Source organism: Pinus tabuliformis, chromosome 7 (genome assembly GCF_031772625.1).
Source record: "Pinus tabuliformis cultivar Carrire ecotype Pingquan chromosome 7, CPIR1, whole genome shotgun sequence".
In the NCBI taxonomy this organism is placed as follows: domain Eukaryota; kingdom Viridiplantae; phylum Streptophyta; class Pinopsida; order Pinales; family Pinaceae; genus Pinus; species Pinus tabuliformis.
This window is the reverse complement of record NC_142293.1, coordinates 171,570,551-171,858,908: the sequence shown is the minus strand read 5'-3', so window position 1 is coordinate 171,858,908 and position 288,358 is coordinate 171,570,551. Positions and strand designations below refer to the sequence as shown.

The window sequence follows — 288,358 nt, the reverse complement described above, 5'->3', positions numbered from 1 at the left end:
TTAAAGGCTCAAAATATTCTTAAGGAGTCTATCAAAGATCCTCTCAGTTCCTATGTAGCCGATCTGGAGACATATAAAGAAATATATGATAATATTGGAGAAATTTTCTCTAAAAGCACAATAGAAAATATCATATCACTTAGATCCGATCTTTATAAATTGAAGGTGTCAAAGGATGAAGGGATATCGTCATGTCTCTCAAAATCATCTCAAATAAAAGGTCAATTATAGGATCTAGGAGAGAGGCTATCTGATAATGAAATAACCCCCGTTATTCTAAATACATTGATCTAAAAATCACTTGTGAATGATCTCAGTTAATTAATGAAGGTATTACAGACCCATGTGCTGGTGTGTGCTTATGTTATTTTAAGCAACAGATCGATAAGATTGCAAAATACACAGGCACTTCAAACAGTAAGAGAAACACATCAAGCAAATACAAAACACAACAAATTTAATAAGGAGTTCACCCAATCCTCCTGGGCTACATCTCCTGGTCCAACCTTTCAGTGGTGGCCTTTTCTATTGTGTCTTAAAGCAAAGATTTTACAATAAGGAGCTCAATTTGAGTCTCACTTAATAGAGAATGATCAATAGGATTGTACTTGGATCCCCCAAGTCTCTGGAGTGCACAGACTCCCCTTACTGAATCTTCGACCTCAACTGGTATCAGTGGTATGAGTCCAATTTGGTACTCAATACCTGACATGAATACACAGAGTAGTTGCTTGAACCTCTCAAGCCTTCTCGGGAGTTCACAGACTCTCAGAATCTCTCTGTTCTGTCTACTCAATGCTGCCTTTTGTTCTACAGGTTAGCTCGGCTTCTCTGTTATCTGCAATTCACTTCTTTCTCTCCCTCTGTCTCTCTGTCTGTTCGGGGCTTAAAGTCAATCTGCTCCCTGACTGTTTGTTTTTGCTTCCCAGCTCTCTGGATCGCTTACCTCTGTCCGTTGGAATTCCCCTGCTCTGCATCATCATCATTGTGTAATGCTTCACAGAGAGGTGGCCACCTATTTCCCCACGAACTGAGTGTCAGTTCTATTTGAACAGTCATTATTTCCGTTGCTCCAAGATCACCCGCGAAACTGATTACACTGCCAGCTAAGCGGTCATGTCGGACTTCAAATCTCATGCACCTTGGCCTATTTCCCCATTAAATCCGGTCTTCCATCGGGTTGATTCTTCACCGTTGATCTGAAGCCTCCAGATCCTACGGTCTCCATCTATATCGCGCGGGTAAGTTGCTCGACCGTTACTCATGTGATGTAAGCAGTTTTCTCTCTCATCCACTGGACGCGTGTCACCCAGTGTGTGGCATTGCACTAAACTCGGCCAAACCCGCTTACCACTCGAAGTGCACGTGATATCCTGCCAGTTTTGGGCGCAGGACCCACCTTCTGACAGTTTCCGCACAATTTCTTGTTTTCCTCGTGACCGAGCACTCGGGGCTTTCCTTTACTGAGAGTTTTGCCCTACGATATGCAATTTGCGCTAATTGCATATCAGAAACTGCCTCTATTTCTGGATCTAGGCTTCCGATTGCCAATTTGTATCCATGCGCAGTTTCCATGGGCCAACAATCAACGCCCTTTGACTGAGGGTCCTCATTGTTCCGTGCTAGCCACAAATTGCCATTGTCCAGAGGTCATTTCTGATAAGCTCGTTATTCATAATATTTTGAAGCCTGACATAATTTGAAACAATCATGGAAATGTTTAAGGATCTGATTTGGATCACGGCCTTCCCACTGAAAAAGATTTTGGACCACCAAATGTTGGTTTTCAAGCATCGACTAAGTGAGGGTATAGCTGTCTCACTTGTCCAATCTCTATCCATTTCGCACTGCTTTGCTTTGAACCCTTGAGTCTAACCCTGAGGTACTCAACATCTCCCCTGTGCATCGTCCTCACCTTCCTGTCCAAAATTGTGTCTTCCTGCAATTTGTTGAGATATTCAGGTAACAGATCATCAATAGAAGGCAATTGACTTTGCTTTTTGGGATCTTCAATTAATGAATGTTCAAATAGTCTCAAGCTGTCCACATTGACGACTGAGTAGATGTGCATGTAAGCTGGTAAATCAAGGTGAAAAGCATTCTCGCCAATTTTCTCAAGTATCTTGAAAGGTCAATACCTTATTGGCTTTAGATTTTTACCTTCACCTTGCATTCTATCCTTTCTGATATATAGCCAGACTTGATCACCCACTTGGACACTATGCTCCATCCGATGCTTGTCATGCCTTGCTGTTATAGACATTTTTGTGCCTCGCATCAAGGAGCAGGGAATGTCGATAATTACAGGGATCCTCAGTCCCTAAACATGTTGTTCTTACCCCTAAAAGAACAAGGTCATCAATCAACAGCACTTCCAATCAGTTCTCCACCTGAAAACACTTCAGAACAGGCTTATTTTGGATCATGTCAGCTGCTTAACTGAGCTTCTACACTGTATTGCAACTGTCCCACTCTGTACCTGCGCTGGAAGTCAAAAACAATGAAGGCTACCTGCGCTGGGCGAGATTGGCCAAGTGGCACAGTCATCCTGCAAGGTGTCATTTGCCCAGGAAGCTTCCAAACTGACACTTGGGTCATGAGATTCGCCCTGTGATGAGTAAGAGGTACTTGATCACCATGTGTAAGCAAGGATCTCCAAGTGGACACAGGAACTGAAGATTAACTGAAGATGGAGAGGACACTAGTCAGCTATATGCCAGCCTCCAGCTGACTCATCCTTTCCTCTTCCCTCCTATATATAGAGCTCTTCTATGAGGTCTAGGGAGGCTGGAATTTTGTTTAAGCGAGGAAGTGCTGTTGGTATACTGCCAGGATTATTGGGTGATTGTTTTACTAGAGGTGAAGAAGAGAGTTCTTACTGCCGAGGAGGTGCTGCTGGATTGGGGCCAACATCATTGGTTGTAACTTCCTCTGGAACCCTGTTACTTTCTATCAATAAAGTTTGCATGTTCTTCTATATACTTGTTTTACATAGATGCTTTTGTGTTTACATGTATATTTGATGCAACCTAATCCATGCTTCAATTATGATTGCTCGTATCTCGTAGTTTGCTCCCTTTTGTTGTGCAGATTCTGTGTGTAGCTGGATCGGCTTGGAGAGTAAAGAGCTGGGAACGGGATACAAAGCGAGAAGGACAAGGATCGACTAAGCGCAAGACACCAGGTTGGTTGATCCTCTTTCTATTCTCTCTGTGCTTTCATAAAGATGAACATGAAAACTTTGTCATTCAGTTGTTGCTAAAGTCTGTCACCTTTAGAAAGGGTTAGTGTCATCCGCATCGGATACTTTTCCCCACAACAAACTGGCGACCATACTGGGGAGATCCTAGTATCTTGTTGTTGTAGTATTTTGCTATTCATTTCTTGAAGAAAGGAGTACTGAATCGAAAAGCTTTTGACTCTATCAAAAGCGAAGTAGAGGGTTTTGTTACTCTTGCTCCTTTGCTGAGCAAATTCAAGATTTAAAGAGCTAATCTACAGATGAATCCTTACTCTTAGTGATAGATCTTTATCCTCTTGATCATCCCTTAACCTGTACTTAACCCATAGCATTTTATTTCAGTCAAAACAGTACATTTTTGAGCTTTTTATGACCCGGAATTCTTAGCAGATGTAACTCTCGTAAGTCAGTGCAGGCTGTCCACAGGCAGTCTACATTACAGCGCAGGTGCTCCCTTCGGGAACTGCGCTGAGAGTCAAACTGGTGAACTAGTGCCTGCGCTGGTCCAGTTAGCCTTAGTCTAGCTCAGCTCTTCCTTTGTGTCTTGGCCCTGTTTGCACTTGTTTTTGGCTGATTGCTTGCTGGTTATTGTATTTGCTGTAGAGCACTTCTCCTTGACATTATTCCGCCTCAGTTGTGTGATGAAATTGTAAACGTTCTTTCAGTATTTCTTGTTTCAGTTACAATTTCCCATTGTGAAAAGCGAACCTAGTAGCTGTGGCCTCTTAGATTGCGATCTTATGAGTTAGTGTTATCTCTGTTCATAGCTGTTTTGGATTGGTTTGCTTCTCACTTTATGGTTTGAATCTATACTTTTCCTGTATTTAAAACAAGTCTTTCATAAGGTGTTCTTTTGATTGTGGACAAGCTTGTTTATTTCTACTTGAAAGTTGATTCAAAAATCATACAACAGTTTCCTTTTGTTAAGCATCAACATTAAGGATAACGAAAAGAAATACGTGCATTGTGCATTTTGCATTTGACTGTATGCTTGACGATTTAGGAAAATGTGCATTTTAGTGTGTGTTCTTTGATCTGTGGAAAAAGTTGTGTCTTGCTCTTTCCTCAAGTAGATTAAGGTTTTCAAAGTTGAAAGATTGAAAAGATTTTGCTTCTCATTCTTAGATTGCATATAGGAAGTTGTATATATACATCTCGTGGCGAACCTAAAAGGCAAACTGTTAAAAAAGATCAACATTAAAATAAACTCAATTTACATAACAACGCTTTGGAATTTAACGCAAACATCTAGAGGTCTAGGTAGAGACGTGTTTCGGCGTCGTTAAACATAGTGACTGTCGATCTCTACGAAGGTGGGTGATTCCTCCTGAGAGTCGGTGGCACTAACACGGATTTGAGCTCCCGCGTATCGTCGCGTATATTGGGAGACCCCTATAGGCTTTTATCCTTTATCCTTAGGAAACCGTGTCGGCCGCCCTACTGATCGCGATGCAGTGAACACAGCATTCACGAAGATCGACCACCCGTACCGTAAAACGTATTCTGTGGTTTCGCGAAAGGTTTGGCACACCCTCTGCCTAGATCTCCAGAGCAGTTTCTTTTGGCCCTTTTCAAACTCTATAACTGAAAAGGTCCAACCGAGCATTTGTCACTTCGGGCTCGTTAATACATCGAAGGCGACTAGAGTCATCTTTAGCTTTTTCTCGACTCTTAAAACATGAAAAAGCAAGTTTGTGTCTAAAAGCGTCGTAAATAAAACTTATTTTAAAGCGGAACATAATCACCTGTTATTCCCACGTTGATCTTTCAGTTGAAAAGTATGGAGCCCACCAACCAAGGAAGTAACCTTGGCGGAAGTCCAAATCCCTTCTCCTCTTGGGGAGATGTTGGTGCGCCTCATATGGCTACATTGTCACTTCCAGGATTGACAATCGGCCTTCCTGTTTGGCTCTTTTCAACTAATGTTGTCCAAATCGCCACTAATCCTGAGCAGTCGAATCAACTGTCAGAACAATCTAGAACTACCCACCAGCCTTTTACTTCTTGTGATACTTCCTCTGATCCTTCATCTTCGTAGGGTAGAGCCGGCAAAAGTCAGCCTCCCAAGGAGAAGAAGGAAAAGAAGAAGAAAGGGAAGAAGCAGAAGGAGCCTCTGGCGAAGGCGACTGGGGGCAAGCAGAAGTTAACTGACAAAAACCCACACACTGCACCGACCGGGCCTAAATCGCCATGTGTCATTTGCAAAGGGATCCATTTCCATCGTGATTGTCCTTGTATTCCCCGGATACTAAGGGACTGGTCCCCGAGGTTGCACAATCCGGTAGCATCAACCTCTGGTTGTCAAGTTGATTGCATTCCCTCAACTAGCGAGAGTGAAGGACGAAGAAGGGGACCAAGATCACCCTGTCTATTGTGTGAAGGTCACCATGCCATCCACAAATGTCCATTCTTAGATGAGGCAAAGAGAGTTTTGGAAGATCGCCCGGTGTCACCGGTGCAACTTCCGCCTGGATACCGAAAACTCGCGCCTAATCCCTCGATAGTTGAAAATCCAGTTGAACCACTCAAGTGGTCAGCTGATGTGTCAGTCATTGAGAATGAACCTACCGAATCTAGACCAGACGAAAGTCTAAAGGTCGAAACGGCAGTTGACCCGGTTCTTCCTTCAAAGGTTCTATCGCCTAATGACTCCGTCATTGAAGACCCGTCTTCAAATGACACCGTCACCGAAGTGTCATCTTCATGTGACTCCCTCACTGATGAGAACAAGGATGACACCATCCAGGTTCTCTTTATCAGCACCGACTCCGACGAGCATCCGGGCAATGTGCCCATTCCTTTATCGCAGGAAGGAACATCATCAGAGTCGTATCCGGCCGTATATTCGGTCCCACCACCAAGCAACCTGGTTGTATCCTTTGATTGGAATCAACTAGGCAGACCCCGGTTACCAGCCAGTACACCATTTAGAATCATTGTCCAGATCTATAGAATGGTTATGGCTGGTACTATCATTGATGAAGGGACGTCTGTGAGTATCCTTTCCTCTATTGCTTGGAAAGCACTGGGTTCCCCAGCGCTTTTACCTGAGTTGAGAAATCTCTCAGGTTTTGATAAAGGAACCAGTCGACCATTAGGAATCCTCCCCGATGTACCTGTTACATTGAAGAGGAAGACTGTCAGGATGAACGTGTTGGTATTTCAAGGACCCTTGGATTATAACCTACTCCTTGGACGCGACTATATTTATTGCATGGGAGCGATAGTCTCCTCACTCTTTAGAGTAATGTGTTTTCCACACGAAGGAAGGATGGTCAAGCTCGTAGACCAACTTTCATTTCCGGGATCTCGCATCGCAAATAGTCAAATACCAATCCTAAATGGTCTGTTCACTCAAGATTCGCCTCCGCCCCCAGTCCTCCTTTCCGATGAGCGCGAGTAATTCGGAAAGAAAGACTAGGACCCAGGGGGCATGCACCCTGGTCTGCTTCGGGCAGAAGAAACTCCGGGTATAAGGAAGAATTTCCGCAGAAGAACATGACTAGTCCGTACCCCGTCCGAAGGAAGTGGGGTTGTTCTGGAATAATGATCTTTTGTTAAAGTTATGTGTTTGGGAATCTTTCACCTTTGTCTAAAAAGTGGGCAATGCCCAAGTAGGAATTCCCTTATTATAACAAGTAGTCACCATCTTTAAATTCAAGCCTCGCCCATCGAAACATATGTTTTGAAGGATAAGCAGGGGCAGTAAACTAAGAAGGAGACCGTATTGTTGTAACAGAGGGTAACCATCTTTGGACAACCCAATGATAGACACCGCCGAAGAAAGAGATTGATTTGCGGCAGCAAATAGAACCACTCTTCGGATAATAAGAAAGAGGCAAGCCTCCCTCAATAATACCAATGTTTTATCTTTGAGTAGTGTTCTTCTATTGTCACATAGCTGTTTGTTAAAAGTGGGCCGACAAGAAGTCTGAGTACTGTGTAAGACCCCTTAAAATAACGAGAAGACAAGTATCGTTAACATTAGATTAGCAAGATGACAAATAAGTAAGAACACCCAAAGAAAAACAGAAGTAGGGGAGAGGAGGGGCAGCCTCGAAATTCTATCCTATACCTGGGGGCATGCAAACTTTCTGGAGTGTAAGCTAGGGGCGATTATTTATCTGGTTTTAAGATTAACCGTTTCCGAACTTGCATGAAAGAAGGCCTGTGGGGCAGAAGTAAAATTTGCCAAAAATTTGGAGCATAGCTGTGGTAAGGCCCAAGCTCTATAAAAAATGGATCCTTAAAAGAGGCGTTCTTTTTATGACTGGTATATCGAGCAGTTTTAGCATATAGTTCATGCTCGTTAAAAAATAAACGTGAAATTCGAGCAGTTTTATGACTGAATTTATGCTCGTTAAAAAATAGAAAAGTGTGAGCAAAAGTTTCACCCAGAGTTCAAGCTCATGGAAAAAATGAACCGGTAAATAACCTTTTGAGATCGTAAATTCATTAGCCATAAGAACCTTGATCGTGTTTTCATCCACCACCTCCACCGTTCATTTGGCCAATCATTCACTTCCATTTGTGTGTTTACCTCTTTTGAGAAATAGCTGCGAAGAGTGATTTCACCTAGCCATCCTTGTGACACTGCCGTGATTGGAAATTCCAACCTGTTCCTGGAATCTGTAGCTATCCCTGTTTATCACTCGTTCCTCAAAAGACGAGTCTTCTTTCAGCTCTTTTCACTGACTCGTAAAATATGAAAAGTTTGCCGAGTTTTGGCCTTCCAGCTCGTTAAATGATCGGAATGTTATCCCTCCTCTAAATTTTAATCTTTTTGGACTTGAGGGATTATTGCACAAAAGGATCGAGCGCTTGCCTGTTTCAGCTCGTTAAAAGTACCGAACAGCCATCCCTTCTGCATTGTTTTATACTTTTTCGGACTTAAGGGATTAGCTGACGAAAAAGGAATTATGGAGTTGACTTTCTGTACCTTTTTAGACTCTCTAAAAATGAAAAGGACCGAGTTTTCCTTGTCGTTAGACTCGTTAAAATGATTAAATAGCGACAAACTTGTCTTTAGACGAGAACGAGTTTCCCTATCGCTAGGCTCGTTAAATCTTAGCGATAGGCTTGCCCGAAGGGCAGGTTATAGAACAAGCATATGTTATCCTCCTCAAGCTTGACAAAAATAAAGAGGTACTGGTCAGAAATGACTGGGGAAAAATTGGGAGAACATCAAAGTTTAAAGGTAGCAAGTCACTCTTGAACATGACACTTTTCCTCCGTATCACATCGGGTTGGGTTGTCTCATTCACCGGTTTCATCACCATGGTCCTCGCCACACCATCCATTCGGGGTAATGCTACCAATCCATCACATCAGTGTCGTTATATGTTCAAGAGGGGTCATTCAGAAAGTGTCAACCGTGTCCCATCCACTACCATACATTGTCCTTCATCCATTTCATGATCGCCACCCTGAATCATATGTCACAGTTTGTTTCCACCTCCACTAAATCATTAGCTCCGTTCCGTGTCATTGATGTGGGATTCATTAAGGCCCTCCTTTGACGGATCGCTTCTTGTCGACATCAGCTCATTATCCAAGAAGTCGATCTAGGAACAACCCCATCAGTACTTTGAAGCTTGCATGCCTCAATGGCAAGTTTCTCACTTCCGGCGACAGGTATACATCAATGACCTTCGACCAGAAGATTTTGCGTGGCGTTCGACGCCAAGTCCTTTATTCACGCCACGTGAATTGTACTGCAGTACCTTGAGGGTCATCGTCATTATTGGTGATCCCTCTCGCGCTTGTTAACGGTTTTCATTATTGACCGGTAATCAAGCGATGTCTTTCCATGTTCGACTTCAACGCAATTCTCACATGGATCGACTTGTACTTAGAGTGAAGATCGAACGAGTTTGAAGACCCCGGATCTAGTTTCATCCATCCGGGCTGCGATATATATTCAGGAAATATAAAAGCATTTGCCATGTACATCATTGCAGCAGATGATCATCCTCCTCAAAGGATGATAATTTTAGCGGAAGATTATCAGTCTGTCTTCAGACGATCGTCTGTCATATGTACCAAAATGTATTTATAGAAAGCTGAGCATGGGAATGCCCGCCTCAGCTAGATCATGAGAATAATGATGAATGAAAGATAATGTATTGTATTGTATTGTATTACAGGGCACTCTCCTCAGCACTGGAACGAACTTCGGACCCTCTAGCTAAAGCATTTCACCCGATTAACGACCTCATACTTTAGGGGGCAACTGTTATAGACATTTTTGTGCCTCGCATCAAGGAGCAGGGAATGTCGATAATTACAGGGATCCTCAGTCCCTAAACATGTTGTTCTTACCCCTAAAAGAACAAGGTCATCAATCAACAGCACTTCCAATCAGTTCTCCACCTGAAAACACTTCAGAACAGGCTTATTTTGGATCATGTCAGCTGCTTAACTGAGCTTCTGCGCTGTATTGCAACTGTCCCACTCTGTACCTGCGCTGGAAGTCAAAAACAATGAAGGCTACCTGCGCTGGGCGAGATTGGCCAAGTGGCACAGTCATCCTGCAAGGTGTCATTTGCCCAGGAAGCTTCCAAACTGACACTTGGGTCATGAGATTCGCCCTGTGATGAGTAAGAGGTACTTGATCACCATGTGTAAGCAAGGATCTCCAAGTGGACACAGGAACTGAAGATTAACTGAAGATGGAGAGGACACTAGTCAGCTATATGCCAGCCTCCAGCTGACTCATCCTTTCCTCTTCCCTCCTATATATAGAGCTCTTCTATGAGGTCTAGGGAGGCTGGAATTTTGTTTAAGCGAGGAAGTGTTGTTGGTATACTGCCAGGATTATTGGGTGATTGTTTTACTAGAGGTGAAGAAGAGAGTTCTTGCTGCCGAGGAGGTGCTGCTGGATTGGGGCCAACATCATTGGTTGTAACTTCCTCTGGAACCCTGTTACTTTCTATCAATAAAGTTTGCATGTTCTTCTATATACTTGTTTTACATAGATGCTTTTGTGTTTACATGTATATTTGATGCAACCTAATCCATGCTTCAATTATGATTGCTCGTATCTCGTAGTTTGCTCCCTTTTGTTGTGCAGATTCTGTGTGTAGCTGGATCGGCTTGGAGAGTAAAGAGCTGGGAACGGGATACAAAGCGAGAAGGACAAGGATCGACTAAGCGCAAGACACCAGGTTGGTTGATCCTCTTTCTATTCTCTCTGTGCTTTCATAAAGATGAACATGAAAACTTTGTCATTCAGTTGTTGCTAAAGTCTGTCACCTTTAGAAAGGGTTAGTGTCATCTGCATCGGATACTTTTCCCCACAACACTTGCCTTGTATTTGGCCTGGCTCTTTTCCAGCTATTCCTGTACTGCCTAGTGAATCTCTTGGATTTGTTCAATGAACTTGGTTGCCTTGTCCACATCACTGTGTCCATCAACTGCAACTGCTATGTCTTTACCAAAGACAAAATCCAAGGGAGACCTTGGTGTGAAACCAAAATAGGTCTCAAAAGGAGATCTCTGTGTAGAAGAGCGTTTTTCTCAGTTGTAATCATGTTGCACATAACAAAAATGTTCATCCCAAAGTTTGGGATGCTTTCTGTAATAGCCTCTGAGCAACTGGATCACTGTCTTGTTGATCACTTCTGTCTGGCCATCTGTTTGTGGATGAAAGGTTGTGCTTTTCTTCAGTTTGGTGTCCGTTAGTTCCCACAGACTCGACCAAAACTTCCCAACAAATTGGGTGTCTCCATTAGATACAATGGAGGTGGGTAATCCCAAATGAACACATACATGCTGAAAGAACAACTTTGCAGTTTTTTTAGCTGTAATCTGTTTGTTACAAGGTATCAAAATACACATTTTGCTGAACCTATCCACAACAACATATAAATAGTCATGACCTTTCCTAGATTTAGGTAGTCCTCCAACAAAGTCCATGGAAATACTTTCCCAAGGATGAAAGGGAACTGGCAGTGGAGTGTACAAGCCTAGTTTTCTATTGTTGGGTTTGCTTTTAGCACACATGGTACATCCTCTTACATATCTAGAAATTGTCTCATTCATTTTTGGCCAATAACAAAATCTTTGCAGTTGTGCAACAGTTTTACTTATGCCAAAGTGACCTGATATTAGAGAAGTGTGTGCTTCTCGAATTATCTTTACTCTTTTAGTTTGTGGAATGCACAGCTTCCCACAATGATACAAGAGTCGGTCCTTAACATGATAATCCAATTCTTCTACTCGTTTTCCTTGACTTAAAGTTGCATATACATCTTTAAAATCTATATCTTGAGCATATTGTTCAATGTAGCTCTCATGCAGTACTGAATTATGCTTAAGTATAGTGGATGCATTTACAATAGGTCTAGATGACATATCTGCAACTTTATTGTGTATGCCCTTTTTATATCTGATGACTAAATGAAACTGTTGCAGAAAACCCATCCATCTATAGTGTCTTGAATGCTGCAACTTAGTTTGGGAGTGTAGATATTGAAGTGGTTGATGATCAATATGTATAACTATCTCTTTGCCCATTAAGTAATGTTTCCACTTTTTCACACTCTGTACTAATGCATACAATTCTTTATCATATGTGGGATAGTTAACTACTGCAGAATTAAATGTCTCAGAATGATAACATATGGGTTTACCGTGTTGTATCAACACTACTCCCATGGCATAGTCACTGGCACCTGTCTGGATCTCAAATGGTCCTTGAAGATCGGGAAGTGCTAGTACTGGTGCTATACTAATATTTTCTTTCAAGGTGTCGAAGGCTTTCTGCTGTTTGCCTCCCCACTGAAACACCTTGTTCAATCCTGTTAAAGCATGTAAGGGAGCTGCAATTAAGGAAAAGTTAGAAATGAACTTTCTCCAATATTGTGCTGCTCCTAAGAAGCTTCTCACTTCTGTAGCAGATTTGGGTGTAGGCCAGTTTACAATGACTGTAACTTTAGAGGGATCTATCTTCAATTCACCACCCCTACTATATGACCCAAATAATTCAAAGATGTTTTGCTGAATTCACATTTTGAGAGTTTAACATAAAGTTTTTCCCTTTTCAAAACATCTAGTGTCTGCTTAACATGCTTTAAATGTTCATCCCATGTTTTGCTAAATATAAGAATGTCATCCAGATATACAATAACAAAATCATCAAGAAAATGCCTGAGTACATCATTCATTATTCTCATGAAAGTAGTAGGAGCATTAGTTAAGCCAAAAGGCATAACCAACCACTCATACAATCCCTGCTTTGTTTTGAAAGCAGTCTTCCATGCATCTTGCTCTACAACTTTGACCTGGTGATACCCACTATGCAAGTCTAACTTGGAAAAATAAACAGCTTCTTTCAGTTGATCTAATAAATCATCTATGTGAGGAAGGGGATAATGATTTTTTATCGTTATCTTATTCAGTGCTTGGTAATCAATGCACATTCTCCACGAGCCATCTTTCTTTCTCACCAAAACGATTGGAGACCCACATGGTGATGTGCTAGGTCTGATGAACCCCTTCTCGAGCAACTCCTGCACCTGCTTCTTGATTTCTGCATTCTCTAAAGCGGACAACCTTTTATACCTGTGGCTGCAATGGTTGTTTCATCTCCTGAGTCCGACCCCAAATCTTTCTGAATAGCTGCAACAATCTTCTTCTTCTTGCCCTCAAACTTCTTAGGTCTCAGCTTCAGATGCAAAATCCAACAGTGCTCATCATCATGCCCATCCTTCTTACAGTGAGTGCATGAAGACTTTGTATTTTGTGCAATATTGGCCTTCCTTTCTTTCCATTTCTGTTTTCTTTTCTCCTTATTCTTGCTTGCAATGGGCTTGGATGATCCTCCAACTTCTGGGTTCCCATTCTTTCCTCTAGCTTCTAGATATGTAGCTTGAACAGATACGTCATCTGTACTAGTGGGATTAAACATGAGGATAGTGTGCCTCATGTAGTTCTGTAGACCCCCTATGTACTTCAACAGAGTCTCAGGTGAGTCTAATGAAATTCCTAGAATCAAAACTCTCTTCCTAAATTCTTGGGTGTAACCCTGTACACTTTGCCCTTTCAATTGGCGAAGAGTTTGCCATCTCATCATGGCTTGCTGCATATAATCTAGTGGATAGAACTGTTTTTTGATTGCAGAAACAAATTCACTCCAGACAGAAAGAATATTACCATGTTTCTTCATGTCAGCTTGGGTCCTGCCTTCCCACCATACCAAGGCAGTGCCTCCGAGGCGTAGGCTGGCTAGCTGAATCTTACTCTTGTCTGAGTCGATACTCTGCACTCTGCAATAAACATCAATTTGTCTGATCCAATTATCCAGCTTCTCTGCATTCAGCCCTCCATCATATATTGGTAAATCAAATTTAACATCTAATTTAATCAAATATGTCTTCTTTTTATGTTCCGAGCTATTAGGAGGTGTGAGAAAGCTTTCTTCTTTCCCTTTGCCTTTTGAGTGGTCATGGAGGAGAGATTCTTCTTCTCCTTTTTCTTGTTTGGAGCCTGATGAATCTTCATCTTTATGTTTTCTAAAGTCCTTATACATTTCCTCTACCATGGACCTCATGGCCAGGAAACTATCTATAAATTGGGGATCTGGTCCCAAGGGACTTTCTTCTGACATTTTCTTCTGAGGATAGACTCTTCCAATCTCCGGGTTAGTTTTGACCAACTCTCCTTCTCCTAATTTAAGCTTTGATCTAGTTAGCATTCAACAACAAAATCCAGCACAAGCTTGTCTAACCTTAAACAACCTAGAAGCTCTGATACCACTTGATCTAAAAATCACTCGTGAATGATCTCAGTTAATTAATGAAGGTATTACAGACCCATGTGTTGGGGTGTGCCTATGTTATTTTAAGCAACAGATCGATAAGATTGCGAAATACACAAGCACTTGAAACAGTAAGAGAAACACAACAAGCAAATACAAAACACAACAAATTTAATAAGGAGTTCACCTAATCCTCCTAGGCTACATCTCCCGGTCCAGCCTTTCAGTGGTGGCCTTTTCTATTGTGTCTTAAAGCAAAGATTTTACAATAAGGAGCTCAATTTGAGTCTCACTTAATAGAGAATGATCAGTAGGATTGTACTTGGATCCCCCAAGTCTCTGGAGTGCACAGACTCCCCTTACTGAATCTTCGACCTCAACTGGTCTCAGTGGTATGAGTCCAATTTGGTACTCAATACCTGATAGGAATACACAGAGGAGTTGCTTGAACCTCTCAAGCCTTCTCTAGAGTTCACAGACTCTCGGACTCTCTCTGTTCTGTCTACTCAATGTTTCCTTTTGTTCTGCAGGTTAGCTCAGTTTCTCTGTTCTCTACAATTCACTTCTTTCTCTCCCTTTGTCTCTCTGTCTATTTGGGGCTTAAAGCCAGTATGCTCCCTGACTGTTCGTTTCGACTTCCTAGCTCTCTAGATCGCCTACCTCTGTCTGTTGGAATTCCCCTGCTCTGTGTCATCATCATTGTGTAACGCTTCACAGAGAGGTGGCCACCTGTTTCCCCATGAACTGAGTGTTAGTTCTCTTTGAATGGTCGTTATTTCCGTTGCTCCAAGATCGCCCACGAAATTGATTCCTCTGCCAGCACAGTGGTCATGCCGGACTTCAAATCTCATGCACCTCAGCATATTTCCCCATCAAATCTAGTCTTCCATCGGGTTCATTCTCCATCGTTGATCTAGAGCCTCCAGATCCTACGGTCTCCATCTATATCACGCGAGTAAGTTGCTCCACCGTTACTCACGTGATGTAAGCGGTTTTCTTTCTCATCCATTGGACGCGTGTCACCCAGTGTGTGGCATCACGCTGAACTCGGCCAAACCCGCTTACCACTCGAAGTACACGAGATATCCTGCCGATTTTGGGTGCGCGACCCACCTTCTAATGCTTTCCACATGGTTTCCTGTTTTCCTCGTGACCGAGCGCTCAGGGCTTTCCTTTAATGAGAGTTTTGCCCTATGATACGTGATTATCACTTTGCCGCTAATCATGTATCAGAAACTGCCTCTGTTTCTGGATCTGGGCTTCCAATTGCCAATTTGTATCCATGCATGGTCTCCTTGGGCCAACGGTCAGCGCGCTTTGAACAAGGGTCCTCATTGTTCCGTGTTGGCCACAAATTGCCATTGTCCAGAGGTCATTTCTGATAAGCTCATTATTCATAAGATTTTGAAGCCTAACATAATTTGAAACAATCATGGAAATGTTTAAGGATCCGATTCGGATCATACATTGACTGATGAACAAGGTAACTTCATATCTACTAAGGAAGAGGAAGATATCCCATTCATCAAAGTATGGTTTCTCTGCAAGGTAGAAGAAGACAGGTTGAAGAAAGAAAGTAACAAAAGATCAAATAGAGGTGATTAATCAACGATAAGAAGAAAAGGGAAATTTGGAAAGTTGGATACTCCAAAGAAAAAGAAGAACATGGATAAGGAAATATGTTATGGTTGTTAGAAACTTGGGCACTATACAAGAGATTGTCCTAAACACAAGAGGGATAGGGAAGAAGCCCATATTACTAAGGAAGTGAAAGAACTTGAGACAAAGAAGCTTAAGAAGGAAGAAGCAAAAATATCTCTACTATGACTCAGATGATCTTCTTCACTAAGTAGGTACTTTCTACTTGTAATTTATAGATAGAAAGAAATGAAAATAAGATAGGATGCATTAGATTAGAAAATAACATTGTGATAGAAGCATTAGTAGTAAGAGCTCTTGACATGGGAAGAAAAAAGAATGTCTGGAATAAATTCTACTATTTACAAAGAATGAGATCTCTTGGAAACCTCATTGAAACCTCAAGTACTTATAGAAATAAGTAGAGGTCATCATCACCATACAATACTCAATAAAGAAACATTTTTTGGGTGAGGACATGAAAGATCCTCAAGTTTCTCTAATGGAATCCTTATCAAAGGATCCATAAATTTAGAAAGGAGGTAAGAGTTTCATTAGGAATTCCAACTCGTGGGATTCAAGGGATGATGGTATGATGACATAGCAGGAAAGAAAGTCTAAATGTTAAAATTATTTCGTTCAAATGAAGCTGTTATAGGAAGTCTTGATGAACGAAAGGAAAGATGAAGTATGTATACATAGGTTATTATGAAATTCATGTCATATGGTTACAGATAATATGGATCACTATAATTTTCCATATTGGGAAACATGATCAAAATGAGAAAGGATCTCCTCCTCTGAAAGATTGAAAAATATCAATAGTCACACTAGATGAAATCAACATAATATGTTATCATATGAATCATGAGGAAGCTTATTACAATTAAGGAACTCTTTTTGGAAGCTCCTAGGAATGAAGTATGTGAAAAGAATGGAAGAGATCGTGAAAATATGCAACAAGGGTTGAAGGCATTCAACATCTGAGACCAAGAATAATTGACTAGAATGTCTCCTAGAAAGATATGAAGACACTGATAAGAGTCAGAAAAATATGGAGACCCTTGACAATGGATATCTTTGGGAAATGTGTCAATCTTCATACAGGAAGCTCACACCTACAAGAATATGTCATGATGAAATACCATCAGAAAGGTAATTTTTATTTAAGTGTTCATCTTTTATTTTTGAACTAATATTTGGATGGGATTATGTAGGCAATCCAAAGGAAAGATTTATGGATGACTTCCAAGAGGACCATATTGAGGGATGTAAGATCCTTCTAGAAAATATGGCATGAAAGAAGAATGACATCAAGCAAAGCCAGATGGAAATTTGATGGATCACTTTATGATGAAATGAAGACATGAATAACTCATGGATGAAAGTGATGGATGGTATGTTCCCAATGAAGAAGTCCCTAAAAGATGAAGACTCCATGAAAAAATAAATTGATGACATCAACGAAGAGGCGCGTTCTCCAGGCAGCTGGTTGTTCTACATGAGGAGTTGTTGTAGGTCCCTAGTTAAAAGGGAGGATGGAAAAGAAGTTTCTTACTTGGAAGAAATTTGAAAATTCTTAAGCCAAGAGGGAGCTTAGGGACATTCATTTTTTGAGGGAATGAGTACATTCCTTTATTGGAATATGTCCTCCCTATTTGAGAGGGAGAGATAGACATGTTGTTCTAGTCTTTACTTGGGAAGACATAATGGAGGATTGGGTAATCATTTGGCATCTGATACTCTTTGAGGATGAGATAGGGCATCCATTAGAAGAGTAGTTGTGGAGGATCGATATTCTTTGAGGGCTCAAGAGTCCAAGACAAGAATAGTCCTCATGGAACATACCCTAAGTACCTGGGTAGGGGATGTTCCGAGAGAGACAATGATATTATACAAATGCCTTGTTGTGTAAAATTGCTAGTTGATATGATGTTATACAAATGAGTTACCAATTTTAATTCTTCTTATGAGAAACTATTTATATTGAGAACGTCCAAGTACCATTATGAATACCTCCGTAGTTAAGAGGGAGTGTTGAAAAGAGTAACTAGGTTCAGTATTCATAATAACATGTAATTATGATTTTATATAATGTGATGTAAAGAAGAAAAATAATTTTATTGTATTGCTTGCTTCATGGGTTTCATGAGCAAGACATTTTATTTTTGAGTGAAGACTCCCATTGAGAGTCCTTGGGAATTTTTTGTCATCTAGTCATAAAATTATAGAGTCATTGTCATGTAATGAAGTCATGTTACAATTTGTGAAAGGTCAATATTGTCTATGTAAAGTATCCTCCAAGGCCTCGTCACTTATCCTATTCAAGTTGGCCTACAACGATGAAAACACATGCTGAAAGAGGTTGTTTTAAACTCTAGGGATCATATTAGCGTAAAGGACATGTGTGGAGGGTAATATATAGCGATATTCGACCTCACTTAGAGGAAATCTACTTGACAAGCATTCGATCAAGGATAAGTGCGAAGTAGAGTCCAGTAATAGAAGTGCGAAGGAGGTATAGAGAAGAAGGATTCTTCTGGATATTGTGAAGGAGAGAGCTTGTTCTGGGTATTGTGAAGGAGAGAGATTCTTCTAGATATTGCAAAGGAGGAATTATTCTAGGGAAATGAAGAAGGATTCTTCTAGGCAAGGTTTCTTCTGGGGCATCGGAATTCTTCTTAGCAGCGAAGAATATTTCTTCTGGGGTAGCGATGGAAGGATTCTTATGGGATGATTTTTATGGTTAACTCAGATAGAGATCTAGAGACCGAGACTCTAAAGAAGAAGACAATATGATGATAGAGACTGAGTTTATCTAGGATAATTTGAGAAGAAGCAGTGTGAAGTATAGAGAACGAGTTTCTTTAGAAGAAGCCGAGGAAAGAAGTTCAAGATTAAGAAGAAAGTCAAGAAAGGGAAGAGGTAGAGCATAAAGTTTAGTGACAAGGTTCTTGGGAGGATACTAGAGTCAAGGGTCTATGTCATGGTCTTGGTACTCATCAATTGAAGATCTAGAAGAAGAATTTTGATTGTGTTTTCCTCTCAAGAGGTGAGAGGTTTTGGCCCTAGATGACAAGCCTACATACTGTGTCACTCGTCTTTTATTGTGCATATTGGGAATTTTCTTGATGAAAATAACACAATAATAACATAGCAAAGAAAAGACTATAAGATAAGAACTAAAAGTATATGACAAGAAATTATCAAGCACAGAAATATTTTAAATTTCATGCCCTAGATTTCTCAACATGGAATCAGAGCTTAGGTGCTTAAGTGAAGAAAGGGCATTCAAGCAAGTAGACACATTAGAATCAAGCTTCAAACAAGGATCATAGAAAATTCAAGGGATACCAAGGGAAAGATATTTAAAACCCTAGATCAAAGAAATCTACACCAACAAGAGTCTTGAAATTATCTTCAAGAAGGATCAGGAAGAAAGATCAAAACCCTAGAAGCACTTCATAGATCATCACTCATACATCACCAAAGAAGTGGAAGCTCTTCAAATCTAAGGAAGGTTAGATCGAATGGAAATCTTCTATTGAGGAAAGGATCATTTGAAGAAACATCATTATCAAGTTGAAGAGTCTATCTGCTCAGGTAAGTACATTTTCCTTATTCTAGTAAAAATGACTTCATGTTTCAAGGATAACCAAAATTTGGTTGGGATATCAAACATTTTTGTATGGAAAAGAAGGATAGACATAGTCCTCGAAGTAAATCTAGTCATTGATCATTTCCATGGAAAGGTATCCAAGCCATCTGAAGAACAAGCATTATCTGAATACATGGAAGGGATCTCAAGGCTCAAAAGACTCTTAAGGAGTGTATCAAAGATCCTCTCATTTCCTATGTAGCCGAGTTGGAGACATCTAAAGAAATATATGATAAGCTGAGAGAAATTTTCTCTAAAAGGATGATAGAAAATATCATATCACTTAGATATGATATTTATAAATTGAAGGTGTCAAAGGATGAAGGGATATCGTCATGTCTCTCAAAATAATCTCAAATAAATGGTCAATTGCAGGATCTAGGAGAGATGGTATCTGATAACGAAATAATCTCCCTTATTATTAATACATTGACTAATGAAAAAGGTAACCTCATATCTACTAAGCAAGAGGAATCTATCCCATTCATCAAATTATGGTCTCTCTAGAAGGAAGAAGAAGACATGTTGAAGAAATAAAGTAACAAAAGATTAGATAGAAGTGATCAATCAATGACAAGAAGAAAAGGTAAATTTGGAAAGCTTGATCCTCCAAAGAAAAAGAAGAACATAGCTAAGGAAAGATGTTATGGTTGTCAGAAACTTGGGCACTATAGAAGATATTGTCCTAAACACAAGAGGGACAGGGAAGAAGCCCATATTACTAAGGAAGTGAAAGAACCTGAGAGAAAGAAGCTTAAGAAGGAAGAAGCAAAAAGATCTCTACTATGATTGAGATGATCTTCTTCACTAAGTAGGTATTTTCTAATTGTAATTTATAGATAGGAAGCAATGAAAATAAGATAGGATGAAGCATTATAAGTAAGAGCTCTTGACATGGGAAGCAGAAAGAATGTATGGAATAAATTCTACTATTTACAAAGAATGAAAGCTCTTGGAAACCTCATTGAAACCTCAAGAGATAATTATATAAAGAACTATAGGTTTTCATCATCATACAATTGTCAATAAATAAACATTTGTTGGGTGAGGATATGAAAGGTCCTCAAGTATCTCTGATGGAATCCTTATCAAAGGATTCACCAATTTAGAAAGGAAGAAAGAGTTTCATTAGGAATTCCAACTCATGGGATTCAAGGGATGATGGTATAATCACATAGTAGGAAAGAAAGTTTAAAGGTTAAAAATATTTCGTTCAAATGAAGCTTCTACAGGAAGTCTAGATGACCAAAAGGAAAGATGAGGTATATATACATAGGTTATTATGAAAGTCACTTCATATGGCTACAGATAATATGGATCACTATTTCCTTCTTGGGAAATATGATCAAAAGAAGAAAGGATATCCTCTTTTGAAAGATTGCTGAAAAGCATAAGTCACACTTGATGAAATTAACATAATATGTTATCATATGAATCATGAGGAAGTTGACTATAATTAAGGAACTTTGATTGGAATTTCCTCGGAATGAAGTCTGTGAAAAGAAAGGAAGAGATCATGAAAATATGCAACAAGGGTAGAAGGAAGTCAACATCCAAGACGAAGAAGAGTTGACTAGAATATCTCCCAGAAAGATATGAAGACTTTGATAGGAGTCAGAAAAAGATGGAGACCCTTGACTATGGATATCTTTGGGAAATGTGTCAATTTGCATACAAGACACTGACACCTACATGAAGATGTCTTGATGAAAGACCATCACAAAGGTAATTTTGTTTTAAGTGTTCATATTTTATTTTTGAACTAATATATGGATAGGCTTATGTAGGAATTCCAAAGGGAAGATTTGTGGATGACTTCCAAGAGGACCATATTGAGGGATGTAAGATCCTTCCGGAAAATATGGCATGAAAGCAGAATGACATCAAGCAAATCCAGATGGAAAATTTATGGATCACTTTCTCATTAAATGAAGACGTGAATAACTCATGGATGAAAGTGATGGATGGTATGTGCCTTATGAAGAAGTCCATAAAATATGAAGACTCCATGACAAAAGAAATTGATGACATCGAGGAAGAGAGGTGTTCTCGAGGAAGCTGGTTGTTCCACTTGAGGAGCTATTGTAGGTACCTAGTTAAGATGGGGCCTAGAAAAGAAGTTTCTTACTTGGAAGAAACTTGAAAATTCCGAACCCAAGAGAGAGCTTAGGTACATTCATTTTTGGTGGGAATGAGTACATTACTTTATTGGAATATGTCCTCCCTGTTTGAGAGGGAGAGATAGACATGTCATTTCAGTCTTAACTTGGGAAGACAAAATGGAGGATTGGGTAATCATTTGGCATTTGATACTCTTTGAGGATGAGATAGGGCATCCAATAGAAGAGTAGTCATGGAGGACTGATATTCTTTGAGGGTTGGGGAGTCCAAGATAAAAATAGTCATCAAGGAAGATATCCTGAGTACCTGGTAGGGGATGTTATGAGAGACACAATGATGATAATGTCTATAAATCATGGTCTCGCCATCATTAAACTCATATCTTGTGGAGATAAGGAGATGTTAGTGAAGGCCTTGTTGTGTAATAATGATAGTTTATATGATTCTATACAAATGAGTTACCAATTTGAATGAGAAAGTCCAAGTACCATTATGAATACCTCACTAGTTAAGAGGGAGTGTTGAAAAGTTTAACTAGGTTCGGTATTCATAATGACATGTAATTATGAGTTTATGTAATGTGATGTAAAGAAGAAAATTAAATTTATTGTATTCCTTGATTTATGGGTTTCATGAGCAAGAGATTTTATTTTTTAGTCAAGACTCCCATTGAGAGTCTTTAGGAATTATTTGTCATCTAGTCATAAAATGATAGAGTCATTGTCACGTAGTGAAGTCATGTTACACTTTGTAAAAGGTCAATATTGTCTATGTAAAGTATCCTCCAAGACCTTGTCACTTATCCTCTTTAAGTAGGCCTACAACGATGAAAGAACATGCTGGAAGAAGTCGACCTAACCTCTAGGGATTGTGTTGACCTAAAGGACATGTGTGGAGGTGTATATATAGCCACACTTGGCCTCACTTAGAGGCAAGAAAATCGACAAGCATTCGATCAAGGAGAAGTACAAAGTAGATTCCAGCAGTAGAAGTGCAAAGGAGGTATAGCGAAGAAGGATTCTTCTAGGTATTACAAATGAGAGAGATTCTTCTGGGTATTGCGAAGGAGGGAGATTCTTCTAGGTATTTTGAGGGAGGAATTATTCTGGGGTAGTGTTGATGCCTCAAAAATCGCTGCAACAACAATGGGGGATAACCACCCGGTCCGGACCTTAAAGCAACTCCTTTTCCGTTTGGTGTGGTGGCTCCGACTGGTTTAACTAGGTCCAGTTACCTTCTCCCTATTGCTATTGGTTTATGACGTATCTTTACCTACCAATAGACAAGGATATCAAATCACTTCTTCTTGCTGATCAGGCAAGAGAATGACCCTTAAGCTGATTTGGGTTCAGCCAAGCCACAACTAAAGTTTTGCCTCCTTAAGGAGAGGACTTAAAAGAATGTAGAATTTACTCTAAATGCAAGCTTATTCTATAATGCAAGCGAAAGAAACTAATCTAAATCCTATCTTAATTAGGCAGAGATAGATCTAGCCCAACTAAGAGCAAGATAATTAAAGTATTGGGATTTAAATATGTCTTGTTTATGATGAATATCAAGTTAATGAAGTAGTTCAATTAACTGATATTATGGTTACCAAAACACATCCTATTAAGACCTTATAACTTGAAACAATAAACCAACAACATTCCAGGAAGTAGTTCACAAAAATGATATTGATTATCAAATCAATAAATCCAATAATTGAATAATGATATGTGGAAATAGTTCACAACACATTACCATTCAACAAATCAGTTTTATAAGACAGATTTATGAGTAAATAGTTACTCAAAAATCAGATTTTAATTCATAAGAACAGAGATACCTAATAACAATATTGAGACAAATTACCCATGTGGAAAATAATGCACAAACATGAATAAAATGAGACATTCATGTTACCATAAAAATGAAACTGATATTTAAAACAGTAGTATTAAAAAATACCAATTTATTGCATCCATTTCTCTGATCTTGGTCTTCAACAGTACTTTACATTGCTTGAACTTCTGCCTTCAAAATTAGAGCCACAATAGTGCAAACTCTGCCCCTCATACATAATTCAAGATACAAAGGAAAAATCCTCAATAATCCCCAAATCTGAGATTTTCTCTCCTCTCTCCTACAACTCTAAATTCCTATTACAGTAGTGCTTTTAGAAGTCTAGAATTACAGAGGAGAGCAGCCCCTCATTACCTTCTGCAATCTATTATTTATACTATTTGTGAAAGAATTCTTGAGAGGAAAGTTTGGTGAAGAGAAATCTGCCAAATCCAATTTTATTTGCTCAAAAATCCTGATCTTCAATTGCTGGAGCATTCTCATTGATTGAAATCCTTTTCTCCATATTTCTTCCACTGTTTTCCTGCCAAAAGAAATCAAAATAAATTAAGATGCAATTAAAATATCATTTCGGGCAATTAAATCAAATCCAATCAAATTCAATTAAATAAATAATTGAAAATAAAATGTAAGCTTTCTATTGATGCATGTGATGTTTTGATTGGCCAAGGATATCATTGACGAGTGAATCTGCAATTTAGAAGAGGCTTGGACAAATAAAAATAAAACTCAAAAAATTGATTTTGTTTTCAAAATTCGGAGTTTGATTTTCTGCCTGATTTTTGATCCAATAAATGACCAAATCTATTAGTGAGACCTCCTCAGAAATATTCTTCTTGATTTTATCTTTCCAACGAGCCGTCCTGGGCCTCATTTGGCCAAGTATAACTCAATCTATGAACCTCCAAAGTTGATGAATCAAATCTAGCATGAATCTGGAAATTCTGTCGCTGGGCTAAAAATCTAATCCTAAATTAGGATTCTAATTAATTATAAATTAACTGTTAATTATAAACTAAACTAATTGTTAATTAATATTAATCTATTTATTAATTAATATCTAACTAACTAAAATATTAACTATTTATAAACTAATTAAAATGAATATAAATAATAATTAAATTTAAATTAAATAAATATTACATATTCATTAATTAATTAATTTAAAATTAATTGTTTAGGTATTAATATTTAAACTAATATTAAACTAACACTACTTACCTCCCTTATTCATATGGTAACATACACATATAAACCATTAACATAACGAATCATATGGTAGCATAAACGATTTCTTTAGAAATAAAATTAATACGTGAGCTTAAAACGAATACGAAAGTTTGACTTATCGCATCGGCGCAAGCGTGGTGTCGGGGTTATAAAGTTTGCATAGGATGAAGACTTCCGATGTGATGGAACATTCGTATTTAAACACATGTTTTTGAAATTTTGGTTAATGCCCCATTGCATCGGTAAGTCAGGGTGTGAAGGAGTATCGGCGTAAAGGAGTATCAGCAATCGGAGCTTTTAAAATTTGGCACAATACAAAATCCCTAATCCGATATCGGCATCGGGGTATGGGGGATATCGGGGGTTTTAAACTTGCGACATATGAAACTCCCGATGCGATATTCATATAAATGTTTATTCCCTTTTGTCTTAAGCTTTTCGGCGATCGGGGATATGGAGGTATCGGGGGTATGGAATGACATGCGCCGATATAAATCTCCGATGCGATTATGTTTTATTTTATATATTATTTTTTTTATATATTAAATTTTAATTTAATTAAATTAATTATATATTAATTAAATTTAATTAAATTAAGATTTAATATTATTTTTTTATATTGATTTATTTTAATGAAATTAAGTTAAGTTGTGAAATTATCTAAACTACAGCCACTTGAATGTTTGGGTTTTCGAGATTAGGATTTGATTTGGAAATTGGAGTGAATTTCTTAAAATCCCGATAATTAATGATTTGGCTGCATAACTAAAAATGGAAAAGTGTTAGTAAAAACTTGCTATGGGTTAATATTTAAAATGAATGTGTTATTGAACTAATTTATTTACAAAATGCAATATTATACATTTTATGCAATTTTAACCCAGGCTACATAAATAATCAAATTTTCAAAGGAGTGCCATTTTCAAACCAGTTGACCAAATGAGGCGAAACAAGCGTCAATGGGAAGCTTATAAAAAATTGATTCTAACAAAGCAATCAAAACAAGAATCCAAGGAAAACGAAAAATTAACAAAAGCGTAGGGCAATCAACTAAATAAAAATCCAAAAAGGTGTTTAGCCAAATTTTTTTATAGAAAGGGTCCCCATTATTTGAGTTGAGCAAGTCAAAAATGGGGGGTTGTGTTTTTACCACAACAATGGCGACACGCGGGAGAAGAACCAGTTATCTCTGTTTGATATGAATGAGATTTTCCTAAAATTAAAGCAAAAATAATTAAAGAAGAGAAAATTATGCTTGAAATGCTTGACTAGTTTCATTAGTCTGAATAAAAGCAAGAATCATCTAACTGTTATTTTTCTTAAAACTCCTCATAAATTAAAATACTTCAAAGTTCTATATCAGTCATTAATTAGTTGAACAGATAAAGCAGGGGTCACTTTACAGCTTAGCTTTTAAAATATACTCATTTGTCACAGATAGAGCCACTGCTACCAGCAAACATCTATAGTCTCGACAGGGTTACCTTTTAATCATCAATGATTCAGAATCCCATCTCTTCAAGAATTATTGACCTAGAGATAAACCCATTTATATATGTTTCTTTTCTTTAAATTTTTATTTTTTATTTTTCTTAAAAGCCATTGTCCTGGTTTGGTAGTCAGATAGTTGACAATGCCATTCACTGGTTATAATTGGACTGAACAAGCTGGCTCGTGATGAGACCCCTTGTCTTATAATTGTTTGCAATCATAAGCCATTACCCTGGTTTGTTTAGCAGTGTTGGTAATGTCAGCCTATTTTTCCCCTATGATCATGGTAAGCAGGCTCATGATGAGACCTCTTATCTTTTAAGTTTAAAGATATTTCTGGATCACACTCTAGAAAAATAAGACTTTCTAGGACAGGGAGAATCATTGACTCCTTAAGAGTTAAGAATGACAATCTCAGAGTTAAAGGTGCTTTGCTGTAAAGTGTCTTTACTTGGTTAAAAATAACTTTTCTTGACTGATAATAGAACTCTGAAAGATCTTAATAAAAATTTTGAAATCTCAAAATAATTACAATTTCGATGAAAAAGAATTTCTCCAGATTTTATGATACTTTGCCAACTTCTCTTGATTGGTAATCTCTTCCTCTAAATATGTTTACCTTTATAATAAGAAAATCAAACTCTACTAAGAGATTTAAGAAAAAGCTAATAGGTGACTATTAACAATTTTTCTTCATGAATGCTGACCATAGTTAGGTAACAAGAAGGCCTTCCATATAAATCACGGCAAAGTCACCAAAATCAAAACTGAAAACCAAAGTAAAAGAATTCTTATGCTAAAATGAGAAAGAAATAAGCAAACAAAAATAAAAATGAAGAAATTTTAAAAGTGGAAAAGAAAATCCAAGTTTCGAAAGATAAACTCAAACAAGAATGTTTATAGCAATGTCTCAACAATATGAAGAAAAAGAAAATAATCATGTAATCATTCTTTCTTATGTCGAGATTTAGAGAACATACCTTGCAAGGTTGTGAATGCTTTAGGCTTTTAGATAACAGTGATTATAAAATTCAGCCACAATGAAAACTTTCTGTCTGATATTATTCTTCTTGTTTCAAAGCATTATTTTAATCATTTTCTAATAAAAGGAATGCTTAAAGAAACAAACTAAAGGTTCAGAAACTTCCTGGTATAGCTGTTTTGACGAAGATTATCGCTGCTTCTTGAAATAAAGCCAGGAAAAGAGTATAAGACTTCGAAAATCTGATTCGGCAGAGGATTGAAAGTTTCAAATGGAGAACTGCAAAACAGATTTTTTATATCAGAAAAAACAAAACTAAACTTAAAGTAACGAAATGGAAATTAATGAAAGTGGGTACATGAATCTTACCATTGGATAATTTCTTTTGCTCTTACCTTCTAAGGTATTAGTTTCTCCAAACTGGCTGACTTCTTATTTTAATTAACATTAAAAACATAAAGAAGTCAAACTAACCAAAATCCTGTAACCCAAAATCATTATTTATTTTATTTACACTAAAGCAAGCAGTAAAATGTAAAAATGGAATGCTTAGTGCTCAAGGGAGTTGAAATTAAAACAAATACATCAAAAATGAGAATGAGAATTTGCAGTAATGACTGTTTCTCAAAATATTATAAGTTTCATATAAATTCCATGATTTTATAAATTGTTCAGAATCGAGACCAAATCCAAGATAATAAAATTTAAATATGAAGATGGAGAGGTCTTGAATTCCATTTTTTAATTATGGAATTATATATTTAAAATTGAAATGTATGAGAAATCAAAATGGTTTAAATATGCTGCAAATTGGTCATTAACTGCTTTCTTACCATAGTGGTTACCCAAGCTCGCTTTTAAAATAACACATCGCTGTATCGGATGATTCGCATCACATGTCTCTTCACCATGCTTGAATTTTAATTTGCAAGACTTCACTTTGTTGCTATGCCACATATCGATTGAATGTTAATGGCTTAGAGGCATGCATTGGAAGGTCTCGCATCAAAGGTTGCAATGGCGAATCGCCGATATGAAAATATGCGATGAGAAGTTGTGCTATGAGATGGAGCGATCGCATCATTAAAGAAATATTATATCGGGGGTCGGGGCATATTTACACTGTGCTTCCCACATCGCACATCGCAAATTCAGAGATATGATATGAGCATAAATAAAAATGCGATGAGATGATTGCGATATCGGCGATTGGAAAACTTTTGGTACCCGATGTAACACGATATGATTCTTGCGATGCCGATATGCGATGAATGACGTGGCTAGTCGGCGATCGGCAATTTTAAGCACATGGTGTAACAATATTTGATATGCCGATATGCGATGAAGAGTGGACCCGATAATTTTATGATGAAAATTTGATAACATATCGGATCCGAGACATCGACCGCTTTAAAGTTATGCTCCTACCATTATTGCGATTGAGTGGATGCGATAGTTTTTATAAACTTGATTCGAATTTCATATCGGGTCCATAATTATGTGGTGGTCACAATATTGGTAAAGTCGACTATCGGAGATCGGCGATTCACGATAATGGAAGTATACTTCAATTGCAAAGCTCTGATATGCGAAATGCGATATGGCATATGAGTAAGATAATACATCGGAGGTATTTTATGAACAATTTGTTATCAAAAGAAATGCTAAGAACTACTTCCGATGAAATCTTATGATGCGAATGGTCTTACAATATTCCTTGAAATTTCAATTGGGTTTTCTAAGTAAATAAAAGCAAAGTTAAAGAATGTTCAAATTCTAATGAATCAAAAGTAAAATTTCCCTGAACCTGTTGCAAATTTGAAATGAGTTTACTGCTTACTTCAAGTTTTTGAAAACAAATGAAAACATGTAAATAAAACAGAACACGAATCAAAAATAAACTAAGGAAAAGAGAAACTAATAAGAGATGAGAACAAACTTGTAAATGCGTACCTGGAAGGAAATTGTCTGCAAATTTTACCTTATGAATCTTCAAATTCTTCCTTTGATTTATCAAAATTTTGACTTTGTTCAAAATCATCTCATCATTTATTCTAAATCTAAGTGTGCAATTAGCCTAAATAAGATCTGTTTATTCATGTTCAGGAAATATAAAATTTACCAGAAATAAATATAAAAATAGGCTCCCCTTTTGAATTGAAACAACAATTTATTATCTCTACTTATTCTGAATAACTTGAGAAGAATCCGTATTGTTATAGTGACTGTTCAGTAATACCTTTAGTAAATGAATATGATGCATTTTGTAGCATCAAATAATAAACTAAAGATCAGAATGGGATAAAGCCACTACTTGTGGAAAAATATCAAAACAGATTTGAAGGTGTGCACACAGCAGAATGGACATTCTTAACAAATTTCGAGGAAGATAATATGAACTTCATATGATTACCGTGAAAGGTTAGACTGACTAATAATGATTGAATTAGAATTAAGCTTATGATAGACAGTCATACATTTCATGGGATAATGAGATCATGAAGCTCTTATATCCTCAACCTTTATCATATAAATTCCAAAAGAAAATCTTAGAAGGATATCTCGAAATGAAGAAAGTGGCTTTGAGGTGATCGATGCCAAGTGCAACCTCAATTGAATTTAATCAAGACATTATTCAAAATAAGCAGAGTAGAGGTATTGCTGCAAGAAATTTTAAAAGGAAAGCAAGAATTAAAACTTTCTGATAAGGAGAAAAATGTTTTCCCTGAACATGTATGAGAATGGCTGATTGCTTTGTTTTATTTTTAATCTATAAAACTGTTAAAACAAATTAACTATACAAAAAAAACTAACTAAATTAATTCTACTCCTATTCTAACCATATACATGAAAATGACTAGGTATAGTCATATTTCCAGTGTAGCTATTTTCTCATTTTAATTGCTGCATGTATGTACAGTTCAAATATTAGTAATAAAAATACAAATCTAATTAAACTAAGAAAATTAAATATGAAATCAGAATGTACAATTATTGTTAGCAAGTTGATTAAAATCTCCTTCTCTTGAAATTTGCTTTCCAATTCAATACCAATTGGATCACAAAAATCTGGATGGATTTCCATTAATGATTGGGAAACGTTCAAAAGAGGAGATGATAGGCTGAATTGTGGATATGAATTTTCAAATTCAAAGGCCTGAAAAAAATTGTTAGTGTTATGTACAAATGTTAAGCTATTAACAATTTCCTTTGAGAGAAAAATTTCCAAATATTTTTCAAATGAATTAATGAAAAATGGATGGAAATCTTTCAAATGAAATGGAAAATTATTAATTGAATTGAATTGCTAGCCAGATTGCAAAAATACATTCTCTTGTTGACATTGCCTTTGAAAAACTAGAAGCTTTGGAAGAAACATTAGCATTGATTGAAATTGAAATATTAATATCTTTTGATACTCATGATTATAATATGAAACTTCAATTTCCCAATCGGGCAATGCATCAATTGAGTGTTTGATAGTAAGGTGTTCAATATGCCAGTGAAAGGTGTGAAAATTTTGCAAAATAAAATCAGAAAATATATCTAAGTTTAAACAAAATAACTGTGAAAGAAAAACTAAAATGAAATTGCTATTTGTACAACTAATGTTACAGCACAATTGGGATTGTTTTGAAATAATTTCTCTTTCACAAGGATTGGCTAGAATTATGAAATTTGGGTAATTTCAAATTCCAACTTGTGAAATAGAAAATGAATTATGATTATGAATAGGAATGGGAGTTTGATCCTCATATGAATCATAAACTGGAATGTTTTCTTGAATGGTGAAATCATGAAGATAATTTGCTGCTCTAAAATGAGGATTAGTTGGGATAATTCCTAAATTGAAGCGTTCCTCATCCTCAGATGTTATTTGAATTTTATCATGAGGATTCTCTTCAGAAAAATTGAAATCAACATCCTCAACATCAGAGTAATTATCATAAATGACCTCACAAGATTCTCTAGAATTCCCTTCGATCTTATCCAATATATCAAAACAAGGAGGAACAAGAATTTCATGTTCATTAATGGTAAAAGAATGATCAACAATTGTTTCTTTATCTTGATAAAAATATATTGGTAATTCATTTAAATCATCCTCTTTAATTTCTGAAATATCATTAATACCAAGAGGGGAAAAATTACCATCATTAAAAATATCAGGATAAAGGGAAAAATGTGAACCTGAAACAATGCATTTAAAACTGTCTCTGTTCGAGAACTCTTGTGCGTTATGCTCATTGTAAATTTCAGATTCTAAATCATTCCTTTGCGTGCTCATGCTTTCTTGAAGGAGGCTGCTTTGCTGCTCTGATTTCGGCATTTGTTCATCATAGAAAAATTCAGAAATTTGTACAGCAGTTTGCATTTTATTATTTACTTTGATTGCTGGTTGTACTTGCTGATTTGCGATTTGATTTTCTGAATTTACTTCAAAGTAGCTTTCAGATTTCAAGGCGGCTTTTTCTCCAAAATTGTTGTTGTTGTCTTCTTGCATTTGAATAGAAATATTTTTCAAGCTTTGTGAAACCACTTCATCACAATTTATTTGCACATCCATATTGGGATTCTCATTTATATTAGAAGGGGATGAAACAAAACTTGAATTAATTTCATATGGATTGGGAATGGGTGGAAGAGAACAAATATATTCAAACCAATTTAATGATTCTTCTTCCGTAGGCTTATCTTCATCTTTAAATCTTAAGCAATTCAAATGAAATCGAATATTAAAATCATTAACAGACTCATTTTCAAACATACGTAGATATTCAATTTCTTCACATACCTGTTCATAATCATAGCTGTCGAATTTACAAATGAAAATTGTAACAAATTGATCCCAGCTGTGAATTAAAGCAACTAGAAGAGTTCTACACCAGCTTCTGGCTTTTGCCGCAAATGTAAGAGTAAAAATTCTGCATAAGATGCCTTCATCAATTCCTTGAAAATCATATTTTGAAATGTTTTGAATAAATTGAAAGACATGGTTAAAAGCGGAAGAATTTCTCTTACCATTGAACTTTACCTGAGACAAGAGTCTTACCACTTCGGGTGGAGTATTGGAAGATGCACGTCCATGGATACAACTCCAAATTGGAAGTTTAAGAGGAGCCATCACAATAAATAAAATATTAAAATTGAAAAGACTCCAACAGACAAATTTCTCAGGCCCTCCTTCTAGCGCCAAAAATGTTGATGCCTCGAAAATCACTACAACAACAATGGGGGATAACCACCCGGTCTGGACCTTAAAGCAGCTCCTTTTCCGTTTGGTGTGGTGGCTCCGACTGGTTTAACTAGGTCCAGTTACCTTCTCCCTATTGCTATTGGTTTATGACGTATCTTTACCTACCAATAGACAGGGATATCAGATCACTTCTTCTTGCTGATCAGGCAAGAGAATGACCCTTAAGCTGATTTGGGTTCAGCCAAGCCACAACTAAAGTTTTGCCTCCTTGAGGAGAGGACTTAAAAGAATGTAGAATTTACTCTAAATGCAAGCTTATTCTATAATGCAAGCAAAAGAAACTAATCTAAATCCTATCTTAATTAGGCAGATATAGATCTAACCCAACTAAGAGCAAGATAATTAAAGTATTGGGATTTAAATATGTCTTGTTTATGATGAATATCAAGTTAATGAAGTAGTTCAATTAACTGATATTATGGTTACCAAAACACATCCTATTAAGTCCTTATAGCTTGAAACAATAAACCAACAACATTCCAGGAAGTAGTTTACAAAAATGATATTGATTATCAAATCAATAAATCCAATAATTTAATAATGATATGTGGAAATAGTTCACAACACATTACCATTCAACAAATCAGTTTTATAAGACAGATTTATGAGTAAATAGTTACTCAAAAATCAGATTTTAATTCATAAGAACAGAGATACCTAATAACAATATTGAGACAAATTACCCATGTTGACAATAGTGCACAAACATGAATAAAATGAGACATTCATGTTACCATAAAAATGAAACTGATATTTAAAACAGTAGTATTAAAAAATACCAATTTATTGCATCCATTTCTCTGATCTTGGTCTTCAACAGTCCTTTACATTGCTTGAACTTCTGCCTTCAAAACTAGAGCCACAATAGTGCAAACTCTGCCCCTCATACATAATTCAAGATACAAAGGAAAAATCCTCAATAATCCCCAGATCTGAGATTTTCTCTCCTCTCTCCTACAACTCTAAATTCCTATTACAGTAGTGCTTTTAGAAGTCTAGAATTGCAGAGGAGAGCAGCCCGTCATTACCTTCTGCAATCTATTACTTATACTATTTGTGAAGGAATTCTTGAGAGGAAAGTTTGGTGAAGAGAAATCTGCCAAATCCAATTTTATTTGCTCAAAAATCCTGATCTTCAATTGCTGGAGCATTCTCATTGATTGAAATCCTTTTCTCCATATTTCTTCCACTGTTTTCCTGCCAAAAGAAATCAAAATAAATTAAGATGTAATTAAAATATCATTTCGGGCAATTAAATCAAATCCAATCAAGTTCAATTAAATAAATAATTGAAAATAAAATGTAAGCTTTCTATTGATGCATGTGATGTTTTGATTGGCCAAGGATATCATTGACGAGTGAATCTGTAATTTAGAAGAGGCTTGGACAAATAAAAATAAAACTCAGAAAATTGATTTTGTTTTCAAAATTCGGAGCTTGATTTTCTGCCTGATTTTTGATCCTGTAAATGACCAAATCTATTAGTGAAACCTCTTCAGAAATATTCTTCTTGATTTTATCTTTCCAACGAGCCGTCCTGGGCCTCATTTGGCCAAGTATAACTCAATCTATGAACCTCCAAAGTTGATGAATCAAATCTAGCATGAATTTGGAAATTCTGTTGCTGGGCTAAAAATCTAATCCTAAATTAGGATTCTAATTAATTATAAATTAACTGTTAATTATAAACTAAACTAATTGTTAATTAATATTAATCTATTTATTAATTAATATCTAACTAACTAAAATATTAACTATTTATAAACTAATTAAAATGAATATAAATAATAATTAAATTTAAATTAAATAAATATTACATATTCATTAATTAATTAATTTAAAATTAATTGTTTAGGTATTAATATTTAAACTAATATTAAACTAACACTACCTACCTCCCTTATTCATATGGTAACATACACATATAAACCATTAACATAACGAATCATATGGTAGCATAAACGATTTCTAGAAATAAAATTAATACGTGAGCTTAAAACGAATACCAAAGTTTGACTTATCGCATCGGCGCAAGCGTGGTGTCGGGGGTATAAAGTTTGCATAGGATGAAGACTCCCGATGCGATGGAACATTCGTATTTAAACACATGTTTTTAAAATTTTGGTTAATGCCCCATTGCATCGGTAAGTCAGGGTGTGAAGGAGTATCGGCGTGAAGGAGTATCGGCAATCGGAGCTTTTAAAATTTGGCACAATACAAAATCCCCGATCCGATATCGGCATCGGGGTATGGGGGATATCGGGGGTTTTAAACTTGCGACATATGAAACTCCCGATGCGATATTCATATAAATGTTTATTCCCTTTTGTCTTAAGCTTTTCGGCGATCGGGGATATGGAGGTATCGGGGGTATGGAATGACATGCGCCGATATAAATCTCCGATGCGATTATGTTTTATTTTATATATTATTTTTTTTATATATTAAATTTTAATTTAATTAAATTAATTATATATTAATTAAATTTAATTAAATTAAGATTTAATATTATTTTTTTATATTGATTTATTTTAATGAAATTAAGTTAAGTTGTGAAATTATCTAAACTACAGCCACTTGAAGAATAAATAAAAATAAAAATAAACTACAGCCACTTGAATGTTTGGGTTTTCGAGATTAGGATTTGATTTGGAAATTGGAGTGAATTTCTTAAAATCCCGATAATTAATGATTTGGCTGCATAACTAAAAATGGAAAAGTGTTAGTAAAAACTTGCTATGGGTTAATATTTAAAATGAATGTGTTATTGAACTAATTTATTTACAAAATGCAATATTGTACATTTTATGCAATTTTAACCCAGGCTACATAAATAATCAAATTTTCAAAGGAGTGCCATTTTCAAACCAGTTGACCAAATGAGGCGAAACAAGCGTCAATGGGAAGCTTATAAAAAATCGATTCTAACAAAGCAATCAAAACAAGAATCCAAGGAAAACGAAAAATTAACAAAAGCGTAGGGTAATCAACTAAATAAAAATCCAAAAAGGTGTTTAGCCAAAAATTTTTATAGAAAGGGTCCCCATTATTTGAGTTGAGCAAGTCAAAAATGGGGGGTTGTGTTTTTACCACAACAGGTAGCGAAGAAGGATTCTTTTGGGAAAGGCTTCTTCTGGGGTAGCAAAGGAAGGATTCTTGTGGGATACTTGTTATGGGTAACTGACATAGAGATTTGGAGACTGAGACTCTGTATAAGAATCGAGTAAGATCATAGAGACCTAGTTTCTATAGGAGAAGTCGAGAAGAAGCAGTGTGAAGTATAGAGATTGAGTTTCTCTAGAAGGAGTCGAGGAAAGCAGTTCGAGATCAAGAAGAAAGTCGAGAAAGGGAAGAGGTAGAACATCAAGTTTATTGACAAGGTTCTTTGGAGGATACTAGAGTCAAGGGTATGTGTCATGGTCTTGGTACTTATCAATTTAAGATCTAGAAGAATAATTTTGATCGGGTTTTCCTCTCAGGAGGTCAGAGGTTTTGGCCCTGGTTGACAAGTCTACATACCGTGTCACTTGTCTTTTATTGTGCATATTGGTAATTGTCTTGATGAAAAGAACATAATAATAACATAATTAAGAAAAGACTATAAGCTAAGAAGTAAAACTATATCACAAGAAATTATCAAGTAGAGAAATATTTTAACTATTCATGCCCTAGATTTCTCAACAAATATGAGGTAGGGGACTATGTCATATCCTCATAAAGAATAGTATGTGAAGCGCCAAGTTAGCAAGCCAATACAAATATTAAAATATTAGAAGGGGATTGATTAATTTAACTTAGGAATATAGTTTTATAATACTATTATATATATAAAAAAATTTGTTATAGTTATTTATGATTATAGATATAGGTATTTGGAAGTATTTGATGACAATGAGGTTGGAAAGGTAAATAAACTTTGATGTATTTTACCAAATTGATCAACATATATTATACAAATGTAAACATAAAATAGCATATGAAATATTTTACAAATGTGATTTAGTGATACTAATCTATCATTTATCATTAACAATTAAACGACATTAAAAATCAGAGATACAATGAAATTTATCTATTAAACATTTTATGTATTTTAAAAGGGATTTAAAAATTGATTACAACCAAAAAATCATATTTAGTTAATTTCATTGCATTCCCAAGTCTTATATTAAATGGGTTTATTAGTAGTGAGATTTTGATCCAAAAATAAAAAGTGAAGGTTTCAATAAATAATTTGCAAGCTAGTTCGTGTCTTTTAGACAATGGATCATGGTTGCAAAAGTATACACACTTAACTAAAATTGTAGAATTATAAAAGTTAGAAGTGGACAAGCATACAACACCAAACACAAGCAAATTGATAACAAAGTTCACCCATCTTGGGCTATGTCTCCAGCTCCAACTTCGAGTGTGACATTTTTATTGTATGCTCAAATTTTTAATACATGAACATATAAGAATCAATTTGCAAAAATAATACTGCCATCATGTCAAGAATGCTCAAAATTCCTTGTCTAGGCTCTTTTGAGCTCAAAAAGGCTGAAAATGAGAAAAATATGACCCTTTTACCAAACTGGTCTACAAACTACTCCACAAAAAGTATAAGCTCTATTAGTTGTTCAACAAAAGGTCTCGTGGCCTATTGGTGGCACCAAATATTAGCTAGGAGAAGGTCACGTGTTCGACCTGCACCTCCTGACATTATATGCATTGTTTGGTTTAATATATATTAAAAAACAATTATTGGGCCTTCGCCCTACTAGTCATATGGCTGCATGGGACCAAGGATCGTGGGGCATAGGCCACCTACCCTCCCCTAGCCCTGCTCCTAGTTCCACATTTTGCATATGGCCTAGGTCATTGGGCCCCAAATCCTTTGTCGAAAATACCATGATGTGTGACGAAGATCATGGGTTAAGCTAGTCAGGAATTCCTGTTGGCCCTCCCTTTCCTCCAATCTTTCCAACCATCTGCCTTAAATACAACGTCGAGGCTGATGTTAATCAACACGATCCATTTCCTACTGGTTCAACAATGGATTCATGTAGTGAAGGTTGGAGGTTCAAAACCTCCTAAGATTGGTCGACCATTCAAACAATTATTGGCACCAAACCTTGGTCCATTTGACATCCTCTCATAAGGCCACATGGCACCCTATGGTTGGCCCACATGGTGGTCTACGATTGACCTCATTACAATCCCATCCGCCAATAACCATTTGCCATATGCCCTCATGGGATTGGCCCACAAGCCAATTCATACAACCAATTTATATTGTTCACATCAATAATACGTGAATGTATGGTCTACTACATTAGCCTACAGGCTACACAGTCAACCCTACACTTTGACTTTTTTTATGTTTGCCCAAAACTTCAGAACATGATAACTTACTCATACAGTGTCGAATTGAGGCGATTCAAGTGTCATTGGAATCATAATGATGAGCTATATAATTTGGTGCTAGTTTTGGGAGATTTTGAGAAATTTAATTTTTGAGCATATTTTTTATCCCCTGTATCACTCCTCCCCATTGGAAGCCTTTGGACCACCAAAAGTTTGTTTTTACTCAACAAGTAAGTGAGGGCACAACTCCCTCACTTTCCAGATCTCTATACACCTTACTTTTCTTTGATTGGTACCTTTGAGCCCCATATGAAGATACTCCACATTGACTCTATGTGAAGTTCTTATCCTCCTATCAAGAATACAGTCTTCTTGCATCTCATTTATATACTCAGGAGAAAAATCTTCTATATATGTAATCTGAATATTCTCTTCTTGATCAGCAATCATAGAAGGCTCATTTAGTCTCAAGTTTTATACATTCACAACATAATAAATTTGCATGTAAGATGACAAATCTAATTGGAAAGCATTGTTACCAATCTTCTCTAAGATTTTGAAAGGACCATATCTAATTAACTTGAGATTTTTACCTTCACCTTATAATTTTTCCTTGTTGATGTACAACCAAACTTGATCTCCCACCGAGAAATTATGATCAACCCGATGCTTATCATGCCTTGATTTGTACTTGGCTTATCTTTTATCAAGTTTTTCTTGTACCCTTTGATGCACTAATTTGATTTGTTCAATGAAATTCTTGGCTTTTTCCATATCACTATGTCCATCTACAACAATATCTTTACCAAAGATGAAATCCAAAGGAGACTTTGGAAAATAACCTAAACATGCTTCAAATGGAGATACTTCCGTAGATGAATTCTTGGAACAGTTGTAGTCATGATGGATGTAATGTAAATTCTCATCCAAAGTTTAGGAAGCTTATGACAATATCCTCGAAGGAAATGCGCTATTGTTCTATTCAATACTCTTGTCTAGCCGTCAGTTTGTGGATGAAATGTTGTGCTCTTCTTCAACTTTGTGTCCATGAGTTCTAATAAGCTTGACCAAAACTTCCATATAAATTGGGAATCTCAATCAAAAATAATTGAAATAGGAAAGCCAAAATGAACCCATACATTTTGGAAGAACATCTTTGCAGTTTGTTCAGCTCTAACCTATTTATTGTATGGCATCAACACACACATTATGCTGAAACTGTTCACTATAACATATACATTCTCATGACCTTTCTTAGACATTGGTAGTGCCCCAACGAAATCCAGAGAAATACTTTCCCAAGGACAAGAAGGGATAGGGAGTGGAGTGTACAAACCTAATTTCCTATTACTTGGCTTTATAGTAGCACACATAGAACATCCTTTTACATATCTTGATATAGTTTCATTCATATGAAGCCAATAACAATACTCTATAGTTGAGGAATTGTTTTTCCTACACCAAAATGACCATCAATAAGAGAAGTATGAGCTTCCCTTATGACATTAACTCTTTCACCCTATGGAATACACAACTTTCCAATATGATACAACAAATTGTTATGAACGTGATAATCCAACTATTCAACATGATTTCCTTGACTTAAAGTTGTATAAAAATCTTTAAAATATTAATCTTTAGCATATTGTTTAATATAAAATTCATGCATGATTGAGTTATGCTCAAGAATTAAAAATCCATTAATAATAGGCCTTGATAACATCTATGGAACTTTGTTGTAAATACCTTTCTTATACTTGATAACCAAATGAAATTGTTGCAAAAATCTCATCCATTTGAAATGTCTAGCTTATTGTAGCTTTTTTGTGATTTTAGATATTGCAAAGGTTGATGGTCAATGTGAATAATTCTTTATTTGCCCATCAAATAATGCTTCCATTTCTATACAACTCTTTAACGTAAGTTGGATAGTTAATTACTGCATTGGAAAAGGTTTGAGAATGATAACATATTGACTTACCATGCAACATCAATATTGCTCCCATAGCATTTTCACTTGCATTGAGTTTAATTTCAAATGGCTATTTAATATATGGAAGTGCCAGAACTAGTGTTGTACTGATTTTCTCTTTTAAAGTGTTAAAGGATTTCTGTTGCGTGCCTCCCCATTGAAAAATCGGCTTCACACTTGTCAAAGCATGTAATGGTGCTGCAATGAATGAGAAGCTAAGTATAATTTTTCTCCAATATTGGGTTTATCCCAAAAATCTCCTAACGTATGTTACATTGTTGGGTTTAGGCCAATTTAGAATAACATCAAATTTGGAGGGTTCAACATTCAATTCACCACCTCCCACAATATGGACTAAATAAACCAAAGAGGTTTTCTCAAATTCATATTTAGACATCTTCAAATACAACTTTTCCTTTTTAAATACATCCATAACTTGATTTATATGCTTGACATGCTCTTCATGAGTCTTACTAAAAAACATATTATTCATCTAAGTAGAATATTAAAACATCATCAAGGAATGGTTGCAATACATCATTCATCACTCGCATGAATGTGGTAGGTACATTACAAAGCCTAAATGACATAACTAACCATTCAAATAGTCCTTGTTTTATCTTTAAAGTATTTTTCCAAATATAATCTTCAATAATCATTATCTGATGATATCGACTTCTCAAGTCTAACTTAGTAAAATTAACAACATACTTTAATTGATCGATCAAATTATCAATGTGAGGAAGAGGATAACAATTATTTACTTTGATCTTGTTCAAAGCTCGGAAATCCACACACATGCGCTATGTACCATATTTCTTTGGAACCAAAACAATAGGAGACCCACAAGAAACTGTATTAGGTCTAATGACCCCTTTTTCAGGAAACTCTTAGATTTTCTTCTTAATCTTTTCATTATCCAAAACTGACATTTTATACATGCATATATTGGGAAGTGGTGCATCCTACTATAATTGTATCTCATTTGGGCCCCTCTTTTTGGAGGCAACCCTCCAGGTTCCTGAAAAATATTGTCATAAGTATTAACAACTTCAACCAATTCATGCTTGATTTTAGAATCACATCTTGAGAAAGATTCAAATTCATCAATATATTTAGCTTTAATCATCGGCAACACAAAATTATTACTAGCATTCACAAGCCTTTTCATTTGACCTACACTAACAAGATATAATTTTATCTTCTCACAATTTTCTCTAACAATATACTCAACTCCACAATTGAAAATATGATATTTGTTCTCATGATGATAGAATATGGCTTCTTGGTCATATAAATATGGACTCCCTAAGATAATCCCACAAATATCAAGTGGTACAACATCGATCTGTACCTCATCTATAAAATTAGCAGTGATGGCAAATTTGAGTTTACATTTTCTTGTCACTTGCAATTTGGTATCATCACATACTCAACCCTAATAGCCCCAAGTTAAAAGTTCATTTCGTAAAGTTAATAAAGGAAAAATAAGACCAAGGCCATGGGATACATATTCCAAGCTTAATGTTGAACAAAACATCCTAGTGCATGTTCATTTGGTGTATTATGGATAAGCGAAGTTGGAAAAGGAAATGGAAAAGCCTTTGGAAAGGCAAGAGGCATTAATTGTCATTTTATTTATAAAAATAAAGGAAATTGAGAGAAAATGAAGGTGAAAGATCATAGGTTGCATGTGAGGAGGAAATTGAAGGAAAATAGTGGAAAATGAAGAAAATAAAGGTCTCATTAATAAAAAGGCTTCCAAGGATTAGATCATAACCTTTGTCAGTTCAGTTTTGGAGCTCTCTCTCTCTACTCCCTCTCTCTCATACTCTTGCACACTTAAAGTATTATTGGAGCACTCTAGCATTGGAGGAAGGAAAGCAAAGGAAGGACAAGGAAGGCAAAGGGAAGCAAATATCAATGAAAGAATATTTTGATCAAGTGGCTATAGTGGGATTACTTGTACATATCGAGTTGCATGTATGATTTCTTTTCTATTTTTGGCATGCATGGTACATGCATGTGTTTATTTGGTTCTCTTGGTCATTGGCATGGTTTTTTCCTGGTATGATAGTGGTTTCAGCGTTTTCTTTCCATTTCTGGATAGTGATGTTATGATGGGGTTCTTTTACTTGGTTGATCTAGATTGTCAGATGGTTTTGAAACTCAGTGGGGTGGTCTGAGGAAAATTCCAAAAGGCCTAGGAATCCCTTGAATCATAATGGTGGGATTCATGGTAAAGCTTGAGGATGGAGACAAGAAAATTCCTCACGATTTAGGTGGATAGATTCAGAGGCATCGATACATGTTTAGGGCCTAGTGATCCCTTAAAAATCATATTTCAGGATTGTGGTAAATCCCATAGTGTATGTTTATTTTTTTGGACCTAGGAATCCCTTGACCTATAATGGTGGGATACATGGTAAATCCTGGTTGTATAGATGAGTGTTTCAGGACTAGGAATCCCTTGAATGGTAATGGTCAGATACACGATAAAGATTAAGAATCCCTAGTTGGTTTTGTTGAGAATCCCACATTCACACTTTAAATATGGCACTGGGTTGATTGGATGGAAGGAATATTTGGTTAAGCCCAATCTGTGGTTAGGTGATATGTGGAAGTCCTTGACTTGGTGGGATTTTGCATATGCATAATGAGAATATTTCCTCTTGTGTTTTATGATTAAATGTGCTCGTTACTATGTGATTTAATGGTTGTTCTATCATTCTTATTCTGTTGGTTATATGTTGGTTATGAAAAAATATGACAAACTTCAGTTATGGCTCTCATCATCTTTTGATTAGTAAGTGCAATGTAAATGGATTTATGACATAATAGATGATAATGCAACTATTGTGAGATGGAATTTGACCTTCTTGATGAATCTTAGATATGTATGAGGCCCCTATGTTCAGATGTTGATTTATTAGCTATACATTACATGTTCATGATGTGTTTGGAAAAACATTTATCATGGTTAGGATGAGTCAGGTCAGGTCCTTATCCAATTTTTGCATTTGAGACATTGTCTTCTTGTTATTTATCATTTTCGAGAGTTTCATCAAGTTCTAGGCAGAGGCCTAAGTCCTAGCCCTAAAAAAGTGGCTCAGATTTTAGGGTCACTGGCATAGAACTTCCTTAAAAAGACTGCAATTGCATGGAGGCCTTGTTGTGGGAGTGACTAGAGGGTTACAGTTGCATGGAGGGCTTGTCATAGGAGATACTAGGGGTCTAGTTCAATTAAAAATAAAGTTAACTAAGGGGTTGGGAACCTGGAGTGTTTGGTTAGCCCCTAGGAGTGTTGTAGCTCGTAAGGAAGGTCATTTTCCTTTTGGTCTATTGATTCCACTTCCATAATTGTACATGGGGAGTTGAATCATGTCATATTAACTCTTCGTCACATGTTTACCCCAGTGAAATGGTTAGTTTGGGTAAATGTGGGAGGATGGTGTTACAAAGTGGTATCAGAGCATGGTTCACCCCTTGGCTAGATGGGTGGAATATGGTTGTCATGCATGCATGTCAGTTGAATATGAATTTGTTTCATATGTTTGTTGTCGATGTGGATGTATGCATACATTGTCATGGTTATAGTTGTCGTGCATGGGGTCATGGTATGTGGTTGGTATGGTCATGCATGGTAACTAAATGATGATTGAGATGATGTGTATATACCACTATAATTATGTTTATACATGTATTGTTCTAATTTGGTTGATCTTGTAGAAAAAATATCCTCCCCTAAACTATATTGAGGTATGTTGATTATGTTTATATTTTGGTTTAGATGACACGGTATACTTGTAGTAAGAAGATCAAATATGACTAGCAAGATGATAGACTATAGTTCAAAAGACTCTCCCTATAGATCATATGAGTATCATTGTGATGAGTACTCCCTTCACATAGCATACACTTTGAGAAGTTTTAAGGAAGAAGGAAGGAGTTGCAAAGTGGATAATGACAAGATAATTCAATCACAGGAGAGACTTACTAGGGAACAAGAGAAACAAGCAGAGGTTAATGTAGTTAGCCCTAAGGATTTGTCAGATTTGCAGATACAAGGACCACTTAGGATCAGTCATGATAGAAGGACTAGCCTAATGGAGCCTATGGTAGTATATCTCATGATGGACACAAGTCAAACATGGATGATATTGTCAAGGATTTCATATTATTTGATACAGTTGATAGGAGAGGTAGTGGGCATGGGCATTATTCTATTTTTGGTTCTGATAGATACCATGGTCATCATCGCCATCATCCGTACAGGAGGAGTGATAGGGGATATTTCCGAATGAGTTCAAGAAATCCAAGCCACCTATTTGATGGAGAAATGAAGAAGTCACAGGATGCAAAAGGTTGATTTCTTGGGCTGAGTAAGTTCTTCAAATTGCATGATTACTCGGAGAATTTGAAGGCCAAAACAACTATGTTCAGTCTTAGAGGTAAAGCAGGCATTTGGTGGGAAGATAAGAAGATTATCAGAGGCATCTAGGAAGAGGAGTTGACTCGGAGGGATATTGAAAGACTTTTCAGGAAGAAGTATCTATCAGAGAGATATTATGATGACAAGGCGAAGGAGTTCTATGAGTTGAAGATGGGGTTTATGATCGATGAGGAGCATACTAGAATATTCTTGTAGTTATTGAGGCATGTATTGTATCTTAAGGAGGAGAAAGCTAAGATTTAGAGATTCATCAGTGGATTCTCGGTAGCATTCAAACAAAGGATTGAGTTTGATGACCCTAGATCATTGGAGGAAGCCATCATAAATTTGAAGCATTTTTATGAGCAATCAAAGCATAAGAAAAAATCTCAGCGATGTTGGAAATGGAAAGACAAAGCTAAGGGAAAGTTGCAAGTGAAGAAAACAAGACCTCACGATGTAGGTCATTAAGAGAATGTGGTTCCTTACACGAAATTTAATGTAGCTAGACAGGGACATGGGTCATAGCCTAGAGGAAATAAGAAAAAAGGTGATGGTAAAAAACAATTGTAGTGTTGGATATGTGGCAAGGAGAATCTCAAGAACGATTATTCGTCATATCAGGGTGGTGTTGTACTATACAACAAACCCCATTTCTCTATTTTATAAATTTCTTATGAAATTTATTATATTAAAATAGGGACCCTTTAATTTAAAAAAAAAACTTTGATTTTTCTAAAAAACCAAACAAAAATAGAAAATATAGAAAAAATCAACATAAAATTTGTTAATAAAATCTTATAATCAAAGTTTAATACTTAGTCTTTTTAATTAAAACCCAAGTATTAAATGTAGACTATCCCAAAAAATGGAATTAAATAGTCCCCAGAAACCAAACTATACTTAATATTAACTATTAAACATTATGGGTTATTTAATGAAAAAACGAAATAAAATGGAGTTTTTATCCTGGAAGGTTAAAATCTTTATAAAACTCTAAATACCTCACACTGAACATTAAAAATAAGCATAAGGCAAGACCAGACCCAAATGTGTTATTAACTTTTTCCAAAAAGAACCCAACGTCCATCACAATCGTATGATCCGCTATAAGTCCATGCCTCCTACCTTAACTGTTAGGTCCCTATAATACTAGTGATTCCCCCATTACTATTGTCATTGTATCCCTTATTATTATTGTTGTGCCCCTATTGTTCCCATATTGTTATTATTGTGCCCCATATAAGCCCACTATTGTTATTTTTATGCCCTTATATTATTACTGTTAGGTCAGTGTTGGTTATATTGTGACCCCTTAGACTCCCATATATAGAAAGGAGGTTTTATCATTTGTATCATCCAAGAATTGTTCATTTCTATAATGTAAAGGAGGTTTCCCTCTCAAAGAGGCTGATTTGTAAGTCATTGATCTATCTTTCCTATCTTTTTGTGAGCTGATTTCATAACATTTGGTATCAGAGGCTTTGGATTCTAGGGTTTCGCTGCTCCAAAATGGTCTTCGTGGAATTTTCATTATAACGTTTTTTTTTTTTTTTTGCAACATTTCAAAAGACAAAAGCACAAACCCATTTCAAACGAAACCATTCTGAACCGCGGGTCTGAATTTCCGATCTTGTCTTGCTATCTTTTCAGATATATGACCTGAGGAAATTAGGGTTTTTGCAAGCTCCAGAATTCCATCTCAAACAGGTAATCATGGAATTTTCGCTATATTTTTTTTCTATGAAGTTTTAGATTCAGAAGTTAAAATCCATTTGAGCCAAAATTTCGGTGAAGCTCGGACCCAAATTTCAGAGTGTATGTCGCTATATTTTTGGAGATATAGTCCAAGACATTTAGAGTTTCGGCATGCCCCCGAATTACATCCCAAATAGGTAATCTTGGAAAAATAGTCATAACTCTCTTTCAGAGAATCTGATTCAAATTTCGTAAGAAGTGATAGAAAGAAGACAAACTTTAGTTTTTTATCATTTTCAAAACCTAAGGTCGAAACAGTGACACGTGGCACGCCATACACGTTTGCTCTACTGAACCAGTCTATAATCAGGTCATCGTGGGAGATTTGGCATAACTCTTCATTGGAGAATCCAATCTTGATCAGACTTGCGGGGTTAGAAAGAAGAATCATAGGGTTACTGTAGGAATAAATTTCAGACCTTAGAGATCCGAAATCACAGAGATACAACAGATTCAATATCGAGCTCGTACAAAGTGAAAAACTATGTGTAGGCTTTTTATTTTTTTACATAAGTTAAGTTTGAAAAATTAGTTTGAAGGAATTCAAAGGGCATAGTGAAGATTTATTATCATTAATTGATGCCTCGAAGAAAGAAAATGGAAACACCTACTAAGCAACTTGAAATCTCTAGCATGACTCATGAAGAAGAGGAAGAAATGCAACATGATATATCAAAATTACGAGACCAAGTGCACCAAAATTCACTCACGCAAAAAGTAACAGAAGTTAAGATGGATGGTTTAAAGAAAAGCATAGAAGCTGATATGAATGGCGTGGAATCTAGGATGGATGGCATGGAAGCTAAGATGGATGGCGTGGAAGCTAAGATGAATAATTTAAAGAAAGGTGTGGAAGCTAAGATGGAAGATTTGAAGACATATTTGACAAATTTTCTACAAGAAATGCTTACTAATGGTGAAAGGGTAGTAAATGAAACTCATGATTAGAAAAAAATAAATGTTAATCATGATTTCATAGACTCTAACGTTGGATCGAAGACCCATGATGTTCCAAAGATTGATATGAGGAAGTTTGATGGCAAGGATCCCATAACATGGATACTACATATGGAGCAATTTTTCGATCTCCATAATGTGCAAAACACACAAAAGGTACGCATTGCAACTTTATATTTGGAACCAAATCAGTTTGTATGGTATCAATGGCTTTTCTCTCATAAACAAATTGTCACTTGGGCTATTTTTACGAATGAAATGATAGCACATTATGAGGATACAAAAAAAACACTTTTTTTAGCCAATTGATAAATCTCAAACAAAAGGGTTCAATGATGGAGCACATTGAGGAATTCCAAAAATTGAATATAAGGGTAAAGGATATTCTAGAGGAGCATAGGATTGATGTGTTCATAGCGACTTTAAAGGATAACATCCAACATGAGGTTTGCCTTTGGGAACCTGATTCAGTGGAGCAGGCATTCAGGTTGGCAAGAAAAATGGAAAGAAAAAATATGGCAACAAGGAAGCCAATCACTCACAATCATAAAGATGGAAGTGTTATTGCCTCTAACCATCCACAACCTACAAGGTTGACACCAAAACAATTGGAAGAAAAAAGAGCAAAAGGGCTTTGTTACTGTTGTGATAGAAAATACACTAAAGGTCATAAGTGTGCTGAGAAGAAATTATTTTGCATAAATTGTGAAGAGGAGGAAGAAAAGGAACAAGAAACGTCAAAAGAAGAGGATATACACTAGGAACAAAACCTAGAGAAAGAAGAAATGAATCCAACCATATATTGTAATTCATTGGTTGGAATTACCACTCCTCAAACTATCAAGATAGAAGGGCATATCAAGAAGAAAAAGGTAATAATGTTGATTGATTCGGGTAATACCCATAATTTTATTCATGTAAGATAACCAAGGAATTGAATTGTTGCCTATATCCAACACTAGAGTTTCAAGTGATAGTTGCAAGTAGAGGAATTATAAATTTCTCAGGAAGGTGCCATAATATCAAGCTATCCATGGGAGAATATGTATTGAATAATCCAATGCTTTCCATTCTAATGGGTGGTGCTGATGTTGTACTAGGAGTCCAATGGCTACAATCCTTGGGTACAATAGCTTTTAATTTTCAAGAAATTTTACTGAAATTTTCTTCAGAAGGAAAGGAAGTTGAATTAAGGGGTATCGCAGGGAAACCAAGAAAGATAATAAACTCTAACGGAATGACAAAGCTTCTAAAGAAATAAAAATGACGCATAATTGCACAATTATGTTCACTAAGGGTTCTGACATCGAAATCATCTATTTCTCCAGATCTCCAAAATGTCTTGCATAATCATTCCAAGGTATTTGAGACTCCCAAAGGCCTTCCACCTATTCATGATCATGATTATGCTATTCATTTGATTCTAGTAAGTGTTCCTCCAAACATTAGGCCTTACAGATATCCCTATGCCCAAAAGAGTGAAATTGAACATATGGTTGCAGAAATTCTAGAGGTTGGTATAATTCAACCTAGTCAAAGTTATTTCTCTACTCCAGTAGTATTGGTCCACAAGAAGGATGGATCATGGTGCATGTGTCCAGATTATAGAGAGCTCAACAAGCTCACTACTAAAGATAAATTTCCCATTCCTGTCATTGATGAATTATTGGATGAATTGCATGGATCAATTTACTTCACCAAGTTGGATCTTCATTTAGGGTATCATCAAATCATAATGAAGACTGAAGACATTTTGAAAACAAAATTTAGAACTCAAGAGGGTCATTATGAACTTTTGGTCATGCCTTTTGGCCTTATTAATGCACCTTCTACATTTCAAGGTTTGATGAATTCCATTTTCAAACCCTTCCTTAGAAAATTTGTGTTAGTATTTTTTTATGATATACTAATCTATAGTAAGTCTTGGAAGGATCATGTTCAACATGTTGACAAGGTTCTTAAACTATTGGAGGAGAATCAATTATATGCAAAAACCTCCAAATGTTTCTTTGGAGTACAAGAGGTGGAATATTTGGGTCATATTGTTTCTCATGAAGGTGTTAAGGTAGACCCTAGAAATATTAAAACCATTAAGGAATGGAAAATCCCCACATCTGTAAAGCATCTGCGAGGATTTATCGGGTTGATAGGGTATTATCATAGGTTTGTTAAGAATTATGGGAGAATAGCAGCACCTCTAACAACATTATTGAAGAAAGATGCATTTTCATGGAATCGAGAAGCAACGAAGGCCTTTGAACATCTTAAAGAGGCTATGTGCCAAGCACTAGTCTTAGCTACACTGGACTTCAAAAAAACCTTTATTCTGGAATGTGATACCTCGGGAAATGGAATTGGTGTTGTTTTAATGCAAGAAGAAAGACCCATTGCTTTTGAAAGTCGTCCAATCAAAGGGAAGTATTTACACATAGCTATTTATGAGAAGGAAATGTTGGCAATAGTACATGCACTTAAGAAATGGCGACCCTACTAATGGGAAGACACTTCAAGGTAAAAACAGATCATGATAGTCTTAAATACTTTTTAGAACAAATATTTTATTCAGAAGAGCAGCAAAAATGGGTCACAAAGGTTTTGGGTTATGACTTTGAAATCATCTACAAAAAAAGGAAGAAAAATGTTGTGGCAGATGCATTCTCAAGAAAGGATGAGGATGTGGAAGCATTTCTTTGTGCCATTTCTATTATCCAACTAGATTAGATAAACAAAGCAAGGGATGAATGGATGAATGAAGAATAAGTGTGGGCACTCATTCAAAAGTTACAACAAGATTGAAATACATCTGATACATTTAGCTGGAAAATGATTCATTCTGGTACAAAGATTGGTTATACCTATGTAAGAATTCCAAACTCAAACAAAATATTCTTAGGGAATTGCACACCTCTCCCTTAGGAGGGCACTCAGGATTTCTAAAAACTTACCACAGGGTTAAGAAGGATTTTTTTTGGGATGGCCTTAAATCGGATATTCAAAATTTGTGGCAGAATGTTTGGCTTGCCAACAAAATAAAGTTGAAACAATTAAGACTCCAATTCTATTACAACCTTTATCCATTCCAAGCCAATGTTGGGAGGAGGTTTCAATGGATTTTATCACAAGTTTACCACAGTCTAAAGGAAAGAGTATTATCATGGTGGTACTTGACAGACTTACCAAGAATGCACACTTTTGTGCATTGTCTCATCCATTTAAAGTGAGTACAGTTTCTACTACATTTATGGAAACAATTCAAAAGCTACATGGAAACCCAAAGATTATTGTAAGCGATAGAGATCCCATTTTCACTAGCAATTTTTGGACAGAAATATTTTCTTGTCTTGGTACTCAGTTAGCTCATAGCTCATCTTATGATCCTCAATCTGATGGGAAAACTGAGATAGTAAACATATGTTTCGAAGGATATCTTCGTTGCTTTGTATTTGATAAACAGACACAATGGGTCAAATGGTTGCCTCTGGCTGAATGGTGGTATAACACTTCCTTCCATACTGAAACAAAAATGACCCCATTTATGGCACTTTATGGATGTCATCCACCATCCATCACATCATATTTAAGAGAAAACTCTAAGGTTCAAGCAGTGGAAGATCACATCGACCATCAACAACAAGTTCTCCAAATCTTAAAGGATAACCTCACGTTGGTGCAAAATAGAATGAAACAACAGGCATATCAACATCGCAACGAAAGAAGTTTTGATGTAGGTGATTGGGTATTCCTATGGCTACAACCAATAAACAAATGTCCCTCAAGAAAGCTAAGAAGGATAATAAATTATCATCGAAGTATTATGGTACGTACAAGGTGTTACAAAAGATAGGTACTATGGCATACAAATTGGAGCTTCCTGCAGCTTCTCGAGTGCACCCAATTTTCCATGTTTCATGCTTAAAGAAGGTTATAGGTGACAAGCTCCCAGTTCAAACAATATTTCCAGAACTTGATGAGGAAGGAAAAATTGTATTGGAACATGAAGCATTCAAATAAACAAGAACTCGACAACTACGAAATTGATCAATTTCAGAGTATCTCATCAAGTGGAAGAACTTACTCGTTGAAGGTTCCACATCAGAGGATGAAAATTTTATACAAAAGCATCCTGAACTACTCAAGCGTTGAGGACAACACTTTTTTGAAGGAGAGGGGCATGTTAGGTCCCCATAATCCTTGTGATTCCCCCATTGATATTGTCACTGTATCCCCTATTGTTATTGTTGTGCCCTTATTGTTACCATATTGTTATTATTGTGCCCCATAGAAGCCCACTATTGTTAATTTTATGCACTTATATTATTATTAGGTCGGATTTGGTTATATTGTGACCCCTTAGACTCCTATATATACAAAGGAGGTTTTGTCATTTGTATCATCCAAGAGTTGTTCATTGGTGTAATGTAAAGGAGGTTGCCCCCTCGAAGAGGTTGATTTCTAAGTCGTTGATCTATCTTTTCTATCTTTTTGTGAGCTGGTTTCATAATATTAATTAATTGTGATATGTGATATCACTCCAGATCCAACCACAAATTTAAATTTGCCAAGTTAAAATATTACATCCGAGACATCGCAAAGAACCAAAAAACTTAAGTTTGACCTCGCTCCAAACTGTCGATTGCGATATGTGATAAGGCCCGGACCTGACGGGAAAATACATGAAAATACATATTAATCCCACGTCCATGGGAAATAAAAAAAAACTTAAGTCCATACCCTGCTTCCTTTGCCAATTGCGATATGCGATAAGGCCTGGACCCGCCAGGATTATACATTGCAATTTATATTAATATCACATCCGGGGCCTATACTGCAATCACAAAATTCTAAAAATTCATGCCTCATCCAACCGCCGATTGCGATATGACATTAGCAGTGACGACAAATCCACGTCATTTTCCACATCACCATTCCATGTCATAGTGACATCACTATCACGACATCCTTGATGTCACCCCGGTACCTCACAATCGCAAGTTTCATAGGGACACAACTTATAATAAATTATTTCACCCCTGCGGATTTGCGATATGTGATATAACCAGACCCAACGGAATTATAAAATCTATTCCATAAATCCCCGCATCAGAAACTATCACAGTTTCCAAAGACTCCTGCCTATTGGGATAATGATTAGACCAAAACCGATAGAATTATATGATGCAATTCATTTAAATCCCCGCATCTACGACTATCGTGAATAATAAAAGAAAATCTCTTCTCCGTCTCCTGCCCATTTCGATTGAAATTACGATTTTATTTGAGAAGGCTCCCTTTTGGATTTTATATGAAATACTCCTGGTCTAAACTAATTGTGATTGTTCTGAAGTTTTGCCCCTTATTCTATTCCAATTGCAACTATTTTATGAACTACCCCTAAACTCTAATTTCTGATTACAATAAGCCATAAAGCTCCACTTCCTCACTCTGCATTCCTCTCCATGGTATAAGTGTCAAATTTATTGCGCTCTACATTTTCCTGATTTCCAGCAAAAGTGATTTGTTTCAAATAAAACTCACTTATCAGTTTCATTTATTTACAACTTATCTATTACTGTTTTTCTTGTTCAGGTTCATGATAGAGGAAGACAACTATACTGATAAGTGGTAGATCAGTTCAAATAGGCAGACAAACATCCAGAGAATTTGATGGAACAAACAAATCTGATGAAGACAACAAATCACTTTCAGAAACTTCTACCAAAAAAATTTCTTCCTTTAAGCATTTTTGAAGGGATCTGTTTAAATTTCCTCAACGCTTTGCATAATAGATTCAGTTGTTTTCTGCTATTTAATCTTACTTGTTGTATCAAATTAGGGTCTTGAATTTTATGAATAAAGGCTTACGAAAGCTCACACTACTGTACTTTCATCCTTTTCTCAGTAGAACAACTGGAACATTGTTTAGGAAATTTCACAAAGAATTTTGAGAAGTTGCATTACTGTACTCCTGGAGTCATCTTTGTGGGAAGAAATAAACTTCTGCTATTTATTTTATGAGCTTAGCAAAGTGTATATGGTATTTCCATCATTTTACCTCTTTTTTTTCATAATTAAATAGTAAATTTATCTTATAGATTGCTTATTAATTGATATTTAAACAACATTGTTACATGTATTCACTACTGATCATGCTGCCATTTATATTTTTATACATGTTAAGAAATTTGCTTTGATATTCTAAATGCGATATGAGTTTACACATTATTTCTATTAGCTATTTAATCAAACTAATCATCTTGAAATAGTTTCATTTCCATTGGTGTTTGAGCAATCTATATTTTCATTTACTAAGGAAAATAATTATAGATCACATTTATATAAAAGTTAAACAATCCCTGGTTATAGAGTAGATTAATGCATATATTTTTCCATTTAATTCATTATTGAAAATCCATCCATTTCACTTCACTATAAGCATTAAACACTCATTCAATCACCTTTCATTGGGAAACTGGTCCCATACAATCCAGTCGGAGCCACTATCTAAATAGAAAAGGAGTCGTCTTAAGGTCCGGACCAAGTGGTTTTCCCCCTATGTTGAAGTAGTGATTTTCGAGGCCTCAAAAAGTTTTGGTGCTAGAAGGAGGGCCTGTAGACTATGAATGGAAAGTAATTCGAATCCAAAAACAGAAGGCCATTCCAAGAGTCATTCCCCTTTCGAATCTCCTACAACTTCCAGATCCCCTTCATAATCTCCTACTTTTAGATCAGGAGTTCTACAATCACATCCCAAGTCTCCTAGAATAATTCCTGAGGTAATCCCTGTAGCTTACACTACAGAATCACCATAAATTACAGCTTTGATAAAGAAATTGGAATTCATCTCTATTTCAGCAGAAAATCCTGAATCATTTGAAGATTTTGAAGGAATAATAACTTCTATTTTTCAAGGAACTGGTGTTTTAACTTAGTCCCAAAGAGAAAAAATAGGCATCTCGCGATTTGAATTTCCACTTCAATCTCGTCAAACGAAAACTACTACAGTAGATTTCCAAACATCTAATAGTGATATTTCCTCATTCTTTCATTCACCAACATCTTCATTTCTTCCTTTTTCATTTCCTTTCTCTCTACCGTTCACTTCATCTATTTCCATTTCCTCTACACAAATGACTAGTGCTGCCTCAAGCAATACTATCACAACTACTAGTTCTTCTTTCATTTCATCCACCTCTCCAACTGTTACAATGGCAGCTAGACCATAGTCCAATCCGAGGGCTATTCAAATGCTAGCACCACTTCATCCTCTACCAAAACATCCTGAAAGATAGCTTCCCAAATTCAATCCTAATGATGGGTTACCTACTGGATATCACCTTCATAATTATATGTTAGCCATAAATCTCAGTGAGGTAGATGAAGAAGATATTGTTGTTAGATTAACACTCTTACAGGATCAGCAAGGTCTTGGTACTTTTCATTACCAGCTAATTCTATTACTAGTTGGGATATTTTTGAAGAACAATTCTTGACTAAATTTGGTGATGATCACTCAACCGCATCTCTTATCAATGACCTTTCCAATTTAAAAATGAATTCAGGGGAAAATATAAAAGATTTCAATTCCAGATTTAACAAATTGTTAAATAAAATCCCAACTACTTCTAGACCTAGTGTCGATGTACAAATTGAATGGTATATTTCATCTCTTCATTCTAACATAGGAATTTTTGCAGATAGAGCTAATAAAAATACCTTGGTAGAAAACATGAAAGAAGTGGTGTATGTATAGAAGGGATAAATGCACTAGAAAAGAGGAAATATCGAGAAGATAGAAAATTAAAAAGAGTTACATTTAAGGAAGAAGCTAAAAAGAAAGCACCTAAATCTCCCTTTGATCTTGAAGGCTTACAACAAGTCCTTAAAACTTTATCTAATGAGATGGTAGAGATCAAAAAACAAGTAGTTGAATCATCTTTCAAAAAACCTTTTAGACCATTCAGAAGAAATTAGCCACCTAATCCCCAACCTCCAAACATGATATGTAATGCAAAAACTGATGATGAAGATGAGGAAGAAGCAACATTTTCTGTTGATGAATCCTAAGATGAACAAATAACTGAGTTAAATGAAATGTGAGATTTTATTCTTCCTATTTCTGATAGTGAAAATGAATATGAAGCATTACCTATTAGCACAAGAAGTAAAGGTTCAATTGATCCTATACAGTCAATTCAGAAACAAAAACCTTCAACTTCCACTGCTAAAGATAAAGCTATTGTTAAAAAATCCACTTCCACTTCTCCCCAAGCAATTCCATCTTCATCCAATTCTCCATATTCACAAAGAACCTTATTAGTTTCAGATACTATTGAGTACAATATATTTGAGGATATGAATAAAATAAAAGAAAACATTTCCATTCATGAACTCACTAAACTCAAACAACAACATAATTTTTTATTAAAAGTATTGAATGCAGTACCTACTTCTCCTCTTCCTACTGTTGTGGTATCCAAAGCTTCTAACGGAATGGGTAAACCACTTGCTCATCCATTATTTGATTCCTTTGATGCTATTCTGATAGATGACAATTCTAACTCACATACTCCTTTTCTTTTGAATTTTAAATATTTAATAAAAATGTTCATAATTGCTTGGTAGATTCAAGGGTTTCTTCTAATACCATGTCGTATTCAGTTTGTCTGAAATTAAATATTCCACCCCAAAACACCCAGTTCACATTGTTCAACTCGATAGGACAAAAGTCAAAGTCATAGGAGAAATGAATTCTGTTCTTATTAGATTATCTTTGAATCTTGAAGTTTGTCAAATAATTGATATACTTGTTGCTAATATCCCATATTTCTACGTCTTAATTCTGAGTAGAGATTGGTCAGAAAAACTACACGGTTATTTTTCCACTGGTTGGTCTCACTTATGGCTCCCATTTAAGGCAAAGCCAAATCAAATTAAAATCAATCGAGAAAAACATATGAAACATTCAGTAACATATTTCGAAGGTGAAAATGAGGCAGTAGCATTTAATAACAACATTCTTGGAAACTACTCTACTGAATCAGTTTTTGAAAATTTTAAGTCACAAACGTCACCATTTCTGAATAATTTTGTAACTTCTCAAATTGGAAATTTTTCATAGACAGACTTTTCTAGATGTGTAAATATGCTAGAAAAACCATTAGTTAATTCTTTATTTTGGATATTGTATTTTGATGGGTCGAAATCAAGTGATGATGCAGGAGTAGGTTGCATATTGATTAATCCTAAAGGTGTGAAGACAATGCTAACTTGGATAATGGAATTCGAATGCACAAATAATATTGCAGAATATGAGACATTAGTCCAAGGTATGTATAAAGAAATTAACCTTGATATTAAATAGCTTCACGTTTATGAAGACTCAAAAATTGTAGTTAAACAAATAAGAAACATGATGCATTGTATCTCTACCTACACACTTGAAGCATTATTAGCCTTTGGTTTAGTCTCTCACTTCATATTTTTTAGCGTTTAACATTTTTGCTATTCCTAGGATTCAGAAAGCCAGTGCTTACCTTCTTGCTAACGTTACATAAAAATTGATCCCATTCAAAGATTACAGTCCCCATAGATTTTCTGTAGAATTAATCTATAGGCCATCCATTCCCGATAATATGACCAACTAGCGGGTATTCAATGATGATGAAGACATTTTAAGCTTCTTAACTTCTAAAAAATCATATGATGACCAAATAATTGATGAAGATGAACATGATGATAAATTAAAACAGAAAAATGATGATAATCCCATACCCAAATATGTAGTTAAAATTGAGGATCTCTATGATTTAAAAGACATATTTAAAAGAGTTACTAATTCAAAACTACAAAGTTCAACTTTGATATTTGAATTAATAAATCTTGGGACTGATTTTAAACCTCATAACATCAATTTAGGACTTGTCTCTCGCCTGAAGAAAGATTATCATTCATCAATTTGTTAAATAAATATAAGGATGTCTTTGTTTGGAGTTATGAAGATCTCAAAATGTTTGATACTTCTATCATTCAACATACAATCCCGATGATATCAAATGATAAACCTGTCCAGCAAAAACTAAGGAAAATTCATCCAAACTTAGAAAATCAAATCAAAGAAGAATTGAATAAACTCCTTAGGGCCAAAATCATTTTTCCTGTTAGGAATTCAGGATGGGTTTCCAAATTGGTACCTGTTATGAAGAAAAATGGTGATATCCAAATTTGTATAGATTTTAGGAATCTTAATAAGGCGAGTCAAAAGGATAATTTCCCTCTACCCACTATGGAACAGATTTTACGATCAGTTGCTGGTTCTGAAATTACATCTATCCTTGATGGTTTCTCTGGATATAACCAAATCATGTTCCACCCAGATGATAAGCTAAATACTACATTCAGAAGCAAATGGGGAACTTATGCCTACAAAAAAATGCCATTTGGTTTAATAAACGCAGGGGCCACTTTCCAATGAGCCATGGATATAGCATTCAAAGGTATGTTAAATAAAATGGTTGTTGTTTATCTGGATGACATTACTGTTTATTCAAAGAACAAAAATAGTCATTTACAGGACTTAAAACAAATTTTTGAACACTGTAGAAAATATGGGATTTCATTAAATTCGAAAAAGTCTTTTTTCGCTCTTAGTGAAGGGAAACTTTTAGGATTCATTGTGTCAAAAAATGGAATTTACATTGACCCTGATAGAATAAAAGAAATTTCAGAAATTTCTCCACCATATAACAAAAAAATCATGCAATCATTTTTTGGACAGATCAATTTTGTCAAAAGGTTTGTCCCTTATTTCTCACAAAATATTTTGCCATTACAACAAGTGATTAAGAAAGATGCAGTTTTTAAATGGGGTCATCATGAAAAGTAGGCATTCAATTTATTCAAACAGGCAATGATCAATGCTCCTTTAAATACTCTAAATTTCTCCGATCATTTCATCTTATACAGTTTTGCTTCTTCAACGTCTTATGCCATTGTTTTGACACAAATTAATAATCAGAAAATTGAAGCACCCATCTCATTTATCAGTTCAAATTTTTAGGGTGCTGAATTGAATTGTTCAAAAGCAGAAAATAGGCATTTTCTATATATAAATATGTAAAGAATTTTTGACCTTTTCTTTTAAAAACACACACGAAAGTAATAGTCCCATTCCTAGTAGTGAGGCAATTACTAATGCAGGAAGAATTAGGAGAAAAGAGAGAAAATTTGGCAATAGCTCTACAGGAATACGATATTGAAATTAAACCAGCGAAAATTGTTAGAGGGCAAGGTTTCTCTAAGCTTCTTACAGGAGAATCCAACATACCAGCCAAAGGGGACACATGTAACAATGAACACATTTCGTAGGTAAGTGTAATTGATGTTGATTCCCAATACACTGATTTAATTTTTTATTTAAAAAATGGATATGCTCCTCCTGAACTCAATTATAAAAGAAAAAGAGTTTTATGATTAAAAGAAAAAAATTATGAGATTGTTGATAATGTGTTATTTAGGAAAAACTATGATTCCATACTATTAAGATGCCTTGCAAAATATGAAGCACAAATAGTTTTCCAAGAACTTCACGATGGACCAACAAGTGGACACTTTGGAGGAGATACTACAGCACACAAAATATTACATGTTGGATACTACTAGCCCACTCTCTTCATAGATGCCCATGCATATGTAAGAAAATGCAAAACATGCCAAACTGCTTCTGGAAGACAAAGGAAATCAGCTTTGCCTCTGTAGCTAGTTAACATCGAACAACCATTCGAACAATGGGGATTGGTTATCATAGGTGAGATTGTTCCTCATTCTTCTAAACAACATAGGTATAGAGGAGGAATGACCTCTTATAGAGTTTTTTGAACCCAACGTTTCGGACTGTCAAGTGAGTCCATCATCAGGGGATGCGACAATAGATAATCTTCAAACCTTAATGATATATCCATGAGCTATGTTTAGGTTATATACATAGGTTATTAATGATATATCCATATATATATATATATAACCTAAACATAGCTCATGGATATATCATTACGGTTTGAAGATTATCTATTGTCGCATCCCCTAATGATGGACTCACTTGGCAGTCCGAAATGTTGGGTTCAAAAAACTCTATAACAGGTCATTCCTCCTCTATCTAAATCTATCCTCACCTGTATGGATTCATTATTTAACAACATAGGTATATTCTGACTGCTATATAGATTACTTCACTAAGTGGGTGGAATAAATTCCGTTAAAGGTAGCTAATTCTAAATCTCTTATTGAATTTATTGATCAATTTATCATTACAATATTTGATTTTCATTCACACTTATATTTGATAATGCATCTTATTTTTTCGGGTACCAGTATGACTGAATTTTCAATTAGGAGAGGTTTTAAACTCAAATATTCTACTAATTACTATCCCTAGGGAAATGGCTTGGCAGAATCCACCAATAAAAATCTCCTTATAATAATCAAAATCAAAGAAACTGGCATAAAGCTTTAATATTTGCTCTATGGGCTGATAGGATAAATCAAAAGGCCTCTATAGTCACTTCTCCATTTAACCTAGTATATTGGAAGGAAGCCATTATTCCATAACATTTAGCTCTTCCTTCATTAGCCATAGTTCTTTTGATGCAAGTTCAGTCACACAAAGATCCTTCCAAGTTGGAGATCTAGTTCTCAAGTGGGACAAAGCACACAAAGAAAAGGGGAAACATACCAAATTTCATAAATTATGGCTTGGTCCATTTCAGATTGTTGAACAAATAAGCCCATATATATTTATACTTCAAGATTTATCAGGAAAGAGAGATTCTCTTCCTATAAATGGGCTCATCTTAAAGTAATTATTTTCTTAATTTCTTAATCTAGATATATATATATATATATATATAGAGAGAGAGAGAGAGAGAGAGAGAGAATAAAATCTATAAAAATTCTCCCATTGTACATCCCGCTGCAATTTATTTTTCCTTTTATAGATTTTGTTAATAAAATGTTAAATAGTACTCTATTGACTTTTCAAACATCTCTTGAAGTTATTTTTATTTTTTCATTTTGAAGGTAGAAATTTTTAAGAAGTGGTTACCAAAATTGAAAATTAGATAAAAATTATATAACTCTAAAAATCTTTTCCATTAAGTTGTAAAATCTTTAAAAGACCTCAAAAATTATATCTTTTTACTCTAGTTTCAGTCAAAAAGGTTATCCTTAAAAAGTAAAGACCGCCTTACGACTTAAAACTTTCAACTCGAATTTGTCATCCAAAACTCTTAAGGATTCAATAGTCCTCCCCATCCATTAAAAAGGGAATGTTTTTAGAGTGTAATTATAAAGTATAATAAGTTTAAAAAGATAAGAGGTATCATCACAAGCCTAGTTACCAAGCTCATAGGGAACCAATTAAACTGACATTGCCACACTGAACACCAAAACAAGTTGATAGCTTATGATTTTTAATTCTAAGATAAGCGGTCTCATCATGAGCCAACTTGTTTAGTTTTAATTATTATCAATGAGTGGCATTGTCGTTATCTAGCCACCAAACTAGGAGAATGGCTTTTTAGCATAAAAAAAGAAAATTAAAGAAAAATAAAATTTACCTTTAAATTATTACATTATCAAATGGATGGGACATTAGATTGTTGTTGGTTAAAAGGTAACCCTGTCGAGGCTATGAATGCATGCTGGCAGCAGTGACTCTACCTATGACGAACGAGTACATTTTAAAGCTAAGTCGTAAAAGGCCCCCTACTTTATTTTTATAAACTGATTAATGATTGATACAAGTAAATATGTGTTTTTCATTCACAAAAGGTTTCTAAAAGGGATTGCAAGTTAATGAGTTTTATAGTAAGAGTAATTCTATTTATGTAGATGTTTCAAAAACCAGTTTTCACTTCTTGGATTATTTTTACTGAATTTTTGGAAAATTTCATTTATTAGAGATAACTAGTTCTTCCAGTGAATCACCAATTGTTGTACTGTTCAACAAACCCCATTTTTATGTTTTATAAATTTCTTATGAAATTTATTATATTAAAATAGGGACCCTTTAATTTAAAAAAAAAAAAAATGATTTTAAAAAAAAAAACAAACAAAAAATTGAAAATATAGAAAAATCAACATAAAAATTGTTAATAAAATCTTATAATCAAAGTTTAATACTTAGGATTTTTAATTAAAACCCAAGTCTTAAACCTTGATTATCCAAAAAAAACGAATTAAATAGCCCTCGGAACCCAAATTATACTTAAGCTTAAGTATTAAACAATATGGGTTATTTAATGAAAAAAATAAAATAAAACAGAGTTTTTATCCCAAAATGTTGAAATCTTTATAAAACTCTAAATACCCCGCATCACACATAAGAAATGAACATAAGGCAAGACCAGACCCGAATGGGTTATTAATTTTTTTCCAAAAATAACCTGCGTCCATTGCAATCACATGATTTGTTATAAGTCCATGCCTCCTACCTTAATCGATTGCGATATGCGATATCACTCTCAACCTGACCACATATTTAAATCCACCAAGTTGAAATATCGCATTCGAGACATCGCAAAGACCCAAAAAACTTAGGCCCTAACCCGCTCCAAACTACCGATTGCGATATGCCATAAGGCCTAGACCCAACAGGAAAATACATGCAAATACATATTAATCTCGCATCCGCGGGTTATTAAAAAAAATCTCAAGTTTATAGCCCACTCCCTTTGCTGATTGTGATATGTGATAAGGCCCAGATCTGCCAGGGTTATGAGGGTTGCTGAGGGGGGCTAAGGCTTCCCTTTCTTGAGTCTATTACTTCTCCTCTTTTTGAAATATAGAGGACCTTTCTTTGGTTTTCTCCCCTTGGCCTTGACTAGTTTAATTAAGGTTTCCAAGGTGGCAGCCACTTCCTGCTTAATGTTCCCTTCTAAAAGGATTTCTTGTTGTTCTTGTCTCCTTCTCTTATGAGGTCTGGAAGGTTCCCCAAGGGCTTCTATTTCTTTCTCTAGTTTTTCCTCTTCCTTTTCCTCTTCCTCCTTTACTTTTCTTCTATTTCAACCTCTTCTTTTTTCTTACCACCCTCTTCTTCTTCTACAAAGCCATCTTTGATTGTCTCTTCAAGTTCCAATAAGATTTTGCCTTGGGTTTCCAAAAAATATTCCCTATCCATATTCACAAAATTTGACCATGGCACAAGGTCTTTGATGTGCTCCAGAGAATCCATGAAAATAAGTCTTATGAGCCCATGTTGAGTAATGTACCGATGTTTCCCTTCTCTCACCCTTTGGCTCATTTCTACTATGGACTAAAGAAGGAAATGGGGAACACTTAGTCTGCTTGGGATAGGCAATTCCACATGGAATCTTAACTCATAAAGTAACCAGAAATGATAGGCATAAAAAACATTGAGTATCCTCTTATATGATATGTATTTCAAGATGTTATATGCTACCTCATCCCATGGGTAGGGTAGGCTCTCTCTTCTAACCCCATTTTTATCTTCCTTCTTTAAAAGGGGCATATGACACCAATGGTATGCCTAAAAACGTGGTCGACGACAGTGTTGACAGCAGTGGAAGCTTGTATTAACATATATACATATTGAAACATGTGAACCTTATCATCGGGGAACACATTGTATGACCCAGCGTTTTACCCTGGGGAACACATCATTTGACCCAGCATCGGCGGGAGACACAACTTGTGATGGTGGTCTCGATTTTTGTTTCTATTTTTATTGAAATGTCAAAGAAAATATTGGGGTCATCAAAATCTGCAAGTTTAACATTCCACGAGGCCACATTTCTTTCATGCATGTTCTGAAAAGCTCAGGTTGCATAGTTTGTTCTCCCATGTTTGGCATATATGTCTATGATGATAGTGGCCACAAAAACACTTGACTCAAAGCCACATTTTGTTACATAAATACAGATACCCTTGCTCTGTTTCTGAGCTCCCAAACAACTTAAGTGAACAACAAATTAACCACAGTCAGCGAATTCGGTTTTATACCTGAGAGTTGCATTTGATTGAAGGGTGACAAGGCCTCACTCAAATCACCATTTTGAGCATACCCATCTTCGACATATCTTGATGCCTTGTTTACAGTCCGCATAAAACATTCCTTCATGGCTCTGAAAAGAGCAATTTGATCAGTTGCTGAATTAAGACACATAGAATTCCCTTCCCAAAGGCTTCGAAAGAAATCAATAAAGAATTGTTCTACCGAATTTGTACCAGGAGGCATAGAGCTTAACATAGGCAGCAGGCAGGGATATGATGCTTGATGTAACCCATAGAAAATACTTGCTGGAATCTTCATGTCTCCTTCACTAAAAACTTCTGGAACATACTTCACAATACTCAACAACACTTGGGAGACAACACTACGAACTCTAGAACTTCGCGACTTCAAAATTTCCTGATAGAATTTGTGAGTACGACAAATTGTCTCTGCTACTGTGATAGCTCCATATCTTGCCATTGCAACTTTCTTTAGATCAAGACCATCAAAACAACTTCCATTTTCAGATGCTGGCCTTTGTAAATATGTCCCAATAAAAACATCAAGAATAGATGTTAATGCAAGTAAAGAGGGAGACACAACAAGCTCAGGAATTTCTTCCAATTCTTCTATTGGGGTTGTTTTGTCATATATTGTTTGCAGTAGCGTAAGCTTCAAATTCTCATCCACGTAGTGAAAAATATCATTTCCACAGAGAATCAGAGCTTCTAGTCTTTTCTCTTGGACTGGAAAAGCCACCTGTAAGGATTGCTTTGCAGCTTTAGATTTTCTTGTGAAGGGGCCAAACTAACCTAACCACAATGCACCCATTACAGACCTCAAATGTGGATCAAGACCTCTCCCAATAGTAAAAGCAATATTAGCCATAGTGTCATGTGCTGCCTGCCGAACTTGTCTACTATTATCCTGCACGAGTTTTTTGTATTCAAACACCCACTATGGTGCAATCTGACAAAGTTCACTAACTGGAATTTTTATGAAAAGAGTACTCAATGATGTCAATTCTTTGAGCTTTTGAGAATGGTTGTTCTCATTGTCAGATAGGTTTTCAAAGCCAATTTGATTGAATAAACTTCCTCCTGGACTCAACCAAGTTATATCATACATATCTCGAGGCGGTGCTTCATTGTCTGTAGAGAAATTATGTCCATTGAATTGTAATTTCTTATTTGCATTTGTGTCTCTGGTATTTGAAATAGATTTGTTCTCTTTAATACAATTTTGAAAAACCCAGTCCTTCTCTACTGTAGTTGCTTTACCTGCCTTTTTATATTGTTTGTCTCTTGAATTCATGAGAATTTCAGTCGATGTGGGTGTATCCATAAGAATCGTTTCCTTCCCTTCACATGTTATGCTTGAATTAGAAAGAGATGTTGTTGCATCGATTTCCTTATCATCACTTTGTTCTTCATCCTCATCTTCTATATGTTGGCTTGTTTCATTTAGGTAATTCATAGGATCTTTTACACGCTCAAAAATTTTACAATGACTTGCAGCATCAATTTTGTCATCTTCTTCAACATGTTCCTCTTCGTCATCATTAATGTCTTCTTCAACATTTTCCTCATTGTTGTGATATAATTGTTCATCTGGATCATTATCTATTACATCTTTATTTTCATTATCGTCATTATGATCAAAATATTCTTCTCCAGCTTCACCTTGTTTCGTTACACCATCACTATCATCTTCCTTATTATGGATTTCCGTTCGACATGCTTTAACTTCTGCATCTGATTTTTCTAAACACTGAAATGATTCTTGAATTTTACTAAACTGCTCCATGAATTCAGGACGTATTGTGTGGCGAACAACGTTCAAACACTCGCATGATTATATTGTGTGGCATGGCTCTGATACCATTGAAACATAAAAATGGATAGCTTGTTGAATTTAAATGTTAAATACACAAAATGTATTTTGGATAATAATTTATTATATATAAAAATGTACAAGTGATGTAGAATGTTACAATGAGGGCCCACATATATACCTAGGCAGGTGTCCTTTCGTGACCGGGCATGTATTTTAGACATGCCTTTTCACTTAACTTAATGACTATTTAACATAATCATCATTTCATTATTTATTATTTATATTTATTTATTTTATACAATTTATGTTCGTAACACAAATGGGTAAGGAAGGTCCACTCTACCTAAAGAGTTGGTCTACCTCCCCACCAAGGTCTCATTGATATATTGGATGCATCACTCCCATGCCTCGAGGGTTGACACCCCAACATGCATGTCCTCTTTACCACTACATCTCCTGTCAAGGTCCCCTTTCTACCAGAATTCCAAATGACCCACACCCTGCATTTCATCTCAATATATTCGCTCTATCGGCCTAGCCCTTAGACCTGTAACATTGCATAGGCATCTGACCCTTGCCCCACCTCGTTCCCACAAACACAATTTGCTAACCCTCCCCTCACACTAAGAAACACTAGGCCCACACAGTTCGCAGCCACCCTCCAGGGTTAGTGGACCACTCCCAATACAACTTCCCCACAAGCCCAGAACCCGTAGGTTAACAACCGGTCCCATCAAAGACAAAGTTGCTAGCCACCATGCAACTCCACCCAGCAACTATGCGTACGAGTGTGGCATAGCTAGCTACAGTATAAACCCAAAAAAAAGGGACAACATGAATGGAACCATAAGAATTTACCTGCACTACAGTGAAATTGGGTGACCCTCGAACCATGCTACAGATGACCCAAGCCATGAAAGTCACACCAAACTCACATTGCCATGACTGTCTACAAACAACTTCCTATGACAATGGCCCAAGGGCCCAGTCATCTACATTCGAAACCACCTCCAGCACCAGCGACACACGATGCCTCCCAAAAATGTATCCTCACCTTATAGTCTATCACTGAGGGGGGTAGTGTGGCCTAAGAAGTAAGCCACCATGCACACCTAAACAACTACCACCCAACACAGTCTCCACCTTCATCTCACATGCAAATCTAAACATTATCTAGAACATTCACTAGACTTGCGTTAGGTGAGGCGGTCCCAACACATTTTCTTATCATTAATGACATGTGTTGGGGGTATTAACACCCCATCCTCAGTCGCCAATCCTTCGTCTATCACCCCCATTGGGGGGCAAGCATTTATATTTTATTTACTGAAAATTATTATTAAATTTTTATATTTAATATTATAAATTGATAAAGTTTAGTAAACATATTATTAATATTAAAAATTTATATTTAATGTAAATATATTAAAAATTGATGAATTTTATAGAAATTAAATGGCTAGTAAATGTCAATAGGCATCAATTTATAATAAATATCAAAACACTTCATCACACATCCCAAGTTGCTAATTTTATATATATCATAAAAATTAACTAAATTATAGCATTATTTAAAATAATTATTATTTTTCTTAATGTAAAAAGAATTAAGATATAAGTTAAACATATATACATTTTGAAAAAACATGTAACAAGAATCTTAACCATGGAGATTCACCTCCGCTTTATGATGGAGGTTCTTAATGTAAATAGGTTTTATTACAATACCATGGATTATCAATACCACATGCCCAAGAAACCATTACTCATTTCATATCACACTTGTTCATATGGCAATTTGTTTAATTAATGAATTTAATTAAAATGGAAAAAAAGGCATAACTACTTTGGAAATAAATCTCATTCTCTTTGATTTGTGTACACTACTAAGAATATTCTACAATATTCTATAGAGGCCAAATCCCTACCATCCATTTAATAATTATTGATAATTAAATTTAAAAAAATTGAGCCTCATTCCAAAATACACATACTTATCAACATAAATATATTAAAAAATACTTATAATTGATTTATTAAAAATTATTATTATTATTCTATTATTAAAAAGTGTTGAAGTTCCAGTTGTTAGTGGACTGAGTTGTGATCACATCTATCAACACTAGACCAAGATATTAATAAATTTTACTATTAAAAGGGAGTGAAGTTCAAGTTGTTAATTGGACTTGGTTGCGATCACATCTTTCAATAATAGAACAAATACAGTTATAACACAAGAGATGATTGGTTAAATAAGGATTAAATGTGCCAATTTGATCTTTCATTGTGGAAATCATGTTAAATATTCTCTTAATTTATTATCTCTTTGATGTTATTTTATGCCAATAGCTTTGCATTTAAATCTAATTGAGAGTAAGTTAATATCCTATGATAATTTGTGACATTTGAATTATTGAGTTATTTTTATTATAATTTTTATTTGATGTATTTTTATATTAATTTGAAAATTAAAAAAAACATATATATATATATCTATCTATCTATCTATATCTATATATATATATATATATATATATATATATATATATATATATATATATATATATATATATATATATATAGATGAATGATAAGACAATAGAAATAAATATATAAGGAAAAAAAAGAAATAAAGCATTTTGTATTCTCAAAATTTATGAGTAATATATGGTAGATGTATTACAAGAATTATATTTAAAAATTTTTATAATGGAAGAGGGTCATATACTTATATGATTCATTAACAAATAATTGATTTGAATTTTAGTAAAATGACTAATTTCTAAGATGGAAGGATTGATCTTAATTTGATTAAGTGAAGCGAGTCAAATGAGAAGGTTGATGAGTGAAATTTGATGGGGAACCTTAAAGAGAAGGGGATTAATAAAGGGTGTGACTAACAAGGAGGAAGTCAATAGAGGAGGTTAGAAGTAACATAAGAGGTGACTAGCAAAGAGTTTGTTGTCAACAATAAATAAAGCATTTTATATTCTCAAAATCTATGAGTAATATATTGTATATTTATTACGAGAATTATATTTAGAAATTCTTATAATGGAAGAAGGTTTTATGTTTATGTGAATCATTAACAAATAGTTTATTTGAATTTTAGCAAAATGACTAAGTTCTGAGTGGAAGGATTGGTCTTAATTTTCTCAAGTGAAGTCAGTCAAATGAAAATGTTGATCAGTGAAAGTCGATGCGAGGAACCTTAAGGAGAAGGGGATTAATAAAGGGTGTGACCATCAAGGAGGAGGTCAACATAGGAGTTTATAAGTAACATATGAGGTGACCAACAAAGAGTTTTTTAACAATAATTTTTTGTTTTTTTTTTTGTTTTTGTTTTGTGACAAGTGGAATCCATAAATGGAACAATTTTATGCTTGTGTGACATGGGATTTATTCATCCACTACCACTATAACCACTAGGTGCACCATGTCTACCCCTAACATGGACACAACTTCGTCATGTTTTCAATCAATGACCTCATAATCTTAACATAGTATTCTTGGTCAAGTGTTCTATGTGGGATTCTATTAATGGAGCCAAAACCACATCAATGCAAGTTATCATCAACAATGGCAACCATAATTTTCATTGGTGTCAAAGGCATCCAATTACATAAATAGGTCATTGAGACCTAGCTTCTTAGTAACAACCCCTCAAGCATATATATGTTAGTTAGGTTGATTTTTACATCAATTTTTTCTCGTTGTAGGCCAATTTTTAATGAAAAATAGTATTATAAAGGTGTTTTGTTTAAATAGTGAAAGTATAAGATTGTCATAGTTGGCACATGGGTCATACTTGATGAGGATGGTTATGATAAATATATGAAAAGATATTTTTTATGATGACTTAAACTTAACAAAAAATGTCATACCTATAAGAGAGTTTGTTTTGTTGAGTCAATATATATTCTATACTTCTACATGTGAAATAAGGATATATGATGATGAGCTCTGGTATTGAAACAAAAATGTTGCAAATCCTAAGGCTACCAAATTTAATGATCAACCTGAGGTTCATGCAAAATTAGGAGGTGATGTTGTTGTATGCACAATAAGCTAAGCTCTACTCTAGTTTCTCTTAGGAAGTGAACCAAACCAAGGTGTAGAAAGACCATTCTACAAACTAAATCTAGACTTTGCAAGAATGAAATAATGTTGCACACAAAGGAAGTTCTATTCTACTTGTAGAAATGGAAATGTCGCATAAAAGTAAATGCTAATCTACTTGCATGAATGTAAATGCTAATCTACTTGTAGTAATGCAAATGTTGCATCAAAGGAAGGTCTAGTCTATTTGCAAGAAAATGACAATTCTTGGAATGGAAACCCTAGCTTAAGAAACGTAAAACAGAGAAGGAAAACCTAATCTAGCTCACATAAAGTAAAGAACATGAAATTAACTCTCAATCACTACATTCAATAGATATCATATTCTAGTAATAAAAATCATTAAATATTTCAAAAAGTAATCATGTAAACCATTATTGGATCATTCAATTCATGAACTTGTTTAATAACCCTAATTGCATAAATGAATTGCAATGGTGAAGAGACAATTCCTAAGTGGTCTCTAATCTTCCTCAAACTTGGCTTCAAGGCCTAGGGGTCATGATGAAGGGCTATGAGGAAAAATCAAGCTTTAAGGACAATTATGGTCAATTTTGGAGAGCTTTTACACGGTGCTACAAGATGCTACAGGTTTCCCTGGTTTGCTACACGATTGAATTAGAGATAATTATGAGGGCTTAAAAGGTGGAGTGAAGATGAGGAAGGGTAGTGGAAGGTGGAATAAGGTTGTATAAGGTCCATTTCAAGCTTATTACCCCTCAGGGGACCATCTTGCACAAGGAGAATTGCACACGGTGGTCTTGAGCAAAGCTGAAATGAACTCTCAGTCAATAGCATTTTTGAAGAAGTTGTTGATGGAGGAAGGATGGTGTGGAGTGTTATGCCCTACAATCCAACAGTATGGCCTTCACTCCAAAAAGATCACTCAATCTTGTAAAACATTTCAAGCATGCTAACTGTGTCAATTACAAAAAATTAAACTAGAAAGTAAAGGATGATTCATTAGAGGAAATTTCAACCTAAAAGTGGCCTTCTAAGGAAAAATCAAGAAATTAATAAAAAAAATGCCATGTAGACAATTTTTTAATATGTTATTTCTAAATTTTTTACTTTTATCGAAATCCCTTAATATATGGCATTTTTGTTAAAATAATTATTTATATATATTTTATATTTGAACTTAATTGTCTGTATTTATCTTTGGAGTTGTCTTTAGTGTGATTTTTTGGACTTTCAAGTGTCGGAATCTGACAGAAAATTTTGAGGTGAAACCTTGATTTGAGTTATTTAAACTGGTTTTTTCACTGTATATATGGATTCAACACCCTGAAAAACCCCTAGGGCACTTCGATTGTGCAGGGGTTACCCATCAAGCTTGTGATTTCAATAAATTTGTGCCGGATTTTAGAGAAATTAGACCGGAAAACCCCATAAGAAAAGCTTCTAAAAAGTCTCACTAAAGACAACTGGTTTATCTTTTATATTTAATTGTCTATATATTTTTTATATTTAACTATTTTTTTGGTGTTTTTTTAACAATATTGTCTAATGAAGCCATAATTTTGCCCGGAATATATTTTTGGTCGAAATCCCATAAATTTTTGTTTCTGGAATATGTTTTTTAACTATTTAATTCTTTTATATTTAGTTATTCTTTTAACTATTTAATTATTTTATATTTTATATTTAACTACTTTTTAACTATCTAACTCTCTATATTTATATTTTATAATTAACTCTTTAAATATATTTTATGTTTAACTCTTTGTTTGGTGCTTTTTTGGGCATGGTTATTAATGTCAAATGGGCCCACATTTTTAATTTATAATATTAAGATTTACATTGCATTAATAATTTTTTGATATTCTAATTCGTACAGGTAAGGCAAGTAAACAACATTAGTAAAATATTTCACAAATACCATTTAATTAATAATAAAATATTTCATAGATACCCAAATTAAACAATTTAAAATTACTTAGGACATGTAGCTCTTTTTAAATTTGAAATATTTTGATTGGCTTACATATTGTGACATGGAAATTATGTGAAACTTTCCTGGGCACTTTTAGGCTAAAATTTCCTCTAAAGTGAATTTTATTCTAGATCTTCCTACTTCATCAAAAATGAAATCTATCTTATTATGATTTTCAATACAAGGCTTACAACCACACTTTCCAAGAGAGGTGATTGGTGAATTTGCAAAGGAAACTTTTTATACAAACAAAACTTCCAAGAAAGGAAATACTGCTAACCTAAGTACAGAAAAGAAAGATGCATAGTAAAATGTACAAATGAGATATACTAGAGTCTTTGGGTTGGGCCCTCAATCAAGGGGACTCGGACCTCTAAAACACTCATATTTGAGATGACAGAATGCTTTTCATTGACATAAAACAGTGCTCAAGTACATGATATGAAAACTGAAAATGACAAGTACAAGCTCTTAGACCTAACAGTCACTATTCTTCTCTAAAATTTCAAATCCTTTTGAGCCCTTGGGCTTCCTTATTTATACACAAGTGGCGGAGGGTGTAGCCTCCTTGGAAGGAGGGATGGTTCCCTCCAAAATCCCTATAAAGGTGGATCTAGCTCCGTGTGATCCTCGCAATCCTTAAGGGCATCAATTGTTCAATAGATCCTTGAATTGTAGGTGATTAAATACAGAGAGTAAGTTGAGTTTTAGGTGAGTAAATGCAAGGGATAAGCTTCCTACATCTCCTCCAGCTACCTCCAACGTATCTATGCATAATAAATGCACCCTTTTCATACACACTAATCATGTTAGGCCACAAGATATGATAACCATCCTTTAATCTTCCTAATTAAACTCATTATAGTCAAAAAGGTGTTATTGAATGCAAGGAGAGAGGTAAATATATGTTTAAGCATGGACATATGGGTCTTATTATATACCTATTAGTGAGGCCCATCATCACCCCCCTTTTGAAGGTGTTTCTCAGGGCCCTCTGAGCAACTCATGCACTTAATTCCATTACATCCATAGCCCTGGTGGCATCTCTGACATCCCAAGGTATCTCCGATGGATTTCCCTCCTAAGGGTGGATCCTGCATTTTTCTCGATCTCTTCCCTTTTCTTTCTTGTAGCCCTAATTGCAAAGGAGGGTTGAACTTGATTCCAATCTAGTTGACCTTCATTCTTTGAACTATTCTCTTATACAAGGGTTTCTTATCCAAGGCATTCCTCAATCTCTCTGGAGAATGATACTCTTTGATTTTTAATCTATGGGGTAAGGAGTGCCATCTCCTCTGACAAGCATGTAAACATTCAGTTCCTAGCAACCTAAAAGTGTCCTCAAAGTGGAAGATGGCTTGCTCTTATTTTTCTATGTAAAGTGGTGCCAATTTGGGGTCTTCATAAATTACATTCAATTCTTTTAATAGTTTAAAAAGGAATAATTTGATTATATAGAACCTTGAAATAAAGAGATAAATTTTATATTTAGATAAAGGAGGATTGGTAGGTGAAAATAACATTTTACGAGAAAGGTGGAATTGGTGGTTGTTGATGATAAGGTGAGGGGATCTCAATTCTTCTCTTATCCATAGGTTTTCATCAGTTTCCCTAGACATGAGCCTTTTATATCTTATACCCTTGCTTCCTCATGAATCATCCAAGAGGCCAATGCCATTAGTTGTACATCTCCCATCCTAGAATTTGGATCCCAAAATTTCATGTCAGTCAATATGAGATTGTGCATATATAATTATACCATCTTAGCTTTGTTCTCCACGCTAGATCTATGACAAAATTCAATGAATTGTTTATAGTCTTGGAAAGGAGGTAATCCATATTGTGTTATAGTCTTGATTTGGAACTGAAGCCACTACTCTTTGAGGAATGTGGCATAGTATTTTGAGGGGTACCTACATTGGATAGCCTCCATAGCCAAGCTTGCCATAGTAGCAAGTTGCTCTTGTTTTTCCTGTAGTTGTTCCTTCAATCTCTTGTTTTTTTATTTGCATTTGTTCTCTCATGTTTGCCTCTTTGAATATTAATTCAACCATCTCTTCACCCATTTTCTTCATATTTTCTTCCATCTCTTCACACATTTTCTTCATCCTTTCTTCCATCAAGCCTACATCCTCAACTCCTTTACACTTGGCAATTTCCATCGAGTAGTGGATTCTGCCTCTTTTTTTGTCCATCTCAAAACTGATTGGAATTTCAAATTTTCGAGGTATTATCTTCCCTTGCTCATAAAATTTGTAATAAGACCATATATTAGGTTGTGGATCTGGTTCTTGCAACTCTTGTGCCCCCCTACCTTCTTTTTGTAGTTGTTCAACACATTCTTGTAGCAATGCTCTATCTTCCTATAACAGTTTTGTGCTTTCCTCTGGCTCTTTTCTGCCTTCCTTTAGCATTGTAGATTTCTCTTGTAGTTGTCTCACCTTGTCTCCCCTGGTGTTTGGATTCCTTTTTTAGGCTTGGGGCTATTTTCCTTTGGCTTTGAGGGAGGTGACTTCTTCAATTTGTTTCTTATACTTCTCTAATTTTCCCTCCTGGTGACTAGATGACCCCTCAATGGTTATGAGGGTTGTTGAGGGGGGCTAAGGCTTCCCTTGCTTGAGTCTATTACTTTTCCTATTTTTGAAATATAGAGGACCTTTCTTTGGTTTGCTCCCCTTGGCCTTGACTAGTTTAATTAAGGTTTCCAAGGTGGCAGCCACTTCCTGCTCAATGTTCCCTTCTGAAAGGCTTGCTTGTTGTTCTTGTCTCCTTCTCTTATGAGGTCTAGAAGGTTCCCCAAGGGCTTCTATTTCTTTCTCTAGTTTTTCCTCTTCCTTTTCCTCTTCCTCCTATACTTTCCTTATATTTCAACCTCTTCTTTTTTCTTACCACCCTCTTCTTCTTCTGCAAAGCCATCTTTGATTGTCTCTTCAAGTTCCAATAAGATTTTGCCTAGGGTTTCCAAAAAATATTCACTATCCATATTCACAAAATTTGACCATGGCACAGGGTTTTTGATGTGCTCCCGAGAATCCATGAAAATGAGTCTTATGAGCCCATGTTGAGCAATGTACCGGTGTTTCCCTTCTCTCACCCTTTGGCTCATTTCTACTATGTACTGAAGAAGGAAATGGGGAACACTTAGTCTGCTTGGGATAGGCAATTCCACATGGAATCTTAACTCATAAAGTAACCAGAAATGATAGCCATAAAAAAAATTGAGTATCCTCTTATAGGATACGTGTTTCAAGATGTTATATGCTACCTCATCCCATGGGTAGGGTAGGCTTTCTCTTCTAACCCCATTTTTATCTTCAGTCAATTTCTCTTCTCTTAGGTGTCATATGCCCCTTTTGAAGAAGGACATGAATTCTAAAGGTTCCCAAGTTGTTGACAGGTTTTACACCTGAAGAAATGTTTTCGTAATATTATGGTTGCTGAAATTAGTTTCCCTCACATGTGAGGATACTTTTGTCTAGTAAACCTACAATGAGATTCCCTTCTACACATATTCAGATAAATGTGATGATCCCTTAAGTAAATCTATCATTTTCTATTTTAATGAAGTGACCTACTGAATCTCTAATATTTGTTGTCATATCTAACCAAATCCAATGGAGAGGTAAGTTTGGGAGCCTTACCCAAACTAGAGTGTCCATAGATTTCATAGTAGTCAGATTAAAATTTGAAATCCATGGTTGGACCAAAAGACTAGCTTAGCCCTAGAACCAGGGTCCCTATTCAAAAACCTTTTATTGATCTTCCGTATTTTTAAAGACAACAAAAAAAAAATCCTTAAAAAAAAAACTCAACATTACGGGACCAGTTCTAGTGAACCCATTCCCAGAGGTTAGATGACGAGGTCCAAAAACCATTAAAATGACAAATAATTGCCCTACCTTTGTAATCTGCTACCCTAATCTTTGAAAGAATAGTGCTCATTAAAAGCTTTAGTATCTCCTTAGATTTCTCCAACAAAAAATATTGACCTAAGATTTCTTTTGGAATATAAGAACTGGAACATGCGTTAGGGGAACCCTTAAAGGATTTGGGCTTCAAATCCAAGGCTTCCCCCATGCCCATAGTACCATCATTTAGACATGCAAGGAGAGATATGGAGGCATATTTCTTGATTCCATAATTTCGAAGATAATTATCCATTTTGAGTTTCCTACCTTCGAGAAGGAGCTTCATCACCCCCATAGGAATTCCTATCTGCTTCTTAATGCTAGAATCAAGCATAAGTACAAAATTCTATTCTTCAACCATGATGCATAGTGAATCCACGTAACAGGACTTGACAAAAAATGGGAATTTTTGAGAAGCCAAATTCCCAAATCCTTTATTTTCCAGGATTGAGCCTTGAAAGACCTCCACAAGCAGAGGAGTAACCCCAATTGAATGTAAGGTTTTGTCAAACACTTCACAAATACTCTTCTAACCCTGATGAACATCTGATTGAGGTATTTCTATAAACAATTCACTGGATTTCATCCTAAATACAGATTATTTCAGTCCATGAATCCTTGTAGGCTTAAAAGCCTCTTGAATAACCAATTGAGACTGGCCACTAAGGGTTATTGCGGGTCCACAACAATCCAAGCCAAACTTTGTTGATCCTGGCTGAATGGATTCTTTAAATGACTTCTCGACAACCCTAATCATTGCACTAGACCTGAAGGGGAAGAGCGGGGATACAAAGGAGGCACACAAATTTCATACATCCACAAATCCCATTGCACCACTTCCCGAGAGCACTTCATACGTCAAACATTTCGGTGGACTAGAAATTAACAAGGTGACCATCACTTCGAAGCTTAATGTTGCTAGTTTTTGTTTTGTGTCATTTAAGAACCAATGTTAAGGAAGGCTTGTAAAGTGCATATTGTGAAGAAAAATCTCTTATTTGTAGAGTTATTTTGTCTCGACTTCACCATGGGGGGTGGGAAATAAACCATTGGAAAGAGCTCATCCCAAGCATAAAAGGTATTTATATTGTTGTAATTCAAAAGGAGGGAAATTGTAACTCCAAAAGAACTTGCCCATAATTCCTTTAAAATTGCATATTTAAGAACTTGTATATATATTCAATTATATCAAAAAAAAATTACAAAACAATGTGTTACCTATCATAATCAATATCTCATCCATAGATTTTTTTGGTTGTCGGCTATTTTCAGATCTACACAGTTCTACATACAACTTGGATTTTCACCATAACTAGGAATCATCTTCTTTTGTGAGACATTGATTAACTCCAACTACAATATGATGGCATCCACTCTCACTCTTAAATTCTCATTTTCCTTCTTTTGTTTGATCTCGTTGAGTTTTCTATTGAAGTTTTTTATTGGTATTGAAAATCATATCTCTTATGTTAAATCTATTGTTTTCTTATGTTGTTTTTCCCTTTGCATTATTTTGTTTTTAGTTGTCAATATTTGGCTTTAGTTCCCACCTTCAACATATTTAAATGAACATTGAGTTTTCCCTAATTTTTTATTTTATACAAGAAACTATATTCCTTATTTTCAACAAAAAAAGAAAAATAGCACGCCTTTACTCAACCGTCAAGAGGGATGGAATATAAAAGTTGAATTGAGTGGATACATTCTATCTTCAACAATATGATAGCTACATATAGTTGGTATTTAATATTATTAGTTTCATAATTTTTATTATTAAATTAAGAATGGGTTAAGATATACTCAAATACCTTGTCTTAATGGAAAAACTTATTGTACTTATATATAAGTACAATATTATGATTAATATATTATATTAATCAACTAATATATTATGATTAGGACTAAACGTCATTTTCATTTTTCGGTGACTGTATTCATCACAAAACAGCCATGATTTGCTATTTGATTATGTTCACTATTTCGGAGTTTATAATTATTTTTAATAATAATTAAAATTTAAAAACTTTTGGAGCAGGAAAATCGAAATAATTTTATATATCAAATTAAATGATTTGATAGTAATTATAGAGAAGTCTTCTTCAGGTGAGCAACCAGAGTACTACAATATAGAGAGGTTAAGGAAGTAGGTACACTGAAATTAAACTAAGGAATTTACATTAGAGGAGTGTCCTCTTACCCTGACAGTGAAGGATGTTTATAGTTTTCTTGTTTTGTATCTTTATTATTATCCCATTATAATTAGCTAGTTACAAAACATTTTATTACAGTTAAATTTCCTATTTGTCGAGGATTGGTTTTAGATAGACTTGGTTTTAAAGGTGGGTTTGATATTATTATGGAATTGTGTTTTTAATTTAATTAAAAAGGTAAAATAATTAAGTTTTTAGGTGCGTTTTTTTTTAAATAGTTTTTTCATAATTTTAATTTAAATATTCAGCCTTAAGTGTTAATTTAAGTGGTCTAAAACGAGATGTGAAGTGCTTTGATATTCTTGCTAGTTGTTTCTAATAATGTGTCTGATTCTCTTTGACTCTCTTTGGTTTTACCATCCACAAAATCTAGGGAAGTATTCTCGTTTGCAAAGAAAAATTTCAAGTGGATGGTAGAGATTTGACCGCAATGAAATATGCTAGAATAATCATAATAATATACAAAGGGTTAATATTTATCTCCAACTTTTATGTTTTTTTAGTTAATCTATCTCAAATAATTAATTAAAGAAAATGTCATATCAACACAGCGTATTGGGCATGTGGTATTGATATGCCATGGTATAGTAAGAAGAGTTATTTATAAATTAAGAATTTCCATGGTAAAGTGGGGTGAATCTCCATAGTTAATATTACTATTACAATTTTTTTTTTAAATATTACTATTACAATTTTTTTTAAATGTATATATGTTTAGCTTATATATTAATTCTAATAATAATTTAAAATAAATTTATAACTTAGTTAACTTTTATGATTTTTTTATTTGGCCAATGTGAGATGTACAATAGGGTAAGTTTTTTGATGGAATATTCCGAGAGCATAACACCTTAGCAGATTTCCTCTCCAAGCTTTGGTCCTCAGTTCATCTTGGGTATGTACATTTTGATTGTCTAATGCAGGGTTTTGTGACTAGTTTTGGACACTTCATTTTTGCTTGATGCTCTGTCTTCCCTTGATCTGGTGTTGTTTGGGGACTCTGTCTCTTTGAGGGTTCTTCTCTTTCATATGCAGTCATATTGCTGAATTAGTTGGTTTGTTTAGTCATTACTTCTAATTAGTTGGTATGTTTAGTCATTATCACAGGGTCTGTTTCTTGGATAGATATATAGCACCTCGCTTGATGTAACGACTTCATTTATTAATGCAAAGTCTGTTGTTTTTTCTCCGTGAAAAAAAAAATGTTTTGATGGTTATCATGGATTAATATATATCTACATTTACCAACCATTTAATTTATATGGTTGCACCAATTTATTGTATAAACAATTGTGTAAGTTAATTTTAAATATTTTTCTTGTTCTTAATTTTATATTTTTCTCGTATCACATTTTTTTTTTTAATATTTAGTTCTATTAAATTTAGAATAAGGAAAAATATATGTTATGCATATTTTAAGATCAAAATAATTAGTGTAGTCATATAAATTAAAAAATGTAAATACGCATTTGTCCATCATAGTCATCAAAATACTTAACTCGTAATACATCTGACATAGTAAAAAAAAAACATGTAATTTTTAACCGTGAAGATTCTTAACTTGTAAATAGATTTTGTTACAATATCATGCGCAAATACCATCACTCATTAATACCACATGCCCAAAAAACATAACCCATTTCACAATCAAAATATTTTTTATATATTTTAACTTAATTTAATTTTATAACATTTTTCAATTACATTGAAAAGAAAAAGGGGCATAACTACTTTCGAGATAAATCTCAACCCTCTATCATGACTACTACTAAAAATATTTCATGGATATTCCATAGAGGTTAAACCTTACCATCCATTTATTAATTATTGATAATTAAATAAAAATTCTTGAATTCTTATTACAAAAGAAACACATCTATCGATGTAAATATAGAAATAAAAATTGACTTCTCAATCACTAGCTGAGGATCATCGCTACCTTTCCTCATCAAAGGAGATCAATCTTTGCTTCTTAGTATCTACATCTTAGAAATCAAGAATTGGAACTCTAGTTGAAGGAAGTCTAGCTCAAGGCCACAAAAACCCCAAGTATGAAGTAACCTCGTTTAAAGTAGGGGAGAATATTTTGTATGAGGAAGCATGCCATCATAAGAAAGTTTATGGGTCTCTATCCTTCTAAGAAGGATCTTGTCTAACATATAACATTCAAGTGGAAGAGTAAAGGTCAAAATACTAATGGCTAGATGGAGCTAAAATTAAGCTCGAAGGGTTTTTTTATAGCCATTTTTCACTGTACATTGGATAGGGAAAATGTATTTAAGGAAGGTCTTATTTCTTCAACTTTGCAGGCATGCACCTCAGGTATTGGATAGAGAGGTTTTATCCTAAGAATGAAACATTTACCTCAGTGTTAGTTTGGATATGGTTATATTCACTCCCCCAAGAGTTTTGGGACGAAGAGATGCTCGAAGGAATGGGAAATGTTCAGTGTTGCTTCGTTAAGATCTCAAATATTACAAAAGTGACCAAGTATACTTCCTATGCTAGACTATGTGTGTACGTAGATGTTCCAACTAGTAAATGTCTATTCACTTGGAATAGTCAAAGAGGAGGGACTCATTAGATTATTGTTAGATTGGATCAATTATTGGTCTCTAAATCTTTCTTTTAACCATACAAAGTGATCGTGATTGAAATCCTCCCCTTGTCTGGATTGGACCATTGATTTGTTATGTTAATGTGGGAAGATGGAGTATAACAAAGATCCCACCCTTTCCAATTTGATAAGTTTTATCTAGAGCACCCAAAATTCATGCCAAGTGTGGCCCGACAGTGGAGTGAAATCATAACCATTTTTAGGACTAAAATGTATTAGATTCAATAGTTCCTAAAGTATGTTAAGGGAATCATACAAAAAAGGAATAAAAAATGCTAAAGAAACTTTTTTGAAGAAAATTGAAGTTGGAATAAGATCCAAAATGTTCTAATCCAAGAAGGAATCATTGAGGCCCTTCTCAAATGAAAGAATATTTAAGACAAGAACTACATAAATATGAAATTCAAGAAGAAGCCCTATGGAAGCAGAAATTAATAATTAGATGATTGAAAGGAGGATACCAGAATACTAGTTTATTCCATAATTCTCTGCTTCAACATAGAAGATCCAACTGCATTTTTTCTTAAAAATAAATCAAGGGCTCAAAATTGAGAAGCGTAGGGCATAGAAAATGAATTACTCACACTTTTATTCTTTCTTTAGGAACCTAACGAGGATTTCTCCTTCGCCACTCAAATATTATGGAATCCATTCCTCTTATGGTCACAATAGAACATAATAGTAATCTAATGTATCCAATATGTTTTGAAGAGGTTGAGAAGGTAATCAAAGATGTCGCTTTAGACAAATCTCTAGGCTCTAACGATTTCACCACAATTTCTTCCAAGCTTGTTGGCACATCATTGAAAAAATATATGGAGAGCAGTGGAGGGGTATATGTAGTCAAGTCCAAGGCTTCAAGTCTTTAACTCAATGTTCCTTGCTATCATACCGAAGGTTCAAGAGGCCAATACTACATATAAGTTTTGTCCCATCTTTCTATATAATGTTTTCTATAAGATAATTACTAAACTCATAGCTAGTAATCTAAAACTACTTCTCAAATCCATTATATCATTCGAGTAGGGTGGATTCGTGGTAGGTCACCAAATCCTAGATGGAATTATTCTTTCCCATGAACTCATTGATTCGTTAGAAATGTATAAACACCCTAAGATGCTTAAAAAATTAAATATGTATCTAAGCTAGAATTTTCATTCGAAAAGCCTTCAAGCCTTTGGATTCTATAAGGAATGGATATCATGGATTCTTAATTTGATTTATTCTACCTTATACTCTATCTTCGTTGATGGATATCTCTCTAAGACCTTCAATCCTTGCTAAGCTATTCATCAAGGGGAACCTATCTCTCCCTTCTTGTACATAATTTTGTTAAAGTATTGGACCATTTTATCAAATGAGAAGTCTCTACCAACTACATTCAAGGAATCTAGAGTCTTTCTCCTATCATGGACCCTCTCTCCCACCTCCAATTTATGGAAAAAAACCCTCCTATTGGGGATCCCAATGGTGAGGGAAGATAAATCCTTTAAAGCAATCATAGAAACTATTTTCATTTGGATAAATAATCAATAAATACAAGACCCAAATCTTGTTTTTTAATAACCATGTGATCATTCAAAGGAACATAACTCATTTCATGGGTTTTCAATGAGCATCCCTTCTATCTAAATACCTCAAAGCCCCCATTGGATACAGCCTCAAGAAATACCTCTTGGGAAGATATTCCCCTTTAACTTGAAGCCATACTTTCAAGTTGGACCTTCCATTTCATGTCTCTTCCTAGCCCAATATTGTTAATTAAATCGATTTTCCATTTTATGCCCTTGTATCTATTCTTCGTTTTGGCACGCTCCATGAATGTGACCAAAAGAATAAAGAATATACAATGATATTTGATCTAGGGAAACACCCAGAAATAAAGGAAATGGGCATTAGTATCCTGAGACAAGTAATGTTTTCCAAAGAAAGAACGTTGCCTAATATAAGAGACCTCGTCCTAATGAGAAAGGCATCAGCAACAAAACTTTAGTGGTGATGGCTAAAGAGTAAAATGGAACATTGGGAAAACATATGGCATGCCAAGTATAGTCCTCACATATGAGAAAATTATTTGGTTGACTTGGATGGGGAGTACCTAGGATTACTCATATGGAACAATGCCTAGAAAAAAAGAAACATAGTTCAAAACCAATGTTTTTTAGAGGTTTGTAATGGAAATCCAGTATTATTTTAAGAAGACATTGGGTAATAGGAACCTATCCTTTCCCAAAACAAGACTTAATTCCAATCAGACAAGAAATCATGAATATTGGGTTGGCAAATATTTACCAACACTAGGAGGTCCAGACTATTAATGAAGCTCAAGTTGAATTGTGTAATTATATTTCCTGTGAGTAATGCCCTATTCAACAAGGGGAAGGAAACCAAGGAAAAATGGACAGGATTATCCAATATTGACTCATTAGAATAAATATGGATGATGAGGATGGAAATGGGATTGTTATCTCCACGTTAAGGAGGCTTACAGTATATTCGTTGATTAGCCCCTAGCAAGTCAATCTCACAATGGGACAATGAGGAATCCAGAATTGTGGTAAAAAATCTCAACCTTTCTATGTCTACTCAAACTAAAGAAAACCTTATCCGGGGATAAACTTATTCAATGGGGGTTGTCTTTTATGCTATGAAAATGAGGAAAATTGAAACCATAGTTTTATATCTTGTAGGGAATCTCATCAGCTATGGGAGATAGATGTGATTCTCTTCCACAAATTAGATAGATCTATATAGATGTCTTTGACACATTACATCAATGGAGGAAATATCCTTTTAAGAATGACATTCTCAACCTAGATTGGAATTCATTCCCGAGATTTTTTCTTTGAGATTTATGAAAGGAAAGAAATATGAGAACATTTAAGTCCAAGGCCCTTACAATGTTGCAAGTATGGGATCTAATTCTAAAAACCATCAAAGAAATGATTGGAATGAGAATGTGAGATCCTGAAGCCAAACAAACTCCAGGGTTAGATATTTTCATCATTTAGATACTCAATATTATAGGTTCCATGAATTGGTCTAGTATCCAATCAAGCCCCAAAGGAATCCCCTCATAAAAAAATGGACCTCCCCCCTCCCCCACCACTATCCTATCTTCCAGATGGAGTTGAATTTTGATGGGGACTTCAAAGATAAATCAAAGATGGAAAGTGTGGGAGGTATCTTTTATAATTATAATGATAAGGTTTTTGCATGTTTTCTAAATGGATAGGTTATAATATTAATAAATGGGTTGAGTTGGAAATTCTCATTATAGTCCTTCAATTGGTTGTTGATCATGGCTTCACTTACTTCATCGTTGAAGGAGAATCACACTTGTTAACAAGAAATTTGAAAGGTTGGAGGTGGATCCAACCCACTTAGGATTTCAAACAATTGATGACTTAATACAGCATTTGCTAAAGTGTCTCAATTACTTAAATAACTCCTATTAGTCATCCCCCAACATATTAAATGCATAGGGAATGCATTGGAAAAAAAGTTGGTCAATGAAGGGGTTACCCAAACCCAAACCCTAATAATGTGAAACTCGTCGAAAGAAATATTTTTCCCACTCATATATTATTGTACTTCAATTTTGGCTAAATATCTCAACTCCTCTAATGGGTTATCAAGCCCAAGGAGTGGTAAAGTTCTTGGGAAGGAGGGTGAGGTGGAAGTTGAGTTCATATATGTGGCAAGCGTGGATGATGTGGTTGAGGGACTGATATGGATTTACGAAGGAACAAAATGAAATATAGATTTAAACAAAAACATAGAGACATGGTGAAACATAACTTCAATTAATATATAGCAACTACAGAAAAATTGTTTACATGCAGAAAAGAAAGAAACTAGCTTGGGCAATGGTAGCTTATCTTTGAGAAGAGATGTGATGGCTACATGCCTCCTGAATTGAGTTAAAATGAGGCTCTCAAGCCTTTTTATCATGAATAAAAAATCAGAAACCATAAACATCCAAAATGATAACCCTAGGAGATGAAGTGTCAAAGGCTTGTGGGCACCACTAGGGTTAGTTGGAACATCAACTTCCTGAGGTTGTAACTTTGGCATATGATTTTTGTTTGGCGTGCACGATAGCCTGTTAGAAAGGCTTATCCTAGGGAAACAATTTTTGAAAGAAAACATTAGACGAAGGATGAATTTTTCTCATTTCCCAAAAAATACCATTTAGGGCCTCAAAATGGCTCTAAAATTTCAGGACGTGAAAAATTGCCAAAAATAGAAAATTGTTGAAATAGGAAATTGTGTTGGAAATTAGGAAACTGAAAGGAAATAGTGTTGGGGGTCCAAGTGGATTAGGATGATGGCCATCAATATCTAGCTGGATCAATCCCCCGCCTTTAGGAAGAAATGGTCCCCATTGCGTTGAATGCCTCCATGAGATGGGGAAAATTCTGCTGAACTTGGTCCCTTGTGAGCCACTTTCCATGGTGCAAGAGATAGCAAGCTTTGACAAACTTATACAATTATATCCTCTGTTGGGGATAGTTTTTAATCTTTGTATCTATGATCTGATTAGTTGTTGCCTATTCAATTCAATATGGATTGAGCTTTGTTGGTTTTAGCTGCTCAGCAATGTATGATGTATCCAAAAATGGTGGAAAGAATGGCCGAAGGAATTCCATATTGAATACGTGGGTGTTGGACAAGGAATGGGGGGATACTTAGCTCGAAATCATTGTCACTCACAACCTTGGTGATGGTGTAAGACCCGTATCGAAGTGGTTGAAGCTTCTGATGGGCTTTCACAAGGCATTCCTTTTACAAATGCCACCACACCTTGTCACCCACCTAAAACATATGTGGAACTCAATGTTGATCATGAAATTGTTTGTACTGTGCATTGGATTTATCCAGGATATCATGATCATGTTGTTGGATGTGTTCAATGTGTTCAATAAACCTAGTGGCTTTATTAGCTTCAGACAAAACATGTGCATATCTTTCCCATGTAATTGCAAGAGGCATTGCAACATCAATGGTTGAAATCTGAGACCCACTTGAAATGGGTTGTGGCCAGTCAAGCAATGGAGGAGTTATACATGCATAGTATGTGCACTATCATATTTTTTATGACCTTTGTATGACCATCATTCTAAGAATGGAATGTTGTCGACTTGGTGAGTTTGGTGTCTAGAAATTACCATAGGCTTGACCATAATGTGATCAAGAACTTTCTATCCTAATTTGATATGATGATCTGTCGGATTCCAAATGTACCCACACACGTTCGAAGAAGAATTTGGCATTGTCTTATGTTATGATACTCTTCTTACAGGCAACTGATATAGTCATCTTAGAAAATCTATCAATGACCACAAATACACTGTAATTACCATGCTTGGTAGAAGGAAGTCCATACATATAGTCCACGGAGATGGATTCCCAAGGCTGGCTAGGAGTAGGCAAAGGAGTGTACAAGCCTTGCTTCTTAATGTTGACCTGGAAATAGCACATGTAGTGCAAGATCTGATATATTTTCCAACATCTTGTCAGAGTTTTGGCCAATAAAAATACTTGTGTACTACTGCCATTGTTTTCTCCAAACCAAAGTGTCCTATGACTGGATTATAGTGTGCTTCCCAAATAATCTTTTCACGCTCACTTCAAGAAACACAGAGGTGCCCTAGGTAGCATAACAATGCGTCCTGGAGGTGGAAGTCTAGTACATGCTTTCTATCCATCAACATATTGTATGTGGTGGTGAATTATGGATCATTTTTTTATAGGTGTAGCCATCTAGAAGGCTTGTTCCCACAAGAGTTGAGGACTGTGGTCAGTGCCATGACTAGGGGCTAACTAAGGAAATATGCAATTTTATTGGTGCTTCCCTTCTTGTATTTAATGTTTAAATGGAATTTTTGCAGATGTGTCAACCATTTATGATGTTGATCATTTTGCAACTTCCCTTGTGTCTGCAGAAACTGAGGAGGTTATTGATCTTTGTGGATGATCGTCTCCTTCCCTAGAATGTAATGTTTCCACTATCGACAAGGATTCACAGTGGAATCATATATCCTTATTGTAGATGGGGTATCTCGGAATAGTATCAAAGAGTGTCTCACAATGATAGGCCAACAAATTCCCTTGTTAGTTTAGAATTGCACCAATTTCATAGTTAGAGGCATCTATATCAATTTCAAATTGTTGTTGCAGGTCTGGCAATGAGATTATTGACATATAGAAAATGTGGTGTTTCAGCTCAATGAATTACTTCTGCTGGGACTTGAAACAAAAAAAAATTTCTTTCACTCCACCCTTGGTAACTTGACTCAAGGGCCAAGTGATATGAGAGAACCCCAACACGAATCTTCAATAGAAATTTGCAAGGCCCAAAAAGTTGTGAAGCTATGTTAGAGTTGCCGGGGCAAGGAAATCTTGAATGACTTAGATATTAGTTGGATACATATGCACTCCTTTCTCATCAATTATGTAGCCTAGTTATTGGACTTGGTTCATGCCAAAGGAGAATTTCTCCAAGTTGGAACATAGTTTGTGTTGTCATAGGGTTTGAAGGACCTACTAAATATGTTGCAAGTGCTCTTCCCAACTCTTGTTGAAGATGAGGATGTTTTCCATATATACAACCATGAATGAGTTGGTGAAAGGTTGCAAGATGTCATCCATTAACCTCATAAAAGTTGTCGGGGAATTTGTCAACTCGAAGGGTATGACCAACCACTCAAAGAGGCCCTCCTTGGTTTTGAAGCTGGTCTTCCATACATATGTGGGTTCTATTGGAACTTGGTGAGAGCTGGACTGCAAATAAATCTTGATGAAGTACATGGCCCCCTTGAGCTAGTCAAGAAGGTCATCAATTTGTGTGATCGGGTATATGTTCCTAACAATGATTTTATTCAGTTCCCAATGATCAATGCAGAGTCTCCAAGTTCCATATTTCTTCTATATGAGTACAATGGGGCTCCTACAAGGTGAAGAACTTGGTCGGATATGCCCTTTTTGTAGCAACTCCTAGATCTTCCATTTGATTTCCATGTTTTCCATAAGAGAGCAACAATATATTAGCCGGTTGTGTGGAGGTTCTCCAGGAGTCAAATCGATCAAATGCTTAACCTAACAATACAAGGGTACCCCTGTGGGTGAAGAGAAGATTTCCTTGTACTCATCCATGACCTTCTCAAGCTGCTTATTTTGTGCAGAGGAACCCTTTCTGGGGACAATGGATGTGGCCGTTATCTTCCCCTCACTTTGAGAGCGAATCAAAAAGAAAACAAAATTCCCAGTTTGGGACATGATCTTACTGCATTACTTGGCAAAGATCAAATAAATGGTGGTAGGTGGGGCTACCTTCGATATTCTGTATAGTTTTCTACCCAAAGTAATAATAATAGTATAGGGTCTGGACTCATACACAACATTACGCTTCCACAAGTATGGTTGGCCTAATAAAATATCACAAACTTCAGGGGAGAAATATGACACAGTACCTCATCCGTGAAGGGCTTGATTCTATATGGAAGATGATACTACTAACTGATGCAAAGATCTTGCCCTTGGTGGAGCCACTTATGTTAGAAAATTATATATTACAAAGAAATGAAACACATAAAATATATTGCATAAATATAAACACATAAAACAAGAGAGACACAGATATACGTTGTTCACCCAATTTGGGCTACATCTACAAAGAAACAACAAGTCCTTCCTTTTACATTATCCAACAAACTGAAGAGATACAACCTACAACAAATCTGTTGTAATTCCCGCTTCGCTCTCATACAATCTCCTCTCGCTTTCTCACTCAAAATACAGATTTACATAGACGCAATAAATTTCCCTCATATATAGTGAGGGGTTTCCTTCTAGGGAAAAAAACCCTAAATTAAACATAACTTCTACCGTCAGATCTCCACCTAATGAATAGCCTAGATTGACTATGAAATTACAACATTTTACAAGGCAATTTTACATCTATTTTTAGCTTCGAGGGCGCTGTTGGGGGGGGGGGTGGAAATAATTGTCGTCACCCCCCCTGGACCCCCTGGCGGCATCCATTTTACGGGCGATGGTGCCGCAACATTACGAAATGGGGTCCAATGCGGCGATACCTCTCAAAAAGGAAGATAATCAGGCTCCACACCCAGCAATCTCCCACTTGGAGACCGATTATAGCAACTCCACCGTTGCTTCATTTGTTGGACAATGACTTCACTTTGGACCTCGTTGTTTCTCATCTTGATCATCATACTTGAAGACCAATTGAAACTGAGCAGAATCTCAGTTTCTCCCTGATTACAACTTTTGTTAACATATCTGCAGGATTCTGGCTAGTGTGTATCTTTTCCAACTTCAACTGTCCATCTTCCAACACTAATCGTATGAAATGGTACTTAAGCTTTATATGTTTAGTCTTGGAATAAAATGCATAGTTCTTTGCAAGATGTATGGCACTCTGGCTATCACTGTATAACATGCCCAACTCCTGCTTCTTACCCAATTCATCTAGAAACCTTTGTAACCAAATCATTTCTTTACTAGCCTCTGTAGTAGCAACATACTCTCCTTCCATTGTTGAGAGTGCAACAATACTTTGTAGTTTTCAAACCCAACTGACAGTTTTTCCACCTACAGTAAACACATACCCTGTTGTGCTCCTCCTGTTATCTCTATCACCTGCCATATCTGCAGCAACATATCCCTGTAGAGCAATGTTTGAACGACCAAAGCATAATGCTTGATTTGTGGTACCTCTCAAATACTTGAGAATCCACTTCACTGCCATCCAGTGTTCTTTTCCTAGATTGTTCATGTACCTTCTTACAACTCCCACTGCATGTGCAATATCAGGCCTTGTGCAGACCATTGCATACATTAAGCTTCCAATTGCTAATGCATATGGAACTTTAGACATATAAGCCATTTCTTTTTGAGTCTTGGGACACACCTCCTTACTTAGTTTGAAATGGCTAGCCAAAGGTATACTAACTAGTTTTGCATTCTGCATATTAAATCTTTTCAACACCTTTTCTATGTACTCACTCTGAGACAATGTTAATTTTCAATTCTTCCTATCTCTAGTTATTCTCATACCAAGGATTTGTTTTGCAGCACCCAAATCCTTCATTGCAAATGAGTTTGCAAATTTTCTTTTGAGCACATTTATTTCCTGCATGTTAGAACCTACAACAAGCATGTTATTTACATACAATAACAATATAATATAATTTCCATAATTTTGCCTTTTGAGATAAACACAATGGTCAGAGTGACATCTAGTATAACCTTGTTCAGACATAAACCTGTCAAATTTTAAATACCACTGCCTTAGAGCCTGTTTTAAGCCATACAAGCTCTTCTTCAACCTACACACTAGTTTCTCCTTCCCTTTTACCTCATATCCTTGTGGTTGCTACATATATATCTCTTCCTCCAAATCCCCATGGAGAAAGGTTGTCTTTACATCTAACTACTCAAGATGAAAATCTTGAGTTGCTACTAGACTTAAGATAGTTCTAATTGAAGTCATTTTAACAACAGGAGAAATATCCCATCAAAGTCTATACCCTTTTTCTGTGCAAACCCCTTCACCACAAGTTTAGCTTTATACCTTTTTCTACCTCCATCTTCTTCCTTCAACCTGTAAATCCATTTATTCTACAATGTTCTTTTACCTGTAGGCAACCTGGCTAACTCCCAAGTCTGGTTATGTGCTAAGGAGTCCATCTCTTCTTTCATTGTTTACCCCCACTTCTTCCTAGTTTCTACCTGCACTACTTCTTCATAACATTTTGGTTCACTAGAATCAGTCAACAATACATAATATAATGAAGGAGAGTATCGTTCAAGGGGTTTACTTATCTTGGTATATATTCTAACACCACTTTCAGGTGTTTGAGGTGCTTATTGTTGTTGTGGTTGCTATTGTTGTTCTGGCTGTTGATCATTATGATTTTCAAGCACCTTCACTTTTTCTGTGATGTCATCAAGAATTGTGTATTCTCTGTTTTCTTTTTCCTGTTTCTTTTCCTACATCTTATCCTTATACAAAACCTTTTCATTGGATATGACATCTCTACTCCCAATGATTTTGTTTTTTTTCATAATTATAAAAGCGATAACCAAAATCATTAACACCATATCCAATAAAGGTACATTTCTTTGATTTTGCCTCAAACTTTGTTCTATTTTCTTTATTAGTGTGGACAAAGGCTTCACAACCAAAAGTCTTTAAAATGAGTAGTTTACCTTTTTACATGTCCATGCCTCCTTTGGAATACCACCATCCAAGGAACTTGAAGGCCCTCTATTTATTAGATAAACATCAGTATCTAAAGCATCTGCCCAAAATTGTAAAGGCAATCATGCATGCAATCTCATGCACCTTGTGTGCTCCATGATTGTCTTGTTCATCCTTTTTGACACACCATTTTCTTGTGGTGTTCCTGGAACTATCTTCTCTCTGCGAATTCCATTCTCTGAATAGTACTTATCAAACTCTTTGTTGCAATATTCACCTCCATTGTCTGATCTGAGACACTTCAACCTTTTTCCTGTCTCATTTTCAACCAAAGATTCCCATTTCTTGAAAGTATCAATACATCAGATTTATTTCGCATACAATAAATCCAGGTTTTTCTGGTTGCATCATCAATAGAAGTAACATAATAATGAGAGCCACTAAGAGATGATACCTGAGCAGGTCCCCATACATCTGTATTCACAAGCTCTAATTTTTTGTTCTTCTTTTCTTTCCCAACTCTAAGGAATTTTACTCTCTTTTGTTTTCCATAAACACAATTCTCACAGAATTTTAAATCAACATGTTTCAAACCTGGCAACAAGCTTCTTGAGTGGAGAATTTACATCCCCTTCTCACTTATGTGCCCGAGCCTATCATGCCACAATGTTGTATCTTCTCCTGTAGAGGTTAAAGCATTAACATAATTATAAATACCATTACATAAATACAATGTACCAACCTTTTCTCCTTTTGCTATTACCAAGGCTCCTTTAGTGACCTTCCACGTTTTATCTTTAAAAGTAGTCCCACTGCCTTCACCTCCCAACTACCCTGTTGAAATCATATTTTTCTTCAGATCTAGAACATGCCTTACCTCCTTCAATAGCCATTGATTTCCGTTCTATTGTTTTATGAAAACTGTACCCATTCTAATTATTTTGCAGGGTTTATCATCATCCAATCGTACTTGTCCAAAATCTCCTAGAACATAATCATGAAAATGTTTCCTATTAGGTGTGGCATGGAATGAGGCCCCTAAATCTACCACCCAGGCATAAATAACATTTTCTAATGAAAGAATCAAATCATATTGCAACACATCACCTGTCACATTCACTTCATGATTGTTTTCTTGTTGTGCGTCTCCTTCTTTTCCCTTCCGAGACTTGCAGTCTTTCTTCACGTGTCCTTTCTTCCTGCATTTCTAGCACACTATGCCTGATCTGGACTTGGATCTATTAGGTAAACTTGACTCAGGATAGAGGCAAACTTGACCAGGTTAGACAGTGATGGTTTTGGGGCACATGGGATTGTGCACCCATTGTATTCTGCCCATGGTATTATATGTAATGGAGCTTATAAAAGGTTGAAAGGACTTCATTGTAATGCAAGACCTGGAGGTAAGCGATGAAGGCTCACTTGGTCGGATTGGCCAGGGTTTTGGCCAATGCTAATGAGATCTTATTAGGTTGGGTTTTTCCCCGAATTTGGGGTTTTCCCGGATAAACATTTGTGTTTATGTGTTTATGGTTGTTGCTGGTTATTTTCTTATATATATTCCTCTCGGTAATTATTTATGTTATGCAGTAAATTTCTTAACAACTGGTATCAGAGCCAGATATTGGTTTCAAAGGGATTCTTTGATGCCAGGGGTTTATAATGCCTGATGAGATCAATGCAGCCTTTTTTTACAGATCTGGGTCTAGAAAATAATGGTGGAACAATCATACGCGGAAGAACCTCGAGGAGAATGTGCGGAAGATAGTGTCATAATTGCCAAGGATCGCAATGCATTTGCGATATTTACTGGTTTGGAACATGCTGATGAATTGTTCGGGATTCATGCGGCTATTTAAAGAAGGTCAGCAGAATTCATGTGGCTATTTAAAGAAGGTTAGTAGAAGAAAATTGTTATGCGGCTTCGAAAATTGTTCACTTTCTACTACACGAGGCCATTGGTGTTGGAATCTACGAGGTTCTTGTCGGTCTCGCAGTTGGTCGGGCTTGTAGTTGGAGCAGTTTGATAGAAGTTTTTGAGAAAATCAAATTGAGAGAGGATGGATCATAATCATAGTAGCAATAAACAAAAAAAAAATAATGAAGTCAAAATTATTGCATGTAAATGGGCATACTACTGTAAGACCTGGTAAGGCATGTATACCCCTCAGTGATCATCGGTAAAGTCTGGGTTAGACCTAGGTGATAGCGGGGATGTCGGGTTAACAATACCTCGGAAAAAACTCTGAGGGGGGTAAGAGCTAGAGTGAGCGGGATTGTCTCACTTAGCAGGTTTGGCTGGAGATAGTCAAGGAACCCCAAGTCAAGTTTAAGGGGGAAATAATGTTAGGTAAACTTGACTCAGGATAGAGTCAAAGTTGACCAGGTTAGACAGTGATGGTTTTGGGGCACATGGGATTGTGCACCCATGGTATTCTGCCCGTGGTATTATATGTAATGGAGCTTATAAAAGGCTGAAAGGACTTCATTGTAATGCAAGACCTGGAGGTGAGAGATGAAGGCTCACTTGGTCGGATTGGCCAGGGTTTTGGCCAATGCTAATGAGATCTTATTAGGTTGGGTTTTTCCCCGGATTTGGGGTTTTCCTGGATAAACATTTGTGTTTATGTGTTTATGGTTATTGCTGGTTATTTTTTATATTTATTCCTCTCAGTAATTATTTATGTTATGCAATAAATTTTTTAACAGGATCTGCCTTTACTTGACTTACTGCGATATCCTGGGCTCTTTCCTCTTTCCATTTTTCTTCCCCTAGTCTCTGCAGTCAAAGCATTACCTGATGTCTCACTGGAGCTTTTCCATCACATTTCCTCACTAAGGATTGCACCGACAACATCATCAAACTTTAAAGTACTAGATCCAGAGACAAAGTTACTAATGGCCATAACTAAACCGTTCCAACTTTCTAGCAATGAGCACAGAAATAACAGAGCCCTAACTTCATCATCAAAAGTTACCCCTATAGAACTTAATTGACTCGTAACTGTATTAAATTCATTTAAAAGATCAACAATAGATCCACCTTTTGACATCATTAAATAAACGCTTCATAAGAAATACCTTATTTGAGCCCGAGGGTTTTTCATATAATTTAGCCAATGCCGACATTAAAGCCTCTGTTGTCATTTCCTTTGAAATATTAAAGGTTGTCGACACCACTAGGCACAGCCATATTGTTCCAAGTGTCGTTCTATCGAGAATATCCCATTTTGTGTTTGTCATACTCGTCGACTTCTTTGTCTTTCCACTCAATGGTAGGTATAGATTTTTCTAATACAGATAATCTTCCATCTGCATCTTGCACAGCTAGTATTTTTGGCCGTTAAATTTTTCGACCCTAAACCTACCATCTTCTGCCATTGCTCCCACTCAAACCAGGAACCCTTCTCTCCTGCGAGTTTATCAGCCAAATAGACCTTCGGCTTTGATACTAGTTGTTAGAAAATTATATATTATAGAGCAATGGAACACATAAAATATATTGCATAAATATAAATAGATAAAACACATAAAACAAGAGAGACACATATATACATGGTTCACCCAATTTGGGCTACATCTAAGGAGAAATAGCCAGTCCTTCCTTTTATATTATCCATCAAACTAAAGAGATACAACCTACAGCAAATCCGTTGTAATCTCCTCTTCGCTCTCACAATCTCTTCTCTCTTTCTCACTCAGAATACAGATCTATAGATACGTAATACAATTCCATCATATATGGTGAGGGGTTGCCTTCTAGGGCAAAAAATCCGAAATTAAACATAACTTCTACCGTCAGATCTTTGTCTAATGAATGGCCCAGATTGACTATGAAATTACAACATTTTACAAGGCAATTTTACATCTATTTTTAGCTTTGGGGGCGCTGCCCCCAATCCCCTGCCGGGGGGGCTCCAAATGTATGTCGTCACCCCCCCCCCCCCAAGACCCCCTTGGCGGCGTACATTTTACGAGTGGCGTTGCTGCCACATTACGAAATGGGGTCCAAAGCAGAGATACCTCTAAATAAGGAAGATAATCAGGCTCCACACCCACCAACTTGATGGTGTATGGCTACGGGTGTGGTGTGGTTGACAGGCCCAACTTCTTAATGAGCTATGTAAAGATCAGGTTCGTTTTGCTCCCACTATCGATAATGAATTATAGCATAGAACCCTTCACCCACATCTGTGAGTGGAAGAGATGCTCCCACTCCTCTGTATCTTTAGGTTCAATATTCTAGACCATGGGGGTGGCAATAGTGGCACTGGGTTCTACATCAATAATTTATTTCCCCTTGTTATTCCACTTAGCGGGTTCTGGCTTAGAGTCAGAACATGCATCTAACCCTGAAGCTTTTAGGTCAGCGACCAATACCTTCTTAGCATGACACTCATTTGTGCTATGGGTGGGACTCTTGTGGAACACACACCACTTTCATGTGTCCTTATTCATCTTTGTGGTGCTATTCCTTGCGTATGGCTTCGATGGGTTTTCCTGGGTCACTCCACCTTGACTTTGTGCATTGTTCTCTAGTTTGGAGATTCCTTTTCCCTGCACCATATTCATGGATCCAAAGTCTCGCTGCTTTTGTTTAAACTTCTGCTTGATTTTGACATCATATTGGTATGCTACACTAAATGAGGAGATATCTAGGAAATTCATTTCCACCTAGATGTATTTGTGTAGACACCCACAGTACTTGAGTACCAAATGCTGCTCAAAATCCTTGATACCCAACTTATTGCGTAGGGTATGAAAAATATTCATAAACTCTGGCATGTCTTGGTCCCTTTCCTGTCATAGTATGGCCCATTTTATATACTTACTTTCATAGCTCCCAAAAGGGTAATATTGTTCCTTTATGGCATCTCGAAAAGAATTCCAAGAGGGTGTGGCTAAAAGTAGTGAGGTTTCCTCCTCATCCCTCTACTCATAGTAAGTTTCCCACAAATCCTTGACATGGGGGGGAACTTTGAGGAGTGCAAAAGTAATCTTTTCCCTGTAGGAAAAATTATGGATCAAAAAATATCCTTCCAGTTGATTTAACCATCTATCTAGAGCATTTTCGTATATCTAGTCTTCAAATATAGGAATGTCAAATTTAAATTGTACCTTAAAAGAGGCAGCACCTCTGAAGTGACTACTAAATGAAGATGCTTCACCCTTTGATACCCGTCGAAGGATTAGGGAAAAATTATCCATCATCTCGTTCCTTTATCGCTCGAGGGCCTCTTTGAGCAAAAATTTGAAAGGATCTCCTGCTCCCTCATCTTTCTTTTCTTCTGCCATGGGCGGTCATCAGGATCAGCGAGGTTGGTCTTGCAAGGGTTCAACCAGTGTAAGCCCCAACTCCTTAAACTTGAACCTTGTTGGGGACATGCACAAAAAAACAAAGAAAGAGTAGACTTCTCTACTACCACTGATCTGGATTTATGAAGGAATGAAATGAAATACATATTTGAACAAAATCACAGAGACTCAATGAAAAAAAACTTCAATCAATAAATAGAAACTCCTGTAAAATTGTTTACATGCAAAAAGGAAACAAACTACCTCAGGCGATGGTAGCTTATCTCTAAGAAGCGATGTGACAACTACATGCCTTTTTAATGGAGTTACAATGAGGCTCTCAAACATTTTTATCATGAAGAAACAATGGGAAACCATGGACTTCAAAAAACATAGAGAGAGAGAGATGAAGCATCAAAGGTTTGTGGACCCCGCTGGGGTTAGTTGGAACGTCAACTTCTCAGGGTCGTAACTTTGGCATACAATCTTCTTTTAGCACACAAAATTTCCCATTAGAAAGGTATATATGAGGAAAACAATTTCTTATTGAAAACATTTGTTGAAGGCTCACTTTTTCTCATTTCCCCAAAAAATGTCGTTTAGGGCCTCAAAAAGGATTTGGAAGTTTAAGACCCAAAAATTTGTCAAAACTAGAAATTGCCGAAATAGGAAACTATGCTAGAAATTAGGAAACTGAAAGGAAACAGTGTTGGTGGTCCAAGTGGAATAGTCTGGTGGCCACCAATGTCAACATGGATCAGGGACATTAAGAGATTGAGGGGCTCAACTAGTAAAGGTTCCCTCAATCATCACCTCCATCTCAACTATAGTATGCCCCTATATCTACATATGATTTTGTCGATGATGGCGAGTAATGGCCTATGTAAGGGAGAAATCCAACATAGTTGGCATCATGGGTGGTTGCATGGAGAAAGGACCTCTAACCTATTTTCATCATGGCGTTGGCTCCATTAGAAAACATTCACCATGAATATGCTATCCCATGTAAATGGACCAAGTTTCTGGATTTGGTGTGTGGTAGGGAAATAACCTATTTTAAGTCTTGGCTCTGTATTTATGCTAAATGAATGATCTGCTGAAATCTCTATTTTTATGGTTGTTATGTTTTGGATTCACCACCTTGGTTGCAGTTGTTCCAAGGGCCGAGACTTGGGTGGTGGGAGATTGGTAATGGGAGTTGACTAGTAATTGAATTGTTTTCTTGCTTGGGGTTTGGATGTAATGGTTCCTACTCACAAAGGGAAGGGAAAAGGAAAAAAAATTGTGTCTATCTCTTAAAGGACAACTCAAACTTGAGATTTTGGGTAGTGGTATATGGCCTGCACAAAATAGGATATGATGCTAACATAGGCCATAGCTCTAGAACGATCTAACATTATAGAGATTTGACAATAAATTTCACTTTTTTAAGATAAAGTTGAGGGTTTTGTCAAGGGAGTCTTCAATATCCAAATCTTAGTTAATCGTGTTAGGTAAAACTTGACTTGGTGAGAGATTCAAAGTAGCTCGCTTAAACAATGGTGGTTTTGGGAACATGGTTTTGGTTTCCTGTGGTTTTTTTCCCTTGGACTGCATGTAATGAAACCTTTAAAAGGCTTGAATGCTTCATCGTAATGGGCTATGGAGGTGAGTGGTGAAGGCTCACTTGGCTAGCTTGGTTAGTTTTCGGGCAAGAACACTAATAGAATTATGTTTGTTGGTTTTCCCCCAGATTAGGGTTTTCCAAGATAAAACATTGTGTTTATATTTTGTGGTTTGTTTTCAGTTGTGTTTCTTATCTTCCCTTAGTAAATTTAATTTTATCTCTAGTAATTTTAACATGGTATCAGAGCCCAATTGACTTAGACTCTCCATTGAGAGTGGTATGGTAATGGCTCTAAGATTGATGTTGTGGATTTGTTAAGAGCACTAGGATATATGACTTGGATGCTTAGATCTAATGGATATCATAGGTGTGAGGTTGGATCTATTATCTAGTTATACATGGAAAATATGGTGGTGAAAAAAATTGTAGTGGTTTATGTTTATGAGCCATGGTGTTTGGATAAGAAGCAAGTGGTTGTGGACATCATTGCACATAGGTTCACAGGGAGAACAAGCATAAAAGCTATATCTAGAGAGGAGAACATTTAGCGAGAGAATGGTAGCTTAAGTGCTAGGACAACAATTAAAAAAAATGTATCATTATAATGAATTTAGAATTTTTTAATTGCATGTAAATTGACATATGGATGTAAGACCTGGTAACGCATGTGTACCCTTAAAAATAATTGGTGAATTCTCGAGTGAGACTTAGGTGATAGGGGGGCATGTAAAATTATTGAATACCCTATTTATAAACCTTGAAGGGGGTAGGGCCTGGAGGTCAGTAGTGTTGACTCACCTGGCAACTTTGGTCAGTTTTGGCCAAGGGAAACTGAAAATCAAGTTTTAAGGGAAGATTGTTAGGTAAAACTTGACTTGATATAAGAGTCAAAGTTGTTCATTTAAACAATGGTAGTTTTGGGCACATGGTTTTTGTTTCCCACAGATTTTTTTCCCATGGATTGCATATCATGAAGCCTATAAAAGACTTGAATATTTCATTGTAATGGGCCAGGGAGGTGAGTGGTGAAGGCTCACTGGGTTGGCTTCACTGAGTTTTGGACAAGGACACTAATATAATTCTGTTAATTGTTTTTTCCACAACTTGGGGTTTTCAATGATAAAACCTTGTGTTTATGTTTAATGATTTGTTGTTGGTTGTGTTTGCTTATCCTCTCACAGTGAATTAAATTTTCTCTCTTATAATTTTAACAAAATATATAAAAGAAAAACTTAAACATACACATGATCATAAAAACTCTAGAAAGTCAAAAAGCTCTGAAAAAAATCCAATCTCAATTGTAGAAGATTCATTCCTACCTTCATCCAACTCAACTAGTACTCTAACCTCTCAATAACCTAGTCAATACAAAGAGGAGGTAACTCCATGACTCTCCCTCCAATATAGCCTTTCATCTGTTGATATATATATATTTGGACCAATTTAAAATTATACTTTATTTTTAAATCATAAACATGACCAAGTTTTACTACTATTATTATCAATAACGTTTATTTTGAACTCCCAAAACAACTTTATTTCCCATGTGGCTTGTAATTATTATGGAGACTTGATTTCCATTTAACAAACCCTCCCAAGCTTAGCGAATTCTACACTGCTTTTTAATTAAAAAGTAATTTAAATATATATCACATGAATTGGAAAAACATGAACTTTTCGTGTTCTGTATATGATTGGATCAAATTATTAGTTGGTCCAAATAAGAATGCAAGCGAGCTTTTGGTGTGATGGTCACGTGGGTTCATGATACCTTTTATCATGTGATTGTCGTACGGAGGGCAAAAGAAAATATATTTTCTACGTTGCTTCTGAATACGACACTATGATTACGACCGAACGTCATTTTCATTTTTCGGTGACCGTCTCTATCATAGACTGCCACTGGTTTGATATTTGATCATGATCACTATTTCACAGTTGCAAATTAATAGATAGTTGTTATTTACTGTTTAATAACAAAGGAGTAAATAATTTATTTAGTTTTTAATAATAATATAATTTAAATGGTTTTTGAAATGAGAACATCTGAATCATTTATTATAATAAATGAGTAATCTTAACGGAGGACAACAGTACATAGAGATTAGGGAAAAAATTATATTAAAATTATTTTAGAGGAATGTCCTCCTACCTATGACATGTTTATAATTTATTTTCCCTATTTTAAAGGGTTAGTTACAAAATATTTTATTATAATTAAATTTGTTGCTTATAAATTAATGAAAGATTCGGTTTTTTAATGAGACTTCATTTAAATAGACATAATTATTTATTTATTTAAACATAATTGATATTTTATATTCAAAATTTTTATTACATGGTCAGGATCTTTTTTACAGCAGCACATCAAAACTTGCTTCAGTCTTAGCAGGTGCTTCCATATCCCAATACAACCATGATACTATTTTCTTCCCCCTACTAGCCCTGTAAACTATAATAAAACACTGAAATCTACCATAAAGCTGAAAAAACAGACTCAATATCAAAACATAATGACAATTCATAAGTGAACATTAATTAGGGTTGGTCTTCCCCACATCCTTGTTCGCTTCCTTGCCTAGGCTACTCAGACCCGCTCCTATAACATCTTCTCCTTCATCTTTCTGTAGCTGAGCCACAACCTCCTCAGGTAATCCCGCATTAATCTCTTTTACTTATGCATATATGCCATCGCTAACCGATTCTAAATTGGTTGTGAGTAGATCAGTCTCCATCTTCACAATTTTGTGCTCCAGAGACACCTCAACACTCTCAAACTTTGCATTAATTTTCTTAGCATTGGCAACATGGTTCCTCTCTAGTAACTCCACTTGACGAGTGATAAGGTCAAGTATCCCCATTATTAACACAAATAGGAATTTGGTGGCCTTCTTCTAGCATGCTAGATCCTCCTTGGGAGGACTCCTATCATGACCTTCCCGTGCATCCATATGGCGTTCCTCCAAATCACAGTTATCCATTCAATGCTCCAAGATTTTGACAACGAATGTCAAGGGAGAGGGCAGTGGGTCCCTAAATAGGTCAGAATCCTCTCGCGCGCCAATTTCAATTGCTCGTGCCATAATCTCATGGAGATCCTTGATCTGCAGTTTCATTAAATAAGCATTTTATCCAAGGGATCTAACAAACCATTTTTGTATCCAATTTGTAGAGTAACGAGACAATTTCCACCTCTTCACCATTAATTCTCCAATGCAATTCACATTCCTTCAAATTCTCTGATATGACGTATTTTCTGCAGCATCCATATATTGACTTATTAACTTCGTTCTGCCATATCATGCGTTAACTTGGGGATCCAAGAGGACGCTAGGCATTGAGCCCTTTATGTCCTTCCCCACTTGTCCTGCTTATTGTTTGATCTTCCCCGCGTCATCCCTTTGTCATCAGTAACCATACTAATATTTAATGCTTCCATGACCAACATTCAATTAGGGTATGGGAACTTGGCCCTCATCTCTCCCATTAATCTCGTAATTGCTTGTTGCCAAAAGCACCACAATTTGTCATTTCATCAGAAGCCTTGTTTAGATGGCGTAGAACATGGAAAAATGATTGTTGCTAAAAAAATTCCAACTAATAAACTATTCTTTTAACTATAGAGGACATGTTATCATAAGAATGGGCATTTGGTACTGAGAACATTCTTATAACTATCAAGGAATCCCCCAGAATTTTTATTCTCTCTATTCGAATAGTTTGAGCAAGGTCCAATCCTTTCCACAAAGCAAATAACTCAGCCTTATTATTGGTGGCCACTCCTGATCCCCACGCATATTTTGTCTCAACTTATTCGTTGGAGCTACATAATACCTCTCTCGCTCCTGCCTCCCTTTAAATGGACATAAATTTTAGAATTTATATAATGTGAAAACTTATATAAAATTAGAACTATATCCATTTTAACCATTTTAATTTAAAAATAAGCAATTAGTTACAAAATATTATATTGCAATTAAAATTTCTGCTTATAATTTAATGGAAGACTTGGTTTCTCAAATATGAAACCTCCACTTAAATGGATATAATTTTTAGCAGATTATATACCGTGAAATAAAATTATAGAAGTATATTTAACTTGAAAAGACTTGGTTTCTCTAATGAGAAGCCTCCACTTAAATGGATATAATTTTTAGCAAATTATATAATGTGAAATAAAATTATCGAAGTGTATTTAACTTGAAAACAAACGAATCCACAAAATTAAATTTACAATTTATTATGTAAAAATTTATATAAGTTGATTTCAATTATCACTCTTAACTTGATTGATCGATCAATTTTACCATCTTCTATTTTTATATTTTACTTTATTTAAATTAAATTAAAAAAAAATGTTTTAATTTTTGTTTTTGTTTTAAATTGGTGTATTAATACTTCATACACATATTATTTCGTTTATTTTTAACAACAAATCAAAACAAAATTTAATTGAGCATCTTACTTTTTGAGGGGAAATCAGGATGTAATAGGTTCATGACCTTGACAAAGGTTGTAACAAAAATCAAGTTAAGGGTCTTTCTCAGAGAGAGGAAACCAAGATGTAATAGTCAATGCAACAAAACTTGACCCACCTACAAGAGAAAATTGAGCCTTAAATGTATTAACATTAGGTAGCATAAAATACTAAAGATTGTTGTAAAAAACTAAGAAGGAGATCAACAAATATTGCAAGCCCAAAAAGAGAAAAAAAAAGTTAGGGTGCACCAAGGTGTTTTTCCTTGTCAGAGAGGGTGATGAGAGCTTCCTTGTACATTCCTAACACTCAAACCTGAACCTTTCCACCTTTGTTTTTCACTAACTAGGAGACTTGGGTTATTAAGAACCTATTGTGTCGCTCAAGACCATCCAACCTATCAACAACGTGTTGGTACTCCTCTTACTATAGGGGAAAAACCTGTGTAACAAAACCCTTTGTATGTCAATATAATTCCTAAGTGCAAAGGAATTTTGTGTCTTGCATTCTTGAAGTTCCAATATGCTTAGAAAAATTACGGATTTATCCTTCCATCTAGCCCTTTTCTATCATTTTCCTCACTATCCTAGTGCACATCTCTATTATTGGAAATGATGTCACCTCTTCGAGGAAATTGTTGTCACTTACTGAAAAATTGTTCGAATGGTGCCAAACGATGTCAAAAAAGTGCAAAAGAGTAGATAAGTTTGAAGTCATATTCCAAGCTGCAGAAGAACTCATCACCTACATCAGACCCTCTCCATTGAAAGGTGCTTTGAACAAGATTTCCAATGATATGTGGAAGCCCAAAAATGGATTCATGGATCAAAAGATATGATCTGCTGAAGTTTCAAGGATTTGAAGCCTTAAGAAAGAAGGAATATCAGAGATTGCAATATTTGAGGTCCAGAATACTAGATATCGCATATCGGAGGTCTGCATATTGGCGCATCGCAATATCAGAGGTCTGGTATATAGACACATCTCAATATTGGAGATCACATATCGGAGGTCCGGAATATCGGCACATCACAATATCAGAGGTTAGAGGAGCATCGACGCATTGGAACATCGGTGTATCCTAGAATCAAAACTTCTTAAAGTAAGATCCTTTAAAAACTTGCTATATTATAAAGTGTCGATAGTATTATAAAGCGTCGGGGAACGCCAATAAAATATTAACAAAGGATTTCATTGCAAAACCAAAGGTTGACAAACCCTTTTCTCTCTCCTCTAGCTAGACACATGGCAACATAAGATTGGCCCCGCTAAATACACATGACATCATATGGTTGGTTTTGATAAGCTATAATGGCATTTGGGTTCAACAAGACGTGGTGGTACAAAAGGACACTTGGCAAGTAGTTTTGGCATTTTGAGGGGGCCTACGGGGACAAATCTGGGTGACATGTCTCACCACTCTGAGGTGCCACATGGAGCAATGACATCATATCAGAGGTTGACGTATCATAGGTTGAGGATGTTAGCACTTTATAACACTCGATACTTGAAAAAGTTCTGATAAGGGGGATCCGATATTGGGCTGGAACCAGGATCACAAAGACTCAAATGTTGAAAAGTGTGCAACAAGAAATGCTTGTTGAGAATGCAACAAGATGATGGAGCTTAGTGGAAAGGAGTCGCCTTCACTAAGTGGGCCCGTAGGCAAATTATGGCGCAAAGTATATTTTTGGATCACAGCAAGAGTGATCACAACAAGAGTGATCAGAGTTTATTTTTAGATTGCTAGTCAAAAATAGAAAAGTCAAATATTATTGTCTCATAATAATATTTAAACTATAAACTTTATCTTATCGTCTTGAAGCACTTCAGTTTGAGCTACAGATGTGGCACATGTAGCTATCAGAAGGAAATACACTTTCTTTATGAGTCAGTTGAGCTATTGCATGCAGGACATTAGTTAGAACTCATGTGGTTGAGTTCTGTGGAGTTAGATGAGCAGTTAATGGAGTTGTGTTCAGTTTGACTTAGTTGAACTAGTTGTATTTAGTCTAACTGATCAATAGACTAAGTGATGAGTTATGTGAATTAGTTATTAATTAATTCACTAATTATTAACTCATAATGCAACTGAAGAATACATCAGTTAACTCAGTGCATGTACAGTTCAGTAGGGACAGGTGTTAGAGGTTGAGATTGCTATCAGTTGTGACTATAGTTGTGCATGAGACTTTGCACAAGCATGGGATTGAGTTATGCCAATGATCTATGCATAGTGTGGGCCAATACCAAGTGAAATATAGCTTGTGCTCACGTGATTTACAGTGTGGGTGATTTTCACAAGGTAAATAGGAGTTTGGATCAGCCATTCTCATTCATTCTCTTGCAGGATTGTGCAGTGGAGGCAGGCAAGCAGCGGAGGAGATTTTGAGATCAGATCTGAGTTGTATTGTGTGTAACAGGTGGAGATAGTACTGAGTACTTGTGAGGAGTATTGTACTATTTTTGTTACATGTTCTCAATCAATATAATATACAGATAGTTGGGGTTTTTAGCGAGATGCTTTCCCCGGGAAAATACTGTGTTGATATGTGTGATTGATGCTTCTATGTGCGCATGTTATTGTTTCTGCTTCTGCAAATTGATGGTCAATGTAGAGGAGCTTATGTATTATGCATGTATTCCGCAATAGTGTATAATTGGGATAATCTCTGTTGAATATGTGTTTATTATTCAAAATTTCTACATGGTATCAGAGCTGTTGATCATCAGATCTACTATTCAGGAAGTGTTTACATTCTATTTCTTCAGGCAGAGTCTGTAATTGGGCCAGGTAGCCTCTGGATTCATCCTTCCTTGGGAAGGTGACATATCCGGTGAATGCCCATACAGTCAATCTCTATACGAGAAATATTTTGTTCTCACTAATCTTAGATCAGAGGCGGTTGAGTTGTTGAGCTGGTGGAATTCGAATTTGCAGCAGTGTTTTCTTGGTGTCAAAGTTGAAATGTCTTTCAACGGATTGTGATTGGAGTATGCCCTTGAGGGCAGCTCGAAGTATATTGCATGGAAGGATAGGATGGAGGCGGTATTAGATGATAATGGGTTGAATGAGTTCATAGATGCGGATGTCCCAAAACCTACTGATGCTGCTCAAGTCGGGGATTGGCAAAAGAAGACAACAAAGTGTCGAAGGATTCTGTTGGAGGGCATGAGGGATCACATTGTGTCCAGCCTCCATGGAAAGGCTTCTCCATATTTGATGTGGAAAACGTTGACAGAATTATTCCAAAGCAAGAGCGACCAGAGGAAGTTGGCACTCAAGGATAAACTCAGAAACATTAGGTGTGAGAATGGAGACAGTATGCCCCAGTATCTCACGAAGTTCACCCAATGCATGGATGAGCTGGGAAGTGTGGGGGTAACTGTTGAGGATGAGGATATGGTGAGTCTAGCACTCCTTGGCCTTCCTAAGAGTTGGCATAGCTACCAGGACTCGGTGAATGGAAGGGAGAAATTTCCAGGATGGGAGAGACTTTGGTCGGATCTTGTGCAAGAGGATATTAGACGGCGCACCAGAGACAGTTCTTCATCTATGCATGATGAGGAGAATTGTGCCTTAGTGAGTAAGGCAAAGAAGGGGAAGGGGAAGGTTTCTCTTTCCGAATCCAGTTCTTCCAATGATGGGAAGAAGGTTGACAAGTCGAAGGTGAGATGCTTTCATTGTCATGAGTTGGGCCATTATGCTACTAATTGCCCAAAGAAGAAGTCCAAGAAGGGATCTGGGCAAGAATCTGAAGGTGAGGCAGCCTCACTTGCTTCACAATTTGAGTTGGACTTCACACTCTTCACATGCATGGTTTCATCCATGGTGGGAAGTGGTTGGTTTCTTGACAGTGGAGCTTCTTTCCACATGACCGGTGACAAAAGTTTGTTCAGTACTTTGGAGGAGAAAGATCTCCAAATACTCATAGCAATGGGTAATGATGAGAAGTATAGTGTCTCAGGTGTAGGCACAATTATTTTTCAGAGGGATCATGGAGCTTGCCTTACCTTGACCGATGTCAAGTATGTACTAGGACTGAAGAGAAACTTGGTGTCGATCGCGATGCTGGAAGACAGAGGCTGTGATGTAGTCTTCGGTAAGGGAAAGGTTTTCCTTAGACACATCATCACTAGACAGGTGAAGCAGATTGGTTCACGGGTCAAGAACCTGTATGCTCTTAAGGTTCAAGATGCATGCAAAGCCTTGAGCAGTGAGGAAACTGATGGAGACTTGGTGGTTGAGAGGGAGCGTATATTACCTCTCAACATGCAGAGCCAGAAGAAGTCTTAGACGATTGTGGAGGAGCCACAACAGGGGAAGCTGAGTGGAGATTAAGTAGAGACATCTACTCATGCAAAGACCTCCAGTAGGGGGAAACTTCGAGCCAGGTGGGCTGAGGGATCGCATGCAGCCATACCTCCAGGTAGGAGGTGGGCTGATGTGGATTGATCGTCCCAAGGAGGAGGGGTAGGATCCTTGAGGTACCCAACCTCTTGGATGAGACCTTGCTACGGGAGCCCCGATGTGGAGTAGCAGGAACTGACTGATTGGGTAGAGACAGATGCGGATGGAGCGACAGAGAGAGCGATAGTGTAGGGAATCCCAGGACAGCGCATAGCATGCAGGCTGCAGCAATGCGAGAGGTAGAAGTGTTTTGCATAGTGCTAGGTGGCACAGAGAGGTGTGCAATGGTGCGAGATGCATGGAGATGTTGCAGTAGCGCAGATGTCAGAGAGGGAGCACTTGTCAGTAGCAGGTAGAGCTTCAGCATCAGAGTATGTTCCTAGCCCAACAAAGTGGTCAGTTGGGAGTGTTTTTGTTCCAAGTGTTGTTGGAGAAAAGTGGACCAGGCAGATGTGTTGCATGCAGAACATTCCAGAGTTTCAGGATCGGGTTTGAGAGGAAGCCTTTCTTGTTGAGAGGGAGTGTTGAAAAGTGTGCAACAAGAAATGCTTGTTGAGAATGCAACAAGATGATGGAGCTTAGTGGAAAGGAGTCGCCTTCACTAAGTGGGCCCGTAGGCAAATTATGGCGCAAAGTCTATTTTTGGATCACAGTAGGAGTGATCATAGCAGGAGTGATCAGAGTCTATTTTTAGACTGCTAGTCAAAAATAGAAAAGTCAAATATTATTGTCTCATAATAATATTTAGACTATAAACTTTATCTTATCCTCTTGGAGCACTTCAGTTTGAGCTACAGATGTGGTACATGTAGCTGTCAAAAGGAAATACGCTTTCTTTATGAGTCAGTTGAGCTATTGCATGTAGGACATCAGTTAGAACTCATGTGGTTGAGTTCTGTGGAGATGGATGAGCAGTTAATGGAGTTGTGTTCAGTTTGACTTAGTTGAACAAGTTGTATTTAGTCTAACTGACCAATAGACTAAGTGATGAGTTGTGTGAATTAGTTATTAATTAATTTGCTAATTATTAACTCATAATGCAACTTAAGAATACATCAGTTAACTCAGTGCATGTACAGTTCAGCAGGGACAGGTGTTAGAGGTTGAGATTGCTATCAGTTGTGACTATAGTTGTGCATGAGACTTTGCACAAGCATGGGATTGAGTTATGCCAATGATCTCTACGTAGTGTGGGCCAATACCAAGTGAAATATAGCTTGTGCTCACGTGATTTATAGTGTGGGTGATTTTCACAAGGTAAATAGGAGTTTGGATCAGCCATTCTCATTCATTCTCTTGCAGGATTGTGCAGTGGAGGCAAGCAAGCAGCGGAGGAGATTTGGAGATCAGACCTGAGTTGTATTGTGTGTAACAGGTGGAGATAGTACTGAGTACTTGTGAGGAGTATTGTGCTATGGTTGTTACATGTTCTCAATCAATATAATATACAGATAGTTGGGGTTTTTAGCGAGATGCTTTCCCCGGGAAAATACTGTGTTGATATGTGTGATTGATGCTTCTATGTGCGCATGTTATTGTTTCTGCTTCTGCAAATTGATGATCAACGTAGAGGAGGTTATGTATTATGCATGTATTCTGCAATAGTGTATAATCAGGATAATCTCTGTTGAATATGTGTTTATTATTCAAAATTTGTACATCAAAGAACTAAGGGTGTTAAGCATTTAACAAACAAAAAATAGCCCTCGGCAAGATAAAAAACGCTCTAGCACCTCAAGGCTAAGCAACAGGTCACAACCCTCAATCCTATGGAGAGAAATACAGGAAGGTTTAAGTAGAAGGAGCTCGTCATATCGGAGATCGGAAAATGGAAGATTAGAATACTGCACCACTGTGAAGATTGCAATATGGAACTTCTCCTATAAACACGGTATAGAGAGTTAAAGGCGTATGGGTTGGCAGCTACAAGATTGAATGTGGGAACATGGAAGTTTGTCTTAGGAGTCATGGTGACTATCAAAGATCGCTGGGTCAAGGTAGAAAGGTCCATGATCTGCAAAAAAGAGTGTTGGGTCTACCTTGATGTGATACAAGCCATCTCTGTGCTCTGACGCACATCTTGTTACACAACATTTTGTCACTGTCCCTGTACTCCCCGTCCACGATCCTAGAGGACCTCTACAGTGTACCTAACATTCTTTCCTATCATGAATAAACTCCCATTATGTCCCTCTTCATGAGCATAACAATTCCCTTTTGCATCATTTCCCAAAAATCTTCTGTTTATCTTAGTTTACAAGACCGGCACTATTGACCCATGTCCTCCTTAGGCCGATATGCAGGGTTTACAACTGCCTCCAGCACCGATCAGATTGACTGAGTCCTTTCTCAATTGCAGCGATCCTCTTTTGGATTTTTTTTTAAATATGGAGCCGAAGCTTCCAGCTCTAGAAGCTTTGTAACGGAAGTTTGGTAAATGGTTAGGCCAGGTGGAGTCGAGGAGGTCAGATTGGGCTCCTTTTCCCTATTAGGATGGAACTACCTCAAGAGATAAGATCTTCTTCCATTAGAAGAGGAACCATCTCCCATCCATTCAAGCTATATAAACCTCCAATTTTCCCAAGCACAGGCTAGTGTTTGTGTGTGTGTTCTAGTGCTAATTAAGTTTTGTTTGGAGTGATCAGCAAGTTATCCATACTTTGTAGCTCTCTAGTTTGTGTTTAAGGGAGAATTGTGAGTTGGTTTGGTGTGAAGCTTAAAGGGAAGAGCCTTGAGACTATCATTGTTGATGCCATCCACGGAATGCTAGCAGAAGTGTGTGGGAACCCAGATTTGTCAGAGGAGAATAGCAACGTCAAGACGCTAGTTGTAATCCCTTCTTGAACTAATATAGATGCAACTATCGATTGATTTCCTACATGAAATGTCATCTCGCATGTTTATGGCTTAATGTTTCTTGACTTGTTAAGTAGGATGAATGCAATTTGTATGATCACATTTGTTGTTTGCTGTTTTTTACCTGTTTCAGGTGTTCGAAGGAAGGAAATGAAAGATAGCTGGAGCAAGGAAGCAAGATCTTCACCAAGCAGAATAGCATACTAAGAGGTAGGCCCTCTTATTTGATTCTAGCTTAAGGAGATCTTCCATAGATTGTTTGTTTGTGGTTAGATCCACTCTCTCGGGCTAGAGGAATTGTTTGTGGTTAGACCCACTCTCTCGAGCTAGAGGAATTGTTTGTGTCCGCACTTAGAATTTACCTGCACCACAAATTGATGACTCCACTAGGGAACCAATCCTTCTGTTTTATTGTTTATCATTTTATGGTTTTGTGTGAACTTTTCTAGTATCACCATTTCCCTTTAGTGTTCTCTTCTTTCCCTGGTTTACTACTCTGAGCTTGAAATTTACGGTGGCAAGTCTGGTCTTAACCTTTGAATTTTTTTATTTTTTTCCTTGAATCCCTGGTCAACGAATTTATTTTTCTGACAGTCACGCCGATCAGCGCGAGTTTCTCAAAAATAGTCGCACCAACCCCCTTTTGGCACGTGTTTTCTGTTAGGTAATCACGTCGATTCTTGTAGGTGAAGATCAGGGTTTACCCTAGATCATAGCCAGTGTACGTTGCCCTCTTAATTTTTTCATCTTAGCTCATTTTGATTGTGTTCTCTCTGACTAGAAAGCTTCATTCGCTTGGTTTGTGTGCTTATTTGGTTTAGCCCACCCTCTGATGTGTTAATTATGGCCCTGTGTGAAGTTATTTTTTATTTTTTTCTTTCAATCCCTAGAAAAGAGCTACTTGTAGCCTAGCCAGACATGCTGATTAGCCCATCAGCGCTAGTTGTAGTTTGGCCAGTCGTTCCGATCATGCTGATCAGCACTAGTTGTCAGCTAGGTAGTAGTGCCGGTCTCTGAGTTAAGAAAAATCAGAATTTCTCCCATTCCAGTGCCAGTGTGTCTTGACCCTCAGACTCTCTTCTCGCTCCCAGAAGTGACTAGAATTCTTTGTTTGCTAGTTTTGATTGATTGATTGGCTTGAAGTTTCATTGCTTGATTTTTTGAGTTTTTTGGATGGTTTCTATGACCCTAGGCCATCTAGGTCAATTACCATTCATTTGTTTGTTTACTCATTATGTCAAGTTTCTGATTTGCTGCTTCATTTAATCCATCTTTTAGTCACAACATCTTCATCACTTCATTTTCAATTGAATGAGTGAAAGAGTCTCGTTTGTTCTCTTACTTTGAGTGTCTCTTTTCTCGTTCCGAGCATAGATTACATTGCTTGGTTTGTTGATTGAAGCATTTATGTGTTTGGTTTGTTCGATTCAGGGAAGAAGTTGTTTTTAGTTTCATTTATCATGCTTTGGTTTTGACTAATGCTTGTTTGTTCAGAATTGTGAAATTTTCATTAAAAGTGCTTTATGTGAAATATTCATTTTTCTTTTTATGAAAAGAAGAACATCATTCTAGTTTACTTAAGCGAAAATATTGCATTAGAAGCGTTATTGAGAAGCTAGAATTGTGTCATCAAAGGAATGGAAATGAAATGGAACTTATTTTGTTGTTAAGGGAAGATTAAGTGCATTTAGGTCATATATTAGTGAAATATTTCATTCTTTGATTGTTGCATTGATTTTGTGTTCCCTATCTCTCAATTAGTGTTAACTTTCATCGAAGGCAAAGATCTATTTTCTCATATAGCTTCATGTAGGAGTTTTGTCAGATGACAACAGTAGGGTCTTGTAATTGAAACCTAATTCAAGATCAACCGTTAAAATTTATCGAATTAACCTAAGGAAGAATTGAAACTTAATGCTTGTACATTTAGAGGTCTAGGCTAGAGACTTGTTCCGACATCTTAAAACCTAGCAGCTATCGTTCACTTCAGCAGTAGATAACGCTAGTACAAACTTGTGTTCCCTGTACCATCATGTATATAAAGGGACACCCCACTAGGTATGCAATCCTTTATCTGTAGGAGCCCGAGTTTACTGCCTTGCAAACATGATATACTGAACATAGCATTCGGGGAGATTGCATGCCCGTACTTCTCGGTTCACCAAGAGGTATTCTGTAGTTCATGGTTACTCGGTAATCATTTTGCCGAGATTATCCTGAGTAGTCATTTTGATCTTTTTGACTCCCTAAATATAAAATATCACTGAGCGCTTGTCCTTTCTGCCTCATTTTAAATCTAAAAGCGACTAGAGTCACCTTTCGTCCTTTTCTTGACTTTTAAAATATGAAAAGGCAAAGTTTTGTTTCAGTGTCTTAAAATTAACTACCCATGAAATATTCCTGGTTAAAGTTATCTTCCTTAGCGTTTCATTAAAATTTGATTCCAATGGCAACATTCCTAGAGTGTACCAGTCAAGGGTTCCCCTCAGATGGGAATCCTGGTCCTTATCCTTCTTTTGGAAATGTTGGTGTTCCTTATATGGCAACGTTGTCCCTCCCTAGGTTAACCATTAGTTTACATGTCTGGTTATTTTCGACCTCGATGGTCCCGAGTGTCCCAACTCCTGTGCAAACATCTCCTTCATTTGAATCACATCACGTTGATTCTAAAGTTGACCTCTCACCTTATTCCCCTATTTCTTCACCTTCCTCTTCTACTTTTCCTGGTGAAAGTTTCAAATATAGTAACCAGGAGGATAAGAAGAAGAAGAAGTCAGATAAGTGAGAGGCCAACTGTGCAGCTATTACTATAAACACACTTCCTGCCGACAAACCTTCCGATCCTCCATGGAAGGTTAGATTCCCTTGCAAGCTATGTAAGGGTGACCATCTCCTTCGAGATTGTCCTGGCATTCCCAAATTCTTAGAGGTATGGTCTCAAAATCTGGACTGACTATCCCCATCGACCTTTGGAGATCATGTCGATGTTTCACCCTTGGTTAGTGATGGTAAGAAGAAAGGGAAGATTAGATTCCCCTATAGGTTATGTGAAGGAGAGCATCTTCTTCACCTTTTTCCTCTTATGGATAAAGCTTCCAAAGTCTTGGAAAACCTCACAGCTCCTCAACCCCACCTTCCTGGGGGTTATTAGAGGCTTTCTTCTAATCCTCTCCAAGTTGGTAAAGAGATTAACTTGGATTCATCTCTTGTCCATCCTTTTCTTCCTGAGCATGGCTCTCTTGTGTCTATTCCCAACCAACCATTGGTTGGAAGGAGGGTCGACTTGGCTCCGCCTTCAGTTTTTCACTCTGTTCCCGAAGGGAGTAATGATCATACTACTCATCTTCTTCTCGTCTCCTTAGATTCTCATGAATCGAAGAGTGACCCTCCCATCCCAGTTGTTTAGGAGAGTCCTTCTCCTTCTCCTGTAGGGCATGGGGGCAATCATATGATACCCCCACCAAGTAGTTTTGTCGTTTCTTTTGATTGGAGTCAATTGATTGCTTTCCACCTCCCATCTTATGTGCCTTTCCAGATCACAGTACAAGCCTATAATATGGTAGTACATGGCACTATATTAGATGAAGGCATGTCTATTAGCATCATGTCTTCTACTACTTGGCAAGCTTTGGGTTCCCCACAACTTGTTCCTGTCACCCAGAATCTGTTGGCTTTCAATGGAGGAACCAATCAACCCTTAGGGATCCTTTCGAAGTTCCCTATTACTTTGGGAGGAAAGACCGTCTATATAGACGTGATGGTAGTCCAAGGTCCCTTAGATTTCCATATTCTCCTTGGGCGCGACTATGTTTATGTCATGGGAGCTCTTGTTTCTTCACTTTTCCATGTAGTTTGTTTTCTGCATGAGGGGAGAATTGTGACTATTGCTCAATTGTTGTTCATTGGTCACTAGACGCCTCCTTTGCAACCATCGTCCCCTATCGGCTCTTGTTTGCAAGCAGTACCTTCCCTGGCGTAGGTCAACTATGTGGCTACCTGTTCCGTCTCCACATCTGTTGATGATCACAAAGATGGTATTGTACATTATGTACTCGGGACATTGGAACCCGATCTGTCTTTGGTGCCAAATGACATGTATTCCTCCCAGAGTGTGGTTCTTTTGTCTAGTGAAGACCTCTTAGGAGCCATGTTCTCATATGGGTCATGAACATACATCATGAGGATAGTTCCTGGTCTTGTGTCAACCTTGTTAAAAAATGAAACAAGGATTCATGAGGATATTTACTGGTCTTGTGTCAACCTCATTAAAAAATGAAACAAGGGATGAGCATAGTTCCTTGTCCTGCGGCAAGCTCATTAAAAAATGAATCAAGATGTCCAAGGATAGTTTGGTCCTATATCAACCTCGTTAAAAAATGAAACAACTCCCTTTTCCAAATGAAGTCTTTGATTAAGATCTTGTAAAATCTGAGTCGAATCTTTCCTGGATCTCGAAAGTGAACCTTCATTCCATTCACCTAGTTGAATGAAATGAAGCTTGGGGGGCATTTACCTCGATTGAGTCATTATGTCGGGGGCATGCAGACTTATCTCAAGCATAGTTTTTCATTTAAATGTTGTGTAAACATGAAACTAAATCCAAGCAAGAGTTCTCCATGGTTCAAGCTTGTGTAAAAATGAACCCATGCCCAATTTATGTCTTGTGATTTCTATTTTTATCAGCTAGTTTCTGCTAGAAGAGCCTTGGTTGTTTCATTCCATCGCCACCATCTCTTTGGCCGATCATATGCTTTCACTTGTTTTTTTTCCTCTCTCGAGGAATCGCAGTAATGATTGGTTTTGCTAGCTAGCCTCTTGACCTTTCAATGTTTTGAGCAGTTCCCCCATAACCGGAACCAGTTGCTACCCTTTATACCACTCGTTCCTCCAGGACAAGTCACCTTTAAGCTCTTTTCTTGACTCATAAAAAACTTAAATGAAAATATCGCCGAGTATTTTTCCTTTTTTGACTTGTTAAATAGAATAAAAACGGGGGGTCCGCTTTGAAGATCTCTTCCGACTCTTAAAACACAAAAATATTACCAAGCTCTTGTCATTTTGAACTCATTAAAGGCTTCGAAACATTGTTTACCCAGTATATGATTAGCCCTTTTTTGGGTTGGGATAAACTCTTTATGAAAAAGGTACTCATTGACTGAAATCATCAAGCGGTTCTCTCGAGTATCACTTTCTACCTTTTCAGGCTCAAGAGATGCAAATGTACGAAAAGGGACCATGTGGATTTTTCTTTTCCATGTCTTTTTCAAACTCTCTAAGCATGTAAAAGATACGGAGTTACACCTTTGTCAAACTCGTTAAAACATTAAATGGCATTGGATTCGTCGCCATGACAAACATGAGCTTCTCCTTCCTAGGGCTCGTCAAACTTACTAGGTCAGATTCGGCTAAAGGATGAAATTACAGTGAAAGAATATGCTATCCCCTTCAAGCTTGAAATAAAAAACAATTGGGGTACCTGCTAGAAATGGTGGGGGAAAATTGGAAATTTTATCAGTCGTGTCGGCAGCTCACTCTTGAACATGACACTTTCTGTTTCGGGTCGGGTTGGGATATCATCCTTTCATCATTGATCTTCCTGGGTTGGGTTGTTCATTTTTTCCTTCCATTTGATCTCTGCACATCATCATGACCACCATTGCTATGGATCCAAAGGTTTCCAAACTCCAGAATCGTGTCGCCGATATGTTCAAGAGTCAGTCCCTTTGCAATTACACTTACTCCTGATTCTCTGTATCATTTGACGTCATTTGCATCCATTTGTCTCATGTCGATGATGTGGGATACATCATGGCCCTCCTTCGACAGGGTTGATTCTTATCAACTTCAGCTCATTATCCAGGAAGTTGGCCGAGAGACTCCCTTCCAGTGCCTTAGAGCTTGCATGCCCTAATGGCAAGTTCTTCGCACTCGATGACAAGTTCACATCATTGGCTTTTGATCGGGTGATTTCACAGGTGTTCGACATCAGTTCCTTTATTCACATTCCGTGAACTATGCTACCAGTACCTTGACAGCCATTGTCATTATTGGTGGTTTCTCTCATGCTTGTTAATGGTTCACATCATTGACCGGTAATCAAGCGACTTCTTAGCATGTTCGACTTCAACATATTCATTCGCATGTTAGGATTTGTACTTTGATCAGGTCGTGTTGGAATGCAAGACCCTGGGCTCAGATTACATGAGTCCAGGTTACAAGGCGATGTGACATGATCATGTTGATATACATGTCTCCTTCAAATGGATGGTTGCGACCATACCATGAGTTGTCATATATGATCCTTCTCATTATTGGATGGCTCTGACCATACCTTGGTTTCGATATGATCCTCTTTATCGGATGGTTGCACCCATGCCTGGATCCATTTACATGATCATTCTCTGGATGGCTGCATCCATACCACGATTCATGTGTCGTTTGACAGAGTTTTCAGTAATGTATATGTATCTGTACTTGCTTGCAGGTTTTCCGACGGCAGACTTCGGTTCCCCACACTGAGTTATAAAGCATTTCACCCCTCAATCTAGTTTGGTCTTCACGGTTTAGGGGGCATCTATTACACAACATTTTGTCACTGTCCCTGTACTCCCCGTCCACGATCCTCGAGGACCTATATAGTGTACCCGACATGCTTTCCTATCATGAAGAAACTCCCATTGTGTCCCTCTTCATGAGCAAAATAATTCCCTTTTGCATCATTTCCCAAAAATCTTCTGTTTATCCCAGTTTACAAGACTAGCACTACTGACCCATGTCCTTAGCGTCGATCGGATCAATTGAGTCCTTTCTTAGTCACGCCGATCCTCTTTTGGAATTTTTTTTAAATATGGCCAAAGCTTCCAGCTCTAGAAGATTTGTAACAGAAGTCTGGTAAATGGTTAGTTCAGGTGGAGTCGAGGAGGTCAGATTGGGCTCCTTTCCCCTATTAGGATGGAACTACCTCAAGAGATAAGCTTTTCGCCGATGAGAAGAGGAACCATCTCCCATCCATTCAAGCTATATAAACCTCCACTTTTCCCAAGCACAGGCTTGTGTTAGTGTGTGTGTGTGTGCTAGTGCTAATTAATTTTTGTTTAGAGTAATCAACAAGTTATCCATAGTTTGTAGCTCTCTAGTTTGTGTTTAAGGGAGAATTGTGAGTGGGTTTGGCGTGAAGCTTAAAGGGAAGAGCCTTGAGACTATAATTGTTGAGGTCATCCATGGAATGCTAGCAGAAGTGTGTGGGAACCCATATTTGTTAGAGGAGAATAGCAACTTCAAGACGCTAGTTGTAATCTCTTCTTGAACTAATATAGATGCAACTATCGATTGATTTCCTACATGAAATGTCATGTCACATGTTTATGGCTTAATGTTTCTTGACCTGTTAAGTAGGCTGAATGCAATTTGTATGTTATCACATTTGTTATTTGTTGTTGTTTACTTATTTTAGGTGTTCGAAGGAAGGAAACGAAAGATAGTTGTAACAAGGAAGCAAGATTGTGACCAAGAGGAATAGCGTACTAAGAAGTAGGCCCTCTTATTTGATTCTAGCTTAAGGATATCTTCCATATATTATTTGTTTGTGGCTAGACCCGCTCTCTCGAGCTAGAATAATTGTTTGTGTCCGCACTTAGAATTTTCCCGCACTAAGGAAGCAGTGTGCAAGTCACCTAAGAATTAATTTCTCAGCATGGAGCTCAATGCAGTAAGGCAATGAAAGACTTCTGGGTCGATATTTGTTTTTGCACTGTGACAAGTAACCGACAGGTTATCGCTCCCAGCTTTGGAGAGTGGGGAATTCAAGCAGTTAAGGCAAAAGCGATGGGTGGACTGACCAGACAACCAAAGAGGAACAACATGGCAGAGGCGTAGCCTAATCAGAGGTAATCATAGGAATTGGCATGGAGATATTTTTTTATGGTCATCAGTAGTTTTCCCTTGTTTTTTTATTTTGTACTATATTTCATTTGAAAGAAGCAATCAAATTTGGTGTAATCATTTTGGGATGTAGAGCCATTGCACACTGAGACAACTAGTCAATCAGACAACTGGAGCTTGGCTAAGATATTTTGTAAATGTTGTTCAAATATCCCCTCTCCTTATAAACACTTAAACAAGGTTCATAATTTTTGGAAAGAACTCTTGGAAAGTGAATTTTCCTATTTTCATGAAGGTAGTGTAATGAATATTGATGTATGCACAAATGCGAGATTTCTGGTGATTCCAACTTAATGGATTGCAGTATGTTCATCTTCCATTGTGTTTTCATATATGTAAATATTCTTCTCATATTTCATGTTACGTAGCTGCTAGACATATTTCTCATTAGATGCAGATTCATTTAGATTAAGTTATTCATGGAAAATTCCTGTGTTGATGTGGAAATAAAGTCTTTAAAAAGCACTCCATGTATCTTAGCATTCCATAATAATTTCCTTACTTCCATTTCTCTCTAAATCTAGATACACAAAATTCTTAGTGCTTAAGCTTTGTATGATGGATTTATCCTCTACTATCTTCTACCATTACATTTGTCTTAATAGTTGATTTGCATCAAGCTCTCAATTTGATTTGGCTACCACTGACTGAGGATCATTTCATGTGTATTCAAGTGTGTACATTGGTACATACATTGTATCTTTATGAATGGTTCTGAATCAACCTTATTTGAATCATATGTAAAAACTATGGTGTTATAAGTTTTTAAGATAAATTTGACAGCACTAATTAAGATGTCCTAGGCATTGGTCTCCTATCAACCCAGAGGTTGTCTCTAGGAGTGACAATAGAAATAATTTCCTCTTCACCCTTGAATTGTGGAGGGGTCCTATGTCAAGGCTTCCTTATGATTTCTCCAATGATGTCCCATACATGAACTATCAATTATCCTCTGAAACCACTAATTCGATAAGAAACTAGCAAAATAACCCCCTAAAGAATGGTAGCACAAGCTTATGAACCACATAATAGAGCATAAATAACTAATGGGGAGATCAATTTAATATGTATCATCCTCGACAATTATATGCCATAAGAACCAATATGACTTTGTCACCAATGTGGGCATGACTCCTCTCATGCTCGGCTTAGGCCTTCCAAATTTTTTTATAGTGTACTTAAACCCTTTGTGTATGTTTGACCCAGTAATATCTTTTAGGATGATGACTTTATCTATATCAGAATGACCTTGGTGTGAATGAGGAGACTTACTGTAAGGTTCAGTTAGTGCTGGTGGCCACTCATTTGATTAATATAGTGCATTATGATCGGGAGGAACTATGCATGGCATGCCACCAACACGTCCTTCCACATGCCTACCCCCCTCATATCCATGATACACCCTATGAGGGGTTTGAATATATATTACAGTTAGAGTCTAGCATTCCTCATACAAAGAAAGGGGGTTGGTATCCTCCTAGCTAGAATAAAGAGTTAGAGTGGGAGTGTTGGCCCATTTTTTGGCTAATGTTTATCTAAGTAGCGTCAAATGTGCTCTAGCCTCGAGATTTTGTAGAGAGGCTAAGACACGTGCATTCTCCAAGACCCATAAATTGTTTGGGAAAATTCCACCTAGAGATTGTTTAATTAAAATAATTAATCATTTTTAATGTATTCCTAAGTCTAAACTTACGAAATGTGATTAATTAAAGGGTATCAATTAAATCTAGTGCAAATCGTCTAGAAGAAGACGAGGATCAACTGCCAGTTGATCTTAGACTTTGATCATGTTTTAATCTTGGTCGTTGGTGCTCCAACGAGAGATTATAAGAAGGAGCTTGATGGGCACTTGGAGAACACACCGATATAGTGAGATTTAGAGATCGAATTTCTCAAGAGTAGCAGTTCTGAGTTGTCGGAGAGAGATTGAGTGATATTCTTCCAGTGGGGGACAGGGATAGTAGACTAGAGGGAATTTTTCTAGTCCTGGTGAGTGCAAGGTAGAGAAGGAAATAAGAGGTTCAAAGAGGCAGCGCATTGCCACGTAGAGGAAGTGCAGTGCTTCAGAGGGAGTCTGTAATTTTGCACGGAGTAGTTGAGATCTAGTGCCGAAAGTCGGGGTTTGAGACCAGAGGGTCAAAGAGTCGAGTTCCAATCAGTTGGAAGGGTGACACAGTTTCTAGAAGCTTTGACACAGATCTGTGTAGGATGACGCAAAGACTGCGCAGAGGCAGCGTGGGGCTAGCCATTCAGAGCCTGGATCAAATTCAGATTGCTAGTGACAATGTGAGAATATTTCTCACTACCTCTTTGCTAGTTTATTCTCTGTATCAGATTGCCAGTTTGGGCATCTAATGATTTGTACTCATATTACTACTACATAATAATAAAACCCTCAGTTGTTGCACCAATTTTCCCAAGTTGGTCTTTTCTGGGGTGATTGGTCCAAAAAAAACGGTGTACTTGTGTGTGTGTTTATTTCTCTCCTCTGCAATATTTTGTTTCCGCAGTATTTTATGTTGTGAAGGCTACAATAGATTTTATTTCAATGTTCATAGTGTAACACTGTAAATAACTTGATTCGAAATTAACAAGTAGGAGGAATTTAATCGGTTGTTGTAGAAGGAATTTGGGTCACCGGATTTTCATAGGTAGAAGTTTTGTTAGCTTATTAGTCGATTAATAAATGTGTGAAGGAACTATACCTAGGAGAGCATGAATCAGTGAGCTTAGAATTTCCTTGTAGGCTTCAAGATGCCAGGAAGTGGAGACTATGGAAGGTGGTGATCCACTCTGAATTCTCTAAAATGTAGAGATAATGAGATTAAAATCCACTTCCACAATCACCTACGTGAAGTTTTTTTGTTGGGAAGATCTGAAGCCATTAGTCAAAGCCAAAAGTTCAGGTGCATTGTTAGATGTATTTCCCAAGTGTCCACCATATACAAGTATGATTTTACTAAATGAATCTTTGAAGATAGCACCATAATCGTCCTTCCCTAAATTGTTCTTGCAGGCACCATCAATGTTAATTTTGAGAAAAGAAGGGAGAGGGGAAGTCTAGGAGGAGGGGGGGATCTTGAGAGTGGTGAAGGAGGAGGTTTGATCAAAATAAGAGAAATATGGAGACCCTAATCACATAGGATCTATATTTTTTAGGAGTTACATTTGAGATGTTCTTATTTTCATTTGCATGCAGATAGGGAATCAAAAATATTTTTGCAAATATTTTTCTACGGGCACCTAGAGGGGAACTTAAGATCTTTGAAGATTCTATGTTTTCTTTCTCTCCAAATTTCCCAAAGAAGAAATCCAGAGAAGATATAGCATAATTTATTGAGGATTGAGTTGTTAAAAACATGCTATCACGAGTTTTAGATATTCTATCATATGTTAGATCTATCCTTGTCTATTTGTTAGAAGCATGGGGCACCCTGGTCCCAAAGTGTGCTTGAGTTGGTGTAACTATATAAGAGATGCAATAATTATTCACCTTCATTTTTACATAAAAATGCAATACATTGGCCTCACAAAGGATATCTTACATATTTTATGCCATGTTATAACCTTTTTATGCGAAACTAAACAAAGGAAAACTAATATCTTGGACCAATGATAAGGATGCAAGATATTTTCCCATATGTGATCTTCTCGCAATTCCCCATGATGGTATATGAGACCATATGCTTATTTGATGTTGTATATTCATTTAGGTTAGAATCCCCAATTGATTTTGTCTTATTTGGATGAGGGGTAAATTTTATGCGATTGCATGTCTTCCATGAGAGATATGAGATTGGTTATGAGTTGCTAGGGTAGATGATCATGACATAGTGACCATCCTCGCCATTCAGGTCCTTTGTGGTGTTCTTTCTAGTAATACTTTACATGAAGAACTTGAGAGGATTAATTAAAAGGTCTTAAAGGCATGCATCAATGATATTATTGAAGGATTGATTATTTTTTCTATGAACCTTTCAAAAATAAGGTGGTGGCTCCATCTCGTATTCCACATAAACTATAGTAGTGGATTATATTTCTTATCTATATGGAAATAATACAAATAATAGAAGTAGGTGGGAAGTTTTCAATTTTAATCCAAGTGCTTTATTTTTTGTTATTGGCATACTTGTACACCTAGAAGTTGTTTTAGACAGTCCCTTGTAGTGTTGACCACTTACACTAGATTTTAGCTCTGAAGATTATGCTAATATTTTCTGAATCTCTTAAGCCTAGCCCCCCCTTATGCTTGAGGGTGAAAAGGGTGTTTCGTGTTACCAATTCCCAATTGTTTATTATTTGTGCCCCATGCCATAAGAAATTTCTCTGAATGGATCAAACCTCTTTGAGGATGTGTTTGGGAGTAGCTATATAAAAGAAGAGATAGATGGGTGGGGCTTAAAGGACTTATTTGAGAAGGAAAATCACCCCATTAGATTAAGGGATTTGAAATTCCAATAGAAGAGCTTAGATTTGAGTTTATTAAGCACCTCTTCCCAAGTAGATTGTTTGTCTTCTATTGGAATCAAGGGTATTCCTAAACAATGAACAACGAGTAAAGCCCAATATATATGAACTGTGATGTTGAACCAGATGGGGGATGTTAAAGAAAAAGAGTTGGGATTTATATTGATTTTGTTGGGAATCACAATTTTCATTAGACCAAAACCCGGAGGTGTTAGTCAACGATCGCATCGCCAGAGATAAGGATCCACAAGAGCTGGTTAGTCCATGTCATGAAATACATGGGGAGGATTGGTTTATCCAATGTCCAACAATATCCCCCCCAACGCGAGTCAGGTGTGTATCGAACTCGTGACCTACGGTTTGATACCCCTTGTTGAGAATCACAATTGCCGTTAGACCAAAACCGGTAGGTGTTAGTTAACGATTGCATCACCAAAGATAAGGACCCACGAGAGGCGGTTAGTCCATATCATAAAACACATGGGGAGCGTTGGTTTTTCCAATGTCCAATAGATTTATTGTGGTTCCTAAGGATTCCATGAAGGTATCTAGAGTGTGATTGAATGCTCAATCCTATTTGGTTGTCATATATCCTATAATCATGGTGTCATCTACAAATTTAATATGAGGGAGAGTCCATGGGGATCCATGTACATAAATCCATTTGATGTTCCCAATGAATGTGGAAGCTTTGATTTTGTAGCATTGGCATTTACCCATGAATATAAATAGGAAATGATAGATGGGATCCCCTTGCCTGATTCCTTAAGAAAGGGTGAAGGTGGAAGTGGGAGAGCCATTGAGTAGGATAGAGAAGAAGGAAGACAATATGAGGTTGCAAACCCATTAAACCAAGGAGGGGTGAAAAACAAAGGAAATTGGGATATCATTGAGATAGTTCTAGGTGATCATGTCAAAGGATTTTGACATGTCATCCTTCATTATCATTCCAGGGGATCCTGAGGTTTTAAGTGAGTGGATGACCTCATGGGAAAGGATAAAATGGTCTAATATTTGTCCTCCCTCTACATAACCAACCCGCTTGAGAGTGATGAGGGTGGGAAAAAGAGCTTTAATATGGTTAAAAAACTCCCTTTGAAATGATTTTGTAGGTCACATTATAGAGGGTTATGAGTCTAAACTTATTTGGGTCCTCAACATTGTCTTGTTTGGGGATTAGGGTGAGGAGAGTGGCATTCAAATCGAGGACCCCAAGGCATTTGTGGGATTTTTCCATAATTCCCCACACATCCCATTTGAATATGGGCCAACAGTAATGGAAAAATTCAATGGTGCAACCATTCAGGCTAGGGGCTTTACCAATTGGCATGTCCATTATTATTGTTGGAGTATGAAATTATCTTCTTTTTTACAATCCTTTTGCCTTCCTTTGTCATCCTTTTCCATAATAATTTTGTTACAGTTCCAAACTAAAAGGGCATCCTAAACATGCTCAAGCATTTAAAAAGGTACTATTCATCCATGATTTATGTTCTGTTGTTTCTTGTGAAATTTAATTTAAACATTATTATAATTGTTGAATCTCATTCATTCTGTAGCTAACCAAGAATTTTGCAGCTATATCCATGGTTAGATAGGTTTTAATGAACCATGGAATAAATAAAAGGTACCAACAGATGGAAAATAGTCAGCATATGGATATCCACTTGTCTTGATGATTTGGCAAATCACATGGTTCATGAGATTTGGAATTCAAATTGGAAGTCAACTCTGGTTATGAAACTTTTGTAACATCCCCGGTTAAAAACCCATGTAAAAATATATAAGACCACGTTGATGGGACACATATTCCAAGTTGAATGGTAGGAAATAGATCTGAGTGGGTGTTCATTTCAGTTATTATGGCTAAAGGAAATTGGCAAAGACAATGAAAAAGTATATGGAAAGGTAGGGGGCATTAATAGGCATTTTATTTGTGAAAATAATGGAAATTATGAAAAAAGGGAGGTGAAAGGTCACATGTTCCATGTGAGGAGGAAAATGAAGGAAAATAATGGAAAATGGAGAAAATAGATGCCTCATTGATAAAAAGGCTTCTGAGGATTAGAGTGTAAGTTTGGTCAGTTCAGTTTTGGATCTCTCTTATTATTCTCTCTCTCTCTCTCTCTCACTCTCACTCTTGGAAACTTAGAGTTTTCTTGGAGAACTTTGGCATTGGAGCAAGACAGGCAAAGAAGGCCATATGGATGAAAAAATATATGATGATCCAATATGGATAACCCATGCATGCATGCAAGTTAATTCTCCTTTTGTACTTAGTTGCTTATTATGTTTTCTTGGGGTTTTGGGTGGTGGTTCAATTTCAAGTCCTGGAGCTTTTGTGATTTTGCGTACTGGGACTCTGTGGAGACTATATAAAATGAAAGAGGAGGTTGATGGTATCACCTTTTAGTTGTTTATGCACGAAATTATGTTGTATTTGGAAAATTGGGGAAGTTGTCTCAGGGTACTAGCTCCTCTCTCGTTCTCTAATTTCTATTATCTTTTATGTGTATTTGTGGGGCTTAGTTCTTGTTTTTCTCTTATATTGTTAATGTCGATCGGTCACTAGAAACACTTTCTTTCCCACTGGTTATGATTTCATGTAGGCAATACTCACTCTTTCCAAATATTTAGAATTCAGAAGTCCAAGGATTTATCAAATATCTGGATTTACAAAGTTTTAAGGGACTAGATATATCTGATCCATATGCCTTTTCACATTGGGAATTATGTCAAGGGGTCACCTACTTTAGATTACAAACAATATCTTCAATGCCCATAGTTCGTAAACTATGCATAACTTTAATCAAATAAAGTATATATTACTTCTCTTGATGGAAGCTTGTGATGTGAGCCATAATGGTATTCGTTATGGTCTGAGATAATCCACTTGTCTAAGGCGATTGGGAAAATGAAAAGTCTGTTGCGAATTGGATCTCTTACTTTACGTTCTTCAAACTCTCTAACTCTATCTCATTTCTCTATTCTTCTATTTAATTACATATGAGATTCTTTGTTAATAGATTTTTCGTTGAATCAAGAAACCAAATTAGATTCCAATATTTTCTAACAAAATACTAATTATAATTAGATTTCCCTTTTACATAGGAACTAAATGACACTTATCTAACTTCCTAACAAATTCATTCCTTCTAGACTATATTAAATATTATAAAATAAAAAACTTAGGGAATCGAACCTCCCTTGGAAAATAAATTAGGGAACCAACTCCCTTGGGAAATGAGCTTTTGACCTAAGAAGGTCAAAGGTTATCTTGAAGTGTAGATGCTCCTGTATAAGATTCATGGGGAAGAAAATAATTGTTCATCAACTCCTCAACACTGGTGCCATATTTCATGATGTCTACTTCCATCATCCATGTAGCATCTTGTATTGGTTGTTGCTTCGATTTAACCAAATATTGTTGATGATTTTTACCTCTTGTCTGCTTAATTACTTTATGATCCAATATGGCTTCAATTTCCTTTTTAACTGCTTTAGGCAATTGTTTCTTCCACTTGTTGGTATGATATTCATCACTTACATGTGCATCCACTGTAACATTGTTTGATTCCTTAAAGGGATATAAATACAATACATTAAAAATTGGTGATATTCCAATGTCTTTTGAAAGTTTTATCTCATAAGCATTTGAAGAAAATTTCCTCAAAATCTTACATGGACCAATTTTCTTGAGCTTTAGTATATTGTATGTCCCTACAAGAAATCTTTCCTTTATCAAATATGTCATTACTAGGTTTCCAACTTCAAAATCTTGGTGTCTTCTCTTCGATTCTACTCTCTGCTTATATTTTTTGTTGTTCTCTAGAGACTACAGCTTAACCCTTTCTTGAAATTCCTGCATACTCACTGCAAAATATTCACCTACTACACTTCTGAGATCCTAATTCACTAAGTTCCTTAATTGATACACTCCCATCGGGTGCATTCGATAGAAAATTTGGAATGGGCTCATCCCTATACTTCTCTTAGGTGAGTCATTGTAGGAATATTTAGCTTGAGCAAGTACTTGATCCCACTTCTTGGGATACTCATTTGCCAAACTTTTCAGAATGTTTCTGAGACTCCTGTTCACAATATTTATTTGTTCATTTTTTTGCAGATGATGAGATGAAATAAAGTTTAAGATGGTGCCTATTTTCTTCCATAAGGTTCTCCAAAAGTGACCCACAAATATTGTATCCATGTTTGATATGATGCTTCTGGGAAATCCATGTAACCTCACAATTTATTTAAAGAATAAATTTGCCACACTAGTTTCATCAATAGTTCTTATACAATAAATGAAATGTGTCATTTATAAACTCTATACACAACAATGAAAATGGAAGCATTACCATTTTGTGTATGAGGTAAACCTAAGACAAAATCCATGTTGATACAATCTTAACGCCTACAAGGAATTGATAGTGGCTCTCAGAGTACAACCTCTCAGAGTAGGATCTACGTTCTGCTGTTAGTTACGGAGAAGGATAAATGGAGAAGCGGAGAAGCAACTATTATCACACTGCAGTTAATGAGGCGGGTAACTCAAGCACTGAAGGAAGGCAGGAGGGAGGGTGATTTCTTTCTTCCCGGTTTGCCTGAGCATAACCAGAAGCACAAAGACATATGCATAAGCAGCTTTTGATGTCGTTAGTACAATCCTTCATTTTGAATCCTTCCTTTTCCCTATTGACATAATCTACATCTTTCCACAAATCATTTCACATTAGCTTGCATGCCTAGCCAATAATAAAATGAACTTAACATTTTAAAAAAAATATCCAGCTCCAAAATATCCAGCTAATCCTCCACTATGCTTTTCTTGTATTAAATTATCCCTCATAGAACATATAGGAATACAAATTTCATTGTCTTTAAATAATAAATCATCTTGAATCATTTATCTTGACCATTGATTTTTTTTCCCCGAGGAAATATCCAAGCAGATCCACTGGAAGGGATCATGTTTCATCTTATTAGCATAGTCTAACCTTTAGAGAATCTACGAGATTTGACTTGGTGACCTCTCATTAGCAGGATGCTTTAGCGACGAGAACTCAACCAATTGAGCTAACCCTCAAGGATAGCTTGATCACTGAGTTGTATGCATTCTCACTATATTTTCATACATTGCATAGGCTTATTTAAAATCAACATCACTTTTGTACATCTCTCTAAGTTTATCAAATCATGTGACATGTCATTGAGATTCTTGTAGAATTAAATTTATCCTACTTAAAGAAACAACTACTTTGTTTGATGATCCATTGATACGCTTAATTACAAAAGTGAAATTTTGTAAAAATTCCACCCACTTGGCATGTCTCTGATTTAGTTTTGGCTGGTTTTTTATAAATTGCAGAGCATGATTATTAGCAAACATGATAAATTCTTTGGGCATAAGATAATGCTGCCATTTCTTCAAAGCATGTACAACAACATAAAACTCCTTGTCATATGAAGAATACTTCTGCTTGGCTTCATTTAACTTTTGGTTGAAGTAGGCAATTGGGAATCTCTTGGCTAAAAAGTGCTCCAATGGAAACACCATTGACATCTATTTCAATATGAAATGATTTTCTAAAATTCGATGATGCCAAAACTGGTTGTTCTGTAATCCTTTGGTTTAGTAATTTGAAATTGTGATCTACTGCTATATTCCATTTAAAAGGTTAATTTTTCTCCTTAATAGTTTCTACAATGGGTGCACAGACTGCTGAAACTTTTCATAAACTTTCTATAAAAACTTGCAAGGATGTGGAAGCTTATTACTTCAAACACATTTTGTGGAATTGGACAATTAATGATTGATTTTACCTTGTTTAAATCCATCTTCATTCCTTCCTCTAAGATTACAAAACCCAAATACACCAACTCACTCTTCATGAAGTTGCATTTCTTTAGATTTATAAACAATTTCTCTCATTGCAAGGTACTCAAAACTAACTTGAGATTCATTAGATACTCTTATGTTTTTTGGTTGTACACTAGAATGCCATCCAGATAAGAAATAACTAATTTCTCTATAAATTCCTTCAAGACTTTGTTCATTAGTGTCATAAAAGTACTGAGTGCATTAGTAAGGACAAACGACATCATAAGCCATTCATACAATCCATGATTAGTTTTAAAAGTAGTTTTCCATTCATCTCCTTCCTTGATTCAAATTCGGTGATATCCATTTTTAAACTGATTTTAGAAAAATACTTTGCACCACTTAAATAGTGAATCAACCTATCAGTTCGTGGAAGTGGAAATCTATACTTTATTTTAATTTTGTTGATGGCTCTTGAATTGGTGCACATTCTCCATCCACCATCATTCTTTGAACTAAGCATGGTTGGTACAACACAAGGAATCAAACTTTCCTTATTAAAGCCTTTATCTAACTACTCCTAAACCTACCTCTTCACCTCTTCATTTTCCTATGGAGTCATTCGTCATGATCCTTTCTTTGGAGGAGTGGATCCTATAATTAAATTAATGTGATGGCTAATACTTATAATAGAAGGTAAACTATTTGGTATCACATCCATAATAATTTCAACAAATTTATCCAACGGGCTCCTAATTTCTTCGAGAAATTCATTCAAATTGGTGCTTACAAGAATTATCCGTGGCTTATCAATTAGAGAAAAATGTACCTCCTCTTTTTTTTCTTCCCGCAATAGCTCCTTCCCACCCATGAGCAATAGAGTTGGACCTACTTCCCATTTGGCTTCTTCATCTGGTAAAAGCAACATGGTGTGTTTTTTTCCATCCTTTTCAAGAGTGTATGTGTTTCTTCTACCATCATGGATGGATTTCTTATCATATTTCCATGCTTTCCCCAACAAACATGGAAAACATCCATTAGCATCATATTACATATGATTTCATATTTATACTTTCCTATTTGGAAATCCACCTTACATTGTTCATTAACTAAAACTTGATGGCCCTTTTGCAACCAAGACACCTTGTAAGGATGAGGGTGTGTTGTTTTCTTCAAATTCAATTTCTCTACCATTTCAATGGAGACTAAGTTATTAGTACTACCACTATCAATAACAACTTTGCAACACTTACCTCTAGATTTACACATAGTCCTTGAATAGACTTTTCCTTTGAGATGGTTCTTTGGCTTCCTTCTCTGCTTTAACTAATACTCTCTTCATCAATAAGGACTCCAATGCTTCAAGAACTTCTTCAATTATAGCTAGATTTTTATTTTCTTCCTTTTCTTTTGCAACATGAGCACCTATTTTTCTTGCTGGTGCATTCTCAATACATTCCCAAGACATATGTACTAATTTCCCACATCTAAAACATCTAGGTTGGTAGTCTTTCTATTTACCTATGCCTCTGGAGAATTATCTTCTCCCTATTGGGTCACCTCCTTTTAGTGATTTACTGTTGGAGATTCCTCCTTCTTCTCTTGCAGACTTGAATCTTCTTCTTCCACTCTATTGTCTTTTAACTCTTGTAGGTCTCTTTCCTTGATTTATTTGGCTTTTCTTTCCAACAATATTCTCTTATGCCTTCAAGGAAGCTTGATATGCATCATGTTAACACCAGAAAATTATATACATGTTGGCACAATCCAGAAGACACTAAAAGGTGTCCAACAGAATGCACAAGTGAGCTTTTTCTAGCTAAATACATCATGAAGTTTAAAGAATTAAATTTATCCTAAGGTTGAAAGTTTAAAAGTTCAAAAAAATTGATGTCGTGCGGCTATTTATTCGTTAAACGCATGGGTGGAATATCCTTCAAAAGTCGCGCAGTTGCAGAAAAGGATGACTCAGTGATTCAGGACCACTCCACACACTTGGTGTCGATTCTTTGACATGAGCTCAACCCAGTACAAACGAATTCAAGTCACCCTGAGGAGATGAAACCCTAAATGGAATCATCTTGTCCTACTCATGTGTAAGTATCATGCATGAACCAAGAGGGGGAAGACGGATTAAAAAAATTACATATAAATAGGCTATGGCAGAGCCAAAATATGAGACATTGTTATTATAGCCAAATTTCTATCAAAACAAACCACCATTCCATTGTTGAAGCCAAAGAAGGGAAGAGCACTAGCATGTTGGCCATATTGCTTCTAAGCAATCCATCATCCTAGTGAGAAAAGAGGAATCCACCATTGGAGAGTCTTCATACTTCTTTGAGAGAGAGGAGAAACTTGCAAAGAGATTGAGGAAAAGAAACCCCCTTGCTGAGGATTTTTTAGCACCATAGCTCAAAGAATTCTCTTCAAGTGTTTAAGATTCATCTATTGTATTCAACCTCTACTACCAGTAGTTAATAAAGGGAGTTTTTTCCATTATTTTATTGATTTGTTTGCTCCATTTGAGCATTGTTTGTGTATCTACTTCTTCGTTTAGTTTATGTTTATGTATGAATTGTTTCCACTATTTAAAATGTTGTGTTTATTTAAGTTTGTCCACTAACAACACCAATTCTACCTGTGATCCTTTGCAGGGAACAATCAACTACTAAGGAGGTGTCTTTTGGTACACCATTTCCACAGAAAATTACCACATGAATGGAGACCAGACTATTGTATTTTCATTAATATAAAGGTTTTTTTTCAAGATATTCTCTCCGCACAACAATCCTACAAGGTGCTCAACACCTCTCTGGAATTTTTACAAACCTCAAGGAACTTTTCTAAGCCCACATAAGTGAAGATGTCTTTTTATTTTCTTGCCCACGCGGAATTTTCTATGATAGATAGGAGTGTGCGTCTGTGTGTGCATAAACTTGCGCAAAAACCAGAAAATAGAAAGGAGTCTTTTATTTTCTCTTTTCTCAGGTGATTGGCAACCTTTAGTGAATTTCCTTCACCTCTACATTCTTTATTTTCTGTTTAATATGCCTAGTTGCTTTACTAACCTCATTAGTGTAGCAATCAGAGTAGTTTTCATTTTATATTTGCAATACACACATAACCAATTTAGGGAGAAAAGTAAGTGGCCAAATTCCACATATGTTTTTCAAACTATTTTGCTAAACTTTTCTACAAATCACATAGTTTAACTAGTAAAAAAGTAAGTGGCCCATCATCCACAAATCTCACTACTAACCAAAGTTTTTATCTCTTCATTTTTGGGACAAGGATCAAATGCTTTTAGAGAAATTAAGTAATCTCTTCTTCCCTTGTGTCTCTTAGACGAACCTGGGCTTACATATGAAAACTTTCTTAGAAGCATTTGAATTTCTATCTCCCTTGTTACACTCCAGATAGTGTAATAGGAAAAGATTTTGTGGCCCATAATCCATAATATATTTCTTTTTCAATGCAAGAAACAATCAACACCTAGTGTAATTATAAGGATATTGTAAAGGATCACCACATATCCACATCTTATTACACTTTGTATGCTCACTTGCATCACACACTAAGCTTCCATACACTTTTTAATCAAGGGAATCTAGTTTCCAAGAGCTCTGGGTAATTAGTTTATTTTTGCTTACAAACTCACTCCATAAGTGAATTAAGACTCCTTATAAACAACCATAACTTGAACCAACTAAGTTTCCCCATAGGGGCCACTAAAACATTTATTGTTTAGATTAGGACCATTGGGGTAGGCATCCCATAAGCTGCCATGTTCATGTTACACCTTTGAAATATAGTTTTTGAATTTCTAGGGAGCTTAAAATCCTTCAATCATCCCATGGAAAAGAATACCCGAGCATGGTAGAGACCTGATTCAGAGGGGGTTTGGCTTAGGTCCAGTGCATGCGGTACTCTTTGGGGCTACTTGACCCATCTAATGCTTGGTACTGGTAATAAACTACCAAGAAGCTAAAGACTCAAATACTCATGTGGGACGATGGTACTTTAGTGGCCAAAATATAGGGCCCCCTTTCCCTATAGGTGACTGTGCAAGCAACACTTGAGCCTCATTACCATTACCTTGGTTGATTCTTTGGTTGCTGGAAGGCGTCGCTAGTTCTTTCGAGACGTTTCCTCAGGACCCATAAGAAATATTTGCAAGGCCCAGTTACTTTGAGAGTGATAAGGATGATTAGGTCTACATAGGATCTTTTGTCATAAACAACAAACAAAAAACATTTTCCTTGTTTACTTAATCACATAGCTTAATTGTAAAACAAAAATAACCATTTATATTTTCTCTTTGTTTTATGTATGTGATCTTATTGCATTGATACTTATCTCCTTCCCTCACCATACACAAATTAGCCCACACTCTAATCGACACCATAGGGAACCCCACAACTCCCTATCGATATAGACAATTTTTAAAAATGCCCCCATTACCAGGAGGTCTGTCGGGACTCCTGCCATTTAGGCATAGAGGACATCCCACAACCAACATTATTGGATCTTCCTTTATTGGTGCATCTTTTCTCAGGACTCCTCCCCATCAAAGTACACCCTTCACCACCCCAGAAGGGTTCCCACGTGCTACCCCCATGGGGAGCCCACATACCACTCTGAATAGTTCACGAGACACCCATCAAGGTAGTTCTCCTAAAACTTCCCCACAGAGGACCCATTTGCATATAGCTATCCAAAATATTTTCATGATGGAAGGTACCTTGCAGGTCTTGTTTTTAGCTTTGTTAAAACTACTGAATTTAAGCAAGCTAACAAATGAACCGACCCCCCATGGCTAGAATTAGCCAGCTATGCCCACCAAGCTCCCTTCAGACATTCCAAAGTTCGAAGGGAAAGAGGGTGAATACCCAGGAAACCATGTCATGAAGTTTCACCTATGGTGTTTGTCTTATAGTATCACTGACAATACTATTAGATTATGCCTATTTCAACGCACCCTAACTAGGCCTGCAGTGAAATGGTATGTTGACGAACCTTCTATGCCACATGAAAAATTTAACTCTTTAGATACAAATTTCCACACCTTCTTCCAGCTCTCGGTCCGCCATGATTCTGGTATGGAACTCCTCACCCACTTTAAACAAACACTCGCTACCAACATCTCGGATCATATACATGAATGGAAAAAATGTCGTAGCTTGTGTAAAACCCAATTTGAAGATAAAGTCCTCTTGGACTTATTCTTGAGATCCTTCACGTTTTAAATCTCTAAGGACGTGGAAAATTCATCCCCGCGAATCAAGGAAGAAGGCATTAATAAATCTCAATAGTTGGAGCTTATTTACACCTAGTCCATGTACATTTATCATGTGCTTCCAAACGCCCCGTGCCTCCAAACTTATAAAGAGATCCCAAGCGCATTCAACAATTTTGATGGATTAATTAGGTCCATAACCTAAAATCAACACAAAAATAACTACCAATACCCTGGATATTCGTTCAATGGCCAAGCATTTGATGCTACACAAAATGCACCACCATTTCAACATACAAGATATTATCCCGGTCAACCCACACCTATGCAGAATATGGTCAATAGGGTTAACCAATATTAGCCCCCTTAGGGGGTCTCATATCCTCCCCCACAAGGAAATCAATACTCCTCTAGGAATACAGACATAATGTCCTCTTCCCAGAATCCATACATTAATCACGAACAAGGAAACCAGTATTCTCCTTTTTCCACTCAAAAACAGAATAACCCACCAACACAAAATAATGCAAGGGTGAATCTAGTGCAACCTTCTCTCACTTCACAGCTGCAGTTGGAGGAACAATTGAATCCAGCTAATCCTACGAATTTTGCTAAGAAAAAACCAAAAAGTAAGCTAAAGGGAGAACCCAAATAAGGGGGCAGAAACCAACAGCAACCCCCACGGACACCGAGAATGGGCAACTCCATCTGGAATCAAAACTAGGGATCGGCCAACAAAAACCCACAGAAACAAGGAAAGAACACAAGTCTACGTACTACTCATTATTGTGCTATCCGTGGGGAATACGGTCATTATACCCACCATTGTCCTCAAATTCCTGACTTAAAAAGGATACAAGATAGTAGGGGGCAAGGAGTTCAATAAACTGTAGTAATGCAAGACCCCTTCCCCCATCAAGGAGTGGTTAACACTCAGCAATAGTCACCCCACTATCATCCATTTGGAGGGAACTCCCATAACAATTCTAATCATGACATCTTCATGACAGGAATTCGAAGTTGCTCGAGGATCAACTGGAGAATAATCCAATTGATCAACCTTAACAATTTTCCCCTCATAAGGAAAGAAAATGACATGAAACAGAGTCGAAACAACGACATCCATTTCATAGATCTAGTTCCTTCCTAAGAGGAGATTTTAATCTAGGTTAACATCAATGACTTCTACTTCGATATTAACAACCTTTCCCCCAACACATATAGGAAAGGTCGGGATAATCCCATGCGGCCTATGAGAATTCCCATCAAATGCTGTCAGGAGGGTAGGTGAAGGAACAACCGAAGGAGATCCAACGGCCTTTTAGCATGATATAGACATTACAGATGTGGAAGCCCCCTCATCTACAACTGTTCAAAAAATATTAGTTTTTCTATAAGTAGACTTAATTTGAAAAGCCATATGATGAGGGAGTCACTTTTTGACATTAAGCATGTCAAAAGTGAGCATTAAGGAATTATTTGTATCAACTGCCCCTATCACCAAAATTAAAGAACTTCGTTGAGCTGGACACAATTGGAGCACCTCTAAAGCGAACATAGCACATGGACTCTAAGCCAGATCCTCAACAATAGAGTAGTTATGGGCAGCCCTAGCATTAGGGTTGATAGTCACGTGTTTAGCATAACCTTTCGGTATCCGAGGTATAGTCTCGACAGAGGGTCGCTCAAGATGAAGTGGGTCGGTAGTTTCAGGAGCAGATTTGTCCTTGGATGTTTCAATTTCACCATAATCACATGACTGAATGGCCACATTAACATGAGAACCCATCATGAAAACATTTGATGATTTATCCCCTTCCTGGTTGCCCCCTGTAGAGGTACCAGGATTTGAGTTCGCACCAGCAAGTAGCTGCTACCCTTGGGGAAAAGGGTTGGTTAACACAACTTGAGAGCTAGAAGACCCTTGCTGCACTAACAAGCGCTGAGCATCTTAAATTTTGGGGCAGAGATGAGTCAAATGGACTTCAATGCATAACTTGCATGGAAACTTAACTTTCTTTTTGGACTACTTTCCACCCTCACCGGCACTTTTGTCAGGTTTGTTTGTGTCAGCCTTCCCATCTTGACTCTTCTTATTACCTTGTCCTTTCTTCTTCCCATTAGAATTTTGATTTTCTTTGGGGTTAGAAGATTGGACAGCATTAATAGAAGAAGGTTTGGCAGGTGAAGGGTTAGACGATGTGACCTGATTGGTAGGAGCAGTTTGTAAAGACAACTGTTGCAATTGGCTCAATAGATTCACCGCGTTGGTGTCTATCGATCCAACAATACCATCTGCATGGGGACCTGGCTTGGATTTGTCTATATCAACCTTAGTCCTAGGAGCGTCAGGGAAGATTTTCTGACACAGACTGAGAGTAAATCAATTCTAACTGCTGGGCTCGAAAAATAGCTTGCTTTTCAGAATAGACTTCGGACAGAGAGACATCCTTAGAGATCTTAGGTTGTAAGGATTTCAAAAACCATTCAAGACGGTATTTAGGAGGAATTTCGGCTTTCATGAGCCTCTTTCTTCGTCTCCATTCTTGAATATGATCAGAAATGTGAGTTACCGTATCCTAACGGAAATTTTCCAGAAGTTCATTTCCGGCATCATAACGGACGGGAAACTGGAAATGGTTGAGGAAAATGTTAGCCAAATTGGCGAAAGATGTAAAGCTGCCCCCTGGCAACTCTATATACCATTTAGTCGCATTGCTAGTTAAGGTGCATTGAAAAAGGCTCAACCTAATCGAGTCATCGATGAGGGAGTTTGATGAGCACCACAAAAGGAATGTGGTTACATGGTCGCCTGGGTCTTCATCATCCTTCCCCTTGAACTTTGGAATATCTTATGGGAGTTTGGTTGGGACTGGAGGCCAGGCCGGATTGTATCTGATTGGATCATTTGTCAATTTCATGAGATCTGGAAAATTTAGCGTTGCCAGAAAAGGAAGCCTAGGAGGACCTTAGGGATTCCACCCACATTGGGTGGAGTTCCCAAAGTTCTGAAAAGATTGGCCTAGATTTTGAAAGGTACTAGGCTACCCGAAGTAACCAGCAGAACCCACTGAACCAAAAGTTGACCCTTGTGGTCTAGCAAAACTCGGAGTTTGACCAACTCCGGCTGAAAAACCTCCATAACCAGTAAAGTTCCCTCCTATAGAATTATAAGGAGTTGATAACCCCTGATAAGGATTCCAAGTGATAGCTAAGGGAGGAATACTTCGAAATGAACTAACTGTGGAGTATGGCCTATTCCCTTGTTGGCCAAAAAATGGATTCCCAGTTCCTATGCCACTAACCGCAGGGTTAGTCCAACCTTGAAAGGGATTACTACCTTGAACTATAGAAGAGAAAGGCATAGATCCTATCGTCGGGTTGGAATGTGGTATATGACCACTTCCAAAAGGAAAACCCTAAAACGAAGCCAATCCATGTATCATGGATGTGGAGGCACTAAATGGAAATGACGGAATACCCTATGAATGGGTGCCAAACGGGAAAAATCCAGAACTAGATGCATTGGCTTGGGAATTTCCACTCATAGATGGAATGGAGGTAGACCCAACTAAGGATGTGCTAGCAATAGACCCAAATGAGGATGCAGAGGGGATGGAAATAGTTTCTCCCCCTTGTATCGATGTTGGAGTCTGCATGGTTGTAGCACTCGTGGTAGATGCCATGCTTCCAGCTGTGGTCATCGAAGGTAAGTGCATGAAATAACCTGGACTTGATAGTATATGCATCGGAGTCCCAAAGTATAATAATACATCTAGATGATCATAAGGTAGAGGAGCATTCGGAGCCGCTAACAACTCTGGGAGTTCTTCTACCTCAATATTATCTTTTGACTGGAAGAGAACTCGAGAAAGAACTAGAGTGTTCCTCTCTAGCTCTGCAGAAGTACCAAGCCTATCCTGAACACTAATGCCCCCAAGTGGAGGATCAATCTCCGATGTGTCAGCTGCCATGGGGTGAAAACCACTAGCAGTATTGCCTCTGTGCCTTCTAGGAGAAGGCTTTGAACTTGGTGGTGAAAGACCACAAAGTTTTCAAGACCGTCTAAGCGATCGGTCAGCCACTTTGAATTTTTATTAAGATCTAATTAAAGACTCAAGAAAAATGAAAGCTTGGCCAACTAGGAGCACAAAGCACATGCTAACAAATGTACCTAAAAGATATCAGCCAGTCAAACAACTTTCAAGTATTTCCGCTCCGGGTGATGAGGACCGGACACCAAAATACAAGAAAGTGAAGTAGGGACCTTCCAATGATATTATGGGATAATGACGGCCTAGGCCTACCAGCGAAGGTATCAGAGGAATTTACGCTGACCTCCAAACAACAGCTTGTGCCGGTGCAAGCCCCCAAGCTTCGCAAGGGTGCCCTCCAAAAGTACTATTGAGAGTGATACAACGTCGACCTCAGATGCCATGGGATTCCCTTCCACAGCCACCTGTGTAGATCCCTAGGATAAGCAACTAAGGTTACCAACTCGTGTTAGAAGCCAGGCGGAATAGTATTGAGGTAAGATCCGACAAGTAGGAGAGGGGGTATCTCTCTTCTTCATCTTCAAAAACCCTTGTGATTAACTCCCAGATCCAGAGCTTTCCTGGTCTCCCTAACGCTATTGGATTTGCACTCGTTATTCAGACTTCTATGTTTGACAGTTTAAAGTGGTCTTGGAGAGTTTTCTCTCCACACACCTAATCCAAGGCCCTAAATATCCTAAAACTTGTTGGTGTGTTTAAATTGACAATATAAAAAAGTTCTAGTATATTTTAATTATCACTTGTTTTTAAATGGGTTGTTCTTAAGTCAAGGGATAAATGAAAAGAAATTAGAAAAAAACAAAACTATATGCAAATGCACTTGTTTCGTTCTTCGATGAAAGAAATTTCTACCAAGTTCTAAGGAACTTCTAAGAAAACAATAAATTTCTCTTTTCTTTTCTTTCAACAAGCTTCACACTCACAAAAACTAACAAAAATTATTGGATGCTGTAAAATATGCAGAAACTATCCTAATGCAATGACTATATGCTGATGCAAAAACTTAAGATTACTCTAAAGCAAAGAATGAAAGCAAATTTTTTATCGCTTCTAATTAGCCACCTTAGATGTTTAGATAGAATATAAGTTCCTAATGCTCATTTTCATCCAAACACTAAAAGCAAATCTTAAGACAGACAAAATTCACTTTCACTCACAAAAGAAACCAAATCAAAACAAGGCAAAAGAAAGCAAAACCAAGCTTTTAAGGAGTTTTCTTTTTCACAAAAGCAAAAAACAACTCTTCAAAAGTGCTCCAAATATTATTGAAGACTTTGAGACCAAAAAATAGGCAACAAAAATACTTTGCAAGTTATCAACTCAATATGGGCGAAAACTCAACAAAATAGGTGTTTCAAGATGCCTTGAATGACCAAAAAGTAGCAAAAAGAGCTTGGAGAAAATGATCAAAAGACCAAGAAAGACAACTTTCAAAATCGTCAATCAACAACTTTCAAAAATTGAGAAAAGAAATGGCCACAAGATGCAGTTTTGACACAAAGATTGAAACCAATCTTTCTATTCTGGAAGACCAGAATAGCCAAGATTCTCAGAAATAAATCTCGTGTGCTCAAACAAAAATGATGACACTTGCAACAAAACAAAAAAGACCAAAAATTTCCACAACAGGAGAGAATTCGAAACCGTTAACTTGCTGCAAAACCAAAGACTGACAACAAAAACTGACTGCTCAGGAAATACTCAGACCAGCAAACAAATCTTCTGAGACAGAAAGACTTGAAAAAATCTTGGAAAATTAGGGTATACATGACTATGTCAATACATAGTTGCATGTATACGCGATTCAGCCCAAAGAAACTTGCATATACACAGGCTCATACAGGGAAACTTGCATACATATGCTACTGTAACTTGACAAAACTGTGTATATAACAGTTCACAAGAAAAAACAAAAAAGAGGTCTGAAGAAACTGCTCAGACTTAAAGTCTGAGTTCCTATAGGAACAGACAAATCAGTTACAACAAGAAAAACAATGGCTGAGCCCTAATTGGCTTAAATTAACCCAAACTAGGAACAACAATACTGTTGTCCCCAGTGGAGTCGCCAATTCTGTTGAGGGATTAAATCCCCTAGGGTTTTGGGTCAACACCCTAGCAGAGTGGGGGTTATCTACAGTAAAAAACAAGCATTCCACACAGCCATGATACTTAAATAAGAAAACTACGTGAAGAGAGGTGCACTTGGGGGTCCTTCGTTCGGGTAGATCCAGCCAGGGTCCAAACCCACTTGGAGTTCCTCTCGATCCTTGAACCTACAAAACAACCAATTCAAAGAAGCATATCAATATACGGACAAAGTATCATATATAAATCAACTTCATAACTTATTGAAAGATGGTTAATTATACATTGAAACAATTATTCATATGTAAACCATAACAATAACATCGTATGCATAAAGAAGATTGATTTTGGGAACAAGACAAATGTTTTTTTATTGCATATAACTAAAACAAAGCAAGGAATGATATCACCTGAATCTTCCTCTTATTGGCTCCAAGCGGAACCGTCCTCCGGGTCCGTCCAATCCCAAGTCTTCAAAAGGCTCCTTCCATGACTCGCACAAGGATATCTCAACTAGTGAAATGACATCATAACTCAAGAAAACAAGGGTTTCTAGTAGTGGGGGAAGTGTTGGAAGCACAGGGATCTTCATACTTGATTAGGGATAATCTCAGCAGAATAATTCTCTCTCTTCTCTCCTCCACTTGGCCTTCCCATTAAAGCATTTTTATACTTCTCCCAAAGTAGTTTTTTAGTTGGGAATTCGTTGGGAACAGTTGGGCCACGGGAACTAATAGGTAATCAACATGTAAAAACCATGATCTTCACCTGAAATTAACGAGATTTAATTTTTTTAAGTGTATTAAGACATATATGTGAGTTGGGTATACACAGACCTGCATACACACACATTTAGCTCAGGGCAATGTCGCCTACAGGGAGTGAAACACTGTTTTTTAAGTATTTGGACCAAGTCTAGAAGGAGGGGTTGCCCTAGGCCATAAATGTAGCATCACAAATATCAAGAGTGAGATTTGGAGCTATAACATACATCCTCCCACAAACGTGAAATCGAAGTTATGAAGCTCCCCCAGAACCCAATCTGTCCACCTCAACAACGACAATACCTATAGGGTCATTTAACCATTCTTGACCCTCCATAGAATCTATGTGTAAAATGATCAAAGGACCGTTACGATGCGTGGGACATAAATCAAACTTTTCTCATAGCTATAGCATAGTCGACGACTTAGCACAATCATCATCAACCATGTCATCATTAGAATTCTTACAAAAATTCCCAACCCAATGGAAAGGCTTACTTTCTGGTCTAGTTGTAATCAACCCTTCTGATTCTCACCTAATGGTCTTCGAATTGGATAAAGCTAATCCATGACTACCATTAGCTATTGCTTTCCAAATTACAGTCTCAGTCCAAAACATTAACATTCATCATTGCATCGTCAACGAAGGGGCCTCGACATGTATCATGTCAAAATTTGTTTGGCAGAAACTAGGATCCCCTGAACTCAAGCCCTCTGACATTATGCTTAGAGTGTATGACAGATGCCCTTCTTCTCCCGTTGGCCTATACTCTAGCGTGTTAGTTAAGTTGGCTGGGAAAATGTGTTAATAAACATGAAAGTACTAGATTCCCAGTTGGATTACAACATCCTACTAGGTCGAAGCTATATGTACGAGATGCTAGCAGATGCCTCATCGATGTTCAGAATAATGGTGTTCCCACATGATGGAAAAATCATTACTATCGATCAACTCACATACTATGAGATGGCAACCTTACCCACACCTGACAATGTGTTACCCTTAGTCTCATATTCTCATGAATTGATTACTACTTATATTGAGCTTAGCCTTGGCCAGTTAAGCCATCAACATTCCTAGGTGCATTCCTAGGAGACCCTCAGGTGCTAAAAGAACTTTCCCCAAACACCGGAGCACTAGTGTACATGATGACCTCATCAAACAACACCCAAACTCAGGAAATAGTTCCAGACACCATGCACTCAATAAATGTTGATTCCATGTCCCTACCTCATAGCATTATGCAGACACCCTTTTGGTACCCCCACCAGATTTTGTCTCGCACCAAGTCACGACAACCCTTACATTACCAAATATGGCTCTTGTAATATCGGTTTGGTATCTGGTCCCAATAACAATATTGACTGATCCAAGACATAGCCTAGTAGGTAGTATCCTTGTGCCTCCATCTCAGGAAACCATCCCTACTCAAAATTTTCCTGCACTAAGACCAACTGGGGCCGACAAGAAGGCAAAACAAAATGGTAAAAGAGGGGAAACCTCAAACTCCTCTAGGTCCCTACATTCCTATGTGTTATGTGAATAATTTGGGCACCTGAATCACATATGGCCCAAGTTAGATGAATTGAAAACCTTTATGCACACTTCCAAAACATCTATAACCTCAACTCCACCAAAAGGAGAAATGGATATGCCTTTACGTAATAAGGAATTATGCACCAATCATGCATGCACTATATGTGAAAAACATGGGCACTACACTCATCATTGTCCTGATATCCCTTGATACCGAGAGACATTGAGCACACCCATTCAATCCAACATTAATGAACCAATAGTACCAACCAAACTGTAGGTTTTAACCCTATACATAAATTACTTGGACGATGGATGCAAAAACTGTAGGTTTTAACCCTGTACAGAAATTACCTGCATACGAATTCTAAAAAATAGAAAAATAAACAATGGCAAGAGCATAAAACATAAAACAGATATACACGGAGATTTTCCCTTGGATCCAAAAACTGGGACTACCAGATTGATTTTTCATTATATTCCTTTCAATGTTACAATACATATATATACATGCCAAGCATCCATAAACCCCAATCCAATAACCCTAGATTAGAACATAACCATAGTTCCCTTAACCAGATCTACAAAATAGCATGGAGAGAAAACGATCATGCCCAAAACCATGTGTGAAATCCATGCGCAAAACCATAGGTAGGTCTGCCCACCTAATATAGGGTCCAAATATTTTCCCCCCCTGGGTGCTACCCCAAACCCTATTTAGGGGGGCTACTGTGCCCCTGCATTCCCCCCAATAGGTGGGGTAGACACCCCCCCCCCCTGTGATCCCCGAAAGTGCCTGACGCAACATATAGGGGTTGTTGCTGCCCCCCCCCCCCCCCACCACGCATGGTGTAGTCATGGAAAGAATATAACACAACCCAACATTTTCCCACTTTTTGTTTTATTTCCACAGGGGGCCACAAGAGAGCTTAGTCATTGATCCAGCCCAGTAATGCCCATTTTTTCTCTACACCAAGAGAACTTCTCAGTGCTCACCGAATTTTTCAATGCATCTGTAGTATTCTTCAAACTCTTAACCTTTACTAGCAACACCTTTTTGTCCTCAACCATATCCCTCACAAAGTGATATTGAACATCAATGTGCTTTGTCTTTGAATGATAAGCAGGGTTCTTTGCCAAGAAAATTACACTTTAGTTGTCATAGTCTATCATTATAGCTCATTGTACTAACCCCATACTTGAACACAATCTCTACAACCAAACTACTTCCTTGCTTGCATGAGTGGTTTCCATGTATTCTACCTATGTAGTTGAAAGTGCCACTACAAACTGTCTCTTAATCATCCAACTGACTGCACCTCCAAATAGGTTAAAAAATACCCGCTTGTAGATCTTCTTTGATCCATATCTCTAGCCCAGTCTGCATCAACAAATCTATGGATTTCCAAAACATTGTCCAACCTTGGTCTTCCTTCGTAGCACAAACCATAATCACTAGTGCCACACAAATACTTGAAACCCTGCTTCATTATTGTCCAATGCTCCTTCCTTGGTTTTGACACAAACTTGATTAATACTCCCACTACATGTGCAATGTCTAGTATAGTACATACCATTACATACATCAGGCTACCAACTACACTTTCATATGGAACACATGACATGTCATCTTCGTCTTATTGTGTCTTGGGACGCTGTTCAACAGATAACTTTACACCTACATGAATAGGAACCTTCACCGGTTTACTATCCTGCATATTAAACCTCTGCAGTATTGTCTCGACATACTTCCTCTGGTTTAACTAGAGCTTCCTCTTTGCCCGATCTCATTTAATTTCCATGCCCAAAATGTAGTTTGTAGCACCAAGATCTTTCATGTCGAATTTGGAGGACAATTGGGTCTTCAAATCCTGGATAATTTCTTCGTCGTTTCCAACTTGTTAGGTTCCTATACCAATAAGAGTCATAATTTTGAATGGCTAAGGTTAAGCCTTGTAATATGTACATACCTTTGCTTTTTGCAAATGTTTTCCATATTTAAAAATAAAAAATGTAAAGAGGGTATGTCCTAAAAGAATAATCAAAGGACAAAAAGAATAAAAAGGTCCAAAAAAGTGAAAAATATGAACCCCAAAAACAAAAGACCATGAAAGTGTGCAAGTCAAAATGCCACTACTATTTACTTTTATGCATAATAATGATTGTGTGCAGTTTGTTATTCATGCCACAATCCATAGTAATCAAACTATTTAATCTTGATTATGCCATGCTTTAAATTTCATGTTTATAGATAGAGAAATAAAATCTGACCAAACAATGTAATCTTGGCAGATAAGTAGATTAGGTAAAGTAAATAAAAAGGAGCTCAACTATTTAATATGAGCCCTTGGATGTAATAAGGTTAGACTTAGTTAGATTATTATTGTAAAAGAAAAGAAAAAAGTTTTGATAAGGGTTTGCCAACTTAAATGCACCCTAATAAAGAGAAGTAAAAATGGTAGGATGAGTAGATGGGTAAGTAGTAGAAAGGTTGCAGAATTGTGATGATTGTTAGACAAAAGCATATTTATGACCCTCATCATGAAAATTCCAATTATGAACGAGCAATTGGGCATGCATTAAGCTTACAAAGTCAACTAATTAATTTCACCATTCATTTTGCCCTTAATTTTACTAATTTCCCATAAACAAAGTCTTAAGTACCCAAAATCTTAAGTCAAAGGGGCTCAGAGCATTTCTTTGACTTCTAGAGGGACCAGACCCTCGACCAAATGACTTAATTAAAAAGTCAAAACCATTAACCAATCAAATCACGCCCAATGCATTAACCCCACCTTAATCGATCCTTTAATTAAAACCACTGCACTTAAACATTAGCCGAGCCCCTCCATTACTCTTCTCACAACTCCCAAGCCCAATCACTGTGCAATCACCTCCCCTTTGATCCGACGGTTATTAACCATATCGGGCGGGCCTGACGTCTGAACGTTACCCGCCTGATATGAGTGGCTTGAGGCCGAGCCCCTGTGCTACATGTCATTCAGATTATGGAATCGGGCAGCCTCCCCCCGAAACCACCCAGTGCCCAAAAGTAGTGTGAAGAAAACCGCATATCGCCGCCCTCTACATGACAAACCGTCTATTGTTCACTTTGCACCAAAATTCAAACAAATCAAACGTTTACCCATTTAAACACAAAAAACCTAGTGTTGCTTGTTTAACCCTTCTGCACCACTTGAAGCCTCTGCTAACCAATTCAAGCATGGTTTACCTCATGAAATCATTTTGGACTCACTCCATAGACCTATAAAGCTCGATAAAGCCATTACTGACCCTCCCTGTCAACCCAATGTTTTCCTGATAGTTTGTTTTGTTTTAGAGGCGATCTAAAAACCGCAGCCTTGCATAAATAGTCTTAATACTAGTCATAAGACCTGTTTACTCCAAGATTGTTATCAAATATATTCAAATAGAGATGCAAAATAAAGCATACAGTTGAAAGACAAGCAGAGGAAACATGAAATTAAATGATTTATTGTTGAAATAGACAGTAAAAACCTAAAATATACAGTGAAGGTAAAAGGACACAATAAAGAATAGTCAAAGTGTATCAAGGTTAAATAGTATCAGATTGAAGACCAAGTCAAGTAAAGTAGCTAGGATGAAGACAAATAGCATGGAAGATGGCTACAAAGCATACAGATTCATGTCAAAGTGAAGATAGATGAAAAAACAAAGCAGTAAAAGTAAACATGGAGGCAGTAAGGGTTAAACAGAGATGAAAACAATTTCACCAGCAACAATGCAGTTTATCCAAAGTAAAAGTGAAAAATAGTTAAAAGAAATTTAAGGTTAAAAGATGAAATCCGAGAAGAAATGGTACATTCTTCAGAAATTTCCTGTTTAAGTCATAGTTTTGCATAAACTATTGTGGCAAATCCAAGAAGTCTTTTGAGAAACTGAAAGAGGTTTATGTTCCTAAAAGGCTAATCTTCAAGAACCTATCTCACCTTTTACACAGGTATTACCAAAAGGGAGATAAATGCATGTCTTCACAGCCTATTTTTCGGATTATGTAAAGTCTTGTTTTTGACATCCTTTTGCAGAGAATATTGTGAACAGATGGAGTTGACTTTTGGGAAACTGAGAGAGGTTTATATCAAAAAAATACTTATCTACAATAACGTCTTTCATGTTTTACATATCTATAATGGATTGAGATATACAAAGGTATCAACGGACCCTAACCTTGCAGAATTGCTGAAGCAGAATGCAAAAAGAAAGGATGCAGTTAGTGATTGGGATGCCTCATCATCAATTAAGAGTTGCTATCAAATTCAACTTTCTCTTCTTTTTCACCCTCAATCCATAAATATAGTGGCAAATAGATTCATTAGTTTTGAGTGTCCTTTATTTAAGTTCTATTAATGTAGTAAAATAGTTTGAGATATTTGTAAAACCAATCTTGATATTTTTTCAAGATATTTTAGTTTAGAATTTGTATAAATACTTCTTCATTTGAAGTATTTTTGGTGGATTCAAAGACATTTCTATAGACATTTTCCTCTGAAGTTAAAGTTTTATTGTATCAAGACTGGATTGGCTTGATGGATCAAGGAATAAAGTAAATACATTTCACAGGATTCTTGTGTAAAGCGGAAATCAAATAAGTATTCTCTCTCTCATGTTTAATAGTGTTTCCTTTTATGTTTATTAATAGTCATATGTGTTTCTATGAAATATGAATGTTAAACTAGGAATGGTATTTCAGAACTGGATTTAATGCTCTCTATCTTGACTGTTTACATTCTTAATGTTTTCTGCTAAACTATCTTAGTTTGGGAATTCTTATCTGCTCCCTTACTTCCATAGTTTCCCCCCTAGGTCTATAGTAAAGGATTCTTAGTTTCCCTTTGCTCATGATCACCTTCTACTCTTCATCTTGATCCTGGTATAAGGATTCTTCATTGCCCTTTCACCCTAGTTAGGACTACCTCATCCATTTGAACCTGAAGATTTTCCTTTTGCTTTGCTAGCCTGCCCTGTGAACTCTCCCTTTAATGATTGATCTGATCCAATTAAGCCATCCTTTGATTGACTCCATAGCCCAATGGCTTGAAGGCCTTGTTCTAACCATTTATTCCAAGAATTCCACCACCCAACCAAAATCAAACCTTATGAGCACTAAGAAATAGCCTAAAATCCCACCCAAAACAAAGTTAAATTATAAAGAGAGAGCCCTCTCTGGACTTAGGTTGACTAGAGCCTAAGCCTAAAAGTTGGTTTGTGGTTATCTCATAAATCTCTTTCTTTAACGTTGATAAATTTCTAAGTGATAAAACAACTAACAACATATCATCCACATACATGACCAGATAAATAACACGTTTTCCAACTAATTTAAAATACACACAATGATCTACTTTGCTTCTGCCAAAGCCAAGTCCCTGTATAAATGTATCAAATTTCTGATACCACATCCTTGGTGACTATTTTAACCCATACAAAGAATTTTTTAACTTGCATACCAGTTATTTCTTACCCTTCACCGCAAAGCCTTTAGGTTTCTTCATGTAGATCTCTTCTTCCAGATCCCTGTGAAGAAATATTGTCTTCGCATCCATCTATTCTACCTCAAAATCAAAAGGAGAAGCAACAGAAAAAAGTAATCTAATAGAAGCTACCTTGGCAACAGGAGAAAAAATATCACCAAAATCAATTCCCGGCACCTGGGAATAACCTTTTGCTACCAACTGAGCTTTGTATTTCTCCACCTTTCCTTCTACATTCATCTTTTTCTTAAACATCCATTTGCTACCAATGGGTTTCCTTCCATACGGCAAATCCACCAGATCCCAAGTCTCATTTTTGTGCAAAGATGCCATTTACTCAACCATGGCCTCTTTCTAGAGTTTGCCATCCTCTAAATCTACTACTACCCTCACAGTTCTCAAAACATCATTAGTAATAGATAAAGAAAAATTTGAACATAAAGCAGATGGACTATATCTTTATGGCTACCTTCTTTCTCAAACTGATCTTCTCACAGCCAGAGTTTGTGGCTCTTCATCTTCTGATTCCTCTTCTGCTGTAGAGTTTGATTCTTCCTCCTTTAGCTCAAACTCTATCTTCTTAGGTTCCTTTGGTAGGACTTCATGTTTAATAACATCTTTCACCTCTATAAACACCACATCTCGGTTGTACACAACCTTCCTTGTTTCTGGGTTCCAAAGATTATAACCTTTTAAACCATCCTTATACCCAATAAAGATGAACTTTTCAGATTTACTATCCAACTTTGTTCTTTTCTCCTTTGGAACATGTACATATGCATCACATCCAAATACCCTCAAATGTGAAAGAGAAGGTTTCTTACCAATCCATACCTCTTGTGGAGTCTTATCCTCCAATGTTGATGAAGGTGATTTGTTGACCAGCTAACATGCAGTCTCCACCGCCTCTTCCCAAAAGTCCTATCCTAACCTGACACCATTGAGCATGCTTCTTGCCCTTTCCATCAATGTCTTGTTCATTCTTTTTGCAACTCCATTTTTCTCAGGTGTGTTTTTAGTAGTCTTATGTCATTGCAAAACGCTCCACCGTTATCTGTCCTTAACAATCTTTTTCTCTTTCTGGTTTTCCACTAGAGCCTTAAATTCTTTAAACCTTTCAAAGACTTTAGATTGCTTATTATGGAAATATATCCATGTATTCCTTGAGAAGTCATATATAAATGATTTTTAGTACACAGACTTACCTAGTGGTGGAATCGACACAGGTCCAAACACATCACTTTGCACAAGCTCTAATATCTATTTCGCCCTCTTACCATTGGAGGGGAAACTCACTCGATTCTACTTCCCATATACACAATGTTGATAGAAATAAAAATCTAGAGAGAAATTAGACATACCTTCTACCATACCATTGCGATGAAGTATTCAATGGCCCTTCTCTCCAATATGTCCAAGCCTTTAATGCCATAGCATGGTCTTTTCTCCAGAGGCCACTAGATTTTTAGCTCCACTTTCAGGACTCACATAACTTTTGCACCCATCAATAATAGTGCTACCTTAAAGCTTGTACAAAGTTCCAATATGAACTCCCCGCATCAATACCAGTTCTCCCTGAACCATCTTGCAGGTATCTTTCTCGAACATTGTTTTTACACGTGCATCATCCAGTTTGCTTACAGAAATCTCTATTTCTGGCCAACGCACAAATTTGCAAAACACCTGAAAGTGTTCTAATCCTTCCACCTTGCAAATTCAACTTGACTTTTCCGTGACCAATGATTCTAGTATTCCTGTCATCCCCTAAGAATACATCACCACCATCATATTTCTCATACTTGTAGAACCATTCTCTGTGGGGAGTGAAGTGAAATGATGCACCTGAGTCAATCAACCATGCATCATGATCTACATGTGTACTTGAAGAAGAAGCCAAGTACACATCCCCACCTTCATTTGAAGTGGTTTTTTCCTCTGCAGAAGGAGCATCATCAGATCCCTTTCCTTTCTCAGGAGCTTTAGATTTACAGTCCATTTTGAAGTTCCCTTCCTTTCCTCATTTCCAGCACACCTTTACAAGTTTTCCTATAGATTTAGATCTCCCTATAGATTTATATATCCCACTCGAGGCTTATTTTTGTTTCTATTCTGGGACCATCCTCGTATAGACAAGGCATCACCATTTTGGCCCTCCATATTTTTCTGTCTCATCTCCTCCAACAGTAAGGATTAGATTATTTCATCAAAATGCAAGGCATTTGCATTGCTACCTATTGCAACAACAAGACTATCCCACGAATCTGGTAGAGAACATAATAAATTGATGCATTTATCTTCATCTGAAATTTTAATATCAACATATAATAACTGGCTTACCACAGTATTAAAGGTGTTCAGATGCTCTGTCATTGAGTCTCCATCTTTCATCCTCAGGTTATACAATGTTTTCCATAGGAATAGTTTATTCACCAGAGACTTAGATTGGTACGAAGTCCCTAACTTGTCCCACAAATCCTTTTCCGATGCTTCCCTTGATACATTCAACAATACTGAATCTGAGACACACAATCGTATTGTGCTCTTTGCCTTTCGATCCAACTTCGCCCAGTCTTTAGCTGACATTGTTGTTTGTTTAGTACTCGGATCTACTGCGATCCACTAATCTTTATCCACTAACAAATCCTGCATCTTGAGTTTCCATAACTCAAAACTCTGACCATTAAATTTCTCGATCTCTAGCTTTCCACTACTTTCCATCTTCTTTCTCCACAAGATTCAATCCCACAGATCTCCCACTGAACAGGGTCTACCACAGGCTCAAGAAAAAAACCCCTCAGCAACAAAGGCGTCCCCTTGAAGTCAAAGAAACTCTGATACCAGATGTATGTTTTAACCCCGTACATAAATTACCTGTATACGAATTCTAAAAAACAGAAAATAAACAATGGCGAGAGCATAAAACATAACATATATACATAGAGATTTCCCCCTGGATCCCAAAATCGGGACTACTAGATTGATTTTTCATTATTTTCCTTTCAATGTTACAATAAATATATATATATATATATATATATATATATATATATATATATATATATATATATATATATATATATATATATATGCTGAAGTATCCATAAACCCCAATCCATTAACCCTGTATTAGAACATAATCATAGTTCCCTTGACCGGATCTACAAAATACCATGGACAGAAAACCATCATGTGCGAAATCCATGCACAAAACCATAGGTAGGTCCGCACAAAACCATAGGTAGGTCATGGAAATAATATAACACAACCCAACAAAAACAATGTCTACATTCAAGAGGAACCAACTTTATGCTCTAAAAAACCCTCCCACAACATAGGAAAGAAACATGAACAACCAACCCCCTCCCCCGCATTTTCATGTGCTCTATGTGATGACCCAACTCATCTAGTTAACCTCTTCCCCGAATTATGAACTTTTAACAAAAACTACCCAATCACCCAGGTCACTCACAGTAGCAAACCTAGACGCCGACACCATACATGCACTATCTATGCAGAAAACCATCATAAGAGAAGGTTCCCCCACCTTCCCAGGTTCTATGAATCGTTGAGTTTTGTACGTCTATTCATGAACAAAAGCTCTTATTTGATAAACTCTGATATCGAATCCATAGAACCCATTATTACAGATCCATTTGGGCACATCACTCCCATCATCCAGATCAGTGTTTTAGGGCTCATCAAACCCTAATTTCGGTTGTTACATGCCCTAAACAAGTCAACCTTTTGAATTCCTCCTTCCCAGATAGTTTCATGGCCTAAAGACATCCTGAAATGACCTCTAGAGGGACCATAGCAGTTAGGCCCATGCAAGGGTGCACTGCAGAGCAGTTTAGTCCATGCCAAGGTGCTCTGCAGAGAACTTAGGCCCTCTTTGACCTGCACTAGGCGAGATTGAGTGCAATTCACATAGGGTTTGGGGAATATTCTTATCTTCTGGAGCTTTCTAGATGATTCCCACACTTATCATCTCTTATGAGCTCGAAAACGGATGAGGAATGAGTTAAGATACCTCCTATCCTCTCATCCCTTCCCCCATGGAACTAATTCTTAGTATGGAAGGCCATTCAATACCCTCATTCATGACAAAACCTCCTCCATCTTCCTATAAATTGAGCACTCATCTAAGTGATTAGGGGTTGTACTTTAATGATTCTAAGGAGATAATGTTAGTTTGAGAATTGAGATTATTGTAAGTGTCGTTATGCTAGCGGATTGTCATACTTATGATTTGATGTGGATGGAACCAAAGCTGGAGGAGTGACTTCAAATCAGGCTTCATGGCTGTAATTCTTCCTTCTATTAAATAAAGTATTTTCACATTTTTCCATATGTTTATCTTGATATGTGATGCTTATATGTGTGAATGTATCTGATTCCATTTACTTGTAATCAATAGATATTTTTCTTTGATCGGTTCTTTGTCTTTTGTTGATGTTTACAGGTACTTCTCAAGCGTGTTAAGTACAGGAAGGAGCAACATGATCGATACAAAGGAGACAAGAGGAAAGAAAAAGTACAAGTAGGTCCTCTCATTCTCTTTGTCTTATCTATTGTTTATAGAGAAAGGTTGAAGTGCTTTAAACTGTTGTTCTACATATAGCTACTATCTAGGGAATTAGTACTTATCCGTAGATACCAAATTCTTCATAGCAAATTGGTGACCATACTAGGGAATGATCCTCATTCCAAGTAGCTTATCACATCGTAGGACACTTTAGTGGACCTTGCTCCCTTTCATTTATTGTATTTCAGTCTTGTTGAAGTGAATTTTGGTAAAAAATTGTGTTTAGTTGCCTCTTGAAATGGCTTACTGTCACCAGTGCAGGCTTGTGAGGAACACAGTGCACTGCAAAGCACCCTTGGCTTAGGGATAGTGCTCTAAAGTGCACTATCGCCCATTCAGGGCTATGCTAATCCTCCTTGGGTCGGGTTCCCACCTTTGGATAGGGTTTTTCACCAAATTTCTTCTATTTTATTGCTTGCTGAATGATCAATGAATGTCATGTCTTTGAAATAAACATTGTATCTCCTTTGCTAGTCCTACTTTGACTTGGTTAATTAATGTTTCTTAAATGATTTCTTTGTCATTATTGATTCATTGTCAAAGTCAGATTATAGTCGATTATTTTTTTTTAGAAAGAAAGTGTCGTAAAAGTCTTCTTTTCCTTCGAAACTGGATTGTTGTAAAGTCTTCGTTCTTATAAAAAGATTGATTGATTATATGTGCATTAGTTTCCTTTTTGTTCATCATAACATTAAGGGAATCAAAAAGAAAAACTTGCATTGTACATTGAAAAGGTTTGTGTGTGCTCATGGGAATAGTTTAGGGAAATTGCATTAGATTGTGCTCTTTTCTCTTTGATTGAAAGAAATTTGATCGCTCTATCCCTACTAGCTAAGATTCTCATTGTTAAATTGAATGGAAAGAATGCTTATCATGTTAGTTGTGTTCTAGGAATTGAAAATAAATCATGTGGTGAATCTTGAAAGATAAATTCTTAAGCAAGATCAACTTAAAACTAACATCAATTTACCTAATGGAGCATTGTCACCTAATAAATAACATTTAGAGGTTCTAGGCTAGAGACGTCTTCCGGCGTCGTAAAACATAGCAGTTGTCGCTAAATTGTCTGCAATACATCTTGAGTGTGATATCTCATTCCACGTATGTGAGTATATCGTAGCTCATCCACATACCTTCGGGTATATAGGGCGGTAATACAATACGTAAAGTATATGGGAATGCTCTCACTGTGCGGTTTTGCATTAGACAACGCTAATACGGATTGGGCCTCCACGTACTTTCGGATATATATGGGACGAAAATTCTAGGTTTTTGTCCATCCTTAGGTAACTGAGTCAGCCGCCTTGTAAATTGTGATACACTAAACACAACATTCGGGGAGATTTCTTGCCCATACTTCTTGGTTCGCTAGGAGGTATTTTGCAGTTCATAGTTGCTTGGTAAATATTTTTCCTAGCTTAGCCCTTTTTGTTTATTTATTTTTTGTAATAAAATCAATCAGAAATCGTGGAGGAAAATCAACCCTTACCCCATCGTTCACGGAGAGCAGCGAGTAAACTGCCTTTACCACTCGAAGCTACACCTATTTGGTCAAAGCGGTCTCATTTGACTAGATCCGGTACTTCACAAGCATTTGGTTCTTCATCTGAATTACCAGAAACACCTATACCAATAAGTACTGTCACCCCAATTACTCCTATGGTTATTGGTACATCTGTTACTGAAGTGGAATCTCCACAATTACTTGAGGAAACTAGAGTTGAATCTAGTGAAACAGTAACCAAAGTTGTTCAACAACAAGTTGATTCTCAATCCGAAGTTGTTCAACAAGAAATTACTTCTGATCTTGAATCTGTTCAACTAGAACTGGATCCTGAACCCATCACTATTCAATCAGAAGTTACTTCTAAACTAGAAGTTGTTCACGAAGCCAAACCTGAACTTTTTCTTTTACCAGAACATTTGGATCTTTCGGTAGAACAATCACAAGTTGTTAATCTACCAGAAGAAGATCGACCGGTAGATCCTCAGACATCCGTAACTGTTGAGACCTCCTATTTACCTCAGCAACAACCATAAATCTATTATAGACCAGACGGTGAAGTTTTTCCACCTGGTTTGATTTCAATAGAAGAGGAACCTGAGGTAGAATCACCCAGAACTCCATTCCATTTTGGAACTAGTTTGCATCTATATCCTTATACTCCTCATTTTACTGCTCCTTTTGATCTTGATTACTTTCAGACATATGTTGATTCGTTAGGAAACTTATATGGACATTTGACTATGGTAGAGTCAACATCCCAGACCATACCATCTATTACAGCTACGACAGAATCTTCTGTCACAACCTCTTCGATGTTTACTACGACACCTGAGTCACATTTGTATGGTGTTCTGTCCATCCCATCAGGTTACCAATCTTTATCGGGAACCCACTTAGGTGTTGCTTCTAGCCCTTGATCTTCACAATGTCCTCAACTGGAATTTTATCTGGTTGCTCATTTACGGGTACCGAACAGCTGGACCCATCAAGTTCCATCAAGTTGGTTCATCTAGTTACCATCCTCTGTATCCGCTTAACACTGGACTAACCCCATATGGAGAACAATATGAATATTCCCCTTATCCTCCATATTCTAGGGGGCAACCATATGTCGGTATGTCATCGTCTTTAGGTCCCCCTGGAATGACTGTCTATCAGTGGCAGCCAACCATGCCCATTCAACCTAGGCTTGTGTATCGATCACAACCTATGCAATCTGTCTCATCCATACCTACAACACTTGTTGTTATAACTGTGATGTAGTCACAAGCCCAGATTTTTGTGTCACAACCTGTGCAAGCTAGCCCTTCAACCTCAGACCCCCAAGTTTCAGGTATACAAATCCAACCTTCTTAGGTAGTTTTACAACAACCACTTGTGTCTGGAGTCCAATAACTTTAGGCTATTTTACCATTTACTGGAATGACACAGACTTACACTAGTTTAGTGTATTCACAACCTGGTCAACCTTACATTGGTGGGCAACAACAATTGTTAAACCAACAACCATTGTACCAACAACAACAACAGTTGCTTCAATAGCCTTGGAAGCCCCAATATCAACAACAACAATTCCAGCAATACCAACCTCAACATGGACTTGAACAACAAGCTCAAGCTGGGTTGGGTTAGCAACAAGTTTATCCAAGCCCTGGTCAACAAGCCTATGATGGGTCTAGACAATAACAAATTTACCCTGGTGCACAACAACAACAACCTTACACCAAGCTTTCTCAACAAACTTACCCATATCAAGGTTACCAATAGCAGATGCCTTATGCTGGTATGCAAAGGCCCATTGCCCAGGCAATTCCATCTTACCCTAGATATGCTCAACCTAACCTCAATAGACAGTTGCCTTTCGTTGCGACACTTGAGTTACTAGATCTAAATCGGCTCACTAATGACCCAATTCTTTATGCACCTTGGTGGCCAATGATTCCTCATAAGTTACCTTCCGATATTTTGAAATTCAATGGAAATCCTGGAGAAGACCCGTCCAACCATGTCATGACTTTTCATTTATGGTGTTCATCAAACTCCTTGAATGATGATTCTGTTAGACTTCGTCTTTTCTAGAGAACGCTTACTAGTCCGGCTGCCAAATGGTACATCAAGTTACCACGAGCTTCTTTTGATAAATTCACTGCCTTAGCTACCACATTTTTAACCCACTTCTAGTTACACATATGATATGAGACTGGAACAGAACTATTAACCAACTTTAAATAGACTACTGCGACTCATATATATGATAATATTCATGAAAGGCATCGTCTTCATCACACGGTTAAAACTTATGTTCCTGATCAGCTTTTGGCTGAGTGGTTTATAAAGTCCTTACTGCCATCTATCACTAAGGATGTGGCGAAAAGTGGAGTTGTCACAGAAGAGCAAGTAATTTCTTGTGCCCAATATTTGGATTTGATTTATACACAATTCGGCACACTCTATGACAAGATCCCGAATGCACCTCGAACAACTTTCACTGTTCCTCCTCCACCCTCAAGTAAGGACTCTCATGCCGGCGATGGTGTGATTGGTTCTTCGAGCACATAAATGATAGGTAGACCATCTAGTCAAACAGTTGCCATTACCAATCAAACTGCAAATGCACCTGATAACACTCTTACTTCCGAAATAAATGTCGTGTCATCTAACAAGGGCAAGAATGAAAAGCAACCAGGAGGTAAGAAAAAGGGAAAAAACAAGAATAAACAAAATAAATCCCCTCAAGAGAAATCATATGATTCCTCTTCTTCGGCAAGGAAACCTCGTTACCCGTGTTTAATATGTAACGATGAGCATTTTATGCGAGATTGTCCATACTGCTCCGAAGTCTCAAAGCTTTTGAAGACTTCTAATACATCTACAGTATTGATTGATCCTCTTCCAAAACCAGAGACAAATGTGGTTGTTACAGACCAAGATTCTACTTCCCAAGTTCTTATGCTATCCGCCTCTAAGCAACAAGATGATGTTTTGGTGTCAACATGAAATAAAGATTATGGAAATCAACCATCGTCGTCGAATAACCAGGTTGATCAACCTAACCCTTCGACTGCAAGTTCAAATGATCCTATTCCACCACCTATTACACCAGAGTTAACGATAAAACTGCCTAAGGGAGTTGTACACAAATCGACATTTAACCCTCGAGCTCAATTTGCATAGAATTATAACATAGTAGAGGATTTGGCTTAGTCACCTTCTACTATGTCTACGCTTGAGGTGTTACAGAACTGTCCCTCCCAAAAGAAGGCTTTGTTGTCAGCAATTGGTGGAATTGATCCAACTGATTCCAATCTTGTGGTTTTCAACCATGCGGATTATACACCACAGTTACCAGCACAATTAGCATTTCTGATTCAAGTAAACTCTCTCAATAAATTTGTTCACTGAACTATTATTGACAAGGGGGCATCTACTTGTATAATGTCTATGAGTTGTTGGAAAACACTTGGTTCACCACCATTGTCACGTTCACCAACAACATTAAAAGATTGTGATGGTCACACATATATGCCTTGTGGAATATTGAGTAATCTGCAAATTGAACTAGGAGGCAAAACAGTAACAGTTGAAGTTGAGGTAGTTGATGGACCCCTTAACTACAACATTTTGCTAGGAAGACCATGGGTTTATGCCATGGCTGTTGTGATTTCAACATACTTTCATATGATTACATTTCCTCATAAAGGTGGAATCACAATTATCGACCAATTCGCCTTCTTCACCTCTAGTTCACAGGTTACTGAAAGAATTTTGTTGGTACATGGATGTTGAGCCCCAAACTTGCATCTTTCCTACACACCTTTCTAGACTTTTTCCCATTTACCTGTACCTCCTAAGCTATCAATATCATTGCATATTAGTTTAAAAGAGCATATAAAATGGTTTCCTAACTATGTTTTGTGTCTTCTGTTTGAATTAGATTTTTGCTCATTGAGCTGTGGAATCTTGTGTTATGAAACCATCTCAAGAAAAGATAGAAAAGATAGATCAACGCCTTAGAATTCAGCCTCTTCGAGGGGGCAACCTCCTTTACATTACATAAATGAACAATTCTTGGATGATACAAATGACAAAACCTTCTTTCTATATATAGGAGTCTAAGGAGTCACAATATAATCCAGCCGACCTAACAATAATAATATAAAGCCACAAAAATAACAATAGAGGGATTCTATGGGGCACAGAAATAACAATATGGGGGTAATAGGGGCACAACAATATAAATAAGGGGTATAACTACAATAGTAATGGGGTAATCACTAGTATTATAGGGACCCAACATGCCCCTCTCCTTCAAAAAAGTGTTGTCCTCAACGCTTGAGTAGTTCTGGATACTTCTGCATAAAATTCTCATCCTCCCATGTGGAATCTTCAGCGGATAAGTTCTTCCACTTGATAAGATACTCTGAAATTGATCGATTTCGTAGCTGTCGAGTTCTTGTTTCTGTGACTGCTTCCGGTTCCAATATAATTTTTCCTTCCTCGTCAAGTTCTGGCAATATTGTTTGAACTGGGAGCTTGTCGCCTATAACCTTCTTTAAACATGAAACATGGAAAACTGGGTGCAATCGAGAAGCTGCAGGAAGCTCCAATTTGTATGCCATAGTACCAATCTTTTGCAACACCTTGTACGGACCATAATACTTTGGTGATAATTTATTATCCTTCTTAGCTTGCTTTAGGGACATTTGCTTATATGGTTGTAGCCGTAGGAATACCCAATCACCTACATCAAAACTTCTTTCACTGCGATGTTGATCTGCCTGTTGTTTCATTCTATTTTGTGCCAACACGAGGTTATCCTTTAAGAGTTGGAGGACTTGTTGTTGATGTTCGATGTGATGTTCCACTGCCTGAACCTTAGAATTTTCTCTTAAATATGATGTGATGGATGGTGGTTGATACCCATAAAGTGCCATAAATGGGGTCATTTTTGTTGCTGTATGGAAGGAAGTGTTATACCACCATTCAGCCAGAGGCAACCATTTGACCCATTGTGTCTGTTTATCAGATACAAAGCAACGAAGATATCCTTCCAAACATTTGTTTACTATCTCAGTTTGCCCATCAGATTGAGGATGATAAGATGAGCTATGAGCTAACTGAGTACCAAGACAAGAAAATAATTCTGTCCAAAAATTTCCAGTGAAAATGGGATCTCTGTCACTTACAATAATCTTTGGGTTTCCATGTAGCTTTTGAATTGTTTCCATAAATGCAGTAGAAACTGTACTGGCTTTAAATGGATGTGATAATGCACAAAAGTGTGCATACTTGGTAAGTCTGTCAACTACCACCATGATGACACTCTTTCCCTCAGACTTGGGTAAACCTGTGATAAAATCCATTGAAACCTCCTCCCAACGTTGGCTTGGAATGGATAAAGGTTGTAATAGACCCGGTGTCTTAATTGTTTCAACTTTATTTTGTTGGCAAACCAAACATTCCGCCACAAACTTTTGAATATCTGATTTAAGGCCATCCCAAAAAAATTCCTTCTTAACCCTGTGGTAAGTTTTTAAAAATCCTGAGTGCCCTCCTAAGGGAGAAGTGTGCAATTCCATAAGAATCTTTTGTTTTAGCTGGGAATTCTTACAGAGGTATAAGCGATCTTTGTACCATAACGAATCATTTTTCCAGCTAAATGTATCAGAAGTACTGGAATCTTGTTGTAGCTTTCGAATAAGTGCCCACACTTCTTCGTCATTCTTCCATTCCTCCCTTGCTTCGTTTATCCAATCTGGTTGGATAATAGAAATGGCACACAACAATGCTTCCACATCCTCATCCTTTCTTGAGAGTGCATCTGCCACCACATTTTGCTTCCCTTTTTTGTAGATGATTTCAAAGTCATAACCCAACATCTTTGTGACCCACTTTTGTTGCTCTTCAGAGGATAATCTTTGTTCTAAAAAGTATTTAAGGCTATCATGATCCGTTTTTACCTTGAAGTGTCTTCCCATTAGGTAGGGTCGCCATTTCTTAAGTGCATGGAGTATTGCCAACATTTCCTTCTCATAAATAGCTTTGCTTAAAAACTTTCCCTTGATTGGACGACTTTCAAAAGCAATGGGTCTTTCATCTTGCATTAGAACAGCACCAATTCCATTTCCTGAAGCATCACATTCCACAATAAAGGTTTTTGTGAAGTCCGGTGTAGCTAAGACCGGTGCTTGGCACATTGCCTCTTTAAGATGTTCAAAGGCCTTTGTTGCTTCCGGAGTCCATGAAAATGCATCTTTCTTCAATAATGTTGTTAGAGGTGCTGCTATTCTCCCATAATTCTTAACAAACTTGCGATAATACCCTGTCAACCCAAGAAATCCTCGCAGATGCTTTATGGATGTGGGGATTTTCCATTCCTTAATGGCTTTAATTTTGCTAGGGTCTACCTTAACTCCTTCATGAGATACAATATGACCCAAATATTCCACCTCCTGGACTCCAAAGAAACATTTGGATCTTTTTGCATATAATTGTTTCTCCTCCAATAGTTGTAGCACCCTGTCAACATGTTCAACATGATCCTTCCAAGACTTGCTGTAGATTAGTATATCATCAAAAAATACTAACACAAATTTTCTAAGGAATGGTTTGAAAATTGAATTCATCAAACCTTGAAATGTTGAAGGTGCATTGGTAAGGCCAAAAGGCATGACCAAAAATTCATAATGACCCTCATGAGTTCTAAATGCCGTTTTCGGAATGTCTTCAATCTTCATTCTGATTTGATGATATCCCGAACGAAGATCCAACTTGGTGAAGTAAATTGATCCATGCAATTCATCCAGTAATTCATCAATGACAGGAATGGGGAACTTATCTTTAATAGTGAGCTTGTTGAGCTCCCTATAATCCGGACACATGCGCCATGATCCATCCTTCTTGTGCACCAATACTACTGGAGCAGAGAAAGAACTTTGACTCGGTTGAATTATACCAGCCTCTAGCATTTCTGCAACCATACGTTCAATTTCACTTTTTTGGACATAGGGATATCTGTACGGCCTGATGTTTGGAGGAACACTTCCTGGAATCAGATGAATAGCATGATCATGATCACGCATAGGTGGGAGACCTTTGGGAGTCTCAAATACCTTGGAATGATTGTCCAGGACTTTTTGGAGATCTGGAGAAATAGATGATTCCAATGTGGAAACATCTAGCGAACATAATTGTGCAATTACACCTCTTTGCTCCTTTTTTAGAAGCTTTGTCATACCATTAGAGCTGATTATCTTTCCTGGTTTCCCTGCAATACCCCTTAATTCAACTTCCTTTCCTTCCGTAGAAAATTTGATGAAAAGTTCTTGAAAATTAAAAGCTATTGTACCCAAGGATTGTAGCCATTGGACTCCTAGTACAACATCAGCACCTCCCATTGGAATGGAAAGCATTGGGCTAGTCAATACATATTCTCCCATGGATAGCTTGATATTATGGCACTTTCCAGAGCAATTTATTGTTCCTCCATTTGCAATCATCACTTGACACTCTGGTGCTGGATATAGGAAGCAATTCAATTCTTTTGCTACCCTACAATGAATAAAATTGTGGGTGCTTCCTGAATCAATCAACACTATTACCTTTTTCTTCTTGATTTGTCCTTCTATCTTGATGGTTTGAGGAGTGGTAATTCCCGCCAATGCATTACAAGATATGGTCGGATTTATTTGTTCTTCATCTAGGCTTTGTTCCTGGAGTATATCCTCTTCTTTTGACCTTTCTTGCTCCTTTTCTTCTTCCTCTTCACAATCTATGTAGAATAATTTCTTCTCAGCACACTTATGACCTTTAGTGTATTTGCTATCACAACTGTAACAAAGCCCTTTTGCTCTTTTTTCTTCCAATTGTTGTGGTGTCAACCTTATAGGTTGTGGAAGACTAGGGGCAACAACACTTCCGTCTTTATAGTTGTGAGTGGTATGCTTCCTAGTTGCCATAATTTTGCTTTCCATTTTTCTTGCTAACCTGAATGCCTTCTCTAATGAATCAGGTTCCCAAAGGCGAACATCATGTTGGATATTATCCTTTAAAGACCCTATGAACACATCAATCCTATGCTCCTCTGGAATATCTTTTACCCTTATGTTCAATTTTTGGAACTCCTCAATGTGCTCCATTATTGAACCCTTTTGTTTGAGACTTATCAATTGGCTAAAAAAAGTGTTGCTTTTTGTATCCTCATAATGTGCTATCAATTCTTCCGTAAAAATTGCCCAAGTGATAAATTTTTTACGAGAGCAAAGCCATTGATACCATACAAACTGATTTGGTTCCAAATATACAGTTGCCATACGTACCTTTTGTGTGTTTTGCACATTATTGAGATCGAAGAATTGCTCCATCTGTAATATCCATGTGGCGGGATCCTTGCCATCAAACTTCCTCATATCGATTTTTGGAATATGGTGGGTCTTCGATCCAACATTAGAGTCTATGGAATCATGATTAACATTTCTTTTGTTCACATCATGAGTTTCCTTTACACCCTTTTCACCATTAGTAAGTATTTCTTGTAGAAAATTTGTCAAATCTGTCTTCAAATCTGCCATGTCTGTCTTCAAATCTGTCTTCAAATCCGCCATGTTTGTCTTCAAATCTGTCTTCAAATCATCCATCTTAGCTTCCATGCCCTTTATCTTAGATTCCACGCCATTTATCTTAGATTCCATGCCATTTATCTTAGCTTCTGTTAGCTTTTGTGAGCGTGACATTTGTTGCACTTGTTCTTGTAATTTTGATATATCATGTAGCATTTCTTCCTCTTCTTCATGAGTCATGCTAGAGCTTTCAGGTTCCTTACTAGGTGTTTGCATTTTCTTTCCTCGGGGCATCAGTTACCGATAATAATGCTTTACTATGCCCTTTGAATTCCGTTAAACCAAGCTTACACAAAAATTTAAAAAAAACTACACACCTTTTTTCACTTTATAGAAGCCTGATATTGAATCTGATGTATCTCTGTAATTTCAGATCATCCAGTTCTGAAATTGCAACTTGTAGTAGCCTTCTGCATCCTCTTTCCAATGCCACAAGTCTGACCCAAATTGGATTCTCCAAGGAAGAGTTATGTGAAATCTCCCACAGTGACTTGCTTTTAGACTAGTTTCAGTAGAGCGAACTTGTACGACGTGCCACGAGTCACTGTTTCAACCTTTGGATCTGAAACTTCCATACAAGAAACTAAAGTCCGTCCTCTTTCTGTACCTTCTTACGAAATTTCAATCCGATCCCCAGAGAGAAAGTTATGATGATTTTCCCCAGGTCACCTGTTTTGAATGTAATTCAGGAGTCTGCAAAAAGACCAACTTCCTCAGATCATATCTCCGCAAATATCACGTAAAAAGCTCTGAAATTTGGACCCAAGGTTCAGCGTGATTTCTTCTCAAATGGGTTTTTTTTGCGACTTCTGAAACGTCACAGAAAAAAAGTTATAGCGAAAATGCCACGATGACCTGTTTGGAGCAGCGAAACCCTAGAATCCAAAGCTCTGATACCAAATGTTATGAAACCAGCTCAAGAAAAGATAGAAAAGATAGATCAACGCCTTAGAATTCAGCCTCTTCGAGGGGAAACCTCCTTTACATTACATAAATGAACAATTCTTGGATGATACAAATGACAAAACCTCCTTTCTATATATAGGAGTCTAAGGAGTCACAATATAATCCAGCCGACCTAACAATAATAATATAAAGCCACAAAAATAACAATAGAGGGATTCTATGGGGCACAGAAATAACAACATGGGGGTAATATGGGCACAACAATATAAATAAGGGGTGTAACTACAATATTAATGTGGTAATCACTAGTATTATAGGGACCCAACATCTTGTCACTTTCCGCAGCTAGTTCAACTTTCCACAGCCTTTTTGTTAAAGTCTATATTGCAGGTGTCTTCAGGCAAATCGAGCCACATGGGCAAGTTGGAAATGACGTGGACATGGACCGAGTCCTATTGGCTCAGTCGAATTCACCAAAGAAGGCCGTGGTCAAAGGAAGTCAAGAGGTGGTCAACCTAAGAGTCCTACGGTGACAGAACTCTGTTTTTCACCACGTGAAGACTTGCATGGCTGTTCCTTAATCTCAAGAGACATATCAACACCTGTGGATTGCTCCATAAAGCGAATCTAACAGCCACCCTCCATAGATTTAATCTTCACGGCAGCCATAATGCTAGATTCCTGGACGTGGTTGTTCACATGTCTTTTATCAGCGTAGATTTTAGGAAAGTAGTTATGTCATCCTTTGTTATAAATAATGCGTTCTCATACGCATAGTAGCTAGCTTTTGTAATGTAATTTTGACTGTTAACGAGCCCACTGTGCCGTGAAATTATTTCTATGTTATGACTGCATTTTGAATACATGAGAAGACTCTGTTTATAAGCTCAATTCGTGGTTGATAGCTGATTGCCCGAGGTTGTGCAGAGGGCCCCTGTACACACCAAGGTTTTGTTTATTGTTGTATAGTTTCCTGCTTTATTTCTTTACGTTCCTTATGCCATAATCATTCACTTGTACATATTGCACTTCTTATGGTATTAACGTTGACTGTTGTCCATAGTTTTTATGCTTTATAATGCTGTTAACTGATCAGTGTCTTTGTTTCAGATTACAGTAGGCAGCTCGGGCATTTGCACATAGTTTTACAATGACTAATGACATGGAATTATTCTTGTCCTTCTGCTGATTTAGTTTTCTTAAGTTCTTAATTCCAGCACTGTTTTATTTATTTCAGTTTTGCTCATTTACTTTTCTGCAAGATAGATATTAAATTACTCATGTCATTTTTAGTTACCTCTGAAAGCCATAGCGAGACTAATGGTGAGGGATTGAAGTATGAGTGTGTAGTTTGATATTAGTTTATTTTTATGCAAGTTAGTTATTGAATTGCTCATGTCATTTTCAGTTACCTCCGAAAGCCATAGCGAGACTAATGGTGAGGGATTGAAGTATGAGTGTGTAGTTTGATATTAGTTTATTTTTCTGCAAGTTAGTTATTGAATTGCTCATGTCATTTTCAGTTACCTCCAAAAGCCATAGTGAGACTAATGGTGAGGGATTGAAGTATGAGTGTGTAGTTTAATACTAGTTTTATTTTCTGCAAATTAGATATCAGATTGCTCAAGTTGTTTATGATTACCTCCGAAAGCCAGAGCGAGACGAATGGTGAGGGGTCAGAATATGAATTGATGTAATTTGATCTTAGCTTTACTTTGCTTGCAATTTTTTGATTTCTTTGAGTTTAGTTTCTTTTTTATTTACACAGCAGTAAGGATACTGGGTTTCATGATCAATAGCTCACTGTTTGTTTAATTAGAATAGTGGCACATTTTCATTCTCTTTTAGGAATTAATTTCATCATTGCAAGTTTTAAAACCTTTTTGCAAGTTTGAAGTTTTGGAGATCATTTTAAAGGACATCATTGCCTTGAACATTTGAATTGCCATCTCACATTAGGGAATCAACAAAGATAAACCCAAAAACAAACTAAAAATCAAAAACGACAAAAAGTAAGAAATAGGTTATCTTGCACATATAGTGCGCCACACTTCAGCAGTTTACGACTCCCGGGTTGAAAACTAATATAGCAATTTAGGACACTCTAAATTGACCAAACAAATTGGCGTCGTTGCCGGGGAAGTGAAACTAGGTAGCCAATTTCTTAAAAAAAAACAGAAAAAATTTCAAGGAAGGTAAAAATTGATAACTTCTCAAAGTATGCTCTCCTCTTGCACCTAGTGTGATCTGGAGGATCAGAAAAGAGAGTTATTGGTTCAATAATTTCTTGAGTATGCTCTCTTCTTGCACCTAGAGTGATCTGGAAGATCAAAAAGAGAATTATTAGCCCGACTTGAAGAAAAATAAAAAATGACATGCATAGAGCAAGAGATTCTAGGGGAAGGTTTATAGCTAGGGCCAAGAGTTCAATTTTTACAACTCCATCTACTTCAAGGCATAGACAAGATACAACTCCATCATCTCCAACTCACACTCCCAGCCTTAGGATTCCTGGAATTCAAGGGGCAGCAACTGAATTAGGAGACTCTCCCACACTATCCACCGAATCTGACTTAGGAAAAGAACCTTTCTTCACTTCTACAGGAGAACAAATTGTAATCAAAGAAGTAGAATCACCTGAAGAAGAAGAGGGAGAAATTCCTCCTCGTTCGCCATTAGTAGAGGAACTAGAGGACTCTGAAATCTCTGAGGAAACTATCATGACAGAGGAAGTAGTAAACAGATTTGGAGGAGGAGGTAGAGGTAGAGGTAGAGGAGGAGGAAACAATGGAGGAGGTAGAGGTAACAAAGGGGGAAATAGGGATGGAGATAACTCATTTGGATTTCCTATAGTTGATGAAGAATCTTGTACAACAATGAAAAACATCTCACCATCTATCCTCCCAAAATTTTATGGGTTGCGAAGTGAGGATCCTGAAACATTTCTATTTGAGTTTGAAGTCATGTGCCGAACTTATGATTATATGGAAGACTCTCAAAAACTCAAATTGTTTCCTTCAACATTGAAGGGAGCTGCTTTGAAATGGTTCATGGGATTAGTCACTCAATCTATTAGGACTTGGAATGATATGAAACAAACATTTTTGGATAGATACCTAGACTATTGTATGCCCACCAACCATAAGGATGACGAATTCAAAATGGTGCAAAAAGAAGATGAAAACTTGGAGGATTTACTTGAAAGATTTCAATACAACTTGAAAAGAGCAAAAATGAGTAACTTAGATGATGAGACCTTGAAAGCCCTTCTATTAAAATCCATTAGATATGAATGGATAGATATTTTAAACATGATGGGAAAGGGAGATATTTCTCAACTTCCACTTCATGACATAGCAGAACTATGTGTCCATCTCTCAAGGGGAAAATCTAAAACCGGAAAAGGGCCTAGAGATCCTTCTCTCATTAGAGCAAACAAATCTGCAACTGGATCAGTAAGTAGGGCAGAGATTGGCAATATGCTTGATGAGTTCAAAACTGATATTTTAGGGAGTCTTAATGAACAACTAGACACCCTTAAAATACAAAACAAGCAGAAAGCAGAAGCTGAAGCTTTGGCCATCTTTTGTCCAAAATGTAGGAAGAAACATGCTCTAATGGAATGCCCCTTGGATGCAAAAATTGTAGAAACATGTATGATTTGCTCAGAAAGCCATGAGACCAAGGATTGTCCTTCAATTCCTGGGCTCAAAGCTGTCTTTCAAGAAGGTCCAAATTCAATTGATTCTCTCTGTTTTGTTTCAAGGAGACCTTGGTAGCGGCAACAAAATCAAGGGTTTAACAACCCCATGAACTTTCAACCCCCACCAAATTGGAATCCTTGGCAACAACCTTGGTCCCAACCTCAAAATCCATTTCAATCATGGGTACAAGGTATGCAAAATCCTTATGGGAGATTTGCTCAATTTTATCAATATCCTCCATATTTTCAAAATCAACAAGCTCCACAACTTCCAAATCAAAATCCACAACTTTCATTTCCATTTCCACAACAACAACAACCTTCTCAACAAAATCCAAATTCTCAACTCTTGCTTCCATTCCAACAAAAGACAAATCAACTACCATCCCAGCCTTTGCCAAATCCCAATAATAAAAATCCTCAAAATGCTTACATGATAGAAGGACAACAATTCCTACCTATATGATTGTTCCTCTCAATGATGTACAACTCAGATCTGGTAGAGTTTTAGAAAAACCTTCTATAGATGCTCAAAAGCAAAGTATTTCTAAGGAAGATTCTCTTGAAGCCAATAAAGGTTTTGAAGAATCTCTTCAAAACCCAAACACTCAAAAGGAAAAAGAAAACGAGTTAACCCCCACAACTCCTATAGTTGAGCAACCTGCATCATCATCCACACCTCCTTTTCCTGAAAGATTACAAATTGACAACGGAGTGGAAAAACAAATTTTGTTGCCTGATTATGATTTCCTAGATGAATTAAAGAATGTCTGTATCAAGATTCCCTTGCTACAAGCCATTAGAGAGATTCCTATTCTAGAAAAAACAATAAAGGAGTTGAGTCTCAAAAGACCAGGAAGGAAACCAAGAGATACAAGAAGAAGCCACCTGGTAGGAAAGATTGCAGATATCATGATGGGAAAAATTACCATGCAGAAGTATGTAGATCTCGGTAGTCCAATTGTCAAAACACATATAAATGGGGTAGAAATTCCAAATGCTTTGATTGACGTAGGGGTTGCTATCAACATTATGAGTAGACAGACTATGGCATAGATAAAACTTCCTAATCTTCTTTTTACACCTACTTTACTGCAACTTGCAGATCGATCAATTATCAAACCAGATGGTGTATTAGAAGATATTTTGGTCTCCTTAGATTCTTGGGAATATCCAGTAGATTTCATGATTTTGACTCCCAAGAGTAATTTAGGAGGGCACCCACTCATCTTAGGAAGACCTTGGCTAGCCACAGTTGATGCTTTCATTAGTTGTAGATCTGGAGATATGTACATTTTTTATGGTAATTCGACAAAGAAGTTCAATTTGTATCCTCTAGCAAAAGTAATTACTGAAGTAGAAGATAATGAATGGGTCGATGATGAGGACACTATACAACCTGTCTTTACCATTTCTGAAATTAGTGAAAATAGTCAAATTCTGAACACATTAGAAAATTTTGAAACATCTTCAGAATATGACCACACACAATTTCTGTTAGATTCTGACATTGAGTATCTATCATCTAGAAAAATGTCTCTTTACTCTATGGAAGAGTTTGGTAGTTCCGCCATTGAGATTTTTCCAGGTAAAACATTGAACATCAACAAAAACTTGGAAAAATCACAACAGAGAGAGCTAACCAAAATCTTGCAAAAAAATTCTACTGCATTTGCATGGGAGCATACTGATATGAAAGGTATTGACCCTAAGACTTGCATTCATCACATCTACATCGAGGAAAACAGTAGACCAATCAGACAACCTCAAAGAAGGATGAATCCAAACCTTAGGGAGATAGTGAAAGAAGAGCTCCAAAAACTAGTCAATGTAAACTTCATTTATCCAATTTCAGATAGCGATGGGTTTCTCCTTTGGTTATAGTACCTAAAAAGAATGGTAAATGGAGAGTATGCATTGATTACAGGGAATTGAATAAAGCAACTTTAAAGGATCACTTTCCTTTGCCCTTTATCGATCAGGTATTAGATACTCTAGCAGGCAAAAAGTAATTTTCATTCTTGGATGGTTTTAGTGGCTATAATCAAATTCAGATAGCACCTAAAGGTCAAGATAACACCACATTTACCTGTCCATGGGGAACTTTTGCTTACCGAGTGCTTCCTTTTGGATTATGTAATGCACCCGCAACATTCCAAAGAGCAGTACTAGGAATCTTTCTGATCTAATCCATGATTGTGTAGAGGTTTATATGGATGATTTTACAATTTATGGTAATTCATTTGAAGAGGCATTAGAGAATTTGGAAAAAGTCCTTATAAGGTGTAAAGAAACAAACCTTTCATTGAGTCATGAAAAATTCTTTATGATGTTTACTGAAGGTATTGTTTTGGGACATCACATTTCAGGGGATGGGATTAAAGTTGATAGATCAAAAGTTGAAGTCATCTCCAAGTTACCTATTCCAAATTGTCAAAAAGATGTTAGGAGTTTTCTGGTATTTACTGGGTACTATAGAAGATTTATAGAGAAATTCACCAAAATAGCATCTCCACTCTTCAAATTACTTACAAAAGACTGTGATTTCAAATGGGATCCTGATTGTCAATCAGCATTTGAAACTTTGAAAACAAGAATATCTGAAGCACCCATCTTGAGAGGGCCAAATTGGAAACTTCCTTTCCATATTTCTATAGATGCTTCAGATACAGCTCTAGGAGCTATGTTGGGTCAAAAGGATTTAGTTCCTTATGCCATTTACTATACCAGTAAAAATTTAACTCCTACTGAGTTGAACTATATTGTGACTGAAAAAGAGTTCTTAGCTATTGTTTATGCAATCAATAAGTTTATACATTATATAACAGGCTATAAAACTTTTGTCCATACTGATCATTCTCCGATTAGATATCTAATGAACAAACCTGTTACTAATGGCAGAGTTACAAGATGGCTCTTACTTTTACAAGAATTCAATCTTATTGTGTTGGATAGACCAGGGAAACCAAATACAGTAGCTGATTTCTTGTCTAGGATCCAAAATACTAAAGAAGATTCTCCTGTAGAGGATAAGTTTCCAGATGAATATTTATTTGTAGTAACTACTAAGACCCCTTCGTATGCAGATATTGCTAACTATTTGGTTACAGGGAAACTACCTCCACATCTATTTCCTAGTGAAAGAAGAAAGATTATTCAGGAGAGTTCAAAATATTCATGGATTTCTAACGAATTGTTTAAGATTATTCAGGAGAGTTCAAAATATTCATGGATTTCTAACGAATTGTTTAAAACAGGGCCAGATCTTGTGATCAGAATATGTGTTAGGGAAGATGAAATGCCTAACATCCTCAAGGTTTTTCATGATGAACCATGCAGCGGACACTTTGTTGACAAAAGGATAGCCTATAAAATCCTTTCTTTAGGATATCATTGGCCTTCCCTCTTCAAATATACAAAAGAATATGTCAAAAGGTGTGACAGCTGCAAAAGAGTAGGGAAACCGAATCTTTCAAATGAAATGCCATTGCAACCATAGGTACTCATCGAACCCTTTGAAAAATGGGCTTTAGATTTCATTGGACGTATTAATCCACCATCTAAACAAAAGAAGTATATATTGGTATGTACTGATTATGTCACTAAATGGGTAGAAGCCAAAGCATTACTTTCTGCTACTGAAAATTCAGTTGTTAGTTTTCTTTATGATAATATTTTTACTCGATTTGGTGTTCCAAGAGAAATCGTGATAGATCAGGGAAGTCAATTCACATCCAACATGGTGGAGAAGATGATGGAAGAATACAAAATCAAGCACAGAAAATCTACTCACCATCCACAAGCAAATGGCCAAGTGGAGTCTACAAACAAGGTTATTGAAAGCATCATCACCAAAACTGTTCCTCTACACAGAAGAGATTGGGCAGAAAGGCTTCCTGAAGCCTTATGGGCCTACAGAACTACATGGAGGAATACAACAGGACATTCTCCTTATGAACTCATTTATGGGAAAGAAGTCCTGCTCCCCATTGAGTTTCAAGTCAAAACTTTCAAGATGGCAGTTCAGTTGGGGATGAATCTATCAGAAGCCCAAAAGCATAGAATGGAGCAGTTGAATGAGCTAGATGAGATCAGACAAAAAGCAATCCTAAGAACTGATCTAGTTCAGTATTAAAGAGCTAAGTGGCATGACAAATACATCAAAGAGAAAAAGTTTCAAGAGGGAGATTGGGCATTACTATTTGATTCCAAGTTTAAAGACTTCAAAGGTAAATTTCATACTCATTGGCTTGGGCCATATGAGATTGACAAATTCTTTAGCAATGGAGTGGTAAGAATCAAGACAATTGATGAATTTCAAACTCCTCTTATTGTGAATGGCCACAGATTAAAGATTTATCATAAGCCACTCTCAAAAGAGGAATTTGTCAAAATGTTTCAAGATAGTTCTGCAATAAGGCTGGTGAAGAAGAATCCTTCTACTCCACCAGCCTAGCCTTTGTTCTTTTATGTTTAAAAAAAAAATAAAAAAATAAAAAAATAAATAAAAATTAAAAATTGTATAAGCCTGAAAACCAATCACTGATTGGCAGTCTTATACAAAAAATATAGAGTGAAAATCAGGAACACCTGACACCCTATATTTTCCCCCAAAAAAATCCCTCATTCTTTCCCATTTTCATTTCACTTCACTTCATTTTCATTCCACTCCATTTCATTTTCATTTCACTCCACTCCATTTCATCCATTTCATTTCATTTCATCAATAAAATTCTCTTTCATGACCATTTTCATTCAGTTAGTTATCATCTATCCATCTTCATTCAGTCAAGTGGTTGCTGTGTCAGTTTCCGCAGCTAGAATCAGTTTCCGCAGCCAGAAGCAGTTTCCGTAGCCACCACTCTGTTTTTCAAATTGACAGTCAAGATGTTAGTTTAATAATCATGAAAGCAAATGCAGGTATGACCAAGGACATATTATGAAGACATGGAGCACCTAAAGCCATCAATAAGGAGAAATTGATCATGGACAAACAAATGGAAAAAATCCAAGGTATGAGTAAAAATTTATTTCAAATAGCAATCAAAGCACATTTTTGCATAGTTATTAAACCATAAGCTCCACTATATGCAATGATTGCCATGATAGCTCCATAACCATTCCACGACATTCCTCCACAAACCATGCATTTATTTTCCAAATGGTCTTATGATTAGCCTTTGGATTTCATTTATGTTGGCTGCATTTTAACACTCCACCTGTAATCATGACGTGGTCGACTTGACTACGACTCTTCTCAACCGCATAAACCGCAGCCGTTTCATAAGCGTGTTCATATCTACTTTGCAGCCACCCAATTTAAAATTCTGTCGAATGTAATTTATTCCCCCTACTGTTCTATTGACATCACGGCTGCATTTCCACCTTGTTCACATAAGCCTTCACCCATTTCACGAATTCATTTCCACTGTCTGTCCTCTGTTTTTCCGCTCACAGTCACTGATTTTTTCCATAGACTCTGTTCACTCCCATAACCAGCCGTCTCAATTCTGCTAAACCCTCCTCACGCAGACGAGTTTTAAGAACAGAAGGAAGAATGGGTCGGTTGTTGAGGGCAGAACCGGAAGGGCCCAAGTTTTTGGAAGGATACACACAAGTGAAAGACATATTGAAGAAGGCAAAATGGCTACGGTTTATTTAAAAGTTCAAAGGCTACAATAAGGAGATTACAAAGGCCTTTGCGAAGTCTTTTAACGGCCAGGAGGTGGAAATTGGGGACCTTAAGTTTACAATCATCGAGGCATCCATAGCAGCTGCTACAGAACTTCCCTAGGAAGGTGAACGCTAGTTCAAGAACAAGAGCTTCGACGAGAAGGCTTGGAGAGTCATGCTGCGCAACCCAAGTATGGACGTAACTATATTCAAAAAAGGAATTCCTTTCCATGCTTTAAAAGAGGAGTGGGCCAGCTTACTGTTAATCATTCAAAAGTTCATTATTTGTGAAGGTCGTTTTGGGGCAATGTACATGTATCATACTCAGTTATTGATGAACTTTTTAGAGAACCAAACCCTCAATCTGCCCTACTTTTTATTGCTGAGCTTGAAAAATATGTGCACAACAGTCCAAAAGAATATAGAAGACATAGAACCTCATTTGTATCATCATGGGCTTGTGAGAGTTCTAACTGAGGACCAATTGAAGAAAAATAGGGACACCTGGGAACGGTTTTTGGTGAGGAACTACTTTCAAGAGCCACCTGAGGTACCTGAGAGCAGTGAAGCAAAAAGGAGTAGGAGAAAAGAGACAAGTGTAGTAATTGAAGACCCTCCTATTAGCAGAACCAAAGAAGTTAATCAAGAAGAGAGGCTGGAAAGAACCAAGGATAGAAACCAAAGAAAATAAAAAAGAAAATGAGACATAGAAGCTGTATCTCAAACTGTAGAGCCTTATCAAAAAGAAGATCACCAAACACTGTCTGAAAGGTTAGCCTATCTTAAAGAACAAGCGGCTGCAGCCAAGAAGAAACAAAAAGGAAAACAGAGTATGGGTATGAAGGAAGATACTAGTCCACAGCATGTGAGAAGAAGCTCTAGGCTTAAGGGGAAATTAAAAACAGTAAAAACCAAAGGGCCCCACTTTATTGATTTGGGGGAGGAAACCCCAGAAAATCCTCCAGCAACCTCTCCTGACCGTAGCCCACACCATGTTTCCATTTCATAACCAGATGTTGACATGAGTCCTTCTCGGCCAGAGTTTGAAATCAGTCCCTCTCAACAGGATTTTGGGGTCAGCCCAAGGAAGGCTACACCCGAGGTGGACCCAAATCAGCAGGAGATGTACGATTATATAGAATCCTTAGAGAATATAGCTGCAGGTCCAAGCACGTCATCCACTCAGCCTCACACAGCACAAGAATCTCTAGTCCAATCCTTGAAACAAGAAGTCTTTGAATTGAAGGTTTTAAATAGACATATTAAAAATGAAAATGAAGCATTAAAGGAGCAAAGAAAATTGGACAATATCATTCATGACAACACTATGTTACATCTGGGACTGTGGCAGAAAAAGAACATGAAATTGAAGAAAAAGTGCAGGAAGTTGAGTAGGGAATTGATCAGTATGAAATTCAAATGTTTGATGAGGAAGCCTAGGACGGTAGTAGTGCCAAGGAAGAGGAGAAGAGGATTGAATGTACTGGCAGAAGCTTTAGAGCACATGGACTAAAGGGAGGATGATCAAAATTTTTGTTGCATGGGGATATGCAACACCTTCACAGTGGGGGTATGTTGAGCCCCAAACTTGCATCTTTCCTACACACCTTTCTAGAATTTTTTCCATTTACTTGGACCTCCTAAGCTGTCAATATCATTGCATATTAGTTTAAAATAGCATATAAAATGGTTTCCTAACTATGTTTTGTGTCTGTTGTTTGAATTAGATTTTTGCTCATTGAGCTGCGGAATGTTGTCACTTTCCACAGCCAGTTCAACTTTCCGCAGCCTTTTTGTTAAAGTCTATATTGCAGGTGTCTTCAGGCAAATCGAGCCACATGGGCAAGTTGGAAATGACGTGGACATGGACCGAGTCCTATTGGCTCAGTCGAATTTACCAAAGAAGGCTGTGGTCATAGGAAGTCAAGCGGTGGTCAACCTAAGAGTCCTATGGTGACAGAATTCTATTTTTCACCACGTGAAGACTTGCATGGCCATTCCTAAATCTTAGGAGACATATCAACACCTGTGGATTGCTCCATAAAGTGAATCTAACAGCCACCCTCCATAGATTTAATCTTCACGGCAGCCATAATGCTAGATTCTTGGACGTGGTTGTTCACGTGTCTTTTATCAGCGCAGATTTTAGGAAAGTAGTTATGTCATCCTCTGTTATAAATAATGCGTTCTCATACGCATAGTAGCTAGCTTTTTGTAATGTAATTTTGACTGTTAACGAGCCCACTATGCTGTGATATTATTTCTATGTTATGACTGCATTTTGAATACATGAGAAGACTCTGTTTATAAGCTCAATTCGTGGTTGATAGCTGATTGCCCGAGGTTGTGCAGAGGGCCCCTGTACACACCGAGGTTTTTTTTATTGCTGTATAGTTTCCTGCTTTATTTCTTTACATTCCTTATGCCATAATCATTCACTTGTATATATTGCACTTCTTATGGTATTAACGTTGATTGTTGTCCATATTTTTTATGCTTTATAATGCTGTTAACTGATCAGTGTCTTTGTTTCAGCTTACAGTAGGCAGCCCGGGAATTTTCACATAGTTTTACAATGACTAATGACATGGAATTATTCTTGTCCTTCTGCTAATTTATTTTTCTTAAGTTCTTAATTCCAGCACTGTTTTATTTATTTCAGTTTTGCTCATTTACTTTTCTGCAAGATAGATATTAAATTACTTATGTCATTTTCAGTTACCTCCGAAAGCCATAGCGAGACTAATGGTGAGGGATTGAAGTATGAGTGTTTAGTTTGATATTAGTTTATTTTTCTGCAAGTTAGTTATTGAATTGCTCATGTCATTTTAGTTACCTCCGAAAGCCATAGCGAGACTAATGGTGAGGGATTGAAGTATGAGTGTGTAGTTTGATATTAGTTTATTTTTCTGCAAGTTAGTTATTGAATTGCTCATGTCATTTTCAATTACCTCTGAAAGCCATAGCGAGACTAATGGTGAGGGATTGAAGTATGAGTGTGTAGTTTAATACTAGTTTTATTTTCTGCAAATTAGATATCAGATTGCTCAAGTTGTTTATGATTACCTCCGAAAGCCAGAGCGAGACGAATGGTGAGGGGTCAGAATATGAATTGATGTAATTTGATCTTAGCTTTACTTTGCTTGAAATTTTTGGATTTCTTTGAGTTCAGTTTCTTTTGTATTTAGACAGTAGTAAGGATACTAGGTTTCATGATCAATAGCTCACTATTTGTTTAATTAGAATAGTGGCACATTTTCATTCTCTTTTAGGAATTAATTTCATCATTGCAAGTTTTAAAACCTTTTTGCAAGTTTGAAGTTTTGGAGATCATTTTAAAGGACATCATTGCCTTGAAAATTTGAATTGTCATCTCACATTAGGGAATCAACAAAGATAAACCCAAAAACAAACTAAAAATCAAAAACGACAAAAAGTAAGAAATAGGTTATCTTGCACATATAGTGCGCCACTCTTCAACAGTTTACGACTCCCGGATTGACAATTAATATAGCAATTTAGGACACTCTAAATTGACCAAACAATGGACGCCCCGCTATCTCTCCAAAGAATTGGTGTAGGTCTCTTTAAAGACTCTTCCCTAATGGGAACTTTTTCACTACCACCACCATCAAATTTGGCGGAAGTGGCAAAAGTGGAGACTTGCAACATGATATCTTCCACTTCATCTGACTTAAGGAAGATTACCAATAGTTTTGAAGTTGATAGTAATTCTAAAATCATGCACTAAGCCCTATTGAGCTAGCATAGCAATCAATATTTTTGGCTTGAGTGGCAAACCCAAATCCAATTTCGTCAATTGTATGGGTAGATCATTCAGTAGAAATTGGTACTTCTTCCGATCCTTTTTCATGTATATTTTCTACTAATGAAGGAATCATCTAATCAATGATGATGGAAGGAGAACCATGGGAGCATTATCATCATCGTTCCCATCTTCCAGATCACATCGGAGATTATTCAAATGAACTTAATCATCCTTCAGTTGTCGATTTCCTTTCGAATTATGTTTTCATAGATACAGTAGATTCCGAGCGAAACTTGTCAAATATTGAAGAAGCCATTTCTGTAAATATTTCGACCAAACCTAACATTGTAGAAAACATTCATGTTGGCAAATCTTGTTCTCCATCAGAACTTGATATTTACCGTGCTATCTTTCGTGAATTTCGAGATATATTTGCATGGTCATACGAGGAGATTCCAAGTATAGACTCTAGTATAGTTGAACATGAAATCAAAATGTATCTTGATGTCAAACCAGTACAACAGTGCCTCCGGCCTGTTCATCCAAAGAAGGCTGCTACCATTAAGGCAGAAGTTGAAAAAATTTTGCATGTTGATTTCATTCACCCTATTCTTCTTACTGACTGGGTTTCCAATATTGTTCTTGTCATGAAGAAACAAGGGACAATACGAGTGTGCATCGATTTTAGAGATGTAAATCAGGCTTGTCCAAAAGACAACTATCCCACTCCCTTTATCGACCGGATTATTGATGAATGTGATGGATTCGAAATATTCTCATTTATGGATGGATTTTCTGGCTATAATCAAATCAATATCTGCCCAGAGGACCAATCAAAAACAGATTTTATTTGTCCATGGGGCACATTCGCTTATCAGAAACTCCCATTTGGTTTGAAGAACGCAGGGGCCACATTTCAGAGGGAAATGAATTATTCCTTCCATGACATCAAACATATTGTTCAACCTTACCTTGATGATTTACTTGCTCATTCATGAAAGTGGATTGATCACCCGCAGCATTTGAGAGCTATATTTTTATGGTGCCGAAACTACAAAATACGACTCAATCCACACAAATGTGTGTTTTGTGTTGGTTCTAGTCGTTTTCTTGGTTTTGTAGTGTCTAAGGAGGGAATTCAACTTGATCCATTAAAGGTTCAGGCGATCCTTGATTTGCCTCCACCTTCAAATCTATTATAGTTACAAAGGCTCCAAGGGAATGCTAACTTTCTGAGGAGGTTCATTCCCAATTATGTTGAAATGGCTAAAGGATTTACTCGTTTATTGAAAAAGGGGATACCCTTCCATTGGGATTAGGTTGTGCAAGCTTCCTTTGATGCTCTTAAAGATACCTTGATTAGAGCCTCATTAATGTATTCCTCGAATTATCAAAACGACTACTTCCTGTATCTCGTCATTGCAGATACAACCATTGGAATGGTTTTAGTCCAAGAGGAAGATGGGATTGAACATCCTATATATTATTTGAGCCGCAATCTCAATGATATAGAAAGTAAGTACTCTTATGTTGAGAAACTAGCTTTGGCAGCTGTTCAAGTTGTACAAAGATTTCGTCACTATATCCTGCTCCAAAAGACCACTGTCATTTCGGATTGCAACCCTATGACATATATTTTGTCACGTCAATTGCTGGGGGGAAAATACTCAAAATGGATAGTCATTTTGCAGGAGTTTGATCTGGAATTCATCAAGTCCAAATCAAAGAAATCTCTAGTTCTTGCTGAGCTACTTTGTGACCTTCCCTCGACTTTTATCGATTCAACATCAGAACCATCAATTATGGATGAGTCTTTGTTCCTGATTTCATCATCTGACACGTGGTATGGAGATATACTGATTTATCTCCATACCCAAACTTTCCGGCTAAATACCTCTCGCTCGCAACAACGACCTATCTGATACCAAGCCAAAGATTATCTAATCGTTGGTGACACTCTTTACCGTCGTGGTATCAATACAATTTATGAAGGTGCCTCACTCATGAGGAAGCCGAGAAAGTTTTGAATGATTTCCATTCAGGTGCTTGTGGTGGACACTTATTTGGTTATGTGACCGCACAATGAATTCTCCGTGCCAGTTACTTCTGGCCTAGTATATTCAAAGATTGCATAATTACCGCCAGGAGCTATCATGCATGCCACATCTATGACTGTAAAGATAGATTACCACCTGCACCATTGCATCTTTTCGTTGTTGTTGGGCATTCGCCAAATGGGGCATTGACTTCATGAAATGTAATCCCACCTTGGCCGGGGGGCATGGGTACATTATAGTCGCCGTTGAATATTTTACCAAATTGGCCGAGGCGATGCCAACATTAAACAACAGTGGTGAAACGACTGCTCTTTTATTTTTCAACCATGTGGTTTCCCGGTTCGGTGTATCGCAGGCTATAGTTACAGATCATGGGTTGCATTTTCGCAATCACGTGATGAGTGAGTTAACTGCCAAGTTAGGACTTTTGCATGATAGTTCTACTCTGTATTATCCGCAAGAAAATGGACAAATTGAGGCCATCAACAAAGTCCTAAAGCAAATGTTTCAAAGAATGATAGGGGTTCATAAATGAAACTAGCATTTAATCCTTTACTCTGCCTTGTGGGCATATTGAACCTTGGTGAGAAATGCAATTGGATTCACACCCTTTCAATTGGTGTATGGTCTAGAAGAAATCTTGCCGATACAATGTGAAATTTCATCTATCAAACTTGTGATTGACCTGTTACCTGACACTTCTGAAGAAGAAGCACGTTTCTTGGAACTTATCCACCTGGATGAAATCCATTGTGAAGCTGCATTGGCTAATGAAGCACATGAGAAACGAATCAAGGTGCAATATGATAGAAATGTCATGCCTCGCCTTTTCTCAGAAGGAGACCTAGTCTTTCTTTACGATCAGGAAGTTAATAAACTTGGAGCAGGGAAATTTGAACAGCTTTGGATGGGTCCTTATATTGTCAAGTGTGTTTTGGCAAAAGGAGCCTACAAGTTGGTGGATTATGATGGAATCCCATTGTCATAGCCCTGCAATGGGTTGTATCTCAAACGTTACTATGCTTAATTGAGTGTAGTAAAAATCACTATATATAAGCTTCAATTGCATGTGTGTGTGTTAGTGTGTCTTTTAGAGTTTTTATGTGGTTAAGTAATCTACTTTGAATTTGTTGCAGATGTCAGAACCTTTGGAAACATTTGTTGGTTACGCTGATGGAGTTGGTCATAGTACGCGGAACCTATCTTCTGCAACATGGGCCATTTTTGCTCCAAGTGGCGAGTTAGTGAGTTTTCAAGGGATTTGTATTGGTCGATCGACAAACAATATCGCTGAGTATAGCGCGTTGATCAAACTTCTCTCTGATGCCATTTCACTTGGCATCCGCCAAATCATCATTATGCTAGATTCACAACTCATTGTACTATAACTAACAAACATTTATACTGTCTGAAATCCAATAATTCTTTGTATGTTTCTTAGAGTTCATATTTTGGAGAGACATTTTGAGTACATTCAATATCAACATATTTCTAGAAGCTTTAACACATTAACTGACTCATTAGCAAAATATGTGTTAAATCGCCATTTGTGACAGATGTAAAAGTAAAATTTTCAATTCACATCATTAGTTGAATAGAATTGCATATAACCATACATATAAAAACTATGAAAGTAAAATAGATAGATGTTTTAAAAGGCTTTACAAAATTTGTGTCCAAGACATGTTTGGTCATCTGAGTCTCTGGCCTAAAAACTCAAAATGCATGCAAAAACATCCTAAGTAGACCTAGTGATGTTCATGATAATAGGTCACAGCCTAAGCTATCATGCACAAGAGCTGCATCCAATGGCCTGGAACACCAATAGTATGGCGCTGCAACCTCATAGGTAACTCCTCGATCCAGACATCTAGAATACCAAGGGTTAATCCCTCCACATGATCCTACAACTTTGCAAAGGTATCAGCCAAATCCAAATCCTAGAGAATTGCTCTCCCGATGTTCATCCTCGCTGGCCCACCTGCCTCCTATTGGTGTCTCATAGGTCGAACAGTACCCACATTTTCATGCATGAGAATGATTTTAGTTTATTCTTGGAAACATTAAAAACACAAAAACATGTAGAAACTTGAAAATCGAAAACATTTTGGTCAAAAATTTACCTATAGCACCCCATTGAGCGCCCACTGTTAAAATCAAATCTAGATCTCCACGAAAATCCATCTTAGAGTAAGGATGATCCTCAATGACAATGTGTTGTTGATCGAGCCAACTGAAGAATGCAGTGGAAAATATGATTTTTGACTGACCCGCATGTCTAGCCATCAACTTGACCCACCTCTGCATCCATGGATCTCTAGGACCAGCTACAACCAATGTTACATGTTATGGTTGCATCAATGGAATTCTTACTAAGGTAAAAGTGATTAAGATCAAACCATAGCTAAAATTATTCGTCTTACCACTTTTTACCTTTGTCAGTTGTTCTTTTACTGAAGAAAGTACGGCCTCACACCAGTTGAATACTTTTGGCTCAAGACACTCTAGTGCATATTGCATATAATATTTGTTCGCTAGATGAAGTGTCACACTGCCAGCCAATTTTGTGATAGTAAAAAGGATAGTTCTCAAAGACAAATCACTTACATCCCTGATGTTTATTTTCCCATCCTTGCTAGGATGTGTACTTGGCCGACAAAACTGTCGAATATAATCTCTCAGTGATTCACCTCCACAGGCAAATCCTGAAAGTGAGATGGGGGCACCTCGCCTCGACAATCCGATAAGAAAGTAAACATCATCAATCATAATAGGGACCACTTTATCCCCTATGTGAAAAGTTTGATCTGTCGGATCCCATGCTTGAACAAGGAACTACAATAGTTCTATTTGTTGCCTCATTCCAGACAACCTGAAGTATTTGAGTAACCCACAGTTTTTTAGGGCGTCAACTGTACTCGGATTATTTAGGGCAATCATGTCTTGTTATTCATGCTCTCTTTCTCGCCAAGTAATAGTCATTCTGATCTGATGAAAGCTTGCAATCAAACCATAAGCTTAATTAGGATCCTTTCCATGCAAAAAACAGGACAAATTTTGGAGCAAATAGGTGAAACAAATTTGGGAAACTCACCCAGCGCAGCCCAGGCAAGGAGATAGTGTGTTGTAGAGCAAGAAGCCTTCTATCTGGGTGCTCTTCAGTGCATTTTTCAACATGAAAGCCTACGTTGATCCCAGGGTGAAAAAATCAAACCCCAGAGGCCCCAAAAAACCCTAAAACTTGCATGAAATAGTAAAAGAATGACATAAAAAGAAAGAGGAGGGGTAGATCTCCTACTTGGTCTGGACACCTCGAGAAATCATCCACATAATCTCTCACAATCAACTGTTGAAGTTCGAGGTAAAAAATTACCCCGGAGCACAAAACTGAATGGTAAATATCAAATGGTAAAAATGACATGGTAAAAACATGTTTTATGTTTATTTCATGTTAATTAATCAAATAAACCTTAGTATTTGTCTAGTTTTACTCATAAAATAGGTATGTTTAATCCATTTGGTGTTGTTTTGAGTAGGTTTTACAGCTGACTTATGAAATTTAATGTGCTCAATTATAAATTGCATCTTTGACCACAGAGCATACTTTTATCTCTTTTTCGAGCTTTGTTAAACATCGAAAGAGGAACCCCCTTGGAGTCCTTTTTAAGCTCTTTTCAAACTCTCTATATATGAAAATATTCCTGAGCGCTTTTCCTTTTCAACCCGTTAACAGATTGGAAATGACATCTACTCAGTATAAGTTTAACCCTTTTTTGGGTTGAGTTAGATTATTATGAAAAAGGAATACATTGACTGAACATGGTCAATAGGTTCTCTCTCATATTGTTTTATGATTTTTTGGGCTTGAGAGACAAATCTACGAAAAAGAACTTGTGGAGTTTTCTTTTCGTCCCTTTTCAAACTCTCTAAACATGAAAAAGATTGAGTTATCTTTGTCGTTAAACTTGTTAAAACATCAATAGCGACAAACTTGTCCATCATGACAAGACCAAGTTTCACCTTCGCTAGACTCGTTAAAACATCACAGAGTGATGGATTCACCCGAAGGGTGGAATTATACAACAAGCATATGTTATCCTCCTCAACCTTGATAAAAAATAAAGAGGTATTGGTCAACAATGATTAGGGAAAATGGAAAAAGGGGTAAACCACTTTTGGTAGTAGGTCGCTCTTGAACATGACATTTTCACTTCATCATTGTGACTATTTGAGTTGGGTTATCAGCTTGATGGTTATCATATCATTGGTCTATCATACCATCCATCACTTTGTTTTGGGTCAATGCTACCAATTCATTTCAGTAACGCCGACATGTTCAAGAGAAATCATTTAGTCAAAATTCATCCTTTGCAATACCATAAACATTCATTTTCATGACCGCCATTCCTGAACCTTGTATCATCAGTGAAATTCCGTCTCCAAAATCATTACACTCATTTCATGTTGTTGGTGTGGGATACATCAAGGCCCTCCTGCGACAAGTCGCTTCTTGTCGACACCAACTCATTATCCAAGAAGTTGACTTAAAAACACCCTTCCAATACCTTGAGTCTTGCATACATCAATGGAAATTTTCTCGCTTCCGGTGATAGGTTGACATCATTGGCCTTCGACCGAAAGACTTTGTATGGTGTTCGATATCAAATCATCTATTCACACCATGCAAAATGTACTGTAGTACCTTGAGGATCATTATCATTATCGGTGATTTCTCTCTTTCCCATGTTCGATTTCAGATCACATATTCACATGGTTAGACTCATACTTGAGTGAACGATTGAATGAGATAGAAGACCCTAGTTATATTTTATTCCATCCAGGCTGCGATTTCAGGAAATGTACCAAATCATCCGTACAATGGCTTTACATTGATGGTCATTCCAATCATGGGTCTATATCTATAGATGATTGTCTACGTACTTGTAATGAAAGTTTGTATGCTGAGCATGGGTATTCCTTCCCTCAGCGATTCATGAGAAAAAATCAAAATATTATGATATTATATTGTAATCGATGCAGGTCACTAACCACTTCGGAACCTCCTCATCACATCGTAAAGCATTTCACTCGACATTACATTTTTTGACTTCATGCTTTAGGGGGAAAATGTTACAGATCCATTTGGGAACATCAATCCCATCATCCAGATCATTGTTTTAGGGCTCATCAAACCCTAATTTTAGTTGCTACAGGCCCTAACAAGTCAACCTTTTGAATGCCTCCTTCCTAGACAATTTCATGGCCTAAAGACATCCTGAAATGACCTCTAGAGGTACCAGCATAGTTAGGCCCATGTAAGGGTGCACTACAGAGCAGTTGAGTCCATGCCAGGGTGCTCTACAGAGCACTTAGGCCCTCTTTGACCTGCGCTGGGCGAGATTGAGCGAAATTCACATAGGGTTTGGGGAATATTCTTATCTTATGGAGCCTTCTAGATGATTCCCACACTTATCATCTCCTATGAGCTCGAAAATAGATGAGGAATGAGTTAAGATACCTCCTATCCTCTCATCCCTTCCTCCATGGAACTAATTCTAAGTGTGGAAGGCCATTGAATACCCTCATTGATGACAAAACCTCCTCCATCTTGCTATAAATTGAGCACTCATATAAGTGATCAGGGGCTGGACTTTGATGATTATAAGGAGATAATGTTAGTTTGAGAATGAGATTATTGTGAGTGTCATTGTGCTACCAGATTGTCATGCTTATGATGTGATGTGGATGGAACCAAAGCTGGAGGAGTGACTTCGAATCAGGCTTCATGGTTGTAATTCTTTCTTCTATTCAATAAAGTATTTGCACCTTTTTCCATATGTTTATCTTGATATGTGATGCTTATATGTGTGAATGTATCTGATTCAATTTACTTGTAATTAATAGATCTTTTGCTTTGATCGGTTCTTTGTCTTCTGTTGATTTTTATAGGTACTTCTCAAGCGTGTTAAGTACAGGAAGGAGTGACAAGATCGATACAAAGGAGACAAGAGGAAAGAAAAAGTACATGTAGGTCATCTCATTCTCTTTGTCTTATCTATTGTTTATAGAGAAAGGTTAAAGTGCTTTAAACTATTGTTCTAGATATGGCTACTATCTAGGGAATTAGTATTTATCCGTATATACCAAATTCTTCATAACACCCATCCCCCCACCAAGGGAAGACAGGCCCCTAGAAGTGTTATGTATGTTTGAGGAGACACGGTAGCCAACAACAAAGCAAGGCCATCATAATTACATCTTCCATCACCACCATCAATCCAGATCAGACAAAAAATGATCAAAAACCACCTGGCAAAGAAAATCACCCATAACATGTGCCCTATGTGATAAACCCAACCATTTGGTAAATGAATTCCACGAACTGAGTAAGTTCAATGACATATTTCTCTTGATGTTACACTTACGAAGAAAGATGAATAATGAGAAACTGGCTGCAAAGTAAAATCTTCGTATGAAACATGGTTAGCGCGAGCCTCTGAAGAGCGACGACAGGATTGAAACCCTGCAAAACGCTGAGCTCGGCTCGGCAAGCTAGCCTGCGGAATCGACCAATATAAGACAGATCTGCAATGGAGCTCTCACCTGATTCACTCCATGCACAACTCCGGGGGGGGTTCGACCCCCCCTTCTTTTACGCCTTTCATTTTCGGCAGCATCCCTATGGAAACCCCCAACTTCCCTACCAGCTCCAGATCTGAGGGAACCAGCCACGAATCGGAGCCAAAAGGAACTGAATCAGCGGGGCACAATCCCAATCGACACAGCGAGCAAGAATCGTCCCCATGCAAGCCCATCTCAAAGGAAATACCAAGACTAATCATTGAAGATCCATGGATAGACGAATATAGAGACCACATGAGCAAACACGCCCTGATCTGCAGATTCATGGGGGTTCGACTGAATGAAAAGGCTCTATGCTGGTGGATAAACCAGAAATGGAAACCCAAAGGGGATTTCAAGCTCCAGCTGGGATCGAGAAGCTTTTTCACTGTCATCTTCGCCCACAAGGAAGACCGAGATCGTATCTTCGAAGGAGGACCATATTTCTACAACTCTGTCGGACTATATCTCATGTACTGGAGGCCAAACTTCGCTCCAGAACAGGAGGATTTCAAAAAAGTTCCAGTATGGATTTGCCTTCACTCTATGCCTGTGGATTATTGGAACAAGCGATTCTTGGAGGTCATAGGAAACAAGTTGGGAGTCTTCATCAAAGCCTCAGATCTAACATCACAAGGTAAGTACACGGCTTATGCTAGAATCTATGTTTACTTGGATATTTTAGGACCCCTCCTAGGCCATATGGAGCTGATACACAGAGGAGTGCACTGGAAGCAAACCATTGATTATGAAAATATCCCATTCAGATGCCGAACCTGTCGCCAGCATGGACATCTCAGCCACGGATGCCCTATCAATCAATCATAGCCCAAAGCACAACAGGAACAAGGGGAAACTCCAGCTCCTGGCTTCACCCCCGTTTCAAGAAATAATAAAGGGAAGAGAGGAAAAAAGGCTCCAAAACAACCCACCAACACTACCCCCACCAATAAGACCCCAACCCAGCAAAATAACTTTGAAATTCTGGGCAATCTTGATTCATCGGAGCACCCAACAGCACCTCAGGCCCCCACTGATCATAATCTAACAGATTCAAGCCAACCCATGCCTACCACCAAAGCCCTAAGCTCAATCTCTGACCTAATCCATGCCCAGGCACCGCAACACCATCAGGACTCCTCTTCCCTCTAGAATACCACCAGCCAAACCTCAAAGCAAACCCAGCAAAGCATAGAAATGCATTTAGATCAGCCCTCCACAACCCCCTCAAGCAATCCTCTGGAGGAGATCCTTGGTGATATAGATCTTCAAAAGGTCAATGAGCAATGGTCCAAATTAGGAGTCGATTCCATTCCTCAAGACCATTTGGAGAAGATAGAAATGGCCTACTTGCAGCTGGAATACGTCAACCAGAATGCAGCCAAAAGGCAATGGGGAAATAGCAGCCAAACAGGAATACAAGCCAACATGGACCTGGATCAATATAAACCACAGGGACTAGGCAGGAAAAGAGGGCGCAAATCCACAAGACAGCAGATACAAGAGCTGGGCAGACGCCTAATTAATGAGGGGAAAATCAGGGCATTGGTACTTTCTACTCCAAAGACTGCTCAATGAAAATCACAACTTGGAACATCAGGGGGCTCAATGGTACCTCCAAAAGAAGGATCCTGAAAAATCGCCTATTCTCGCAGCACCCAGACATTGTCCTACTACAAGAATCCAAATGCTCTTCCAAGAGCATGGAAACTCTCAAAAAACTTGTTTCCAACAGTCATCAATGCATCAGCATAGATGCAATCGGGCAAGCAGGAGGGTTGATCACATTCTGGAACAAAAGCAAATTCATAATACAAAATTCTCTGTCCACCAAGCACTCTCTATCTGTGATTTTTAACATGCCAGATTCAGGGCAATTGATCTGCGTTACCAATGTATATGGACCCCAACGACTTCAGGAAAAGTTGGAGATGCCGCTAGACCTGGATGAAGTCAAACAACACCATGGGGTAGATCACTGGATTTTAGGAGGAGACTATAATATGATTACCAATCTAGCAGAGAAAAAGGGAGGACTACAAAGACTGGATAAGGACTCGGAAGCATTCAACACTTTTATTGCTGCTTCCAAACTCATTGACATCCCCACCATCAATGGTCTACATACCTGGAACAATAAGCAAGGAGGAAACCGACAGATAGCTTCAAGGCTTGACAGATTCCTCATGTTGGAATCCATTCAGCTGCAAAACATAGACATGGAGGTCAACATTCTACCCATAGGGGGATCTAATCACTGGCCAGTGCAGATCCACTTCACCAATTTGGATAAACCCCAAAACAAACCTTTCAGATTTGAGGCCTTTTGGACAGAGCACCCATCATTCATGCAAAATATACAAAACTGGTGGACTCAAACCACCATAAGGAGTGACAACATCATGTACATAATCCAGCAGAAGCTCAAAACCATAAAGACCAACCTCAAAAAATGGAACAAAGATACCTTTGGCGACATAATGCAAGCCAAAAAAGAACTCGAGGTAAAAATGGCAAACCTCCAACAAACTTTGATCACAGAAGGGCCCAATGAGGAGCGGAACACTCAAGAATCGATTCTGCAAAGGCAATGGGAAGAAAGACTAAAACAGGAAGAGCTACTGTGGAGACAGAAATCGAGAGTGCAATGGTTAAAACAAGGCGAGCGCAACACTAGCTTCTTTCACAAGTCTACCATCCAGAATAGAGCTTTTAATCGCATCCTATCCCTCAAAACTGCAGATGGCGATCAAGTCTTCTCAAGGGATCACATCGGATCTAAGCTCAACTCCTACTTCACCTCTCTTCTCAGTGAACCCCTTCAAGATCGATCCCAAGCCATAAAGGAAATTTTGGGGGCCATACCCAGCTTAGTTACAGAGGATCAAAACGCCCTGCTTCTAAGAGAGTTTACTGAACAGGAAATTGAAGAAACCGTCTTCTCCATGGCCACGAACAAGGCCCCTGGACCTGACGGATTTACTATTGAATTCTTCAAGGCGTGCTGGCCCATCATTAAAGCTGACCTTCTTATTCTTGTAAGAAACTTTCACAGAACCAAGAAAGTCCTTCCTGCCATTAATGCCACTTTCCTTACCTTAATTCCCAAATCGAACCAGGCTGACTCCCCTGATAAGTTCTGCCCCATAGCCCTTTGCAATGTCCTCTATAAAATCCTTTCCAAATTGATGGCTGACAGACTTAAATCCATCCTCCCCTCAATCATTTCTCAAGAGAAAACTGGCTACGTCGAAGGAAGACAGATCACTGACAGCATAATCCTCACCCAGGAAGTATTGCACTCTCTCAAAACAAACAGATCTCCAGGCATGTTAATCCAGCTTGATCTGTCCAAAGCCTTTGATAGAATCAGCTGGCAATACATGAAAGCAATCCTCCAAGCTTTTGGATTCAGCCAGCTATGGACAAACTAGATAATGGAACTGGTTTCAGGTGCCTTCTTCTCTATTCTGCTAAATGGAGGACCCCTACAACCCTTCAGTCCATCCAGAGGTATTAGACAAGGAGACCCCCTGTCTCCTTTTCTCTTCATCATAATGGCAGAAGGGCTAGGAAGATCCTTAACCAAGGCAAAGTAGCAGAACCAACTCAAAGGAATCAAACCGATACACTAGGTCATTTACTGTCATTATGTTTCATTTCATTTACAAAAATCAGTTTTAGGGTTTTAGTCTCAATAGGTCTAGGGTTTGTCATCATGGTCATCCAAAACTCAATAAAAGGTCAGCGGGCACATGGAGAGGTTTTATAAGTTCATAGAATCATAAATTCACTGATGATATGCTCAATAAATGTTTTTTTACCTCAAAACTTTGTTTTGAGGTGAAAACAAATTTTTTCCATTTTATGTACAAATTTCATGTAATTTAAAGTGTTTCTATATGTAATAAGTTCAGTAGCTGCTCTTGGTCACCTTGCCAACTCCAACCACTACAAAAAAAAAAGCACCAATGCATCAGTCCATCAATTGATCAAGAAAAGTCAAACTTCAAATGAAAAACAAAGTTTTTGAGAAAAAGTGACTAAGACTTTATAAAAGTGGGTTTGCAATGAGGAAAAATTAAAAGTGCATCCATTTATAAAGTGAAATTATGCTAGTCATCCATTTCATTGTGCAAAACATCTTTGAGGAGCCAAAATCGCGATTTAGAGGGTAATCGAGCAAAAGTGGAGGAAAACCCTGTTTCTGCAGCAAACTTGCCTAGCGTTGCACATCATATTGGCACTGCACATCAGCCAATTTCAGCCAGTGTTAAAATACAAAGGCACTGCGCATCAGGAGGGCACTGTGCATTGGGCCCAGTGTGCTGCGCATTGGCCAGGAAGGTTCCAAAATCATTCCAAATCACCCAAAACTCTCCCAAACGCTGCATTTCTCTCCTACAAGTAAGTTTTCATTGATCTTGAGCTAAATTTGGTCTTCTTCATGTTTTCTTCATGAGTTTTTCATCTTGAAAATCAAACCCTAGCTTGTCTTCATATATTTTCCTCTCATTGCAAAACTTTCACTCCATAACAAAATTTTTGTTGGGCATGGAATCCCCCCAAGGCATGTTTTAGGGCTCAAATCCCAAGTTTTGATTTGATATTGTTGTAACGACTCCACGAATTGCAGGCGCGGAGCGCGAAATGGATGATCGAGTCATAGGGTTGTTTTCCCTAGTCTTGTAATGTAATGTCGGCTTACCCATGGTCCGCGGACCATGGGATTGTATAAATAGAGTGAGGCTCTAAGTAGATAAGAGGGGAGAAGAATAGAGGATGGGCATGAAAGGCCATAGTGATTAAGTGGAAGTGTGAAGTGTGTCTTGGGTCATAGGGTAGGGGAAGGCTCTGAAGCTGAGTGCGTAGAGGCCTAGTAGAGTCCGTAGCTGAGTGTGCGGACCCCTACAGCGGAGTGCACAGGGAAAAGTAGAGTCTGTAACCAAGGAAGAAATTAATAAAGAGAAGTCTTATCTTAATTCTATGTATTTGTTCTTGGGTTAATACATGTTTGATATAATTTGCGAATATATTGTTTCTTTACTGCACGTACCTATATGAATGGTTTATTTTGTTAAGTATAACTTAAAGGATGCAAGTAGACTAAGATAATCAACTAACATTGGATTACTAGTAAGGACTTGGGTAATAACAGCTTCGGCCCCCAAGTAGGGCTGCGCGAAGGCGGCATCTCAGGCTACGAGGTAAGGGAAAGTGCGCATAGCGATGTGCACTCGGGATCGAACCGTAGACCCCTTTGAACTCATAAGACATCTCCAGGGTGCAGAAACTTGGTTCTAGCACCCTCCCATACTACTTCAGGTGAGACCTCAGTCCACACTCCGCAGACTATTGCCGAAAGGGCAAGTAGTACTGGGATTTGTTTGGCTAAATCACCTCTGAACCTGGATCAGGCCCCAATAAGCCAACAATTTTCAATCCCAAAGCCATTTCAAGGAGAATTTTAGTCAGGGAGAAATTCAGTATTATTTTTGGAAAATTTGAATGCAACTAAAAGAAATTCTTCCTATTTTCTCAAAAGATTCCAGCACCAAATATGAGTGAATTCACAGAACTTAAGATTTGGAAATAATTAAATTTAACTTTGCCTTTCGAGGACCATATATGAGTGAATTAACAAAACCTGAGATTTGGATTATGGAAACACTTAAATTTCACCTCATTTATTAGGATTGGAAGTTCCCTGAGATGCAAACATGTAGCATTAAAGATCTACTTTTCTTGTTTAAGGACAATGTTCAGATTATAAATAGTGATACAAGAATCCTTGTATACATGCTTGACACAGTTCTTTGGTCACAACTAATGAAATTGAACTCCATAAATACATAACAGACAAGGTAGAATGTAAGAGAGAATCTACTTTTCAACATATACTCTGACAAAAATAAACATCTATACAATCAAATAAAGTTGTCACCACACCAAACAAGGAATTAAAAACAAAAATAAAAATAGGAATAGGCTTTGATTGTTATGGTTACTCTAACAAAATGTTAAATAGGATCAATATGTTAATATGGAAAATAGTGTAGTTGATTATGATTTATTGAGCCCAAGGGGTTAGCCCAACCGAATGTCATTAATGTTACTGGGTATTTGGCTAGTTTTGTGTTGGCAAGTGCCCTGTTCGAAATCCCTTGGTTGAGGTACACTAGTCAATGCTAGTGGGTTTACCAAGGATGTCATCCATGAATGTGGGGAAACATCCATTGGGATTTCCCATAGAGTTTTTCTTGGAAAGAATAAAAATAGGATTTCCTAAAGAGAAATTTTGAGATGCATACAATGTACACCCAGTAAAATCAACTCTATAGAGACAAACCATAAAAGAAGGAAAAGTACAGATGCTTTTACCTATGTTCCCTTGTGAGTGTATGCTTCATGTGAGATTTTACCATGGAGATCACCTTATCCTTTGCACCTTCAACTTTGCGGACTCCATTTTCATGAGGTTTACTAAATTAAGTGCCAATGTTTAGATGATGATGTAAATTTTTACTATTTTTAGATAATCTTATACCCAATATCTCATTAGAAACACTAGGTGTTGGCAGCCTATTATTTCCAACATCCCTACATGAGATATCCTCTGTTATCCTTTTTGGATTTTCCAAATAGTTAGTAGTTGTAGGGATGTGTCTATCTTGAAAATAGCTAGTTCTCGATCGTACATGAGCAGTTAAGATTCTTCCACTCACAACACTTGACCTTGCATTGCCCATCAATTCTTATAAATCATTTTTTAATTACTAGAAGATGATCCCTACCAATGTCTTCCATATTTATGAGAATCAGTTGGTCCTATATTATCTTCTCTTGATGTTAGAGTATGTTCCATCATTGCCCATTCCTGATCAACATTAGATTTAACTGTATAATTTTCCATATCTAAAAAAGGGGCTAAATTACTTCTCCAAGCTGATTTATGAAAGAGAAGCAACCTGCTATTGGGTGTGGGTTGTACAATTGCATCAGTCCCATCTCTGGCCTCAAATCTATCAAGGGAAGAGATAGATGAAAACTGCTAAAAGCCTTTTCCTGGTACAAACCAATTGTCATGTAAATCCTATACACGCTCCTGCAGTATGTACTGACCTGAGAGAGTTTTTGTCCATACAATGGATACTTGGGATGTAGTCCCAGATACTTTTGTTTGCCTAAGTGAATCCCTTGCTGCATCTGACAGTTTAGGAGATGGATTTGGAGTGCTTCGTCAGAAAATCCTTCTATGAATTTTTCCTACATGAGTTGGCCTAATCTCTGCGAGAGGAGAATAAGAAGAAGAAGGTGGTTCTAAATTGAGCTCTAAGTTTATTCTTTCTACAACCATCCCAACTGGAGCATCTTCCACAAATCCTCTGATTCCTAAGCTTCATCCCCATTGTCAAAATCAAGCACAAAATCCTCAACATCTTCATCATGTGTGCTGGACTGTCCAGGCATAGATGTTTGATAGCCTTGACAATACCAATCTCCTTTAGGGATAGCCCTTCCAAGGCCAACACAATATGTATGATATGTTGAATCATAGCGATCACACAATAATAAAATATCACCATCACCAGCCTCATTACAATCTAAGAAAACTATATTTACATAGGGATCAAGAAATCCCATTACTTCTTCTTCTGAAGGTTGATATACCTACCAAACAGAACCAAATCATATAAGAAAATCATCCTTCAAATGTAGAACCAATTGCTTAAACTTCAACCCTACATATGAAAATAAATAATCATGCTTCGCAGGAAAGATAGTAAGATAAAGGCAAGGAAATATCTTTAAGAAATCCAACAAGGTGTTGCAGCTAGAAACTGATATCACCAAATTGTAAATCACCAACAAACACAAGGATTGATAGAATAAAAGGATGAAATAAAATGAACTAGACCCAGGGGAACTCAAATGTATATGTCTTTAAACATGAACCTATAAATTCAAAGAACCCTGATAAATAAAGATTATTGCTGCAAATAGAACATAAAATACTCCAAATAGTTATTGGGAAAATAACTAAATTTTAGCATTCAAACAAAGGCATAAACATGTTGTCAGATGGAAAAGTTGAAAGCAGTTAAAAACATCAGGCGCATGTTTCAAATCCAATTTCTTTCATTGAAATCAAGAAAACTACCATTGGAGTCCCAAGCTTGGATCCACTTCTCTATTGAATCTATTTATCTACTTGTCTACTCAATCTATTATAACTGCGCCAAATGGTGCCACATAATAAATAAATTGTAACTTCAATAGATATTTTCAAACAAAGGCTATCTGCTGGACATTGGAATGAGTGATGCAGGACCATCCCCAGTCCATTAGTGTTCTTGCATCACCAAAAAAGTGTTTAAATTCCAACATCTCATTCATGTTTAATCATCAATTTGTGCTTGTGAGACTTACATGAGCCCACATGAGATCACTCTTAGCTTCAACGACTACCACTTTAAACACGATACAATGTACTTAGTTTATTCACCCATTACACTGGAACCACAATAAAAACAAGAGGATTTGAGATGGCGAATTTTTGCTACTAGAGAAATAAGACAAAAACAAAGAGATACCGAAGTAATAGAAATACAGCAGGGTGCAATGGCATGGCATCATGGATCTTGATGTTTCCAGAAACATCTTGTTGTATGATGAAATAGAAATCAACTCCAACAATAATTAAGGCATTATTTGCAAAGGAGGAGAGCATTGAGAATGAAATTTTAACATAAACCAAAAATCACTAGGCTAAAGTGGAAGAATTCATTGAGGAAAACAAATTAAGAGAAGCAACAGACTCTCTCGAGAAGAAGGCAACGACTTCCACAAATGCAATTGAGCACAATAATTGGGAAAGAAGATCCTTGGAGCAGTTGAGGCATATCACTGGGCAATTGAGGAAGATCACTCCACTGAAAATGAAGGAGATTGTTAAGGAATAATCACTGAGCAACAAGAAGGGTAAATTCCTAGAAAGAGAACTAGCATGGAATATGTGCCTAAACAAGAAACCGTGCAACCCATTGTTGTGTGAGAAATAGAGTATTTCTTTTTATTCATCCTTTCTTAATCTCGTGCATGAGGATCAATTTCTGCTGCAAAGTGAATGTAATTGAGTAGCATCACTGTTATTTCACCGATTTACTTGAATGTTATAATACAAGTTCAGTGATAAAATCCTCATGTGGAATTGTTTGGCTTTTGTTTAGTGATGTACATTGATTGTGATTGACACCATCCACTGAGATGGGTAGTAAATTTTATTTCTTATCTACCTACAGAATATTAGTATGCATTTGTGCAGGTTTTGCATTTTCCAGCACCCATCAATTAGTATTAAAGTAGGAAGAACCTGCAGTGAGGCAAATCCAACAAAGGAGGGAGAAAAAAATTTAGGCGTTTCTTTTCTTTCAGGCAAAACCCAGCAACACTAGGGTTTGTAGGGTTTCTCTGATTTTGGGAATGGGAGGGTTTAAGTTTATTGTATGTCTGGTTCTTCTTATTGATTTGTGTTCCTCTGTATTGGTTGAATAGCAACCCCTTGTTTTAACTTATCATAATGGTCCCCTGCTCACTAGTAATCCTACTACGGATGTTCATTTGATTGGGTATTGCAGATTCAGACCTTCTCAGCATTCCATTGTGGCATATTTTGTTTAGTCCTTGGAAACCAGCAAGACCCTAGATCCCTCTTTGTATAGTTGGTGGAAAACCACTCATAGATACCGTGGTCAGTACAACAAGACCATTTCCATGGAAAATACAAGGCTAGGAAAGAAGAAGTTGGATGCTGGTTATTTCCTTGGCATATCTCTGAAGCGGAGCGAAATTATAGCTCTGGTGGAAGAGGAAATTGCTTCCAAAGCTCTGCTGGAGAATGGAAATGACGTGTATTTGGTACTCACGTCTGATGATGTTACTATAGAGGGCTTTTGCATTCTCCACAACTGCAACTGAGCACAATCACTGGGAAAGAAGATCCTTGGATCAGTTGAGGCATATCATTGGGAAATTGAGGAATATCACTACGCTGAAAATCAAGGAGATTGTTAAGGAATAATCACTGAGCAGAAAGAAGGGTAAACTCCTGGAAAGAGAACTAGCATTGAATCTCTACCTAAACAAGAAATCATGCAACCCATTGTTCTGTGAGAAACAAAGTATTTCATTTTATTATCCTTTCTTAATCCCGTGCATGAGGATCAGTTTATGTTTTAGAGTGAATGTAACTGAGTAGCATCACTATTATTTCACTAATTTACTTGAATGTTATAATACAAGTTTAATGATAAAATCATCATGTGGAATTGTTTGGCCTCTGTTTAGCAAAGTACATTGATTGTGATTGACACCATCCATTGAGATGGGTAGTAAATTTTATTTCTTATCTACCTACAATAGATTGGTGTGCATTTATTCAAGTTTTGCATTTTCCAGTACCCATCAATTGGTATTAAAGCAGGAAGAACCTGCAATGAGGCAAATCCAACAAAGTAGATTTTTTCCTCCCTCCTTTGTTGTAAATCCAACAAAGGAGATTCATGGGAGAGAAGCAACTCCAGGATGAGAATTGGTAAGATGATGTCTAGAATCCATTTGCGAAAAGAGAAAAATCATGGTATGTGGAGGAGTGGACGTGAATTGGAGAAGCATATATCGAAGAAATGAAAACATTACGGAGATGTTGAGAACAATTACTACAACACTGAAACCATAGAAATAGCCCAACTGAGAAAAATTATAGCCAAAGTAAATGATGGAAGTGAACATGAAGGGCAACAAGGAACCCTGAGAGAAGAACTAGAGGACTCTCTTTTAAAATAAAAATGTGATAGAAAACTTTAGGCTGCTAACTCTGTTGTCTATCTAGTGAAAGATCATTTGTTTATATAGATAGTCCGGAAAGGCCCATATATATATATATATATATATATATATATATATATATATAGATATATATATATATATATATATATATATATATATATATATATATATATATATATATATATATATATATATATATATATATATATATATATATATATATATATATATATATATATATATATCTATATATATATATATATATATATATATATATACCATTACAAGAGAGCTTAAAGACTAGAAATTAGAAGCTCAACATAAGAACGTCAATTGGAGCCCTATGAAGTTGGTGGGTTAATTTAGCAGCCTTCATCAGAAAATCTCTTCCACATTACAGGTCAACGCTATGGAAGGTGGAATAAAACAAAAATAACTTGATACATATGAGGATCATTATTTGAAGGAACAATTATCTACTAACACTATGGGATCATTAGTTATGGATCTAGTGATTAGTAGCAAATCTATGTTCTAACCAATTTTACAGTTCTCTTTCACTTTCTTTTTCTTGTCCATAAGTTTTTGCATAGCAACACCAAGGCACTTCTTCAGATTATTCACCAAGTATTAAGTGTTTTTTTTTTTGTATCGTCAAAAGAGCTATCATGTCTTGTTCGAAGCATAGACTTGACAAACAATAATGTGAAGAAAAGAAGTGCATCATGTTGTTTTGTCTATACCTATCATCCAGGAACAACTATAGGTCTGGGAGGAAGATTTATAAAAAAAAAGGCAGTGAAATTACTCATTATCCTTTGCAAAAAATAATCTTCAATTTAGCAACTTCTTAGCTCCAATATAATAAAGGCTATCAATTATACTCATGAAGAGATTATATGGAGGAAGATTTATAAAATAAAAGGCAGTGAAATTACTCACTATCCTTTGCAAAAATTAATCTTCAATTTAGCAACTGCTTAGCTCCAATATAGTAGAGGCCATATACTCATGAAGAGATTTTATTTCATGTATGCTTATGGATAGTAAGGCAATACGCCTGCCTACCCTTATGTGTGGTCTCAAAAAAATATCTTACTAACAATGGATCTTGTGATCAAGTGAAATAGTGCTAATGTCAATGATAAAGTGAGTGATTGAGTAAGATTGATCTTTGGTTATATGGTTGTGATCTTACTTCCCTCTTATACAACTAATTGCTGAACAATTCTAGATAGATAAGTATTCCTAAATGTATATATTAGTTTATTGAATTATTACTAATTTTTTATGGTTTATTTCATGGCTCAATTAATTTTTAGGTTTCCTCTCTAACTGCTTGTTTTAGCAGCATTTGTGATTTATGGATTTGTGATTAATGGAATGGTTGTGTGTATTTAGGTTGCATAAATATATAGTTTCATGCCTGTCAATAGTAAATAGTTAATAACAGAAACAATTCAGTTCAGTTACTTCGTAAATTTGTGTGAATTTGGGTTCACTTTTTGTGTGAATTATTCAGTTCAGTTACTTCATAAATTTGTGTGAATTTGGGTTCAGTTTTTGTGTGAATTTGGGTGGTAAACTGAAGTACCACATCCTCAAAGTGCACAGAAGTTATTGGGTATATTACATGCATGGACCAATACCATGTAGCTATGTTTGACATGCAGGCCCTAAAAATCTAGCTCCTATAAAATAAGAGAACTACCCACAACGAAACTGACATGCACCTATAAAAGGAACCAACATGATGGAATATGGCACATACAAATCTAGGGGCTGAAATGTGCTTAATTCACATTAGACGTCCAATGATCCAAATGACATCTGAACACATTCACTAATTTTAAGAGCTTTAGTAGGAAGGCATTAACATATGTAGAGCATCTAGCTCGGTGGGCCTTAGAGTTCGTGAGAAAGAGTGGATAGATTGCAGAGTATTGGCTTATTTAAGTTTTTATAGAAAATTTAAGTAATTTTTAGTTATGAATCATATAAGTTCTAAAGTAAATTCTACTAATTTTCATAATTTAATGGTTTATTTCAGTCTTTACAGAAAAATTAAGTAATTTTTAGTTATGAATCATACAAGTTTTAAAGTAAGTTCTACTAATTTTCATAATTTAAGGGCTGTTTCACTGATCCAAAAATAGAGAATGAATAAAAATAATAGGGGCTTATTGATGATGACATCACCACAGGGGTTCTAGAGCGTCATTTTTATTCCATTGGAGTCTAGTGAGGTGCGCAGTATTCTCATAACAGCCCTGGTGACCACAATGTTAGACATTTTGAACATCTAAGCCTCTCATTTGGATCTTTTGCATAATAAATGGCTTCCCAAAGTCATCAAATGCCAATGTTATCCCTGCAAACAGTAACAAAGTGCGGCACAAAGATTAAAGCATAAACTTAAAGGAAAGGATGAAAAAAATAGTGAATTTTGAACCAAAGATCTGAGGTGTGTGTACTCTTCCCTGTGTGGAAGAAGACTAAAAGTAGGGTGGAAATGCAGTGAGGTTAGAAATGAAACATACCTAGGTGCCATTAATGGACTGAATATCCAATGGTGGGGTTTGATATCAGTCTACTACTGGTAAAACCTTAATTCACAACTCTCTTCAATCTAGTTTTCCCTCCCGCCCTGTGAAAAGTGAAAATATGCTACTCATTTTCCCTCCACCTTATGAAAAGTGAAAATTTAATTCACAACTCCCTTCAATCTCATTTTCCCTCCGACCCTATGAAAATTGAAAATATCTACTCGTTTTCCCTCTGCCCTATGAAAAGTGAAAATATACTACTTGTTTTAGAACGTAAATGAAGATTGGAATTGGGAGGGCTTTGTTACATCAAAATTAAGGCTGATTTTTTTCAAAAATGTTAAAATTGCCCTCCCTTAAAAACAATAAATACAATATTTATCTAGTATATGTGGAGTACTAAAGAAGGTATGTTTTTGGTAATTATTTCAGTATCTTTTCATTAGAGCTTACAAACCTTTTGCATCATGAACTAGGAAAATGATAAGGGATTGTAATAAAACTTGTGAGATTAATGTGCAAAACGAAAACACTGACAATTGTCATTTTCTTATGCAGGAAGAAGGAAAAAAGAAAAGCTGCCGTTCCAAAGGAGAGGACAAGGACGGGTTAACCGTTGTCCCTTTGATGGGGAACCGTATGCAAACAAGGCAAAACAAATCAAAGCAAATTAGCCCTGGAAAGGAAGTGGAGATATCGGCTCGGCGCAAGAAAGAAAAGAGATAACTAAGGACTAACGGTTCAGCGAATCCCTTAGGATCCCTTGATCTTGAGGGATCGCTGCTTTAACTATTTTTTGCACCTAGACATCTCTGCCTTCACCATTATAAAAGGGGCAGCACTGTTAGCTCGAGGGGTCTGTCGAGTCCTTATGTTTTATGTAATTTCTCTGAAGATTGAAACTTTGATCATCGAGTCTCGTTGAGAACTGATCTACTGTAATTCCATCTTATGCATTAATACAAACTCGGTTGCTATTTCATCTCTGAGTCTGGAATAACTTCAAGCGGTGTACCCCTGGAGGCTAAGGGCCCGGCCCTGGAGGACACTTGCTCCTGTACTATTACGTTTGGTTTATGTGTGGTTTGCTTATCAGTGTTATTTGGTAATCTGATATGTTTTGTTAGTTTACATCACATGCTCTGTTATGTTTGATTTGTTAAAGTTTTTGAAGACAGAACCATTGTATTAACTTTGCAACATATTATTGCCCTTTTAAGCACTATATAGTATCGCCGGTCGTTACAGAATATTGTTGCTATTCAATTACAGAGCCTCTGTGTTGTGCACTTATTCATTGATATTACGGAATTCATCTTAGCGATTATGTTCTTTGCAATTGTTGGATCTATAGACATTGCCGTTCCATTCTGAAACACAATTGTAATCTCTTATAACTGAGATTGATAACTAGTTTACCAAGATCAAGTTACTATTATGGTGTGCCGTGTGCATATATGTTTTCCAAGCGATGTTCTATAATTCATCATTAATCAGTGTTGTTCCATTTTGGTGTGTTGTTCAATTCGTCCTTAAGAGTGAAGGATTGCCATTTGATTCCTGTAGGTCACGATTAGTGCATTTGATCTTGTAGATTAAGGTGTTCCTGCTTGTTAGACTTAATTGTTGTTACAGTTTCCTATTTGCTGTTCCATTTCAGGTTTGCTGTTCTATTCCTTATTTTCTGTCCCATTTCTTATCTGCGATTCCATTTCCCGTCATTTGTTATTTTGGTGTGAAGAACGATCCAAGGCTGTAGTGAGCACTAACATTTACCGTCCGGCTCCCAGATCCATGATCTATTCTCTGATTTACTTTAGTTCCATCAGTTTACAAAGGGATGAGTTACTGCTACTGAACCCTTGACTGATAAATTGCTTAGTTTTCTGAATGTGTGGTTTAATCTTTTGAAGTAGTTTGCTGTAACAAGCATCTGTTTACTCTTGTATTTTTAAGCACTGTACTACTAGCATTACTCTGGCAAATGATAGTCTCAGACTGAGACACTCTTTGAAATAACAAAACGTTCCTAGATTGACAAACTAATGTGAGGTAATTAGAGGTGAAAGAGACCCTTTTTATAGCTCGACATTTTGGCGTCATTGCCGGGGAAAGAGTGTAGCCATTTGTTCTTTTTCAGAGTAGTGTGAGAACCTACTAGGGAAGAATTGGGTTTTAAAAACGGAAGGTAAGAACCTACGTGTGGAGCATGTAATAGCCCTGCTCCTTTGCCTGCTTTCCTACAGATTTGTTGCTGTTTTGTTTGGGTAGAATCTAGCAGTTGATTTGTGTGCATGACTAAGCAGAAAAAGCCAGAAAAGAATCCCAAACCTCTACCCAAGCCAAAAAAGCTAAGGGGCTGGTGACCCTTGGCCGATCAACCTTCATAGACGAAATATTCAAGAAAGCGGAATCTCAGCCTTTAGTAGGACCCAGAAAAGTTATTTCTAGACAACCTACTAATTCCCTTCAAGCCACAGGATCACCATCTGTAGCCTTTGGTGAGGTGCATAGTCAAACTAAAGTGCAGGACTTTCAAGAAACTGAAAATTCTACTCCATAACTATTGCAAGAAGGGAATTTTAGCAATCTTTATGAAGGAGGAGGAGAGACAGGGGAAACTGAGGAACCGAGGTCTCCTCTTGGGAATACTCAGCCATTGAAAAGACTAGACAAGGGAAGTGCTGCAAAAATCATTGTTGAAGAAACCCAATCTCCTTAGACATTAGGCGCTCTCATTATCCCAGATAGAGGAAGTGCTATTAAAACCATTCCCGTTAAAGCCATTCCTTCTCAACCTAGGAATACCCTCCTAGATATTCCAGAAGGTTATTGGCATATATTCGACCAAATGGCTCAAAACCGGCCAAACACCCAAACCTCTACATTGCAATACCCCATAGTGGATACTGCAGCAAATGCGCCCATGAAAGCAATCCCTCTTCAACATATCCCTACATTCCACGGTCTTACATCAGAAGATCCGAATGCATTTCTATTTGAGTTCGATGTGCTGTGTAGGGGATATGATTACACCACCGACCCCCAGAAACTAAAATTATTTCCCTCTACATTAAAAGGGGTTGCCTTAAGATGGTTTATGGGATTAGGTGGCGGGGTTATAAATAACTGGGATCAAATGAAAGAATCTTTTCTAAAAAAATATCAGGACTATTGCAGGTCTAGAGAACTGAAGGACGAAATATTCCAGATGGTAGCTAGACCAAATGAAACATTAGAGGAGTATGTGGAACGTTTTCAGTATAATCTTCAAAGATCTCCTTATGCATCACTACCTTTACCTGATAATGTGTTAAAAACAACATTAATTAGGGGCATGAAGGAACAATGGATTGAAACATTAAACATTATGGGAAAAGGAGATATTTATCAAGAAAATTTTGTTGACATTATTGATTTATGTATCAGGAGCTCGAGAGGCAGCACAAGATTAAAACTGGCAGAACATGATCGGTTTGTAAGAGATAATAAAATTTTGACAGAAGGAGTAACGCATGCAGAAATTGGAAATTTATTGGAAAATTTTAAAACTGATATACTAGGGACGCTAACTACACAACTTGATGTTGTGCAGGCCAAGCAAAAGCAAATGGAGGTAGAGCAGAATTTGGCAATCTTCTGTCCCCGATGTAGGAAGAAACATAGCCATAAGGAGTGTCCACTAGATGCAGCTCGAACATGCGCCATCTGCACAAAAGATCAGCTTACAGAAAGCTATCCCTCACTTCCCGGATTAAAAGCGGTATATAAGGAAGCAGAAGAAGAGCCAGAATCAGTGTATCTGCTCAACCAACGCCGTCAGTGGCAGCCGCGACAGTCTGGTATGTTTTCGGACCCAACCTCTTCTTTTCAGTCTCCATAGTATAATGCTCAACAATATAATATGTGGCAAAATCAACCCCCGTTTCCAAATTGGTCACCACAGTCGTTTCCTTCATCAACCCCGTGGCTGAATCAGGCAAGCCAATCTAGTTGGCCGAATTTTTCCTATGCCCCACCATATTGGCAAAATAACCCATGCCCAGCACAATGGACTCCCCCTACTTCAAAAAGTTCAGCCTGGCAGACAAATTGGCAAAGACCGATGCATCAGCCAGTAGGAACCATGCCGCTACCTCAACCTACACTGCCAGCCTTACAACAAAATCCCCAGTCTAATCTGAGACCGCAACTCCCAGCCCAACCCAATCCCAATCCAAATAATAGACCGGTCCAATCTGTCCAAATAGTAGAAACATCAGAAATAGGAGCTGATCTGAGGGGGTGTAATGATCTTCAGCTAAGATCTGGGCGTATTATTGAAACTGAGGGAGATAAGACAGCCCATGTTGAAAACTAGTTACCCAGAGAACACCTGTCACAAGAAGAGGATGTGAAAAAACAACAAACTTATAACCAAGCAATCACATCCTCTCCCCCGTTCCCAGAATGATTAATCATATCTCGACCTACACAATATCCTGATTTTGACATTCTGGGAGAATTACAAAATTTGTACATAAAAATTCCATTCCTCCAAGCCATTCAAGATATCCCGATATATGCAAAGACTATCAAAGAATTGTGTGTAAAGAAACCAAGGAGGAATGCAGCAAATAATCCAAGAGTCCAAGTAGTTGGTACTCTATCTGACTTATTATCGAGAAAAGAAGCACCCATTAAATACGAAGACCCAAGAAATCCAATAGTCACCATACAAATTTATGGTCAAACCTTCCCTAATGCCTTAGTTGATCTAGGAGCTACAATCAACATCTTAACAACTACTACTTGCCAAAAGCTAGGCAATACATCTGTAGAACCCACCTCTACCTTGCTAGAGCTGGCTGACCGATCTGTGGTTAGGCCAGAGGGCACAATACATGATGTCATGGTATCTGTTGACTCCTCGGAATATTCGACCGATTTTCTGATAATAAATCCCAAAAGCCGACTTGATGGACACTCATTGATTTTAGGTAGACCTTGGCTTGCAACTGCCGATGCCTATATTGGCTGCTGACAAGGCAATATGACCATAACGAGGGGAGCGAATATCAAGAACTTAGCCTTATATCCTCCAGCACAACCAAGTGTCACAATGATCAAAACTAATAAGCACCCTGTATCATACCTTACTGACAACATTAGATCTCCATTAACTATATAAGAAGCCTTTGATTTTAAAGATCAGACAGAGGACAATGCCATTAATAAATTTATTAGTCAAACTGAATTCAGATCCTGCACACAGTGTCACATGATAGAGGCAGCATTCAATAATGAATTAGAAGAAGATCCTCTTAAAGATCCACATGATCAAACAATACATGTTACCTCTGTTGCAAATAGTAAAATTGTGGAAATCGAACCGGGAAAAACCTTAAACATTAATGCCAACCTCACCTCCGAACAAGAAATGAAGCTCATCCATTTATTGAGGACATATAAAGAAGCATTTGCATGGGACTACCCTAATATGAAAGGAATTGACCCCCAATTATGTACCCACCACATTTACATAGAAAAAGATGCAAGACCTGTCCGCCAGCCTCAGAGGAGACTTAATCCTCATCTAAAAGATGTGGTAAAAGCTGAACTTCAAAAACTTTTAGATGTCAATTTCATCTATCCTATCTCCGATAGTAAATGGGTCTCTCCACTTGTGGTAGTACCAAAAAAGAATGGGAAATGGAGAATTTGTGTGGACTACAAAGAACTAAATAAAGCAACACAAAAAGACCACTTCCCTCTCCCATTTATCGACCAAGTATTAGACACTTTGGCAGGAAAGAAATTCTTTTCTTTCCTGGATGGCTTCAGTGGATACAATCAGATTCAGATTGCCCCTGAAGACCAAGACAAAACCACTTTTACTTGTCCGTGGGGAACATTTTCCTACAGAGTTCTACCTTTTGGCTTATGCAATGCTCCTACCACATTCCAAAGGGCTATCCTCAGCATTTTTGCAGACTTAATAAATGAAGGACTTGAAGTATATATGGATGACTTTACACTGTATGGAGACAATTTCGATCCAGCATTGGACACACTGGAAAAAGTCCTACAACGCTACATTGCTACCAGGCTTTGTTTAAGCCATGAAAAATGCTATATGATGATGACTGAAGGACTTATTCTAGAACACTATATTTCAGCAGTTGGCATTTAGGCAGACTCAGCCAAAATCCAAATAATTTTGCTTATTCCCACTCCTACCACTCAAATGGAGGTACGTAGTTTTCTTGGATTTTCTGGTTATTATAGGAGGTTTATAGAACATTTTTCACATATTGCTTCACCTCTATATGCACTAACTGGTAACGTTGATTTTCTTTGGACAGAAAAATATGAACATGCTTTCCAGGATCTGAAGAAGATTGTGTCCACAGCCCCAGTCCTTCGAGGACCAAATTGGGATTTGCCATTTCAGATATCATCTAATGCCTCAGATACAGCCATTGGAGCAGTCCTTGGGCAGGAAGAGGATAAAAAACCATATGCAATTTATTATAATAGCAAAAATTTATCCCCTGCTGAACTAAATTACACTGTTACTGAGAAAGAATTTCTAGCTGTAACACATGATGTCAATAAGTTTAGACATTACATTACTGGATATCCTGTTATCTTGTATACAAATCATTCTGCCATCAAATATTTAGCAAACAAGCCTATCACAAATGGAAGAATAACTAGATGGCTGATTTTATTGTAGGAATTTGATATTATAATCAAGGATCGACCTAGAAAAGAGAATCCTGTAGCTGATTTTCTCTCAAGAATGCCAAAGCCAATCGATGCAGCAACAGTTGAAGATCAATTTCTGAATGAGCATCTGTTTTCTATGGCTGTTCAAACACCCTGGTATGCTGATGTTGCCAATTACCTAGCAGTAGGTAAACTACCGAAACATATAACCCCTAATGAGCGGAAACAGATTGTTCAGAGGGGTGCTCGATTCTCATGGGTTGGAGGCTACCTGTTCCACACAGGGGCAGATATGCATATCAGAAGATGCATTTGAGAGGATGAAATCTTCGACATTTTAAAAGCCTGCCATGACGGACCATGTGGCAGAAATTTCGCTGATCGCAGAACTGGACATAAGGTGCTGCAAACAGGGTCTTATTGGCCTACAATTTTCAAAGATGCAAAGAAATTTGTCCAAGCTTGTGACATTTGCCAGAGAGCAGGACGCCCTGGTCAGTCCGATGAGATGCCCTTGAACCCACAGTTAGTCATTGAACCATTCAAATGATGGGCCCTTGATTTCGTCGGACCAATTAACCCACCCTCAAACCAGAAAACATATATTCTGGTGGCAACAGAATATGTCACCAAATGGGTTGAGGCAGAGGCGTTACCGAGAGCTACAAAAGATTTTGTCATACAGTTCTTGTTCCATATATTTCTGCGTTATGGCCTTCCAAGAGATATAATTACAGACGGTGGACCATAGTTTGCTGGGAACAAAATAGCTGCAACACTCAAAAACTATCATGTCCAGCATAAAATCACTACTCCATACCACCCACAGGCAAATGGTCAGGTAGAAAGCAGCAATAAAATAATAGAAGCAATCCTAACAAAAACAATTGTGTCACATAGACATGATTGGGCTGCCAGACTACCAGAGGCATTGTGGGCTTACAGAACAACATGGAGAAGTACCACTGGTTACTCACCTTATCAATTAGTGTTTGGCAAGCAACCCATTTTTCCCATAGAATTCGAAATCCAAACACTGCGAACAACACAGGAAGTTGGCTTAGATTTAACTGAGGCACAGATTAATCGATTACAGCAGATCAATGAGCTCGATGAAATTAGGCTCTCTGCACTCCAAAATACTGCACTTATCCAACAATAGCGAGCTAAATGGCATGATGCTCTCATTAAAAATAAAGTCTTCCACGAAGGAGACTGGGCACTTTTGTACGATTCCAGGTTTCAGGACTTTCCCGAGAAACTCCAGACTCATTGGTTGGGACCATACGAAATCCAGAAGGTACATGACAATGGTACTCTTACTCTAATCACTATTGACGGTTCTAGATATGCCTTCAAGGCAAATGGCCACCGAGTTTGCCTTTATCGCAAACCACTCACTCGGGAGTCCTTCTGCCAGTAGCTACGCCAAGACTCTGATATGGAAATTTTGGGGGAGGGAGAGAAGTCTTCCTCACCTGTGATTCATTAAGTAATTTATCTCTTTTCATAGTTTGTACATAATTTCTTTTGTTTTGGTTTTGTACATATTTTTGAATCAAATGCTTTGCCGTTACTTTTTGAAGCAGCAGTAATGTTATTATTTTTGCTATTCCTTTTCTCAAAGGGACAGCATTTTCGTTCTATTGTTCCTTTTTCAAAAGAACAGCACCTATTGGATCAACCATCATTTTGCTTTAATTTTGTTCTTTTTCTTTATTTTTGCTTTCTGTTGTTCCTTTTCCAAAGGAACAGCACTTTTGCCTTTTGCTGTTCCTTTTCCAAAGGAACGACATTTGGGTGTTTTGCTGTTCCTTTTCCAAAGGAACAACATTTTCAATTTTTGTTGTTCCTTTTCCAAAGGAACGACACTTGGGTGTCTTGCTGTTCCTTTTCCAAAGGAACAACATTTTTTATTTTTGTTGTTCCTTTTCCAAAGGAACGACATTTCTGCGTTCTGCTGTTCCTTTTCCAAAGGAACAACATTTTCGATTTTTGCTGTTCCTTTTCCAAAGGAACAACATTTTCGATTTTTGCTGTTCCTTTTCCAAAGGAACAGCATTTCTGCATTCTGCTGTTCCTTTTCCAAAGGAACAACATTTTCGATTTTTGCTGTTCTTTTTCCATAGGAACGACATTTGTGTGTTTTGTTGTTCCTTTTCCAAAGGAACAACATTTTCGATTTTTTTTATTCCTTTTCCAAAGGAACGACATTTGTGTGTTTTGTTGTTCCTTTTCCAAAGGAACAACATTTTCGATTTTTGCTGTTCCTTTTCCAAAGGAACGACATTTGTGTGTTTTGTTGTTCCTTTTCCAAAGGAACAACGTTTTTGATCTTTGCTGTTCCTTTTTCCAAAAGGAACACCACTTGTATTCTTTTGCTCTTCCTCTTTGAAACAGCAACAGTCTCATATTCCTTTTACTTATGCTTACTTCCCTTGCTGTTTTAAATTAAGGATGCTTACTTTTCATGTTCTTTCAAGTCTTTTGGAATACAGTTATGAACTTATGCAATGGATACAAAATCACAACATACTGAAATCAGGTGAATTATAAAATCGTTTTTTTTATAAGAAACTGCTCTGAAGTGGTAAAAGGACAAAGGGAAGGACACACTTACCCATTATCTTTCGCTGTCATTGTTTCACTAACTCTGCTCTGATTGGTTATCTTTATCATGTTGGTTCTTTTTAAATCCTCTTTGATTATTATTCAGGAATAGGAGCAAAGGGTTTATATCTTTCTATTGAGATGTTAAGACTTCTTCCACCATGCCTACTCTTAAGGAGTGTTGAACCACCCTTTGTGTATAAATGGGAAAGTACTTTATGAAAAAGAAAGAAAAAGAGCAAACTGACTTGTTTATATAAAGAGGTCAAATTCAGGATTGGGGGTCTCATCAAGAGCCAGCCTACCATGATCATGAGGAAGAAAGTGAAGTGGCATTCCCACTATGGCCACCACACCAAGGATATGGTCCAAAAGGTATATCAAATAAAGAACTCTTGGAATAGGAGCTCTCATCATGAGCCGGCCTGCCCACCTTTCGCTCCTTCCTCGTGAATGGCATTATGTCTAACTAGTCACCAAGCCAGCATAATGGCCTACATTTTGACATCACACAACACTTCCTAAGCATACACAAAGGATCATGGTTCCATGGGTGAAATAAACAACTCTGCCAAGGTTATGGACACCTGTCGGCAGCAGAGCACTATTAATGGTATTGAAGTCACATTATTTACACCAATAGGTAGTTATTAGCACCCTTCTATTTCTTATACCTTAGTAATCAATCACATAAGACGGATGTATATTATTTTCCAAACCATACAATGCATGTAAATCTATTATCACCAATCATGACAGAACAATTGACAATGACCGAAAGAGACTTGGTATGTACGACAGATGTCCTATCCTCCCATTCTTGCATCATATCACAGCAGTCTCTTACGTATTAAGCGATCCAACTTGACACCTCGATTTCGGTAATCTGCTACTTTTGTAAACATGGCATATTGCCATACGTTGTTCCTTTATGACTCTGCTTCAGAACAGAATGGCACGTCGCTCCTTTATTTGACGGCCAGGACGGCCTATCACATTGCGGGGGGGGAGGTTAACCTCATCATTCCTTGGATGACGTGTCAGACCGCTATTCGGGAAACTGCGTACTTGGGAATAGCATGGCTCAATGGTATACTATTTTTTTATTTTTTGCATGACTTGCTGTTCCTAAGCCATTTCCATTGTATACTCTGCAGCATTAGATTTTGAATGAGTCTTGCATCTATCAGCCTCTCTGTGTTTTAACAGCATGAACAGCTGCTGTTCCTGTCAAAATTCTGAGATTTTATAGCAAAACCATAAACATGAGAGGAAGACCAATTTGGAGAGAACCGCAGGTGTTAACAGTCTCTGATGCTGCACGGGAAATCCTGGCAAGAGCCGGGTGGCTAACTTATCTCAATCGCTTACAGGAATCCAACGAGACTGTAGCAATTGAATTCTTGCAGAACTTGCAAGAGGATCACTCCATAGTGAGGGGGAGACACATAGCAGTCACCGATGACATAATCGCAGAGGTCTCGGGACTGCCAGCCACTGGACCTGTATGGACGCTAAAGAAGGAGAGATTGTAGAAGATTATAGAAACCTTCCAGGAGGAAGGCCAGAGCCTGACAATTAGAGGAAAGGGGGTTCTGCCAGCAGCATTAGGAGAACCGTGGGTAGAATTGGCAAAGACCATTCAAATCTACATCACCTGTGAAGGAAGAAAAGACGTGGTAAGACCACGGCACTTTAAACTTTTAGCTGTGTTAAAGAAAAAATGCTTTGTAAATTTACCTACATTTTTGAATTCATTACTGCATGATGTTGCACGGAGCATGAAAAAGGCACAGCATGTAGAATCAATTGTTAGCCATCATGGGTTGATATGGTCAATAGTCAACCATAGCCTTACCCAGCAGCAGAGCAGCTGGGAAGAGCTAATTGCCCTGATAGATGGAGGATTGCCCACACCATCCCCAAAACATAAACATGCCACCAGTACACCTGAGCATCCAGAAAAACGAAGGAAATCGGTCCGACTAGCACGACTACGAGGAAGGCTGGAGAAGCCCCAAGGAAATACCAGCCAACTGGTAGAGATAGAAGATACAGGGGATAAGCAACCCCCACAATTAGAAGGAGAAGACAATGAGAAAGTAATGCAGGAAAACGAGGAAGGAGAAATGGAGGAAGAAACCAAGCAATCTGAGCAGGAGGAGGAAACGGAATAGCAGGAAGGCAACCCAGTGCAGGATCCATTGAGAGAAGATGAATTGGCCAAAGTTTTGGCCAATATGGGTGAATATGGCCAATCTTCCAGCCCATCAGATTTCCATGCTGAAGAGGAACGAAAAGAACACTCTGCTCAGTAGGGAAATGCACCTGAAGAATCACATGCAGAGGAGGTAGAAGAGGAGAGTCAGCTTGTTCATGATGAAAACATGAGAAGAGATGAAAAACATGAACAATCCGTTCCTAGCCAGATGGCACCAAAAGAAACTCCGGAAGAAGGGGGGGGGCAGAAAAGGAAGTCACCCAAGAAATAACAGAACCAGCGAGGGTTCTTGCCCTGGAGCAACCAGAGCAGAGCAACAAAGAAGCACCCCAAAGAGAAAATCAAGGAACTGATCATAGTCCAGGCCGCAGTGAACAATTTGCTGTTCCTTCTATGGAAATTGAGGAAATTAAGAAATTACAGAAAGAACAGCAAAGACTACTGAATGTAATAGTTCAACTTCGACAACAGATTAGGATTTTGAAAGCAAGGAAAAGGGTAAAAAGGACTTCGAGAAGGAAACATGCAATTACTCCAGCAAAACCCCTCAAGACAAAGGATCCGAGGACCAGAGTCCATCCTGCTATTCAAAACCCTATCGAAAAGCGGGCTGCTCTTCCAAATGTTGTTGAGAAGCAGACTGCTATTCAAATTCAAAAGGAACAGCATTTGACTATTACCCACGTTGAGATACAAACGGATGATATATTGACCTGCGATAAGGAAATTCAGACAGAGGCACCACCCTCAGGAGTGATAAGGGCCATGAACGCAAGACAACGCAATAGGAAAATTTAGGTAAAACTCCCGGTCTCCACCGCCGCATGGGAAAGAGATCCGAGAACGGTAACCCTACAGGAGGGTTTGACGCAAGCTCAGTAAGCAGCAAAAAAGCTTATAGAGAAAATGGTCCCTCGAGAAAGGTATGAAGAGCTAAAGCAATAGCTTAGGAACGTCAATCTATCCGAAAGCCAGGCCTTTGAAGGGTGGCGAAGGGAAGAAGAAAAAGTCGCGAAGGTAACTCATAGGTTAGATATAGTTATCAAGCAGATGGATACCTTATGTTCTTTATACAATGACGTCCTAGAATGTAGAGCCCTTGCTAAGAATTATGCCTTGTTTTTAATGGAACGATATTTGCAATTGAAAATAAAGGCTGTTAAAGTAGGTGCTCCCATACAAATTAACACCATTGATGATTTTATAAACTGCTGTAAGCACTACGGGGTAAAAGTTCAAAGACTACTGTGTGAGTTTTATTTGCATAACCTTGTATTAGATCAGGAGACTGAGCTAAAACCTGGCCCTTTTGTTGGGGATATCCAATTGCAGGCATTTATTTCATTTGGGGTTAATCAAATTAAATGGCTTAAAGCCTATAATGCTTTCCAAAGGCAAGAAAACGGATTAGATTTGTGGGTGAGAGCTGAGCCTAGGAATCTAGTACAGTTGTGGAGAGAACATAGGAACCTCATGAAGACTCCAGGTGTAATTGAAGCATTAGGACCCATTCACACAGTAATCAATCAGCAAGGAATATAATACTTTTTCACTATTAAAGACCTTGCCATTGATGTGGCTAAATTTTGATATCAGATCTCTAATCTGAATATCCAACTTAGGGAGCCATTTAAGTATGAAAATTTTAAGTTAGCCACCAACCGCTTGCACCTCTATGGCGAAGTCATTTTGAGGGCAGGGCCATCCTGGGTAGGATATAGATTCTGGAGTCCAATTATTTGGCACCCTGCACCTGGGTACCAAGCCCTGTATGAGATGCCTGAGGGTCAGACAGGCCATTTCTTTGAACACCTAGTTATGCATCATGGCTTTAGACCTCCACATGAGATTCTGTCTCCAACCTACTCCCTCACTGCCTTACATGTCAACTACAATGTTTTCATGAGGGCATGAAAAAGGGTAAGCAGGGGGGTGTGTGGAGTACTAAAGAAGGTATGTTTTTGGTAATTATTTCAGCATCTTTTCATTATAGCTTACAAACCTTTTGCATCATGAACTAGGAAAATGATAAGGGATTGTAATAAAACTTGTGAGATTAATGTGCAAAACGAAAACACTAACAATTGTCATTTTCTTATGCAGGAAGAAGGAAAAATGAAAAAGCTGCCATTCCAAAGGAGAGGACAAGGACAGGTTAACCGCTGTGCCTTTGACGGGGAACCATATGCAAACAAGGAAAAACAAATCAAAGTGAATCAACCATGGAAAGGAAGTGGAGATATCGGCTCGGCGCAAGAAAGAAGAGAGATAACTAAGGACTAACGGTTCGGCGAATCCCTCAGGATCCCTTGATCCTGAGGGATCACTGCTTTAACTATTTTTTGCACCTAGACATCTCTGCCTTCACCATTATAAAAGGGGCAACACTGTTAGCTCGAGGGGTCTGTCGAGTCCTTATGTTTTATGTAATTTCTTTGAAGATTGAAACTTTGATCATCGAGTCTCATTGAGAACTGATCTACTGTAATTCCATCTTATGCATTAATACAAACTTGGTTGCTATTTCATCTCTGAGTCTAGAATAACTTCAAGTGATGTACCCCTCGAGGCTAAGGGCTTGGCCCTGGAGGACACTTGCTCCTGTACTATTACGTTTGGTTTATGCGTGGTTTGCTTATCAGCGTTATTTGGTAATCTGATATGTTTTGTTAGTTTACATCACATGCTCTGTTATGTTTGATTTGTTAAAGTTTTTGAAGACAGAACCATTGTATTAACTTTGCAATGTATTACTGCTCTTTTAAGCACTATATAGTATCGCCGATCGTTATAGAATATTGTTGCTGTTCAATTACAGAGCCTCTGTGTTGTGCACTTATTCATTGATATTACAGAATTCATCTTAGCGATTATGTTCTTTGCGATTGTTGGATCTATAGACATTGTTGTTCCATTCTGAAACACAGTCGTAATCTCTTATAACTGAGATTGATAACTAGTTTACCAAGATCAGGTTACTATTAAGGTGTGTCGTGTGCATATATGGTTTTCAAGCACTGTTCTATAATTCATCATTAATCAGTGCTGTTCCATTTTGGTGTGTTGTTCAATTCATCCTTAAGAGTGAAGGATTTCCATTTGATTCTTGTAGGTCACGATTAGTGCATTTGATCTTGTAGATTAAGGTGTTCCTGCTTGTTAGACTTAATTGCTGTTATAGTTTCCTGTTTGTTGTTCCATTTCAGGTTTGCTGTTCTATTCCTTATTTGCTGTCCCATTTCTTATCTGCCGTTCCATTTCCTATCATTTGTTATTTTGGTGTGAAGAATGATCCAAGGCTGTAGTGAGCACTGACATTTATTGTCCAGCTCCCAGATCCATGATCTGTTCTCTAATTTACTTTAGTTCCATCAGTTTACAAAGGGATGAGTTACTGCTACTGAACCCTTGACTGATAAATTGCTTAGTTTTCTGAATGTGTGGTTTAATCTTTTGAAGTAGTTTGCTGTAACAAGCATCCGTTTACTCTTGTATTTTTAAGCACTATACTACTAGCATTACTCTGGCAAATGATAGCCTGAGACTGAGACACTCTTTGAAATAACAAAATGTTCCTAGATTGACAAACTAATGTGAGGTAATTAGAGTTGAAGGAGACCCTTTTTATAGCTCGACAGCATAGAGTAGATGTGTAGGTGTAATGTAAGTATGTAAACAATTCTAAATATGGGCTTAGTTAAATAATAATATTAATAATAATAATAAAAGTCAAAAGTATGGAGATGAGTGTAATCTAAATGTTAGCTCAATTAATACTAAAAATAATCAAATTCAATTTGTTATATTTTGATTTTGTTATTAACTTGTGAATAGGTTTTGTTACAATACCATGAGCCAATACCATGGCTTATCAATACCTCAAGCCCAAAAAACATAACTTATTTCACAACCAAAATATTTTATAACAATATGACAATATTCTTAACCATGGACATTCACCCCCCACTTTATAGTGGATATTATTAACTTGTAAAAAAATGGTTTTGTTATAATACCATGGGCCAATACTATGGCTTATCAATACCACATGCTCTAAAAACATAACTTATTTCACAATCAAAATATTTTATAACAATATGAAAATATTCTTAACCATGTATATTCATTCTCACTTTACCATGGATATTATTAACTTGGAAATAGACTTTGTTACAATACCATGGGCCAATACCATGGCTTATCAATATCATGTGCCCAAAAGACATAACTTATTTCAAAATAAAAATATTTTATAAGAATATGACAGGATTCTTAATCATGGATATTCACCCCCGCTTTGTCATTGATATTATGAACTTGTGAATAGGCTTTGTTACAATAGCATGGGCTAATACCATGACTTATCAATACCACATGCCAACAAATCATATCTTATTTCATAATCTAAATATTTTATAGCAATATGACAAGATTCTTAACCATGGATATTCACCCCCACTTTACCATGGATATTATTAGCTTGTAAATAGGCTTTGTTACAATACCATGGGCCAATACCATGGGTTATCAATATCACATGCCCAAAAACCATAACTTATTTCACAATAAAAATATTTTAATTTTATTTTATTTTATAACATTTTTTATTTGAAGCTAATAGGAAAAGGGTTGTAATTAGTTCTGAGATATATATGAACCCTCTATCTGCACGACTACTAAAATTATTCTCATATAAATTAAATTAAGGTTTTAATAAAATTAAAAATGAGAATACTTTTGTATTTAAAGATGTGAAATTTATATAATACAAATATTGGTAAGAACCAACATAGATCTTTCTTAACTAAGAATCCAAGTGATGATAGCAAGCAAAGTGAAGGGAAGAGAGGGGGAGGGATATAGTGACAAATATGGAGGGTGGAGAGAGAGAGATAGAGAGGGAGTGACAAGGGATAGATGGATAGAGAGAGAAGAGGGAAGAGAGAAATAGGTGGGGATAAAGATAGGAAGAGAAGGGAAAGAGAGAGAGAGGGAGGCACAAAGATGGGGGGGGGGGGAGAGAGAGAGAGGGTGATGGGGGGGGGGGGACAGAGGGAGGTAAGAGAGAAAGAGAGGGTGATGGGGGGGGACAGAGGGAGGTGAGAGAGAAAGAGAGAGAGAGGACTAAGAGAGGGGAGAGAGAGATGAAGTTGGAGGGGGAGAGAGAGGGAAGGAAGAAGAAAGACATAGAGGTAGAAAGGTAGAGAGAGAGAGAGAGGGAGTGACAAGGGAGTGATGGAGAGAGGAGAGATAGAGGGAAAAGAGAGAGGCAGAGAGGGATAGGGAGGGAGAGACAGATAGATATGGAGAGAGAGTGTGTATGTTTGGGGGATGAGATAGAGAAAGGGAATAAGAAAGAGACACATAGATACAAATATAGATATTATATAGTATTATATAACCAGCCTAGATCCATCTTAACCTGGATCTATCAAGTGCCAAAAAATAGGTTTGCACATCGATAGATTGGATACCTCTTGGCGCTTGATAGATCCAGGTTAAGATGGATCTAGGCTGCCTTAATAAGTTTGTAGTTGTATTTGATAAACTAACACTTTTTTTATGGTTGTGTTTGAAAATATTTTTTCCATATTTGGTATATTTATCATAATAACAATAATCTAATTTTAAGCTTACCTTTTTTATGCAATGATTTTGTTGTTCATTTATAGAGATAGGCATGTTATACTTTTGGAATTTGAAAAGGAAACACATGCTCTTAACTTGGTTGTATTAAAAACATAAGTGTTCTTGTATACTAGGTGGGTGCAAACAAGAGAGAGTATATGGTAAGTGGATTAAATAGTTAAAGACAAATGTTAGTTAAGGAGAAAGTTACAAAAATCTAACAAATAGGCTAGGGTTAGGATATTACTGTTTTGGGACATCTAAAGTTGAAGGTACCTTTTATGGAGGTGTAGTCTGAGCTCTTGGGTGTAGGGCACATATTGTGGGTATCTTGGACTTTTGGTGTGTGTTAGTGGTGTCAACTAGTGGTGGAGAGTCCAACCAATGAGTAGACAATTTTTTTCATTTAAAAGGTTGGCATCAATCAAGTATTCTCCCTCTCTTCCAAACTCTAAGATGATAAGTGTGCATAATGGACTTACTATTGTAACAAATTGCAAATATTCGATTATTTTTAAGTTCAAGGGCTTGAAGTGGCTGCCTAAACCTACAAATATTTAAAGGAACTATGTGTTTTTCAATTAAACCCTTATGGTCAAGGAGCTAAAAAAGAGGAAGGCCTTATGGCTATTTTTAAGGGGTTGTAATGACCCTTGTCTTGTGATAAATATGTAAATATGATGCTAATGGTCCTAATCTTAGTACATTCATGTATATAATGTAAATATTTTCCTATCACCTTGCATTGTATAAATATGATAAATATTTTGTGGTTACCCTGATGTACATGTTGGAGTTCCACTTGCATGATTATGGGAAACATGATGATGATGATGATGGTGGTGGTTAACGTCCACTGAGACCAAATTGGTCTATCGGACCTATAATTTTCTTAGTTTCTAATTATCTGGCTCCTCGTCTTTCTTGGCGAGGTTGGTGCTGTAGCTTTCTTTTTTTTTCTATGGTCAGTTATCCTTGTGTACATGGGGAAGATCATAATTACTCTATGCCCGCAAATATAATAGTGAATAGTGTCTAACTGAATCAAAACCCTAACCATCAAACCAATTTCCATTGTTGAGGCTTCAACAAATGGTCCTCCTTAAGGTAACCACTTATAATTATTGATGACACATTTTTCTAACTCAATGAACCTTGTATTAACTAGGGAGAGTTAGATGGAACCTCAATGACTTCAAGGTGAGGGTAATAACCAAAGTTCAACATATACCATAATAACCTATACATATGTCTTTATACGAGGGGCACGATACAAGTATAAGGAACTCTATTAATGGTGGGGTTAAAGAGCATATAGCTCGACTCATATAGTTGAAAGAGAAAAGATAATTTGACCCAAGACCTAAGAAGGGACTCACAGAAACTCAAGGGCATAATATTTACAGGCCTTGATGCAGTCAATGAGCATGGGGAGATATTTTGCAACCTATTAGCACACATGAATGGATTTTTCTTGTCCTCACACCTTGTCGATTCTAGAATAGACCTAGGAAGAGGGAAAATGACAGATGGGGAGAAAATGGGAGGCCAAATGGTAGGAAAGGGAAAATTCAGTTAGCCAAGCCCTAACTAACTAGAAGGATGAAGTGAGAAGTAGAAAGAGAAGAGAAATTGGGATAAGGAGAATAGGAAGCAAAAGAGCACAGTGAGAGGAGAGTAAGGGAGAAGGAATTGAGAGTGAACAAGATGAGGAGAGGGAAATCAAAGGCAAGGAAGTCACTGGGTAACTACTCAAAGGGTGTTGTTGCAAGGAGGGTGTCACACTTGGACATCATGGGGTTTGCACCATGAAGATAAAAAACTGAATTTTGATGTCAGAGGTAAGCCTCCATCATGTTGTTGAACTGTACATTTGACATTTACGGCATCAAACTACCACTTCTCTGCATCTAATTAACAATCGAGTTCTTAGGTCTAGTGTAATGGGAAAATCACTACCATGAATCTCTTTAGAGAACTACAATTTCCCAAAGATCTTATAGTCATATATTTGTTGGTTAGTTTTACAATCCAAGATTCAGGAACCTTACCGTCATGCTTGTGTCTTAGCCACCTTCCAACTAATGCAATAAAAACACCTAATAATATTTTCACATTGAACACTATACAATAAACTTAACCCTAATATCTTAGTGAAGAACAAGTAACAAGCTAGACTCTCGAAGGGTTTTTGGATTGTCTGTTAGTGAAACTCATTGCAGCTACGTGTGCCAATGTGTGCTGAGTGTTAGCGAGTGCCAGGGAAACACAAGGGAGCACTAGGTCAAAATTCATGGAAATGAATGAATAAGAGTGTGTGACAGGGAGCATTAGTGAGTTCTAGGTGTGGTAAGAGGGGAGTGACATGGTATGCTAAGCAACTCTAAGTCATTCTATCATGCCAGAACAACATGTAGCCAATATGTGATAGGTTACAAGGTGTGTCAAATAGTGCTAGGAAGTGTTAAGGAGTGTTAGGGAAACACAAGGGAGCACTAGGTGAAAATAATGCATGCAAATGAATGATTAAGAGTTCGTGATAGGAAGTGTCAGTGATTTCAGGGTGTGCTAAGGAGGGAGTGACAAGGTATGCTAGGTAGTGCTAAGGCATTCTAGAGGCTAGGGATGTTGAAAATAGCAACAAGAAATGCTAAAAATGGAAGTGCTAAAAATAGCATTCTATTTTTAGCAGTTTAGGATGGATTCCTATTTTAGTCAGTCCCTGGACTAAAATAGGAAGTAAAATTCGAATTTGAACTTAAGAGTTGTTTGAAAATAAATTAATTAATTCACCATGAGTTAATTAGTTGTGAAAAATCAAACATGAAGTCTATGTGAGGACATGCAACAGTTTCTCTATTAATTGAGGAATTTATTCATCAGTTAAAGAGATAAGGATGAGTTCTAATTTAAGTTGTAATTAGTTGGCTCAGTTAACTAAGTCAAGTCCAGTTAGATTGATTAACAGTTTGCTTAAATTAATGTGAGTTTAGTTAGTTAATGCATGCTTGCATATAATTGTTGCACTTCAAATAACTGAATATTCTCTCATGAATAACTCATGCATGTCAGTTCAGAAAGAGACCCAATTGAGATCAAAGGAGGGATAGTGTACTATCAGTTGGGTGGATTTTTTCTATAAAGGAAGCTCATGCATGGAGAGGGATTTATCTCCTTTAGGATTGTGCACTTAGATAAGAGGTTAGTGAGTGTGTGAAGAGGCAAATTCACACAAGTGACAGCACTGGACCCCAAGGAAAATTGCGCAAAGAAATAGGAGGCTTGGAGGGTAGAGGAGAAGGTTTGAGAGAGGCCTTTGACTGTCTATGAGTAGTAGAGGGATTGAAGAGAGAGCAGGATAGCTTGTGAGCTAATTCTTTTTGTAATCCGAACTATATTTCCACTTGTATGATAATACAAAGTTGGGGTTTTAGGCTGAGGCTTTCCCTAGGTTATTTCTTTTGTGTTATGTGTGATTGATTTCTTCTTATCAGTTATATGTGTTCAATTGATCTTGCTCAATTCGATTAAGCTTCCGCATAATTGTTTGTAGAAGTGGATCAAGTATTTTGCTTTAGTATATTGCATTATCAGGTGATCTACAAGTGGGAATTTCTACATGGTATCAGAGCAAAGGTGATCAAGGAAGAACAGTATACAAGAAGGGAGAAGTTTGAAGTTTTTGATTCCTAAATATAGAAGTCGAGTTATTATCACATCTCTATTTCACCTATGGTGTTCAATGGTTTAAGACTCGAATATGCCCTTGATGGTAGTTCAAATTATATAGCTTGGAAGGATCACATGGAAGAAATACTAGAGGATAACGGTCTAAAGAACTTCATTGATCAAGAAGTCCCCAAGCTGATTGGTGCTGTTGAATTGGCTGAATGGAAGAAATGTGTGGCTAGAGCAAGGAGAATCCTTCTGGAGGGAGTTCGAGATCACATAATCTCAAGTCTCCATGGGAAGGGGACACCATTTTCAATGTGGAAAACATTGAAAGATCTATATCAAAATAGTAGTGATCAGAGGAAGCTGGCACTGAAAGACAAGCTTCAGAAGATCAAGTGTGAAAAGGGAAACATGATCTATACATATCTGAACAAGCTCACCACATGCAGGGATGAGCTTGGAAGTGTAGGGATCGCGACAACTGATGATGATATGGTGAGTCTTGCACTCCTCGGTCTTCCTAAGAGCTAGCATAGCTACCAAGACTTGGTTAATGGAAGAGAGAAACTACCAGATTGGGAACGACTTTGGTCAAATCTAATGCAGGAGGAGATAAGAAGAAGCACCAAATATGGTTCTTCATCCATTGAGGATGAAGAAAACTGTGCCTTAGTGAGTAAGGTGAAGAAGGGGAAGGAGAAGGTTTCTCATTCCGAATCCAGTTCTTCCCAAGGTGGGAAGAAGTTTGACAAATCGAAAGTGCAATGCTTTTGTTGTCATGAGGTGGGCCATTTTGCTACAATTGTCCACTGAGGAAAACCAAGAAGGGATCCGTGGAAGGATCAGAAGGTGAGGCACTGGCCTCACAGTTCGAGTTGGATTTCACACTGTTCACATGCATGGTTTCATCCATGGTGGGAAGTGGTTGGTTTCTTGACAGTGGAGCTTCTTTCCACATGACCGGTGACAAGAGTTTGTTCAGTACTTTGGAGGAGAAAGATCTCTAGATACTCATAGTGATGGGTAATGATGAAAAGTATAGTGTCTCAAGTGTAGGCATGGTTTTTTTTTAGAGGGAGCATGGAGCTAACATTACCTTGACGGATGTCAAGTATCTACTAGGACTGAAGAGAAATTTGGTGTCGATCGTGATGCTGGAAGATAGAGGCTATGATGTAGTCTTCAGTAAGGGAAAGGATTTCTTTCGACATATCACCACTAGACAGGTGAAGCAGATTGGTTCATGGGTCAAGAATTTGTATGCTCTTGAGGTTCAATATGCATGCAAAGCCTTGAGGAGCAAGGAAACTGATGGAGACTTGGTGGTTGAGAGGGAGAGTACATTACCTCTCAACGTGCAGCACCAGAAGAAGTCTCAGACAGTTGTGGAGGAGCCACGATTTGTGAAGTAGCTTTAGGAGGTTGTGGAGCAGCCACAACTGGGGAAGATGAGAGGAGATCGAGTAGAGACATCTACTCATGTAGAGACCTCTAGTAGGGGGAAATTTCGAACTAGGTGGGCAGAGGGATCACATGCATCCATACCTCTAGGTAGGAGGTGGGGTGATGTGGAGTGATCATCCCAAGACGACTGGAATAGGGGTAGGATCCTTGAGGTACCCAACCTCTTTGATTCAACTTTGCGATAGGAGCCCTCGCGAGGAGTAGCAGGACCGGCTGATTGGGTAGAGAGAGATGCAGATGGAGCGGAAAAGAGAGCTACAGTGCATGAGTCCCAGGACTTTGTAGAGATAGTAGGATGCAACAATGCGAGAGGCACAGGAGTGTTGCACTAGTGCAAGATGGCATAGAGAGGTGTGCAACGATGTGAGATGCATGGAGTGTTGCAGCAGCTCAGAGGTCAGATAGGGAGCACTTGTCAGCAACAGGTAGAGCTTCAACATCATAGTATGTTTCTAGCCCAACAGAGAGGTCAGTGGGGAGTTGTTTTTTGTTTCTAGAGTTGCTGAAGCAACCACACTTGGTAGAAGTGTTGCATGCAGAAAATTCCAAAGGTACAGGATTAGGTTCGAGTTGAATGCCTTTCTTGTTGACAGGGAGTGTTGAAAATAGCAACAAGAAATGCTAAAAATAGCACTGCTATAAATAGCAGTTTGGGCACCAGTGCTGGATTGCGCAATAGGGAATGAAAAATGGAAGTGCTAAAAATAACATTCTATTTTTAGCAGTTCAGAATGGATTCCTATTTTAGTCAGTCCTTGGACTAAAGATAGGAAGTAAAATTCGAATTTGAACTTAACAGCTATTTGAAAATAAATTAATTAATTCGCCATGAGTTAATTAGTTGTGAAAAATCAAACATGAAGTCTATGTGAGGACATGCAACAATTTCTCTATTAATTGAGGAATTTGTTCATCAGTTAAAGAGATAAGGATGAGTTCCAATTTGAGTTGTAATTATTTCGCTCAGTTAACTGAGTCAAGTCTAGTTAGATTGATTTAAACATTTTGTTTAAATTAATGTGAGTTCAGTTAGGTAATGCATGCTTGTATATAACTGCTGCACTTCAGATAACTAAATATTTTCTCATGAATAACTCATGCATGTCAGTTCAGACAGAGACCCAGTTGAGATCAAAGGAGAGACAGTGTAATATCAGTTAGATGGATTTTTCTTATAAAGGAAGCTCATCCATGGAGAAGGATTTATCTCCTTTAGGATTGCGTAGTTAGAGCAGAGGTTAGTGAGTGTGTGAAGAGGCCAATTCACACAAGTGATAGCATTGGACCCCAAGGAAAATTGCACAAAGAAATAGGAGGCTTGGAGGGTAGAGGAGAAGGTTTGAGAGAGGCCTTTAACTGTCTATGAGTAGCAGAGGGATTGCAGAGAGAGCAGGATAGCTTGTGAGCTGATTCTTTTTGTAATCTAGACTATATTTCCACTTGTATGATAATACAAAGTTGGGGTTTTAGGTTGAGGCTTTTCCCAGGTTATTTCTTCTTATCAGTCATATGTGTTCAATTGATCTTGCTTAATTCAATTAAGCTTCTGCATAATTGTTTGTAGAAGTTGATAAAGTATTTTTCTTTAGTATATTGCACTATCAGGTGATCTATAGGTGGGAATTTCTACAAGGGAAACATGCCAAGATGTGCTAGGTGCTAAGGTGTGCCAATGCATGCCAGGGAGAGTTATGGAGTGTCAAGGAAAAAAAATGGAGCACTAGTTTCAAATGCATGGAAATGAATGAATAAGAGTGTGTGATAGGGATTTTCAGTGAATTCTAGGTGTACTAAGGAGGGAGTGACAATGTATGCTAGGTATTTCCAAGGAATGCTAGAGTGCCAGGGTGACATGCCAAGATGTGCCAACTCCTAGGGTGTGCCGATGTGTGTCAGGGAGTGCCACGAGAACACAAGGGAGAACTAGTTCAAATTTCATGGAAATGAATGGATAAGAGTGTGTGATAGGGAGTGTCAGCACGTTCCAATTCTGTTAAGGAGGGAGTGACAAGGGTATATGCTAGGCAGTGCCAAGGTATGATAGATTGTTAGGGCATGTGAGGGAGTGGTAGGGTCTGTTAGGGAGTGGAAAATCATGCCAAGGAATGAAGGGGATGATAATGTGTGCCATGTAGTGCCAATGGATTGTTATACGTACCAGATATTATGGCATGTGAAGATGAAACTATGTTGCTTAGTTGTTTTATGGGCACGGTTGGATGTGAGACTTGACTTGGTAACTTGTTAATTGGGATGAGTTAAGATTGGACATGAGAAGCGTAATATGATTTATAGGCCATTAGGGGAACAAAGCATAGTCTAGTTGTAGTAAATGTAACTTGGTAAAGTTGTTGTAGTTGAGGTAGGACTTGGTTGGGTTCCTAAGTCTAAAAGAAAATAAAGGTAGTTATGAGGGCATAATAATTAAGGAGTACCATGGTGTGCCAAGGAATGAAAAGGTGTGTTGACATATGCTAGATAGTGTGAATGCATGTCAAGGAGTGTTTGGGAGTATCAAGGAATCACAAGGGAGAACTATGTCAAAGTGCATGGAAATGAATGAATAATAGATTATGCCAGGGAGTGTCAGTGAATTCTAGGTGTCCCATGGATGAAGTTTGTTAGGAGAACTTCATATTAGGACTTTTAGGAGGAAAGCCTACGATTGTGATAAGAGGATGGAAAAATAAGTTTGAGACAAAGGGAGACTTTGGTCTAGGCACAACACTATTTTTTCAATGACTTGGTTGGGTTCCCAAGTCACAAAAAAAGTAAGGTTATCTATGAGGGCATGAAAACTAGGGAGTGCCAAGGTGTGTGGGGAATTTCAAGAAGTGCTAACACATGTTAGAAAGTTCCAAGGAATGTTACGCATGTCAACACATGCCAAGTGCTAAGCTATGCTAGGTTATAGGATATGGCACCAACACATGCTAGGGATTGCCAAGGAAACACAAGGGAGGACTCGTTTCAATTACATGTAAATGAATGAATGTGTGTGTGTGATAGGGAGTGTTAACAAGTTATAGGTGTGCTAAGGAGGGAGTGAAAATGTATGATAAGTAGTGCCAATAGACGATAGAGTGCTAGGAAAGCCTACTAAGATGTGACAAGTGCCATGGTGTGCCAATGTGTGCCAAGGAGTGTTAGGGAGTGCTAGGGAAACACAAGGGAGCACTAGGTCATAATGCATGGAAATGAAGGAATAAGAGTGTGTGGCATGGAGTGTCAGTGAGTTCCAAGTGTGTTAAGGAGGAGTTACAAGGCATGCTTGGAAATGCTAAGGAATGCTAGAGTTCTAGGGCGACATGCGGTCAAGATGTGCCAACGCATGCAAGGAAGTGTTAGTTGGGAGTGCCAGGGAAACACAAGGGAGAACTATGTCAAAATGAATGGAAATGAACAAATAAGAGTTTGTGATTATAATATTTAGTGAGTTCCAGGTGTGCTAACGACAAATTCACAAGGTATGCCAGGTAGTGTTAAGGCATGCTAGAGGCTAGGGAAACATGCCAAGATGTCATAGGTGCTAGGGTGTAACAACATGTGTCAAGGAGTGATAAGGAGTGCTAGGGAAACATAAGGGATCACTAGGTAAAAATGCATGGAAATTAATGAATAAGAGTTTGTGACCAAGAGTTTCAGCAATCTCTAGGTGTGCTAAGGAGAGAGTAACAAGGTATACTATGTAGTGCCAAGGAATGTTATCGTGTTAAGGTCGTAGGCCAAGATATCTCGGGAGCTAGGGTGAGCTAGGGAGTGTTAGGGGGTGTCAGGGAAACATAAGGAATCACTAGGTCAGAATGCATGGAAATGAACGAATAAGAGTGTGTAAGAGGGAGTTTCAATGAGTTCTAGGTGTGTTAAGGAGGGAGTGACAATGTTATATGTTAGGCACTGCCAAGATATGTTAAACTACCAAGGCATGTCAGGAAGTGACACGGTGTGCTAGGGAGTGTTAAAGCATGACAAGGAATGTAGGGGATGTTAACGCGTCCACATAGTGCCAAGGCATTCTAAGACATGTCAGGTGCTATGGCATGTCAAGATGTAAATTGTGTTGCTTAATTGTTTTAGACCAAGGTTGGATGTGATGATCCTTGTCTTGGTAACTTGTTAAGTGGGATGAGTTGAGATTGTACATGAGTACCCTAAGATGAGTTACAAGTAGTTCTTAGGTGAACAAGGCATATGTTGAATTTCCATGACACATAAGAATCCGGGTTTGGCCTTAGAATTTTGGATGCGAACACACTCAATTGCCACAACACATCTACTATGCAAAACGAAATCTGCCATGAAAGAAAAATTAATGGATTGAATGCACATAGTTTAGGGTCTACCACATCTTCATATGTTAATTCTTAGTATTATGATGTACAATAGCCATTTATATGTTTGGTGTATGACTCCTCTACAGATTTATATGCAACAACAACATCTTTGTGGTAAAAGGTGTACTGTCACAGGTTGCTCCATCAAAAATAGTAACCAAAATGGACCTTACTGTGCACACAGATAAAGAATTGAGAAGATTTTTATATACGAGTGTTGATGTGGAGGTATGGGACAAAATTACACAGGAAGCGAATCTTTTGTTCAACCAATTAAGATCTAAAAAGGAAAATGTGTGATTATATATACATGTGTGATAGTATTTGGAGAAATGCCAACCTAACCCACAAATTTGTTGACATTTTTATGGAGCTAACCTATAATTGATCCTAAAGTTAATAAACAAGTAAAATAGGACTGACTTTTTAATACAAAATACAAATTGATAGGAACATGGCCAAATTGTGAAATTGTAAAAATTGGTATGGTTTAAAGGGACCGATCCCTTTGAAAAGTCTTAAATGTGGCAATGAAGGTTGAGCCTCGTTCTAGAACCCCTTTGGGCATACATCTTAGGAATTGGTGTAGGATGCAACACTTTAGAATAATTTTTGTAGCAGTGATGTCAACACTTGTATGGTGACATGGGGTTGGGGTTGGCCTATCAAAGCTCATTGGTATACTTTGGAGCTTGTCTAGGGTGATGACTTAGATGCTTTGGAGTATGAGGGCATGATTTGATATTTAGTTTGCATTGAAGAAGCTTTGGAGGCTAGATATTGCAGAAAAACCCCTTGTTCTAAACAAGGAAGCACATGCCACTGAAGAAAGTAACAATAAGTACACAGATTTGAAACTCAAATCACATCACTATTTATTACTCTTTGAAACAAGAAATAACTAAAAATTTCAAACACTACTATTCACTTTTCCTTTAGTCTAGAAGGTACAATGAATCTAGAAACATGTACAACAATGTCTCAACTTTATTAACTCCTAATCCTAATGCACCTTCCTTTCATGGATAGACAAGACAATTAAATTATTCCTCTACTGAATATGATATGAGATATGCAAACATGTAGGCTGAGAATTAATAACTAGGGAAGTGATCCTTTTAATTGTGCATGCAAAAACTAAATAAAGAAAAGAGTTTCGCTACTCCAGGTGCCAGAAACGAATCCACTGCCTAAGGTAAGTGATTTTCCCAGAACAAGATATTAAGGACTCAAAAACTTTGTTCCTTCCTTCAAGAGAGGTGTATGCCAAATAGAACTAAGCTATCTTGCACTATCCTCCAAATTCATTAACCTTTAACAGAAATCTTGTGCCCGTAAAAAGACAAGAGACCAATATCCAATAGAATTTGTTGACCAGTGAGAGACCCTTGTGCCCAAATAGAAAGATAATAAGGGAATGTCAACTAGGGTGGAATATTTCAACACCGAAATTGACGAGAGATAGAAAGGGTAAAAAACTATCAGACCTAATTCTCAAGTACTAATGAATTAATCCACACTTGGTGATCCAAAATGAATTCAATCCTTCTTTATTTATAGATTTTCTATATGGGTTTCATATTCTTAATTGATTGAGTAAGCCTTACTCCAAACCCCAAATTTGGGTCTTTTAAGCCCAATTTCCCCAAAACTTGCCCAACAATGGGTATTGTGGGGTTTTTTCCCCTTTATGGAGGACTATAGCCTACGGGGATGGATAGGATATTATGTCCCATTCGTCCTCAATTTGTAGAGGACATTACATGGCACCTAATAAAAGAAACAATGCTTTATTTTAGGTGGTAATAACTAAATGCTTATTTATTTCCACACAAGACATACATCTTGCAAAAAATGATCATGGGGTACAAATACTACAAAGGCCTAAATCTTACTAGCATTATCATAGTCGAAGAATAAAAACCCTTTCACGTGAAACAAGGTCAGTAACACATACTACAAGCACAAATGACAAATTCAAAAACAATATACTTATTCAATGAAAGAATGATGAATCTTATTAGTGCACTTTAAATTGAATAGCTCTTGAGTTGCAGTTTCAATCAAAATTTCTCAAATTGGATCATAATTAAGTACTCAATGTTGTTTTGGGTCCAATTTGGGGAAAAGGAGGAGCTCTTGGTGACAATGTGATGATCAGGCTTTTCAGAAGGGATCTCTACTATACTTTCAACATACAATCCATTCATTCTAGTGGAGGAGATATAGAGAAGCCTTTAATAAGGACCTTTCCAAGAAAAATTTGGAGGAAAATCCATTTTCAAAGCTTAAACATAGTTCTAGATTCAAACAAGAGTAGTCATTTTTCCGAACAATTATTAATTCCCAAGAAATTGGAGCCAAGCTGACATGTTGACCATTTATTCTTCTACTGGACAAGGAAGCATTTATGAAAAGTCCTGGCCCTTTGATCCAGTATTTGATGTAAATCTCTTGATTAGAAATGTAATAAGAGATGTAGTTTATATTAAGAAAAAGGGAAAAGTAGAGGACCAGTTAATAATTATCTCTAAAAAAATCTCAAAAGAATGCTAAAATATTTGAAATGGAAAAGGTTAAATCCAAGGTTATTTTTTGGTTTAGAAAATTTGCTAATTTCCATGATTGAAGCATGTATTCATACCTTGAAAGAATCTCACAAATGCTTTTGATATTTGTAGAATCAAAGAAAATGTGCAAAGTTACACTCACATAGAGGTATGGAAAAAAAGTATGTGGAGATTTTTGTCCCAGACTCCACACAAAGAATGGACAAAAGGTGAAAAAACCAAGTCAAGTATGTATAGCTTTTTTCATGCAGAGGTAGGTGTTAACTCCACACTCTACAATGAAGGATTTGTGGTGCAAGTGACACAAAGGTTTGCATGCAGAAATTTGGATTAAAAGGAGTGGAGCTTGATGCTACATGTCCACTACTACCCCACTTTTTATATGAGTTATAGGAGATAAAAATAATGAGATAAGGGAGATACAAAGTAGATACTATTGTTGTTCAAATTTAATAAAAAATATTACTATGTCTTCCGCGACATAAAATAAACATCTTCCATAAAATAGTTTCTCCATGAACCTGATTTAAAATGAATCTTTTCCATTGACGCGCCCAGCCGCAAATAGAAACCATGTTGATGGGCCAATTTTAGTTTAGAAAATTCGCAATTAGTTTCAATTGTAATATCTCCTATTTTTAGTTCAGAATTTAGTGACAAGGAGTGAAAGAGACTCGTCGATCAATCATGATTAATCACGAGTCAGAATCTGCCTGCTCTCCAAACGATTTGATCCAAATATTTGCGAGTCAAACTCACATTGACCAAATTGAACTCGTGGTCAACGCAATTTTGACTTGCGACTTACCGATTAAAGCAGATTCATGCGATTGATTCTGATTTATTCGATTTTCATCCTCGACTTGACGAGCACAAGTTTTTCAAGTTTAGGTATGTCGCATTGTTAAAAACTAAACGTCGGTCGTTCCAAAATTTATTTCTCATTTCTCGAGCCCGCAACTCATACGTCGATACCTTCAGTAATCAATCACTACTCACTATTATACAGTCCAAAATCCATATTGGGGAACCACCAGTGTTAGCCTAAGTCTAGACTCCATATTGGGCAGTTGCCAGCGTGTTCTCTATCCATACTCCATATCGACCCTCGGGCAGTCGCGCGTCACCTTCAGCATGTGTTACCTTCAAGCTTAGCCACTTCACTATTCAACAATTGAGGTACATTGGCACTTGGCTTAAATAATAGGTATATTACTATATTGAAGTTTCAATGGAAAGTTTCAAGTTTCACTGTTCAGCAAACAAATTTTTGGCATATTCCTTTGGTTATGAATTTTCAACCCTATAAATGGGGCTTAAATAGATTTTAAAAATGCACTAAGAAATGGTTTCATACCAACCACCGGCCAAGTCATCAAGCATTCCTTCCTTGGTCAATGTCTTGCCGACTCCAAAGGATTTAACCATGCATTCACAACTTTGGGTATTTTTGTTCTTCCAGAATCTGTTATTGATGTATTGGTTCAGTTGTCTTATGCTAAACAAACTTGTAAATTCAATATTACAATGAAATATATGTTGATAATATTTCCTTTAGGTAGCATTTACTCATATATACCTAATTTTGTTTCAAGGTCATAATGATATATTAGGTCGAAATGTGCTTGTGTTGCTACACAGACTCCTCTTTGATCCTTAAAAAAACCTCATATCCTTTAAAACCAACCCTCTTTTTTGTGAAGTTATATATGGCATTTTTAATTTTAATTTTTTATTTTCTTTTATAGGAGCCAAATTAAATAGAAGGCACATATCCAAATCTAAACAGAAGCCACAATTTAAACACAAGTCCAAAACAACAACAATGCCGAGGGAGAAGGACATTGCTTGGGCTTATTGTGACAAGATTCTTGGAGACCCCAAGCTCCTTTATAAATTTTGCAAAACAAAATGTAGTGGAGGAATTTATATATTCAAGTACCACCTTGCACAAATACCTAGCCATGATATAGGTCTCTGCAAAAACATTGACGAAAATGTCAAACACCAAGCAACTTTCGCCATCGATATGTTGAGTCAGCATAATGCCAATAAAGAAAATAAAAAAAAAGAAACAGTAACTCCTGGAGTTGATAATTTTTCTTCCACTACCCCATTGTACCCTCCCTCTATTGAATCCTCAATGTAGTTCCCAAGTTTCCCACACATTCCTCCAAGTCCAAGTCAAACTCAAGGCCAAATGAATCCTCCTACATTCAACATTGGGGGTGGAAACATAAACACATTTTTTTCTCCTTGCACAAAATCCAGTTCCCGACCTACCTTGGATACCATTGGTTGGAAAAAAAATATCCATAGTCAGGCAAGGAAGGCCATTGTTAACTTTTGGTACTATTCTGACATACCTTTCCATTGTGCCATAAGTCCTTATTGGCAAGCTATGGTTGATGCAGTTGTTATTGCAGTCTAGGGTTCAAAGCCCCTTCATCAGAGAGCATTAGGACACATTTTCTATTAGAAAGTTTTGAAGATGTCACGCTTGTGCTATCTGAGTTTCGTTCATCATGGGTAGAAACAGGGTGCACCATCATGAGTGATGGATGGACAGATCAAAGGAATATAACTTTAATAAATCTCCTTGTATCTTGTCCAACAAGTACAATGTTTCTCAAATCAATGGATGCCTCAGATAAGGTTAAGGTTGCACAACTTATTTGTGAAATGATGGAGGAAGTCATTCAAGAAGTGGGAGAAGAACATGTTGTACAAATTGTCACCAACAATGCATCTAATTATATGGTTTCTGGTAGAACTTTTGAGATTAGGCACCCCTCTATTTTTTAGACCTATTGTGTCACCCATTACATAGATTTAATGCTTGAGGACATTGGTAAGATTCATTGGATACATGAGGTTGTGGAGAAGGAAAAATCCATAACCAAATCCCTATACAACCACACTATTTTCCTAAATACCATGAGAAAATACATTGAAGGTAAAGAAATTGTTTGACCTGCAATGACTAGATTTGCAACAAATTTCATAACTTTGCAATTTGTGGTTGAGCAAAAGATAAATTTGAAGAGGATATTCTTAGGACCTAAGTGGATGACATCTAAAGATTCCAAAACCCTTGAAGGCATTGAATTTTTTGCACTTGTGTTTAATGACGATTTCTGGAAAGATGCCGAAGAGATTATTGCTGTGATGGAGTCCCTTATTAAAGTTCTCAGATACTTCAAGTCTTTTAACTTTTTCATGTTTTAAATTTCATTTCAAGCTTATTTTTATTTTCAATGTTTCATATTTATTTAAATTTGAAAGCTTGAACTTTCACGATGGTTGATGGTGACAAACCCGTTATCGGTTACATTTATTAGGCAATGGATCTCACAAAGGAGGCCATAAAAAGAAGATATGGGGATGAGGAGGCAAAGCATATGCTTCTTTGGGACATTATTGATGCATGTTGGGATAGGCAATTGCATTCCCCCTTACATGCTGCTAGGTACTTCTTAAACCCATCGTATTTTTATGATAAGAGAAAATTTAATGAGGATGGGGAGTGTTAAGCGGAAAGAGTTAATTTTGCGGACAAAACCGACCTCCCTAGAAACTAAGGATTTTCTAGTGACAAACAAAACAATCAAGCACTATCTTTCCCTAAATATGCATTTAAAATAAAAGCAACCAGGTGTTTAAGGCTTACCTTTAGTCCAACGCTGTTTGTAGCGGCCAAGCCTCTTGGATCCAGATGAGCTCCTCTCCTTCAAGCCTGCATACACAAACAAGAAAACGATTACATAGCACCTGAATAACTCATATAATAAAACATATTCATCATAAAGACCAAGGAGTTTATGAAACAAATTATATATAACAACTTGTTGAGAAAAATGAACTTAATTGTATTAATTGGAAACAAAAGAAACCTTACAACCAACGCCTTGGTGTTGTGCAGGTCCCTCCCAGGGTCCAGCAAGAGTTCTCCTCTACTTTGATCAGCTCACCCACTTCCAAATGAAGCTAAGAAAGGAATGTGATCTCTCCTCTCAAGCTCTATAAGGGAGTCCTAATTTCAGCAGCATCTACCCTTAGGAATGTTCAGCTTTCAACCTCCCTTGCCTCTGGTCCAATTCCTGTATTTATAATGCTTTGGAGGAAGTTAAATAGGTCCACCATCAATGGGATAAGCCTCTCTTTCAAAGGGATGGCTCCCCTCTTCATGGGATAAGTTCCTCTTTCATTGGGATGCATGAACCATCTGGAGGCGCTCAATACACGTCAAACCATCTTCTAGAATGCTCTAGAATCGACCGCAAGTAAGTTTTTTGAAGTGAAACTTGTGCCTTTTGACTTTTACAGGGGTACGCACCCACCCCTTTACAGACAGAGCGTACAAGTACGCAGGTATTATGTACTTGAGGTGCGGGCACACAGGTAAGAGTAAGAGAAAGTGCAGAACCAGAGTCATATTGATTTTTCAAAGGCTTTCTCTCTTTTTTGGAGTTTGACATGAGGAGCAGAGGTATAAGACTTGCCAAGGAGGACAGTATGGTTATTGATGGAGCCATACTGACTGCAAATAGTCATGGTGACAAATTTTATTGTAACAGATTGCCCCCTAAAGTGCGAGGTCTGTAGTAGATTAGGGTTTTATATCATCTAGGAAGGGTGAAGCACTTTATCATTTCGAGGATTATCTTGTGGAGAGCCCGGTCGAAACCTGCAAATATTCAACACAAAATACATATATGAGATCATATCATCGCTGAGGTAGGCATTCCCATACTCAGATGAAAAACTTAACTAACAAACTAACTACTGCTCTGATATAGGAATGATTTCGCAATACATCATAATCATAGACACATGTTGACACAGTATGGACGCAGCCATCTGTTTATAATTAGTCTACTGTATAATGAATACAAAACTCCTCGCAGCCTGGATGGCGGAAACTAGATCCAGGGTCTTCATTTCTGCTTCCCGAAATAGTACGATTCTATCCATGCAAATAAATGAGTTGATGTCGAACATGGTAGAAACCACTTGATTACCAGTCAATGATGTAAACTGTTAACAAGTGTAAGAGAGACCACCAGTGATGTCAATGGTTCTCAAAGTACCCAGTACAATCCATGAGATGTGAATGAATGTGTTGATGTCGAACATGTCACAGAATCCCTTGATTGAAGGTCATTGATGTAACCTGTCGTCAAAGGCAAGAAACCTGCCATTGAGGCATGCAGATTTCAAGGTACTGATGATTCCTAGATCATCTTTCTAGATAATGTGCTAATGTCGATAGAAAGCGATCCGTCGTAGGGGAGCCCACAACACGAAATCATAGATCAAGTTGAAGAAATGTAGCTGTAAGGACTGACTCAGGGATGGTCAAGATGGATGACAGATATTTTGCAGATGAATGGTTTATTTGCAAGACTCCTCTTGAATACATAACGACACTATAGATGGTTTGGTGACAATTGTCCCAAAGTTAATACCTGGAAACCGGCTGAAGACTTTCAATGTGGCTTCATCAACTGTTAGGCAAAGGATTTCCCAACCTAGGTGGATAAAAGTGTCGTGCTCAAGAGTGGTTACAAAGTATGACAAACAGACTCATTTTCCTCTCTTTTCCCCCACCATTTCTGACAAGTACCTCTTTATTTTTGACAAGCTTAAGGAGGATAACATTTGCTTGATTATAAGCTCATCCTTCGGATGAGTCCAACTTAGTTTAGATTCGAACCCTAAGAATGAGTGGTCCGTTCCTGTTTGTAATCGAACAGGTCCTTTACTGTGAAATTTTAATGAGTCCAGTATAGGAGAAACTCGGCGTTTTTCAATTTTAGAGAGTCTGAAAAACTTAAGAAGACTCCAGGGTTGACCTTTTTCGTAAATATGTGTCTCCCAAGCCCGAAAAGGTATAAAATAATACTTGAGAGAACCGCTTGATCTTTTACGACCAAGGAGTACTTTTCGTTATTAGTGTCACTGATCCGTAAAAGTAAAAAAGCGATCAACGACACGTCGTTTTATAACCAATATCAAATTCGAAACGACAAAAATCCGGCAATCTTTTCATGTTTTTATGGTCGGAAAAGAGCTGTAAGTGGACCGTCTTTTAATTCCGTTTTAACGAGTGTAAAAGAAACGCTCGGCAATCTTTTCATTTTTTAGGAGTCAGAAAAGGGCTTAAAGATGACTCTAAGGTTTCACTTTTTCGTAAGTTTTAACGAGTTCGAAAAAATGATAAAAATGTACTCATGGTTTTCATTTTCTCGTAAGTTTTAATGAGTTCGAAAAAATGATAAAAATGTACTCATATGGCCGACTTTCAATTTAATTTACGAGCAGGAAAAGACGGAAAGAACTCAGCATTTTCATTTGTTTTACAAGAATGAAAGATAGCAAAATAATCTCGGGATTTTCATGAGTTTAACGAGTCTTGAAAATAACTGAAATTGACTCGAGATAGGTTTCATTTTTACAAAAGCTTGAAACAGAGAAAAACTATGCTTCAGAGTAGTTTCATTTTTACACAAGCTTGAAACAGAGAGAAAACTGTGCTTGATGCCCCCTAAGCGTAACTGCTAGAGCGCATGCCCCCCAGAAAATGCACGCAGGTAAGAGTAAGAGAAAGTGCGGAACCAGAGTCATATTGATTTTTCAAAGGCTTTCTCTCTTTTTTGGAGTTTGACATGAGGAGCAGAGGTATAAGACTTGCCAAGGAGGACAATATGGTTATTGATGGAGCCATACTAACTGCAAATAGTCATGGTGACAAATTTTAGTGTAACAGATTGCCCCCTAAAGTGCGAGGTCTGTAGTAGATTAGGGTTTTATATCATCTAGGAAGGGTGAAGCACTTTATCATTTCGAGGATTATCTTGTGGAGAGCCCAGCCGGAACCAGCAAATATTCAACAAAAAATACATATATGAGATCATATCATCGCTGAGGTAGGCATTCCCATACTCAGATCAAAAACTTAACTAACAAACTAACTACTGCTCTGATATAGGAATGATTTCGCAATACATCATAATCATAGACACATGTAGACACAGTATGAACGCAACCATCTGTTTATAATTAGTCTACTGTATAATGAATACAAAACTCCTCGCAGCCTGGATGGCGGAAACTAGATCCAGGGTCTTCATTTCTGCTTCCCGAAATAGTACGATTCTATCCATGCGAATAAATGAGTTGATGTCGAACATGGTAGAAACCACTTGATTACCAGTCAATGATGTAAACTATTAACAAGTGTAAGAGAGACCACCAGTGATGTCAATGGTTCTCAAAGTACCCATTACAATCCATGAGATGTGAATGAATGTGTTGACGTCGAACATGTCACAAAATCCCTTGATCGAAGGTCATTGATGTAACCTGTCGTCAAAGGCGAGAAACCTGCCATTGAGGCATGCAAATTTCAAGGTACTGATGATTCCTAGATCATCTTTCTAGATAATGTGCTGATGTCGATAGAAAGCGATCCGTCGTAGGGGAGCCCACAACACGAAATCATAGATCAAGTTGAAGAAATGTAGCTATAAGGACTGACTCAGGGATGGTCAAGATGGATGACAGATATTTTGCAGATGAATGGTTTATTTGCAAGACTCCTCTTGAACACATAACGACACTACAGATGGTTTGGTGACAATTGTCCCAAAGTTAATACCCGGAAACCGGCTGAAGACTTTCAATGTGGTTTGATCAACTGTTAGGCAAAGGATTTCCCAACCCATGTGGATAAAAGTGTCGTGCTCAAGAGTGGTTACAAAGTATGACAAATAGACTCATTTTCCTCTCTTTTCCCCCACCATTTCTGGCAAGTACCTCTTTATTTTTGACAAGCTTGAGGAGGATAACATTTGCTTGATTATAAGCTCATCCTTCGAATGAGTCCAACTTAGTTTAGATTCGAACCCTAAGAAGGAGTGGTCCGTTCCTGTTTGTAATCGAACAAGTCCTTTACTGTGAAATTTTAACGAGTCCAGTATAGGAGAAACTCGGCGTTTTTCAATTTTAGAGAGTCTGAAAAACTTAAGAAGACTCTAGGGTTGACCTTTTCCGTAAATTTGTGTCTCCCAAGCCCGAAAAAGTATAAAATAATACTTGAGAGAACCGCTTGATCTTTTACGACCAAGGATTACTTTTCGTTATTAGTGTCACTGATCCGAAAAAGTAAAAAAGCGATCAATGACACGTCATTTTATAACCAATATCGAATTCGAAACGACAAAAATCCGGCAATCTTTTCATGTTTTTACGATCGGAAAAGAGCTGTAAGTGGACTGTCTTTTAATTCCATTTTAACGAGTGTAAAAGAAACGCTTAGCAATCTTTTCATTTTTTAGGAGTCAGAAAAGGGCTTAAAGATGACTCTAAGGTTTCAGTTTTTCGTAAGTTTTAACAAGTTCGAAAAAATGATAAAAATGTACTCATGGTTTTCATTTTCTCGTAAGTTTTAATGAGGTCGAAAAAATGATAAAAATGTACTCATATGGCCGACTTTCAATTTAATTTACGAGCAGGAAAAGACGGAAAGAACTCGGCATTTTCATTTGTTTTACGAGAATGAAAGATAGCAAAATAATCTCGGGATTTTCATGAGTTTAACGAGTCTTGAAAATAACTGAAATTGACTCGAGATAGGTTTCATTTTTACAAAATCTTGAAACAGAGAAAAACTATGCTTCAGAGTAGTTTCATTTTTACACAAGCTTGAAACAGAGAGAAAACTGTGCTTGATGCCCCCTAAGCGTAACTGCTAGAGCGCATGCCCCCCAGCTTCATTTCATTCAACTAAGTACAAGCTGGATGGAATGAAGGTTCATGTACGAGATCATTTGAAAGACTCGACCTAAAACTGTAAGAAAATTATGCAAAAACTAAAATAACTAACCTAAATATACAACTTAACATTTATGAGATCTAGTCAAACTCTCGACTCAATTAGAGGAGGATTTGTTTCATTTTTTAACGAGCTTGACACAGGAAAAGAACTATGCTCGGATTCAGTTTCATGTTTACGCAAGCTTGAAATGAAAAACTATGCTTGTTATAAGTTCGCATGCCCCCAGCATAATGATGCAAATCAAGGTACATGCCCCCCAAGCTTCATTTCATTCAACCAGGTGGATGAAATGAAGGTTTACTTTCGAAATCTTGGAAAGACTCGTGGGAGTTGTTTCATTTTTTAGTGAGGTTGACACAGGAAAAGGAACTATCTTCGCGACAGCCTATTTCATTTTTTAACGAGGTTGATACAGGAAAAAACTATCCTCGCGCTCACTGATCATGGCTTCCAACTGGAAGAAAGACATGTCAATGGACACACCTTGATCATGGCCTCCAAGAGGTCTTCATCAGAAGGAAGAATAATTCTCTGGAAGGAACTCATGTCAAGGGACTCAAAAGGGATAAGAACATCGCGTTCAAGTAATCCCATAGAGTTTTCCATGTCAATTACTGGATCTAAATCAAAGGAAGATGAGAAAACAGTGGGAGGCTCACGTACATTGGTAACTGAAAACATGGAACCAGTTGCCACATAATTAACCAATGGCGGGGTAGATACCACCTTAGAATCAGGAATATTTAGGGGTGTTATATTATTGGTAGTTGAAACAAGACTAGGGAACGAAAGCTGGTCTATAGTCACAATATTTCCATTGTGAGGGAAAGACATCACGCGAAAGAGTGTCGATACGACAACTTTCATTGCATAAACATAGTCTCGCCCAAGGAGTAAATTGAAATCCAAGGGACCTTGAACTACCATAAGATCAATACAGATAGTTTTACCTTCCAAGGTAATAGAAAACTTAGGAAGGATCCCTAAAGGTTCACTAATGGTTCTGTTAAAAGCTTTCAGATTCTGCGTAATAGGCACAAGCTGAGGGGAACCCAAAGCTTTCCAAGCGGTTGAGGATAAAATACTAACAGAAGCACCTTCATCTACCTGTGTGCGGCGTATGTCCCTACCACCAACCTTGACAATGATTTGGAAAGGGATGGAGGAAGGAAGACGAGGTTCTGTCAGTCTATTCCAATCAAAGGAAAAGACATCAGTGCTTGGAGGGGGTTCTGTAGAAACAGGTGAAATGCCCCCCGGCATAGAAGAATCTGATGTAACAAGAAGAACCTGAGCAGTATGAAGTTCACTCTCTAAAGGGAAAGTGGGATCGACTGAATGTGAAATTGAATTGACCACTTGATCAACTAACGGGTCATCAACCTGAGTGACATGAGTTTCACTCTCCAATGGAAGAGTGTGATTGACTGTGCTTGAAATTAGATCAATCACTCCGTCAGTTGACGGTAGGTTGGGAGAAAGTTTACGGTAACCAGTTGGAAATTCTTGCTGTGGAACAGTAAGGTTTTCCAACAATGTTGAGGCTTCATCCTTGTGAGGGAAAATGTGAGTTTGATGATTCCCTTTGCATAACTTACAAGGAAACCTAACTTTACCCTTTTTCCTAGGAACCTGACTATCACTGGTTGATGGATCAATGGAAAGTTGATGAGATTTTTCTGACCATACTTCCAGGACTTTTGGAATACCAGGACAATTGATAAGGAAGTGGTCACCCTTACAAAGCCTGCAAGGGTATTTGGGTTTACGATGCATGTCGGAGTTTTCCTCACTGACAGCCACGGTTGGTTGGTTGACTTCTTTCTTATCTTGCTTCTTCTTCTTCTTCTTCTTCTTCCCTTTCTTCTTCTTCTTAGACACCTAGTTACTAGCATCAAGGCTTTTACCAAGCGAAGAGGAAGAAATGGAGGAAGAAAAATTAGGCGAAGAAGGTAAAGGGTCAACAGAAAGTTGGTGATGTTGAGATGGTGAACTCTGTTGAGTTGAAACATTCGATTCAGGTGGAACATTTGGAGTATTTGGGGCCAATGAAGTTGAAAATAACCATATAGGTAAACCTATAGTAAATACAGGTAATGACAAAGTAGCCATATAAGGAGGACCAACATTTCCAATGTAAGGAAAAGTACTAGGATTCTCGTTAAGAGGGGTTCCTTGGTTGGTAAATTCTGGAACAATTGCCATTATATTCAACTTCAGTGAATTTTATTAACAATTTAAAACTAAAATTAATAATTCACAATTCACACCTATGTTCTCTAAAAGTAAAAACAAACAAATTAACACGCACTATCAAATCTAGAAGTCAAACCACACACAAACAGTAACTTTCCGTATCGAAAATACTAGTTGGTGATGAAATCCAACGTCGCAGAGTTCAGTACAGAAATGGCGGTTGGAACAGTTACCTCGGTAACCTACTTAATGAATAGACTGGACCAAGTTCCTCCACTTTAACCGTCTCGAGTGAAGTGAACCCCCCAGAAAATCCAAGTGAGTCTAGCCGACGTCTCCTCCAGGTACAGTGGGATCTTCCCACCACTATCACCTTAGGAAGAATCCTAAAGAATATGGTCACTAAGGCTACCAACTAAGACAAATACACCTGGGGGAACAGTCTACGATCCGATACGCACGCAAGGGCAGAGTAGCAAGCTCAATCCCCTTGAAGGCTCCTTGACATAATCCAAGGTTTACCAACAAGTGACCCCAGGCTCCTCGACAATGGTTAATCCGAGGTTTACCATTTTTAATACGTGAATATCTGGCGTCATTCCCAATGAGGAAGGATTGATTCCCACATTGGTTCGGACACGATCTCGTGCTTCTCCTTTAAGAGGATCTTTCCCAGAGCATAAATGCAACAATTGGATTTCTTCCTACCACAAGATACAGCTGCTTGTTTGTTTTACTGTCTTGGAGAGTTAACTAAAACCTATTCCAAGACACTAGCCTAAGCTAGATTGGTGGAAAGAGCCCTAAAAATGTAAAAATTACTAGATAAATTTTAATTAAGCACTGTGTTATTAAGGCTGTTATTACTCAAATGGGTAAATGGATATGAAACCAATGGTGTTATAACCCGACCCAAAACTGAATGCAATCGAATATGATAATGTAATCTTTTCAATTCGATGAATCCTAACTAAGGTAAGGAGAGAGTTTCCATTCACTTCCAACAATGCAAGAAATTGATCACTAAGAGAAAATATAACAAATTCTCTAATGCACTAATTTCATCAAGAAAAACTAATGCAAATCAATTCCAAAATAGTTTATTTTTATTTTTATTTTTGTGTAAATTCAAATCAAAGAGAACTGATCTAAATCTACGATTGATTTTTCAGAATGCAAACTATGCAATTGTCATCTATGCACAATTCACTTGAAAAGTATGCAAATGTAATCTATGCACATTTTTCATTCATATTCTGAACCTGAGAATTCTAATTATGCAAATGTGATCTATGCAAGAGAATTCTCAAACACAAGATGATTCTAATGTAATCTAAGAACCAATCAAGTGCAATTCGAGAAAATTGGGCGAGAGTTCCAAAGATCAAAAATAAAAACACTCAAAGGCGATTAACACTCATACACAATTTAGCCCCCCCCGGCGAATGAGGGGGAATTTTTTTTGCAAAAACAAAATAAAAAAGATGCAAAATTGTGAAAAGACTGAGACAAACCTCCAAGTAATGACCAAAGGAAATCAAATTAAGAATTTCTCAAAAAAGAGACTCAAAACACCCAATTGATAAAAGCTTAAAGTAGGAATGCCAATGAAATTAACAAGGAAAGTTTTTTGACAGGGAACAAGCAGGTCTGGGCAATGGCTAAAACCTATAAACAAATTCTAAACTGATAAAAAAGAGAAAAATTTAAAATTTTCAAATTTTTGACAGGGTACGCAGGCAACCTGTTTACACAGGTGCGTCCACGCTCTGTGCACAAAGCAAAAATGCGTACAGGTACGCACTGTGCTTAACTTAGAGGTTGCGTACCTCTCCCAAAACTATGAAAAATAAAAACTAACTCAAAATTAACTAAATTCAGCCAATCCCACAATCATCAAGTCAAAAACACAAACAGAAAATACAGTTTCTCTGGTCAAAGTATCAATCAAAAGAGAAATCAATCAAATCCATGGATTCCCCAGTGGAGTCGCCATTTTGTCAAGCGGAAAGAGTCAATTTTGAGGACAAAACCGACCTCCGTAGAAACTAAGGCTTTCCTAGTGACAAACAAAACAATCAAGCACTATCTTTCCCTAAAATATGCATTTAAAATAAAAGCAACCAGGTGTTTAAGGCTTACCTTTAGTCCAGCGCTGTTTGTAGCGGCCAAGCCTCTTGGATCCAGATGAGCTCCTCTCCTTCAAGCCTGCATACACAAACAAGCAAACGATTACATAGCACCTAAATAAATCATATAATAAAACATATTCATCATAAAGACCAAGGAGTTTATGAAACAAATTATATATAACAACTTGTTGAGAAAAATGAACTTAATTGTATTAATTGGAAACAAAAGAAACCTTACAACCAACACCTTGGTGTTGTTCAGGTCCCTCCCAGGGTCCAGCAAGAGTTCTCCTCTACTTTGATCAGCTCACCCACTTCCAAATGAAGCTAAGAAAGGAATGTGATCTCTCCTCTCAAGCTCTATAAGGGAGTCCTAATTTCAGCAGCATCTACCCTTAGGAATGTTCAGCTTTCAACCTCCCTTGCCTCTGGTCCAATGCCTATATTTATAATTCTTTGGAGGAAGTTAAACAGGTCCACCATCAATGGGATAAGCCCCTCTTTCAAAGGGATGGCTCCCCTCTTCATGGGATAAGTTCCTCTTTCATTGGGATGCATGAACCATCTGGAGGCGCTCAATACATGTCAAACCATCTTCTAGAATGCTCTAGAATCGACCGCAAGTAAGTTTTTTGGAGTAAAACTTGCGCCTTTTGACTTTTGCAGGGGTACGCACCCACCCCTTTACAGACAGAGCGTACAAGTACGCAGGTATTATATACTTGAGGTGCGGGCACGCAGGTAAGAGTAAGAGAAAGTGCAGAACCAGAGTCATATTGATTTTTCAAAGGCTTTCTCTCTTTTTTGGAGTTTGACATGAGGAGCAGAGGTATAAGACTTGCCAAGGAGGATAGTATGGTTATTGATGGAGCCATACTGACTGCAAATAGTCATGGTGACAAATTTTAGTGTAACAGGGAGGTTCACAGAGGACTTATGACATGCATGGAAAGGTGCTTCGCTGATCTAGAATTTCAAAGTCGTGTCTTTTCCCAACTATAGGATTATAGAGCATCGGCTAAATTATTTTCATATACCAGTGTTATACGAGAAATGTCTAAGATGTTTCCAGGTACCCTTTAAGGCTTGAAGGCTTCATCAATTCATTAAATTTGTTTAAACTTTATTTTGTATGTTAAATGTTTTATTAAATTTTGTTGTCTTTTTAAGTTTTTACTATTTAGTATTTATTACATCTACTCATGAACCCTTGCCACTTGCTAGTATTTGGTGGCAAAAAATTTGTAGTGATATGCCAAATTTGAAGAGATTCATCATTTGAATGTTAAACCAAGCATGTAGTGCTTCAGGTTGTGAGTGCAACTGGAGCATGTTTGAGAAAATACATTCTAAGAAGCACAACTGATTGATACAAAAGCGCTTACATGACCTTGTATTTTTCCATTACAATCTATGACTTTGCAATAAGAAAATATTAGGTGAGAGCTTGAATTTGAAGGTTTCATAATCTGATTTGCAATTTAAAGTTTAAAATTTAAAGTCCAAAGTCAAACTTAAATTCAAATTTCAATGTCTCTTGATAATGATAGGTTTGGATCATTCACCAATAGACCTTGAAGAGATAGATTTGTAAACTACAAATGCAGCAGATTGGGTCCAATTAGAGGAGGCTCCTATTTTAAGCCTACATGACTTGAAGAACTTTCAGAGTCAAGCAAGCGAAGGAATGGGAGGAATCGCTTCTAGTTCTCACTCTTATGAGTCTTAGACTCATAGTTACTGATTTTTTTTCTAATTAGTATGTAGTTGTTTGTAAACGTTTAGAAGCAGTTGCTTCTAGTTCTATGTAGTCACTAGTTAGGAGTCATGACTTAGTACTTTGGATCATGTTTGGACTCATAACATATATGAGATGCTTATTCATTCATGATATTTTGGTCATATATTGATATTATGTATTGTTTGGACATGGCTTTACTGAATATCAATGAAAAATGTTTTTTTTTTTAATTCAATATATGTGTATATTTTTATTTATTGAATTCATTGATTTTTTCCCGATTTTTCCCCAATCTGATTAAAACTCTTCGCTCTTTTGCCTCGCCAATTTATTGCCTATTTTGAGTCTTGTAACATTGGTTACAAGTTTCATTCTTCACTTATGAGTGCTAAGGTGTGCTAGAGAGTGTCAATGCATGTAGAGGAGTGTTAGGGAGTACTAGGACAACACAAGGGAGCACTAGGTCAAAATGCATGGAAGTGAATGAATATGTAGGTGTGTCAGGGAGTGTCAATCAGTGTTAGTTATCATGCCAAGGAGGGAGTGACAAGGTATGCTAAGCATGAGTAAGGCATGCCAGGGAATATCATGGAATTTCAAGAAGTTCTAGAGTGTGCTAGGTAGTTTCGGGGTGTGCTAACACATGCCAAATAGTGCCAAGGCACGCCAGGTGCTAAGACATGCTAGGATGTGCAGGGTGCCAGAGTATGCCAATATGCGTCAAGGAGTTTCAAGGCAACAAAAGGAATAACCAAACTAAAATGCAAGGAAATGAACACATAGGAGGGTTAATAAGTCGCAACTTTATCTTTTTCAAAAGGGGCATGCCAGGCACACTAATAATATGTTGCAATACATGCCAAGTGCCAATGTGTGCCAAGTGCTAATGTTTATCAACAAAATATTATTCCAAGGAGTTCCAAGACATGCTAGGGACTACAGGAAATGCCAACACATGATAGGGGAGTGCTATGTTATGCTATGGCATGCCAACATGTGCTTGGGCATCCTACTCATGGAAAGATGTTCTAGGTACAGAGATGTTCTAGGTACGAATATGTTCCAAGACATGTGAGGTGCCAAGGAATGTTAGTGTACTGTTCCAAAGCATGTTAAGGTGTGCCATGAGTGTTGAGGAGTTTTAGGTGTCTCTCATTAATAGAATTGATAGAGATTGATTATGTATTAAATAATATAGTTCCTAAGCACACTAGTGGAACTTTATTTAAAGGAAATTTTCTAGATAATAAACCTAATAGAGATGAATCATGTGTTGACTCATAGGAAGACTATATTCTTATGACTTGATGGAAATGATACACACTAATTACTTCTTAACAAATTGACTGACTATCATAACCACTATGACCTTGGACACATAATGAAAAAGACTCCACAATGGTCTTAAATCGTTATATTTTGATAAAAAAAAATATAGTAACAGGTACATAGCATCATCAAAAACTCATTGGAATGATCAATGATGACGAACATTTTTTTGACCATCACCAAAAGTAACCAGACATAGCATTGGTGAGGGTCAATAAAATATCATCACTAGAAGTGTCACCAAAGAGATAATTAGTGATGAGCCTTTAACGACCCTCACCAAAAGTGTCACCAAAGAGAGAATTAGTGATAGGCCATTAACGACCCTCACCAAAACTATCATTCAAAATGGCTTTGGTGACAAACCTTAAAGGACCATCACTATATATACTTACAACAACGATTTTTTAAAGACTGTGACCATATGTGAGATTGGTGATGGACCTTAAAGGTTCGTCACAAGAATGAAGTGTCGTAAAAATCTCATTGGAATGATCAATGATGACGAACATTTATTGATTGTCACCAAAAGTAACAAAAAAGATCATTGGTGACGATCAATAAAAGATCATCACTAGAATTGTCACCAAATAGAGAATTAGTGATGGGCCTTTAATGACCCTCACCAAAAGTGTCACCAAAGAGAGAATTAGTGACGGGCCTTTAACGACCCTCACCAAAAGTGTCATTGAAAACAGATTTGGTGACAAACCTTAAAGGACCATCACTATATACACTTACAATAACGTTTTTTTAAAAACTGTTACCATATGTGACATTGGGGACGGACCTTAAAGGTCCGTCACAGGCATGACCCTCACCAATGCCATTTTTTATTATAGTGACTGGTGAATTAGAATCCCAATGCAACTCTCTCCGTGCAATACTTTGTGTTGATTGACCTAGTACAAGCGTTGAGATTTTTTAGTCCGTGCAATGGTTAAAATTTTGGCTGGAGAATGTGTTGTTTTATTGCAAATTGAATGTGTTTCATGAGTCAAAATCTGTATATATTCTCTTTGATGCTTTCTATGAGCATATATGTGTATGTATTGGTTTCAAACACCACTATAGCAAGTTGAATCATATATTTGAGCGTTGTACTGACATATATATTGGTTGATTGCGCCACTTAATGAGATGAATTCTGCGGTATGTAATGGTGCTTGATTAAGGATCATATAAGTTATATATGCGAATTGGTTTGGTTTATTGGGTGTCACATAAAAGGAAGAGAGTAAGGTTTTTATTTCTTTGCAAATTGAAACTTCTTATGAACCATTTCCATTATCAGCAGAGAGTTACTTTTACATGGATTGAATTGATAATTTTTTAGAGTTAATGAAAACTATAACAATATATACTACTAAAAGCATAGTTCAAATCAACAAGGACACTCTTGCTGATATTAAATTATGTCTACAAAATGCACATGACAAGGTTTAATTTTTACAACTTGAATCACAACTTCAGCAAGATGAGTTACAATAGCATAAGCATCATGACACCCATCAGCAACCATCAAGTGGTCAAATCAGTAACATTCAGACAGACTCCCATCATCAAAAAGAAATGACAGATGTAGTGCCCATTTCAGGAGCAGATGTGCAGAAATATGTAGAGGTTCAGCGTGCACTTCCCAAACCTATCATTAGACCTTAGGAAGAGCTTGTCCATAACAAGCGCACAACATGTTTTGGATATGACAAGGATGTGTCCTTTCATATTCCAGATTAATCAAAGCCCATCCAGTTTCAAAGTGTTAGATTCCTTCATGATAGTTCACCTTCAATTTCTCTGGATTTTGCTCCTCTTCCACAACAACTACAACAAAATGTTAAATTCCAACACTGTGACTGAGTTGGCCATATGAAAGAACATTGTTTTAATCTTCATCTGTGTAATAATTATGGTCAGCAAACTCATTCTTCACATAGATGCTTTAAAAACAAGCCTCCTGCAAGAACAAAGATTCATCTTGGATTGATCACTTCTTAGTAATGGGTTTCAACAGCCAAGAAGATATTTCTCTCATACAACAGGATTTTTTCTCAAGTATTGAAAAGTCTTGCAGTTGATTTTTTGCCATCTTCTCACCTTGTATCTGATAGGGGGGGGGAATGATAGTCATATACAAGATTCAAAGCAACATCAAGCCTAAGCCACAACCTTCCATACTGGATTCAGAGTTGTAGCCAGAGATAGAGATTCCACTGAGCATGCCTTCGGTTGATGGTTAGCATTAAACCATCTATGCTTGGTTAACACTTCCCTTAAAAGAATTGGAGACACTTCCTCTAGTAGAAGTCAGCTTCTTGCCAGTTCTGGAAGAGTTTCAGGAATTGGATTAAGCATTCCAGAGTTAGTGGTCATCCTTAAACCACCACAGGTTGTAGACCTCCCTTTTTCAAGTTGAAGATCTCCCTCTCCAAAGCATTAGAGACACTTCCTCTGGCTGAATATTTCAGCTTCTTGCTAGACTTGGAAGAGTTTTGAGAACTTCACTAAGCATTCCAATGTTGGTGGTCATCCTTAAACTACCCCCCTTATACAAACATTTCAGAGAGCACATTGAGCCTAGTGCTTCCATGCATGTTTTTACACATTTTGTATTACAACTCTCTTCTTGGACTCATACATAACCCTTCGGATTAAGGGGGGGAATGTTCGACACCTAATCCTCTATGGGTTGGTGTGGAATGTGAACAGCCACCAGAGTCCAAGAGACCACTTGGAATATGAGTCCAGGGGTCACACCATGTACTATAAATGTATATCATGTCAAAAATATATGCAATCTAATGCTTATCTTTCACATTCATTGTTTACATTCCATGTGAGTTTAACAAAGTTAGCCAATGAAGATGTGGAAGAAAAAAGGAGGTTAATCTATTCAGGGGGAATAGATCCTCTATTTCTCTTCATTAAAAATAAGAGAATGGCTTCAAATGAAGCAAAAAGAAGTCAAATGCAAGCATCAAGAATGAATAGAAAGAGAAGTGCACTCGAATAATGGAGGTAATACAAAGTCCCCTTGTTGATTAGAATGATTAATTTATTTGCTTCAAATGTATCATTATTGTAGGAGTAAGTAGGAGGAAAATGCAGCCAACATGATTCCAAGGAGGATCATGCAATAACTTTATATGTTGTCTCTTTAAGATTGTCACACGGAAAGAGTTGATAGTGCGGACACAACCAACCTCGCTAGAAGCCTAAGACTTTCTAGTGACAAACAAGACAAATAGGAGCAATCCTTCTCTAAATATGCATTTATACTATGAGAAATCAAGTGTTTTAGATCTTACCTATAACCCAACGCTGTTGTAGTAGTCCAGCTTCGTTGATCCGGATGAGCTCCTCCTTCTCTTCGAAACCTGCATTCACTAGCAATCAAACGATTAAATAGCACCTGAATATCTCATAAAATAAAACATATTTAACATATAGACCAAGGAGTATATGAAACAACTCATAAATAACAAATTGTTGAGAAGAATGGACTTATTTGTATTAATAGGAAACAAAAGAAACCATTACAACCTGAGCCTTGGTGTTGTGCAAGTTCCTCCTAGGGTCCAGCAAGAGTTTTCCTTTACTTTCATCAGCTCACCCACTTCCAAATGAAACAAGAAGGATGACAATCTCTCCTCACAAGCTTCTACAAGGAAGTCCTAATCTCAGCAGCATCTACCCTTAGGAATGTTCAGCTTTCAACCTCCCCTCCTTCTGGCCCAATGCCTGTATTTATAGTGCTCAAGAGAAAGTTAATCAGGTCCACCATCAATGGGATAATCCCATCTTTGGATGGGATAGCTCCTCTCTTGATGGGATAAGTTCCTCTTTCATAGGGGTACATGAACCATCTGGAGGCATTCAATACACGTCGAACAACCTTCTAGAATGCTCTAGAAATGACCACAAGTAACTTTTTAAAGATGAAACTCGTGCCTTTTGACCTTTACAGGGATACGCACCTGCCCCTTTACATGCAGAGCGTACAAGTACGCAGCTTTTGTGAACATTAGGTGCGTACACACAGGTAAGGCCGAGAGAATCTGTGCACCCAGAGATAAACACATTTACAAAGACTTTCTCTCTTTTTGGAGTTTGACATGGAGAGCAGAGGCATAAGACTTGCCCAGGAGGATAGCATGACTATTGATAGAGCCATACTATCTGTAAATAGCCATGGTGACATTTTTTAGTGTAACAAAGATTGGTTGCAGAATAATGTGGAGTAATACGAGGCTTAGCATCTAAATAGGTCCAAAGGATCAGTATTTGAGGAGAAGCAAAGAGATCATAGAGTATTGGATTGGGGGGGTTGTTATAGTATAAGTAGCAAGAAACAATATTTATTCTTAGAAAGAATGGTTGTTTAGGAAATGAAAAGTTTGCATCTTGTATGAAATACTCTTATTTCAATTTATATATATATATATATATATATATATATATATATATATATATATAGATATATATATAAGTTACATTTTTTATTATGCCTATAAATCTTGTGTTCATGAACATAATTGGTACAAGATTTGCACGTTCCTTAAATTTCAATTGGAATTACTATCTAAAAAAGAAGTCTTTGGTTCAGGTGGAGTAACCTTTTATAGAAACAAGCATCTTTCTTTGAGAAGTCATGGGAGTTTGTCTGGTGCTTTGTCTAATCGTTATCATGAAGTTCTTGGTACAATTGGTACTATTTAAACAACCACCCCTATTTGTATAAGCATGATCTCAAGGGCAGAAGAGTTTAATATTCTCAATTGAACTAAGCACAAACTTTGAAGCAACAACAAAAGTGAACAACCAACCAAAATTCATCACTAACAATTGGTATTTGAAACAATAGTAGTACCACTTCTAGTATGGATTAGTACAAAGATGCATTGGAAAAAAGACAAAGCCAAAAACCATGAGGCATTCATAATTGGATGAACATTCAAATAAGAGTTGGTATATATTCAGGGGAAGCATATCATAAATGCATAGTTCCTAAAGCAACAACAACTACAAGAAGACATAAGGACATGTTTTGCTAATGCTTCGTTTTGTAGGTGTATTTTCCCATGATGGTTTTGTTGAGTTTAGATGGGATAATTCAAGTGCCTCATCAAAGAGATATGATCCCTTGAGAAGAGAAGTCTACAGAGAATAATTCCCATTAGAAACCTCACCCTTAAACATTATTTAAAAGGGGAAGAAAAAGTAGTCTATAACTCTTTTTGCATTGATTTCAAAGGGGGAGAGAAAGCTATTGGTAGATCATGCAGGGAAGAAAAAGTTCAATGACAACCATTCATTTTATGACTTTGTGTTTACTAGATGTATACCCATTACTTGAAGACATTTGATCTCACAGTGAGATGATGTATACCACTAAAAATATTCAATGGATTTTATATGATTATGAAATCCAGACCATCAATATTTTTTATTTTGTGAAAGAATTGAAATGCATGATAGTGTATACAACTAAAAATATATAGTGTATGGTGTATACCACTCAAAATATTCTATGATTATGAAATTCAATCCATCATTATTTTTATTTTGTGAAAGAATCAAATTTCATAATGGTGTTTTCCACTAAAAATATTCTATGATTATGAAATCTATAACATCAATATTTTTTATTTTATTTTGTGAAAGAACTGAAATTCATGAAGGCTTGGAGCACACCTATCGGCTTAAATATGATCGTGATTTCCATTGGGTAGCAATTTGTAGCATATCTTCTATTTCTTTTGTTTTTTGTAAATTTCAAGACTTTATATTAATCATAGAAACAAAATAGATAGTGATGAGCCTCAGTATTGTAACAAGAATGATGCAACTCCCAAGGCTACCAACTTTAATTATCAACCCAGGGTTCGTACAAACTTAAGAGGTATCGACACTATATGTGTAGCATACAATGTGTCCTTCTTTCGATGTCATGATGTAATGGAGTGAATGTAATGAAATCAAATCCTAAACTAATTGAACAAATGGAAATGTTACTTTGAAAAATAATTAATCATAGGCAAGAGCAACGATTTGTAATTTAAATCCTATGAGTATGAATTCAAATAAGTAGGCCTAATCTACTTTTTAAAAAAGGCATGTCCTAATTGGTGTTTATTCTTCCTCAACCATTGATTTAGAGCCTGGGGGTTATGATTAAACCTTGAGAGACAAAAACCAAGCTTATTGAGAAAATATTGGCAAGTATATATATGCTAGAAGAGTGCTACGCGAAGTGATAGGTGCTGCTACAGGAAGTTATAGGTAGCTACAAGAAGTTATGGGATTTGATACAGGAAGATATAATTCACCGAATGAGCAAGAAAATAAAATCCAAATTGGATGGGACAATTTTTTTTATTTAATAGGATGTCTTAGGTATCTTTTCCAAGTGGAATCACTAAAAATGCCCATGTTAACACGTGCTAAAAAATAACAGAAAATTACTTGTCTAAAATATAGAAATTCGAGAACTAGTGAGCTATTTAATTTATCAAATGCATAATCTAATCAAGTGAAAATTAAATGGGGTAAATTTTGTTATTAAATTGAAATTTTTTATGATCTGATGCAAGTGGAATCATCTCAATTGAAACTCATTAGCGTGTTCTAATAAATAGTAGAAAATTACTACTATTTGCTACAAGGGACTTCCAGAAATGTAGATTTGTGAATAATAAAACTAATCCAAGTAGCTCAATGATTACTATGAACTTCTAAAGTTATTCCAAGGATGAAATCATGCTTTTGATCCTACAAAATAACTTACTTCAACCATTTAACCCAATGCTACAACAAGAAATCATCAATACTAAATGTAAAAATAGAAAAAAACAAGAACAAGAGATGCTTGTGAATAAAAAGTGAAAAGAAGAAAAGTAAATTATACAAAAGGGATCTGAGGCTTCTGGGATGATCAATCCCAAGGAAACTTAGAGTCCTATGAAGGATACCAAGATTTAGAACCTAAAAATGGCACCCATATTCATTATTTGAATCATTCCAATTACATTCGTGCTAGAAATGAAAGTGGAGAAGTAAAAATACAAGTTTTCTCCACAAGAAGACTAAGAAAAACCAACCCCTAGAGGCAAATTCGAATTGGTACTTATAAAAAATTATGAGGAAACATTCTCCTTGAAAGGAGGAAGCTTTCCCCTCCAAAATCCCTCAAATAGTGGATCTGGTTCCCAACACCAGGAATCTTCATTAAATGACGGGGAACACATTCCTAGATTTTCTCAATCATTGGAGCTCTAGAATTTGTGCATGATTTCATGATATATTATTGATTTATTATCCAATATTGATCCTCCTATAGTAGGGAGAAAATCCCTAAATTATCTCATCCTCCAAATCTTTATAATCTGCCCAATATTCTCACAATATGATACAAAAATAAATAATATTAGGCACAAATATGCAATTATCCATAAACCATCTTAATGAACATATTAAAGCTAAAAACAAATATTAAGTGTAGAAGGAGAGGTTTAATATAGCCTTCATGTGCCTAAGAAAGGTTAGATGGGACTTAATTTTTGTCTAATTTGGAGGTCCTACCCTCGTACTGAAATTGTTGCTCATCCTCTTAGCAACCTGTCCATCCTTCTTGCCCTAAAGTTCTTCATGTATGCTAACATGTTTCATGTTTTGTTTGCTAACCTATTTGATGCTCTTTCTGCTGCTCTTCTTGCTACTGCAATTTTTTCCTATCTCAGATTCCCAAGGAAGCCCTAATGTAGGTTGAGGTTGCTTCTTTCTCTCAGGTGATTCTTCAACTGTAATGAGTTTTATTTTTTAGGGTAGCACCTTGCTTTTGGTTCATCTTCTTGGCCACTTGGATCTTGTAAATTTAATGCAAACTCAAGTGCAATCCCATCATCATACCCTCTTACCTTTTATTTGCACCCTTGTCATTTCCTCTTAATATTTCCTTACTTCCCAAGGCTCTAGTGGCTGTTCTGGGCAAAATTTTCCTTCATGTAGTAGTTTCTCGGCCTTCATGTAGTACTACAGGATCTTCCTATAGAAATTACAGTCTTCCAGTAGAAATCCAGAGAGGGGCTGAAATTTGATTTGAGAGCTACTGGGATGATGGGGAGTGGTGAGTACATGAGATGCACACAACCTAAATCCTATAGAAACTAAATTTTGCATGCCAAGAGGTGGTGGGTCCACCTTATATTTCTTTTATTTTTTTATTTTTTATTTTTTTCCCTTTTTCTGTTGATTTTTCCATTATTTTTTCTTCTTCTTCTTTTCAACTTTTCTTTCTTTTTTTCATTGCATGCAAAATAAACTCAAAGTACTTTGAGTTAACTAAGTTGGCCCTCACCTACCCCTTCGCACTCCTTGTATTCCATCATGACTAAATGATTACATCCCACTTTCTCAAGTCCTCTTCACTTTTGTCTTGTCCTCTCCCCCATGTGCGGGTGTCTTGGTGGAAAAGTGAAGTTAATTGCAAGATAAGGCCAAGTCTTCTCTGTTATTAAGTTTTTCTATAAAAAAAAACATTTTCTTTCATACACTTACAACATTTTTTGAGCTAAAATAAGTTTGTAGGAGAGGTTTTGAGGATTCCATGCCTGGGTCTTACCTTTGATGTATTTTTGCAAGTGACATTGAGGTTGTTGATATGATTGTTGAAGTTGCCTTTGGTGGTTCTAAAGCTGCTAGTGATGATCCTTTGGCAGTTGCATGCTACAAAGGTAATGGCTGATACGTTGGATTCTTGACGTGTCATATTCTTATGCTTTCTTCTCCATGAATTGGATTTTCTCTAAAAAAATTCTCTTGAAATGTGCTTGGTTGATCAAAGTTGTCATTGTAGGTCTTCTTGATGATGGATCAAACTACTATTGTTTAAGATGATCAGTGACCATGTGGTAGCCCTACAAAATTTTTATGGCTGCCCAATATCGAGGCAATGCTCCCTCAATGCTTCATGTTGATCAATTCTTCATTCTGGGGGTTCCAAGTGGCTTTGATTATGGTTCTAGAGGCCTTGTGCAAACTGCTACAAGACTATGTGTCTTCCAGCAATAGTCAAATAAACCCTCCTAGGATCATTATTTCCTTCAAATGATACCTTTAAAAATACTAATACTTCATGAGTAATATTTTGACAAGGATCAAAGGCCTTCTTTGTGGTGGAAGGGATGTAAGAATGGGTGAAAATGAAGATTGTTCATGGACAAGGGTGAAAATGAGAGTGGAGAAAAGGTCAAGTGGTGTGGAAAAAGAATAATGAGAGTATGGTGGACCTGTATCAACCTTCCTTAAATAAAATATGACCTTTTGACCCCTTTCTCCAATTGGATTGCCTCTTGTAGCTTCTTCTCGGCCATCATGTAGCAATTCAGAACTTCATATGGCATTTTAGGATAACCTCCTGTAGCAAAATTATTTTATGAATATCTCACAAATGGTAGACAAGATTGACCTAAAATTTGGTGATCATGTTTCCATCATCCCTATGCATCTTCCCATTAAAAATATTCAAAAATGGATGCACTAATCGTGAGAAAATTTAAAAAATGGTTGTAGGTGATGGAGGTCGATTTCTAGAAAAGTGTGCACTAGAATTTGCTTAAATTGCTTGGGCATGTTACCATCATCCATATGCATATCCCCTTGAAACTACTTGGAAAATGGATGCACAATTTTCAAGATATGACAAAAATAGTTTGTTCTTTGTGTATTTTGGCTTCCTGTAGCAAAACAGAGCCCTCCTGTAGCATTTTAGGAAAGCGAGGAAAATGAATGGGAAAAGCTTGGGAATGATGGGTGGATGGTGGAAATAGATGAGGGTGATGGATTGGCATGGCATTGGTCCTTCTGGAGCATCTGAGCAAAGGAGGAGAAAGTCCAAGTTTGACTTCCTTTGACTAGAATTTTGACCTTCTTTTTCTTTTGGTGCTAAAGTGTTCTTATTGCTTACAAAGGTTGGAGAGAACCTACATTCATGAGAGAGAGATACATGGAGAAAATATTTTTTTATTTTTCATTTTTATTAGGCCTACTAGTTTCCTCAATGAGGTTTTCAACTAGTAGATCTGCCTAGGCACCTCAAAGGAGGTTTTAACCTAGGATCTTTTCTTTTTTCTCTATTTTCCAACCCATTGACTTCCTCATGGAGGTCCATGAGCCAATCTCAGATGCCTCAAATGATATTTTCATATGAGATTTTATTTTTCTCTATTTTTTTTATTTGTTTTTCATTTTCTATCCTACTTCTTGGCTTAGGGGGTCCTGACCCAGGTTCGAAGTTAGTTGTGCCAACCAACAAAACCCTACACTACTGGCCCTTTCAGCAGCAACCTGCGTAGCGCAGGTTGCAGTCTCACCCGAAGCAGTATGGGAGGATGCAAGAACCAAGTTTCTACATCCAGAGACTAGTGTGATGTCTTCCAGCGCCTTAGATCTGCCTCCGTGCAGATCGATAGACTTCCAAGGCTCATTACTATAAATGTGTTAAAATGACCTTCATACCTTTGCAAAGGTCTAAGATCAGTCCTTCTTGACCTTTAACAGTTGATTTACCTACTTTCGCGCATCAGAAAGCAATCCTAAATAGGCATTCACACAGATCTACTAAATTCTTCAGAAAACATAAGAGAAACCACCAGAAACTTCGCGGAAATGTTTAAACATTCATTGCATACATTATTAAGACTGGTTCAAGATAATTGCGTAGCATTCAATCAGTATTTCATAAAACAAGTCATTTATTAGCATCATATAACATAAACAGATATGAACAGAAATACTCGATAATTCTTCAGAAAACCATCTTTATTGATCTTCAATTCATGAATTATAGACTCAAACTACCCTATGCACACAGTTGTAGGGGTCCATGAACTTAGCTGCGGACTCTACCTAGACCTCTGCCCACTTAGCTGTGGAGCCTCCCTTTCTCTACCTAAGCGCAGGAAGCAAAGCCTTCCTACCTTAGCTCTTTCCCAAGACTCTTCTATGAACCCAATTCTCTATATTTTTTCTAGTTACCTCTTCCTTTCGCTAAGAATCAACTCTTTATAGACTTTTTCATATAATGCCATGGTCTGCGGACTGTGGGTGAATCTCAAAACCGAGTCAAAAACTTTACTTAAAACAAGGGGCTAAGCCCCTTTGACTTTTATTCATCTACATTCTTCACATCCACAAATCATGGAGACTTTACATATTTTACAAAATTTGTTACAAAAAACTATTAATCAATTCCGTTATGCCCTTGGGGGTCCCATCCTAATAGGCCCCCAACATAAAGATTGTTACTCGCCCTCGAGTCACTCAGCTGGTTGTTCTACTTTCTGGTGGAGTTCATTGAATTCTTTAGTCAATGCTTGTAGCTTTGATGTACTTTGTTCTACTGCCTGCTGCACCTCCTGGACCAGCTTCTCAGTGGTTGGACCCTCTACTTCCAGTTGCGTAGTCCTCTGCATCTGTTGCATAGCCTTTAAATTCTCAATAATGGTATGTGAGAGCTGGCTGGCTTCCTCTGTCCAAGGCTCAAGTCGTGCGCTAAGCACAAACTTCTTCTTCTGCAATACCTGCATCTGCAGTAATTTTGCTTTACCTTCCTATTGGCATGCAACGCATTGGACTGGTGCCAACGTCCACGATGTTGTGTTGATTTCGTTGTATTGTTGTTGTGCATCATGAAGTCCTGTGCTCAACTGTTGTAGCATAGGATCCTCCTTTAATGTCTCTTAGAGGCCTAGTTCCTGAGTGAAAATCTTGTCGCACCCTTGAATAGTGACATCTAGTTGGGCCATGGATTCTTTAATCGCCGAGTTCCTTTGTTCCCACACCTCTGGCAGTGTGGTCAGCTGCAACTTCAACTGCGACTCAGCTATCTTAATCCTGAGGTCAAAAGCCACCTTGTCAACCTTCTCCTTCGAAGTGTGCACTGCAGTAGCCAATTTTCTTACCTTGGCTGAAGGCTCTGCATCATCACTTATACCCAAATCAGGTATAGATTTGCAGGCTTGCTCAATTTCTGCAATCAAATTTTGTCATTGTGTGCGCAACTCCTCCTACTCCTTCAGGGCCTGAGTCTTTTCCATGAAAAGTTATTGATTGTTAACTTTGAACTCACTGACGGTAGTGAGTGTGCATTGTTCTCTAATTTTGATCTCTTCCACGACTCCCTGATGTAGTGCATGCAGAGACTCAAGCAGTAGCATGGCAAGGTTCAGCCCCATGTCTTTGACTATGTGAAGCACCACACACTATTCCTCTGTCTCCGCGCGGACTGACCCTTCAGGCAAAGGAAAGACTCTGACATCCTAAGGCCAGTCTATCTTTGATACTACACTCCTTCCCTGTGTCAAGCTAGCTTGCGCACCGCTCGCCTTTCCTACATCTACCTAAATTTTTCTCGCATGGATCTACAGCTCGAACAGATCCTTCTGGATGCCCCCAAGTGTCTACATGTATTTTTTCTCAAATTGCTACAACAATTCTGTCATGATGTTCTTAATTTTGTAGGTGATCTCATCGAGATCACCCTCTGTTAGTACCATGGGATCCACATGTGTTTGTTTGTCATACTTTTGTTTCTTTCATTGCCCACTCTGCTGCTCCTACGTGCATTTATTCAAGATGAAGGGAGTGGTTTTCTCTTCATCCCCGCCTCCTCCTTGCCCTGATAGCTCTTGCTCATCCATGTGGTGGGAAGCAGAATGTCCGTTTTCCTCTGCACCCTTCTACTCATGATCTGCTTGTGCCTTGGCAGCGAGCTCCTTTTCCAAACGTGCCTTCTCTGCAACTATCATAGCAGCCTCCTTCTTCTTTTGCGCAGCCAAGGTGGGCGCAGCCTGCTAAGCGGCGTCCTTCCACTTCTGTGTAACCGAGCTCTCTATGCCTGTGATTGTTCTGGCATCTAACTCTGTAGGCATGCACCATTCCCATGGTCAAAGTCCCATAACTTCCTGAATATATGTTTCTATCACCATATAAGGTAACGCGTGCCATTTCTGCTCAGGCTCTTTGCGCACTTTTATCGAGACCCTATGAAAATTAGTTTTGAATTCTACATAAGTCAATCGTTGCACGTAAAAGGTAGGGGACAACCTTGGCTGTTGGTTAATTTACATGTGCATATCCATTTCCATCAACACCCAAAAGATCTTCGTATCCTTAACCCAATCCAAATCTTTTGAGTCCCATAGCGAGGCAAACTGCACTACCTCGGGCAATTCTTCTTTGTGTGGAGAAAATTGGCTATCCTCCGGTAACCTCCAAGCAACCAAAATAATTAATAACAACAACCAGGCATAGTGAAATGGCTTGCTCTCCTCCTGGGCCTCACGATAGTTCGCGAGGAACTCCTGACATAGATACTTGGCCTAGTTGTACTGAACCCCCTTCACGCACTGCGATGTGAGTGAAATGACTGGCACCGAAACTTCATTCGCGTGACATTTTCTCATTACTTTTCCTGCTAGGATCTAGGTGACCAAATTCACTGTTGGGTCTGATATAGATGTGATAGAATACCCTCGCAACTTTTTTATTAGCCCAAACTCCTTCTTCATCTTATCTGCCAATTCTTTCTCTCCAGTTTTTCCTTCGAACTCCTTTGCAGGGTTAGCACCCTTGTAAGGTAACTTAGTGATCCTGTGGATCAACATGTTAATGATAGGGATAGGCTCTCCTAGCCACAAGTAGCCATCATGCACCAGTGCGACGAGTTGGCGCACAGACCGTATTAATAGGGGTGCGGTGATAATGTGGCACCAACAACAGATTGAGCAATCCTGACTACTCAACATTGCGCACCCACTTCATGGGTTCCCAAATTGTAACCCCTATGTCATCATAGTAGGTCTTCTGCATATACTTGTGGGTTTCCAAGTATGGAAACTTTGTGTGGTCCGCAAGGTCCTAATCTTCCATTTTATGCAATGGAATGCACACCAACCTAGGACCCTCAAACACCACTTTCTCAGGCAGCAAAGGTTTTGACGTTGTAAATTTCCCTGTATTAGGGTCCTTTGTGACCTTAGCTTTCCCCTTTCACGGAGGGGTATACTCAGATAGTCTCGTGATAGGGTCCACTCCTTCAACATCAATATCCTCAATTCCCTAGAATTCTTCCTCCTCTAGGTCCACTACCTTCTTTAGCTACTTATCCTTTTCCTGCTTCGCTTGTGTCTCAGTATGCATCCTCGGTGATGCACACACCTGCATTGGATTCTTCTGCTTTTCCTTCGTGGCTAGTTGCTTTTATTTCATTGCAAGCTATTTTTCTTTCGACATAGTCTGTTTCGGCCTATGCGACCTAGGCACGGTTGGCATAGCAGGGGTAGCCTCCATACTAGATATTTCTGGTCTTGGCGTGTCGGATACAGTTTCTTTCAAACTCATGGCTTCGTCAGGGTTAGTGGAAGTCATATTTTCAATGAATAACTCCTCATCTTCTATAGAATAGTTCACAAATGGAGGGCATGACAAAAATTCCTCCCAAAATGCTTGGCTCATGTGCGATAGACAACAAAATTCACCAACAAGTCTTAGAGGGGAAAGTTTTCTTTGTTGGACCGGCATGCATAATTTATAGGGGTTTTTGAATTCAAATCTGATCATTCCCCCAAATTATGATAATAAATGTTGTTTTGGCAGCAGGTCTTCAAATATGTTTTCCTTAATTGCTGTCACCCTACTCCACTTAATCGTTTTTGTAGGTTTTAACCCCGTAAAAAAATTACTTGCATACAAATTTTAAAACACAGAAAATAAACAATGCGAGAGCATAACACATAAAACACATATACATAGAGATTTTCCCCTGGATCCCAAAACCGGGACTACCAGCTTGATTTTTCATTATGTTCCTTTCAATGTTATAATACATATTTATACATGCCGAAGCATCCAATACCATGGACTGAAAACCATCGTGTCCAAAAAAAATATGCGAAAATCATGCACAAAACCATAGGTGGGTCTGCCCAACCTAACATAAGTTCGAAAACCAAAATTTTCCAGGGCGCTGCCCTGGACCCCATAAAGTGGGGTTACTTGCACCCCTCAAACCCCTTGTGACCCCCTCACTACGCAATCGGCGCAACGAAGGGGGCCTCCGCCCCCCCTCTAACCCCATGGTTAACTACGTGGGCTAGTCATGGAAAGAATAAACAACCCAACATTCTCCCACTTGTTGTTTTCTTTCCACATGGGGCCACAAGAAAGCTTAGTCATTTATCCAGCCCTGCAACACCCATTGTTTCTCTACACCAAGAGAACTTCTCAGAGCTCACATATTTTGTCAATGCATCTACAGTATTCTTCAAAGTGTCCACATTTACCAGCAACACCTTTTTGTCTTCTATCATATCCCTCACAAAGTGATACTGAACATTAATGTGCTTTGTCTTTGAATGATATGCAGGGTTCTTTGCCAAGAAAATTTCACTTTGGCTGTCACAGTCTATCCTTATAGCTCCCTGTACTAACCCCATACTTGAACACAATCTTTGTAACCAAACTACTTCCTTGCTTGCATGAGTGGCTGCCATGTATTCTGCCTCTGTAGTTGATAGTGCAACTATAGATTGTTTCTTACTCATCCAACTGACTGCACCTCCAAATAGGTTAAACACATACCCACTTGTAGATCTTCTCTGATCCAGATGTCGAGCCCAGTCTGCATTAACAAAGCCACAAATATCCAACACTCTTTCCAATCCTCGTCTTCCTTGGTAGCACAAACCATAATCACTAGTGCCATGCAAATCCCTGAAAACTCGCTTCACTGCTGTCCAATGCTCCTTTCCTAGTTTTGACATAAACTTGCTCAATAATCCCACTACATGTGCAATGTCTGGTCTAGTACATACCATTGCATACATCAGGCTACCGACTACACTTGCATATGGAACACGGGACATGTCCTCTTCCTCTTCTTGTTTCTTGGGACACTATTTAGCAGATAACTTTACACCTACAGGAATAGGAACCTTCACCGGTTTACTATCCTACATATTAAATCTCTGCAATATTGTCTCGACATACTTCCTCTAGTTTAACTAGAGCTTCCTCTTTGCCCAATCTCTTTTAATTTCCATGCCCAAAATATAGTTTGCAGCACCAAGATTTTTCATGTCGAATTTGGAGGACAATTGGCTCTTCAAATCCTGGATAATTTCTTTGTCATTTCCAACCAACAACATGTCATCCACATAAAAGACCAAATAAATAACACGATCACCAATTAATTTAAATTACACACAGTGATCTTCTTTGCTTCTGGTGAAGCCAAGTCCCCGTATAAATGTATCAAATTTCTGATACCACATCCTTGGTGACTATTTTAACCCATACAGATACTTCTTTAATTTGCATACCAGTTCTTTCTCACCCTTCACCGCAAAGCCTTCAGGTTGCTTCATGTAGATTTCCTCTTCTAGATCCCTGTGAAGAAATGTTGTCTTCACATCCATATGTTCTACCTCAAAATCAAAAGTAGGAGCAACAGATAAAAGTAATCTAATAGAGGTTACCTTGGAAACAGGAGAAAAAATATCACCAAAATCAATTCCCGACACCTGGGAATAACCTTTTGTTACTAATCGAGCTTTATATTTCTCCACTTTTCCTTCTGCATTTGTCTTCTTCTTGAACACCAATTTGCTGCCAATGAGTTTCCTTCCAGCTGGCAACTCCACTAGATCCCAAGCCTCATTTTAGTGCAAAGATGCCATTTCATCAACCATGGCCTCTTTCCAAAGTTTTCCATCCTCTGAATCTACTGCTTCCTTCACAATTCTAGGATCATCATCAGTAATAAATAAAGCAAAATTTGAACAGAAAGTAGATGGACTATACCTTTTTGGCTGCCTTCTTTCTCAAACTGATCTTCTCACACTCGGAGTTTGTGGCTCTTCATTTTCTGATTCCTCCTCTGATGTAGAGTCTCATTCTTCCTCCTTTAGCTCAAACTCTATCTTCTCAGGTTCCTTTGGTTGAACTTCATGTTTAATAACATCTTTCACCTCTCTAAACACCACATCTCGGCTGTACACAACCTTCCTTGTTACTGGGTTCCAAATCTTATAACCCTTTAAACCATCCTTATACCCAATAAAGATGCACTTTTCAGATTTACTATCCAACTTGGTATGTTTCTCCATTAGAACATGTACATATGCATCACATGCAAATACCCTCAGATGTGAAAGAGAGGGTTTCTTACCAGTCCATACCTCTTGTGGATTTTTATCCTCCAATGCTAATGAAGGTGATCCGTTGACCAAGTAACATGCTATCTCCACCACCTCTGCCCAGAATTCCTATCCTAACCTGGCACCACTGAGCATGCTTCTTGCCCTTTCCATCAATGTCTTGTTCATTCTTTCTGCAACTCCAATTTGCTGAGTTGTATATGGAGTAGTCTTCTGCCATGCTATACCACACTTCTTACAGAATTCTTCAAATTCCTTACTGTAAAGCTCTCCACCGTTATCTGTCCTCAGCACCTTTATCTTCTTCTCTGTCTGTTTTTCCACTAGAGCCTTGAATTCTTTAAACCTGTCAAAGATTTTAGATTTCTTCTTAAGGAAATATATCCATGTATTCCTTGAGAAGTCATCTATAAATGATACATAGTACACAGACTTACCCAGTGATGGAACCTTTACAGGTCCAAACACATCACTATGCACAAGCTCTAATATATGTTTTGCCCTCTTACCGCTAGAGGGGAAACTCACCCGATTCTGCTTCCCATATACACAATTTTCATAGAAATAAAAATCTAGAGAGCTATTACTCATACCTTCTACCATACCTTTACCATGAAGTATTCGAAATCCTTTCTCTCCATTATGTCGAAGCCTTTGATGCCACAGCATGATCTTCTCTCTAGAGACCACTAGATTTTCTGCTCCACTTTCAGGAACCACAGAACTGTTGCACCCATCAACAACCATGCTACCTTGCACCTTGTACAGAGTTCCAATCCGAAATCCCCACATCAATACCAGTGCTCCCCGAACCATCTTGCAGGTATCCTTCTCGAACACTGTTTTTACACCTACATCATCCAACTTGCTTACAGAAATCAGATTTCTGGCCAATGCAGGAATATTCAGAACACTTGGAAGTGTTCTAACCCTTCCACCTTGCAACTTCAACTTTACTTTTCCACGACCAACGATTCTAGCCTTCCTATCATCTCCTAAGAAGACATCACCACCATCATATTTATCATCCTCGAAAAACCACTCTCTATAGGGAGTGAAGTGAAAGGATGCACCTGAGTCAATCAACCATGCCTCATGATCTACATGTGTACTTAAAGAAGCCAAGTACACATTCCCACCTTCATCTGAGGTGGTTTTCACCTCTGCAGAAGGAGCATCATCAGATTCCTTTCCTTTATTAGGAGCTTTAGATTTACAGTCCCTTTTGTAGTGCCCTTCCTTTCCGCATTTCCAGCACACCACCTTTACAGGTTTTCCTGGAGATCTAGATCTCCCTCTAGATTTAGATCTCCCACTCGATGACTTATTTTTTTTTTCTGTTCTGGGATCGTCCTCATACAGACAAGGCATCACCATTTTGGCTCTCCATATTTTTTCGTCTCATCTCGTCCATCAGCAAGGATGAGACTATTTCATCAAACTGCAAGGTAGTTGCATTGCTACCTATTGCAATAACCAGACTATCCCATGAATCTGGTAGAGAAAACAACAAACTAATGCACTTATCTTCATATGAAATTTTAATATCAACAGATGCTAACTGACTTACCACAATATTAAATGCGTTCAGATGCTCTGTGAGCAAGAACAATTTATTCACCAGAGACTTAGATTGGTACAAAGTGCCTAACTTGTCCCACAAAGCCTTCGCCATAGCTTCCCCTAATACATTCAGCAATACTAAATCTGAGACACACAATCATATTATGCTCTTTGCCTTCTGATCCAACTTCTTCCATTCTTTATTGGACACTCTCGTTGGTTTAGTACCTGGATCTACCACGATCCACTGATCTTTATCCACAAACAGATCCTCCATCTTGAGTTTCCACAACTCAAAACTCTGACCATTAAATTTCTCGATCTCTAACTTTCCACTGCTTGCCATCTTCTTTCACCACCAGAATCGATCTCGTAGATCTCCCACTGATCAAGTTCTACCACAGGCCCGAGCGAAACTCCTCAGCAACAAAGGCATCCCCTTGAAGCCAAAATAGCTTCGATACCAAATGTAGGTTTTAACCCCGTACAAAAATTACCTGCATACGAATTCTAAAACATAGAAAATAAATAATGCGAGAGCATAACACATAAAACACATATACACAGAGATTTTCCCCTGGATCCCAAAACTGGGACTACCAGCTTGATCTTTCATTATGTTCCTTTCAATGTTATAATACATATTTATACATGCCAGAGCATCCAATACCATGGAGCGAAAACCATCGCATCCAATACCATGGACCGAAAACCATCGCGTCCAAAAAACATGTGCGAAAATCATGCACAAAACCATAGGTGGGTCCGCCCAACCTAACATAGGTTCCAAAACCAAAATTTTTCGGGGCGCTACCCTGGACCCCATAAAGTGGGGTTACCTGCACCCCACAAACCCCGTGTGACCCCCCCGCTATGTAATCAACGCAACAAAGGGGGGGCTTTGCCCCCCTCTAACCCCCCGTTTAACTACGTGGGCTAGTTGTGGAACGAATATAACACAACCCAACAATTTTCTGGTCGTCAAGTCATGAATAGTAACTATAATGGTCATGTTCCTACTGGGCTGTGCAATACCTTCCCCCATGGTGCAGCTTCCTGAGTGCAACTTCATTTTTTGCATCTTCGTCTCTCTCCGCACAACCTGGTCACTACCTTGTCCTTCAACACGAGTAGTGTAGTTTATAGTCTCGCACTCCTTTGCAATTGTCTGGAGCACTAACACTATCCTGCTGTCATATATTCATTGTGCAGGATCCCCTGTATACAATTTCAATATGCTCCCATTCACTTTTCCTGGGAAGGGTTCCCCATTCAGCTTCACGAGCTGAACTGTGCCACCATTTGTAATTTCTTTGAAAATATAGGGCCCTAACCAATGCATCTAGAATTTACCCAAAAATTTAGTGAATTTACTATCATATAACAAGACAAGATCATTTACCTTGAATGTGCGAAGCATGATATGGCGATCATGCCATGCTTTTTCACATTCCTTCTGTACTTGTTGATGGAATCCTGCCAAAAATCAGTCTTCTTCGAGCTCCATCAGTTGCGTGAGCCATTCTTGCAAGGCCTTGCGATTTGCCATATCCGTCAAAGCTGCTATACGCAAGCTAGGAAAAATATATTCCATCGGCATCACAACTTTGACCCCATATACTAATTTGAACAACATTTTCCCTGTCAGCTTCTTACAAGTAGTCTTATACGCCCATAGTACTGCAGGTACGCACACATCCTAGTCATTCCGCTGCACGTTATAGATCTTCATCAGTGTGTTCTCCAAAATATTGTTAAAGGATTCAACAGTTTCGTTTGTCTACAGGTGATATGGTCTACTCTTCTGATGGTAGACTTGGAATTTCTTAGTCAACGCGTTGATCGTTTCATTCAGAAAATGCATACCCCGGTCACTCATTAACACTTTTGGGCATCTAAATCTTGTTAAGACATATGCAAAGAAGAATTTTGCAGTCGTAGCCCCTATACAATGCTTGACGGGCTATGCTTCCCTCCATCTAGTTAGATATTTCGTCACAGTGATAATATAGCGCGTGCGCATTTTCTTTCCAGGGGGTTAAATTGGCCCAAAAAAATCAATCGCCCACTTCTCAAATGCATGCAAAGACACCTGAGGATGTAGTGGTAACTCATCCCTTCGCGATGGTCTACCAGTTCTTTGATATGCATCGCACGCCTTATAGTATGCCTTGGAATCCTTGTACAAAGTTAGCCACCATAGTCCGAACCGCAAAATCTTCTACACAGTTGCTTTGCTTGCATAATGGTCTCTTGCAGCTCCCCCATGAGGTTTGGCGAGAATGCTATCATGCTCAAATTCCGGCACATATCTTCACAATATTTCATCTGCACCCATTTTATACAAATGTCCCGCAATGACTGAAAAGTCGGCTGCGTGCACTACTAATTCCTTCTTCTACTAACTTGTATATCCTTCTGGCATGATCCCCATAGTTACGAAGTGAATAATGTCTGCAAAATGGTCATCCGCTACACAAACTACAAAGAGATGCGCATCTGACAACCCTTCCTCCAAACTACTAGGTCCTTCACCTATTTCAATTCGCGACAAATGATCAGGGCTCATGTTCAACATGTCTCGCTTCACAATGACTTCAAAGTCATACTCCTGAAATAGTAACAGTCATCTGCAAATTCCCCCCCCCCCCAACACAGGCTTGTTGACCAGGTATTTTAAGGCAGAATTATCTATATACATCTTGAAATGTCCCCCTAACAGATAATGCCAGAATTTTTGCAGCACGTACACCATGGCCAACCCTTCGCTTTAGATCATTGAATAGTTTTTCTTGGCCTTTGATATCTTCCTACTTACGAAGGTGATAGGATGGTCCACTTCGCCTTTACCGGCCTGAGTTAACACTGCACCCAGTCCAATGCAAGAAGCATCCACATGTACATGAAACTCCTTTTTCCAATCATGGAATATCAAGATTGGCACGGGTACCATATTTTCCTTCAACACATCTAAGTTGCACTGGAATTCTTCATCCCAACAGAATGTCACATTCTTCTTTAGCAGTTTCTCCATGGGCGTGGTAATTTGAACATAAACTTTGATAAATTTTCTATATTATCCCGTATGTCCCAATGTTGTGTGCAACTACTTAACGTTCCTAGGGGCCTCCAATGATCCAGGTCCAGGTGTGACAAAGGACCCTTCCAAGACCTTTTACTTTCGTGTTGTATTAAGTTGCATTTTTAAAAGAACATTAATGAATACATCTACACGTTGTAAAGATGAGGAACATGACAATCGTTAGCACATGAAATAACATGGCATTGATAACGGAGTTCGTCTAGGAGGGACTACGTCTTCAGGCCCCGTTGTCAAGATGGTGTAGGCCGCTGCATTAAGTGCTGTCAATAGTGATGATGTACATAAGTGGTGTCGTTATCATACAAGGAAAATCCCCTCATGTAGGGGTGGCTCCAAGAGATGTTTCCCTACAGGAACTCTCAATCAAAATACTCCTATCAGTATGACACAAACTCATGCATGATGAGCATCCCGCCAACATGGCATGAAATGGCAGGAAAGGGATCTCAATGCAAACATACATGATGACAACCTGAGTATCCCATCAACATACAACAAAGGGATCTCAAAACATAACATGATGAATCATGATAACAAGTACATCACATAGGCAACTCTGTGTCACATCAAGCAGCAATCATTAAAACAAGTAATAAACAAGATCCCCCATCAACATAAAACAGGGATCTGTGCAGCACAATGCATAGCAAAAGAAGTACATGAACACACTGAATATACCTCACAACCAGGGGCCATTTGAAGAAGCAAATGTCAAACTACTGACGTTGTTTGGACCATCAATCTCACGACATTAATTGCATGAAAATGATTGCTCGAACATGAACGCTGACACTTGTATTCCACTTAGAAAATTAGCTGGAAAATGAAATGAGCGAATGAAAAAAATGAACACACCATTAGATTTGTGGCCTCGAATAGTGCAAAATCGACTGTCAAATTTCTAAATTCTGAGAAATTGAGAATCTCGGGCTCAAGGAATCTTTTAGATTCCCCCCAGATTCCTCAAAGATTCTGCACCATTGAGAAGCGTTGAAACCATATAAAATTTGTCAAAATCTGACAAAGTGAAATTTCACCCCTCCTACAAAATGTTGCTTCGAACTATGTGCCAAGATTTTGCCTCCTCTATCTTGAAATTCGTGCCTGTTCCTAGTTCCTCCATCTGCCTGTGCACTGAGAAAATTGAGTTTATATAAGTTTTCTCCGACGGATTAACCAATATAGGTAGTTGTGGCACAATGGTAAGATTTGGTATTAGTTGAGGATGGGTCGGGTGGTCAAACCCCGCCCCTCCCTTTATTTACACATTATAGTTTATTTTTTTTTTAACGAAATGAATTTTTAAAAGGGGGGTCAAGTCCGCATTGGGTGGCCCGCTCCATACCTCCCGCACTGACATATTTAATTGAGGTTTGCATGGTTTGGTCGCATTAAGGTATGTACTGTTTGGGTACCATTTAGTGGTTGGCGCATTATATGATACACTCCACATATGGGACCGCCCGATAGGAGCCGCCCCACGTGGGCTGGGCGGGTTCAATCCCCACCGGCCTCACTTAAATATGGTATGTGGTTTATGTATAATGGAGATGTGTGGGGTGGTGGGGGTGGTGGCCGACCACCTCCCTTATATTATATATATATTTTTTTAATTTTTAACAATAAGAAGTCCTTTTTGAAAATTTAGATTTTTAGCCGAAGGAGTCATTCTAACAAAGCCACAATTTCACCTGGAATCTAGCCAGAGTTAGCTGGATTCTGTCTGCGGGAAAAGTTCAAATTGTGCCCTCCTTAAGCCTGCCCAGTCACTAAATGTCAACCCAACTTTTACTGCTTCTAACTTTCGCATACGGACTCAATTTGACGAACCGTTTTCACCACCGTGATTAGGATGACGAGATCTATGCTCTGGCCCTAGTTTAAGCATAATACAAACAATTTGATTTTTTAGCTTTCCTGAGTCCTCTTTGTCCTGTGTGTGTCCTTGGAGACACCTGGATCAATCCTCCCCACTGAGGAGCTTTTGGTCCTCCAAAAGCATGAGAAATAATCTACAACTTCTATGTACCTTGTCCGCTTCACAAACGTCCTGAAAAGGTCTCACTTCCATCTCCTTCACCTTTGTTTATTAGAGCTTTAAGCGATGAGCCAACTCCTGTAACCTCTGCAACCTGTAGTACATTGTTTCGCAAATTACATGCTTGAATTTCATGACCCAAACAACCCACACTTGCCACGATTTTATAACACATACTCAGTGGTCAAGTTTACAACAAGATGGACGCAATACCCCAGCTACGAAAACAAGACCAACATATCATTGTCGCTTCAAAAAATGATGAAAAACACATCATCACTGCAACACATGATTTACAAAGATAAGGCCAAACACTATTGTTTTTCTTTGACAAGTGATGGAAACACGACATCACTTTCACATTGCAACATGCAACACCAAATAATACTAGACATCATTGTTGCTGAACAAGTGATGGAAAACACATCATCACTTTTACATTTTAAAAGTGCAGCAAATGATTTACAAAAGCATGACCATGAAATGACAACATGTCTAGAAACCATTTTTCACTTATCAAGGTGAATGGATCACCTCCTTGTGGTGGTTTTGCTTGTCGAACAACTACTTCACCTAGTTCATACACTGACGCTTTGTCTTTAAGGCACTACTCTGGATGGAGCCTCCAACATGTGGCTCTTTTATGGCCACTTCTATCGCAATGACTGCAATAGGTTTTCTTCCTCCATATATGATTAACATGTTTCTTTACTTGCTGTTTAGAGGGTCTTTCACACCTCATCCTTTTGTGTGCTGCCATTCTTTTCCAACACTTCAAAAATGTATGGTTATGTAATCCACAAAAGGTACATGTCTTTTGATGCCATGTTTTACATTCATCATTAACAACATAATCATAATTGAAACAAACATTCGAATGTCGAAAGTGGTTATACCTTTCCTTGTCATCTCTGGTGCAAATATGGTGATGAGATCTTGCCTCAGCTCTTTCCTTGCAATGGAAACTTCCATGGGATGATGGGGATGGGTTCCCATCATTCTCTTTCCTCGACGATTTCGACGATGTCTCAGAAGCATATGACACCTTTGAGAATTCTCCTTTGGTGTATCTCAAGCCTGCAAATTGAGGTCTCTGCATAACCTCCAATGGTTGAGTTATGCCTTGGTTATTAACACCAAGTTTTTCTTCTTCCTTATGCCTTATCCTTGTAAGGAGCCTCATGTTTTCCCTGTAATTGGGATCTCCAATAGAAATCATACTATGTGACGATGAAACTGAAAGGAAATCAACATCTTTTACCTTCTTTGTCAATTTGGAAAGAACTGATGAGGGTTGCTCATCATCTGTTGTTGGTGGTTCGCTAGCTGTCGCGGCACATTCCCCAACTTCCTTTCTGACATACCCCATTCCTGTCTGACGGGGTAATTCTTCTACTTTGATGGGGTTGACAATGCCTTGGCCATTAACACCCAAGCCTTTTCCTTGATACCCCATTCTCTTCAACAGTTTGGAGCCAATTCCTGTGGTGTGATTTTCAAAAACAGCGAAATCATCATCAGGACACATACATGAATTCGAAGAATTACATTTTACCTCACATGGGTCACGTTGTAGCTTTTCCAAGGCCTTGTTCTTTTCTTGCAGCTGTCGTAGCAAACTATGTTTTTCCTCCTTCACTTCATGTAGACGCATCTTCAATTCAACGTTATCTATTTCAAGACTTTTCTTGTTGTGTTTCAGTTCTTCCAGGGCCTCTTCTGTGGCTTGCAACTGAAGGTGCAATCACTCCTTTTCCTCTGTTTCTTTCTGTAGAGTTTCATACATTATTTGTACCCTTTTGGAAATGTTGAGCATGGTCTCGTACATCACTTTTTCATCCGCTATCGCTGCATGTTCCATTGTTCATGCTACAATTCACATCAACGCAAAGTCCGCTCTGATACCACTTGATCTAGGTCTGGGTGTGACAAAGGACCCTTCCAAGACCTTTTACTTTCGTGATGTGTTAAATTGCATTTTTAAAATAACATTAATGAATACATCTACATGCTATAAAGAACAGGAACATGACAATCATTGGCACATGAAATAACAATACATTGATAACGGAGTTCGTCCAGGAGGGACTACGTCTCTGGGCCCCAGTGTCAAGATGGTGTAGGCTGCTACATTAAGTGTTGTCAATAGTGATGATGTACATAAGTGGTGTCGTTATCATACAAGGAAAATGCTCTCACACAGGGGTGGCTCCAAGAGATGTTCCCCTATAGGAACTCTCAATGAAAAGACTCCTATCAGTATGACACAAACCCATGCATGATGAGCATCCCGCCAACATGGCATGATAGGGATCTCGATGCAAACATACATGACGACAACCTAAGTATCCCATCAAACATACAACAAAGGGATCTCAAAACATAACATGACGAATCATGACAACAAGTAAATCACATAGACGATTCTGCATCACATCAAGCAAGAATCATGAAAACAAGTAATAAACAAGATCCCTCATCAACATCAAACAGGGATCTGTGCAGCACAATGCATAGCAAAAGAAGTACATGAACACACTGCATATACCTCACAACCAGTGGCCATTTGAAGAAGCGGATGTCTAACTGCTGAAGCTGTTCGAACCATCAATCTCACGGCATCAATCGCATGAAAATGATTGCTCACACATGAATGATGACACCTGCATTCCACTTAGAAAAGTGGCTGGGAAATGAAATGAGTGAATGAAAAAACTGAATGCGCCATCATATTTGTGGCGTCGAATAGTGCAAAATCGACTGTCAAGTTTATGAATTCTGAGAAATTGAGAATCTCAGGCTCAAGGAATCTTTTAGATTTGCCCTAGATTCCTCAAAAATTCTGCTTCATGGGTGGACTGGAAATTTGCAACTCAAAAGGCGGTTCTGACCTCGCCATTGTGATCCGTGCGAAAAACCATGAAAAACGACTGTAAACTTGACTATATTCCGACATGGAGAAAAATTACCTCCTTGGGGAAATTTCATGGATCATGGTTCCACTCCCTATTTCTACAGGTTCATGGTTCCACCCTCATACTGAAAATGACTGAAAAATGCAGAACTCGGATGGAGACACAGACAGCACCACTGCGTTCATGGCATCAAGAAGTGCTGAAACCATATAAAATTTTTCAAAATCTGACAAAGTGAAATTTCACCCCTCTTGCAAAATGCTACCTCGAACTACGTGCCAAGATTTTGCCTCCTTTGTCTCGAAATCTGTGCTCACTCCTAGTTCCTCTATCTACTTGTGCATTGAGAAAATTTAGTTTATATAGTTTTTCTCCGGCGGATTAACCAATGTAAGCAGTTGTGGCACATTGGTAAGATTGGGTATTAGTTGAGGAGGGGTCAGGTGGTCAAACCCTACCCCTCCCTTTTTTTACACATTATAATTTTTTTTTTAACGAAATGAATTTTTAAAAGGGGGGTTGGGTCCGCATTGGGCGGCCCTCCCCATATCTCTCGTACTGACATATTTATTTGAGGTTTGCGTGGTTTGGTCGCATTAAGGTACGTACCGTTTGGGTACCGTTTAGTGGTTGGAGCATTATATGATACATTCCACATATGGGGTTGCCTGGTGGGGTCCAGCCCACGTGGGCCAGGCGGGTTCAATCCCCACCAGCCTCACTTAAATATGGTATGTGGTTTATGTATAATGGAGATGTGTGGGGTGGTGGGGGTGGTGGCTCACCACCTCCCTTATATTAATTTTTTTTTTAATTTTTAACAATAAGAAGTCCTTTTCGAAAATTTAGATTTTTGGTCGAAGGAGTCATTCTAACGAAGCCACAATCTTGCCCGGAATCGGGCTGAAGTTGGCCAGACTCCGTTCGCCGGAAAAGTTCAAATTGTGGCCTCCTTAGGCCTGCCTAGTCACCAAAAGTCAACCCAACTTTGAATGCTTCTAACTTTCGCATACGAACTCGGTTTGACGAACCATTTGCACCACCGTGATCAGGATGACGAGATCTATGCTTTGGCCCTAGTTTGAGCATAATCCAAACACTTTTATTTTTGAGCTTTCCTGAGTCCTCTTTGTTTTGTATGTGTCTCCAGAGCCACCTAGATCATCCATGTTCACAATTACCACAATCTTTGTAGGGTCCACAATCAATCCTTGCTTGCACACTACATGGCCCAACAAGATCCCAAAAGGAACACAAAATATGCATTTTTTCAAATTTAGCACGATCTGGTATCTTCAACATGTATCCAACATAGGGCACAGGCTCACTACATGGAAATTCACTAATCCAAACATTTTTCAGTCATCAAAGTACACTTCCAAAAACTTATGAATGAATTCCATGAACATTGTTATGACTATGCAGGAAAATATCATAGGTGAATTCTTTAATCCAAAAGGCATAACAGTGTACTGAAAACAACCCCACTCCATCGCGAAGGTCTTTTGCTTCTATCCTCTGGTGTGATCTTGATTTTATGATACCCCAAAAACCCATGAGTAAAGGAATAGGCCTTCGGCCCTCCCACATTGTCTAACACTTCATCTATAAACGACATTGGAAATGGATCGTGAACACATGCATCGTTAAGCTTCCGCAGATCTGCGCAAATCCTTATTTTGCCTTTTTCTTTCTTCTCTTGGACCACCATCGAGCTCACCTAATCGAATTCTTCAACAGGTTCTATGATGCATGCCTCTAGCATTTTATCGAGCTCTTAGCGAACCTTTTCCTTATACTTAGGATCAAGGCGATAAGGCCTCTGTTTAATGGGCTTCGCGTCTGGTTTCAATGTGATCTTCATAACACCCAAATATCGATTATGCCCTATAGATATGAAAACATAGTGGGAAAGAGATCCTGGTATTCGTGAAGTAATTCAGAAACTTTATCCACTATAGCGTTATCCCAATAATCTCCAATTTTCGCAAACTTTTGTTCTTCTTGAGTGTCAATGCTTACTTTCTTTGTCTTCAAAGGTGCAGAGATGTCTGGGTTTTCTATTTGTGGGCCTTCAACTTTGCGATGCCCTTCTACCTCTAGAATATTGATGTTCCTTGGGTCTTATTCTTCTTCTTCAATGGTCACATTATAGCATTCCAGTGCATGGCGCAGTGCGGTGCTCCAATCTAGTTGGGTCCATTCCATAGGTTCCTTGGGTGTTTTGGAGATAACCACCTTAATCTCTTGCAGTGCTTCATCGATGCTTGCAAAGGCATATTCAAAGCTAAATGTCAATAAGAAACCTTCCTTCAATACATCCCACTCCGTAGTGTCATGGCAGAGCTCCTTTTCCATATACCAGTTCATGGGAATTGTATCCAAGGTATGAAAAAATATGTGCACCCATTTTGCCTGTGGTTCTGTCCCCCATGCCTTAGTCCACTTCGCCAGGTGATCATGTAGATCATCCTTCCCATTATACTTCTCATTCATTCTGGTATTAGCATGCCCAAACTTTAGCTTCATCATTCTTCTATAATCTCGCCATCCAGCAAGTATATCCTTATGCATACCCCACCATCGTGCAGTCGTAGCACGCAACACCAACTCCAATGCTTGAAAGTAGTGGTCCTCAGGGACTTCGTGCTCAAAGTCATCCAAAAAAAGATCTACGTCAGTTAAACCATCATAATAAGGTAATTTTCTTACCTCCAACAAAACACATCATAGTGCCTTTGTCATCATATTGCATCACAATGTAGAGACTTCATGTAAGCAATTTTGCCAATGCTCTAATTCCTCATCTGAATTAGAGGTAGGGGAACTCTTCCAGTCCCATTTAATCCATCCATCTGTCATTGGATTGATCTAGTCTTGATCTAGTGTTGTTATCTTATAAATTTGATCCAGTTCATCATCACTTTCTTCGTAATCGCACACTGGTTCAGTATAGCGCGCCCCTTCTGCAGGGTCTAGTGGCACTATAACCCTAAGCGACTTCCTTTCAAATGACATTGTCCTCTTCTTCAAATTGATGACCCCATTCATATCAATAGCCTAGTCAATTCCTAGGAGTGCGGGGTAGGGATTACTGTCGTCAACAATTTCTATAACTTCAAATTATGCCACCGCACTTGCACCTTCAATATCAACTGTTACTCCATATAATTGTCCCATGGGATGATTTTCTATTGGTTCACCATCCTGAGTTGAATTAGAGACCACTGCAACACAGGTCTCCCCATCCTTTCCCATGTCTGTTTTGGTAAAACATTTGCATTGGACCCTAGATCCAAGATGACCTAGTCCATTTCATAATCACCTATCTACGTGGTTAGCTTCATCTCTCACCCTGTTCGTGCCTTATGCTTGCCAATATTTCTAACCAAACGGTGTCCATCAGGGGATTTTTCTTTACTAGTGCATTTATTTATTAATTCCTGCAGGCCTTCCACAGCCTTGCTATTGCGCAGCAACTTCATGCATGTCTCCAAAAATGTAGTGAGTACAAAAGGATCAACCTTTGCAGGTGCGCTGATTTCTTGCATCTTGTCCTGGCTTCTTGAGGTGGAGGCCTCAACGAAGCTCTTCTTGGCTTCCATAAATGTTTCCTTAGCGCGATCCAGATCAAAGTCGGTTTCCTTCTCTGGAGCTTTACAGACCCATCCATCTTCTTCAGGTTGTTTACCTTTATTAGCACTAGTCGTCATTCCACTTCTCAGCACAATATTAACGCTTTGATCTTCTTTGTGGGGCTCAGCGCTCATGATCAGCAAATTTTGTGTAGGTTGATGAGGATGTGTTTTCTTCTCTTGCATCTTAGCTATTAATATCGGGCATTCTTCTATAGTGTGGTCAAACTGTCTGCAATATTGGCATGATGGGTGTGTCGGATTCTGGCATTCACGTGCATAGTGCCCCATCTATCTGCAGTTGTAGCAGATAATCTAACCACGACCCCTACCAGGTCCTCCTCCTCCTCCGCACTGTCCTCGACCCTAATAACCTCTGCATTCACCTCTGGCACCTTGATCTAGAGACCGAGTCTCTGCTTGCATACGGTATGTATGGATTCTTTCCATCATCAGCTCATAACTTTGAAAGTGGCACTCATCGTGGCCCACTAATTTGTAGAAATTACAAAACAACTGCTAGGGTATCTAAACGAACTTCTGAAGTAAATGGAAATTATCCGTCGCATGTTTCCAAGTAACTTGACAAATGGCACACCATAGCGCAGCCCCCATGCTCGGCCCTACTAGGGCTTCTGGCTTTAGGGGAATTGGCCCCCCTCCTGTAATATAATTTGCATACACATAACAATGATCCTTATCGTGCCTATGGCCCTTGCATTTCAAACACCAGACTTCTATGTGCATTTTTGGTTTAACCTTCTTATCTTTCTTCAAACTCTATGATTCCAAGTGTAAGATTGCTAGCTGTGAAAGGATTTGTTGCACCCCTAGATTCGTATCCTGAATAGGTGATGCATGCAACCTCATCACGATCTCCAAGGTTTCTTCCTGCGTGTCTATCTTCTGCTGTGACAAAGCAATTCTCAAATGGGGCAAAAGTGATGCAATAAACCAGTTGCGATGTTAGCTATCTGTGATCTGCATGTTAGCTTTTCTGATCTAACACTTTAAATTCTTATCAAAGTCCCAAGGAATCTCCTCAACCTTCATCATGATCTCTTTAAAATCGATTACTGATCGAGAGTCAGATTTAGGCTTACTAAACTCTTTGTTCAAAGTCATCTTAGTCTCTGCTAGTGTTGCCATAGGATTATCAGCACAATACTTAATGTACCAAGTTAGTGCGCGATCCTGCAAAGTGGCAACCAACTATGCCTTATTTATATTATCATCAGTGATCTATTGCACTGTCCATATAGAATTTGCAACAAACCAGAACTGCTTTGGATCTTCACTTCCTATGCCCTTGAAGATCAGCATCTTCATTGCGTTCGCCATGTTGAATGGTGGTGGTGGAGGTGGAGGTGGAGTGGAAGGATGATTTGTTCTAGGAATCCCCTGAGTGATTAGTTGAACAGCGCTTCGCGGCGTAGTCTGCCCCGCCCCTTCATCGTCGCTTGAAGGAGGTCCAATCAATGGACTATACTTTGGTCCTGATCCTTCACGATTTCTAAAGAATCTTCCACTTCACGTAGCTCTGAACATCAAGGTAATGGCATCACCTATTTTTCACATAATAGCATTTTAATCCAAGTATTCAATGATCTTAAATACTTACCTCGCGGTCCTTTGAAAAATCGTTGCTCTGCTTCACTATAGTTGACTAAGGTATCAATTGCAAATTCTGTAACAAATCCTCCTAGAATTCAATCAAGCCAATGATCGACAGCTTGCGCAATCTTATTGTCATAATCTTCTAGTCACAGCACTAATTTTGGAGTCCACACTATAGGACTATTGAGCTTCCACCTTCATTGATTTTCTGTCAATTTAGCTAACCACTCATACAAGTCAATGGGAAACGTGCAGAAGAAGATCTCGTGTATCTCTGTATACAGATATATATTCAACCAATCTTTCTTTGACAAGCATGGATTCCTATTTTCTTACACCGGGAACTCGTGAATTTTTCGATCCAACCACTTTTCAATTTCTTTCTTAGTCGGATTCCAATGATGCAATATCACGCATCTCTTTAAGTAGATCTCGGTCCCGGTAATGGAACCATTTATTGGCTTAGGGGCTTTTTACCCAGGTTCGGAGTTAGTTGAGCCAACCAACAAAACCTTACACTACGGGCCCTTTTAGCAACAACCCATGTAGCGCAGGCTGTAGTCTCACCTGAAGCAATATGGGGGGATGTAAGAACCAAGTTTCTGCATCCAGAGAGTAGTGTGATGTCTTCCAGCACCTTAGATCTGTCTCCGCACAGATCGATAGAATTCCAAGACTAGTTACTATAACTATGTTAAAACATCCTTCAGACCTTTGTTAAGGTCTACGATCAATCCTTATGGACCTTTAACAGTCGATTTACCTACTTTCACGCATCATAAATCAATCCTAAATAGGCATTCGCACAGATCTACTAAATCCAACAGAAAAGGTAAGAGAAACCACCATAAACTTCATGGAAGTGTTTAAACATTAATTTTGTACATTATTAAGACTGGTTCAAGATAATCGCATAGCATTCAATCAGTATTTCACAAAACATGTCATTTATCAGCAGCACATAACATAAACAGATATGAACAAAAATACTCAATAATTCTTCGGAAAATTCTCTTTATTGATATTCAATTCACGGATTACAGACTCAAATTACCCTACACACATAGTTGCAGGGGTCCGTGCACTCAGCTACGGACTCTACCTAGGCCTTCACGCACTCAGCTGTGGAGCATCCCTTTCTCTACCTAAGCGCAGGAAGCAGAGCCTTCCTGCCTTAGCTCTTGCCCAAGACTCTTCTATGAACCTAATTCTCTATCTTTTTTCTAGTTACCTCTTCCTTTCGCTAAGACTCAACTTGATCCAAAATGGATCCAAAACACCCTCTAAGTCTTCAAATATTCAAAACTATCGCATGAGAAGAATTTTTGGAAAAGTCGGATAACACTATCAGGAGGCAAAAACATAGAGAAAACATTGAAAAACAGAGTATCGGTGGTTTAAAACTATTTTGCATGAGAGCCGTCAGATCTGGTCGATCAACGGTCTAGATCCAATCGGCATACCGCAATCGGCAAAGGCAAGCAAAGCTTATTGAAGGTGGCTATATGGGAAGTGCAACAGCAATCAGCATGACTAAACAAGAGCCGTTGATCTATGCGCGCAGATCAACGATCCAGATTTAATCGCGCTATCACATCGCTGATATATATATATGGACTTAACCACGGCCCGGAGGATTGGCGACATGCAATTGCGATGAACTGGACCCGATAAAATTATAAACGATATTTGATATATTTTCAAGTCCAGAAAAAGGGCTTTTTCAATGTAAATCGCATTTTCGTTAAATAAATGAAAACAAAATAAAATACATTGATGTAATGAACCGGACCCAAAAGGGTTTGTTAATGCAAATATATATTAATTCAAGTGTGATATGAGTGAGATTTTCATGTTTTAATTTATTTTTAAATATAAAGGGAAACCGCGAAACAAGCGGGATTTCGGGAGGACTGAAGGCGGTAAGAGGTTTTGGCTGGGCTCTTCCAGAGCCCATACATTGGCTGCCACATGTCTAGGCCCTGGAGAGAGAAAACCACTCTTTTCAGGGATTTAACTCTCGTATGCATGGGCCACACGAAATGAACCACAACTGTTGGATCTAGATCTTCCATATCAATGGTGGAGATGCGATAAGCAACATAAAGACGGACCCGATAGGAGTTATAAGGGGAGTTTATAGTATTTCAAATCCGATAAACAACAGTTTGGTGAATTTCCTGTGCTTTTAGTGTATTTCTTTATGAACATAGAGAACGTTGTTTCTAGGGATTTCAAAGGCCCGATGACCAATTTTGTTATAGAACAGGTGGCCACCATCCCTGAAGGTGTTTAGCAATGATTGCTAATACTCAGAGGGGGATCTGAGTAGACAAAGGCTAGGAAGCGAGAGAGCCCGAGAAGAAGAAATGAACAAATAGCACCGATTGGATTTCAAGCCACAGACTGACAGAAATAGAGACAAGTAGTGCTGAGACAGAGAACAAACAGAGACAGAGAGTCAGTGAGGAAAGTCTGTGTACTCATAAAGACTTGGGGGATCCAAGTAAAGCCTTGTTGTTTTGTATCTGTTGTGTGAGACTCAAATTGAGCTCACTTTTGTAAAAACTGTCTTTTTGAAGACATAATAGAGAGGTCACCACTGAAGGTTGGACCAGGAGATGTAGCCTAGGTGTTTTGGGTGAACTCCTTATTAAACTTGCTGTGTTTATGTGTGTTTGTATATTATGTTCTTTTACTGCTTCATTGTCTATGTAATTCACAATCTTCTTGATCCATTGCACAAAGTAACATATGCAAATCCACACACATGAGTTTGTAATACCTTAATAATTGTCTAAGAACTCATTATCAGATCAAGTGGTATCAGAGCTTTTGGTTTTTTTTTTATTTGTTAAGGCTAGACAAGCTTGTGCTAGACTTTTTTTTGAATGCTAACGAGGTCAAAGATCAAACTAGGAAAAGGGAAACTTGTTGAGGCCAACCCAGAAATTGGAAGAGTCTATCTAAGGAGAAGCATGGCAGAAGAGACTCACATGGAATCAAAATCTCAATTCATGGATAGCTTCATGACCATGAGATCCATGGTAGAAGAGATGTATCGAGAATTCAAGAAAGGTCGAGGTGAAAGTATTTCAACCTCCAAACAAGATAAAGGAGTTGAATAACCTTCTCTAGATGCCCTAGAGGGAAAAGGGAAAGGGAAAAAGCCTCCTCCATCATCTCCTCCATCATCCCCACCTTCTAGCCCTGATAAGAAGAAGAAGAAAACCTCTGTGATTAAATTAGATGTAAAATTTGATTTTCCAGAATATGATGGAGAATTAAATATAGAAAAGCTAGATAAATGGATTAGACAGATTGATGTATATTGCAGGGTGTAGAACATCGATTCAGAAAGGAGAAAGATTCAGTTGGGCAACCTTCGCCTTGGAGGAACTGCCCTAGTGTGGTGGGAAGGCAAGACCCAAGCTTATTTGAAGAACCATGGTAAAATTCTTTCTACCTGGAGTGAATTTGTTTCTACCATTAGAAAAAAATTCTATCCACTAGCTTATATGTAGCAAGCCATGATGAGTTGGCAAACTCTTCACTAATTAAAGGCACAAAGTGTACAAATCTATACCCATGAATTTAGAAAAAGAGCTTTAATTCTAGGCATTTCTTTAGACTCACCTGAAACTTTGTTGAAGTATATAGGTGGTCCACATAGCTATTTGAGGCACACCATTCTCATGTTTAACCCTACTAGCATAGATGAGGTATCCATTCAGGCTACACATCTAGAGGCTAGAGGCAAGAATGTGAACCCAGAGATTGGGGGATCATCAAAACCCACTGCAAGCAAGAACAAGGAAAAGAAGACGCAGAAATGGAAAGAGTGGAAGGCAAACACTATACATAAAAACAAACCTTCATGCACTCACTACAAGAAGGATGGACATGATGATGAACATTGCTGGTCTTTGCATCCAGAGCTGAAACCCAAGAAGTTCAAGGGCAAGAAGAAGAAGACTGTTGCTGCTATTTAGAAGGATTTGGGGTCAGACTCAGGTGATGAAACAACAGTCACAGCCATAGTTATAAAAGGTAAAAATTCTGAAGCATCTACTAGTAATTCTGCACAAACTATTGATAATGAAGAAAATGACAGGAAAAGACATGAGCATTTTGATATTAGAGTTATTTCCAAGCATCAAAAGATTGATACTTTATTTGATAGTGGCTCACAAGTAAACTTGATTTATGAAGCAATTGTAAAGAAGTTGGGATTACTAACCACATCTCACAAGAAGCCATATCCATTAGGTTGGGTATGTGATAAAGCAAAGCTACAAGTGACTACAAAATGTAAACTTAGGTTTGCTATTGGGTCAGCATTTGTAGATGAGGTTGATTTAGATATAATTCCCTTGGATATATGTGGTATTTTTTTAGGAAGTCCTTACTTGTATGATAGAAAAGAAATTTTCTATAGAGCTGAAAATAAGTATCAACTCACCAAAGATGGAATAAAATATATTGTAAGAGCTCATCAACTCAAAAGTAATTATACTCTCATAAACTCATTGCAAATGAAAAGAATTGTAAATTCATGCAAGCAATTTTTACTAATGGTTGTAAAGGAAAAGAAACCTGATAAAACCAATGTATTTGAGGGTTGTGACGCTAAACAGAAAGCTGATTTAGAAAAAGTTGTTTCAGAATATGATATCCTATTTCAAGAACCTAAGGGTCTGCCACCCAAAAGGGAAATTGTACATGATATTCATTTGCAGCAAGATGCTCCATTGCCTAACATCGGAATGTACATGTTATCCGCTTTAAAGAATGCAAAGAAGCAGGTACAGGAGCTGTTCGAGAAAGGGTTCATAAGACCAAGCACATCACCATGCAAATCTCCAATTGTGTTGGTGAGAAAGCAAGATGGTTCGTGGAGGATGTGCATTGATTACAGAGCACTGAATAAAATAACGATCAAGAATTGTTATCCCCTTCCTCGCATTGATGATCTATTTGATCAGCTGAAAGAAGCAGTCTACTTTTCCAAGTTGGACTTGCGTAGTGGCTATCATCAGGTCAGAGTAGCAGAACAAGATGCATGGAAGACTGCTTTCAAAACAAAGCAAGAGTTGTATGAATGGCTGGTTATGCCTTTTGGCTTAACTAATGCTCCTTCCACTTTCATGAGAGTTATGAATGATGCACTTAGGCCTTTTATTGATGATTTTGTAATTGTATATTTAGATGACATTCTTGTTTTCAATAAAACATGGGAAGAACATTTCAAACATGTAAAGCAGACTCTAGATGTTTTGAAAAAAGAAAATATCTATGTGAAGTTATCAAAATGTGAATTTGGAAAAACATCTTTAAATTATTTGGGTCATATTGTAGGGGGTGGTGAATTGAAGATAGATCCCTCTAAGGTCGAAGTCATTGTGAACTGGCCTAAACCCAAATTTGCTATAGAAGTTAGGAGCTTCCTAGGAGCAGCACAATATTGGAGAAAGTTTATTTCTAACTTTTTCGTGATTGCAACTCCCTTACATGTTTTAACAGGATTGAACAAGTTGTTTTAGTGGGGAGGCAAACAGCAAAAAGCCTTCGACACCTTGAAAGAAAAAATTAGTACAGCACCAGTACTAGCACTTCCAGATCTTCAACGACCATTTGAGATTGAAACAGATGCCAGTGACTATGCCATGGGAGCAGTGTTGATGCAACATGGTAAACCCATATGCTACCATTCTGAGACATTTAATTCTACAGTAGTTAATTATCCCACATATGATAAAGAATTGTATGCATTAGTACAGAGTGTGAAAAAGTGGAAACATTACTTAATGGGCAAAGAAACAATTATACATACTGATCATCAACCACTTCAGTATTTACACTCACAAACTAAATTGCAGCAATCAAGACACTATAGGTGGATGGGTTTCCTACAACAGTTTCATCTAGTCATCATATATAAGAAGGGCATACACAATAAAGTTGCAGATATGTTGTCCAAACCAATCATAAATGCATCTACTATACTTAAGCATAACTCAGTAATGCATGAAAGCTACATTGAACAATATGCTCAAGATATAGATTTTAAAGATGTATATGCAACTTTAAGTCATGGAAAACAAGTAGAAGAATTGGATTATTATGTTAAGGACCAACTCTTGTATCATTTGGGAAAGCTATGCATTCCACAAACTAAAAGAGTTAACATAATTCGGGAAGCACATACTTCTCTAGTATCAAGTCATTTTGGTGTAAGTAAAATAGTTGCACAACTGCAAAGATTCTGCTATTGGCTAAAAATTCATGAAACAGTTTATAGATATATTAAAGGGTGTACCATGTGTGCTAAAAGCAAGCCCAGCAATAGAAAATTAGGCTTGTACACTCCACTTCCAGTTCCTTCTCGTCCTTGGGAAAGTGTTTCCATGGACTTTGTTGGGGGATTGCCAAAATATAGAAAAGGTCAGGACTGTTTATATGTTATTCTAGGCAGGTTCAGCAAAATGTGTATTTTAATACCTTGTAACAAGCAGATTACAACTGAACAAACAAAAAAGTTGTTCTTTCAGCATGTATGGGTTCATTTTGGGTTACCCACTTTTATTGTCTCTGATCGAAATTCCCGATTTGTTGGGAAGTTTTGGTCAAGCCTATGGGAGTTGATGGACACTAGACTGAAGAAGAGCACAACCTTTCATCCACAAATAGATGGACAAATAGAGGTAGTCAACAGGATAGTGATCCAGTTGCTTATGGGTTATTGCAGCAAGCATCCCAAGCCTTGGGATGAACATTTATGTTATGTGCAACATTCTTACAACCATGCCAAGCATTCTTCTACATAGATATCTCCTTTTGAGACTTGTTTTGGTTTTACACCAAGGTCTCCCTTGGATTTTGTCTTTGGAAAAGACATAGCAGTTGATGGACATAGTGATGTGGACAAAGCAACCAAGTTCATTGAACAGATCCAAGAAATTCACCAGGCAGTGTAGGAACAATTGGAAAGAAGCCAGGCCAAGTACAAGGAAAGGCATGATAAGCATCGAATGGAGCATAGCTTCCAAGTTGGTGATCAAGTCTAGCTGTACATCAGCAAAGACAGAATGCAAGGTGAAGGAAAATAGCTAAAGCCAATAAGGTATGGGCCTTTCAAGATACTTGAGAAAATTGGTGAGAACGCTTTTCGCCTTGATTTTCTAGCTTACATGCACATCAATTCAGTGGTTAATGCAAAAAATTTAAGATTGTTTGAACTTTAATTAATTGAAGATCCTGAAGAGTAAAGTCATTTGCCTTCTATTGATGATCTATTGCCTAAATATCTCAATGAGTTGTAGGAAGATATAGTTCTAGACAGGAAGGTGAGAACTACGTGCAGAGGGGATATTGAGTACCTCAGAATTGGACTCAAAGGTTCAAAACCTAGCAGTGCACGATGGATGGAAATTGGACAAGTGGGGAAGCTATATCCTCACTTGATCGATGGTTGAAAACCAACTTTTGGTAGTCCAAAATCCTTTTCAGTGGGAAGGCGTGATCCAAAATGGATCCAAAACACCCTCTAAGTCTTCAAATATTCAAAACTATCGCATGAGAATAATTTTTGGAAAAGTTGGATAACACTATTGGGAGGCAAAAACTTAGAGAAAACATTGAAAAACAGAGTATCGGTGGTTTAAAACTATTTTGAATGAGAGTCGTTGGATCTAGCTAATCAACGGTCTAGATCTGATCGGCATATCACAATCAGCGAAGGCAGGCAAAGCTTATCGGAGGAAGCTATATGGGAAGCACGATAGCAATCAGTGCGACTAAACGCGAGTCGTTGATCTATGTGTGTAGACCAATGGTCCAACTTTAATCGCGTTATCGCATCGCTGATATATATATATATATATATATATATATATATATATATATATATATATATATATATATATATATATATATATATATATATATATATATATATATATATATATATATATATCTATATATATATATGTATGTATATATATGGACTTAACCACGGTCTAGAGGATCAGCAACATGCGATTGCGATATCGCAATATCACATCGGAGCAATGCAAGGGAGAAGGGCCGATAACAAATGCGATTGCGATGAACCAGACCCGATAAAATTATAAACAATATTTGATATATTTTCAAGTCCGGAAAAAGGGATTTTTCAATGTAAATTGCATTTTCATTAAATAAACAAAAAACAAAAGAAAATATGCCGATGCAATGAATCGGACCCGAAAGGGTTTGTTAATGCAAATATATATTATTTCAAGTCCGATATGAGCAAGATTTTCATGTTTTAATGTATTTTTAAATATAAATAGAAACCACGAAACAAGCGGGATTTTAGGAGCACCGAAGGCGGTAAGAGGTTTTGGTTGGGCTTCGTCTGAGCCCATACATTGGCTACCACGTGTCCAAGCCCTGGAGAGAGAAAACCACTCTTTTCGGGTGGTTAACTCCCATACACATGGGCCGCCTGAAATGAACCACAACCGTTGGATCTAGATCTTCCAGATCAACGGTGGAGATACGATAAGCGACATAAGGTAGCCCTAATAGGAGTTATAAGGGGAATTTATAGTATTTCAAAAACGATAAACGACAGTTTGTCGAATTTCCTGTGTTTTTAGTGTATTTCTCTTTGAACAGAGAGAACGTTGTTTCTGGGGATTTCAAAGGCTCGATGACCCATTCCATTACAGAACAGGTGGCAACCATCCTTGAAGGTGTTTAGCAATGATTGCTAATGCTCAGAGGGGGGTCTGAGCGGACAAAGGCCGAGAAGCTAGAGAGCCTGAGAAGAAGAAACGAACAGACAACGCCGATTGGCTTTAAAGCCATAGACTGATAGAAGCAAAGACAAGCAGTGCTAAGACAAAGAACAAACAGAGACAGAGAGTCAGTGAGGAGACTTTGTCTACTCAGAAAGACTTGGGGGATCCACGTAAAGCCTTGTCGTTTTGTATCTGTTGTGTGAGACTCAAATTGAGCTCACTTTTGTAAAAACTCTACTTCTGAAGACATAATAAAGAGGTCACCACTGAAGGCTGAACCAGGAGATGTAGCGTAGGAGTGTTGGGTGAAATCCTTATTAAAATTATTGTGTTTATGTGTGTTTGTCTATTATGTTCTTTTACTACTTCATTATCTATGTATTTCGCAATCTTATCGATCCATTGCACAAAGTAACATAGGAAAATCCACGCACATGAGTCTGTAATACCTTAATAATTGTCTAAGAACTCATTATTAGATCACAACTCTTTATAGACTTTTTCATACAATTCCATGGTCCACGGACCATGGGTGAATCTCAAAACTGACTCAAAAACTTTACTTAAAACAAGGGGCTAAGCCCCTATGAATTTTATTCATCTACATGCTCTGCATCCATAAATCATGGATACTTTACATCTTTTACAAAATTTGTTACAAAAAACTATTAATTAATTCCATTTTGCCCTTAGGGGGCCCATCCCAACACTACTCTACTTGAAAAACAAAATATATTTCATGTATAGGAATACTTCCAATGGAGCCATGTGCACATCAAGATGACAAATAAACTGATGTGTAGGCTTGAAATATATGCTTTGACATGTACCTAAATTTTAGAGACCAAATTCTTTGACATTGACAACATCAAGCATAGTTGGAGAAGAGTGTGTTGTTGCAACTTAGTGATTGTCTGAAACAATATTTCAATATAGTTGTGATTCTGGTAGTCCACTTGTTGATTTGGATCATCTTGTATGTCTTCTTCTTCCATGAAATTCAGATCTCCTTCTTTTTGTTGATTATTCTTTTGACTACATAGAGGATCTAATTGTGAACATGTTGTAATTTCCTCAATCCTTGATTTTGATTTCTTCTCGCCATCAAGTGTGACCCATGATTCTTTGGTCTTCTCATTTGAATCTTCTTTTTCTAAATGTTTTCCTTCAATGACATCAAGAGAATATCATTTTTGCTATATTCCTCATGAGTTAAGATTAGTACCATTGAGATAAAGAGGAGATGTTAGTAAGTGTTGTACCTCAGTGTTGTAATTGGGCCGAGCTACTTCCTTGTGTGGGTTTGGAAATGGTGGTATAGGTAGTTGAGTGGGAGTGGATCTTTGAGATGGATGTGATTGGGGTTGCGGTTGTGGTGGAGGTGGATGGTAGGAATAACATGGAGTTGGGTATTGAGGACATTGAGGAAAATATTGAGAATATTATGAATTTCTCTCATATGTTCCTTGCCAACCTTGCTGCCAAGATTGGTTTTGGGGTTGAGATGACCAAGGTTGCCAAGGAAAGGATGTGTTCTTATTACTTTGAGTTGGATTTTCATAATCTTGAAATTGTGACTTGGGATCTTGCATCATACTAGGTTGACTAGGTTGTCATGGTCTTCTTGGAGCTATATAACATAGATTCTTTGGTGATTGACTTGCTCCATTGTCCTCTTGGTAAAATTCCTTCAACCTTGGTAATGATGGGAAATATTTAACAACATGTGATTATGCATGGACAACACAAATATCAACATCTTATTTTTCCTCATCTTGCATTCTTAATATTTCTACTTGTTTGCTTAGATTGCTACAAATTTATGTTTTAAAGTCATCAAACAAATTTCCAAGTTTAGCTTGACTTACTGATCTTGATGTTGATTTACTTACTCTTTCCCTTCCTCTTGATATGTGTTTGCATATTTCACAAATTTCTTCAAATGATAATTGGTATACATCACCTCTATTCATCAGATCAAGGAGAGAAATCCACTCATCTCTAATTGTTCTAAGTAAGAGGGTTTTTAGTGTGTCAGATCCTAAATGATGTAATTTTTCCCTCTTAACATTACATGAACCTCTCTATTAGATCCTCAAGGCTCTCATCTTTTTCTTTTATTCATTCTAAAGATTTATTCCTTATGATCATGGTCTTTATATTTTTCTAAAAATATCCTTTGCATATCATTCCATGATCTGATTGAATTAGTCCCTAAACTCATGAACCATTTAAGAGCTATATCCTTCAATGTTGTCGGAAACAATCTCAACTTTTTAGTGTTTAGTAAGTAACCATAAGATGTATAAAGGATTTAAAATTCAAAGAAAAAGGTTTATGGATCCTTTGACCTTAGACCATGAAAGTTTGGAAGAAAAGATGGAGGGATGTTCTTCATGTGGACACTAACATCAGTATCTTGAATGGGAAATCCAAGAGGATCTTCCTCATTGTCATCATCTCCATCCATTTCTCCTACCTTCTCTGTCACCTATTCTTCTTCTACCTGCAAAAATGAATGGTGATGTGGCTCTTACTGCACCACGTGATCAAATGGGGGGTTGGTGTTGGAGATTTTTTTGAATAAGAATGCTAATGCAATGCAATTTTCTGTTCTTGAAATGAAATATGCCTAATGCAATTTTTTAGTTTCTGAAAATAATAATAATAATAATAAATAAATAAATAACCAATTAGGGAAGAAAACAATGCATACTTTGACACCTCCCCAGCGATAGCACAAAAAAACGATGAACCTCATTATTACAACAACAATGCTACAACTCCTAAGCCTACCAAATTTAATTGTCAACCCGGGGTTTGTACAAACATAAGGGGTATCGACACTATATGTGCAGCATACAATGTGTCCTTTCGTTGTCCTAATTCCATGAAATGGAAATGTTACTAATGAAATCAAATCCTAAACTAATTGCATAAATGGAAATATCACTTTGAAAAGAAATTAATCCTAGGCAAGGACAACAATTTGTAATTGAAATCCTAAGAGCATGAATTCAAATAAATAGGCCTTATCTACTTTTTCAAAAAGGCATGTCCTAATTGGTGTTTATTCTTAACTATTGATTTACAAACTAGAGGTTATGATTCAATCCGTAGAGACAAAAATCAAGTTTCTTAAGCAAATCTAGGCAAGTATATACGTTCTAGAAGAGTTTTATAGGATGTTACAGGTGCTACTACAGGAAGTTACAGGCGCTACTACAGGAAGTTACAGGCTGCTATAGGAAGTTATGGGATTTGCTATAGGAAGATATCATCCATCGAATGACCAATAAAATAAAATAAAATTTGGATGGGAAAAATTAGGATGTATTAGGTCTCCATTCCAAGTGGAATTACTCAAAAACACACCTGTTAACACAAGCTAAAAAATAGTAGAAAATTACTAGTCTAAAATCTAGAAATTCGAGAACTAGTGAGCTAGTTAATATATCAAATGCCTAACCTAATCAAGTGAAAATTCAAAAGGGCAACTTTTGTTACTAACTTGAATGCTTTTATGATCTAATGCAAGTGGAATCAACTCAATTGAATTTCATTAGTATGTTCTAAAAAATAGCAAAAAATCACTAATATTTGCTACAAGGGACTTCTAGAAATTTAGATTTCTGAATAAGCAAAATAATCCAAGTAGCTCAATGACTACTATGAACTTACAAAGTTATTCCAATGATGAAATCATGCTTGTGATCTTTCAAAATAACTTATTTCAACCGTTTAACCCAATCCTACAACAAGAAATCATCAATACTAAATGTAGAAATAGAAAAAAACAAGAACAAGAGATGTATGTGAATAAAACGTGAAAAGAAAAAAAGTAAATTATACAAAAGGGATCTAAGGATCCTAGGATGGCCAAGCCCAAGGAAACTCAGGTCGTATGAAGGAGACCAAGCTTTAGAAGCTAAAAATGGCACCAATATTCATTATTTGAATCAGTGCAATTACATCCCTGCTAGAAATGAAAGTGGAGAAATAAAAATACAAGTTTTCTCCAAAAGAAGATTAAGAAAAACCAAACCCTAGAGGAAAATTCGAATTGGTAATTATACAAAATGATGAAGAAACATTCTCCTTGAAAGGAGGAATATTTCCCCTCCAAAATTCCTCAAATAGTGGATCTGGTTCCCAACACTAGGAATCTACATTAAATGACAAGGAACACATTCCTAGATTTTCTCAATCATTGGAGCTCCAGAATTTGTGTATACTTCATGATATCTTGTTGATATATTATATAATATTGATCCTCTTGTAGTAGGGATCAAGTCCCTAAATTATCTCCTCCTCCAAATCTTCATAATCTGCCTAATATTATCACAATATTCTACAAAAATAAATAATATTAGGCACAAATATGAAATTATCCATAAACCTTCCTAATGAACATATTAAAGCTAAAAAGCATTATTAAGTGTAGAAGAAGATGTTTAATATGGTATTCATGTTCCTAAGAAAGGTTAGATGGGCCTTAATTTTTGTCTAATTTGGAGGCCCATCAAATAGATTGATGCTCATAGAGGGAATTCCAACTAGACAACTTCACCTTTGTTGCATATACCCTACTGAATCTAGCTACATGCATACTGAGATTTACAAAAAAAATGACCTTTTGGGTTTTCAGACTTTCCAACCAGACATCACCAAAAACCCAAGAGGCAATACATTCCAAAGACCCATTGATGAGTAGCCTCTGCAAGCTCCAAAAAACCAACACTATGAGAGGCAATGGAACAAACCAAATCCGTCAAAACCGTAAACTTCACGAGCTGGGGGAAACATGACCACCATCAAAACTGGGGTGCGACACCATATGTCGACATAATCCCAATATAGTGGCACCCATATAGGGCCAAACTAGAACAAGAAGTCCGCCTTCAAGGGATTCGACCAAAACCATCCTCCTCTTGCCCTCTTTCACTAGTCTCCATCCGACGAGGATACATTAGTCGGGGCATGAGCACTTGAACCAAGTGGATCACCAAGGTCACCTCCTTCTAATTCACAAGGGACATGGCTCTCAACATGCCTTAGGTGGGCATCAATTCCATCAACACAAAAGCACAGATTCCTCAACATTCTCTTGACATCTTCCAGGGATGCAAAGATGTTGTACTTTTCAACTTGTTTGTCTTTGAGAACTAAGCCAAATAGTGTCTTTATTTTCCAATGAAGGGCCATTGAGTTCAGGAATTGTTTCTTTCTACCTCTTGAGTGTCAAGGATCTAAAAACCACCCACCCAAATCCTTGAGCAATTTTGAATCAAACAATGACTTCCTTTCTTCTCCCACCTTTGACTCTAATTCTCTTATCTCCATACACACTTCAGGAAGAACAACATTGAAATAGGATGTCACTGACTCATGAGAAAACAACCTCACGCTACTTTGACCAGGCCAAGTAGCACTCCCTCCACCCTTTCTTCTTCTTTGGCATTTTCTTCGAGGCATTCCAGAGTCTTCAAGGGGTTGACTTGAATCTCTATAGGGATTACTCTTACCGCCAAAGGGATAGACAGACCAAACTCTTCCCCTATCAACCATGCCAAAACATAAACACA

The 288,358-nt window shown here is 37.5% G+C and overlaps 1 protein-coding gene across 1 annotated transcript; it reads left to right on the top strand.

Annotated features, from left to right (window-relative positions):
- The first annotated feature begins 183,116 nt into the window (after positions 1-183,116).
- Positions 183,117-183,884, top strand: LOC149246384 (uncharacterized). Its single transcript, XM_089441098.1, has one exon. It carries the CDS (start codon positions 183,117-183,119, stop codon positions 183,882-183,884), a length of 768 nt encoding a protein of 255 aa, XP_089297224.1.
- Positions 183,885-288,358: the final 104,474 nt, after the last annotated feature.

Coding starts and splice junctions, on each gene's coding strand:
- LOC149246384 (XM_089441098.1), top strand. CDS start 183,117: ATGGAAACCCCCAACTTCCCTACCAGCTCCAGATCTGAGGGAACCAGC.